The following is a 288,358-nucleotide window of genomic DNA, read 5'->3' on the forward strand; positions in this document are numbered from 1 at the left end:
GCCTGTGCAGAGCGCTGCCTCTGCGCGTTATTCTAAAAGTTCTTTGGTGTGGGCCTTTTTTGAGACGAGTGCATCAGATCGCACCGCTGCTATTTGCAACATATGTCTCAAGCGTATCTCACGTGGCCAAAACATCAGCCGCTTGGGCACCACATGCTTGACCAGACATATGTTGACCTGCCATGCAGCTCGTTGGCAAGCGTACCTCAAAGACCCACACCAAAGAACAAAGCGGACCTCTCCTTGCTCCTCATCAGCTGGGATCTCCAACCCCACTAGACCTTCAGTCCTCTCTGAAACCTGCTCTGAGAGGAATGAAGGTGTAGAATTAGGTGTGTCACAGCCAAGTGCTTCCGGGAACTCTGCTAGCGGTACACCCACGTCCGATTATAGCAGGCAAATGTCCCTGCCCCAGCTGCTGGACCGGCGGAAGAAGTTTACTCCCAGCCATCCACATGCCCAGCGGTTGAATGCTAGCTTGGCTAAATTGCTAGCACTTCAACTGCTGCCTTTTCAGTTGGTAGACTCGGCCCCCTTCCGTAAATTTGTACAATGTGCGGTTCCTCAGTGGCAGGTCCCCAAACGCCACTTTTTCTCACGGAAGGCGATTCCGGCTCTCTACCGGCATGTGGAAGGCCTCGCTGGACAGGGCGGTCAGCGGTAAGGTGCATATTACCGCTGACTCATGGTCCATCAGGCATGGACAGGGACGTTACCTGTCTTTCACGGCCCATTGGGTCACTCTTCTGGCTGCTGGGAAGGATGCAGGACAAGGTGCAGTAGTGTTGGAGGTTGTTCCGCCACCACGCCTCCAAAATGCTACTATTGGTTGTGACACACCTCTCTCCTCCACCCCCTCCTCTTCTTCTTCCTCCATGGCCTCTTCCAGTGCTCTGTCCTCAGAACCAGCGGTGCTCCGTAGGCGTTGCAGGGGCTACGCAAGTACGCAGGCAAAACGATGCCATGCCGTGCTTGCGCTGGTTTGTTTGGGGGACAGGAGCCACACTGGGGCGGATGTTTTGTCAGCTCTGCAGGGGCAGGCCGAGAGGTGGTTGACGCCACGCCAGCTTAAGCCAGGAATGGTGGTTTGCGACAATGGCACCAACCTCCTCTCCGCCCTCCGACAGGGACAACTGACCCATGTGCCCTGTGTAGCTCACGTCCTTAACCTGGTGGTGCAGCGGTTCTTGGGCAGGTACCCCGGCTTACAGGATGTCCTGAAGCAGGCCAGGAAAGTCTGTGTGCATTTCCGCCGATCATTTAATGCCTGTGCTCGGCTGGCTGAGCTCCAAAAGGAGTTGAACCTGCCCAAGAACCGCCTTATATGTGACATGCCCACCAGATGGAACTCAACATTAGCCATGCTGCAGCGGCTGCACACGCAGCAGAGGGCCATCAATGAGTACCTGTGCGACTACGGCACCAGGACAGGGTCAGGGGAGCTTGGTTTTTTCTCACCACGCCAGTGGGGCATGATCAGGGATGCATGCACTGTTCTGTCACCGTTTGAGGAGGCCACAAGGATGGTGAGCAGTGACAGTGCATGCATCAGTGACACTGTACCTCTTGTCCACCTCTTGGAGCATACGCTGCGTGGAATAATGGACAGGGCACTTGAGGCAGAACAGAGGCAGGAAGAGGAGGACTTCCTTGCCTCTCAAGGCCCCCTTTATCCAGACAGTGTTCCTGCTGTGCCACCCATCACACAGGAAGAGGATGAGGAGGAGGAAGAGGAGGAGGAGGATGATTGTGTCAGCATGGAGGTGGAGGCTGGCACTCAGCATCAGCAGCAGCAGCAGCAGTCTTATAGGGATGATTTACAGTCCCAAGAAACACGTGGACTTGTACGTGGCTGGGAGGAGGTAGCTGCGGATCATGTTGTTCTTAGTGACCCAGAGGACTCCGGACCGAATGCCTCAGCTAACCTACGCTGCATGGCCTCCCTGATCCTGCAAAGCCTGCGGAAGGATCCTCGTATTCTTCGGATCAAGGAGAGGGACCATTACTGGCTGGCCACTCTCCTTGATCCACGGTACAAGGGTAAGGTTGCCGACCTTATCTTGCCATCGCAGAGGGAGCAGAGGATGAGACATCTCCGGGAGGCCTTGCAGAAAGCTCTGTGCAACGCGTTCCCAGAGACTGGGAGGTTACAAACTCCTGGTCCTGGACAGCGTGTTGCTGAGGCATCGGTCAGAAGGAGCGGTGGAGAAGGTGGCCGTCTGACTGATGCTTTCAGACAATTTTTTAGTCCGCAGCCCCAAGGTATGATTGGTTCCAGCACCCATCGCCAGCGTCTGATTTACATGGTGCAGGAATACCTAGGGGCAAGGTCAGACTTGGACACCTTTCCCACCGAAAATCCTCTGGCTTACTGGGTCTTGAGGATGGATCACTGGCCAGAGCTTGCACAGTATGCAATTGAGCTACTGGCCTGTCCTGCATCCAGCGTTCTTTCGGAACGCACCTTCAGTGCTGCTGGTGGCTTTGTTACCGATCACAGGGTGCGCCTGTCCACCGAATCAGTTGATCGACTGACCTTCATCAAGATGAATCAGTCTTGGATCACCCACAGCTACCAAGCACCTGAAGCTGATGTAACCGAATAATTTTTTTTGAAATACCACATCCCTTCAAGACTGCCTATGCTGATGCTGAGTGACTGTCCTGTTATGTTGATTGTCTATCCTCTTCCTCCTCCGCTGATATGTTGGAAGAACATTTTTGGTTCTGGGTGATGCCAGCAGCCCAATTTTTCTGCCCCTGTTTAACAGGGGCGTTTAATTACAATTTTTGATGCAATGCTTTGCAGCAGGGCTAATTCCTGCAATAAAACTAGAGTATATGGCAGAGGTTGCAGTGTGGTGGCACCAGCACCAGTGCCTAAGGCCCAATTTTTCTGCCCCTGTTTAACAGGGGCGTTTAAGTACAATTTTTGATGCAATGCTTTGCAGCAGGGCTAATTCCTGCAATAAAACTAGAGTATATGGCAGAGGTTGCAGTGTGGTGGCACCAGCACCAGTGCCTAAGGCCCAATTTTTCTGCCCCTGTTTAACAGGGGCGTTTAAGTACAATTTTTGATGCAATGCTTTGCAGCAGGGCTAATTCCTGCAATAAAACTAGAGTATATGGCAGAGGTTGCAGTGTGGTGGCACCAGCACCAGTGCCTAAGGCCCAATTTTTCTGCCCCTGTTTAACAGGGACATGTAATTACAATTCTTGATATAATATTTCACAGGAGGGCCCCTTCCTGTGCCCACCCAGAGTAACGGTGAGGACTTATAGTGTTGTGGCACCAGCACCACAACCACCAAAGGTCAATTTTTCTACCACTGTTCAACAATGGCATGTAATTACAATTCTTGATATAATCGTTCACAGCAGGGCGCTCCAGCGCCCACCAAGAGTCACTTTGAGGGCTTACAATGTTGTGGCAAAACCAACACCTTGTTCCGCCATTTCTGCAGAGCATATAGGGCAGGCTCCTACTTTCAAACATCCAACTTACAAACATCTCCTACTTGCAAACGCAAGGAGACAGCAGCAAGTGAGATGAAAAAAGATGGACGACAAAACAAATTATACAAGGGTGATAACCCTTCCCTATGTTTTCCAAAAAGCTTAAAAATAGTAGACTGGAGCTACACTTTAAAAATGTACCAGTTGAAAATTACAAACAGATTCAACTTAACACAACAAACCTACACAGTCCCTGTCTTGTTTGCACCGCCTGTATACTGCTGTTCTGAGTATATAGGGCCTGGGGGCCACACGCATTTCCTTTTTTTAATATGGGTACAGGGTTCCCCTTAATATGCGTACAAGACCCAAATAGGCTGGTAATGGGCAGGGAGGGCTACCCATGCCATTTTTCTGAATGATTTTCAACCATATTGCAGGAACCAGATATAACATTAAAACCGCAAGCAGTTTTAAATGGTGTTATTTCCGTTTAATGTCATTTTGTGCAGGGACTGTTCTAAACACAGGAAACACGTGGCACTTCACAGGCATACTACAGACACCCCCCAAGCACCATATTTAAAGGAATATTTCACTTTTTTTTTCACTTTAATCGTCAGTAAAATCAGTGCTCCCGCCAAAACGGCCATTTTTAAAAACATTTTAGGCATTGACCCATGTCCCCTGGGGCAGGAGCCAGGTCCCCAAACCCTTTTTAGGATAGTATCTTGCATATTAGCCATTAAAATTAGCACTTTCCATTTCGAACGTTCGAGTCCCATAGACTTCAATGGGGTTCTAACGTTTGTAACGAACGCGGGGTCCGTACGAAAGTTCTGGTGCGAACCGAACCGGGGGGTGTTCGGCTCATCCCTAGTCCTGAAAGTCGTTTTGGAAAATTTCAAGTTAGACTTACCGGTAACTTGTCTTCCAATAGACTTTCAGGACCGCGATAACCCGCCCTGTTTATACTATTGCTGTAATACTATGATATAACTGTCACTTGTTTGTTGCAGCTGGGGTTGGAGATTCTCTACAAACAACTGAGGGGGCTGCGTGGAGGCTTTCCTTTTAAAGTTCTGATGGAGGAGGTGTTTCTTTTGGGGGGTGGAGCCATGATCTCTCGGGTGCTGTCCTGAAAGTCTATTGGAAAACAAGTTATCTGTAAGTCTAACTTGAAATTTTCCTCCACTTCACCCCCCCTCCCCCCATCACACCCGTTGCCAATTGAATGCTATTTTGACAGTATGACTTGACATCTTGTGACGTGTTTTTGGAATAACGATTTCAGGGTAATGTGGCGTCATGCATGATGTGATGTGTACCATTATTCTGCGCAACACATCAGGCATCATTCAGGATGAATGTAATTTATTTGTATGCTTGGAACTGTATTGTTATATAATGTATTTATGCGATGCGTTGCAGTACAGAGTGGAATGTACCCTGTTTGAAGTTTTTTATTTTTCGTATATTTTCTTGCAAAATAAAGTATACATTTTCAATAAAAAATAAATAAAAAATAAGGGCAGTCTAGGTAATTTATCTGTATTATTATTATGTCTCTTTTCTTTTATGTAACTTTTTCTACCATAGGATTTTGCATTAATATATTATTAATCTCTTGCTAGCATGTGTATGACTATTATAGCAATATTTTGTATCATTGGTAACATCTTTGTTTTAAAGCGGAGTTCCACCCAAAAATGGAACTTCTGCTTTAAGCACTCCTCCCCCCGTAACATGCCACATTTGGCATTTAATTTTTTTTGGTGGGGGGAGTGGAGGCTTCGTTAGGAGGGGGACTTCCTGTCCCACTTCCTCCTTCCACCCAGGGACCTGCTAGGCGACTCCTCCTTTCGCCTTAGGCGGCCCCTCCCTCTAGGCGATCTCCTGGGACATGTTACAGGTCCCAGGAGATCGCCTGTCCACTCCAACTCGCGTGCGTGCCCGGCTGTGAAGCCGAAAGCTGTCATGGCCGGGTGCCCAGAGTGGCAATGGAGGCGCCGGTGGAGAGGAGGGGGAGAGGAGTGACACCCCATTCGGCCGCATCACTGGACCGTGGAACAGGTAAGTGTCTGTTTATTAAAAGTCAGCAACTACATTTTTTGTAGCTGCTGACTTTTAATAAACATAAAAAGCCTGGAACTCCCCTTTTAAGGTTGTATCCTCCACGTTATATTGGGTAATCGCTAACGTTTGTTTTCTGTATAAATAAATGTAATTGTTTATCTTTTCACAATGTTATCGTTCGTTTTTAATTTTTATATAGAAAAAGGCTTAATCACGCCATATAAGTGAGGTAGGTATAAAAAATGGAAAATTGTATACTCACCTTTCCGTAATTTTCCTTTCCTGACGCATCTTCATGGCAGCACACACTGGGTTGTGACTCTGCCCCCACAACCTGACAGGATTGGATTAACTATAAATTTGAAGGGGAGACACCCTGCTGCATTCTCTGTAAATATCACAAAAGAAACAGGGAGGGCAACTGTGTGCTGCCATGAAGATGCGTCAGGAAAGGAAAATTACGGAAAGGTGAGTATACATTTTTCCATTTTCCTGACGCCTTCATGGCAGCACACACTGGGAAATAACTCGCCAGTCGGGTGGGTGCAAGTAAAATAATATTTATTCCTTATAATGCTGAAGAATTGGCTCTAATGACGGATCTGCTGAAGTCGGCCATTGATAAATGAGCAGAATCCACCTTGTAGTGGGAAATAAAGGTATTCCTGGAGGACCACGTTGCTGCCCTGCATATTGTCTCTGGTGAGACCCTGCAATAAGCTGCCTAAGAGGTAGCCACTGCCCTAGTTGAATGAGCCCTGATGTCTTCAAGAATCGCCATTTGCTGGGTGGGGTAAGCTTTTTTTAATGGTTCTGACTAACCAGGATGCAATAGTGCATGAGGAGGCGGCTTGCCCACGCCTGGTTCCATGGGAAATGATCAAAAGAGAGTTTGTTTTCCTAAAAGAGGTGGTAGCAGTTAAATAGTTCATGATGGTTGTTTTGACATCTAGTGGATGAGGATTACCCTGATCGTCCGTGAAGGATGATGGTTGTAATGGAAGGAAGTTGCCACTTTGGGTATGAAGTGTTCGGAAGGTCTGAGGACTACTTTGTCAGGAAAGAGAACTAACTTAATACTTTGATCTCCGACACTCTCCTAGCTGATGTAATCACGATGAGAAAAGACAGTTTTAAAGTCAAGTCCCATAAAGAGATAGTTTCAAATTTAACAAACGGAGGAGAAGCGAGAGCATGGAGAACTATTGAAAGATCCCATGATGGAAAGACTGGCCTCCTGCAGGGCCAGATTAAGAACATCATGGGCCTGGTGCTGAGGATTTTGGTGGGGCCTTTTATAAACAATAAATAAATAAAAATGCAAAATATTTTTTGTTATAACAAATTAAATTAAAGAGAGAGAGGGAGGATGAGAGAGAGATAAAGGGGGTGAAAGAGGTGTGAGGGGTAAGGGAGGGAGGATGAGAGAGAAAGGGGGGGGGGATGAGAGAGAGAGGATGCAGATGAGCATGTGTGGGAATGACATCAACGCAGCCTGGCCAAGGCAAGTGACCGAAGGCACAGAACCCAGAAGGAAAACCGGGAGAAGATGGAAGTGCCCGGGCCCTGCCGGATTGATCACAGCACAGCACTGGAGGGCTCAGTCTGACAATTTAAGTGTACCCTAATGTGCTAATATGCTGGGCATACTTGTACATTATGACATAACCTACCCCATGGCCTCTAAAAAGTAGTAATATTAGAAAAGTTTACTACCGCTTTAATATCACAGGAGCCTCTCATGGGGCCCCTACTGACTCTGTGTCCCTTGGGCAGTGCCTAAGTACATAGTTGTCAACATTTCAAAAATATTTTCAGGGACGCTTTTTTTTTACAAGTGCTATATTTAGAGTCGCTGACATCCCCCGTGTTCCTCTATACATCACAATAGTAATAACAAAATTATCTAAGTACTAATAATGGGGCAGAACAAATATGAGGACTGTGAGATTTCCTTTAGTTGAACTGACAAAAGTGCCCATTCTAGAGCTGGTAACATTGAGGATATTCAGTATAATTTTAAAGAACAGTTTTTGTGGGTAAGAGGCATAGGGAGGAGTATGGATGGTATAAAAGTGGGAAGTATGTGCAGGTGAGGGAGAGGAATGTGGAGGGTCTAACAGTAGGCACTATGTACATGAGAAGAGTGCAGAGGGTATGGCAGAAGGAACTATGTACAGGAGAGGAGTGTGAAGGGTATGACAGTGGGGGTTATGCACAGCAGAGGAGTGTAGAGGGTATGACATTGGGCACTATGTATAAGAGAAGAGTGTGGAGGGTATGACAGTGGGCAATATGTACAGGAGTGTGGAGGGTATGACAGTGGGGACTATGTACAGGAGAGAAGTGTGGAGAGTAGGACAGTAAGCAGTAATTACAGGAGAGGAGTGTGGAGGGAGGGTATGACGCTGGGCACTAGGTATAGGAGAGGAGTATGGGGGGAATGACAGTGAGTAGTATGTATAGGAGAGGAGTGTGGAGGGCATGACAGTGGGCACTATGTATAGGAGAGAAGTGTGGAGGGTATGACAGTGGGCACTATGTATAGGAGAGAAGTGTGGAGGGTATGGCAGTGAGTAGTATGTACAGAAGAGGAGTGTGGAGGGTATGACAGTGGGCACTATGTATAGGAGACAAGTGTTGGAGGTATAACAGTGGGCACAATGTATAGGAGAGAAGTGTGCAGGGTATGACAGTGAGCAGTATGTACAGGAGAGAAGTGTGGAGAGTATAACAGTGGTTAAGCGGGCCAGACTTGGATTGAAATTACACCAATTAAGCAGAGACCAGCCATAGTCGATCTATGTATGGGCTAGCTGGTTTTACACAAGTCAACCTATTAACCGACTTGAGTAAAACTAGCCTGTCAGGTTTTCCACCAAAACAATCAGTGCTGCCAGCTATAGTTAGCAACACTAATCATTGTATTCACTGGCAGAACACAATAACACTGCGGGAGTGATTGCCCATTCACAGGTCAGCAGGTGAGAGGGTGTGTGGGAACAGGCTGGGGAGAGATACTGGTCAGTCCCTGGGTAGGCACTGGTTAGTATCAGAGCCAGATACACACAGGTTACATACGCCACGATCGTTAGAGCGAGAGCAATAATTCTAGCACTAGAACTTCTCTGTAACTCTAAACATGTAACCTGTAAAAAAAATTAAAGCATCGCTTAGTACACAACAAAAAATTGTGCTAACTTTAGTGTTTTTTTTTTATGAATGAAACAGTTTCTATCCAAAAAAAGGTTTGAAAAATTGCTGCGCAAATATCGTGTAACATAAAAAGTTGCTATTCCATAGGGTGTCTGCTAAAACAATATATAATGCTTGAGGGTTCTGAGTAATTTTCTATCATAAAAAAATGATGATTTTTACATGTAGGAGAGAAGTCTCAGAATGGGCCTGGTTGCCAAGTGGTTAATTATCATAAGTCATATAATTATTATAAGCTCTGTGAGGTCATCCTCTCAGTCTGCTGCAGAGTGTTCCAGCTTGTATTTATACTGCCGCTCTGTATGTAGCTTCTGACAGGCTGCACAAGGAGCCCCGTATCTCCGGAACCATAGATGATAGCAGCCCCATATTTTAACCAGTGCTGGAGTGGGTCTTTAGCTACATACCCCCCAAACGTGGGGTCTCTGTGACTCCTGATCGCCGAGCTACAATCCTCTAAGTCGATCTTTTTTTTTTTTTTTTTTTTTTGTGCAAATGGGCCTATCTTGAGAAAGGGGCCTGGAGCTGCAGCTCCAATAGCCCCTATGTTAATCCGGCCCTGGCCTCTTGGGGGGTTTAATGTTTAGATAGGCTCTGTAAATTGGATTATCAATGGGTGGAATGCCCACTTAGTATCTGTTTTAGCTGACAGAACTGATACCTGAACCTTTAGGGTACTTAAGCTTAGACCCTTGTTGACCCCCGACTGGAGGAATTCCAGGACCTGAGAGGGTTCCGGAGAAAGGGAATTCCATCCTTTCTGTTGTGCCATGAAGCAGAATCTTCCCCGAACCTTTGAATAGATGGTATTGGTAGTGGCTTTCCTGGCTTGCATCAGGGTTGACTTCATGAGAACAGCCTTGCGCTCTTAGTCTAGCCCTCTCAATCTCCAGGCCATCAGGTGCAATTTCTCTGATGCAGGATGTAAAAATTGACCTTGAGACAGAAGATCCGGAGTTATTGGGAGAGGAACTGGAGGTTGAAGGCTGAGCTGTAAGAGTGTCGTGAACCACAGCCTCCTCGGCCACAGTGGAATAATCGTAAATACCGTCATCGAGGATCTCCGAAGCCTGGATAGGAACCTCACAATTAACGGAGTTGGAGGGAATATATACCCCAACTTGAAGTTCCATGGGTGAACTAGACAGTCCACTCCCTCCACCGATGGGAATGAACCTCTTGACAGGAATCTGTGGCACTTGGTATTCGTCGGAGTGGCTGCTAAATCTACTTCCGGCGTTCCCCAGATTTCCGTAAGGAGGGAGAAAGTCCAAGGGTTCAACCACCACTCGTTGTTGTATAGCGTTTCTCGACTCAGGCAGTCAGGTAATATGTTCTGTGCCGCTGGGACATACACTGCTTTTAAACTTGTTAGATGTATCTGAGCCCATTCCAAGATGGGCCGAACTTCTTCCATCAAGGTGGCACTCCTGGTACCCCCTTGCTTCTGAACATAAGACACTGCTACTTGGTTGTCCATTCAAATGAGCACATTCTTGTCCGTCAGAAATGGTGCGAATGCCCTTAAGGCATAAACGGCTTCCCTGAGCTCTAAAATGTTCGAGACCAAACCTTGAGCCTGAATATGCCACTGGCCCTGGGCTGCCTGGTCTTGATAGTGGGCCCCCCAACCGCTCTGGCAGGCATCCGAAGTGACTACTTCCGGGTCTGGAGGGACTATCGGTTTGCATTTCCTGAGATTGCTCGGGCGCGTCCACCACCATATCGATTGCTTCACCGATCTGGAGATGAAGATGGTCTGACGCATTGAGACTCCATCCCACTGCCTGAGGAATGAGTTCTGTAAGGTTCTCATGTGTCACTGTTAGTGATGGACGAACTTCCGACGGGACGTTTCGCGAACGCGAAATGCGAACGGACCCAAACGTTCGCGAAACCGAACGTTCGCCGCGGGCCCCATTGACTTCAATGGGAGGCGAACTTTGCAAACCTTCATGTCGAATTTGCGGCCACGTGGTAATTATTAGGGGGTAAAACGTAGTCCCACCATCTGGACAATGACATAATACATGTATGAGGTGAATTTGGGATCGATAACTACAAGCATTTTTATTTTATTTGGGAAATTGTTCTAACAATTCAGGACTATGGAGCTAATGAAGGCAATGGAGGAGAGGGAAGGTCAGGGACCAGGGTAGGCAAAGAAGAGGGTGCAGGAGATGATCACCAGCAGCGTGACATACCGGAATGACACATGCACCGTGATAGAGGCATCTGACAGCAGCACCGTAATACAGAGCACTGACAGCAGCACCGTGACATACAGCGCTGACAGCAGCACCGTGACATACAGCGCTGACAGCAGCACCGTGACATACAGCGCTGACAGCAGCACCGTGACATACAGCGCTGACAGCAGCACCGTGACATACAGCGCTGACAGCAGCACCGTGACATACAGCGCTGACAGCAGCACCGTGACATACAGCGCTGACAGCAGCACCGTGACATACAGCGCTGACAGCAGCACCGTGACATACAGCGCTGACAGCAGCACCGTGACATACAGCACTGACAGCAGCACCGTAAGCAGCCCCAGGAGGAAGTCAGCACAGCACAGGGATGGTGTGATCCCCTCATAATAAGAACCCCCAGGAGGAAGTCAGCACAGCACAGGGATAGTGTGATCCCTTCATAATAAGAACCCCCAGGAGGAAGTCAGCACAGCACAGGGATATCATAAGCAGCCCCAGTAGAAATATGACACCGCTCAACCTCTTCAAAGAGGAGGGTAGGGGCATATAGTACGGTGTGCTTTTTTGGGTCAAGGAAGTGAGCCAAATGAATTAAGAAGGTCTGTGTGCTTGATTAAAAAAATAGTTTATAGACATATACATGGTCTACTGGTCACATGTGTTGAATTCCTCCGAGATCCATGCCTCATTCATTTTTAGAAATGTGAGGTAGTTAACACTGTGGTGAGCTAGGCGAGTACGCTTATCGGTCACAATCCCCCCTGCTGCGCTGAACGTCCTTTCGGACAGGACACTGGATGAGGGGCAAGCCAACAGTTCGATTGCAAATTGGGCAAGCTCTGGCCAGAGGTCAAGCCTGCCCACCCAGTAGTCTAGGGGTTCATCACTCCTCAGAGCGTCCACATCGGCCGTTAACCCAATGTAGTTGGACACCTGACGGTCTAGGCGTTCCCTGATGCTGGATCCGGATGACACCTGTCGATGGGTCGGCTGAAAGAATGACCTCATATCCGAAGTCACCAACACATCTTCAAACCGGCCTCTTCTTGCAGGCGCTGTTGGATTGGTACCCGCAAATCCTTCTCTGGGAGTGGGAATTGCTCCTCTGCCAGCGCACGCAAAAGCAGAATGCAGCATTTCTCGAAGCAAGGCCTGGAAGTGCTGCATTCTGACAGCCCTCTGCGACGGCGGTAACATTTCCGCCATTTTGTGTTTGTACCGGGGGTCTAAGTACGTTGCCACCCAGTACTGGTCCTTGACCCTCATGCTTTTTATACGGGGGTCCCTATTAAAACACTGGAGCATGAAGGCCCCCATTTGCACTAAAGTGGAAGCGGTGTGGTGGCCTGGCTCCTGCTCATCATCCAGGATAATGTCGTCCTCTTCATTCTCCTCTCCCCATCCTCGCACAACAGGGATCCCAGAAAGGTTTAAAGCATGCTCTTCTTGCTCCTGCTCATCCGCCCCGGCACCATCCTCCTCTGACTCCTCATCAGACTCCTGTTGTTGACTTGTCTCAGATAGAGTAGCCCCCCCTGGGAATTCATCCAGCATTGCGACTTCCTCATCTTCCCGCTCCTGCTCCTCCACAGCCTGATCAATGACACGACGCAATGCACGCTCCAGAAAGAAGGCATAAGGTACCATGTCACTGATGGCGCCATGGCTGCGACTGACCAGTTTGGTGATCTCCTCAAATGGCCGCAGAAGTCTGCATGTGTCGCGCATGAGCAGCCACTGGCGCGGTGAAAAAAAACCCAGCTCCCCAGAACCGTTTCTTTCGCAGAGTTCATACAGGTAGACGTTAACTGCACGTTTCTGCTGGAGCAGCCTATCAAGCATATAGAAGGTTGAGTTCCATCGCGTCGGGCAATCGCAAATAAGACGTCTGACCGGCAGATGGTGTCGCCGCTGAATGTCAGCAAGGCGAGCCATGGCCGTGTAAGATCTTCTGAAATGGGCCGAGATTTTCCTTGCCTGCCGCAAGATGTCCTGGACCCCAGGGTATTTGACAAGGAATCGCTGCACGACCAAGTTTAAGACGTGTGCCATGCACGGCACGTGCGTGATTTTGCCCTGTTTCAATGCGCTAAGCAGATTGGCACCGTTGTCACACACCACTTTACCAACTGTCAAATTGAGCGGTGTTAGCCACTCATCTGCCTGTGAACGCAAAGCTGAAAGGAGTGCCGGGCCAGTGTGGCTCTTTGCTTCCAGGCACAACAGACGCAGCACGGCATGGCAACGTCTCACCTGGCATGTGGAATAGGTTCTGGGGAGCTTGGGCGGTGCAGTGGAAGAGACGCTAGCAGCGGAAAAGGAGGAGGCAGCTGAGGAGGAGAGGGAGGAGGATGGAGTAGGAGGAGGAGAAGAAGAGTCAGGCCTGCATGCAATCCGTGGCGGTAAAACCAAATCTACACGGGTGCCACGGGTTACATGCTTGACGGCCGTCAGAAGGTTCACCCAGTGGGCAGTAAAACTGATATACCTTCCCTGCCCGTGTTTGCTAGACCACGTGTCTGTGGTCAGATGTATCTTGGCACCGACACTGTGTGCCAGAGATACATTCACTTGCCGCTGAACATGGCCATATAGCTCTGGGATGCCCTTCTCTGAGAAATACTTCCTTCCTGGGACCTTCCATTGTGGTGTTCCAATGGCCACAAATTTGCGAAAGGCCTCCGAGTCCACCAGTTTATATGGCAGTAGTTGGCGGGCTATGAGTTCTGACAAGCCAGCCGCCAACCGTTGGGCAAGAGGGTTATCCGGCGTCATCATTTTTTTACGCTCAAACATTAGGCCCACGGAAGCCTGCCTTTTTGCAGAAAAATGTGAGCTTGGCGTGATGGAAGGTGGAGTGGAGGACAATTGTGAGGAGAGAGGAGAAGGAGAAGTAGAAGACGAGGCTGGACGGTGAGAGCCTGCAGTGTGGCTTTGTGTGTTCCGTTGCTCCCACTGGGCTCGGTGATGGCTGCTCATGTGCCTTCTTAAGGCGGTCGTCCCTAGGTGAGTATTGGGCTTACCGCGACTAACGCGTTGACTGCAAAGATTGCAGATGGCAACGCTATTGTCAGCAGCGGACACGTTAAAAAAAGCCCACACTGCGGAGCCATGTGCCGGTGTCCTGGGAGCGCCAGATGTGACCGTACATGGTCGATGACTCGCTCCTGATACATTTGCAGTCTGCTTTGTCCCTGCTGTGCAATGTAAGTCATTGCTGCTTCTCCTCCCTATCTGCTGGTCCATATCTCCCTCTGAACTCCCCTCCTCTTCCTCTCTTGTGGGCACCCACGTGACATCACTAGACACGTCATCATCAACGTCACCTTCCCCACCGCTATAAGTAGAGATCTCGGAGTAGGCAGCAACACCGGGGACCAACCTCCTCCTTGGGCTGATCTGGGTACTGGCGTCAGACTGCTGAGTAGCGCTTGTTGCTACCTCCTCTTCCTGATCCAATACCAAGAGTGGCTGCGCATCAGAAATGTCCTCTTGATATGGATCGGAAAATAATTCCAGTGACTCAAGCGGAAGGTATGTGGTGGTGGTGGTGGTGGTCGTGTTGTTGGTGGTAGTGTCTTTGGGGGTGCACATAGCAGAGAGTGAAGAAGAGGGTGCAGATCGAGAGGATGAGGAGGGTGCAGAAGAGTAAGGCTGAGCGAGCCACTCAACCAAGTCTGGTGCATCCTTTAAAGTAATTGAACGCACCTTCTGCAACTTCCCACTTTGGCTCAAGCCTGTTGCTCCTGCCCTACCCCTACCACCCCTGCGGAAGGGCCTGCCTCTTCCTCTGCCTGTCATTTTTTAAATGACCCTGTGACAAAACTCTTAGTCCCTATACCGATGAAGGACTGCTGCAGTATAGGGCAGCGGTCAGCAGTGGTGCACGTCAACCCTATCTATTGTGGACCGATAGCGGTCCTTACAGAACAGCAGACTGTACCGCACTCAAGCCTATGTACCGTAGCACCCTATACCAAGTTACCAGTCCTTATAAGAACTTTTGTGGAACAAGCAGGTTGTGTATTAGTGTTTAGCAGACTGTACGTCAGTCCCTATACCGCTGAAGGACTGCTGCAGTATAGGGCAGCGGTCAGCAGTGGTGCACGTCAACCCTATCTATTGTGGACCGATAGCGGTCCTTACAGAACAGCAGACTGTACCGCACTCAAGCCTATGTACCGTAGCACCCTATACCAAGTTACCAGTCCTTATAAGAACTTTTGTGGACCAAGCAGGTTGTGTATTAGTGTTTAGCAGACTGTACGTCAGTCCCTATACCGCTGAAGGACTGCTGCAGTATAGGGCAGCGGTCAGCAGTGGTGCACGTCAACCCTATCTATTGTGGACCGATAGCGGTCCTTACAGAACAGCAGACTGTACCGCACTCAAGCCTATGTACCGTAGCACCCTATACCAAGTTACCAGTCCTTATAAGAACTTTTGTGGAACAAGCAGGTTGTGTGTTAGTGATTAGCAGACTGTACGTCAGTCCCTATACCGCTGAAGGACTGCTGCAGTATAGGTGAGCGGTCAGCAGTGGTGCACGTCAACCCTATCTATTGTGGACCGATAGCGGTCCTTACAGAACAGCAGACTGTACCGCACTCAAGCCTATGTACCGTAGCACCCTATACCAAGTTACCAGTCCTTATAAGAACTTTTGTGGACCAAGCAGGTTGTGTATTAGTGTTTAGCAGACTGTACGTCAGTCCCTATACCGCTGAAGGACTGCTGCAGTATAGGGCAGCGGTCAGCAGTGGTGCACGTCAACCCTATCTATTGTGGACCGATAGCGGTCCTTACAGAACAGCAGACTGTACCGCACTCAAGCCTATGTACCGTAGCACCCTATACCAAGTTACCAGTCCTTATAAGAACTTTTGTGGAACAAGCAGGTTGTGTGTTAGTGATTAGCAGACTGTACGTCAGTCCCTATACCGCTGAAGGACTGCTGCAGTATAGGTGAGCGGTCAGCAGTGGTGCACGTCAACCCTATCTATTGTGGACCGATAGCGGTCCTTACAGAACAGCAGACTGTACCGCACTCAAGCCTATGTACCGTAGCACCCTATACCAAGTTACCAGTCCTTATAAGAACTTTTGTGGAACAAGCAGGTTGTGTGTTAGTGATTAGCAGACTGTACGTCAGTCCCTATACCGCTGAAGGACTGCTGCAGTATAGGGCAGCGGTCAGCAGTGGTGCACGTCAACCCTATCTATTGTGGACCGATAGCGGTCCTTACAGAACAGCAGACTGTACCGCACTCAAGCCTATGTACCGTAGCACCCTATACCAAGTTACCAGTCCTTATAAGAACTTTTGTGGACCAAGCAGGTTGTGTATTAGTGTTTAGCAGACTGTACGTCAGTCCCTATACCGCTGAAGGACTGCTGCAGTATAGGGCAGCGGTCAGCAGTGGTGCACGTCAACCCTATCTATTGTGGACCGATAGCGGTCCTTACAGAACAGCAGACTGTACCGCACTCAAGCCTATGTACCGTAGCACCCTATACCAAGTTACCAGTCCTTATAAGAACTTTTGTGGAACAAGCAGGTTGTGTGTTAGTGATTAGCAGACTGTACGTCAGTCCCTATACCGCTGAAGGACTGCTGCAGTATAGGGCAGCGGTCAGCAGTGGTGCACGTCAACCCTATCTATTGTGGACCGATAGCGGTCCTTACAGAACAGCAGACTGTACCGCACTCAAGCCTATGTACCGTAGCACCCTATACCAAGTTACCAGTCCTTATAAGAACTTTTGTGGACCAAGCAGGTTGTGTATTAGTGTTTAGCAGACTGTACGTCAGTCCCTATACCGCTGAAGGACTGCTGCAGTATAGGGCAGCGGTCAGCAGTGGTGCACGTCAACCCTATCTATTGTGGACCGATAGCGGTCCTTACAGAACAGCAGACTGTACCGCACTCAAGCCTATGTACCGTAGCACCCTATACCAAGTTACCAGTCCTTATAAGAACTTTTGTGGAACAAGCAGGTTGTGTGTTAGTGATTAGCAGACTGTACGTCAGTCCCTATACCGCTGAAGGACTGCTGCAGTATAGGGCAGCGGTCAGCAGTGGTGCACGTCAACCCTATCTATTGTGGACCGATAGCGGTCCTTACAGAACAGCAGACTGTACCGCACTCAAGCCTATGTACCGTAGCACCCTATACCAAGTTACCAGTCCTTATAAGAACTTTTGTGGAACAAGTGAGTTGTGAATGTTTAGCAGACTGCAGCAGAAGGGCAGCAGTCAAGTATAATATCCTTTCTATATTTGGAAGAAAGAATATTATACATGTACAAGCCTATTACTGTACCACTGATACCAGTCCTGAAAAGAACCTTTGTGGAACTAATAATAACAGCAAGTCTTTAAAATTACCCTCACTGCCTGACAACACTGCTTCCTTCCTGTCCCTATACAAATTGGCAAAAAAAGAGAACGATTAGTGGTTACTGGAACAGCTCTTTTGTGGACCTTGATAGTAACAGCTAATGATGATGATGATGATGATGATGATGAAAGACTAATCTGGCTGTCCCTGTAGCATACACCGTCCTTTCCCTTTCTCTAAACTAACAAAAAACACTCAGGCTGCTGCAAGAATCAGCAGCACAGCAAACCTATCAACACCTAACACCTATACCAGTCCTGAAAAGAACTTTTGTGTACCAAATAGCTAGTGGTTTATCTCTCCCTACTCCACACAGGAACCTGTCCCTATCGTAACAGAAGAAAGAATGTAAAATGGCCACCGGATCGGGTGTATTTATAGGTTAGGGGGAATGTACAAGTGTCCATGTGCTGTCATGTCTCAAGTGGCTGTCCTGTATCACATGATAAACGTGTCACCAAAGGTTAAAGTTCTTGTATACATTAAACACGTAAGTCCGCCGCGGCGAACGACGGAAAAAGGCGTTCGAACGTGCGGACCGCGAATGTCGGAAATTCGCCGCGAAACGACCGCCGGGCGAAACGTTCGTCCATCACTAGTCACTGTGCCCATCGCACCATGGGTATGGTTGCGGACATGGACCCTAGTACACTCAGACAGGCTCTGGCTGGTAAGTGATTCCTTGATAGCAGCTTCTGCATTTTCTGTATCAGAGGCCGGATCTTCTCTTGTGGGAGCTGTATCTTGTTTGTTTTGGTGTTCAGATCTGCCCCTAAAAATATCATATTTTGTGTGGGTCGCAGACAGCTCTTTTCCCAATTGATTATCCACCCACTTCTGGAGGGTTTGTAAGGAGGATCTCTCGGTGATGAATCAACGTCTCTTGATCCTTTGCTAAAAGTAGGATGTCGTCCAGATAATGGTGGAGGCGTAATCCCTTTTCTCTGAGGAAAGCCACCAACGGTAACAATACTTTGGTAAATGTCCTGGGTGCCGAAGAGATGCCGAATGGGAGGCACTGGAATTGGAAATGATGTTGGTTTGTGGCTAACCGGAGAAACTTTTGAAAGGCCAGATGAATTGGTATATGCAGATAAGCGTCCGATAAATCTAATGAAAGCATCCAATCGCCCAGATTTATTGCTAGAAGTATGGATTGAAGGTTTTCCATTTTGAAAGCCTCCACTTTGATATCCTTGTTGAGCATCTTGAGGTCTAATACAGGACGCAAATCCCCTGTCTTTTTTAGCAGAAACAAGGAAGAGTAGAACCCTCTTCCCTTTTGGCATGATGGGACCTCCAGGATCGCTCCCTTTTGTTTCAATTCTGCTACGTACTTTACTAGCAGAATCCTTTGGGGTACTGAGGATGGTACTCTGTAAACAGGTCCCTTCTGCGTCTTGGGTCTCCTGTCGGAGGGGATCAGGCCTGACTTCCCTCCTGCTACCTTGGATATGGCAGAGTCTAACTTGGCACCGAACAGATTTGCGCAATCATATGGAATTCTGCACCAATTTATTTTTTATGCTGTATCGGCCATCCACGGTTTGAGCCATAGCGCTCTTCTCGCTGTTACAGAGGCAGCATAGCCTTGGCTGAAGATCTTATAATATCTACTGATGCCTCTGCTAGCTTGACTTCTTACAGAGAGGAAATAATCTTTCCCATTTCAATGCCATCCTGTAGGTCTTTTTCTATTTTAGATGCCCATCCTGCGATGGCTGTGGCCACTGCTGCTGTGGTAATTGCTGGTCTACAGGCTAGGTCCATTTTTCGGTCGAGCACATCCCGAAAGGAAACAGCATCCTCGATTGGTAGTGTGACGTGGCGGGTGAGGCGCATTAATGAGGAATCGATGATGGGAGCATTAATTAAAGGCTTCACTTTTGACTCTTTTAAAGGGTACATCTTGGCTAATCTGTTTGTAAGACTAGATCTTTTGTCAGACCTCTCCCACTCGTCTTTAATGAGATCCTCCAGCTCCTCTATAAATGGGAAGGATAACGGATCTCTTTTTAGGTTTGGAAAATATTTCCGTATTTTCTGAGGTTCCGCCGCATCATCTTGCCAGCCGAATGCTTCTTTAACGCCCTTTGCAAAGGGTTCCACCAGGGAAAAATCAAAGCCCACTGACATCACCTGACCCTCATCTTCAGAGGAAGATTGTGATGCCTGAGTGAGATGGGGGTCTGCTGAAGACGTACTGGGAGCAGCTCTATCTAATGCTGGTGTTGTTGTTTCCAGTATGGACTCCCGCACTGATTCTCTTATGAGGTCTGTAGCAATTCTTGCGTCTGCGACAGGCAAGTTATCTGGCAGTGCCGCAGCGCCGCATACCCAGCAAGCGTTTGCTGCAGGTTGGGTGTGGCGGCTTTGACATTGTGAGGAAGGAGATCTCCTGCGACTTGATCGACTGTGGCGTGAGTAGCTATGTTGTGAGTGGCTGTGTCTTCAGTGCCATGAAGGAGATCTTGAGCGGCTCCTGCGGGACATCCTGCTAGACATATGGCTAGACCTTCTCCCATGGCTGGAACTTGCGGCTCTTGATCTAGACGGGCTGCCAAAAAAATGCAGCATTTAACGTCTGGCACTCTTTTTTTCTCCCCTTCAATACTTACCTTGCCCGGTAAAGCCTCTTACCTAACTTGCTGATGGTGGTCTGCGTGGGCAGTGGACTCCATAGAAAAAAAGGGGTGAAGGACAGTCTGAGATATAGAGAGAAATAATGTGAACATATATATATATATATATATATATATATATATATATATATATATATATATATATATATATACATACATACAATTCACTTATAAATATAAACACATATATACATACATACATACACATATATATATATATATATATATATATATATATATATATATATATATATACACACATGTATACATACATATACATACACACACACACACACACATACATACACACCATTTATCTATATATTGTTTATTAACAAAGTTTATCTGCAAGAAACAATATAATAACAATAATATAGATATAGGAGTCCCACAGAGACTTACCCGAAGACTGCAGAGTGATCTACATGCATCTACATGCAGAGGCAGCAACCTTCCTTAAGTTTTGCAGAGTGCACAGCAGAATCACAGAGAAATTTGAAAATAGCGCCATTGCGGCGGCTAATTGGCGCTCTGTGCATGCACAGAAGCGTCCCGAGTGTTCCGGCGCCATTTTGGATAAGGGAACACACATTCAAAACATAGGGGGGAAAAAAAAAAAAAACAACTGGCACTGCACGTGCTCAGAGTGGCCGAACGGCGCCATCTAGGCTGGAATTACAGCATAGAAAAAACACCACTGAAGGAGAAACAAACGGCGGCCATGACAGGGGACTACAAGAGACAGCAATCCCAAAGGTAGAGAAAAAAAGGGAATATAAACCACCACTTACTATAGGAATAAAAGATGGATATTATTTAAATAAGAGGAATTAATAGGCAAAAGAAGAAGGGGAGTCCACTGCAAAGGTAAAAAAGCTTCTTTAAAGCTTTGGTAATGCCAGAAATCCAGTAGCCCCTTGAGACCACCAGAGCGGGGGTTCCCTCCATAGAAGCTCCTTTAGAGACTGTACAGGAGGGACTTCCAAACAGGAGAGGCTTGAACCTGCTGGGGCGAATGCGGTAGAGGCTTATTCATCTGTAACAGGAAAACTCCGTCCGTCCAACCTGTCAGGTGAGGATAAAAAAGAGAATGCAGCAGGGTGTCTCCCCTTCAAATTTATAGTTAATCCAATCCTGTCAGGTTGTGGGGGTGGAGTCACAACCCAGTGTGTGCTGCCATGAAGGCGTCAGGAAATATCCTTATCAGATGGTACCTCCTTGTGTGAGTTTGTTTATACTGAATACCCAGACTAAAATATCTTCTCAGAATTCTCCTTCTTTACCTTTTGTCTTTACTAATACTTTGATGAGACTGATTTTGAATAATGTATATAAAAAATGGAATTGTAAGGGTGAATGACGAGGGCTCCATTTGGAATCTTGGAGGCAGTGGAAAAGGATATGTGACCCTTTGAATAAGATTAGGCCAATCATTGTGATTGAAACGCACCGGTGGGCATAGAGCTGCGTTTCCACTGATGCAACTCTAAGGTCGCATGATTGAGTGTGACTGAGGTGCGACTTTAATGCGACTGTGGTGTGGCTTTGAATGCGACTTTGATCCAAATTTACACGCTGGGTCGGCCCCCCCTGAACCATACCAGGCCACATGCCCTCAATGTGGGGGGAGGGTGCTTTGGGGCAGGGGGGGGGCTCTGTGCCCTCCACCCCAAAGCACCTTGCCCCCATGTTGATGGGGACAAGGGCCTCTTCCCGACAACCCTTGCCCGGTGGTTGTCTGGGTCTGCGGGTGGGGGGGCTTATCTGAATCTGGAAGCCCCCTTTAACAAGAGGGCCCCCAGATCCCGGCCCTCCCCCCTATGTGAATGAGTATGGGGTACATCGTACCTCTACCCATTCACCTAGAAAAAAGGTAGTGTAGTGTTAAAAAATACAGTAGACCGTTTTTGACAAGTCTTTTATTAAAAATCCTCTTCGCCGCTTCTTCCTCCATCTTCTCCCGCATCGTCATCCTCCGGTCTTCTCCTTCTTCCGCTCTTCTGTCTTCTTTGTCCGGTGTTCTTCTTCCTCTGCCGCTGCCGCTGCTCCCGCCGACGTCCCTCCTCCGATGATGAGTCCCTCTGATCTGTCAGCGCCGATGTCCTGCATTCCTTAAATAACAAGGGGGCTTGGCAATCGGATTATATCACCCGGAGGCCACGCCCCTGGTGACGGAATTGTCCCATTATGCGCCACGCCCCCTCGTTATTTACGGAATGCAGGACATCGGCGCCGACAGATCAGCGGGATGCATCATCGGAGGAGGGTCGTTGTTGGGAGCAGCAGCAGCTGCAACAGAGGCGGCAGAGGAAGAAGAACACTGGACAAAGAAGACATAAAAGCGGAAGAAGGAGAAGACCGGAGGATGAAGATGTGGGAGAAGATGGAGGAAGAAGCGGCGAAGAAGACTTTTTTTTAAAACTGACCTTTTATTTAGTTTCACATTTTCCAATACAAAAAAACAAAGAAGAAGAGAAAAATGGACAAATAACTGTACAAGGTTGTCACATGTAAAATCCCATAGCATGGCTTGCAGTCAATAGCCAACATTTCACCAATATACCATCTCATTTGTAAAGGAATGCCCCCTAGGCTACAGATGTCTATGGAGGGCAAGATGAAAACCTAGGAAAAACCTTATGTATCCCAGTGGGGTTTTTCAAGGCCAGAGTTGAGGTCTATATACAGCCATACTTCCAAGCTTTGTTTTGGTTATGTGACTGTGATGAACTGGATGGGTAAAGGGAAGCAAGTAGAAGCAAGAGAGCTGGTTGAAATAGAGGCAAGAAAAGGGAAAGAGATAGGTGAGAGAAGAAGGGAGAAAGGAGAGATGGACGCTCACCCGACCCTAAACCCCCACACCACCCAGGGGGGGAGAAAGGCCACCTTAGGTCAAATGGATTTGGGGGCCTCCACCCTATCCCAAGGTTCCCATATCCTGTTGTGTTTATCAAGGGTGTTATTCAGGGAGGCTGTCAAATACTCCATTTGTTTGATGTCCCTTATCCTAGTGTGACAGACCTAGCCGGGACACAGGCTTTTTGAAAGGACTGAATGCGAGCCTCTTGCAGACTGATTATGGGCCCTGGATTTTAAGGGGCACAGGGTGAATGAGAACCCCACTATAATCTGTGCTAGTCAGATTCAATGCTGTATATATAATGTGTGTTGCCTCATGCTGTTGGGACACACACTGTCAGATGCTAATGTCATGAACTCCAGCCACTGTCTGTTGGCTTGTATAATGTAAATGAGTCTAGTCTGGCTTGTAATAGAATTCCACACATGTTGTTTGGTAGTTTGATATCTATATTCAGAATTAGGAAGCGGTATACTGATGGAAGCACTCAATCGGAGTGTGGGATTGGATCCGTCACATTGGTGGCAAGCAGTGGGTTGCTTCCTGCAGTCTGGGACATCCAAACCTCCACTGGGATCCAAGATCAGGATAGAAGACTTAAGTCCCCCCAGCGGAGATATGGACCTGGCATCAGAGTTCCCGGGGCTGCTGCGGATTGCCCTTTCAGCATACACCAGGACTGTGTCTGAGGATGAATACCTGGAGCTCAGGCAGCGGATTCAGGTGGAGCTCTAGATTGGAGCCCTCCAGCTCGCTGGTATAAAACAGGGCAAGTGCTTTCCAACCCAAGAGCAACGGGCCAGTGACCAACGGGCATTGCGGATGGCATTCCTGGGAGAGCGGCCCCAGGAGCAATGGGTGACTGAGTTGGACAGGCTGGTCCAGCAGGAGATAGAGCTGGACAATCATTATCGGGCTCTGCAATGGCATGCAGAGCAGGGATATTTAGGGGAGACAACAGAATGCTCTCCGGAGGGATATGACTTTGGTGGCCCTGGATTGCTGTGGGAGAGCCTTACAGAGGCTATGCTCGGTCTTGCAGGGGTCTCAGAGTTTAAACCTGATCTGGACCATTTGTTAAGGAAGGAACAGCATCTGGAAAGGGCATACAGGAAACTGCCAGAACACGTTCAGCAGCATGCCAGAGAATCGGCAGTGGAAACTCCAGAGATTGTCATCCCCAAACCTGAAGTTCTGACAACAGGGCAGAGTTCTGCTAACTTCTGCCCAGCACCAACAGGGGCTTTGGCCTTCTTGAGAGAAGAGGTAGTCGGCCTTTCTCCCACAACACTGACAGGGACATGTGATTTTATGCCAGCAGCATCTATAGAGTTGCAACAAACTTCTCCAGCTGAAGATCTGGTAACTGAACAGAGGGCCCAAGACCTCTGTCCCACACTTTTAGCAATTCCAGAGACTGGGGATTTAATAGACATTTCTGTAGAGGAGGAACCACCTAGCAAACCCGCAGGTGAAGTGCTGGCAACCGGACAGAGGGGCCAAGACCTCTGCCACACACCTGCAGCAATTCTGGAGGCAGAGGGTGAGGAGGTGGCAATCTATCACGAGCTGAAGATCAGGATCCAAGGAGAGAATGCAGTCGTCACCTCACAACTGCAGCTTGATCTGGTATCAGTGGATGGGCCTGTGGTCTCCACTAACAGAACACCAGCAGAAGTGCTAGCAACCGGACAGAGTGCTACCAACCTCTGCCCAGCACCGGTAGCAACTGAGGAGTTCCAGTGAGCTGGGGCAGTCAGCCTCTCTCCCCAACAGTTAGCTGGAACAGATGATGTAGAGAAGCTCCTACACCCCGCTGAACTGCTGGCAACGGAACAGAGCGCTGCTGGCCTCTGCCCACAACAAACAGAGGACAGATTTCCTGTAAAGGTGGATGGGACTTCAGTCTCCACCTGTATACCCCAGGTATTTTGGGCAGTTGGCCCAGATGCCCAACAGCATGGCGGACTGAGCCCAACCATCCTGTCTTCTCTCCAGTGGCTGAAAGGACTCCAGGGAGAAGGGGCGGTCCACACCTCTCCCCAGCATCAGGCATGTTCTCTGAGAGAGGAGGTAGTGGTTGGCTGGGTGAGGAATACTCTGTTTGGGACAATTTGTTTTGGGTACTGTGTGGATACCAGCATTAGAGGACTGGAACCCCTGACTAACTTCGGAGTCAACCCGTCTGGGGCCTCCTCCTGTGTTAGTCTCCTGCCGAAAGGGGAGATGGGTGACAGACCTAGCCGGGACACAGGCTTTTTGAAAGGACTGAATGCGAGCCTCTTTCAGACTAATTATGGGCCCTGGATTTTAAGGGGCACAGGGTGAATGAGAACCCCACTATAATCTGTGCTAGTCAGATTCAATGCTGTACATATGTATATATATAATGTGTGTTGCCTCATGCTGTTGGGACACACACTGTCAGATGCTAATGTCATGAACTCCAGCCACTGTCTGTTGGCTTGTATAATGTAAATGAGTCTAGTATGGCTTGTAATAGTATTCCACACATGTTGTTTGGGCTAATTAACCCTGTGTTGATGTTTATGGTAATATTTATTGAATTGTTAGTTAGCTAGGAGCCAAAAAGTCTTATCCCTCAGTCAACTAGTCTGAGTGTTGATTTAGATAATTAGCTCATGCTAATTAGGTTAGGTTTTAGTCTTCTACTGTATTATAAATACTTGGCATTTTGGTTCTAATAAATCAGTCCATGTTGAGCAGCTAAGCAAGTCTCGTCTTGTTTTGTGCTTGTGAGCGGTTGGAATATCTGATATCTATATTCAGAATTAGGAAGCGGTATACTGACAGAAGCACTCAATCAGAGTGTAGGGATCGGTTCCGTCACACCTAGTATGTAGTTCAACCAGTGAGGGGGTTTCCTCTTTTTCTGGGCTAGGCGTTTTTTGGAGGATTTTGAGAATGAGGTAGGAGGGAGGCCCAGTAGAAACAATTTGGGGTCATCAAAAACAGCTTGTAGGAGGGACTAGACTGTTGCCCAGAAAGGGATGATTTGTGGACAAGTCCAGCAGATATGGTATAGCGTACCCACCTCTTTGCGACATCTCCAGCAGTGGAGAATGGATGAAGGATATATAGAGTGGAGTAGGTCAGGTGTTTGGCACCAATGAAGCAAAATCTTGTATTGATTCTCTTTATACAAGGTGCATATGGAGCTCTTAGGGGCTCGTGACCAAATGAGCTGCCATGTCTTCAAAGGTATGACCTCTCCTAAGTCCCGCTCCCACTTGTCCATATAAGTATGCCGCAGTCCTGTTGGTGAAGCATCTATTACCAAGATTTGGTAGGTGTGCGATATCATACCTTTAGGGGATGATCCTTCCAAACATATTTTCTCGAACTCAGTTAGTGGGGAGAATTGGAGGTTCGGCATAAAGGTTTGTGCCTGATCTGTAGGTAGCTAAAAAAAAGCTTGTTTGGGCAGATTGAAAGTGTCTTTCAGTTCTTCAAATGATCTCAATACTCTGGTCCTCGGGTCTACCAGCTGACCGTATCTAAACAGGGTCCTATCAATCCAGGGTTGGGTCATCAGTGAGGTCATACTATCTGGAGCGTTAGGTGTAAACAGGAAGGAAGTGACTAGGGACGCAGTGGAGGTGAGTGGATGTGCTGTTTTAGCGCGTTTCCATAGTGTGCGTGTAAGCGTCATTGGCCACAACAGCTGTGAGCCTCCGAGATTTATGTCAGTACTCCATAACAAAGAATTTGGGTGGGTGGTGGCTAGCCATAGCTTTTCAATTTGGGTCCACCGATTGTATGCGTGAAGTTTGCACCAAGAGGCGATTGGGCGTAATTGAGCTGCTAGGTAATATTTGGCTTTGTTAGGGAAAGCGAGTCCTCCCTGGTTCCGGGGGCGTGTAGAATAGATCTAGTGATCCGATGCCTCTTATAGTTCCAGAAGAACTTTATCAGGTCTCCTTGGAGTGTTCTAAAGTGCGCCGCTGGGATTGTGGATTGGGAAGTGTCTTGTAGAGATACAGGAGTTTGGCCAGGATCACCATCTTAATGGTCGCTAAGCGACCAAAGAGGGACAGTTGTAGGGTTTTCCATTTTGTGAGGGACGCCTTTTATAGCCGTGTACAGTTGTGGGAAGTTAGCTTTGTATAAAGTTTCAAAAGTAGGGGTAAGGTGGGCCCCAAGTATTTCAGAGAGGACATTTTCCATGTATATTTGAATGATAGGGAGAGGGCCGACTGTGTCTGCAGGGCCATATTGAGAGAGAGGGGTTCGGTCTTGGAGATATTGATTTTGTATCCTGAGAGGGCACTATATCTGTCAAATTCCACATGCAAGTTTGGGAGAGAGATTTGCGGCTGCGTCAGTGTTAACAGAACGTTGTCCGCGAATAGGGATATCTTAAAGTCCCTTGAACGGACTGGAATGCCATGTATATCTGGGTTCTGCCTTATGCGGGCCGCAAGGGGTTCTATGCATAGGGCCTATAAGAGTGGGGATAGAGGACAGCTCTGCCGAGTCCCGTTAGTTATAGGTAGCGTGGAAGAAAAGGCGTATTGGGTCCCAACTAAGGCCAGGGGGGATGAGTATAGGTGGGTGATTGCTTGGAGAAAGGGACCTCTCATACCTGCCCTTTGAAGGATAGCAAACAGAAAGGGCCAGCTTAGCCTATCGAAGGCTTTTTCTGCGTCCAGGCTTAGAAGCAATGCCTCTGTCCTGTTTCTGTTTGCCACCTCTACAAGGTTGATCACTCTCCTAGTGTTATCTCCCGCCTGTTAAGCCTGTTTGCTAGTATCTCAGTAAAGATTTTCAGGTCTGTGTTAGGCTGCATTCACATCTGAGCATAGTGTTTTCAAGCAGAAAATCGCACGTATTTCCAGCGATTTTGTGGCATTTTTTGCAGCGTTTTTTACCGCGATTCACTGCGGTTTTTTACCGCGATATGCCGCAATTTTGTGCAGGGCAAAAGGTCACCAATGTTAAAAGAAGAAAAATGCCCAAATCTGCTCAATTCGAACGACAAAAAAGGGTCCGGAACTTATTTGAGCTTCAGGCGTTTGGCTTCAGGCGACATGGAGTGGAGATGTGAACCATCTCCATTGAGAATAATAGATTTTTTTCCCCTCTAGCATTTTGTAGCTTCAGGCTTCAAGCTACAAAATGCTCAGGTGTGAATGGGGTCTTAAGGGGAGCAATCGTCATATAGTTAGAACATAGCATGTGGTCTTTGTCTGGTTTCGGAATCATTGTTAGGAAAGAAGTTTGCATGTCTCTCTGGATGTGTGTGTTGGACATAAAGGAGTTAAACAGTGGTGTGATCCAGTGAAGGAGGAGCGGCAGAAAGGTTTTGTAATATAGGTATGGCAAGCCATCTGGTCCTGGGGCTTTATTATTCGGGAGGGACTTAATTATGTCCTCTACCTCTTCTTTCAAAATAGGGGAGTTAGGGCTGGTTAGGGCAGAGGAGGAGAGGCCGGGGAGGTCGCAATCCGCCAGATAGGTGTCGATGACTTGGGCTAGTGCGGAGGAGGGAGGGTTATGTGGGACGCCCGGGTCATTGTATAGAGTGGTGTAGTAATCGTGAAAAAGTTGTGCAATTTTTGTTGGATGGGATTGCAGTGAGCCATCCGCATCTTTGATGTGAGTAGGTGAAGTTGCTGCTGCCCGTTCATGGAGTTGTCTCGCTAAGAGGGTGTGCGATATGTTCACTTTGTCGTAGAAGGTTTGGCGTAGGCGAAGGAGGGCCTTCTCTGTCTTTCCCACTTCTAAATCTCTCAAGCCTGCCCTAGTGCTCACCAGTGCCCTGAGCGTTTGGAGGGTAGGAGAGGAGAAGTGAGCTGTTTTTGGCAAAGTACAACCTCAGAGTTTGTTCCAATTCTGTCTGAGAAGGAACATGTTTAAGTAGAAATTCGTTGAGACGCCAGTGGCAGACTTGTGAGGAACCAGGGGCAAGTGCCAGAGAGATTTTAATCGGGGCATGGTCAGACCACGCAATTGCTTGTATATCCGAGTCCGTGCAGGCACGCAAAGTCGGGGCGTTAACAAAGAAGTGGTCTATACACGAATGTGATTTATGTGGGTGGGAGTAAAAAGTAAACTGCTTGGCTGATTGGTACATGGCACACCAGACAACAGGCATATTTCCTGGTTAGCTGGTGGAATAGAGTGGATTTCCTGTCTATCCATAGTCGGGGAGTAGATTAAAATCACCACCTATAACCAGATATTGGTGGGGGGGCAGCAAATAGTCGTTTGTATACTTTGGAAAGGAAGGGAACCTGATTGACATTGCGTGGGTGGGGGGCATCCAGGGAATTTAGTGACAGAGGAGAAATGGGGAGAGAAGAAAGCCTAGATAGTAGGGGGTAAGGGAAGACAAAAACATTAAACCAAACATATATGTCACGAGGATCCTGCCAGCAGTGGTCAGTCCTCACCTTCCGCCGCGTGTCCGCGGGTGCGCGCCCGCGCGTGGTCGTGCGCACGTGCGTGCGCTCGTTGGCGCCAGGCGGGCTATTTAACTCTGTTGATCACGTCCAGTTCTTGCTGTCTGATCTACAGCGTGCAAGTACCCTGATTCTGAGAACCTGCCTTCTGTGACCTGTTGACCCGGCTTGTTTACCTACTGCTCCTGCTATCCGCCTGCATCTGACCACGGCCTGCCTGACTTCCCCTCTGCTTGATGCTTCGGTGCTTTTTCTGTCTGCCCATTTACCGACCCGGCTCGTCCGACCATCCACCTGCTTGATCCTTGGTACCTCCGCTGACCTCCTGACCTCCGACCCGGCTTGCCTGACTGCTCTGCTTCCAGCCTCCTGTTCCGGTGCCGTCTGCTGCTCTACCTCCAGTAGTGGTTCCAGCACCTGCCTGAAGTCCGGTCTCTTCCAGAGTTCCTGCATTGTGTCCTGGTCCAGCCTCTCCGCCTGCCGCTCTGCTTCAGCTTCCTGCACCTGCCTGCTGATCCTGTTTCCCTCTGATTCCAGCCATCCCCTGATCCAGCTGTTGATCCTGCCAGACACTCGTGCCACTCTTGACTCTTGTGTTACCTGTATACACTACCAGGGCCCTTGAGTCGGAGCCGCAAGAGAGGTCTCCTCCTGCAAGTCGGGCTCTACCACCAGGTACGTGACAGTATCAGACAGCCATGACCGAGCCCGCGCAGGGAGCCTCTCCCATGGACGAACTTTGTTTGCATCTGGCCGGCCTCACCCAGGCTGTTAAGAGTCTCCAGGAGGGATATACTCGTTTGGAGGAAAAGGTCCAAGCTCTCACTTCACCCACAACCGCTCAGGGGCCTCTTCCGTCCGCTTCCGTCTCCAGCACCTCTTCTCTGACAGTGGTAATGTTGCCTCCCGAACCCAGGGTTCCCACGCCTGAAAAGTTTTCTGGAGAGCGAAGTAAATTCAGAGCATTCCGGAACTCTTGTGAACTGTACTTTGCCCTACAGCCTCGCACCTTCTGACTTGAGGCCACCAAGGTGGGATTCGTGGTGTCCTTGCTCCTGGGAGATCCTCAAGCTTGGGCTCATCATTTGCTGGAACAGAAAGCAGAGGTCCTAACCAACCTGACCACCTTCTTTGATACGATGGCCCAGCTCTACGAGGACCCTCAACTCTCCGCCACGGCCGAAGCCGCCCTGCATACCCTTCAACAGGGGCGTAGGGCCGTAGAGGACTATGTCGCTGAGTTCCGCTGTTGGAGTACAGATACGGACTGGAATGATGCGGCCCTTCGTTACCAGATTCGTATGGGGCTCTCAGACCCACTGAAAGATGAACTGGCTCATGTGGGAGTCCCACAAACTCTGGATGCCCTGATTAATCTGGCCATTCAAATTGATCGACGGCTGAGGGAGCGAAGAGCTGAAAGAGGTGCTGGGTCTACTCGTCCCTCCTGGATGCTGCCTCGGGTACCTAAATACTCTCATCCGGCTCCCACTCCTAGTCCTGTTCCAGCACCTGATACTTCCGAACCTATGCAGCTCGGAGTCCTTCGCCCTGCTCTCACGATGGAGGAACGCCAACGTCGTCGGGTCAACAACTTGTGCCTTTACTGCGGGGAACCTGGGGACTATGTCAGGAACTGTCCTGCCAAGCTCCGTAAGTGCATGTCTTTCTCGTCTGGCTCTACTACTGCTTGGCTTAAGACCTCTTCTCACCTTGCCCTTTCTGTCTTGTTGCAGCTCCCAGGAAGGACTTTGCAGGTCCCCGCTATCATTGACTCGGCGGCTTGTAGTTGTTTCATGGACTCTTCTTTTGCCAGTAAACACCAAATCTCTTTGCTGTACAAGGCTCAAGGACTCTCTATCCACCTGGCCGATGGCTCAACAATAAAATCTGGACCAGTTACGCAAGAGACTACCCCCCTTTCAGTTTCTGTCTCCAATCTGCATCAGGAACTGCTTCGCTTGGACATTATCCCATCTCCTTTGTTTCCAATCATCCTTGGCATGCCATGGTTGCAGGCCCATAACCCTGCTATAAACTGGGTGACCGGGGAGATCACATTTTTCTCTCCTTATTGCCAGTGGTACTGTCTCCTGAAGAATCCTGGCGAATCCTCTGCCCTACTATGTCTGGACTCTGATTCTGAGCTTCGCCAAGCAGTTCCTGAAGTATATCATGACTACCTAGACGTCTTCAGTAAGAAGGGGGCGGAAACTCTGCCGCCCCATCGGGCATATGACTGCCCCATTGAACTCCTTCCCGGGGCTGAAATTCCCTTTGGCAGGATCTTTCCACTGACCGAACTGGAACAGGAGACTCTGAAAATGTACATAGACGAAAACCTGAAGAAAGGCTTCATTCGACCCTCCACTTCCCCAGCGGGTGCAGGCATCTTCTTTGTGGAAAAGAAAGACCATACCCTCCGGCCCTGCGTTGACTACAGAGAGTTAAATAAGATAACAGTAAAGAATCGATACCCGCTTCCTCTGGTACCAGAATTATTTCAGAGACTGGGAACTGCCTCTACCTTCACTAAGCTGGATCTCAGAGGGGCCTACAATCTGGTTCGTATCAGAAGTGGGGATGAGTGGAAGACAGCTTTTCGTACCCGCTTTGGGCATTTCGAATACCTGGTGATGCCCTTCGGATTGTGCAATGCTCCCGCTACCTTCCAGTATTTCATTAATGATGTCTTCGGGGACTATTTAGACTTGTTTGTCATTGTCTACCTAGACGATATCCTCATTTTTTCCCCTTCTCTGGACTCTCATCGCAAACATGTTAAATGTGTCCTGGACCGGCTCCGGCAACACGGGCTGTATGCCAAGGCTGAAAAATGTGCTTTTGAACAAGAAAGTATCTCATTTCTGGGCCTAGTTATCTCTGTAGAAGGAATAAGGATGGATCCACAAAAGATTTCTGCAATTCTTGACTGGCCAGCTCCCATTGACAAGAAAGGGGTCCAACGTTTTGTTGGCTTCGCCAATTTTTACAGGAAATTTATCAAGGGGTTCTCCGCTATCATCTGCCCAATCGCACAACTAACCAAGCAAGGGGTGCATTTTCATTGGTCCCCGGAAGCTCAAGCCGCCTTCGAGTCCCTCAAGAGACTGTTTACCTCCGCGGATGTCTTAAAACATTCCGATTCTTCTCTACCATTTGTCCTGGAAGTAGACGCCTCAGAAATCGCTGTAGGAGCTGTCCTCTCCCAACGACAAGGTACCAAAGCTTCACTTTTTCCAGTTGCCTTCTTTTCCCGAAAGCTGTCCCCCGTGGAGAGAAATTATGACGTAGGTGATCGGGAATTACTGGCTATAAAATCTGCCCTGGAAGAATGGCGATACCTGTTAGAAGGAGCTGCTCATCCTATCCTGATCTACACAGATCACAAGAACCTGGAATACCTATACTATCCTGGCCCCAGGGAACTTTCTCCTGCTACAGGAAGATCTGCTCTCATGGTTAAAACAAGCTTCCATGGGGTCAACACCCACCGTGGGAACAGAGTTACATGTCAGGGATGGACTGTTTTGGTACGGCAGTAAAATCTTTGTACCCGAATGCTTACGGGTGGCCATTCTCGAACTTTGCCATGATCATGCACTAGCAGGGCACTTTGGTGCCTACAAGACTGCTGATCTTGTGCAGCGTACTTTCTGGTGGCCCCAAGTACTTAAGGACTGTAGGAGTTACGTGGAGTCCTGCACCACCTGTGCTCGGAGCAAAACCCGTAGGTCCAGAGCCTGGGGGTTACTGAAACCTCTACCCATTCCAGACAGGCCTTGGAAGATGTTGTCTATGGACTTCATTGTCGACCTACCCCCTGCAGCTGGGCATACTGCCATCTTTGTGGTGGTAGATCAGCTGTCTAAAATGGCCCATTTCATTCCGATGAAGGGTACCCCCTCTGCTTCCGAGACTGCCCAGATGTTTATCAGGGAAATAATTTGACTTCATGGAATCCCGACGAAAATAGTTTCTGACCGCGGAGTGCAATTTACCTCGCGGTTTTGGAAAGCGCTGTGTAAAGTCCTGGGAATTACGCTATCATTCTCCACCGCTTACCATCCTCAGACGAATGGTCAGACCGAGAGGACCAATCAGACCCTCGAGTAATACCTGCGTTGTTTTTCATCCTTTTCTCAAGATGACTGGGTCACACTGCTTCCGTTGGCCGAATTTGCTTATAACAATTCCATGCATTCTGCTACCAAACAAAGTCAGTTTTTTGCTAATTATGGTTTTCATCCAGCTTTCCTTCCTAATTCCATTCCTGAATGTGCTGTGCCAGCAGTCTTGGAAACTATACATTTTTTCTCCTCGAACAACCAATTATTACAGAAGACCATGGCAAGATCCCAGGAGCAGAATAAGGAAGTGTTCGACAGGAAGAAGCGGGGTGAATTGTTGCTCGAACCAGGTGACAGTGTATGGTTATCCTCTGCGAACCTTAGATTGTCTTGTCCTTCCAGGAAATTGGGTCCCAAATTCCTGGGCCCTTTCCCTGTAAAGAGGAGAATTAACGAGGTGGCTTATGAGCTGGAGCTCCCGGATTCACTCAAAATCCATCCTGTTTTTCACGTCTCCCTGTTGAAACCCTTTGTCCCCAATCCTTTTCCTGACCGGAATGTGAATCCTCCGGACCCTGTAATAGTGAATGGGGAGGAAGAATTTGAAGTTGAAGCTATCCTGGATTGTAGGAAAAGGAATAACCAAGCTCAATTTTTAATTAAATGGAAAGGCTATGGCCCGGAGGAGAATTCTTGGGAGCCTGTGGAGAATATCCATGCTAAGACTTTAATCCAAGCTTTCAGGAGATTGAATCCTGAAAGATGGGCCGGGTTGGGCATCCGGAGGCTGCCCCTTGAGGGGGGGCAATGTCACGAGGATCCTGCCAGCAGTGGTCAGTCCGGACCTTCCGCCGCGCGTGCGCGCGCTCGTTGGTGCCAGGCGGGCTATTTAACTCTGTTGATCACGTCCAGTTCTTGCTGTCTGATCTACAGCGTGCGAGTACCCTGATTCTGAGAACCTGCCTTCTGTGACCTGCATCTGACCCCGGCCTGCCTGACTTCCCCTCTGCTTGATCCTTCGGTGCTTTTGCTGTCTGCCCGTTTACCGACCCGGCTCGTCCGACCATCCACCTGCTTGATCCTTGGTACCTCCGCTGACCTCCTGACCTCCGACCCGGCTTGCCTGACTGCTCTGCTTCCAGCTTCCTGTTCCGGTGCCGTCTGCTGCTCTACCTCCAGTAGTGGTTCCAGCACCTGCCTGAAGTCCGGCCTCTGCCAGAGTTCCTGCATTGTGTCCTGGTCCAGCCTCTCCGCCTGCCGCTCTGCTTCAGCTTCCTACACCTGCCTGCTGATCCTGTTTCCCTCTGATTCCAGCCATCCCCTGATCCAGCTGTTGATCCTGCCAGACACTCGTGCCACTCTTGACTCTTGTGTTACCTGTATACACTACCAGGGCCCTTGAGTCGGAGCCGCAAGAGAGGTCTCCTCCTGCAAGTCGGGCTCTACCACCAGGTACGTGACAATATAGCTCATATTTGAGCACTAAAAATTCAAATGCCGATAACATCACGGATTTTGACCCACCTAAGATAGGTGGTGTAGTGGGAGTCTCCGAGGGGCCTCCCCCTGGTGGGGACATTGGGGACATGCCAGCCAAAAGTTACCGTGCTAAGCAGAATGATCAGAGAGGAGGCCACTCGGAGAGCCCCTGGGGGGCAGAATACATGACCAAGGGAGAGACATGGTGCTCCCTGGCCTCCCTGCATAAGTTGCAAGTAGCTGGTCAGCACCCAGTCAGCACAGAGGGCCACATCTACAACCCCACCTGTCACCTCATTTGTCCCTCTTTCTATTGTAATACGAGTAACCATGGTTTTAACTTATAACCGTTATAACAGTTTACCAGAACAGTTCTTCGCTGGGCGGGGCACATGGCCCGGGTCTAAATGCCCCAGAGTGGGTCACCCAGAGGCCCCCCAACCCGACGCCCCCCAAGAGGGGCACCGGGGGGGGGGCCCAGCACACCAGCCAGGGTAGGGTTACATTGAGAATCAAAAGTTAAGAACTATTAACCAAGCGAAACCTTGATCTATCAATAACACACTAGGGATAAGCTTGGTGTTCGAGTCGAAGGCATGTTCGACTCGAACACTGACTGTTCGCCCGTTCGACGAAGCCAGAACTCTGTGGGCCGTTCGCGGCAAATTCACGTGGCGCTCATGGCCCACAATGCACTGTGCCATTGCAGTGCAATGCTGGCTCATGATTGGCCAAGCATGCACTGTGACCCTGCATGCTTGGCCAATCACAGCGCCGGCAGCGAGGAGAGCCATAATTGGCCACAGGCAGGATGCCTTTGGCCAATTATAGCTCAGGCTGTTTAGTACATGCCCCACACTATATAAGGCCGCCAGTGCGGCGGCCTTTTGTAGTGTTCCGGCGTCTGCAGGAGCTAGTGGGTGTTGTGTGCCTTCAGTGCAGTATACACCTGTATCTATCCCTTTATTGCTGTTCTCTAATTGAGCCATCTGCAGGAGTTAGTGGGTGTTGTGTGCCTTCAGCGCAGTATACACCTGTATCTATCCCTTTATTGCTGTTCTCTAATTGAGCCATCTGCAGGAGTTAGTGGGTGTTGTGTGCCTCCAGTGCAGTGTACACCTGTATCTACATTTATTGCTGTTCTCTAATAGAGCCATCTGCAGGAGTTAGTGGGTGTTGTGTGCTTCCAGCACAGTATACACCTGTATCTACCTCTATTGCTGTTCTCTAATAGAGCCATCTGCAGGCGTTAGTGGGTGTTGTGTGCTTCCAGCGCAGTATACACCCATATCTACGTTTATTGCTGTTCTCGAATAGAGCCATCTGCAGGAGTTAGTGGGTGTTGTGTCCTTCCAGAGCAGTATACACCAGCACAGCACAGTATACACCTGTATCTACCCTTTAATTGCTGGTGTTCTCTAATAGAGTCATCTGCAGGAATTAGTGGGTGTTGTGTGCCTCCAGCAAAGCACGATATACACCTGTATCTACCCTTTATTGCTGGTGTTCTCTAATATAGCCATCTGCAGGAGTTAGTGGGTGTTGTGTGCCTCCAGCACAGTACAGTATACACCTGTATCTACCCTTTATTGCTAGTGTTCTATAATAAAGGCATCTGCAGGAGTTAGTGGGTGTTTTGTGCTTCCAGCACAGCACAGTATACACCTGTATCTACCCTTTAATTGCTGGTGTTCTATAATAGAGGCATCTGCAGGAATTAGTGGGTGTTGTGTGCCTCCAGCACAGCACAATATACATCTGTATCTACCCTTTATTGCTGGGGTTCTCTAATACAGCAATCTGCAGGAATTAGTGGGTGTTGTGTGCCTCCAGCACAGCACAATATACACCTGTATCTACCCTTTATTGCTGGTGTTCTCTAATATAGCCATCTGCAGGAGTTAGTTGGTGTTGTGTGCCTCCAGTGCAGTATACACCTGTATCTACCCTTTATTACTGTTCTCAAATAGAGCCATCTGCAGGAGTTAGTGGGTGTTGTGTTCCTCCAGCACAGCACAGTATACACCTGTATCTACCCTTTAGTGCTGGTGTTCTATCATACAGGCATCTGCTTGAGTTAGTGGGTGTTGTGTGCCTCCAGCACAAATTACACTACCCAATTTCTGTTTTTCCCATCTCCCTACAGGCCATTACCATGTCTGGAAGGCCAACAACGAGAGGCAGACAGGCACCAGCCAATATAAGAGGGCAAACAGGCTCTGTGTCTAGAGACAACAGTGCTGGTCGTGGAACCGGTGCATCGTCATCAGCACGTGGCCATAGGACACGCTTGTCCTTCTTTTCGGCAGCTAGACGTGTTGAGCCGCATCATGCCGAAGACCTGGTAGAGTGGATGACCAAGCCCTCCTCATCCATGTTCCACAAGCTGCAGCATACTGCCAGGTTTGCTCCAGTGATAAAGAGGGAGGGGATGATGAGGTCACTGACTCCATGTGGGTGCCTGTTAGGAGAGAGGAGGAGGAGGAGGAGGCACATCTCCAAGGCAGGATGCCCTCCGGGGGCCAGCTTAGGGGCAGCACACCGAATGAATCACACCGCAGAGCTCTGTCTGTGCAGGGTGTTGCCTCTGCGCGTTATTCTAAAAGCTCTTTAGTGTGGGCCTTTTTTGAGACAAGTGCATCAGATTGCACCGCTGCTATTTGCAACATTTGTCTCAAGCGTATCTCATGTGGCCAAAACATCAGCCGCTTGGGCACCACATGCTTGACCACACATATGTTGACCTGCCATGCAGCTCGTTGGCAAGCGTACCTCAAAGATCCACACCAAAGAACATAGCGGACCTCTCCTTGCTCCTCATCAGCTGGGATCTCCAACCCCACTAGATCTTCAGTCCTCTCTTAATTCTGTACCTTCATTCCTCTCAGTGCAGGTTTCAGTGTGTCACAGCCAAGTGCTTGTGGGCACTCTGCTAGCAGTACACCCACATCCAATTGTAGCAGGCAAATTTCCCTGCCCCAGCTGCTGGACCATAGAAAGAAGTTCATTTCCAGCCATCCACATGCCCAGCGGTTGAATGCTAGCTTGGCTAAATTGCTAGCACTTCAACTGCTGCCTTTTCAGTTTGCAGACTCGGGCCCCTTCCGTGCAATGTGCGGTTCCTCAGTGGCAGGTCCCCAAACGCCACTTTTCTCACGGAAGGTGGTTCTGGCTCTCTACAGGCATATGGAAGGCAATGCCCTTGCCTCGCTGGACAGGGCGGTCAGCGGTAAGGTGCATATTACCGTTGACTCATGGTCCAGCAGGCATGGACAGGGACGTTACCTGTCTTTCACGGCCCATTGGGTCACTCTTCTGGCAGCTGGGAAGGATGCAGGACAAGGTGCAGTAGTGTTGGAGGTTGTTCCGCCACCACGCCTCCAAAATGCTACTATTGGTTGTGACACACCTCTCTCCTCTACCTCCTCCTCTTTTTCTTCCTCCATGGCCTCTTCCAGTGTGTTCTGTTCTCAGAACCAGTGGTGCTCCATAGGCGTTCAAATGGCTACGCAAGTACGCAGGCAAAACAATGCCATGTCGTGCTTGCGCTGTTTGGGAGACAGGAGCCACACTGGGGCAGATATTTTGTCAGCTCTGCAGGGGCAGGCCGAGAGGTGGTTGACACCATGCCAGCTTAAGCCAGGAATGGTGGTTTGCGACAATGGCACCAACCTCCTCTCGGCCCTCCGACAGGGACAACTGACCCATGTGCCCTGTGTGGCTCACGTCCTTAACCTGGTGGTGCAGCGGTTTTTGGTCAGGTACCCGGGCTTACAGGATGTCCTGAAGCAGGGCAGGAAAGTCTGTGTGCATTTCCACCGATCATTTAATGCCAGTGCTCGGCTGGCTGAGCTCCAAAAGGAGTTGAGCCTGCCCAAGAACCGCCTTATATGTGACATGCCCACCAGGTGGAACTCAACGTTGGCCATGCTACAGCAGCTGCACACATGGCAGAGGGCCATCAATGAGTACCTGTGCGACTACGGCACCAGGACAGGGTCAGGGGAGCTTGGTTTTTTCTCACCACGCCAGTGGGGCATGATCAGGGATAGTAATCTATAAAAATGGGGTATTGGCGCTACCTAATATTAGAGAGGAAGACCACCGTTGTCTCCGACAAACCAGGTGTCACCTCAATTTAATAGGTTTATTAGTATACGTAAACCTCCTGTATCCGTTATGTGGGTTCCAATTATCACATCCCAAAAAATTATAAAATTAATAAATGAAAAAAGTGAAAAATATCCATGAAAAGTGCTTTAGTGCAAAAAAGTGTAAAATATAATGCTTAATGCGACTGACAATTAAAATCGCATAGATACTCTTATGTGTTGAATTTTTCCAAAACAGCCACCAATCAACTAATCAAAATAAAGTGCAAACATATGAAAAAGCAACAGTATGGCTTTAGAATCTATAACCATATACTCCAAACCTCCTGTATATAATTGTGCAAAAACAGCATCCCATTTGAATATATGTGCGTGGGATATATATCAGAAAAAAAGTTATTTATCATAAACAAAAAATATCAACACTTCTGTGCATAAAAATAATAAAAAATGAAAAAAAAAAGTAAATATAAATAAGAATAAAACAAAATTAGAGAAAGAGCAAAAAGTCTTTAGTGTCTTAGCCCTTGTACACGCGGTCGGAGAATCCGTCGGAATGTGTCCTATCGGACCGTGTTGTCGGATAATCCGACTGTGTGTGGTATGCATCGGACTGATTCCGTCGGAATATCCATCGGACCCAATTTTCCAACATGTTGGAAATATTTCCCGACCAACTGGTTCGATCGGACATACTCCGATCATGTGTAGAGAATTTTGATCGGACCAAGTGCCACGCATGCTCAGATCAAATTCCTACATCAAAGCTATTGGCTACTAGCCTGAACGTAGTCCCATCGTAACGAAATTACGTCATCACATTCTGAAAGATCGGATTTTTCGACAACTTAGTCCGACCATGTGTATGCAACAGTTTCGGACAAGATCCGACAGACAAAATCCGACGGGAAAAATCCGACGGATTTGGTTGTGGAAATCTCCGACTGTGTGTACAGGGGCTTAGTGTCCACAAAAAATAGAAAAAATGAAAAAAGCATTATATTTTACACTTTTTTGCACTAAAGAACTTTTCATGAATATTTTTCACAATTTATTAATTTTATAATTTTTTGGGATGTGATAATTGGAACCCACATAACGGATACAGGAGGTTTACGTATACTAATAAACCTATTAAATTGAGGTGACACCTGGTTTGTCGGAGACAACGGTGGTCTTCCTCTCTAATATTAGGTAGCGCCAATACCCCATTTTTATAGATTACTAATTACTTGTGAAAACCCCCTGTGGGGATTTCTGGACTGGGGGGCTGCAACCTATATACATATATTTACACATCTTTTTATTTTTTATTTTCTATTCCCTGTACTACATAAGCGCGGCTTTGTCCAATATTAATAACATGATCAGGGATGCATGCACTGTCCTGTCACCGTTTGAGGAGGCCACAAGGATGGTGAGCAGTGACAGTGCATGTATCAGTGATACTGTACCTCTTGTCCACCTGTTGGAGCATACGCTGCGTGGAATAATGGACAGGGCACTTGAGGAAGAACAGAGGCAGGAAGAGGAGGACTTCCATGCTTCTCAAGGCCCCCTTTATCCAGACAGTGTTCCTGCTGTCCCACCCATCACACAGGAAGAGGAGGAGGAGGAGGAGGAGGAGGAGGAGGAGGATGCTTGTGTCAGCATGGAGGTGGAGCCTGGCACTCAGCATCAGCAGTCTTGTAGGGATGATTTACAGTCCCAAGAAACCCGTGGACTTATATGTGGCTGGGAGGAGGTGGCTGCGGATCATGTTGTCCTTAGTGACCCAGAGGACTCCGGACCAAATGCCTCGGCTAACCTGCGCTGCATGGCCTCCCTGATCCTGCAAAGCCTGCGGAAAGATCCTCATATTCTTCGGATCAAGGAGAGGGACCATTACTGGCTTGCCACTCTCTTTGATCCACGGTAAAAGGGTAAGGTTGCCGACCTTATCTTGCCGTCGCAGAGGATGAGACATCTCCAGGAGGCCTTGCAGAAAGGTCTGTGCAACGCGTTCCCAGAGACTGGGAGGTTACAAACTCCTGGTCCTGGACAACGTGTTGCTGAGGCTTCGGTCAGAAGGAGCGGTGGAGAAGGTGGCCGTCTGACCGATGCGTTCAGACAATTTTTTAGTCTGCAGCCCCAAGGTATGATCGGTTCCAGCAACCATGGCCAGCGTCTGATTTACATGGTGCAGGAATACCTAGGGGCAAAGTCAGACTTGGACACATTTCCCACCGAAAATCCTCTGGCTTACTGGGTCTTGAAGATGGATCACTGGCCAGAGCTTGCGCAGTATGCAATTGAGCTACTGGCCTGTCCTGCATCCAGCGTTCTTTCAGAACGCACCTTCAGTGCTGCTGGTGTCTTTGTAACTGATCACAGGGTACGCCTGTCCACCAACTTGGTTGATCGACTGACCTTCATAAAGATGAATCAGTCCTGGATCACCACCAGCTACCAAGCACCTGAAGCTGATGTAACCAAATATTTTTTTTTTTTAAATATCACATCCCTTCAAGACTGCCTATGTGGATGCTGAGTGACTGTCCTGTTATGTTGACTGTCTATCCTCTTCCTCCTCCGCTGATATCTTGGAAGAACAATTTTGGTTCTGGGTGATGCCACCAGCCCAATTTTTCAGCCCCCGTTTAACAGGGGCGTGTAATTACAATTGTTGATGCAATGCTTTGCCGCAGGGCTCATTCCTGCAATCCAACTAGAGTATATGGTAGAGGTTGCAGTGCATAGGCCCAATTTTTCAGCCCCTGTTTAACAGGGGCATGTAATACAATTTTTGATGCAATGCTTTGCAGAAGGAATCATTCATGCACTCCAACTAGAGTATCTGGGAGAGGTTGCAGTGTTGTGGCACCAGCAAGCGCATAAGTCCCAATTTTTCAGCCCCTGTTTAACAGGGGCATGTAATTACAATTCTTGATATAATATTTCACAGCAGGGCCCATTCAGGTGCCCACCGAGAGTAACTGTGAGGACTTAGTGTCGTGGCACCAGCATCACAACCATCTACTCAACACAACAAACCTGCACAGTCCCTGTCTTGTTTGCACCGCCTATATACTCCTGTTCTGAGTATATAGGGCCTGGGGGCCTCAGACCTTTCATTTTTTTAATATGGGTATGGTGTTCCCCTTAATATCCATACAAGACCCAAAGGGGCTGGTAATGGGCAGGGGGGGGGGCTACCTATGCCATTTTTCGTAATGATTTTCATCCGTATTGCCGGAAACAGATATTACATTAAAACCGCAAGCAGTTTTAAATGACTTTTTTTCAGTTAAATGTCATTTTGTGCAGGAACTGTTCTAAACACGGGAAACACATGCCACTTCACAGGAAATGCGTGTGGCCCCCAGGCCCTATATACTCAGAACAGCAGTGTACAGGCGGTGCAAACAAGACAGGGACTGTGTAGGTTTGTTGTGTTAAGTTGAACTTTTTTTTATTTTTTTATTTATTTTTTATTATTTTTTATTTTTATTTTTATTTTTTTACTTTTTGGAAAACATAGGGAAGGGTTATCACCTCTGTATAATTTGTTTTGTCGTACATCTTTTTTCATCTCACTTGCTGTTGTCTCCTTTCGTTTGCAAGTAGGAGATGTTTGTAAGTTGGATGTTTGAAAGTAGGGGCCTGCTCTATATGCTCTGCAGAAATGGCGGAACAAGGTGTTGGTTTTGCCACAACATTGTAAGCCCTCAAAGTGACTCTTGGTGGGCGCTGGAGCGCCCTGCTGTGAACGATTATATCAAGAATTGTAATTACATGCCATTGTTGAACAGTGGTAGAAAAATTGAACTTTGGTGGTTGTGGTGCTGGTGCCACAACACTATAAGTCCTCACAGTTACTCTGGGTGGGCACAGGAACGGGCCCTCCTGTGAAATATTATATAAAGAATTGTAATTGCATGTCCCTGTTAAACAGGGGCAGAAAAATTGGGCCTTAGGCACTGGTGCCACGACACTGCAACCTCTCCCATATACTCTAGTTTTAGTGCAGGAATTAGCCCTGCTGCCCAGCATTGCATCAAAAATTGTAATTAAACGCCCCTGTTAAACAGGGGCAGAAAAATTGGGCCTTAGGCACTGGTGCCACCACACTGCAACCTCTCCCATATACTCTAGTTGTAGTGCAGGAATTAGCCCTGCTGCAAAGCATTGCATGAAAAATTGTAATTAAACGCCCCTGTTAAACAGGGGCAGAAAAATTGGGCTGATGGCATCACCCAGAACCAGAAATGTTCTTCCAACATATCAGCGGAGGAGGAAGAGGATAGACAATCAACATAACAGGACAGTCACTCAGCATCTTGAAGGGATGTGATATTTCAAAAAAAAATTATTCGGTTACATCAGCTTCAGGTGCTTGGTAGCTGGTGGTGATCCAAGACTGATTCATCTTGATGAAGGTCGGTCGATCAACTGATTCGGTGGACAGGCGCACCCTGTGATCGGTAACAAAGCCACCAGCAGCACTGAAGGTGCGTTCCGAAAGAACGCTGGATGCAGGACAGGCCAGTAGCTCAATTACATACTGTGCAAGCTCTGGCCAGTGATCCATCCTCAAGACCCAGTAAGCCAGAGGACTTTCGGTGGGAAAGGTGTCCAAGTCTGACCTTGCCCATAGGTATTCCTGCACCATGTAAATCAGACGCTGGCGATGGTTGCTGGAACCGATCATACCTTGGGGCTGCGGACTAAAAAATTGTCTGAAAGCATCGGTCAGACGGCCACCTTCTCCACCGCTCCTTCTGACCTATGCCTCACCAGCACGTTGTCCAGGACCAGGAGTTTGTAACCTCCCAGTCTCTGGGAACGCGTTGCACAGACCTTTCTGCAAGGCCTCCCGGAGATGTCTCATCCTCTGCTCCCTCTGCGACGGCAAGATAAGGTCGGCAACCTTACCCTTGTACCGTGGATCAAGGAGAGTGGCCAGCCAGTAATGGTCCCTCTCCTTGATCCGAAGAATACGAGGATACTTCCGCAGGCTTTGCAGCATTAGGGAGGCCATGCAGCGTAGGTTAGCTGAGGCATTCGGTCCGGAGTCCTCTGGGTCACTAAGGACAACATGATCCGCAGCTACCTCCTCCCAGCCACATACAAGTCCACGGGTTTCTTGGGACTGTAAATCATCCCTACAAGACTGCTGCTGCTGATGCCAGCCTCCACCTCCATGCTGACACAATCATCCTCCTCCTCCTCCTCTTTCTGTGTGATGGGTGGCACAGCAGGAACACTGTCTGGATAAAGGGGGCCTTGAGAGGCAAGGAAGTCCTCCTCTTCCTGCCTCTGTTCTGCCTCAAGTGCCCTGTCCATTATTCCACGCAGCGTATGCTCCAAGAGGTGGACAAGAGGTACAGTGTCACTGATGCATGCACTGTCACTGCTCACCATCCTTGTGGCCTCCTCAAATGGTGACAGGACAGTGCATGCATCCCTGATTATGCCCCACTGGCGTGGTGAGAAAAAACCGAGCTCCCCTGACCCTGTCCTGGTGCCGTAGTCGCACAGGCCCTCTGCTGCGTGTGCAGCCGCTGCAGCATGGCCAACGTTGAGTTCCACCTGGTGGGCATGTCACATATAAGGCGGTTCTTGGGCAGGTTCAACTCCTGTTGGAGCTCAGTCAGCCGAGCACAGGCATTAAATGATCGGCGGAAATGCACACAGACTTTCCTGGCCTGCTTCAGGACATCCTGTAAGCCCGGGTACCTGCCCAAGAACCGCTGCACCACCAGGTTAAGGACGTGAGCTACACAGGGCACATGGGTCAGTTGTCCCTGTCGGAGGGCGGAGAGGAGGTTGGTGCCATTGTCGCAAACCACCATTGCTGGCTTAAGTTGGCGTGGCGTCAACCACCTCTCGGCCTGCCCCTGCAGAGCTGACAAAACATCCGCCCCAGTGTGGCTCCTGTCCCCCAAACAAACCAGCGCAAACCGGCATGGCATCGTTTTGCCTGCGTACTTGCGTAGCCCCAGTAACGCCTACGGAGCACCCCTGGTTCTGAGGACAGAGCACTGGAAGAGGCCATGGAGGAAGAAGAAGAGGAGGGGGTGGAGGAGAGAGGTGTGTCACAACCAATAGTAGCATTTTGGAGGCGTGGTGGCGGAACAACCTCCAACACTACTGCACCTTGTCCTGCATCCTTCCCAGCTGCCAGAAGAGAGACCCAATGGGCCGTGAAAGACAGGTAACGTCCCTGTCCATGCCTCCTGGACCATGAGTCAGCGGTAATATGCACCTTACCGCTGACTGCCCTGTCCAGCGAGGCAAGGACATTGCCTTCCACATGTCGGTAGAGAGCCGGAATCGCCTTCTGTGAGAAAAAGTTGCGTTTGGGGACCTGCCACTGAGGAACCGCACATTGTACAAACTCACGGAAGGGGGCTGAGTCTACCAACTGAAAAGGCAGCAGTTGAAGTGCTAGCAATTTAGCCAAGCTAGCATTCAACCGCTGGGCATGTGGATGGCTGGGAGTGAACTTCTTTTGCCGGTCCAGCAGCTGGGGCAGGGACATTTGCCTGCTATAATGGGACGTGGGTGTACTGCTGGCAGAGTGCCCGGAAGCACTTGGCTGTGACACACCTAATTCTACACCTTCATTCCTCTCAGAGCAGGTTTCAGAGAGGACTGAAGGTCTAGTGGGGTTGGAGATCCCAGCTGATGAGGAGCAAGGAGAGGTCCACTTTGTTCTTTGGTATGGGTCTTTGAGGTACGCTTGCCAACGAGCTGCATGGCAGGTCAACATATGTCTGGTCAAGCATGTGGTGCCCAAGCGGCTGATGTTTTAGCCACGCGAGATATGCTTGAGACATATGTTGCAAATAGCAGCGGTGTGATCTGATGTACTCGTCTCAAAAAAGGCCCACACCAAAGAACTTTTAGAATAACGCGCAGAGGCAGCGCCCTGCACAGGCGGAGCTCTGCGGTGTGATTCAGTCGGTGTGCTGCCCCTAAGCTGGTCCCCGGAGGGCATCCTGCCTCGTTGGACATGTGCCTCCTCCTTCTCTCTCCTACCAGGCACCCACGTGGAGTCAGTGCCCTCATCATCCCCTCCCTCTTCATCGCTGGAGCAAACCTGGCAGTATGCTGCAGCTTGTGGAACATGACTGCCAGATTGCTGTCCTTCTTGAGCATCCCCTCTCTCTGCATTCACGCTACTGCCTTCCTCTAGCTGAGTATCATCATCAGAGCCTACAAAACACTGGGCATCCTCCTGGAGCATGTACCCAACACTGTGCTCAAAGAGTTCAGGAGACTCCTCAGGAGGACGTGGTGGGTCTAGGGAAGGAGTCACTGATGATGACATTGAGAGGAGGGAAGATGATGCGTTGGCAGCTGCTTTGCTAGTACCCTGAGACTGGGTGAGAGAGGATGAGGAGGATGAAGAGGGCTTGGTCATCCACTCTACCAAGTCGTTGGCATGTTGCGGCTCAACATGTCCAGCTGCCGAAAAGAAGGACAAGCGTGTCCCATGGCCGCGTGCTGATGATGACGATGCACCGCGTCCACGACCAGCACTGTTGTCTCTAGACACAGAGCCTGCTTGCCCTCTTTTATCGGCTCGCGCCTGTCTGCCTCTCCTTGCTGGCCTTCCAGACATGGTAATGGCCTGAAGGGAGTTGGGAAAAATAGCAATTGGGTAGTGTATATTGTGCTGGAGGCACACACAACTTCCAATAACTCCTGCAGTTGGCAGATGGCTCAAATAGAGAAGAGCTATGTAGGTGGATATAGCAGTGTATACTGGGTTCAGAGCACGCACAAGCTCCTACCGCTGACTGCAAGCTCTATTTAAAATGAGCAAGATAGTTTGCTATATAGGTGGATATAGCGGTGTATACTGGGTTCAGAGCACGCAGACAGCACACACAAGCTCCTACCGCTGACTGCAAGCTCTATTTAAAACGAGCAAGATAGTTTGCTATATAGGTGGAAATAGCAGTGAGTACTGGGTTCAGAGCACGCAGACAGCACGCACAAGCTCCTACCGCTGACTGCAAGCTCTATTTAAAACGAGCAAGATAGTTTGCTATATAGGTGGATATAGCGGTGTGTACTGGGTTCAGAGCACGCAGACAGCACGCACAAGCTCCTACCGCTGACTGCAATCTCTATTTAAAACGAGCAAGATAGTTTGCTATATAGGTGGATATAGCGGTGTGTACTGTGTTCAGAGCACGCAGACAGCACGCACAAGCTTCTACCGCTGACTGCAAGCTCTATTTAAATCGAGCAAGATAGTTTGCTATATAGGTGGATATAGCGGTGTGTACTGGGTTCAGAGCATGCAGACAGCACGCACAAGCTCCTACCGCTGACTGCAAGCTCTATTTAAAACGAGCAAGATAGTTTGCTATATAGGTGGATATAGCGGTGTGTACTGGGTTCAGAGCATGCAGACAGCACGCACAAGCTCCTACCGCTGACTGCAAGCTCTATTTAAAACGAGCAAGATAGTTTGCTATATAGGTGGATATAGCAGTGTGTACTGGGTTCAGAGCACGCAGACAGCAGGCACAAGCTCCTACCGCTGACTGCAAGCTCTATTTAAAACGAGCAAGATAGTTTGCTATATAGGTGGATATAGCGGTGTGTACTGGGTTCAGAGCACGCAGACAGCACGCACAAGCTCCTACTGCTGACTGCAAGCTCTATTTAAAACGAGCAAGATAGTTTGCTATATAGGTGGATATAGCGGTGTGTACTGGGTTCAGAGCACGCAGACAGCACGCACAAGCTCTTACCGCTGACTGCAAGCTCTATTTAAAACGAGCAAGATAGTTTGCTATATAGGTGGATATAGATGTGTGTACTGGGTTCAGAGCACGCAGACAGCACGCACAAGCTCCTAACACTGACTGCAAGCTCTATTATAAAAGATAGATATATCGCTAGCTATATAGGCGAATATAGCGGTGTATACTGCGGTCAGGGCACGCAGACAACAACCACTACAGAAGAGCAAGAACGAAAAATCGGCTGATAACGATCGGTTTATACTGTGTTGAAGGTACACAGAACACCCACTAACTGCTTCAGACGCCAACACACTACACAAGGCCACACGAATTTGGCGCAAACGGCCCATAACGTTCGGAATTCGCCGAACGGGCGAACAGCCAATGTTCGAGTTGAACATATGTTCGACTCGAACACAAAGCTCATCCCTAATTGTGAACCAGACAGTAGGAGCTGTAAACCAGGCTGGGCCACGAACTGTCAATAATGCTATGTTCCCACTAGATTTAGATTGGGGGGTGGGAAATCTCAGGTGGTGGCGTTAGCGAGCCCCCTGATCTGCCGCCCCCCGAGGGGGGCACTGTCGAGGGGGGGGCTCAGCGCCAGCAATCCCAATCATAGCTCATTTCGTGTCTAGAGGCTAGAGGTTTCCAGGTGGTCAACGACATATGTCTTCGGAAAAGCAGAGTGCGCTCAGTAAGGACCAGTGCCTGCGGGAGGGTGGGGAGGCGCCAGAGGAACATGCTTGGACACTTTCTGCCCATCACCTGGGTCCAGGGGGTCAGACGTGATGGTGGGACTGGAAGGGATTCCCAGCCTGGTGTAGGGGGGACATGAATGTCCAGGTCCTTGCAAAAGGATTGAAGTTCCTCTGGGAACTTGAGTGTGGTGGATCTCCCATCTTTCTTTGCCGTGAGGCTGAAGGGAAAGCCCCAGTGGTACCGTAAGTCGCGCTCTCTTAATAGATTTAAGAGAGGTTGTAGAGAGAGCCTTTGCTGGAGCGTGATCCACGATAAGTCTGGGAAGAGTTGAATCCGGGCACCATCAAAGTCAATAGATCACATATTGCGGGCTTTTCTCATAATCTCTTCTTTGAGCGTGTAGTTGTGAATTCTGCATATCACATCCCTCGGTCTAGCTCCGGTCCCTCGTGGACGAAGGGCTCGATGGGCTCGACCAAGCTTGACCTTGTGGTGCTCTGGACAGCCCAAAACATTGTTGAAAATAGCTTGGAGAGTAACCGGGACGTCCTCATCCTGGGTCGCCTCTGGAAGGCCTCGGACCCTGATATTGTTGCGCCTCCCCCTATTATCCAGGTCTTCAATGTGGCTGGAAAAATCACAAAGGTGGCTGCTTGCGAGGCGAGTTGGGAGTGTATGTGGGAGATCTCAAGCTGGATGTCCCCGTTCTCGTCCTCAAGTGATGAGAACCTGGTGGATAGATGTTGTAAATCCATTCGTAGCATGTTAATCTCTGATCTACATGTCTCAAGGGCCTCCTGGATGAGCATACGAAAGTCCTGCTTGGTGGGCATGCAGTGTGCATAGCCTTTCCATGAGGTGCATGGTTTAGGGTCATTGTCAAAGTCCAAGTCTGTCTGGGCATCCCAGACTGAGCCCACTCCTGCCCTCTGCTCTCCTTGGACCCCAGGGGTCGAGTGGATATGATGAGGGGGGTGCACTTGCACTCTCATGTGAAGACCCATCTTTTGGCTTGACAGGGGTTGATGCTCAAGCTGCCCCATAGGCTGTGGGGCCCTTGTGCATACTGCAACATGATGTGTTTCCCTGTAGTAATGGTCCGGAAGGGCCAGTCTCTTTTTATTCCCCTGAGGTCTCTGGGGCAGAGAACCATGGTCCCAGTCAGGTGTAGGAGAGTCCCATGGAGTGGATGGCTTGGATGGATGAGCTGACTGCATTGGTGTGGGTGACAGAGGTGCCAAAAGACAGGGGGGGAATGGCAGGGACAGGGTCCGGGGGGTGTGCCATTCTTTAGGCCTGTGCGCCTGCTTGTAGAGGGATGGAGGGGCCACAGTGTCTTCTGTCACCATCTGCTGCTCCCAGCTCCACGGGAGGTGAGTGTGAGAGGGGCGGCCGTGGAGAGCACTGCCTGCGATATGTGAGAGGGAGGCTGATTCTGAGGTAGGCCATCTGTGCGGCAGCCACCGTCGGGGGCGAGAGTGCTGGACTGAGTGTGGAGGGGGTGTCCCGGTAAACCTATACCCACTAGGGTTCCCTCAGAGCCATATCTTCTGTAGTTCCCAGCTCCCGAGGGAATGATGGTGGGCGAGAGGACTGGGGCGATGTCCGCGGTGAGTGCGGCCGGTGCCATCTTGGCTGCATGCTGTCCCACCCAGCTCTCTGGGCTGAAATTCTCGGTGATTAGCGTGGGGGGGGGGGGGCACGAAGGGGACCTGGTGCTGGGGCCCTGAGAACTCAGTTCCTTCTGTCGCTTGGATTTGCCCATTTTGTGCCAGCTGAGGGTGCTTATCTTTCAGTGAAAGGCAGGCCAGATGGGGAGTTTCACTTACGTGCGTCTGATCCCTCTGCCATCCAGGCCACGCCCCCCGGCGGAAAAGATTTTTAATAAAAGACTTGTCAAAAACTGTCTACTGTATTTTTTAACGCTACACTCACTACACTACTTTTTTTCCAGGTGAATGGGTAGGGGTACGATGTACCCCATACTCATTCATATAGGGGGGTCCAGGATCTGGGGGCCCTCTTGTTAAAGGGGGCTTCCAGGTTCCGATAAGCCCCCCACCCGCAGACCCTGACAACCACCTGGCAAGGGTTGTAGGGAAGAGGCCTTTGTCCTCATCAACATGGGGGCAAGGTGCTTTGGGGTGGGGGCGCAGAGCCCCCCTGCCCCAAAGCACCCATCTCCCCATGTTGAGGGCATGCAACCTGGTATGGTTCAGGGGGGGGGCGCTCGCTCGTCCCCTCCCTTTCCTGACCTGCCAGGCTGCATGCTCGGATAAGGGTCTGGTATGGATTTTGGGGGACGCCCACGCCATTTTTTTTTAAATTTTGGTGTGGGGGTCCCCTCCGAATCCACTTTAGACCCAAGGGCCTGGTATGGACCTGGGGGGGAACCCACACCATTATTTTTCAAAATTTTTTTTTTTTAGCCGGCAATTTTTTTTTTACATTTAGCGGGAAGTCAGCTGACAGCTAATGACTCATTGGTTGCTAAGGATGTGGTGGCCGGCTTCCCGGCCCTCTCCTTAGCAACCAGCTATATACAGTGTAAAAAAAGAAATAAAAAAAAACGCAAATTGCGGCAAAATCGTGGCACAGTATAAACGAGGTACTTGCATTTTGGATACGGGTCCATTGAATTCTATTACATGCAAAACGCTGCATTTTGCGGGAAAAAAGTCCCCGACCCTTTCCAAAAATGCAGAGGCACTAAAATACATTGATGTTAACATGTTCCATAGGAAGCCATGTTAAAAAATGTCCCTGCATTTCTGCAAAATGCATAAAAAAATGCATTAGTGTGAATCAAGCCTTATTCTGCCGTAATGTCCAGGTCCCGATATGAGATGATAATATGCTTTCTTCATTTCATCAACAACACTCAGTGCCCTCTCTGCGATCATCCAAATTACGATAAGTTATATAAAATTTGCCCACTAATAAAAAAAATTCCCAACGATTTGCAGAACTCTATGTCCCTGAACAGCATATATGTGAAAATTAGTCTCTGGTACCCTTTCCAGGCCAAGTAGAAATAAAGCAATACATTCCTAGCAAAAGGGCCAGATACAGAGTGAAATTTTGCAAACTCTGTGAGAGAGTCACGGGATATCTATGTGCGCTCCGCATATATGAAGGAAGAGATTCCCAGCTCCAGCCCCCTGAGTGCCCAGACTATATGGACACAACTGGAAAAATTGTATGGGACCTGGCATACCTACTTCTGAAAAAAGGATATCACATATACCTTGACAATTTCTACACCAGCCTGCCCCTTTTCAAACACTTATACCTCACAAAACCCCTGGCCTGTGGAACCTCCAGAAAGAATATGGAAGAGTTTCCCACAATCTGTAGTGAAACTGCGAAGGGGGGAAAGAGCAACCTTGAGATGTAAGGAAGTGCTGGCCTTGAGGTGGAAGGATAACAAGAACGTGCACATGATGTCCACCATCCATGATGACAATACATTTGAGGTTTAAAGAAGATTAGGTCCTATTGAAAAGCCAACATGTGCCCAAGATTACAATCTCTACATGGGGGGGGGGGGTGGATTTCAAGGATCAAATGATTCAGCACACAATACATACAGTACACCCATAGTTGTTGTTAGGCCGCGTACACACGGGCGGACTGTATGGCCTACTTAGTCCGTCTAAACACATTTCAGCGGACAGCCCGCTCGTGTGTGGGCTTCAGCGGACTTTTTCAGCGTGCAGTCTGGCGTACTAAGTATTTCGGATTTTTCGAAATTCTGTCCGTCATACTTTGGTTTCAGCGGACAATCCGCTCGTCAGTAGGCTAGTTCGACGGACTAAGAATGGCGCATGCTCAGAAAGGATTTACACTGCGAAAGGTTGCATTGCTGTGTATTGGACTTCCTATTTCTAGTCCCGTCATACGTGCTGTACACGTCATCGCGCAAGCTTTCGACGGACTGTATCCGTGTGTGGTCAAGTCCGTTCATTCGAAAGTAGGACGGACTGTCCGTCGGATTGTATGACGGACTAAGTAGGCCATACAGTCCGCCCGTGTGTACGCGGCTTCACACTTCTGTTGGTGTACACAGTACCGTGCACCCCTAGTGCAGTTGCTACTACTTTTCTGGTGGAGTGCACAGTACACAATATAGTGTAGTATGGTTTTGCTAAACAAAATTTACAGCATGTCCGGAAGGCCACCAAAGAGAGGCAGGTGCTGACAGGCCACTAAAAGAGGACAAGAAGGCTCTGTGACTACAGTCAGCAGTGCTGGTAATGGACATGGTGCATCCTCAGCATGTGGCCTTGGGGCACGCTTGTCCTTTTTTCTGCAGCTGGCTGTGTTATTGAGCCACAACATGCAGAAGAGTTGGTGGAATGGATAACAAAGCCCTCCTCATCCTCTGTCACCCAGGCTCAGAGTAGTTTGCCTGCCAATGCAGCTGCGGCCTATTCCATTGGCTCCATGTCAACAGTCACTCCTTCCCTAGCCCTACCATCATGCACGGAGGAGCCCCTCCAAACTAGACATGTGCGATTCGTTTCGTACGAATCTCAAATTCGTACGAATTTCTCAAAATTCATACGTTCGGGGGGATCCGAAATAAGAATTTCCGTGCGTCCGAATTCTGTACGGAATACGAACTTTTGTTTACGAATTCTGGATCTCAGTCATTATGCTTATTATGACTTGCAGAAGACTTCTGTGATAGAAGTCAATGTAAATTGCCTGAAGACATCAGTGAAAGACTTTCATCCTCTCTGGGCAGGCTGCCAAGAAAAGAACAAAATGATACAATGTTTCTTCTTCAATGGGCTGAACTCTGTGTGTAGAAGTTTTCAGTTTAACCATTTAAAGACTAAATCTTTTCTGACACTTGTTGCTTACAAGTAAAAATCCAGTATTTTCTGCTAGAAAATCACTCAGAAGCCCCAAAAATTATATATATTTTTTTAGCAGAGACCCTAGGGAATAAAATAGCGGTTGTTGCAATATTTTATGTGATGCGGTATTTGCGCAGAGGCCTTTCAAACGCAAGTTAGCCCTTTATCACGGTGCTGGTGTCATTGCTGTATGTCACGCTGCTGATGTCAGTGCTCTCTATCACGGTGCTGGTGTCAGATCACTCTATCACGGTGCTGGTGTCAGTGCTGTATATCACGGTGCAGGTGTCATTGCTGTATGTCACGCTGCTGATGTCAATGCTCTCTATCACGGTGCTGGTGTCAGATCACTCTATCACGGTGCAGGTGTCATTGCTGTATGTCACGCTGCTAATGTCACTGCTCCCTAGAGGTCGACCGAAAAAAAAAGGGCTAACTTGCGTTTGAAATACCGCGTCACATAAAATATTGCAACAACCGCTATTTTATTCCCTAGGGTCTCTGCTAAAAAATATATATATAATTTTTAGGGCTTCTGAGTGATTTTCTTGCAGAAAATACTGGATTTTTACTTGTAAGCAACAAGTGTCAGAAAAGATTTAGTCTTTAAATGGTTAAACTGAGAACTTCTACACACGAGTTCAGCCCATTGAAGAAGAAGCATTGTATCATTTTGTTCTTTTCTTGGCAGCCTGCCCAGAGAGGATGAAAGTCCTTCACTGATGTCTTCAGGCAACTTACATTGACTTCTATCACAGAAGTCTTCTGCAAGTCATAATAAGCATAATGAGCAATGTTTTTGCCTTTAAATTCATCGTAAAGAACGTTCGTACACGTTAACGACAATTCGTATTTCGTAAGAAACAGAACAGAATTTCGGACACGAAATACGAAGTACGAACTAATTTTATTACGAATCGAAATGGAACAGAACGAAACGAATTTATTGACGGCGCCCATGTCTACTCCAAACTATTCGACCACAGTGTACATGCTGCGGGAGGATGCACAGCGATTTGAAGGCTTCAATGATTGTACCCAGGTTGAGGAAGTGAGTAACGTGAGCCTAGAGAGAGGGGGTCCCAAGAAGGTCAAAAAACTGGCAGTCATGTTCCCCGAGATACAGCATACTGCCAAGTTTGCTACAGTGATGAGGGACTGAGGGGATGATGAGGTACGTCACTGACTCTACTTGGGTGCCTGATAGAAGAGAGGAGGAGGAGGCACATCTCCAACGAGGCAGGATACCCTCCAGGGGCAGCTTAAGGGCAGCCACCCTATTTCATCACACTGCAGAGCTAAGCAGGTGCAGGGCACTGCTGACTCCCCACATATTTTGAAAAAGTTCTTTGGTGTGGGCCTTTTTTGACACATGTGCAGCAGATCGCACCATTGCTGTTTGCAACATATTTCTGAAACCTATCAAGCGTGGCCAAAACAGCAGCCGCTTGGGCACCACATGCTTGACCAGACATATGACGACCTCCTATGCAATCCATTGGCAACAGAACTTAAAAAAAACAAATCAAAGAACAAGGCGGACATTTTCTTGAAAGTATATAAATAGGTTTTGGCTAATCTGCTAGTGATACAAAAACATTGGATTTTAGCTGGCACATTTCCCTACCCCAGTTGCTAAACCATTGAAAGAAATTTGGTCCCAGCCATTCACACGCTCGGGGTCTGAATGCTAGTTTGGCCAATGTGCTAGCACTGCAACTGCTGCCTTTTCAGCTGGTAGACTCTGCCCCTTTTTGTGAATTTGTGGAATGTGCGGTACCTCAGTGGGAGGTTCCCAAACTCCATTTCTTTTCATGGAAGGCCATTCCGGCTCTCTACCAGCATGTGGAAGGCAATGTCTTGGCCTCGTTGGACAGGGCGGTCAGCAGTAAGGTGCATATTACTGCTGACTCATGGTCCAGCAGGCATGGACAGGGACGTTACCTTTCTTTCACGGTGCACTGGGTAATTCTGCTGGCAGCCGGGAAGGATGCAGGACAGGGTTCAGTATTATTGGAGCTTGTTCCGCCGCCATGCCTCCAAAATGCTAGTGGCGATTCTGCCACTCTCTTCCTCTATGGCCTCTTTCTCTGCATATTTCTCCTCTGAACCAGCGGTGCTCCATAGGCGTTCAAGGGGCTATGTAAGCACTCAGGCAAAAAGATGCCATGCAGTGCTTGAGTTGGTCTGCTTAGGGGACAGGAGCCACACTAGGGCAGAGATTCTGTCAGCTCTGAAGGGGCAGGCTCAGAGGTGGTTGACGCAACACCAGATTTAGCCAAGAATGGTTGTATGCGACAATGGCACCAACCTCCTTTTCACCCTCCGACAGGGACACTTGACCCATGTTCCTTATTTGGCTCACGTCCTGAATTTGGTGGTTCTTGAGCAGGTACCCTGGCTTACAGGATCTCCTGAGGCAGGCCAGGAAAGTCTGTCGTCATTCCCGCCAGTCATATAATGCCAGTGCTGGCTGACATTCAAAGAGAATGCAACCTGCCCATGAACCGCCTCATTTGTGACATGCCCACCAGGTGGAACTCAATGTTGGCAATGCTACAGCGGCTGCACATGTAGCAGAGGGCCATCAATGAGTACCTATGAGAGTATGGCACCAGGACAGGGTCAGGGGTGCTTGTTTTTTTTTCGCTACGCCAGTGGCTACTGATCAAGGATGCATGCACTGTCCTGTCACCAGTTGAGGAGGCCACGAGGATGGTAAGCAGTGACTCAGTGATACTGTCCTTCTTGTCTTTCTGTTGGAGCACACGCTTTGTGGAATATTGGACAGGGCACTTGAGGGAGAACAGCGGGAGGAAGGCCCCCTTTATCCAGATACTAGTATTCCTACGGGTCCGCTGATCACACAGGAAGAAGAGGAGGAGGATAATACTCAGCATCAGCAGCAGTTTTCAAGGGATCGTTTGCAGTCCCCAGAAACTAATGGTGTTGTACGTGGCTGGGAGGATGTGGTTGAGGATCATGTGATCCTTAGTGACCCAGAGGATTCAGGATCGAATGCCTCTGCAAACTTATGCTGCATGGCCTCCCCGATCCTGAATGCCTGCGAAAGGACCCTAGGATTCGTGGTATCAAGGAGAGGGATCATTACTGGCTGGCAACCCTTCTTGATACATGTTACAAAGGTAAGGTTGCAGAACTTATCCAACCTCTGCAGAGGGAGCAGAGGATGAAACATCTTCGGGAGGCCTTGCAGAAAGGTTAGTGCAATGCGTTTCCAGAGCCTGGGAGGTTACAATTTCCAGGTGCTGGACAACGTGTGGAGAAGGTGGCTGGCTGACCGATGCCTTCAGACAATTCTTCAGTCCTCAATGCCCAGGTCTGATCAGTTCCAGTAACTATCACCAGCATCTGAATTACATGGTACAGGAATATCTAGGGGCAAGATAAGACTTGGAGACCTTTCCACCAGAACATCCACTGGGTTACTGGGTCTTGAGGATGGACCACTGGCCAGAGCTTGCTAAATATGCAATTGAGCTACTTGCCTGTCCTGCATCCAGCGTTCTTTCTGAATGCACATTTAGTGCTGCTGGAGGATTTGTAACCTGATCAGAGTGCGCCACTCCACAGACTCTGTTGATCGGCTCACATTCATAAAAATGAATCAGTCTTGAATCACCAGCTACCAAGCACCTGATGCTGATGTAACTGATTGATTTTTCTATGGATATGGGATCCCTTGAAGACTGCATATGCTGAGTGACTATCCTATTATGCTGAGTGACTATCCTACTCCTCCTTAATCTTCATGATGATAGTTTCTAGGAATATTTTCGGTTCAGGACACCACCACCACTGCCTAAGGCCCAATTTTTATGCCCCCGTTTAACAGGGGTGTGTAATTACAATTTTTGATCTAATATTTCACATCAGGGCCTGTTCCTGCACGCAAAAGTATCTGTGAGGCTTTACAGTGTTGTGCCACCTCCACCGCCTCCTAAGGCCCAATTTTGATGCCCCTGTTTGACAAGGGCGCATACTTACAATTTTTGATCTAATATTTAACAGCAGGGCCTGTTCCTGCACTCAATAAAAGTATCTGTGAGGCTTTACAGTGTTGTGCCACCACCACCACCTCGTAATTAAAATTCTTGATATAGTATATATTTAAAGAGTAATATAACTCCAAGTACAACCCCAACGGGAAGTACTTCAAATCACTTGTCACTCTCTTTAATTACACAAACTAGAAATATTGATTTAGTCTCTACAATTGTAGGACCAATTACTCATCAAGGGCCAATACAGAGCTCTTCGGTATCAGGTCCGGCTGTGGACCTACGAACAGCTCCCTTCTTTAATGACCCAAAACTAACCTCTAGTACAACATCAATCCCAACACGGAAAACTAGTCAGCCTTTAAAATAACATGTCCCGACTCTATGGTTGACAAGAGTCAGGAGAAATTTGACATTATTAATCTTTCATCTTATTCCCTTTCAGAGAATGAAATCAAGGTGTTACAATTAGGCCTGAGTTTCTGCCCGGATGAGGATGCTGACAAATTTGAATTAGTAAAGGATTTACATCTTTTTGCCACACGCTTAATGTATAAGGTACTATATGACAAAGAACCATCAGATATCCAAAATTTGGAGCAAAATAACTCTAATTTGGAAGGAGTAACTTTTGAGGATCTCTGAGCTCTGCATGACCTGATGGAGCTTTAGGATGAGAGTGATCCGGGGGAGGATGGTTGGAATTCTTTATCCCAAGGTCCTTCTTACACCTATCCACCCCCTGGATGCCGCCCCCCCTCCAACGGGCCATGCAGATCCGATTTTGGCACTCCAAAAACATATAAACCCAGGTCAAAATCTTTCTCGATTCTTCAGGGAAATTCAAATATATGGGCCTTTGTGATCCAGGTCACCAAGGAAATTGATTCTGCCAATTGGCGGGCTGGGTCTCAATTAAATCTGTCTAAAGATCTTAAAGATGTGTTTCGAAAACTTAGTTTGAATAAACAAATTATAATCAAACCATCGGACAAGGACAATTTGGTCATACTTGATGTAGACCAATACTAGAAAATGTGCTATGATCAAATTTTAAACAGAACATGGTATAGACCAGTTCCAGCATCCCATGTGAATTATTATTTGCGTAAATAAAAAGAAATCATAGTGAAAGCCCACCTAGGTGGGGTCATAGATGCAAAAACCTTTGAATTCTTGGGCATGACAGAGTTCACCACTCCAACCTTTTATGCACTTCCGAAGGTGCATAAGAGTTTGATTTGTCCTCCCGGCCATCCAATAATTTTGGGATGTGGATCTTTAACTGAAAAAGCAGCTGAGTTAATTGATGAATATCTGTATCCACATGTTAAAGGCATGGCTTCCTATGTAAAAGATACTATTGAGCTATTGAAAATGACTGATGGATTACAGATACCGAAAAATGCATTTCTAGTCTCGATCAACATAGAGGCACTGTATAACTCCATACAACATGAAAAGGGTGTGGAGGTGGTACGCAACTTTCTTAGTGAACGTGATTTGGACTCTTGGAAGTATAATGACTTTGTTTTGGAAATGCTCAGTTTTATTTTAACACATAATATCTTTGTGTTCTACCTCCAGGTGCAGGGTGTTGCTATGGGGGCCAGACGTGCCCCCCTCCTATGCAAACCTGTACCTGGGGTGGTGGGAATGGGCCCTTTTTTCTGATGAATTGAAAATGGAAAGTATTGGCCACATAATCGCATGGAATAGCTATATAGACGATGTCCTTATGATTTGGGCAGGATTAACCACTTTCAGACCGGACCATTTTGCTGGTAAATGACCAGAGGTCTTTTTACAATTTGGCACTGCGCTGCTTTAACTGGTAATTGCGCGGTCATGCAATGTTGTACCCAAACAAAATTTGCATCCTTTTCTTCCCACAAATAGAGCTTTCTTTTGATGGTATTTGATTGCCTCTGCGATTTTTATTTTTTGCGATATAAATGGAAAAAGACCGCAAATTTTGAAAAAAAATGATATTTTCTAATTTTTGTTATTAGAAAAATCCAATAAACTCAATTTTAGTCATACATTTAGGCCAAAATGTATTCAGCCACATGTCTTTGGTAAAAAAAAAGTCAATAACTGTATATTTATTGGTTTGCGCAAAAGTTGTCACATCTACAAACTAAGGTACGTTTTCTGGAATTTACGCAGCTTTTAGTTTACGACTGCCTATCTCATTTCTTGAGGTGCTAAAATGGCAGGGCAGTACAAAACCCCCCAAATGACCCCATTTTGGAAAGTAGACCCCCTAAGGAAATTGATAAGTGGCATGTTGAGCCCATTGAATATTTTATTTTTTTGCCTCAAGCGATTGAATAATGACAAAAAAAAATTATTATTTTTTTTTTACACAAAGTTGTCACTAAATGATATATTGCTCACACATGCTATGGGCATATGTGAAATGACACCCCAAAATAAATTCTGCTGCTTCTCCTGAGTACGGGGATACCACACGTGTGGGATTTTTTGGGAGCCTAGCCGCGTACGGGGCCCCGAAAGCCAAGAACCGCCTTCAGGTTTTCTAAGGGCGTAAATATTTGACTTCACTCCTCACTACCTATTACAGTTTTGAAGGCCATAAAATGCCAAAATGGTACAAAACCCCCACAAATGACCCCATTTTAGAAAGTAGACACCCCAAGCTATTTGAGAAAAAGAAGAACTGCGCTAACCTCAAATGCCCAAAGTGAATGGGGTATGTGTATGTGCCAAACCCACGATGTGAGTCTCAGTGTCTTATTGTCTCTAAGACCACCTCAAAAGTATAATGCATACTATTATATGTACAAATAAGTGAAATTAGATACAAAAATGGGACACAAATACGTGTCAATAATGTGAATTACCCAAACGCAATACAGATTGTGTAGATCTCTGTGCATAAACCCCTAAAGTAAAAAATTATTTTGTTTCCAGTTTTTTACATAAAATAAATTATCAAAAAATATATATTCTGAGACACTCTATATAATGTCCATATAATTATATACCAAAAAATTGTAAAATGTCCATATGGTAAATAACACCGGTGAAGAAAAACTTCATGTAAGAGCTGGATTAGAAGTGCACAAATTAGAAATCTTCTCCAGAAATATAATGTGCTTTTCCCATCACCGAATAAATGAATTGGCTCCTTACCAGATCCAAGCGACCCCCCGTTACAGAGGGTCACCACAGGCAAAAACAATCAAAGGATATCCGGGTAACGGTTCCCCCTCAGGCGATCCCGAATCCTTCACGCAATAGGGCTATGGCTGTTGCTCCAAATGTCACTCCCAACTCAACGTGGTATCATATAGGGAAAAACATAGGCTCCAGATAGTGTAAAACCAATGATTTTAATTTGCAAAAAACGAACGTATACACTTACATAAAAGACTTTAAAAACAGGTTCAAAACAGAGGCGTGCACCAGCCGGACACACGCCAACGCAGAGACCAACCCGTCCTTCCTGGTCTGAAAAGAACGAACACGACTGGGGTGACGTCGACACGTTCGCACCGCCCTACGCGTTTCGTAATAATTTACGTCGTCCAGGGGCACGGGCGGCGTGCGACGTCACCCCTTTTATAACCAACAACATAACCAAGCCTCGCTTTGGGTCAGCGGCCATCTTAGATGTCACATAAGTGTTAGGAATCAATGACCATGGGCCAAGCCTCACTCTCGATCCACGAACGTCATGTGTATATATATATCCCCAACGAACGTCCTATGGTTATGGACCAAGCCTCGTTCCCAAACGAACGTCATATGGTTATGAACCAAGCCTCACTTCCAAGTGATGGCCATATTGGAAGAGAGGCATAGCAAGTTACCCTTATTTTAAATGACCTTTCCTGTGTCCAAAGACAAGGCAGAGTATAGGTCCCGAATAGAGCATAAACCAAAATAAATAAATACAATAAAATAAGAATAAAATAAGAATAAAAATAAGAATAAAATGAGGTGAAGTATCCCAAATTGGTATAGAGATACACCAAAAGAAAATAATGTATTTCTTGGTGTATTCACATGTCCATCAAATTCAGTTGAAAAATAGGGCAACATAAACATGTATTTCAAATTCCTTACTACCTCACATGTGCCCCAGAGATTAGCCTTGGGCATCCCAAACAAATGTTGAGGAATACAACTAACAGTGAATCACCGCATCTAGAGGGCCGTCTAACCCAAAGCTAGGCCTACCAACCAACAGAGGCCAGAGGGAGTGGAGAAAAACAAAAATATATTCTACAATAACATGTACCAAAAAACAACAGAATAGAAACACAGTAGAATAATATTTTACAATAACTAGTACAGAAACTGCAGTAAACAAACATTGCATCAGAAAGGGTCACCTCAAGAATTATTAATAAAGGCATTTACATCGGTGTCCACATTAAGGCCAAACGGAGTATATGTCTTTAATTTGTGGATCCAGGCCATTTCGAGCTTGGATATTTCCCTAACCAAGGACCCACCCCTCCAATGGGGCCTATATTTGTCTAAACCGACAAATAGGGTACCTGATGGATCCCTCTTATGTGTTTGGTCATAATGCCTGGACACAGGGTGTTTGTCAAACCCACGTCTAATGTTGCCTATGTGTTCATTCAGCCTGACGCGAAGTGCCCTCTTGGTCCGCCCTATATATTGGAGGCCACAAGGGCACTGTAAAAGGTAAACCACAGCCTCCGAAGAGCAAGTAATAAAAGACTCTATTTCATATGTTCTAGTAGTGCTTGAAGATACAATACTAGAAATCTTAGAGCCCCTATATGAATTCAAGGTGCAAACCTGACAGTTTTTACACTTGTAATAGCCAATTAGGTTTTGAAAAAAACATCTATTAGCCCTGGGTGGGTCTTGTATACTAGGGGCAATCTTACTCCCCAATGAAGAGGCCCCTTTAAAAATTATTTGTGGTTTATCAGGTAAGATTGTATTCAGAACCTGGTCACTAGTGAGTAAGTGCCAATGTTTTTGAATCAAGTTTCTCACACCGCGATGTTGGACTGAGAAAGTCGTGACAAACGGTACACCACCCTGTATATTAGCCCTGATGTTTTGTCTATCTACCAATAATGAAGATCTATCTCTAGTGCGAGCAGTCTCCATTGTTACATCGAGGGAAACGGGATCATATCCCTTTTCCAGAAATCTACCTGCCAAAATCGCTGCCTGTTCATCATACTTTACAATGTCCGAACAGTTCCGTCTGAGGCGTAAAAATTGCCCCAGGGGAACAGCTTTTAGCCAAGGTTGAAAATGGCAGCTATCCGTAGGGATGTACGAGTTCCTATCGGTAGATTTAAAATATGTAGATGTAATAAACTCATCTCCAACCCTCCTAATGTTAAGATCAAGGAAATTGACCTCATCCTGACTGGCCTCAAAGCTTAATTTGATCCCTCTATTATTCTCATTTAGACTGGCCATAAACAACCGCAGATCTGGTTCTGTTCCATCCCAAAGGAGGAGGACATCATCGATATACCTTGCCCACAGGACTATCTCAGACCTCCTAGGGGCATCGATGACGTCCTCCTCCCACTTGGCCATGAACAGGTTGGCCAGGCTAGGGGCATATTTTGCCCCCATGGCCACGCCCCTGTCTTGGCGGTAAAATTGCTGGTCAAACCAGAAATAGTTGTGTCCGGCCGCATATTCCAAGAGTTCTATTAAGAAATCAATCTGGGGTGAGGGAAGGCCCGACCCCCTCTCCAAGAATAGTCTCATTGCCTCCACTCCTAAAGAGTGGGGGATGATGGTGTATAATGAATTAACGTCTGCCGTGACCAACCATAGACCTTCCCCAGGGGTGATGCCAGACAAAAGATTAATTATATGCTTAGTATCTTTAACATACGACGGGACCTTTTGGACCAAAGGTTGCAAATAATGGTCTATGTATTTGCCCACCCGGGACCCCAAGCTATTTGCTGAGAGGCATGTTGAGTCCATGGAATATTTTATATTTTGCCACAAGTTGCGGGAAAATTACAAACTTTAATTTTTTTTTATTTTTTTTTCACAAAGTTGTCACTAAATGATATATTGCTCACACATGCCATGGGCATATGTGAAATGACACCCCAAAATAAATTCTGCTGCTTCTCCTGAGTACGGGGATACCACATGTGTGGGATTTTTTGGGAGCCTAGCCGCGTACGGGACCCCGAAAGCCAAGAACCGCCTTCAGGTTTTCTAAGGGCGTAAATATTTGACTTCACTCCTCACTACCTATTACAGTTTTGAAGGCCAAAAAAAATGCCAAGATGGCACAAAACCCCCACAAATGACCCCATTTTAGAAAGTAGATACCCCAAGCTATTTGCTGAGAGGCATGTTGAGTCCATGGAATATTTTATATTTTGCCACAAGTTGCGGGAAAATTACAAACTTTTTTTTTTATTTATTTTTTTCACAAAGTTGTCACTAAATGATATATTGCTCACGCATGCCATGGGCATATCTGAAATGACACCCCAAAATAAATTCTGCTGCTTCTCCTGAGTACGGGGATACCACATATGTGGGACTTTTTGGGAGCCTAGCCGCATACGGGGCCCCGAAAACCAAGCACCGCCTTCAGGCTTTCTAAGGGCGTTACAGTTTTGAAGGCCATAAAATGCAAATATGGCACAAACCCCCCCAAATGACCCCATTTTGGAAAGTAGACACCCCTAAATTTAGGGGTACACTAGTGAGACTAGGTAATAAATGGCGGGTGCCCTGAAACTATAAAAAAATAACTAACCAACCAGCGTCACCTGTAACCGTTATATGGTGATCACTGGTGAAAGGGTTAACTAGGGGGCAATCAGGGGGCTTTATGCGGTAGTATATGGGGTTCCCTGGCGCTATAAAAAGCTGCGGCGAACCTAAATACCTACCTGCCTAACTAGCGTCACCTGTGACACTAATACAGCGATCAGAAAAATGATCGCTTATTAGGCTGGGTTCACACTGGATCGATGCAGGAACGCCACGAATCCACGGCGGGTTCCCGCATCGCATGCCTCCCGGCGGCAGTTCACACTGCCCTATGCGAACTGCTGGGAGTGTCAGTGAAATGTTAATGACACCCCCAGATCAGTTCGCATATCGCAGTGCGATCTGCAAACTCGGATCGCATGGTGTGAACACCCATGCGATCCGATTCTGCTGCGGACCAAAAAAAGGGTCCCGTGCGAGTTTGCGGCGGGTGCGGCGGGTGCAACACGAATTCAGCCATACTATCTGTATGGCTGAACTCGAATCGCACAGAGATCGGATGTGATTTGCACTGCAGTGCGGTGCGAATCACATCCGTTCTCAAACCGCTGCAATGTGAACCCAGCCTTAGTGACACTGGCGACGGGGGGTGATCACGGGGTTAAACCTTTATTGGGGGGGTTAGGGGGGTACCTTAGAACTAAAGGGGGCTAACCCTAACTGCCCTAACAGTTATTACAGTCACAAATGACACCCGCCGGGTGATCAGGGGGTTAAACCTTTATTAGGTAATAAATGGCGGGTGCCCTGAAACTATAAAAAAATAACTAACCAACCAGCGTCACCTGTAACAGTTATATAGTGATCACTGGTGAAAGGGTTAACTAGGGGGCAATCAGGGGTAGTAGTATATGGGGGTCCCTGGCGCTATAAAAAGTTGCGGCGAACCTAAATACCTACCTGCCTAACTAGCGTCACCTGTGACACTAATACAGCGATCAGAAAAATGACCGCTTATTAGGCTGGGTTCACACTGGAGCGATGCGGGAACGCCACAAATCCGCGGCGGGTTCCCGCATCGCATGCCTCCCGGCGGCAGTTCACACTGCCCTATGCGAACTGCTGGGAGTGTCAGTGAAATGTTAATGACACCCCCAGATCAGTTCGCATATCGCAGTGCAATCTGCAAACTCGGATCGCATGGTGTGAACACCCATGCGATCCGATTCTGCTGCGGACCAAAAAAAGGGTCCCGTGCGAATTTGCGGCGGGTGCGGCGGGTGTGATGCGAATTCAGCCATACTATCTGTATGGCTGAACTCGAATCGCACAGAGATCGGATGTGATTTGCACTGCAGTGCGGTGCGAATCACATCCGTTCTCATAAACCGCTGCAATGTGAACCCAGCCTTAGTGACACTGGCGATGGGGGGTGATCACGGGGTTAAACCTTTATTGGGGGGGTTAGGGGGGTACATTAGAACTAAAGGGGGCTAACCCTAACTGCCCTAACAGTTATTACAGTCACAAATGACACCAATGCAAAAAAAAAAAAAAAAAAAAAATGCAATTGGTGTCACTGTGACTGGGGGGGCCGGGGTAATTGGGGGGGTGATCGGGGGGTAAAGGGGGGGTGTGAGTGTGACTGGCATGTTCTACTGTATGTGTGGTGTGTTGGTGCAACTCACCGATGCTCTCTCCTCAGTGCCGGAACGAAAAATACCGACACGGAGGAGAGAATACATCACTTCCTCTCCTGTGTTTACATTACAGGAGAGGAAGTGATGTCACGAAGGATTTCCATTCGTCGGGAGCGATCGCGAGGGGGTGGCCATGAATGAATGGCCGTCCCCTCGTCTGGGATCGCTCCCGAACGAATGCCGACCGCCGCAGGCACCGGGGGGGGGCCCGATCGGGCCCCCCACCCGCGGGAAGGCAGGGACTTATATATACGCCCTTATGCCTGCCCGTGCCATTCTGCCGACGTATATCGTCGTACGGCGGTCGGCAAGTGGTTAAAAGAGGAATTGTTAAATTTTTTGATTGATCTGCAAAGTAATTCATATAAACTTAAATTTACGCATAATTTTGATCAAAAAAGAATTACTTTCCTGGATAAGGAATTATTTATAGATGATAAAGGAATTCTGTGTTCGACTCTTTATAGAAAGAAATCAGCAGGAAAAAATGTACTGCATGCTAGCAGGTCACATCCAGAGAAATTAATTCAAAGTATTCCGTACAGTCAATTTTTGCGAATTAAGAGGAACTGTACACACCAGAATGATTTTCAGAGGGAGTCCAATATGCTAAGAGATCGCCTCCTAGCTAGAGGATATAGCAAGATGTGTTTGAAAAAGACATACAATAAAGTTAAGGGCTTAAATAGACAGGCTTTGCTTTACAAGCCTAGACGCAATAAGTCGTCTTCTTCAACACGTATTGTAACCAAATTTAATCGGCAACATATGAAAGTCCGGCATATTTATCAAAAATTCTGTCACCTATTGGTGGCAGATGAGAGAATTTCAAAATGTATTAATCCTTATCCGGAAATTACATTTAAACGCTTGCGTTCTCTTCGAGATACATTTGTTTCTAGTCATCATGTTGACACAAGAACTTTCAAGAATAGAACACCGGATACATACCAATGTGGTAAATGCGACTTTTGATGCTTCATATTGGTAGGTAAAAGTATTTTACTTCCAGATGGCAATACATGGACCCCCAGACATAGAACAAGTTGCCAATCAGTAGGCTCAGTCTACATTATGAAATGCTCCTGTGGAGCCTTCTATGTTGGCAAAACGAAGCGTTCCCCTATTTTGCAGAATAAGGGATCATACATCTCTAATATCCCAAAAAAAGATGGAGACCCCGATAAGCCGCCATGTAGGGCTATATCATAATTTTGATTTGAGTGCTATAGGCTTTTTCAGCTTGGAACATTTACCACCACAGGGACGGGGAGGCGATCTAGATAAAAAACTGCTGGTTATAAACTAAATGGATTTATTCATTACGGGCGACTCGTTTTGTGGGCTTGAATGAGGTAATTAGCTACAAGCCTTTTCTATAAATGGGATAAATGTTCCTCCCCAGTGTGGACTCGGATACAATGCCATGTGAGTGATGAGTCTTTTAATGCTAATGCCCATGTTTGTCTGTTGTCAGTTCCCTCCAAACGGAGGGGACCTGTATGTATTTAGATATTTGGTATTCGAGTGTAATTTTTCCCGTTTAATAGGGAATTATTTCAAGTGGAACTTGTTATGGTAACTATCTTTGTAATGCAGCTGTGTGGCTTCAGATGTTTTTTTTACCTTGGATTAGATATAGGCTTCTCCCCCCCCCCCTTTTTTTTTCTTTTTCTGTTTGCCATTGCCATTGGGTCCATGTGCTATAGATGCCTGCACGGACGACCAGGGGGCAGTTTGTGGAAGCATTCGGCCATTACCCTGTTATTTGATGGGTTGGATCGTCTGTTCCTCATGCTGTCCTATTTTTGGAGGTCCCTGACTTCATCAAGCTTATTTGCTTCCAAGTAACTTTCCCTTTAACATCTTCAGCATCACAAAGGCTTTTTGTTCTTTGGTGTCAGCAATAGGGTATTTTCCAACATGCCTTGTAAGCTTGCAACGGAAGTGAATGGTCACTTCCGGTTCCGGTGGCTTGGTGGTGGGCTGTGGACTTCCAGTTGAGCGTCCGGATAGCGCCATAGCGGTCTGATGTCACATGGCGGAGTTTGGCGCCATGGAGAGGGGCTATTTAAACCCGGCCGTCATTTGTAGCCAGCTGTAGAGTACAGAGGAGCTTGGGATATTCTCATATCGCGACGTTAAGGTATAGACCATATTCCTGTATGGCTGTAGTCGGGAACTTTCTAATTGGGAACACTGTCATTTTGTACATTTGCCATGTTTTGATTTGTATCATTATTTCTCAAACCAGGTCACCTTTTGAGAGCAATCTGATTTTCTTTTGGGGAGGCGTCTCACTTTTGTTCAAGGCTGAGGGCATTCATTTGTATTTGCCCCTCCCTTTGGGGGGGATCCATTGAGATACCCCATATTGGTGGTGTGGGAGTCTTAAAAGGTGAGAGATCTCTTATTGTGGCCAAATACAGGCAATATTTATCTTTCCATGTGTAATTGTTTGCTATAGCACCAGACTGTGATAAACCCCCATATATATTGTTTGTACACAGATCTCGTTGATGTCATATTACTATCTACCAGACAATTGTCCAGTGTATGGTCAACCCAAGCCCCTGAACCTATTTTGACCTTTTTGTTTACCTATTAGTGGTAGGTAGGTTTTGGTCAGCATCAGAAGCCTGTCTTGATCTTTTTCCTCCTTCCCTCTATCTATGTTTGATTAAGTTTTTTCTTTGTCTGTTTTGACTTGGTGTTTTTACAGGCAATGTATTTCTATGATATTGAAGCAAGGTTGCAGTAAACTTTACCCCTCTCTGTGGGCTATCTGGCACTTTATGGACCATCTCTCTGGTGTATGTGCAAATCAGGACTTTTTTCTTTGGGAACCATTTCTGCATTGGATCTGATTGCTATGCCCCCCTATTTTGGAGGTAGGGGCTACATGTAATATCATGTAGTGCATTGGAACATATACTCTCAGAAATGTTGTTGGGGGTGTGGGGTTCTGAAGCCACACATCTTCAAATTTGTGTTTATGTTAATAGATGTTCTGATATTTGGATGTACTAATTGTTGTGTTCTTTTCTAGTTATATACATCTTGAGGACTTATTCTTTTATACTCAGATAAAGCATTTTGCGTCCTTTTGCTGAGGAAGCCCTACGGGCAAAACATGTTGAAAAATGGGACCAAAATGATTTATATATTTGAATATTGTAGTCTCTGTCATGTTTGTAATGGGCTATGTGTATAGGCCTATAACAACAGATATGATCTTAGGCATTACATATGTTCTTTTAAATTTGTCTCAATAAATATTTCATTGTTGTTTTATTCATTTCTTGTATCTTGTGCCCTTTATATTTTGGTATCCTTAAAGTCCCGTATCTCCAACTTTTTTTCACTGATTGATTTTTGATCCCTTGAAGACTGCATATGCTGAGTGACTATCCTATTATGTTGAGTGACTATCCTACTCCTCCTTAATCTTCATGATGATAGTTTCTAGGAATGTTTTCGGTTCAGGACACCACCACCACTGCCTAAGGCCCAATTTTTATGCCCCCGTATAACAGGGGTGTGTAATTACAATTTTTGATCTAATATTTCACATCAGTGCCTGTTCCTGCACTCAAAAGTATCTGTGAGGCTTTACAGTGTTGTGCCACCACCACTGCCTCCTAAGACCCAATTTTTATGCCCCTGTTTAACAAGGGCGCATACTTACAATTTTTGATCTAATATTTAACAGCAGGGCCTGTTCCTGCACTCAACAAAAGTATCTGTGAGGCTTTACAGTGTTGTGCCACCACCAACACCTTGTAATTAAAATTCTTGATATAATATTTCACAGCAGGGCCCATTCCAGCATCCACCGAGAGTAACTGTGTGTTCTGGTACCACCAACACCTAAGGCCCAATTTTCCGTAGAGTGTATAGAGCAGGCAGTATAGTATATACAGTCGGTCCCCTATTTTCAAGCATCTGACTCACAAATGACTCCTACTTGGAAACGGAGGGAGACAACAGGAAGTGAGAAGAAATCTACCCCTAGGAAGGGAAATTCTCTCCTGTAAGAGTTAATATGGTCAAAAAGATGTCTCCACTGATTTTCTAAATCCAATTGTCATTGGGACAGATAGTGAGGTGAAATCTTCTGAACAGGTGCACAGACAGCAAAACAAATGTTACAGGCTTGATGATAACCCTTCCTTATGTTATCCAAAAATCTTAAAAATAGATTTTTTGGCTGGAGCTACACTTAAAAAATGTACCTGTTCCAAACTATGAACAGATTCAACTTAAGAACAAACCTACAGTCCCTATCTTGTTTGTAACCCAGGGACTGCCTGTATACTGCTACTGTTCAGAGTATATAGGGCCTTGGGGCCCTACGCCTTTTTTTGGGTGCTGGGTTCCCCTTAATATACATACCAGACCCAAAGGGCCTGGTAATGGGCTGGTGGGGGGGCAACATTACATTACAGCCGCAAGCAGTTTTAAATGACTTTTATTCCTTTAGAAATGTCATTTTCTGCAGGGACTGTTCTAAACACAGAAAAATGCTTCAATAACTTGCATATTAGCCTTTAAAATTATCACTTTAGATTTTTCACGTTCACGTCCCATAGACTTTAAAGGTGTTTGCACAATTTTTTTGCCTTTTCACATGTTCTGCCGCAAACCAAACTGGGGGTGTTTGGCTCATCACTAGTCATCACGGTGGTTCAAAGCGCAGCCTGGGCAGTAGCCAAAACTGACAGAGGGTGGGTTGGGATAGCTAATGACTGCACCCGTTCTTCTAGCTGGACATAGCCACCCTGTAGAGCCTTGATGGTCTGTGTAAGGGTGGAGAGATGTTGACAAATCCCATCCATGAGAGAGGGCCCTCTTGAAGGCTCAGTCACGGCGCATGTGCCATATACAGCGGCACACAGGCACACTGAGCATGCCGCTGCTAATGGTGATATGACGTAAGTGGTGGCTCCCGTGTCCACAACTATCGATGTAAATAGAGGAATCTGTTATACCGCGTACACATGATCGCACATTCCGACAACAAAATCCATGGAATTTTTTCAGACGCATGTTGGCTCAAACTTGTCTTGCATACACATGGTCACACAAAGTTGTCTGAATTTCTGAACGTCAAGAACGCGGTGACATACAACACCTACGACGGGACTAGAAAAGGGAAGTTCAATACCAAGTGCGCCACCCTTTGGGCTTTTTCTGCTAATCTCGTGTTAATAGAAGTTTGGTAACAGACGATTCAAGCTTTTCAGACTTGTGCTTTTCAGTTTGTTACTGCTCTTCAGTTTGTATCTGGTTTTCAGTCCGTGTTGTCAGTTTGTATCTGATTTTCAGCTTGCTCTTCTCAGGCCTTGCTGTTTTTCAGTGTGTTCTATTCGTTCATTCTAACCAGCTGACTGTTTTGAAGCCATGTTGCTATTACATACTCGTTGTAGAGTTCGTGCTATGCAGGGGCTTGGTGTTGGGGTTCTTACTTTGAACCAAGCCCAGTCTATGAACAGGGAGGGGAGGAAGAGTTCATGGGCGACGAATTGGTTGCTACAGTTTCACCAATTCTCTCACATGCCTTTGTTGCTGGAGATCCGTGAAAATAATCCTGATGATTTCAGGAATTATCTCCGGGTGACGGATCCCGTTTTTCACCATTTGTTGACTTTGCTGTCCCCTTATATTACAAAGCAGGACACCTGCATGCGGCAAGCCATGACTTCTGAAAAGAGGCTAGTCGCCATCTTGTGGTACTTGGCGACGGGTGGATGTCTGCAGGACATCAAGTTCTCAACAGGCATCTCCCCCCCAGGCTCTGGGGATCATTATTCCAGAGACCTGTTCTGCCATCATTCAGGTCCTGCAGAATGACTATATTAGGGTAAGTAAGTTTTTTAACATCACATTATATGTATTTAATGTTTGCTAATATATTGTATTTCTTTCCTCATTCCCTAATTACCATGATTGTAATATGCTGCGAATGTCCCCTTTGTTCTCATGCATGCTTGAATTTTTTTAAACTTCCTTTTTTGTCCTTCAAGCATATTTGCCTTCACTAACCTTCCCAGCATGCTATCCTGGGCCCATACACACCTAGCCTAGTCACTTAACAATGTATTTTCTCAGCTCCATAGTAGTGCTTTACCCTAAACCCCCCTTAAAATGTGTCCAAATGTTATTTGTGTGCTTAAATTCATGCAGAGTGCCAGAGGTGCCAAAATCATTTGGAACCCTCCCTCCCCCCAACCACTAAGTCAACCAATACCATTCCTCTATTTGCTGACTTTGCCAAACCCATATGCACTATGCCTACCTCTTTTGTGGTCATATTTATGGATGAATTCACCAAAGCATGTAGTGAAAGGGCCTGCCTGAATACTTTCAAATGGTACAGTTTAAAGTTTTGTTCTCCTATTATCTTGATAGGTAATTGCAGAAATGTACTTCCACTTGTGAACAGTGTGTATTTTTATATTATGACACTTCTTACCTGTCCAGTGGGCTGCCAATAGTGTGAAGAGGGGCTGGCCAAAGTAACACACATTATGCATACACTCAGCTCTCAATGAAGTGGAGAGGATTACCTGTCCAAAACATCTCCCCCCCCTCAAATTTTTACAATGGGCCATCAGAGGGGGTGAGGAATATAAGTGGACCTTTTACTTTTGCTTTTAAATACTCCTTCAAATAAATGTTATACTGACGTTGACCAAGAATGTTTGTGTCCAATCTGCTTGGAATGTTTATATGCAAAATTACTATTTTTTTTCTTGTTTGACTCCACAGTTTCCTTCATTGCCACAGGAATGGCAGACTGTGGCATCCCACTTTGCCAATCGTTGGGACTTTCCCAACTGTGGAGGGGCAATTGATGGGGAAACACATGCACATAGTTCCACCCCCAACTAAGGTCATACTATTATACCTATAAGGGGTTTAATAGTATTGTGATATTGGCGGTGGTGTCGGCGATATATGAGTTCCTCTATATGGACGTGGGGAAGAATGGCCGGATGTCGGCTGGTGGAGTCATCGCCCAGACAGAGTTCTACAAGTGTGTCCAGAGTGGTGGCTTGGGATTGCCACCTCCGGAAGAGAACATGGAAGGACTCTCGTTTGTCTTAGTTGCTGATGAAGCATTTGGGCTGGGTGAACATATGATGAGGCCACTTCCCATAAGGACCCTCAGCCCCGGACCAGAGGGTTTTTAATTACCAGCTGGTCAGAGCCAGAAGAGTTGTGCTTGCCTGCTGCATTCTGCACAATTTTCTTAGAAAAAATCCAACAAACTATGTGGCCTCAGTTGGGACTGAGGCCGGCTTTCCTGATACCTTAACCCTGACGGCATTTGAAGCTGGCCGTCCTTGCTTGCCCCCCAAAGCGCCCGTGAAGCGAGACAAAACTATCTGGAATACTTTGCGTATGCGAGCAAATGTAAGAAATTTTTTCTATAAATATTTTTTAGAATCTGAACTAATATTTCATTTGATTTACTGCTTGTGTTTCTTTTAGCTGTCTCCTATGTTCTCCAATGGGCTTTTCTTTTTGGCCAATTTCTTCAATAGTGCAGATGTAATTTCTTTGATACATGAGGTGGCAATCTCTTCAGCTAACTATTATGTTGTGGTCTGCCACACACACACACACACCTTGTTTTTGTTGTTAATGTATGTAATGCATTAATGACAAAAATGTTCATAATTGTAAGCACCATGAAGTAATATTTGGCATTGTGGGTGTTATTTACTAAGGGGAAATCCACTTTGCACTACAAGTGCACTTGTAGTACAAAGTGGATGTGCCTTTAGTAAATAACACCCATTGTCACTGTAAACACCAACTTACTCCAAAAACTTTGGGAGATTTTTGTGGTCGGACCATACCCCAATATTTGTAGAACTTAAAATGATTGAATTAAAGAAAATTAATGGAGCATGGAGGTTAAATGATAATCTAATTAAAGATAAAAAGTGTGAAATAGAGATTCAACAAACAATAAAGGAGTTCTTAATAATTCATGAGAAAGATGAGACCTCACCCCCAATTCAATGGGAAGCATTAAAGTGTGTATTGAGGGGAATATTCGTCAAGCACGGATCAAGAATAAAAAAAGAAAAAGCACAAAGAAAATCTCAAATAGTTTTAAAGAGTGGAAAATTAGAAAGGATACATAAGAGAGTAGAATAAGATTAAAGGATAAACAAATGGAGCTACAATTGGGGGTTGACGAAGAGTCCCTTTGGTTAAGAGACAAAAATAGAGTGGTATAAATTTGGAAATAAATCTGGAAAAATATTGGCCAGATCACTAAAAATACAGCAGCCCCTGAGCCATATAGCAAACATTTTAAAACCAAATGGGGAAATGACATATGACCCAGTAGAAATATCTGAAACTTTTCACACTTATTATTCTAAATTATATAATATACTGTAAAAGAGCAGCAGGATTATAAGGAAAAAAGTGGAAAGGTAGAAGAAATACGAAAATATGTAAAGAAAAACGGCCATTACTAAATTCCCCCAAAAAAGCGTAGAGCAGGGATATGCAATTAGTGGACCTCCAGCTGTTGCAAAACTACAAATCCCATCATGCCTCTGCCTCTGGGTGTCATGCTTGTGGCTGTCAGAGTCTTGCTATGCCTCATGGGATTTGTAGTTCTGCAACAGTTGGAGGTCCGCTTATTGCATATCCCTGGCGTAGAGTATCTCAACGAAAGAGATTCGATAAGCAATTACAGAGTTAGCTTTGGGGAAAAGTCCAGGCCCAGATGGGTATACTGCTAGCTTTTATAAGGCATTCCAGAATCTAATTATACCTATTCTTAAAAAGACATATAACTCTATATCTGAAATACAACCATTTGCGGTACAAAGCACAGAGGCTCATATTGTATTAATACCAAAACCTGAAAAAGGCCATACATTATGTAAGAACTATAGACCTCTATCTCTGACAAATATAGATATAAGAATATACTCAAAGATTATATCTAAAAGAATAACAGCGATTATATCAGAGCATATAAATTTGGAACAGACAGGATTTATGAAAGGGAGATAAACAAGGGACAACATCATCAAAACCTGTACGCTGATGGTATACGCTCAGAGAACTGCCATCCCGGCATGCCTCCTAGCTATAGATGCTAAGAAGGCATTTGATAGGGTGGGATGGCAGTTCTTAGAGGAAGTATTAAAGCAAACAGGAATTAAGCCAAAGATGTTAGGAAGGATTGTTGCACTATATAAGAACTCAAGAGCTAAAGTTAGAACAAATGTAATGCTATCAGAGTATATACAAATTTCAAATGGAACCCAACAAGGATGCCCCTTATCCCCACTGTTATATGTAATGGTAATGGAGCATCTCATGGAAGCTATAAGAGAAAATAAGGATATTAAATGGATAAAGGTTAAAGGTAAGGAATATACCGGCATCCTGTGAACACGTCCGTCTAGTGACGAAACACGTAGGGAGTCACTAGGGAGCTGACGTCACCACGTTCTACGCCAGACCCGGAAGTGTGGGCGGTAATCGAGAGTCGGGCGGCTCATTTTCTGTGATACGCAATGTTATTTCTTCATTCATGTGAGTGCACTGATTTTATTTAAAATTGAATAAATAAGGGTTTTTATGCTATGCGAGTTCCTTTATATCTTTCCATATGAACTGTGATACCATCGCTTTATCATTGGGGAATAATACCGAGGAGAGTCCGGTGTGGTCCTGTGACGGTTCATCCAGATCATCCATATATATGCTCTTTTGATCTCACGTAACACTGAGATTTTAAGTTCTGGTAAGCGGCCCTTCTTTTTTTCTTCACTGGTGTAGGTGGCTTTTTGGACTCCTGTACACATGAAGTGACGTGGGTGTCATTTCTTATCTTCACTCTGGATGAATATCTTCACTTGCTGATTGATATTTTTCTTGGAACTTTAAGTGACTATATTTTTTTCTTGTTTCAATAATTTTTCACATTTATTGGAATTTATTTTTGTTTCACTTTTGAGTTTATTTGTCTGTATTATGAGGGATACATACATTTTGTGTGGTTCACTTTATTTTATTTGAGGAATTTTTTTTTTTTTTTGATTGGCCTAATCAGGTTGGGTCTCTTCATGTGATCTGACACACATTTTTTTCCCCTGTTTTGGGGGGTTTTTGCCCTTTTTTTAGTTATGCATTAATGATTTTATTTATTCACACATTTTGTAACAATTTTCATATTATTATTTTATCATACTACTTACCATTCAATGTTCACTGCCATTCTACTTGGGTTGTTGATCCCTCATTGTATGAATTAATGGAGATTTATTTATTTTTTATTTAGCTTAGGATATTGTATTTTGATCATTTCACTCTTATAGGAGTTATTTTTAGCACCATTTTTTTGTTTTTATAGCACAGCTCACCATTACACTTAATATAAAATGGCTGCCTATGCAGACGATCTTTTATTATATGTAACTAATCCTATAATAACAATACCAAATTTAATAAAAGAACTGGATAGATTTGGGGAATTGAGTAATTTTAAAGTAAACTATGATAAATCTGAGTTAATGAGCATTACCTTAGAGGAAAATATACAAACAGTACTACAAAATGAGTTTTTGCTTCACTTGTGAGTAGTTTTAAACTCTTTAACCACTTTCAGACCGGACCATTTTGCTGGTAAATGACCAGAGGTCTTTTTACACTTTGGCACTGCGCTGCTTTAACTGGTAATTGCGCGGTCATGCAATGTTGTACCCAAACAAAATTTGCGTCCTTTTCTTCCCACAAATAGAGCTTTCTTTTGATGGTATTTGATTGCCTCTGCGATTTTTATTTTTTGCGATATAAACGTAAAAAGACCGCAAATTTTGAAAAAAAATGATATTTTCTACTTTTTGTTATTAGAAAAATCCAATAAACTCAATTTTAGTCATACATTTAGGCCAAAATGTATTCAGCCACATGTCTTTGGTAAAAAAAAAGTCAATAATTGTATATTTATTGGTTTGCGCAAAAGTTGTCACATCTACAAACTAAGGTACGTTTTCTGGAATTTACGCAGCTTTTAGTTTACGACTGCCTATCTCATTTCTTGAGGTGCTAAAATGGCAGGGCAGTACAAAACCCCCCCAAATGACCCCATTTTGGAAAGTAGACCCCCTAAGGAAATTGATAAGAGGCATGTTGAGCCCATTGAATATTTTATTTTTTTGCCTCAAGCGATTGAATAATGACAAAAAAAAAAATTTTTTTTTTTTTTTACACAAAGTTGTCACTAAATGATATATTGCTCACACATGCTATGGGCGTATGTGAAATGACACCCCAAAATAAATTCTGCTGCTTCTCCTGAGTATGGGGATACCACATATGTGGGACTTTTTGGGAGCCTAGCCGCGTACGGGGCCCCGAAAACCAAGCACCGCCTTCAGGCTTTCTAAGGGCGTAAATTTTTGAGTTCACTTCTCACTACCTATTACAGTTTTGAAGGCCATAAAATGCCAAGATGGCACAAAACCCCCACAAATGACCCCATTTTAGAAAGTAGACACCCCAAGCTATTTGCTGAGAGGCATGTTGAGTTCATGGAATATTTTATATTTTGCCACAAGTTGCGGGAAAATTACAAACTTTTTTTTTTTTTTTTTTTTTTTAACAAAGTTGTCACTAAATGATATATTGCTCATGCATGCCATGGGCATATGTGAAATGACACCCCAAAATAAATTCTGCTGCTTCTCCTGAGTACGGGGATACCACATATGTGGGACTTTTTGGGAGCCTAGCCGCGTACGGGGCCCCGAAAACCAAGCACCGCCTTCAGGCTTTCTAAGGGCGTAATTTTTTGATTTCACTCCTCACTACCTATTACAGTTTTGAAGGCCATAAAATGCCAAGATGGCACAAAACCCCCACAAATGACCCCATTTTAGAAAGTAGACACCCCAAGCTATTTGCTGAGAGGCATGTTGAGTCCATGGAATATTTTATATTTTGCCACAAGTTGCGGGAAAATTACAAACTTTTTTTTTTTTTTTTTTTTTTTCACAAAGTTGTCACTAAATGATATATTGCTCACGCATGCCATGGGCATATGTGAAATGACACCCCAAAATAAATTCTGCTGCTTCTCCTGAGTATGGGGATACCACATATGTGGGACTTTTTGGGAGCCTAGCCGCGTACGGGGCCCCGAAAACCAAGCACCGCCTTCAGGCTTTCTAAGGGCGTTACAGTTTTGAAGGCCATAAAATGCCAAGATGGCACAAACCCCCCCCAAATGACCCCATTTTGGAAAGTAGACACCCCTAAATTTAGGGGTACACTAGTGAGACTAGGTAATAAATGGCGGGTGCCCTGAAACTATAAAAAAATAACTAACCAACCAGCGTCACCTGTAACAGTTATATGGTGATCACTGGTGAAAGGGTTAACTAGGGGGCAATTAGGGGGCTTTATGCGGTAGTATATGGGGGTCCCTGGCGCTATAAAAAGCTGCAGCGAACCTAAATACCTACCTGCCTAACTAGCGTCACCTGTGACACTAATACGGCGATCAGAAAAACGATCGCTTATTAGGCTGGGTTCACACTGGAGCGATGCGGGAACGCCACGAATGCGCGGCGGGTTCCCGCATCGCATGCCTCCCGGCGGCAGTTCACACTGCCCTATGCGAACTGCTGGGAGTGTCAGTGAAATGTTACTGACACCCCCAGATCAGTTCGCATATCGCAGTGCGATCTGCAAACTCGGATCGCATGGTGTGAACACCCATGCGATCCGATTCTGCTGCGGGCCAAAAAAAGGGTCCCGTGCGAATTTGCGGCGGGTGCGGCGGGTGCGGCGAATGGCTGAACTCGAATCGCACAGAGATCGGATGTGATTTGCACTGCAGTGCGGTGCGAATCACATCCGTTCTCATAAACCGCTGCAATGTGAACCCAGCCTTAGTGACACTGGCGACGGGGGGTGATCACGGGGTTAAACCTTTATTGGGGGGGTTAGGGGGGTACCTTAGAACTAAAGGGGGCTAACCCTAACTGCCCTAACAGTTATTAGTCACAAATGACACCCGCCGGGTGATCAGGGGGTTAAACCTTTATTAGGTAATAAATGGCGGGTGCCCTGAAACTATAAAAAAATAACTAACCAACCAGCGTCACCTGTAACAGTTATATGGTGATCACTGGTGAAAGGGTTAACTAGGGGGCAATCAGGGGGCTTTATGCGGTAGTATATGGGGGTCCCTGGCGCTATAAAAAGCTGCGGCGAACCTAAATACCTACCTGCCTAACTAGCGTCACCTGTGACACTAATACGGCGATCAGAAAAATGATCGCTTATTAGGCTGGGTTCACACTGGAGCGATGCGGAAACGCCGCGAATCCGCGGCGGGTTCCCGCATCGCATGCCTCCCGGCGGCAGTTCACACTGCCCTATGCGAACTGCTGGGAGTGTCAGTGAAATGTTACTGACACCCCCAGATCAGTTCGCATATCGCAGTGCGATCTGCAAACTCGGATCGCATGGTGTGAACACCCATGCGATCCGATTCTGCTGCGGGCCAAAAAAAGGGTCCCGTGCGAATTTGCGGCGGGTGCGGCGGGTGTGGCGGGTGCGGCGGGTGCGGCGAATGGCTGAACTCGAATCGCACAGAGATCGGATGTGATTTGCACTGCAGTGCGGTGCGAATCACATTCGTTCTCATAAACCGCTGCAATGTGAACCCAGCCTTAGTGACACTGGCGACGGGGGGTGATCACGGGGTTAAACCTTTATTGGGGGGGTTAGGGGGGTACATTAGAACTAAAGGGGGCTAACTCTAACTGCCCTAACAGTTATTACAGTCACAAATGACACCAATGCAAAAAAAAAAAAAAAAAAAAAAAAAAAAATGACATTGGTGTCACTGTGACTGGGGGGCAGGGGTAATTGGGGGGGTGATCGGGGGGTAAAGGGGGGGTGTGAGTGTGCCTGGCATGTTCTACTGTGTGTGTGAGTGTTGGTGCAACTTACTGATCCGCTCTCCTCCGTGTCGGAACGAAAAATACCGACACGGAGGAGAGAATACATCACTTCCTCTCCTGTGTTTACATTACAGGAGAGGAAGTGATGTCACCGGGGATTTCTATTCGTCGGGAGCGATCGCGAGGGGGTGGCCATGAATGAATGGCCGTCCCCTCGTCCGGGATCGCTCCCGTACGAATACCGACCGCCGCAGGCACCGGGCGGGGGCCCGATCGGGCCCCCGACCCGCGGGAGGCAAGGGACGTACATGTATGTCCTTATGCCTGCCCGTGCCATTGTACCGACGTACATCGGCGTGCGGCGGTCGGCAACTGGTTAAATAAATTGTTACATTTTAAAAACAACTACACTATGGCGGTTTTCTCTGATCTATTCCCCTGAGTCTACCCACCATCCATGAGGAAGCTAAAAGAAGTCTCCCAAAGAAATTTGTTTATACAGCCATCCCTGCAATCATCTTGGTGTCCGTTACTAATTTTGCTGTGTTACCCACAGCAGTGAGGTAATTGCATAGCATTAACACTACCTGGACGGATCACCACGGATGGATTTATTACCCAGCACGTTGCACGTTTAATTCAGTGTGTCTACCGAATTGCACGTTTTGATTAGTGTCCATTACTAATTTTGCTGTGTTACCCACAGCAGTGAGGTAATTGCATAGCATTAACACTACCTGCACGGACCACCACGGATGGATTTATTACCCAGCACATTGCACGTTTAATTTAGTGTGCCTACCGAATTGCACGTTTTGATTTGATTGTGTATGGGACATTTTATACAAATCACAATTGTCACTTGGATTCAAAATCTGTCTATTTTTCTTTGCTCATATATATTTTTGGCTTCATTTTTTACACGTTTAATACGTGCACACATCCTATATTTTGATATATACGTTAAATTTTTGTTTTTTGCAGATAGAGTCACTTTATGGTTTTTGCACTAGGTAATCACCGTATGGTTTATTGCAATTCCACTTTAGTTCATTGTTATATATGTACAGTGTTATTCTCTGATTTATTTATGCACGGTTGCACTTTATACAGCTCTATAATTGCACATTACTAGTTTTATTGTGGCTATTTGAATGTTTTGTAATTAGCGCATCACATCTTTATTCAAGTACTACAAAATGATTTTCCATTTAAATGGAAACAGGATGCGATTAAATATTTGGGAATATATATTCCAAAAGACTTAAATCATTTACATGTTCTGAATTACAATATGGCAGTATATAAGATAAAAATGTTTTTAAAAAAATATGATAAAATAACACACTCATGGTTAGGAAAAATAAGTATTGTAAAGATGGAGATACTGACAATCATGCTGTATATCTTTCAAACGGTACCTATTATACCGTCAAAAAAACTTATGAGGGACCTGAGAAAGGTGGTGGAAAGCTTTATATGGTCCCATAAGGTTCCTAGAGTAGGTAGAGAAATATTAATTAGAACAAAAAAAATGGAGGATTAGCATTACCCGATTTCTCTAAATATCTGCAAGCAGCTTCATCAGAATCATCAGAATAATAGACTGGCAGCATAATGCGAACAATAAACAATGGGTTAATTTAGAGGAAGATATGGTAGGGATAAAAATAAAATACTTACCATGGATAAAACCTAATTTAAGACCAAAAGTTACCCATCTTTGTAAAAACTACATTAAAAACTTGGGATGCTATACTAAAAAAAGGAAACCTATCTTCTATGATAGGACCTCATTCTTTTCTAATACCAAATTTGAGCCAGCATTAAAAGTTACAAAATATCTAAAATGGAATATGGTTGAGCATGAACGGGTAATACAAATTCTGGTCAATGGGAAAATGCCAATGTTCCAGGATTTGGGACAAGAATGTAAAAACAAATGGCTACAATATCGCCAGTTAAGAACATTTATCGATCCAATGGAGACGGCAATTAATAGACAAATAACTAAATTTGAACAAATAGCAATAAATAAAGGTAAATCGAGTAAAAAATTATCCAAGCTATATAACCTATTACTCCCTTTTGGAGACATTAAGAAAATAACAGGAGTGAAGGAATGGGAGGAAGAATGGGAAGAAATGTTTGGGAGAATACATAAATTATCGATAGCAACTACATATCAGGAAAAGAATTATAAGATTGTAATAAGATGGTATAGGAGTCCAGTGGTAATGAACATAATAAATAAAGGGAATTCTGAAAAATGTTGGAGATGTAAGCTAGAAAGGGGGACTCTTGAACATATACAGTGGTGTGAAAAAGTGTTTGCCCCCTTCCTCATTTCCTGTTCCTTTGCATGTTTCTCACACTTAAGTGTTTCGGAACATCAAACCAATTTAAACAATAGTCAAGGACAACACAAGTAAACACAAAATGCAATTTGTAAATGAAGGTGTTTATTATTAAAGGTGAAAAAAAATCCAAACCATCATGGCCCTGTGTGAAAAAGTGATTGCCCCCCTTGTTAAAACATACTATAACTGTGGTTGTCCACACCTGAGTTCAATTTCTCTAGCCACACCCAGGCCTGATTATTGCCACATCTGTTCACAATCAAGGCATCACTTAAATAGGAGCTGCTTGACACAGTAAGGTCCACCAGAAGATCCTTAAAAGCTACACATCATGCCGAGACCCAAAGAAATTCAGGAACAATTGAGAAAGAAAGTAATTGAGATCTATCAGTCTGGAAAGGGTTATAAAGCCATTTCCAAAGCTTTGGGAATCCAGTGAACCACAGTGAGAGCCATTATCCACAAATGGCGAAGACATGGAACAGTGGTGAACCTTCCCAGGAGTGGCCGGCCGCCCAAAATTACCCCAAGAGCGCAGCGACGACTCATCCAAGAGGTCACAAAAGACCCCACAACAACGTCCAAGGAACTGCAGGCCTCACTTGCCTCAGTTAAGGTCAGCGTTCATGCCTCCACCATCAGGAAAAGACTGGGCAAAAATGGCCTGCATGGCAGAGTTCCAAGGAGAAAACCACTGCTGAGCAAAAAGAACATCAAAGCTCGTCTCAATTTCTCCACAACACATCTTGATGATCCCCAAGACTTTTGGGACAACATTCTGTGGACCGATGAGACAAAAGTGGAACTCTTTGGAAGGTGTGTGTCCAAGTATATCTGGCGTAGAAGGAACACTGCATTTCATAAAAAGAACATTATACCAACCGTAAAATATGGTGGTGGTAGTGTGATGGTCTGGGGCTGTTTTTCTGCTTCAGGACCTGGAAGACTTGCCGTGATAAAAGGAACTATGAATTCTGCTGTCTACCAAGAGATTCTGAAGGAGAATGTCCAACCATCTGTTCGTGTACTCAAGCTGAAATGAACTTGGGTTCTGCAGCAGGACAATGATCCTAAACACACCAGCAAGTCCACCACCGAATGGCTGAAGAAAAACAAAATGAAGACTTTGGAGTGGCCTAGCCAAAGTCCTGACCTGAATCCTATTGAGATGTTGTGGTATGACCTTAAAAAGGCCGTTCATGCTCGAAAACCCTCTAATGTAACTGAATTAGGACAATTCTGCAAAGATGAGTGGGCCAAAATTCCTCCAGGACACTGTAAAAGCCTCATTGCACATTATCGCAAACGCTTGGTTGCAGTTGTTGCTGCTAAGGGTGGCCCAACCAGTTATTAGGTTTAGGGGGTAATCACTTTTTCACACAGGGCCATGATGGTTTGGATTTTTTTTCACCTTTAATAATAAACACCTTCATTTACAAATTGCATTTTGTGTTTACTTGTGTTGTCCTTGACTATTGTTTAAATTGGTTTGATGTTCCGAAACACTTACGTGTGACAAACATGCAAAGGAACAGGAAATGAGGAAGGGGGCAAACACTTTTTCACACCACTGTATGGTATAGCTGTTGTAAGATAAGAGCATTCTGAAATAAGATAATGGCAATATACCAGAAGGTGACAAGAATAGAGTTAAAACTAGATATAAAGATTGTGTTATTCTTTCTTGCACCAAAAATATAAAAAAAATAAGGGAGATAGAGCTACTGCATTATATGACTACAGCAGCAAAGGTAGTAATAGCACGTAAATGGAAAAAACAAATGGTCCAACAGTAATGGATTGGGTGTGTGAGATTAGCGAAATATATGATATGGAAAAACAAATAAGAGAAGGATATATAAAAAAATCAGATATCAAAGTTATGGAAAAAATGGGAGGAGTTCTGTACCTCAGGGAAACTGAAGGAATATATGCAAGAGAAGGGGAGGAGAAGGGGGAGGGAGGGGTCTGTTTAATTCTTTTTTTTTTTGGGGGGGGATTGAATGAGGAATGGTGGATAAATGTTAATATGATGCAAGACTTATGAATGGATAAATGTTAATGTAATGTATGTTTTAAAATATAAATAAAAATACATTTAAAACAAACTTCAAATTTGTTAAAGGGAAAGCAATATCAGACATTAGTATGTACAAACTGTTGATCTTGCTTTCATCAGATGGAGTGATGTCACCCCTGTAAGAGCCAAATTTTGAAGATGCAAACAAATTGAGAGTCAAAATGGGGATTTCCCTCCTGATCCCATGCCTAATGTCAACATGTGCTGGGTCCCATCAATGGATATGTTTTGGGGATGCAACCCCTTCCTCTCAGCTACTTTAGTTGGGAGGAAGGGGTTGCACCCACAAAACGCGTACATTGATCTCCAGTGATGACAGATAGCACATGTTGACACACTGTGTGCATTTTCAAAATTCGGCTTTTAAAATACTTTAAAACTTTTTTAAAAGCAAAAATACACAATAAAAAAGGGTAACATTTTGTGTGTTTTAGATTCTCCCTAAGACATCAATGATGTTCTTCATTTTTTTTGTTGAACATCATTGATTTGCTTAGGATTTTCTAGATCGCGGTTGCACCCCATAATCTCCCCGATGAGGATCTGGGCACTTTCAATTGTGAAAGGGCATTCTTCTTTTTTCACAACATCCACATCACCTAAAAAAAAAAAAACACACCATGTATTATAAATATGCAGGCATCCATCTATTACCTGAAGCTGTGGTCTCAGACATTCACCTGTTGTGGTGACAATTTCGCCCACTTCCAAAACATCTCCCTCCTCCTCCTCTGCTTGTGTTTTGGCGACTTCCCCTTCTTTCAGATGTGTGGGGTCCTGGTGTCCTCAGACATCCCGAGTCTTTTCTCCCCTATGTGAATAAAAATTAGGTATACTTAGCACACAGATTTTTGAGGGCAGAATAGGAATATGAAACATTGCTTGGAAGGCTGGGGACATATATGTCATCTGCTGCTGATCCTGATCTCTTGCAGTCTGGGACCGGATTGCACTCACTATTATAAGGACTTCTCGGGCCACCAATTTTGGCAAATAATTGGTGTGCCCTGGGGTACAAAGGCTTCGCCAATTTCAGCAGTTTCTCCAGCGTTGCCTTCCTCTTTATTTTGTTATGACCTTTAATAAATGGATATTTATTGTTCACAAATACTTGCCTATGTGCTTTAGTTCAAAAAAGACAGTTTGTGTGTGAGTAGGGAAGGAACATTTCAAAAATACAAAGTGAAATTAACAAGCAACACCAACCTCCTTGTGGTTAAAAAATATCAGAGAATAATGGTGTTGCGGTAGCTTGACACACACAACTACAAAAAAATTAGGGAGATCACCAAAAAGAAAAACAACCAAAAAAAAATCACTTTAAAAACCAAAAAAAAAAAAGTCTCCTGGAGATCTGACGAAAATAAAAAAATTATATTCATGAAATCATGAGAAATAATAAAGAAATCAGTTTGTGAGAACTCGGTGTGAATATGAGCAGCAAAACTACTTCATTCTTCTAGCATTATAAAGAAGAAGAGAATGTGCTGCATTAAAAGATTTTCAAAAATTTTCAGCGTGACGAATGTGCTACCTCCATTGCGGATTGGAAGTTTTACCAGACTAATCGCTTCCTTCTCGTAATTTATTCTGAGCATGCGTGGCACTTTGTATGTCGGAACTGTGTACACACGATCGGAATTTGCGCGTACGGATTTTGCTGTTGGAAAATTTGAGAACCAGATCTCAAATTTGATGCGACGGAAATTCCAATGGAAACTGTCTGATGGAGCCTACACATGGCCGGAATTTCCGAAAAAAGGCTCCCATCGAACATTTTCCATCGGGAACTCCAACCATGTGTACAAGGCACTAGGATCTCCTATTTCATTCAGCCCACAAGCTGAATGGAAAAAATGAACATTAAAATATACAGTATCTCACAAAAGTTTACAAATGTTTCTATGGCAATGACTCAAACACAGAGATGCTCCCCTAAGAAGTCTTTGTTACTCTAGGATCCTCCTATGATCTTTTAACTATAAAGAAACTACAGGAAAAACATACACTAATGAGACCTGGAGGGAAGTCTCTCTGATGCACACAGAGAGGGATTCGGTTAGAGAGTCTGTTAGAAAGAGCACCCAGGAGATGGTCAGAGACTGCAGACATGGTACAGGAGATGGTCAGAGACTGCAGAAATAATACAGGAGATGGTTAGGGACCACAGACATGATACAAGAGGTGGTCAGAGACTGCAGACATGATACAAGAGATAGCCAGAGACTAGAAAACATGATACAAGAGATGGTCAGACACTGTAGAAGTCTCTCTGATGCACACAGAGAGGGATTCTGTTAGAGAGTCTGTTAGAAAGAGCCCTCAGACATAGTACAGGAGATGGTCAGAGACTGCAGACATGATACAGGAGATGGTCAGAGACTGCAGACATGATACAGGAGATGGACAGAGACTGCAGACATGATACAGGAGATGGACAGAGACTGTAGACATACCACAGAAGATGGTCAGAAACACCAGATATAGTACAGGAGATGGTCAGAGAATGCAGACATATTACAGGAGATGGTCAGAAACGGCAGACATACTACAGGAGACGGTCAGAGACTGCAGACATAATACAGAATATGGTCAGAGACTGCAGACATAATACAGAATATAGTCAGAATATAGTCAGAGACTGCAGACATACTACAGGAGATGGTCAGAGACTGCAGACATAATACAGAAGATGGTCAGAGACTGCAGACATAATACAGAATATGGTCAGAGACTGCAGACATACTACATGAGATGGTCAGAGACTGCAGACATGTTACAAGAGACACTGCAGACATGTTACAAGAGATGGTCAGAGACTGCAGACATGTTACAAAAAATGGTCAGAGAATGCTGACATATTACAGGAGGTGTTCAGAGACTGCAGACATACTACAGGAGATGGTCAGACTGCAAACATGATACAAGAGATGGTCAGAGACGGCAGACATGTTAGAAGAGATGGTGAGAGTCATCATAATTGACCATAAAGTCTGTAAGAGAGGGCAAGCCAATATACCCCAGATTGAAATCATGTTTATACTCCATGTTGGCGGGGAAATAAGAAACAGAGGTAAAAACCAATAAAGAAAACATTAAAAATAAACACAGTCAACACTGCAATTCAATATGACAAATGTGTAGGTGATAGATAATATAATAGGGCTGCATGCTTCCATCCCTGAATTAATGTTGAAAAATATAGTATACATTTGGGACTTTATATGAGGTAAAGACCATTTAGGTCATATAGCTCCATCCCTGTCTATTGAGACTGTCATAAGGGGAAGGGGGCAAGGGAAAGGTTGGGACTTTGTATGAATCATGTAGTCTCTAGGGGCAACCAACTATCAATAATAGAATTTTTAAAGAAAATATGCATTGAGACCATGTTCCATAAAATCACATAAATAAGTGGTAGTGGTACTGTAACCTCTGGAAAGAGTCTAGGAATGCCAAGGCATATATATTATGGTACATCATCCCAGGGAGGACCTACTATCAATCATAGTGATGTAATTCAAATTATTGGAATACAGTACACATGATTGGTACAATAAAAAACAATTTTTAATAGTGGTAGCATAGCCCCTAAATTCATCCATGTACACGTACACATCAATCATTTACATGTCAAACTGTATTTACAATAATGGAAAATCCATGAACCCGCTGATCCGCCATATATTTCTAAGAAGAGGGCTCTAGGTATGGTATCTCCATCTTACATCAAGATTAAATATAAAAAAAATTGTATATATATATATATATATATATATATATATATATATATATATATATAGTATATAAATCCAGACACAGCTTCGAATAACTCATATAAATGCAAACACAGCTTCAATTAGCTCGACGCGTTTCGTGGTTTGATGGCACCACTCATCAGGAGCAAGCATGTGATGACATTTGGAATGAGATACATATTTTACAAATATTGACATGTAGTAAAAAAGATGATAAACAACTTTTAGGGGAGAGGCTAGTCCCATGATAATACTTACAAACTGGTCTGCTGTGTGTACAAGGCATGGCTTTAAACGCTGGACAATCTCAAACCCACCGGCATTGTCCGGCACGGGAACTGAGGGGGCGTGTATAGAAAAGGAGACCCGAACACAAAACCCTGCCAAGGAGGGACATACTCCCTGGGGTAACAATGCTGTGTAAAAAAATGGGAATAAGTGAAACCGGTGCCTAATTATCAAGTAAGAAAAATTATATAGCTCGTGGGAATAATGAGAATAATAATATAAAGATACCCCAATAAACTATGTCTCACGGTAGTGACAAAAAATAAAAATTAGATATTGGATATGCAAGTATGATATGGCTTAGTGGCCAAGCATATAGAGTGAAAACATAAGAGGGGATAATAATATAGCATAAAGGAATATACAAGGGAGTGAATTAAGTGATAGAGCCCTAATGATAATACCTTAAATAGGGAATGAACAGCTTCAATTCCATAGAACACAATGTGTGTACAGGGCTGTGACCAGAGCGAAAGGCAGACAAAGACAGGGCTATATATGCAGGTACAACCATACCATGCCCCCAACGTCACGCAGCGTGCAGAAAGAGGAGAGGTGTGCCATCACCCAGGCAACAAACAACGCTCTGTGTTTGGCGTTTAATCTCCTCACAGCACGCAGATGGATTCAGACAGCCCATGCACTAGTGCTCGAACTAGAACACATACACACGAGCGGGTCTGCGTGGCGTCGACGTACAGTGCACGGCACCCACCCGCCCCAGCCTAGACAAAGGGACAAACCCCCCCCCACCATTAGTAGAGCCCCCCAGGACAAACCACCCCCTACATTAGTACAGACCCCAGGACAAACCACCCCACTACATTAGTTTAGACCCCCCCAGGACAAACCACCCCCTCCATTAGTTTAGACCTCCCAGGACAAACCACCCCCTACTTTAGTATAGACCCCCAGGACAAACTACCCCCCTCCATTAGTTTAGACCCCAGGACAAACCACCCCCCCTAAATTAGTTTGGACCCCCCAGGACAAACCACCCCCACCTCTATTAGGCTAATTAAAAACACCCGGGTGGCAGCTGGTGATGAGCACAAAGACAAGTGTGTCTTGCCTACAGTCAAGCATGGTGGAGCTGCACGAGTGCTTCCACCACTGGGGAGCGACAGTTCATTGGGGGAACCATGAATGCCAACATGTACTGTGACTTACTGAAGCAGAGCATGATCCCCTTCCTTTGGAGACTGGGCCACAGGGTAGTATTTCAACATGATAACAACCCCAAACACACCCCCAAGATGACCACTGCCTTCAGAACTTTCGAACGGACCCCAAATTCGTACGAACGTTAGAACCCCATTGAAGTCTATGGGACTCGAACGTTCGATATTAAAAGTGCTAATTTTAACGGCTAATATGCAAGATACTGTCCTAAAAAGGGTTTGGGGACCTGGCTCCTGCCCCAGGGGACATGGGTCAATGCCTAAAATGTTTTTAAAAATGGCCGTTTTGGCGGGAGCACTGATTTTAATGACGATTAAAGTGAAAAAAAAGTGAAATATTCCTTTAAATATGGTGCCTGGGGGGTGTCTGTAGTATGCCTGTGAAGTGCCACGTGTTTCCCGTGTTTAGAACAGCCCCTGCAAAAAATTACATTAAACGGAAATAACACCATTTAAAACTGCTTGCGGTTTTAATGTTATATCTGGTTCCTGCAATATGGTTGAAAATCATTGAGAAAAATGGAATGGGTAGCCCTCCCTGCCCATTACCAGCCTATTTGGGCCTTGTACGCATATTAAGGGGAACCCTGTACCCATATTAAAAAAAGGAAATGTGTGTGGCCCCCAGGCCCTATATACTCAGAACAGCAGTATACAGGCGGTGCAAACAAGACAGGGACTGTGTAGGTTTGTTGTGTTAAGTTGAATCTGTTTGTAATTTTCAACTGGTATATTTTTAAAGTGTAGCTCCAGTCAAAAAAACTATTTTTAAGCTTTTTGGAAAACATAGGGAAGGGTTATCACCCCTGTATAATTTGTTTTGTCGTCCATCTTTTTTCATCTCACTTGCTGTTGTCTCCTTCCGTTTGCAAGTAGGAGATGTTTGTAAGTTGGATGTTTGAAAGTAGGGGCCTTCCCTATATGCTCTGCAGAAATGGCGGAACAAGGTGTTGGTTTTGCCACAACATTGTAGGCCCTCAAAGTGACTCTTGGTGGGCGCTGGAGCGCCCTGCTGTGAACGATTATATCAAGAATTGTAATTACATGCCATTGTTGAACAGTGGTAGAAAAATTGACCTTTGGTGGTTGTGCTTCTGGTGCCACAACACTAAGTCCTCACCGTTACTCTGGGTGGGCACAGGAACGGGCCCTCCTGTGAAATATTATATCAAGAATTGTAATTACTAGTCCCTGTTAAACAGGGGCAGAAAAATTGGGCCTTAGGCATTGGTGCTGGTGCCACCACACTGCAACCTCTCCCATATACTCTAGTTTTATTGCAGGAATTAGAGCTGCTGCAAAGCATTGCATCAAAAATTGTAATTAAACGCCCCTGTTAAACAGGGGCAGAAAAATTGGGCTGATAGCATCACCCAGAGCCAGAAATGTTCTTCCAACATATCAGCGGAGGAGGAAGAGGATAGACAATCAACATAACAGGACAGTCACTCAGCATAGGCAGTCTTGAAGGAATGTGATATTTCAAAAAAAATTATTCGGTTACATCAGCTTCAGGTGCTTGTTAGCTGTGGGTGATCCAAGACTGATTCATCTTGATGAAGGTCAGTCGATCAACTGATTCGGTGGACAGGCGCACCCTGTGATCGGTAACAAAGCCACCAGCAGCACTGAAGGTGCATTCCGAAAGAACGCTGGATGCAGGACAGGCCAGTAGCTCAATTGCATACTGTGCAAGCTCTGGCCAGTGATCCATCCTCAAGACCCAGTAAGCCAGAGGATTTTCGGTGGGAAAGGTGTCCAAGTCTGACCTTGCCCCTAGGTATTCCTGCACCATGTAAATCAGACGCTGGCGATGGTTGCTGGAACCGATCATACCTTGGGGCTGCGGACTAAAAAATTGTCTGAAAGCATCAGTCAGACGGCCACCTTCTCCACCGCTCCTTCTGACCGATGCCTCAGCAACACGTTGTCCAGGACCAGGAGTTTGTAACCTCCCAGTCTCTGGGAACGCGTTGCACAGACCTTTCTGCAAGGCCTCCCGGAGATGTCTCATCCTCTGCTCCCTCTGCGATGGCAAGATAAGGTCGGCGACCTTACCCTTGTACCGTGGATCAAGGAGAGTGGCCAGCCAGTAATGGTCCCTCTCCTTGATCCGAAGAATACGAGGATCCTTCCGCAGGCTTTGCAGGATCAGGGAGGCCATGCAGCGTAGGTTAGCTGAGGCATTCGGTCCGGAGTCCTCTGGGTCACTAAGGGCAACATGATCCGCAGCTACCTCCTCCCAGCCACGTACAAGTCCACGTGTTTCTTGGGACTGTAAATCATCCCTACAAGACTGCTGCTACTGATGCTGAGTGCCAGCCTCCACCTCCATGCTGACACAATCATCCTCCTCCTCTTCCTCCTCCTCATCCTCTTCCTGTGTGATGGGTGGCACAGCAGAAACACTGTCTGGATAAAGGGGGAATTGAGAGGCAAGGAAGTCCTCCTCTTCCTGCCTCTGTTCTGCCTCAAGTGCCCTGTCCATTATTCCACGCAGCGTATGCTCCAAGAGGTGGACAAGAGGTACAGTGTCACTGATGCATGCACTGTCACTGCTCACCATCCTTGTGGCCTCCTCAAACGGTGACAGGACAGTGCATGCATCCCTGATCATGCCCCACTGGCGTGGTGAGAAAAAAACGAGCTCCCCTGACCCTGTCCTGGTGCCGTAGTCGCACAGGTACTCATTGATGGCCCTCTGCTGCGTGTGCAGCCACTGCAGCATGGCCAACGTTGAGTTCCACCTGGTGGGCATGTCACATATAAGGCGGGTCTTGGGCAGGTTCAACTCCTTTTGGAGCTCAGCCAGCCGAGCACAGGCATTAAATGATCGGCGGAAATGCACACAGACTTTCTTGGCCTGCTTCAGGACATCCTGTAAGCCGGGGTACCTGCCCAAGAACTGCTGCACCACCAGGTTAAGGACGTGAGCTACACAGGGCACATGGGTCAGTTGTCCCTGTCAGAGGGCGGAGAGGAGGTTGGTGCCATTGTTACAAACCACCATTCCTGGCTTAAGCTGGTGTGGCGTCAACCACCTCTCGGCCTGCCCCTGCAGAGCTGACAAAACATCCGCCCCAGTGTGGCTCCTGTCCCCCAAACAAACCAGCGCAAGCACGGCATGGCATCATTTTGCCTGCGTACTTGCGTAGCCCCTGGAACGCCTACGGAGCACCGCTGTTTCTGAGGACAGAGCACTGGAAGAGGCCATGGAGGAAGAAGAAGAGGAGGGGGTGGAGGAGAGAGGTGTGTCACAACCAATAGTAGCATTTTGGAGGCGTGGTGGCGGACCAACCTCCAACACTACTGCACCTTGTCCTGCATCCTTCCCAGCTCCCAGAAGAGTGACCCAATGGGCCGTGAAAGACAGGTAACGTCCCTGTCCATGCCTGTTGGACCATGAGTCAGTGGTAATATGCACCTTACCACTGACCGCCCTGTCCAGCGAGGCAAGGACATTGCCTTCCACATGCCGGTAGAGAGCCGGAATCGGCTTCCATGAGAAAGTGGCATTTGGGGACCTGCCACTGAGGAACCGCACATTGTAAAAACTCACGGAAGGGGGCCGAGTCTACCAACTGAAAAGGCAGCAGTTGAAGTGCTAGCATTCAACCGCTGGGCATGTGGATGGCTGGGAGTGAACTTCTTTCGCCGCTCCAGCAGCTGGGGCAGGGATATTTGCCTGCTATAATCGGACGTGGGTGTATTGCTAGCAGAGTGCACGGAAGCACTTGGCTGTGACACACCTAATTCTACACCTTCATTCCTCTCAGAGCAGGTTTCAGAGAGGACTGAAGGTCTAGTGGGGTTGGAGATGCCAGCTGTTGAGGAGCAAGGAGAGGTCCGCTTTGTTCTTTGGTGTGGGTCTTTGAGGTACGCTTGCCAACGAGCTGCATGGCAGGTCAACATATATCTGGTCAAGCATGTGGTGCCCAAGCAGCTGATGTTTTGGCCACGCAGGATACGCTTGAGACATATGTTGCGATCTGATGCACTCGTCTCAAAAAAGGCCCACACCAAAGAACTTTTAGAATAACGTGCAGAGGCAGCGCCCTGCACAGGCGGAGCTCTGCGGTGTGATTCAGTCGGTGTGCCGCCCCTAAGCTGGCCCCCAGAGGGCATCCTGCCTCGTTGGACATGTGCCTCCTCCTCCTCCTACCAGGCACCCACGTGGAGTCAGTGCCCTCATCATCCCCTCCCTCTTCATCGCTGTAGCAAACCTGGCAGTATGCTGCAGCTTGTGGAACATGACTGCCAGATTGCTGTCCTTCTTGAGCATTCCCTCTCTCTGTGCTCACGCTACTGCCTTCCTCTAGCTGAATGTCATCATCAGAGCCTACAAAACACTGGGCATCCTCCTGGAGCATGTACCCAACACTGTGCTCAAAGAGTTCAGGAAACTCCTCAGGAGGACGTGGTGGGTCTAGGGAAGGAGTCACTGATGATGACATTGAGAGGAGGGAAGACAATGTGTTGGCAGCTGCTTTGCTAGTACCCTGAGACTGGGTGAGAGAGGATGAGGAGGATGAAGAGGGCTTGGTCATCCACTCTACCAAGTCGTTGGCATGTTGCGGTTCAACATGTCCAGCTGCCGAAAAGAAGGACAAGCGTGTCCCATGGCCACGTGCTAATGACAATGCACCGCGTCCACGACCAGCACTGTTGTCTCTAGACACAGAGCCTGCTTGCCCTCTTTTATCGGCTCGCGCCTGTCTGCCTCTCCTTGCTGGCCTTCCAGACATGGTAATGGCCTGAAGAGAGTTGGGTAAAACAGCAGTTGGGTAGTGTATATCGTGCTGGAGGCACACACAACACCCACTAACTCCTGCAGATGCCTTTATTATAGAACACCAGAGATAAAGGGGTATACTGTAATGGAGTCACACAACACCCACTAAGCCCTGCAGATGGCTCTATTAGAGAACAGCAATAAATGCTAGATACAGGTGTAAATTGTGCTGGAGTCACACAACACCCACTAACTCCTGCAGATGCCTTTATTATAGAACACCAGAGATAAAGGGGTATACTGTAATTGAGTCACACAACACCCACTAAGCCCTGCAGATGGCTCTATTAGAGAATAGCAATAAAGGGTAGATACAGGTGTATATTGTGCTGGAGGCACAAAAAACCCACTAACTCCTGCAGATGCCTTTATTATAGAACACCAGAGATAAAGGGGTATATACAGATGTATACTGTGCTGTGCTGGAGGCACACACAACTTCCAATAACTCCTGCAGATGGCAAGTGGGCTCAAATAGAGAAGAGCTATGTAGGTGGATATAGCGGTGTGTACTGGGTACAGAGCACGCAGAGAGCATGCACAAGCTCCTAACACTACTGACTGCAAGCTCTATTATAAAAGATAGATCACTAGCTATATAGGTGAGGTGAATATAGCGGTGTATACTGCGGTCAGGGCACACAGACAACAACCACTACAGAAGAACAAGATCGAAAATCGGCCGATAACGATCAGTGTGTACTGTGTTGAAGGTACATAGAACACCCACTAACTGCTTCAGACGCCAACACACTACACTAGGCCGCCACGCTGGCGGCCTTATATAGTGTTGGGCGTGTACTACACAGCCTGAGCTATGATTGGCCACAGGCATCCTGCCTGTGGCCAATAATGGCTCTCCTCGCTGCTGGCGCTGTGATTGGCCAAGCATGCGGGGTCACAGTGCATGCTTGGCCAATCATGAGCCAGCAATGCACTGCGATGACGCAGTGCATTGTGGGCCGTGAGCGCCACACGAATTTGGCGCGAACGGTCCATAACGTTCGGAATTCGCTGAACGTGCGAACAGCCGATGTTCGAGTCGAACGTATGTTCGACTCGAACACGAAGCTCATCCCTATGGCCAAGCATGTCTCCAGACCTAAACCCTATTGAGCATCTGTAGGGCATCCTCAAATGGAAGGTGGGGGAGTGCAAGGTCTCTAACATGCACAAGCTCTGTGATGTTGTCATGGAGGAGTGAAAGAGGACTCCAGTGGTAGCCTATGAAGCTCTGGTGAACTCCATGCCCAATAGAGTTAAGGCAGTGCTGGAAAATAATGGTGGCCACACAAAATATTGACACTCTGGACCCAATTTGGACATTTTCACTTAGGGGTGTACTCCCTTTTGTTGCTAGCAGTTTAGACATTAATGGCTGTGTGTTCATTTATTTTGAGTGGACAGCAAATTTACACTGTTATACAAGCTGTACATTCACTACTTTACATTGTAGCAAAGTGTAATTTCTTCAATGTTGTCACATGAAAAGATATAATAAAATATTTACAAAAATGCCCAAAAGTTCAATCAGCAAAAAAGAAAAAGATCTTAGGTTTGGGAATCTTTAATTTGAGCACGCAAGAGCTATCTGATCCGGAAAAGAGACTTCTGGATAAGGGTTAGATATATCGATGATGTCCTCCTCCTATGGGATGGTATGGAATCGGACTTACATATGTTTATGACAGCCTTGAATGTGAATGATAGGGGCATAAAATTCAATTATGAAGCCAGTTTAGAAGAAATTAACTTCCTCGATTTGAATATTAAGGTCGTTGATGACACTTCTGTCACTTCCACCTGCTTTAAGACGACGGATAGAAATTAATTTATCCCTGTAGGTAGTTGTCACTTTGAGCCATGGTTGAAGGCGGTCCCTTTGGGACAATATATGCGCCTTAGAAGGAATTGCACCCAAATCACCACATTCGATGAGCAGGCAGCAATGCTTTCTAAGAGGTTCATGGATAAGGGGTACAATGGGGAAACCCTCACTAAGGCAGTGAATATTTCACAAAATAAGGATAGACCACTCCTCTTGGGAGATGGAGGCTCCACCAGGGAGAGGAATCAAGTTACTCTACCCTTCATCACCACTTTTTCTGTGCAGCACCATAGTATCAAAAGGTTAATTCAGAAGCATTGGCATATATTAACCAATGATCAGGTTTTAGGCACGACACTGCCGACAAATCCCAGGGTTATCTTTAGGGGGGCCCCCTCATTGGGTAGTAGGATTGCTCCCAGTGTACAAGATCCACCAAAAAGGATAGATGCTTTTTTCAAAATTTAACAGGATATTATAGATGCAAAAATTGTCAGGTATGCACTCTAAATGTCAATAAGAGTTCTAAGATCTGTAGTTTTACCTCTACTAGTACCCAGAGGACATATGAGGTTGAACCTTTTATAACATGTTCCTAGGAAGCGGTGGTATATCTTATCCAATGCCCTTGTGGCCTACAGTATGTGGGGAGGACCAAAAGGGCACTTAAGGTCAGATTGAATGAACACATCGGTAATATTAGGTGTGGTTTCAATAAACATCCAGTGTCCAGGCATTATGATGAAGTTCACAATAGAGACCCGTCCAACACGCTCTATATGGGTATAGACAAATAAAAACCTCATTGGAGGGGTGGACTACTGGTGAGGGAGATATCCCTCCTAGAAATGTCTTGGATATATAGGTTAAAAAACGTATGTACCGCATGGAATGAACGTTGACATAGATGTCAACGCTTTCATTAATAACGTCTAATTGGTCCCACGGGGTTTCTCTATTCTCTTTGTGTATGAGTATACATAGGGGATAGAAGGATTTCATTTTCATACCTCATTATGTAGGTTTTCGTTTTTAAGGGTAAAGGCTCAGATATTGAGGGTTTTATTTTATAAATTTACCTGGATGAGAGTAGATGCACGCAATTCATTATTAACATGTAAATGTGTGTTATATGTTTTAGTGGATTATGTGGGTTTTTGATATACCATATAATTGCATTTGTTTATTTTATGTCATTTTTATTTATTCTGATGGCTAAGAAAATTTTATAAGATATAAAAGATATAATAAAATATTTACAAAAATGCCCAAAAGTGACCAACAACATATTGGCATGTTACTGGACTTTGAATGGTTATATGGGGATTTTTTCAGCTGGCAGTTGGCTTTCATGTAAAAGCAATCCTAGTGGCTAATTAGCCACTACATTTCTTTTGCAAGCAGTGGGAATGGACGTCCCACCTCCCGCCGCCTTTCATGGTTTTCTCGGGCTCTCCCATTCCAGAGAACCTCAGACTGCATCCAGCGGTTCCCGCCAGTAGATTGTAGAGTTGATTAGAGGCCATTATGGCTCCAATCCTCTCTATGACCTAAGAAACTGGAAGCTATGAGCATTTCATCACTTTGGTTTTGCCGGATATAAACAGTGCCATTTTTTAATTGGGAAAGCATCTGACCACACTGATCTTGGTGTAGTCAGATGGTCTTTTTTTTTTTTTTACTGTCTGTGTGTGTACTTTTTACTTTATCATGCTCTGTGTTTCGATGCTTAATTTTTTCGTCATACAGGGGGAGAAGAACACAGGCTACAGGAGTACAGGTTAGGGATTATACATGTGATTCTTCACCTTGTTACATATAGTAAGTTATGCTTAAACCAATTAATATAACCCCCTGTGGCGGTAAATAAAAAGATGATACAACTTGCAGCCAGTCTAAGTATGGGATACGAAGATGTTTACTTGTATCAAGGAATAGAGTGAAAGGGTATCCTCAGCCCCTTGGACTGTGCCCCTCTAATCCCCATCAGGCAGCGAAGGGGGGAGGCCGCTAGGCATGGGGGGGCCAAATGGGGTGAAAAGTCCTGTGAGCCCTATCAGAGGAGACAATGGATGGGTAAGATATTGAGTGGACACATAAATTACAAACTGTTGATTGGAAACTATAAGAGATCAATATGTTATATGGGAGAAAAGTGCATAGGCGGAAGGGGATACCGGGGAGGGAGAGGGGAGGAAAAAGAGTTGACTTTAATTAGGCCAAGGTCCAGGCAGTATAACTGGGGTATATCTGGGGTGCGCTCCAGACTGAAGCTTCATCTTCAGCAGGATATGTTGAGGGCCTCCCCCAACTTCCAGAAAAGAGGTTGTTCTTGGTTGGAGTTAGAGATAATCCAAAAGAAAGATATCATGGTGGCAGAGTGTTGTTGGAGGCGGATGGAGAAAGGTGGCCGAGGAGGTGGTTGCTTGTTTAAGTCACATTAACAAAGGGTAGCCATTTGTGTTGGAGACATGCTGGTGGAGGAGAGTTTTTCCTTGCATAGAAGGCTTATGAGATTCTGTTCGATTTGCCTGGATATTTGGAGGGATTGGACAAGACCAATTTTTGAGGATGTCGCATCTGGCCACCATAAAACAAGTTGATAGCCATGCCTTGTTTTGTTGAGTGATGTTATGCTGAGCTTTTGAGATACTTGAGGTGACAGGAGTCAGGTTGCCAAATACCAAAGGGAAGATATCTTTTGTCAGATAGCGACCTGTAACTGAGGCAGCAAAGTTTTCAACATGGGTCTGGAAGAAGGAGATTGTGTTTGTCCTCCCTGTAGAGAGGGCATAAACGTTTGTGGTGTTGTTGAGGATAAGACAGGAATTGTCAGGAACCATGATACAGACAGAGACAGAAGTACAATCAAATCACACTTGTTTATTAATAAAAATAAAAAAGGTAAAAAGGAAAAAGCGTAGTCAAGCATAGCCAGAGTCCAGTAGCCAGATCGGGTAGTCAGCCAGTCCAAAGTTCATAAACCAGATCGGGTAATCAGCCAGTCCAGACGTCAGGGATCCAAGGAGAACAACTGCAAACAGGATAGAAGCCAGGAGGGATGTCAGCAAGCCAGTCTTGAAAAAAAACAGCAGGAGATGGTTCCTAGTGATGTGACCAACACAAAGGCAAAGGAAAGAGTGAGCTGGGAGCCTTTAAATAGGCAGGTCAGACGAGCATCATTGGAACAGCTGGTAACTGTGGAAAAAGAGAGCTGGCAATTAGCCGACAGCTGAGCGGCAAGCCCAGAGGAGGAAGGGCTAAGCCAGCCCTGACAGGAATATAATATAATGTAGGCCTGGTGTAGAATTTTAAATTGTTACTCACGTCAAACTTCATTAATAACCAAGGCACAGCTGGTGTTGAAGCCATCTAAGATATAGTCCAAGGTGTGAGGTATTTGTTCTAGGATGCAGCAGATGTGGCATGGATTGGTTTGCTGAGATGCGTATTTAAAGGTTTGTAGATGTCAGATATTTTGTATTTTTGTTTCTCCAGTAAAGTGTCAATGAAAGTGTGATGAAATCCCTGTAACTTATTTGGACACAGGCTCGAGATGTGTTGGACTGCTTGATGAACATATAAGAAGTGGTTCTACAGTAGCTGGAAGTGCGACAAGAAATTATGGATCAGAAGCGCTGATCCTGTGGATGGGTCAAAAAGAAGCCCATACAGAATACCCCATGTGCCGTTTTACATTCTGGAAGGAAGGGTTCTCATGGATAGGGAGGTAATGAGATACCCATGGAGATAGTTTTAGCTTTCGTCTGGTTTCCAGCCAGATAACCAGCGTATCCCATATCAGCAGGTTTTGCTGGAGATGCATTGGAATAGAACGTAGTTTGCAGTGTAGCAAGGCAGGTAAACTGTATGGGCCTGCCATGTGGGATTCAAGTTCATAATTTGTGTACCTAGAGCCTAAAGATAGCCAGTGGGGGAAATTTGCTCCCCCCTCGCTTCTGGGCAGGAAAAAGTTTGTGTAGGGAGATGGGGGGGATTGGCGCCGACCATGCCAGAGGAATTTTGATAAAGATTTTTGTAGGTTCTGTACATCACTATGCCATAAAAATAGTGGAATGGTTTGGAGGGGGTATAGTAATCTGGCAAAACCAATCATTTTAAAAAAATGGCATCTCCCGAGAAGTGAGATGGGGAGATCCATCTATGTCTTCATTCCGCAATTTATCTTAGATAAAACAGGGGTAAAGTTTAGATGATATAAGGATTATGGCAATTTACTAATCTTTATTCCAAGGGAAGTAATTTGGTGTTTTGCATCAGAAGAAAAATCGAGGAGCTAAGCCAAGGCGGGTTCCTAGAGTGGAAAAGGGTTATTTCACTTTTAGAGAAATTGATGAGCAGACCAGAAAAGTCTCTAAAACTCATGGAAATGTCCTGAATAAGCACCATATCTGAGGTGGGATCAGAAGTGAAAAAAATAATGTCATCTTAAAATAGTGCTAGACAGAGTTCATGGTGGCCTATGCTTATTCCATGTAGTGAGGGGTGGGGATGTAGCGCGAGAGAGGTTCCAGAGCCAAATTGAAAAGGAGTGAGGCATCCCTGTCTGGTGCCCTTGTGAAGCTTGATCAGATTTGAATTACGGCCTGCTGCATAGTTGCCAACATTGTAAAAAAATGTATAGGGACACTTTTTTGGCTATGGGCGGAGTCTAATTATAATTAGGGGATGGGGCATGCGTTTGTAGGCATGACATAGCAAAAAATAAAAATGCGGCGCGCAGTGTGTGCCGCTGAGAAAAATGGGCGTGGTTTATGGGGAATCATTGGGACTCCTGAGCATGTCACCTGCCATCAGATGCCACCAGGTGCCCCCAGCAGAGTCTATCCTTGCATCAGGTGCCCTCAGCAGAGTCCATCCTTACATCAGGTGCAGAAGCAGAGGCCCTCCTTACAGATCTGTGTTCCTGGCAGCGGAGCCCCTCCTTTACATCTGGTGTCCCCAGCAGAGGAGCCCTCCTTTACATCTGGTGTTCCCGGCAGCGGAACCCTCCTTTATATCTGGTGTGCCTGGCAGCGGAACCATCCTTTAAATTTGGTGTCCCCGGCAGTGGAGCCCTCCTTTACATCTGGTGTCCCCAGCAGCGGAGCCCTCCTTACAGATCTGTGTCCCCCAGCAACAGAGCCCTCCTTACTTCATTGTCCCCAGCAGCTGGCAGCAGCAGAGCCCTTCTTACAGAGCGATCTGTGTCACCAAGCAACAGAGCCCTCCTTACTTCAGTGTCCCTGGCAGCAGCAACGGAGCCCTCCTTACAGAGCAATCTGTGTCCCCCAGCAACAGAGCTCTCCTTACTTCAGCGTCCCTGGCAGCAGCAGCAGAGCCCTCCTTACAGAACGATCAGTATCTCCCAGCGGCGCGGCAGCTACAGTTCCCAGCAGTTCCCGGGTTTCTCGTGTGTGTGTTCAGTGAAGAGGGGAGATGATTGGCTGCCCCTTTCCTCTCCACTGAACACAAGGTGAAATAATCCTTGTGACGGCGGCGACGGCCATGTTTTTGTAGCCCGCCGGCTGTTTTTTCCTAAAACACTCCCAATTTTCCCAGGACAAAGTCAAAATCCTGTGAAATTAATCGGGACGAGCTCCGATCGGGATGAGGGTCCTAAAATTGGGATTGTCCCAAGAAAATCGGGACTGTTGGCAAGTATGCTGTTGTTGGCGCTTCAATCATCCCAGCACCATGGTTGTTATGGTGACAGGATGATTGAAGCGCATTATTTCTATTATTAAATTGTAATATAAAAATAAATAGTTAAACTCACCATAATGTAGAATCAATGGAAGCCCCGAGTGTGTCACTTGCCATGTCACCTGTTATCAGGTGTTCCCAGCGGAGTCTCTATATACACACCAGGCATTCCCTGCAGAGTTCCTCCTTACATCAGGCATTCCCAGCAGAGTCCCTCCATACACCAGACAATCCCATCGGAGTCCCTCTTTCACCAGGTATCCCCAGCAGAGTCCCTCTTTACATCAGGCATTCCTAGCAGAGTCCCCCTTACATCAGATGTCCCCAGTGGAGTCCCTCCTTACACCAGGCAATCCCAGTAGAGTCCCTCCTTACACCAGGCAATCCCAGTAGAGTCCCTCCTTACACCAGGCAATCCCAGTAGAGTCCCTCCTTACATCAGGTGTCCCCAGCGGAGTCCTTCCTTACATCAGGATATTCCAGTGGAGTCCCTCCTTACACCAGGCAAGCCCAGTAGAGTCCCTCTTTACATCAGGCATTCCCAGTAGAGTCCCTCTTTACATCAGGCATTCCCAGGGAAGTCTTTCCTTACATCAGGCATTCCCAGCAGAGTCCCTCTTACACTAGGTATCGCCAGTAGAGTGCCTCTTTACATCAGGCATTCCCAGCCTTCCATCAGATGTCCCCAGCGGAGTCCCTCCTTACACCAGGCAATCCCAGTAGAGTCCCTCTTTACATCAGGCAATCCCAGCAGAGTCCCTTTGTTACATACCTGGGATGGGAGCCTGATGTGCAGAGGAAGGCCTCTTGTACATCTCTGGCTCGCGGACCACTGGTAGTGATACAGCAGCCACAGGAGCACAGTGGGGTATGAGTACCTGTAAACAGTCCCTGTAGTAGCGGTGATCAGCAGGCAGGTAGTGGATAAGCTCACACGATGCTTGACTGGTGGTAGGCTGGGATGAACCACAGAGCAGTACCAGATGCAGGCTTGCAGGGCTGGGAGCTGAAGCAGGCTAGATGAGCAAGATGCAGGGTCAGACAGGCCGGGTCCATAATAATCAGGCAGATCAGGCATAGACGGTAGGCAGAAGAGATGTCAGGTCACAAGCTGAGTAGTACCGGAAGACCAGCAGACAGAATCAGCAGGCAGGAACAGAGTCAAAGGGAAGCCGGGATCAGAACAGGCAGCAGGCAATCACAGGTAACGATAAGCTGGATCAGATTCAGAGGTCACACAGAAAACAGGATACAACACAGAAGCTGCAGACCAAAAAGCAATGAACCTCTGTAGGAGCCCTGTTTAAATAGCCCACCTGACTTCAGTATTAGTGACAGGTGTGCCTCTTAAAGTGCTAATACCCATGCATGCACGCCGGGATCTTACATGGAAAGCCTGTCTTCCCTGACACCCTTCTTACATCAGGTAATCGCAGCGAAGTCCCTCCTTACACTAGGTAATCCCAGCGGAGTCCCTCCTTACACAAGGAAATCCCAGTAGAGCCCCTCCTTACACCAGGCAATCCCAGTGGGGTCCCTCCTTACACCAGGCAATCCCAGTGGAGTCCCTCCTTATACCAGGCAATCCCAGCGGAGTCCCTCCTTACACTAGGCAATCCCAGCGGAGTCTCTCCTTACACCAGGCAATACCAGCAGAGTCCCTACTTACACCAGGCAATCTCAGCGGAGTCCTTCCTTACACCAGACAATCCCAGGCAATCCCTTATATCAGGTATCCCCCAGTGAAGCCATCCCTCTCATCAGGTATCCCCCATTGGAGCCCCTCTCTCATCAGGTATCCCCCAGTGGAGCCCCCCTCTCATCAGGTATCCCCCAGTGGAGCCCCCCTCTCATCAGGTATCCCCCAGTGAATCCCCCCTCTCATCAGGTATCCCCCAGTGAATCCCCCCTCTCATCAGGTATCCCCCAGTCAGAGCCCCCCCTCATCAGGTATCCCCCAGCAGTGAAGATTCTCTCTGTTGCCATTACAGAAAGCCAGATCGAACAGGCAGAATCAGAGGAACAAAATAGGTGAAGCTGGCCGGGTGGCTGCCAATAGAAATTGAGCCACGGCACCGCCCACCCCCCGCCCGCCCCACATCGGGCCACAGACAGACCAGCAGCAGGGCGGGAGGTGGGCGGTGCCACAGCTCAATTTCTACTGGCAGCCACCCGGCCTCTTGTTTGTTCTAGTCTTCCAAAAAATGCCGGCCGGTGGAGACATTGCCGGTGGAGACATTGTCTCTAGCGGTGGCAAAAAAAATCAGCAAAGCAATGATTTTGAGGGACATTTCCCGGGAATCGCGAAAACCAGGAAAAGGGTCTAAATCCCGAGAATGTCACAGAAAATTCGGGACAGTTGGTAAGTATGCTGCTGCTATTATATTTGCCATGGGCAAGTCATACATGGTGGAAATTAAGTGCAAAAAGGGGCCTGAAAAGAACCAGATGAAACCGAGGTTGTCAAAAGCCTTTTTGGAATCAACGAAGATTATGTCGCTATAGGATTTTTTTTGCATATTCAAGGACTATGAGGACTTTATGGATGTTAGAGGCTGTAGTGTGGCCTTGAGTTAAACCTACCTGAGCTGGGTGTATGAGGGTGGGCATAATTTTAGGGTGTTTTAGAATCCAAATTTAGTAGGGAGATTGGCCTATAGGAGCCGGGCTCAGTAGGTATTTGCTGTCACAGACTGCACAAGAACCATTGCCTGGAGATGTGTTCTTAAGTTATCCAGACAGGGCTGGTTACTACAGTGGGGATCAAAAGTTTGGGCACCCCAGGTAAAAATGTGTATTAATGTGCATAAAGAAGCCAAGGAAAGATGAAAAAATCTCCAAATGGCATCAAATTCCAGATTAGACATTCTTATAATATGTCAAAAAAAAGTTAGATTTTATTTCCATCATTTTCAAAATTACAGAAAACTAAAAATGGCGTCTGCAAAAGTTTGGGCACCCTGCAGAATTTATAGCATGCACTGCCCCCTTTGCAAAGCTGAGACCTGCCAGTGTCATGGATTGTTCTCAATCATCGTCTGGGAAGACCAGGTGATGTCAATCTCAAAGGTTTTAAATGGCCAGACTCATCTGACCTTGCCCCAACAATCAGCACCATGGGTTCTTCTAAGCAGTTGTCTAGAAAACTGAAACTGAAAATAGCTGACGCTCACAAAGCTTGAGAATGTTTTAAGATAGCAAAGCGTTTTCAGATGTTAATATCCTCTGTTCGGAATGTAATTAAGAAATGGCAGTCATCAGGAACAGTGGAGGTTAAAGCAAGATCTGGAAGACCAAGAAAAATATCAGACAGAACAGCTCGCAGGATTGTGAGAAAAACAATTCAAAACCCACGTTTGACTGCATGATCCCTCCAGAAAGATCTGGCAGACACTGGAGTTGTGGTACACTATTCCACTATAAAGAGATACTTGTACAAATATGGTCTTCATGGAAGAGTCATTAGAAGAAAACCTCTTCTACGTCCTCACCACAAAAAACAGCGTTTGATCTTTGCAAATGGACATATAGACAAGCCTGAGGCATTTTGGAAACAAGTTCTGTGGACCGATGAGGTTAAAATAGAACTTTTTGGCCGGAATGAGCAAAGGTACGTTTGGAGAAGAAAGGGCACAGAATTTAATGAAAAAAACCTCTGTCCAACTGTTACGCATGGGGGTGGATTAATCATGCTTTGGGGTTGTATTGCAGCCAGTGGCACAGTGAACATTTCACGAGAAGAAGGAAAAATGAATTCAATAAAATTTTTGAAAATTTTGGATAGTAACTTGATGCCATCTGTGAAAAAGCTGAAGTTAAAGAGAGGAGGGCTTCTACAAATGGATAATGATCCTAAACACACCTCAAAATCCATGGGGGATTACATCAAGAGGCGTAAACTGAAGGTTTTGCCATGGCCTTCACAATCTCCTGACCTCAACATTATTGGAAATCTATGGATAGACCTTAAAAGAGCAGTGCGTGACAGACAGCCCAGAAATCTCAAAGAACTGGAACACTTTTGTAAGGAAGAATGGGCAAAGATACCTCAAACAAGAATTGAAAGACTCTTGGCTGGCTACAAAAAGCGTTTACAAGCTGTGATACTTGCCAAAGGGGGCAGTACAAAATATTAACTCTGCAGGGTGCCCAAACTTTTGCATACACCATTTTTTGTTTTCTGTAATTTTGAAAAAGTGTAAATGATGGAAATAAAATCTAACTTTTTTTGACATATTATAAGAATGCCTAATCTGTAATTTGATGCCATTTGGAGATTTTTCCATTCCTTGGCTTCGTTATGCACATTAATACACATTTTTACCTGGGGTGCCCAAACTTTCGATCCCCACTGTAATTGCTTTTGGCTTCCTATGCATAAGGTAGTCCTATGGGGGAGCCAGACTGTCTAAGGTGGTCATTGTTATGATAATAGGATTAGCTCAACTGTCTAAGGTGACCTGTGTATGAGATAAAGGGAGTAGCCCTTTTCTGATGGTTTGCTGTATAAATCCAGTGTTTTTCTAAAAATAAAGTTCAGTTAATTTTCTGGTGTACTCTAAGAGTGGTGTTTCCTGGTTCTTGGGGTACTATAGCCAGGACTTGGGAAGCAGCTTTTTGTAGAAATACTCAACAGTATTCTGTTGGAATCAAGGGGACAGAACACCAGTAACAAGTCAAAAGCCACCCTAATTGCTGAGTTGATGGAGAGTGACCAGGTCAGTGACCGAAGCAGAGGGCCAGCTATAGAGGGGTCTGGGGATGGCTAACTGGGTCTCCATCCTCATCAGCAAGCTGTCTGGTCGAGCACTGGGTGCTTTTGAAACCTGAGAAAGACAAAAAATGTCTAGGAACGAGTCAAGGAGCGGCTTCTGGCAAGATATGCAATCACCCCCAAAGCTCATAGGTCCAAATTTCGCAGCCTACAACAGAAAGAGGGCCAGCCCTTTACGGAATGGGCTCATCTCTACTCTAGCTGCTGACTTTGCCAAACCCATAAATACTATACCTACCTCTTTTGTGGTCATATTTATGGATGAATTCCCCAAAGCATGTAGTGCAAGTGACTGCCCGAATACTTTCAAATGGTACTGAATAAAGTTTTATTCTCCTATTATCTTGATAGGTAATTGCAGAATGTAAAAATGTGCTTCAATTTGGACAGTGTGTATTCATATTTTTGGATTATGACACTTCTCATCTGTCCAGTGTGCTGCCAATAGTGTAAGTAAGGAGGGGCTGGCCAAAGCAACACACATTATTTATACAGTCAGCTCTCAATGAAGTGGAGAGGGTTACCTGTCCAAAACATCTACCCATGCCCACACCATAAAATGTTTCCAATGAGCCACCAAGGGGGTGAGGAATCTGATAAGTTGACCTTATACTTTTGTCTTTAAATACTCATTTCAATAAATGTTATACTTATGTTGGCCAAGAACCTTTGTGTCTAATCTGCTTGCAATATTATGTGCAAAAGTATGAATTATTTTTTTTTTTCTTGATTGACTCCACAGTTTCTTTCCAACCCACAGGAATGGCAGACTGTGGCTTCCCAGTTAACTCACCAGTAGGATTTTCCCAATTGTGGTGGTGCTATAGATGGGAAGCCCCATAAGGATCGTACCACCACCCAACTTGGGGTCTTACTACAATTATAAGGGGTTTAGTAGTATTGTGATGTTGGCGGTGGTGTCGGCCAATTATAAGTTTCTCTACCTGGATGTTGGGAAGAATGACAGAAACTCTGACGGAGGAGTGATCGCCCAAACTGAGTTCTACAGGAGTCTTCAAAATGGCACATTGCAGTCAGTTGCCACCTCTGGAGGAGAATGTCGAGGGCCTCAATTTCGTATTTGTCATGGATGAGGCCTTTGTGTTGGGGGGAACATCTCATGAGCCCATTCCCCATGAGGAACATGACCCTAGAGTAGAGGGTTTTTAATTACCGGCTGTCATGTGCCAGAAGATTGGTGGAGAATGCCTTTGGCATAATGGCAAGCAGATTCAGGATCTTCCTAACGTCCATCAACCATGCAGCACAGTGGTGTAGTGGTTAGCACTCTCACCTAGCAGTAAGAAGGGTCGCTGGTTCAAATCCCAACCACGACACTACCTGCCTGGAGTTTGCATGTTCTCCCTGTGCCTGCGTGGGTTTCCTCCGGGTGCTCCAGTTTCCTCCTACAGTCCAAAGACATGCAGGTAGGTTAATAGGCTTCTGTTCAAATTGGCCCTAGTATATGAATGGAGACCTTGGATTGTGAGCTCCTTGAGGGTAGGGACCGACGTGAGTGTGCAATGTACAGGGATGGGGACAATTGTAGACACTCACTCAGATTGAACTGGATGGACAGGTGTCTTTATTCAACCTAACCTAACTAACTATGAAACCTGGCGAATATAAACTGAACCATGTTGTGTTGAGCTGCTGCATTCTCCACAACTACCTAAAGAAGAATGTAGCCAGCTATCTGGCCTCAGTTTCAACTGAGGCCGACTTTGCATCGGATACAGCAGCGATGACGGCTATCGAAGGTGGCCGTCCTGGCTTACCCCCCCAGAGCGCCCTCAAAGTCAGGCAAAAATATGTAGACTACTTTGTGGGTAGTGGGGCAATTGCTTTACAAGAAAATGCTGTAGATGTGCAATAATTAAAAAAAAATAAAAACTAAACTCACATTTCATTTGAATTACTGTTTGTGTTTCTTATCTGTCTCCTAGGTTTTCAATTGGCCTTTTAATTTTGGCCATTTTCTTAATAGTGCAAATGTAAGTTATTTGATACATGAGTTGACAATCTCTTCTTCAGCTAACTATTATGCTGTGCTGTGGGTCTGCTACACACACAAAATGTTATTGTTGTTAATCTACGTAATGCATTAATGATAAAAATATTCATCCTTTTCAACTCCTTAAATTAATTGCTTGGCATCCCTAAAATGACCTGATTTTGGCACATTTTACAGCACATTGTCACTGTAATTACACCAACTTAACAAATACCCTGGTATTGAGCACTGAAATAAGAAACCAAACATTGTTGAGTATAAAACATTTTACTCCAAGCACATTCACATGTGCGTTATAAATGGTTTTTGAACAAACCAACATCTTGGTGTATAACATGTATGTTTGACATTAATTTGCCTTTTTTTGTGGCTAAACAGGCATGTTTAAAAACATAACATACACATCCCCAACTCAGGAACTTACAAAGTTCGACTTTGCTAAAGTGAAGGCTATATGAGACATTAGTATCTCAAAACTGTGTTGATCTTACCTTCATCAGGTGGGGTGAGCTCACCCCTCTAAAAGCCAAATTTTGAAAATGCACACAAATTGGGACTCAAAATTTGGATTTCCCTCATGATCACATGCCTAAAATGTGTGTGTGTCTTTTCCCTACATCTATTTTGCTAAAGCCACAAAACACACAGTGTTCTATCTCCCATCATGGGATATCAATGTAGGCGTATTGTGGGTGCAACCCCTTGCTCCTAACTAAAGTAGGTGGGAGAAAGGGGTTACACCACTGAAACAGGTCCATTGATCCCCCATGATGGGAGCTAGCACATGTTGACACACTGGGGATTATTTCAGAAAGGCCAATCCACGTTTCCCTACAAGTGTACTTGCATTGCACTTGTAGTGCCAAGTGGTTTTGTCTTCCTCTAACCTACCAACCCTTTCCTCTAATCTACTTTACTTTGGAGGAAGGGGTTGCACCCACAAAATGCGTACATTGATATCCCATGATGGGAGATAGCACATGTTGACACACTGTGTGCATCTTCAACATTTGATTCATTTAAAACAGTAAAAACACGTACAACATAACGACAACTATAACATTTTATTTTTGTTTAGATTTTTCCTAAAATATCTTTAATGTTTTTTTGCACATCATGGATGTTTTGTTTCATTTGTTCCAAATCATGATTGCACACCATGATCTCCCTGATCAGGATTTGTGCACTTGCACTGCTGAAGTGAGTTTCTTCTTCCACAACATCCACGTCTAAAAATTAAAAAAACATACCATGTATTATAAATATGCAGGTATCCATCTATTACCTGAAGCTGTGGTCTAAGACACTGACCTGCTGTCGACACTATTTCTACCACTTCACATAGCACTTCCTGAACATCTTCATAGTTTCATAGTTAGTAAGGTTGAATAAAGACACCAGTCCATCCAGTTCAACCTGAGTGTCTACAATTGTCCCTATCCCTGTACATTACACACTCACATTGGTCCCTACCCTCAAGGAGCCCACAATCCAAGGTACCCATTCATATACTAGGGCCAATTTTTGATAAAAGCCAATTAACCTACCTGCATGTCTTTGGTTTGTGGGAGGAAACCGGAGTACCCGGAGGAAACCCACGCAGGCACAGGGAGAACATGCAAACTCCAGGCAGGTAGAGTCGTGGTTGGGATTTGAACCAGCGACCCTTCTTACTGCTAGGCGAGAGTGCTAACCACTACACCACTGTGCCGCCCACTACACCACTGTGTAGATGCATCCACATCTTCAGGGTATGTGGTGAGTTGCCTTTCTTCATTCGATGTGGGGTTACTGGTGTCCTCAGATGTCCCTATTCTTTTCTCCCCTATGTTAATTTTCTCCGGGGAAAATCCGATTGCCTCTCCGGGGATCAGGAAGGAATTTTTTCCCCTGCTTTAGCAAATTGGATCATGCTCTGCTGTTTTTTTTTTGCCTTCCTCTGGATCAACTGTGGGTATAGAATTGGGTATATGGGCTGGCACGATAATATTTTATATATATATATATATATATATATATATATATACCGTATATACTCGAGTATAAGCCGAGATTTTCAGCCTCTTTTTTGAGGCTGAAAGTGCCCCCCTCGGCTTATACTCGAGTCATCGCTGTCTGCCTGCTCGATCAGCGTGTCGAGCAGACAGACAGCGGCCATTCTATAATTCAAAAGCCGCGCCTCCGGCTCCGCCTTCGCCTGTGATAGGCAGAACACTGAATTTCCCAGCAGCCTGTGTTCCGCCTATCACGGACATCGTCTCATCCTCGTACTACGGACGAGGATGAGACGATGTCCGTGATAGGCGGAACACAGGCTGCTGGGAAATTGTGTTCCGCCTATCACAGACAGGGAGGCGCGGCATTTGAACAGGGGAATGGGCGCCGACGAAGAGCGGTGATCCTGGGACGGGACCGGACGGAGGCTCGGCTCGGGACGGGACGGGACCGGACGGAGTCTCGGGACGGGACGGGACCGGACGGAGGCTCGGGACGGGACGGGACCGGACGGAGGCTCGGGACGGGACGGGACCGGACGGAGGCTCGGGACCGGACGGAGGCTCGGGACACAGGTAGGCTGGACACACAAGGCCACACACACACATGGATGGATGGATGGATGGACACACACACACACAGGGATGGATGGATGGATGGACACACACACAGGGATGGATGGATGGATGGACACACACACACACAGGGATGGATGGACACACACACACACAGGGATGGATGGATGGATGGACACACACACAGGGATGGACAGGCATATCTCACCCTCGGCTTATACACGAGTCAATAGGTTTCCCAGTTTTTTGGGGGTAAATTGGGGGCCTCGGCTTATACTCGGGTCGGCCTATACTCGAGTATATACGGTATATATATTTTTATTTTTTTTATTTTTTTGTGGTTGAACTGGATGGACTTGTGTCTTTTTTCAACCTAACTATGTAACTATCAAACACGGAAAGGTTTCTTCACAGTAAGAGCTGTGAAAATGTTCAATAGACTCCCTGCAGAGGTGGTTCTGGCCAGCTCAGTGGATTACTAAAAAAAGGTATACTTAGTAGACAGATATGTTAGGCTAGAAATAGTAACATGAAACATTGCTTGGAAGTGTCTTCCAATTGCCTGTTTTGGCAGAGCTCCTGGCTGAATACATGATTTTTTCCCTTTCAAAAGCTGGAATACTTACCTGTTTTGTGCAAGTTTCACACATGGCGAGACCCTTAGTATCCACTGAAGCACCTGCATGGGACACCATAACAAGGGTGTTATGGTGTCCCACACTAGTGCTGCTGCATCCAGATGTGTAAACAGCTGCTGAGTGTCCTCTCCTGACATTGAATAAAGTTGTCATTTCATTATAGTTTCAAACACATCTAGACAATAAAATAAACATATTTTAATCAAAATAGGCCGGAACAAATGTAGTTGACCTGCATCTGCCAAAAATGACATATTAGTGGTCAAGCAAATGATGTTTAATACGAACGATTCCTGTGTCCAGCAACCTCAAACTTGACATTTTTACTGTACAACGGTAAAGAAAAGCACATGGACAAGCACGAAACTAATAATGATAATAGCAACACATGACAAACACTTACTTTTTTGCAGCACTTACCTGATCTTTCTATACCAATCTTGCTCCCTCAGTTTCAGGACTGACCAGCGTTTACTCAATTGATCCTTGGATCGTCGTACCCCAAAAGTCCTGTGCAGACTTCTAACAATTTTTGCCATGATCTTGGCCTTTCTAACATTTGGATTTCTGTACGGCCTATGTGTCCCATCTCTTCAAAGGACATATTTGAGGCCTTATATCTCCTCCTGGATCGGGAACTGACATTCTCCAGGCTTTCCTAGTTGCTGCTTTCTGCAGGCACCTGCTGTCTCTCTGCCATTTGCTCTCCCACTGGCCGGAAAGAGAAGAGGCGGGGAATACACTAGAAAGAAGGACATGGGCGGAGTTTGATGCATGCGCAGTGTATATAAAGCATAACGAGCGGTCCCTATAATGGAAGTAGGTACGATCTGTGAATGGAGGACGGAAGATCATTTTTGCGCAAAGGGACAACGTTGAAACAAAGATACAATTGTAAATTGTGGAATCAGTGGTTAGTGGCCTATACTGCTTATAGATTGAGGCCTATATTGGGACAAGATTATGAGAGTTTAGCTTTACATTAGGGTTTGTCTTGTGTTGTGTCTTGCAGATAAAATGGTTGATAAATTTACGGCCCCATATTTCCTGCCAGAGTTTATAGAAAAATACAGGGAGCTGCCAGTAAAATGCAGGAACTATTCAAACAAGATAAAGAGGAAGGCAGCGATGGAGAAACTGCTGGAATTAGTGAAGCCTGTGTATCTCACGGCAGACATCAACTATTTGAAGGCCAAAATTGGTAGCCTGAGAAACACATATAATAAGGAGCCCAAGAAAGTCTAGAATTCCCAGAGATCCAGAGCAGCAAAGGACATATATGTCCCCAGGCTGTGGTACTACAACAGAGTTTTTTGTCCGACCAGGCAGAACCCAGGCCATTGCTCTCAACACTTCCTTCAACATCAGCTGAGGCTCCTGAGGTCCATTCTGGGCCTTCCACCCAGGAAGAAGATGTGGAGGAGCCCAGCTTGACTCATGTATAGCATTGTTGACGATATTTCTTGTCAAAAATTGTATGATGTTAACTAGATGTTATTGATCACAAATTTTTGATTTATCAAAGTGGTTTACATATCATATCGCCTTGAGGCGATCCAGTTCGCATTGTGCGCTATACAAGTATTTCATTCATTCATTCATCAATAGACAGTAGTGGCCAAAATGATTGGGACAAGAATGAAACATGCTGGGGTCAGAATGATAGTCATCTCTATTTGTTAACATTCAATTTGCAACAGTCATGAGCTCAAAATTGTGTATGATTGAAGACCAAAAACCTAAAACTATGTACTATTGTCATACACAGGAAAGTCTCAGCCTCAACCAAAAGTAGGCCTTTTCTTTGTCATGCTACAGCTGCAATTAGCACAGCCCCTGATGGCCAGGAGGCATTTGGATGCCTGAAAGGCAATAAATTAAAACAGATGGAGGAGGACCACCACAATATATGCAAGGAAATAATTCTTCAGGCACTAAACAAGGGGACGAGGGGGGAAATCTCCCGTAAAATTCACCTCTGCAAGTTCAACCATGCTCCTCCACCAACAACACAGCCACCCCACCCACCACAGCAGCATGGAAGAAATTGTGGAAGTAAGTGTTGAGAGCGATGGCCTGGGTTTGGTGTGGTCTGGCAAAAAATGCTGGCTGTTGGAAGACCACAACACCAGAACATATATGTTATCTGCTGCTGTTCCCGATCTCTCAGGGTCCTGGACCCTATTGTGCTCTCTATTAAATGGACTGCTCAGGTTACAAATTTGGACAGTCAAATAATTGATGTCTGCCCTAAGGTACAAAGGCTTCACCAATTCCAACTGTTTCTCCATCATGCCTTACGCTTTATTTTGATATGACCTTGTGCTCCCTATTGAATTAAACATTTTTGTTTTGACAAATAGTTGGCTATTTGCTTTACTTCAAAAAGGACAGTTTGTGAGTATGCAGGTACATTTCAAAAATACAACTTTTTCAACATTTCCTGTTAGAAAATCCGATCGTGTGTATGCAGCATAAGACTGGTGTTGACTGATTCTTGAGGTACTATAGCCATGTCCATTGGTCTCGTGTTCCAGGACTTGGGAAGCAGATTTTGATGGAAATACCCAACAGAGTGTCCGGATTCTATCACATTTGCCCCCTTCAAATATTGTCTGATATACCATAGACAGTGTGGGGGCTACTGTATGCTGCATGATTTTGTAGAATTTAGGAATGTAGCCATCAGGACCCGGGGCTTTCCCGTTTGCTAGTGTGGATATTATCTTGTGTACCTTCTGAAATGTGAGCAGTGAGCTATGTTTTTGGCACAGTTGGAAGAAACATATAATCTGCTTTGTCACTTTTCAGGTACTGAGCATTGAGAGGTGGAGCAGGCAGAGCAGATGACCATGCTGGATGGGAGGAGGCAGACCAGAAGAGAGCCTAAGGAAGATGCGGATGATTTCCTGATGGTGGCTGAATTGGAGTGGACTTTCATCTGAGTATTTCCTTATAACCAAGAGGACAAGAGACTTTCATCTGGGACTTTCTTTACAAACTGCCAAAAGACATTGTTAACCCTGCTCAAAAGTAATGTTGCAGCCTTACAGGGACAAACCAATCATCTGACCACCCACAAGATGGGGGTCGAAAGGGAATTTTTTTCTTCCCATTTACAATACGGGGGGTTTATTTTGCCCTTTCCTGGACAAAAGGTTTTAAAGCGGGGTTCCACCGCCGTTTTTTTTTACCCGCAATAATGTTTTAAATTAAGTTTACTAAATATTTCACATACCTCTATGTGCTGTTCCGATTCTCTTCCAAGTCTTTTTCATTCCTCCAAACTGCCTAGGAAAACGTCTCCAGGCATTTTCCATTTTGCCTGTGGGCATGTGAAGCCCACAGGCATTGTCTTCCGGGGCACAGTCCTCTAAACTCCCATCATGCACCGCCCTATGAGCTGCGATCTCGCGCATGCGCAGATCAATCCGCTCGAGCGAACACAACAACTCAGCCTGGGCGCCGCACAGACTCCTGGGGAAAAAAAAACGATCCCAGGAGCCCCTGCGGCAGACAGGAAGAAGTGACCTGCAGCTGAAGCCCCGCCCATTTCCGCAGTGGCTCCGCCCCTTTCCGCAATCTCCAGAGGCAGAAAATTTAAAATAAGAAGAAAACAGAAGAAGACAGAAGAAGACAGCAGAAAGGTAAGGGGGTTACCTAGCGATTAGGGAAGGGGGGATAACATAGACCTAGTACTGTTAATTAGGGTGGACCTCCGCTTTAAGAAGTTTCCTATATTATCCTATAAAGTCAAGAGGTGGTATGTGTTGCTATGGCCAATTTTGTATATTGTCTTGATAGCAATGATATAGTTACAGTAGGTTTGGTAAGAGCATTGATATGTAAATAAACCAGATGGATAGGTTTTGGAACTGGGCAGAGGAAGTTGGTGTATCCAGGAAATGGGTGGGAGGGGCATGGAGAAGGTTTGAAAGAAACTTGTGTTCGGACAACAGATGATGTGTTTGGAAGGACAAAGAGGAAGACATGGCTGTGAGGAGCTTGAGAACTTTGTGAGTTGGACTGAGCAAAAGGACCATGGAGGACATCTTGACCCCTAAAGGCCCATACACACGATCAGACCTTTTGACAACAAACATGCAAATTAGCTGTTTTGGAGCAACATCCGACCGTGTGTATGCGCCATCGGACAAACTTTTTTGGTTTTCTTCAGACTTTTGTTGGCTGTGCGAACGGACAAACTTTCTGGCAACAAAAGTCCGATGGAGCAAAGTCTGATCGTGTGTACAGAAAACCATAGGACTTTTGTACAAAGTACAAACAGGCATGCTCAGAACCAATGCAAAAGATCAGACAACAATACAGAAGTTGACCAAAGGTGGCAGTAAAGAGCAGAAAAACCACGTGATTTGGTGAAAGTTGGCTGAAAAAGTCCTGCTGTGTGTATGCAATACTAGTTCAGGGCCGACGCCCTTTGTACAAAAATCCAAGGGAAAGTTTGTACAAAGTCCTATCATGTGTATGAGGCTTAAGTTGAGTAATTGTTTAGTTTACTTAATGTGTACAAATTGTACATGATTATATGTGTAGGCATATATTTTGTAAGCTAAGTTGTGTTGTATTGTTCACCCTACAGTTTGTATGTGCAGATTTCTTTCTGTTTAGTACAGCATTGATACACTTCAGAAGTCTAAGCTTCCTTGGTTTTACCACAATAACATAATAGACGCAAAGCATTACAGAAGGCATGGGCTAAGGTCAAATTAGTGGGGTCTGTCCAGTGAGGCCAAGACATTGCCTTCCACATGCCGGTAGAGAGCCAGAATCGCCTTCTGTGAGAAAAAGTGGTGTTTGGGAATCTGCCACTTACTCACGTAAGAGGGCAGAGTCTACCAACTGAAAAGGCAGCAGTTGAAGTGCTAGCAAAAACACTGGGCGTGTGGATGGCTGGGAGTGAACTTCTTTCGACGGTGCAGCTGCTGGGGCAGGGAAATTTGCCTGGTACAATCGGACTTCGGTGTACCGATAGCAGATTGTCCGCAAGTACTTGGCTGTAATAAACCTAGTTCTACACCTTCATTCCTCTCAGTGCAGGTTTCAGAGAGGACTGAAGGTATAGTGGGGTTGGAGATCCCAGCTGGTGAGGCACAAGGAAAGGTCCACTTTGTTCTTTGGTGTGGGTCTTTTAGGTGTGCTTGCCAACGAACTGCATGGCAGGTCGACATATGTTTGGTTAAGCATTTGGTGCCCAAGCGGCTGATGTTTTGGCCACGCGAGATAGATTGAGAGATATGTTGCAAATAGCAGCGGTGCGATCTGATGCACTCGTCTCAAAAAAAGCCCACACCAAAGAACTTTTGGAATGACGTGGGAACTACGAGGCAGTGCCCTGCACATGTGGTGTGATGCAGTCGGTGTGCTTCCCTTAAGCTGGACCCTGGAGGGCATCCTGCCTCGTTGGAGATGTGTCTCCTCCTCCTCTCTCCTATCAGACACCCAGGTGGAGTCAGTGACCTCATCATCCCCTCCCTCCTCATCACTGGAGCAAACCTGGCAGTATGTTGCAGCTGGGGAAACATGACTGCCAGATTGCTGTCCTTCTTGGGCATCCCCTCTCACTGGGCTCACGTTACTGCCTTCCTCTAGCTGGGTATCATCATCAGAGCCTTCAAAACGCTGGGCATCCTCATGGAGCATGTACCCAACACTGTGCTCAAACAGTTCGGGGGACTCCTCAGGAGAACATGGTGGGGCTAGGGAAGGAGTGACTGATGCCATTGAGCCGAGGGAAGAGGCCGCGTTGGCATCTGCTTTGCCAGTACCCTGAGCCTGGGTGAGAGAGGATGAGGAGCATGAGGACATCTTGGTCATCCACTCTACCGAGTCTTCGGCATGTTGCGGCTTAACACGTCCAGCTGCCGAAAATAAGGACAAGCGTGTCCCATGGCTACATGCTGATGAGGATGCATCATGTCCACGATCAGCACTGTTGCCTCTAGCATCAGAGCCTGCTTGCCCTCTTTTATTGAAAAAATATATAAACTGCGCTCAGAAAAGAATTTAAAAATATATAAAATAAAAATAAAGAACGTAAACAATAGGCAGCAGCTCTAAGTGGGATACAAGCACTAAGATAAATGGAAGAAATATGGAGAGCTGCGCCAGTAGCACTATATATTTAAAATAACTGTATAAATAAAAACATATTAAAGGACATATGGCATTCAGGCAGGATAAATGTCTAATTGCCGAAAACAATCACTTTAACGTGCATGTAATGATCACAAAGAAATATAAAACATATATAATCTATGTGAAATTAAGACTATATATGAAAATGAGCATAAAAATTATAAAATTAAAGTCCAATAAGATGTTCCAATGTCGCAGCGATTAGCATGTCACCACCGTGAATCCACACATAACTGAAAATCTGTGCCCGTCACCAGATAAGTGATGCGCTTACCAGATATATAAACAGTAACAGCCTTAATGGTATTAATCCGAAGCAGAGTGGTTAGAACATCAATCAAGGTTCTTGCATCCAGATAACCCTTAACGCAGATATATGGCAATACCCCAGCCTTTAGAGCTTCAATGGTCAATGGTTACGTGTATCACCGGTAACACCTTGGTGTCCAACTGGCTGTATTAAAACAAAACTTCTCCATTACTGTAATGGAGAAGTTTTGTTTTAATACAGCCAGTGGCTTTAGGCGTACACTGTGCAGGTGGCTTTAGGCGTACACTGTGCAGGTGGCACAATACACCAACTGTGATTGCTGCAGCAGTGTCAGGTACTCACCAGGGGCCGAAGTGCTGAGAGCGGCTTCCCTTGCAACTGGGTGCACAGTACCCCTGAGGGTGGAACAACGGTTACAGGGCACGAAGGGGCACGGGTTGCCAGCAGGTGACTTGTATGCAGGAAGTCTTCTTAAGTACGAGATGCCAGTGCAGATGGCCTACTTGAAGAGAACACCCGGCAGGGGTTCTAACACCTGGAGTGAAGAACAGCAGGAGGCCGAGGGTCAAACACCAGGAAGGTAGATCAGAGTCCGAGAGCAAGCCAGGTCATAAACAAGGGTCAGTCCTTAAATCCAGGTGTCACAACACAGGGAATAGGCAGAGACAAGTCCAGGAGGCAGGCAGAGGATCAAACACAGGAACAGCAGAGAGGGAATTCCAAGAAGCAAGCAAGAGGTCAAAATCACAGGAGAGGCCAGAGAGAGTAGTCTGGTACGATCCAAGGTCACAACGGGAAGGCTCAGGAAACAAGGCACAGAGACACAGGAACACTGGAGCTGAGGAGACACAGAGCAAATAGTTGCCTTTTATAGGCCTGCCAGAGTGATCAGGTGGTGCGCATAGGCATGCACACACGTCGTACCATATCGTGCATATGCGTGCGCCAACCCGTACTACTGTGTGTGCGCGGACCCGCTAATTCGCGCACCCGTATGCGCAAATCCACCGTATCGTGCACCCGTGTGTGCCGTTGTGCTGGTCTACCCCTTAGGCGCATAGGGAAACTCAGACGCTGAAGTCTGTTGATCCTCTAACAAGCAGCTGCCTGCCTGTGATATAGGATCAGCAGAACACCAGCAATTGGGGTAGCTTTAGCTGTACACTGTGCAGGTGGCACAATACACCGACTTTAATTGCTGCAGCAGCTGCCTGCCTCTGGTATAGGATCAGCAGAACACCAGCAATTGGGGTAGCTTTACACCCCTTTCACAATGAGGCATTTTTCAGGCGCTTTGGCGTTAAAATAAGGGCCTGTAAAATGGCTTTCACATTGGCATTGCAGATGAGGCTTCTTTCAGGCGTTTTACAGGCGCTTATTTTAACGCTAAAGCATCTGAAAAACGCCATAGTGTGAAAGGGGTCTAAGTGTGAAAGCACTTGGGCTTTCACATTGGGATTGCAGATGAGGCTTCTTTCAAGCGCTTTACAGGTGCTTTTTTTAAGCGCCTGAAAAACACCCCAGTGTGAAAAGGGTCTTAGGTGTACACTGTGCAGGTGGCACAATACACCAACTGTAATTGCTGTAGCAGCTGCCTGCCTGTGGTATAGGATCAGCAGAACACCAGCAATTGGGGTAGCTTTAGGTGTACACTGTGCAGGTGGCACAATCCACCGACTGTAATTGCAACAGCTTCAAATGAGATTCAATCACACTGTCTCTCCGTCTATCTCTCTCTGCTGCCGCAACACACTACACAAGGCCACTGCGCAGGTGGCCTTATATAGTGTGGGGCATGTACTAAACACCCTGAGCCATAATTGGCCAAAGCCACCCTGACTTTGGCCAATTATGGCTCTCCGTTTTTTCCGCACTGTGATTGGCCAGAGCGGGTCATAGTGCATACTTGGCCAATCATCAGCCAGCAATGCACTGCGATGTCGCAGTGAATTATGGGCTGTGACGCGCCACTCGAATTTGTCACGAACGGCCCATAACGTTCGGAATTCGGCAAACAGATTGTGACGGATCCGATCCCACACTCAGATTGAGTGCTTCCGTCAGTATAGCCCACTTCCTCCAATTTATCAGAGAGATATATTCTCATAGCTGCATTTAATACAACTCTAGCCAAAGATAGCTTGTAGAATCTTGAACCCTTTATTGGACAGAATACAGCCTTATATACACATTTTACACAAGGGGGTAGATAACAAGGTAGGGCTGCTCATGGATACTCCCCCCTCCCCTATAGCAACAACTTAAAAGACAATTACATAATTAACATGTTGTTAATTAACCCAGCACTTAAGGCAGCCTAGGTGACCAGACAGTCCGTCAATGTGATTAGCTCTTTTAAGGATTGTGTATTGTTCAAAATTAACATTCAAGAAAACAGTATCTCAAAAATGTAACAAAAAAAGATTAATATATCAATACCAAAAAAACAGGATGAATGTGGACAGAAAAGGGTCCTTGCAGCCAGTGTCCCTGACAGTGCCCCCCCGTCCCATAGTCTGGCAGACCCAACAAGATCCACCACGGGTCAGCTTGGGGCTGTCCTGGAGAGTCTTTATAGTTCAGTTTGCCGGGAAAGTCCACCAGCGTTTCCATTCTGCTTTTCTGGCCGGTACTGGATGGTAAAATTGTAAGGCTGCAGGGCCAAGCACCACCGTAACAAACGTCCATTGTCCCCAGTAGGGATGAGCCGAACACCCCCGGTTCGGTTCGCACCAGAACTTTCGAACGGACCCCAAATTCGAACGAACTTTAGAACCCCATTGAAGTCTATGGGACTCGAACGTTCGAAATTAAAAGTGCTAATTTTAACGGCTAATATGCAAGATACTGTCCTAAAAAGGGTTTGGGGACCTGGCTCCTGCCCCAGGGGACATGGGTCAATGCCTAAAATGTTTTTAAAAATGGCCGTTTTGGCGGGAGCACTGATTTTAATGACGATTAAAGTGAAAAAAAAAAAGTGAAATATTCCTTTAAATATGGTGCCTGGGGGGTGTCTGTAGTATGCCTGTGAAGTGCCACGTGTTTCCCGTGTTTAGAACAGTCCCTGCACAAAATGACATTAAACGGAAATAACACCATTTAAAACTGCTTGCGGTTTTAATGTTATATCTGGTTCCTGCAATATGGTTGAAAATCATTGAGAAAAATGGCATGGGTAGCCCTCCCTGCCCATTACCAGCCTATTTGGGTCTTTTACGCATATTAAGGGGAACCCTGTACCCATATTAAAAAAAGGAAATGCGTGTGGCCCCCAGGCCCTATATACTCAGAACAGCAGTATACAGGCGGTGCAAACAAGACAGGGACTGTGTAGGTTTGTTGTGTTAAGTTGAATCTGTTTGTAATTTTCAACTGGTACATTTTTAAAGTGTAGCTCCAGTCAAAAAAACTATTTTTAAGCTTTTTGGAAAACATAGGGAAGGGTTATCACCCCTGTATAATTTGTTTTGTAGTCCATCTTTTTTCATCTCACTTGCTGTTGTCTCCTTCCGTTTGCAAGTAGGAGATGTTTGTAAATTGGATGTTTGAAAGTAGGGGCCTGCCCTATATGCTCTGCAGAAATGGCGGAACAAGGTGTTGGTTTTGCCACAACGTTGTAAGCCCTCAAAGTGACTCTTGGTGGGCGCTGGAGTGCCCTGCTGTGAACGATTATATCAAGAATTGTAATTACATGCCATTGTTGAACAGTGGTAGAAAAATTGACCTTTGGTGGTTGTGGTGCTGGTGCCACAACACTATAAGTCCTCACCGTTACTCTGGGTGGGCAAAGGAAGGGGCCCTCCTGTGAAATATTATATCAAGAATTGTAATTACATGTCCCTGTTAAACAGTGGCAGAAAAATTTGGCCTTAGGCACTGCTGCTGGTGCCACCACACTGCAACCTCTCCCATATACTCTAGTTTTATAGCAGGAATTAGCCCTGCTGCAAAGCATTGCATCAAAAATTGTAATTAAACACCCCTGTTAAACAGGGGCAGAAAAATTGGGCTGATGGCATCAACCAGAACCAGAAATGTTCTTCCAACATATCAGCGGAGGAGGAAGAGGATAGACAATCAACATAACAGGACAGTCACTCAGCATCAGCATAGGCAGTCTTGAAGGGATGTGATATGTCAAAACAAATTATTCTGTTACATCAGCTTCAGGTGCTTGGTAGCTGTGGGTGATCCAAGACTGATTCATCTTGATGAAGGTCAGTCAATCAACTGATTCGGTGGACAGGCGCACCCTGTGATCGGTAACAAAGCCACCAGCAGCACTGAAGGTGCGTTCCGAAAGAACGCTGGATGCAGGACAGGCCAGTAGCTCAATTGCATACTGTGCAAGTTCTGGCCAGTGATTCATCCTCAAGACCCAGTAAACCAGAGGATTTTCGGTGGGAAAGGTGTCCAAGTCTGACCTTGCCCCTAGGTATTCCTGCACCATGTAAATCAGACGCTGGCGATGGTTGCTGGAACCGATCATACCTTGGGGCTGCGGACTAAAAAATTGTCTGAAAGCATCGGCCACCTTCTCCACCGCTCCTTCTGACCGATGCCTCAGCAACACGTTGTCCAGGACCAGGAGTTTGTAACCTCCCAGTCTCTGGGAACGCGTTGCACAAACCTTTCTGCAAGGCCTCCCGGAGATGTATCATCCTCTGCTCCCTCTGCGATGGCAAGATAAGGTCGGCAACCTTACCCTTGTACCGTGGATCAAGGAGAGTGGCCAGCCAGTAATGGTCCCTCTCCTTGATCCGAAGAATACAAGGATCCTTCCGCAGGCTTTGCAGGATCAGGGAGGCCATGCAGCGTAGGTTAGCTGAGGCATTCGGTCCGGAGTCCTCTGGGTCACCAAGGACAACATGATCCGCAGCTACCTCCTCCCAGCCACGTACAAGTCCACGTGTTTCTTGGGACTGTAAATCATCCCTACAAGACTGCTGCTGCTGCTGATGCTGAGTGCCAGCCTCCACCTCCATGCTGACACAATCATCCTCCTCCTCCTCTTCCTCCTACTCATCCTCTTCCTGTGTGATGGGTGGCACAGCAGGAACACTGTCTGGATAAAGGGGGCCTTGAGAGGCAAGGAAGTCCTCCTCTTCCAGCCTCTGTTCTGCCTCAAGTGCCCTGTCCATTATTCCACGCAGCGTATGCTCCAAGAGGTGGACAAGAGGTACAGTGTCACTGATGCATGCACTGTCACTGCTCACCATCCTTGTGGCCTCCTCAAACGGTGAAAGGACAGTGCATGCATCCCTGATCATGCCCCACTGGCGTGGTGAGAAAAAACCAAGCTCCCCTGACCCTGTCCTGGTGCCGTAGTCGCACAGGTACTCATTGATGGCCCTCTGCTGCATGTGCAGCCGCTGCAGCATGGCCAACGTTGAGTTCCATCTGGTGGGCATGTCACATGTAAGGCGGTTCTTGGGCAGGTTCAACTCCTTTTGGAGCTCAGCCAGCCGAGCACAGGCATTAAATGATCGGCGGAAATGCACACAGACTTTCCTGGCCTGCTTCAGGACATCCTGTAAGCCGGGGTACCTGCCCAAGAACCGCTGCACCACCAGGTTAAGGACGTGAGCTACACAGGGCACATGGGTCAGTTGTCCCTGTCGGAGGGCGGAGAGGAGGTTGGTGCCATTGTCACAAACCACCATTCCTGGCTTAAGCTGGCGTGGCGTCAACCACCTCTCGGCCTGCCCCTGCAGAGCTGACAAAACATCCGCCCCAGTGTGGCTCCTGTCCCACAAACAAACCAGCGCAAGCACGGCATGGCATTGTTTTGCCTGCGTACTTGCGTAGCCCCTGGAACGCCTACGAAGCACCGCTGGTTCTGAGGACAGAGCACTGGAAGAGGCCATGGAGGAAGAAGAAGAGGAGGGGGTGGAGGAGAGAGGTGTGTCACAACCAATAGTAGCATTTTGGAGGCGTGGTGGCGGAACAACCTCCAACACTACTGCACCTTGTCCTGCATCCTTCCCAGCTGCCAGAAGAGTGACCCAATGGGCCGTGAAAGACAGGTAACGTCCCTGTCCATGCCTGCTGGACCATGAGTCAGTGGTAATATGCACCTTACCGCTGACCGCCCTGTCCAGCGAGGCAAGGACATTGCCTTCCACATGCCGGTAGAGAGCCGGGATCGCCTTCCGTGAGAAAAAGTGGCGTTTGGGGACCTGCCACTGAGGAACCGCACATTGTACAAACTCACGGAAGGGGGCCGAGTCTACCAACTGAAAAGGCAGCAGTTGAAGTGCTAGCAATTTAGCCAAGCTAGCATTCAACCGCTGGGCATGTGGATGGCTGGGAGTGAACTTCTTTCGCCGGTCCAGCAGCTGGGGCAGGGACATTTGACTGCTATAATCGGACGTGGGTGTACCGCTAGCAGAGTTCCCGGAAGCACTTGGCTGTGACACACCTAATTCTACACCTTCATTCCTCTCAGAGCAGGTTTCAGAGAGGACTGAAGGTCTAGTGGGGTTGGAGATGCCAGCTGATGAGGAGCAAGGAGAGGTCCGCTTTGTTCTTTGGTGTGGGTCTTTGAGGTACGCTTGCCAACGAGCTGCATGGCAGGTCAACATATGTCTGGTCAAGCATGTGGTGCCCAAGCGGCTGATGTTTTGGCCACGCGAGATACGCTTGAGACATATGTTGCAAATAGCAGTGGTGCGATCTGATGCACTCATCTCACAAAAGGCCCACACCAAAGAGCTTTTAGAATAACGCGCAGAGGCAGCGCCCTGCACAGGCGGAGCTCTGCAGTGTGATTCAGTCGGTGTGCTGCCCCTAAGCTGGCCCCCGGAGGGCATCCTGCCTCGTTGGACATGTGCCTCCTCCTCCTCTCTCCTTCCAGACACCCACGTGGAGTCAGTGCCCTCATCATCCCCTCCCTCTTCATCGCTGTAGCAAACCTGGCAGTATGCTGCAGCTTGTGGAACATGACTGCCAGATTGCTGTCCTTCTTGAGCATCCCCTCTCTCTGCGCTCACGCTACTGCCTTCCTCTAGCTGAGTGTCATCATCAGAGCCCACAAAACACTGGGCATCTTCCTGGAGCATGTACCCAACACTGTGCTCAAAGAGTTCAGGAGACTCCTCAGGAGGACGTGGTGGGTCTAGGGAAGGAGTCACTGATGATGACATTGAGAGGAGGGAAGAGGATGCATTGGCAGCTGCTTTGCTAGTACCCTGAAACTGGGTGAGAGAGGATGAGGAGGATGAAGAGGGCTTGGTCATCAACTCTACCAAGTCGTTGGCATGTTGCGGCTCAACATGTCCAGCTGCCGAAAAGAAGGACAAGCGTGTCCCATGGCCACGTGCTGATGACAATGCACCGCGTCCACGACCAGCACTGTTGTCTCTAGACACAGAGCCTGCTTGCCCTCTTTTATCGGCTTGCGCCTGTCTGCCTCTCCTTGTTGGCCTTCCAGACATGGTAATGGCCTGAAGGGAGTTGGGTAAAAAAGCAGTTGGGTAGTGTATATTGTGCTAGAGGCACACAACACCCACTAACTCCTGCAGATGCCTTTATTATAGAACACCAGAGATAAAGGGGTATATACAGATGTATACTGTGCTGTGCTGGAGGCACACACAACTTCCAATAACTCCTGCAGATGGCAAGTGGTCTCAAATAGAGAAGAGCTATGTAGGTGGATATAGCGGTATGTACTGGGTACAGAGCACACAGACAGCACGCACAAGCTCCTAACACTACTGACTGCAAGCTCTATTATAAAAGATAGATCACTAGCTATATAGGTGAGGTGAATATAGCGGTGTATACTGCGGTCAGGGCACGCAGACAACAACCACTACACAACAGCAAGATCGAAAATCGTCCGAAAACGATTGGTGTGTACTGTGTTGAAGGTACACAGAACACCCACTAACTCCTGCAGATGCCTTTATTATAGATCATCAGAGATAAAGGGGTATATACAGATGTATACTGTGCTGTGCTGGAGGCACACACAACTTCCAATAACTCCTGCAGATGGCAAGTGGGCTCAAATAGAGAACAGCTATGTAGGTGGATATAGCGGTATGTACTGGGTACAGAGCACGCAGACAGCACGCACAAGCTCCTAACACTACTGACTGCAAGCTCTATTATAAACGATAGATCACTAGCTATATAGGTGAGGTGAATATAGCGGTGTATACTGCGGTCAGGGCACGCAGACAACAACCACTACACAACAGCAAGATCGAAAATCGGCCGAAAACGATCGGTGTGTACTGTGTTGAAGGTACACAGAACACCCACTGCTTCAAACGCCAACACACTACACAAGGCCGCCGCGCTGGCGGCCTTATATAGTGTGGGGCGTGCACTACACAGCCTGAGCTATGATTGGCCACAGGCATCCTGCCTGTGGCCAATCATGGCTCTCCTCGCTGCTGGCGCTGCGATTGGCCAAGCATACGGGGTCACAGTGCATGCTTGGCCAATCATGAGCCAGCAATGCACTGCGCCATCGCAGTGCATTGTGGGCCGTGAGCGCCACACGAATTTGGCGCGAACGGACCAAAATGTTCGGACTTCGCCGAACGGACAAACAGCCGATGTTCGAGTCGAACGTATGTTCGAGTCGAACACGAAGCTCATCCCTAGTCCCCAGAGACCCGATTAAGCCAGATTAATGGGTTGTGGTCAGTGAGCACCGAAAAAGATCGTCCGTAGAGATAAGGTTGGAATTTCTTGAAAGCCCACACCAGTGCCAAACACTCCTTCTCCATGGCTGCATAATCGACTTCCCTGGGTAGCAGCTTCCGACTGATGTAGGCCACTGGGTGCTGATTGCCATCAGGTCCTACTTGGCTTAGTACTGCCCCCAGCCCGAATGTAGAGGCATCTGTGTGGACACAAAAACGTTTGGTTGGGTCAGGGGCAGCTAGAGCAGGAGCTGAATTTAGTGCATTCTTTAATTGTTGGAAGGCAGCTTCACACTTGGGGGACCACAGTACCTGTTGGGGAAGATGCCGGTGCATTCTTCATCCCAAATGGCATTACATTAGACTGGTATAGGCCAAATGGGGTAACGAATGCCGATTTCGGAATAGATTCCGCATCCAGAGGAATTTGCCAGTACCCTTTGCATAGGTCGAGGGTTGTCAGGAATTTTCCCAGAGCAATGCGATCTAACAGATCATCCACCCGGGGCATAGGGTAAGCATCAGTGGTGGTGCACTCATTTAATCTGCGGTAGTCTACGCAGAAGCAAGTCGTGCCATCCCGCTTTGGTACAAGACCACCAGGGAAGCCCAGGGGCTGCTGGATGGCTCAATGACTCCCAACTCAAGCATCTCCTTAATTTCATGATGCATCCCCTCTCTCACTGTGTCAGGTATCCGGTAAGCCGCCTTTCTTAGTGGCAGTTGTCCCGGGGTCTCCACTCGGTGCACTGCCATAGTAGTGTACCCAGGGACTGTGGAGAACATTTCCCTTCTTTGACTAAGGACCTGTCTAGCTTGTTCTCTCTGTGTTGGCCCTAGCTGGTCATCAAGCTTTATCATCTCTATCCCTGCAGTAATCCTATTTAGCTCCGGGAGCTCCAGCAGGGGACGATTCTCAGAATCTTCCACAGCTAGAGCACATATAGTGGCTACCTCTCCTGATCTTTCCCAGTATGCTTTCAACATGTTCACATGAAAGGTACATAGGATTCTTTCATCCAAACATTTAGGCACTAGGTAGGTTGTGTCACAGAGCTTTGCAACAACCCAGTAAGGTCCCTGCCAAGTGGCCTGTAACTTGTTATGCTTGGTTGGCCTGAGGGCAAGAACCTTCTACCCAACCTCCAGAGTGTGGTTCCGAGCAGTACGATCATGCCATCGTTTCTGCCACTTTTGGGCAGCCCGAAGGTTCTCTTGGACAGTGTCTGTGAGCGCCTTCAGTCTGTCCCTCAAGAACGTATGCTACGATAGATTACCCTTAGGGATCAATTCCCCCTTCCCAGTGGGCTCTGACTAGATCTAGGGGCCCCCCTCACCCGCCTCCCATACAGTAACTCAAACGGGGAGAAGCCGGTAGATTCCTGTGGCACCTCCCGATAAGCAAAGAGAAGGTGCGGCAGATATCTCTCCCAATCCCTGTGAGAGGTTGCAAATGTTCTAAGCAGCTGTTTCAGTGTTCCATTGAACCTCTCACACAGTCCGTTGGTCTGGGGGTGATAAGGAGAGCTCTGTACGGGCTTTATCCCACAGAGCCTCCATAACTGCTGAGTGAGCTCAGTAGTGAACTGGGTACCTTGGTCAGAGAGGATTTCCCGAGGAAAACCCACCCTGGTAAAGATCTGGAGCAAGGCATCAGCCACCGTTTCTGCGTGGACATTTGCCAGGGGAATGGCCTTCGGGTACCAGGTGGCATAATCCACCATAGTAAGGATATATTTCTTTCCAGAATGAGGTCGGGACAGTGGTCCAACCAGGTCTACGGCAATGTGGCTAAAGGGTTCATCAATGATCGGTAAAGGGTGTAGGGGAGCTTTCAGTGGGCCCCCATGCTTACCCACCCACTGGCATGTGTCACAGGTCCGGCAATACTGTCAGACATACCTGTAATCCCTGGCCAAAAAAACTACCGAGTCAGATGGTGGAGGGTCCGGGACATCCCTAGGTGTCCAGCTAAGGGTATGTCATGCCCAATGCACAGCAGGTCATGCCGATATTTCTGCGGCACAACCAGCTGCCGCTTGGGTGGATGGGAGGCTGCCTTTCCCTCAGTAACCCGATAGAGTAAACCCTGGACCCACTCTACCCGCTCCCCCTCCAATCCCCCTGGGTCCAATCCTGCTCTTTTCCTATAGCTAGCTAGGGAAGAGTCCCTGAGAGTTGCCTGAGCAAAGTCTTGGGGAGAAGCCAAAGTCGGGGTAGGAATAGTTGGGGTAGGACAGTCTAGGTCAGGGGTGACAGGTCTTACCTGGTCCCGTCCTTGAGGGAGCGCACCTCCATCCAGGCTTTCTGGCAGGTGGTAACAGGGCAGGCTTCCGGGGATACATCCAAGGAAAAGGCTGAATTTAAACGTCCCAAATTGTTGCCCAACAAAACCTCTGCAGGTAAGTTCTGCATTATTCCAACTTCCACTTCTTTGGCCCCCGAACACCAATCAAGGTGAACCCTGGCAGTGGGGACCCGTATAACATTTCCCCCGGCCAACCGCACAGCCACAGACCATCCCGTCTGCTATGCCGGGTTTATCATCCGGGACTGTATCAGGGTAATAATAGCTCCTGTGTCCCGCAGACCCTGGGCAGCCCGACCATTAATCCACACAGCTTGCCGATGGTGCAAATGATTATCCGTAGCAGCAGTTTGCACAGGGTCTGCCTCATGTAGAATTCCAATATTCTCCTCACTCGGGTAAGTCACGCAGATGATGTTCGAGTCGAACATGGGTTTGACTCAAACACGAAGCTGTCAGGTCACCTTGAGGCGAGGTGACAGATGCACACCGTAGGGATCAGGAGTGCACCGCAAGGTTGTGGACCCTAAGGCTGACTGCTGCGGACAGAGACAGATCCCACGAGGTTAGAGCATAAGATTCCCTGGGGCGCGGAGTCTAAGAGCCAGCAGGTGTTCACCAGAGCCTCTAGTGGTGAGGATGGACTTGGCTGCAACTGGCTCCAGGTTGCCACCCCCAGGGTCCCCCAGCTCGCACCCACAGTAGGCAACAGGAGGATAGGGATAAAGCCAAGGTCGGGGCCACAAGCAGACAGGAATAGTCAGGGACACGCCAATAGGTCAGGATCACAGGCAAACAGGGATAGTCAAGGACACGCCAAAGTCGGTAACGGAACAACAGAAGAGCACACGGCAGGTAACAGGAAGCTAAACACACAAAGGAATACACAATGGTTGATCAGCAGGGTTGGCCTGCAGTGCACAGGTTAATATAGAGTTCTCTGATAGGAGCTAAGGTGGAGTCATGCCAGAGGATGGATTACAAAAGCAGTCAGGTGAGGGGCGGCTGGTCTCTAGAGATGAACACATGGAAACAGGTAAGCAGACAAACTCTATTGCATAACCATGACAGAAGCTCATCCCTAGTCATGACAGAGATCACTGCTCTCTGTCATCAAAAGCAGTGATCACTGTCGTGTGTTGAAGCCCCCCCCCCCACAGTTTGAATCACTCCTTAGGACACACTTAACCCCTTCATCGCCCCCCTAGTGGTTAACCCCTTTACTGCCAGTGTCAATAGCACAGTAATCAGTGCAATTTTTTAGCACTGATTGCTGTATAAATGACAATGGTCCCAAAATAGTGTCAAAAGCGTCCGAAGTGTCTGCCATAATGTTGCAGTCACAATCGCAGAGCACTGCCATTACTAATAAAAAATAATAATAATAAAAAATTTTTTTTTTCTTTTACCAAAAATATGTAGAAGAATACAGATTGGCCTAAGCTGAGGAAAAAAATGTTTTATATATTTTTGGGGGATATTTATTATAGCAAAAACTAAAAAATATAGCTTTTTTTCAAAATTGTCAATCTTTTTTTGTTTATAGTGCAAAAAATTAAAACCGCAGAGTCGATCAAAAACCACCAAAAAAAAAAAAAGGGATGTCAATTTTGCTTGAGTCAGTTAAAGCTATGTAGTGCCGAATTGTAAAAAGTGCTCTGGTCAGGAAGGGGGCAAATCCTTCCGGAGCTGAAGTGGTTAAAGTAACTCCCTGTGCCCATATACTTCTGTAATTCACTTCTCTGATGTGTGAAATGTGCCTGGAAAACACAGTGCACTGACAAACACCCAGGTGGACAGAATATCAGCTTTACATTTTAAAGGTCAAAGCAAGCATTCTCCTTCAACCCTAAATGTTCAATTATTTTCTTTTAAAGGTCAAGATTTACTATAGGATCTAAACAAATTTACAATACTAACATCAGAAATAGTCAAGTATGATTAATGGACAAAGTAGTAATAATTTGGTGTATTATATTGGTATGCAGCACACACCCAAAGCTGAAATACATCCTGAGGGTTCTTAGCATCCCATACCTGCAAGCCACCCTAGGCACAGGATATCTGCAGCTGGACACAGACAGAATAATAAAGCAACAAAGTAAAGTAAACTCATATTTCCAGTATGTCCTCTTCTCATATCTTCCTCCCCGACACCTGCTTTTGATAGAAGTATTGGAAAGTCACAATGCTTGCCACTAGTTCCTGTATATTATATATGCATTTTTTGCTTCAAAGCATTGATAGCTTATTTTTGTTTGGAGAGATTGTGTTGCATAGTTAGTCTTTGTAACTGATAGATCTTTTGGCTTGTCAAACTTGAACAGCTTGAACCTTCACCAAATATTCTTTGTGACTTTACTTTGTCAAAGAAACAGAGGTCCAGCCTTAGGCATGTCATTAGAGAAGGTGCCAAGACATACCTGAAAAAGGGAAACCCAGTCCTATAAGCCTACCCCCTACCAGCTCCAATGACTAACAGATTTGCAGTAAAAACAGATACTCCCTGTGTATGAATGATGTTATTTTCCCATTTTTAAATGCTTGATCCTTCATATTTTGGTTACTGTAATAAATGTAAAGATTTGTAGATCAGCAACAAAAAGCAGGGGGAATTAGCCACTACGATGACTGCCAAACCATTTAAAAAGTGTATCTAAACGCAAGTAAAAAAATATAATATTTTGCAACTTACCAGTTCTTAGGCTGCATTCACACCTGATCAGAGCGCTGGAACACAAACACATGCGTTAGTCACAGCGTAGTATATCAAAACACAATAGGGCGGGATTTGCTGTTCTGAAAGACTTCTGGAAAACAAGTTACCAGTAAGTCTAACTTTAAAAAAAGAGTACTAGTGCGCACAACCCCAACTAAATACCTAATACGTCACTACTAAAATAAGGGAAGCCGCCAACATATAAAGTAATCTCTGCACCATCAAAATAAATGTGAAAAAAGTATGTGGCACTACCTAAATAATTAAATATACCTAATCAAGAATAAAAATGTAAATGTAACCAATTACAAAAAATAAACCTCATATACAGATCTGTGCAAAGTGCAAGCTGTGTAAAAATAGCTACTGTGCAAAAAACGCATAAAGTGCAAAAATCTTCACAATTAGGTAATATAAGTGCAAATGACTAATTATGCAATAAGCAAATAAAGTGCAAAATAAATCTTGGAATAAGTCCGTATATCCCAGCAATAAAGTGATCTTGAAGAGACTGATTGTGCAATATGCAAATAAAGTGCAAAAATAACTCTTGGAATAAGTCCGTATATCCCAGCAATAAAGTGATCTTAAAGAGAAATATACAGTGATGTGAAAAAGTGTTTGCCCCCTTCCTCATTTCCTGTTCCTTTGCATGTTTGTCACACTTAAGTGTTTCGGAACATCAAACCAATTTAAACAATAGTCAAGGACAACACAAGTAAACACAAAATGCAATTTGTAAATGAAGGTGTTTATTATTAAAGGTGAAAAAAAATCCAAACCATCATGGCCCTGTGTGAAAAAGTGATTGCCCCCCTTGTTAAAACATACTATAAAATGTGGTTGTCCACACCTGAGTTCAATTTCTCTAGCCACACCCAGGCCTGATTATTGCCACACCTGTTCACAATCAAGGCATCACTTAAATAGGAGCTGCTTGACACAGTAAGGTCCACCAGAAGATCCTTAAAAGCTACACATCATGCCGAGACCCAAAGAAATTCAGGAACAATTGAGAAAGAAAGTAATTGAGATCTATCAGTCTGGAAAGGGTTATAAAGCCATTTCCAAAGCTTTGGGAATCCAGCGAACCACAGTGAGAGCCATTATCCACAAATGGCGAAGACATGGAATAGTGGTGAACCTTCCCAGGAGTGGCCGGCCGCCCAAAATTACCCCAAGAGCGCAGCGACGACTCATCCAAGAGGTCACAAAAGACCCCACAACAACGTCCAAGGAACTGCAGGCCTCACTTGCCTCAGTTAAGGTCAGCGTTCATGCCTCCACCTTTCAGGAAAAGACTGGGCAAAAATGGCCTGCATGGCAGAGTTCCAAGGAGAAAGCCACTGCTGAGCAAAAAGAACATCAAAGCTCATCTCAATTTCTCCACAACACATCTTGATGATCCCCAAGACTTTTGGGACAACATTCTGTGGACCGATGAGACAAAAGTGGAACTCTTTGGAAGGTGTGTGTCCAAGTATATCTGGCGTAGAAGGAACACTGCATTTCATAAAAAGAACATTATACCAACAGTAAAATATGGTGGTGGTAGTGTGATGGTCTGGGGCTGTTTTGCTGCTTCAGGACCTGGAAGACTTGCCGTGATAAAAGGAACTATGAATTCTGCTGTCTACCAAGAGATCCTGAAGGAGAATGTCCGACCATCTGTTCGTGTACTCAAGCTGAAACGAACTTGGGTTCTGCAGCAGGACAATGATCCTAAACACACCAGCAAGTCCACCACCGAATGGCTGAAGAAAAACAAAATGAAGACTTTGGAGTGGCCTAGCCAAAGTCCTGACCTGAATCCTATTGAGATGTTGTGGTATGACCTTAAAAAGGCCGTTCATGCTCGAAAACCCTCTAATGTAACTGAATTAGGACAATTCTGCAAAGATGAGTGGGCCAAAATTCCTCCAGGACGCTGTAAAAGCCTCATTGCACGTTATCGCAAACGCTTGGTTGCAGTTGTTGCTGCTAAGGGTGGCCCAACCAGTTATTAGGTTTAGGGGGCAATCACTTTTTCACACAGGGCCATGATGGTTTGGATTTTTTTCACCTTTAATAATAAACACCTTCATTTACAAATTGCATTTTGTGTTTACTTGTGTTGTCCTTGACTATTGTTTAAATTGGTTTGATGTTCCGAAACACTTAAGTGTGACAAACATGCAAAGGAACAGGAAATGAGGAAGGGGGCAAACACTTTTTCACACCACTGTAGAGTTCTGAATATACAATTCCAAAAAGTCATAATAATATATCCCAAAGTTCAAAAGCATCCATGCAGTGAAAGCTGAATATAGAAAACTCCAAAATGTGACACTCCACCGATGATCCACACTTCAGTGCTCAACATGTGCACCCCTCGTTTTACCCCAGCCTCTCACCTCTAAAAAAGGCCACTAAAGGCCATATGGCACTGTATAAACAATGGCTGTAGTCACACTCCTCCTTCAATCCATGTATTTCTAGCCCTTCATAGATACATGTATTATCAAAAATAAAGGCACATTTAGAAGAGGAAGAGGGGGGCGCCAACGTGTAGTAATGTTAAAAATAAACTTTAATAAATAATATCCACACTTACATCAAAGTTACGACAATCGCGGGTAAACAAACGATACTTCTGGTTGCAACCTTAAGTGACGACAATAACACCTGGCTCCTCCCTGACGTGTTGCATCACGTTCACGTGACTTTTTCAAAGGGTCAAGGAGTCAGGTGTCAGCAAGTCCTTTTATATGGTATGCTCTGCCATCATAACAACATACAACAAGAGCGCATCCATAGCAAACTCCAATACTCATATAAATACATGAAGAACTCATCTTCCAAATTAATATATTAATGAACATTGTAATATAATATTAACGACATATTGCATCACTTAATAATGTAATAATATGTATTAAAACAAATTATATAAAAATAGAGACCTCTAGTGGTTAAACAAATTATTACACCCCTTACAGATATATTCTCACTAATGGATCCAAATGCTAATGATCACTCGTAGTCATCTAGTGGACAAAAAACAGACTGGCTAGCAAATCAGTAAGCCCAAATAGTATATAGAAAACAATAGACTCTGAATACTGATGACTACAGCCATCTAGTGGATGCCTAACATAATGGCTATAAAAGGAAATTCCTATGGATAATAAGGTGAACAATTTAATAGATAATATATAAATCTTCTTTAAATAAACCTAAAAATATCTACTCTCAACAATAAATGAATGAAACTAAAAAGAAATATTAAAAAATATATAAAGTAAAATTAATTAATAAAATTACTAACCATCTGAAAGACACCTATTATATTCGAAAAATATATTTTAAAATGACACAAAAAAAGAACTAATAATTATAAATAAAGCAATTAAGATCAAATTCTACATTGTGTCCTGAGGGTGTTAAAGTGTATAATTCATGAATCCAACGGGATTCGGCCTGACCTATCTTAATAATTTTATTGTCATCGATAACAAATGATGAGGGGTCCTTTTTATGAAAATTTGAATAGTGTCTTGACAAACTATGTTTGTCAAAACCTTTTTTAATATTTTGGACGTGTTCTCTTAGTCTCTTCCACAATTCTTTTTTCGTTCTCCCCACATATTGAATGTGGCAGGGACATTCTAAGATACACTACACCCTCACTCCAACACGTAATAACATAGTCTATTGCATATTCTTTTTTAGTTGTTGTTGAAGAGAAACTGGATTTTTTTTTCTTTTGTGTGTCGGCACGCATAACATTTTTTACAGGGATAAAATCCTTTTACCTCAAAAAAGGAAAAAGGCTTTTTTGGAGGGTCTAACACATTTTTGGCTAGATTATCTCTAAGAGTTGGAGATCTTCTATAAACAAATTTTGGTTTTTCAGGTAAGATATTTCCAAGATGATGATCTGTCTTGATAATCTCCCAATTTTTTTTATTCTTTTTTCAATTTGTTTATAATGAATATTATAATCCATAATAATGGATACCATATAATTTCTTTCTGTATTCTTTATATTATCCTGTATTCGTTTTTCCCTGTCTAATTGTGCTACACCATTTATTTTTTCTTTAATAAAATCAGCTTGGTATCCTTTTTGTATAAATCTATCTTCAACTAATTCTGTCTACTGAAGAAACATTAATTTATTGGAACAGTTTCATCTTAATGAGCTGTATATTTTCCAACCATCTATAATGGTGGCAGCTATCAAGGGGTAGGTAACTGTTCCTATCTGCTGTTTTAAAAGGAGTATAGGCATTTAATTTATTGTCTTCTCTCTCAATTACTAAATCCAAAAAACGAATTTTCTCTGTACTAATTTAAGTTATGTAAGTTTAATATTTTTTGCATTCATATTGAGATTAAAACAGAAATCATTCAGACTCTCTCTGTCACCAGACAAAATCAGAATCAGGTCATCAATATAGCGTTTATATAATTTAAATTGGTGGGGCACATTATTATAAAGTGACTCCTCTTCCCATTCTGCCATATATAAATTAGCCACACTAGGTTACCTTCTTCCTCCAGACTTTAAAGGGAGGCACCTCCCTACCATACCTCAGTTGTAGAAGAGAACCTCCAGCCCCGACTGGAACACAAACACATGTGTTAGTAACAACGTAGTATATCAAAACACAATAGGGCGGGATTTTGCTGTCCTGAAAGACTTCTGGAAAACAAGTTACCAGTAAGTCTAACTTGGTTTTTCCCAAAACATTTTTCAGGACAGTACCTGAGAGGATAACAGAGACTTACCCCTTCTTAGGGTGGGACAACAGCTTGCAGGACCTTCCTGCCAAATGCCTGATCGCTGGCAGATGTGAGGTCCAGCCTGTAATGTTTCACAAATATGTGAAAACTCGACCATGTTGCTGCCTTGCAAATTTGTTCAGTGGTGGCACCATCTCTCTCTGCCCAAATAGTCGCCAGAGTTCTGGTTGAATGTGCTAAAAATCTTGCTGGTAGAGACAAGCCTGCATGGGAATATGCCTCTGAGATGGAACATTTCAGCCATCTTGCTAAAGAAACTTTAGAAGCTTGGCAACCCTTTCTTTTTCCCGAAAAAAGTACAAATAGCGAATCTGAATGTCTGAAGAGCTTTGTCCCTTCTAAGTAACGCAATACATCCTCCTGACATCCAACATGTGGAAAAGGGTCTACTTCTCCCCCGCTGGGCTAGCGCAGAAGGTTGGAAGTAGAATGTCCTGAAAAGGATTCTGTACTGAAGCTACCTTTGGTAAGAACTTTGGGTCTGTCTTTAGTATAACTATCTGGAAAAATAGACAGAAAAGGTTCCTTAATTGATAGAGTGTTTAGCTCACTGATCCTATGTGCAGAGACAATGGCAATCAGAAAAATGGTCTTGAAAGTGAGATATCTAAGAGGCGCTTCTTCCAGAGGCTCAAAAGGGCCCTTTGTTAGAGACTGCAGGACTAAAGCCAGATCCCATTTTGAGAAAACCCTAAGAGGTGCTGGTCTAGACCTCATAAGAGCCTTAAAGAATCTGATTACCAGCGGATTTGAGGCCACAGATCTTTCTAAGAACCCTGCTAGTGCAGCAACCTGCACTTTCATGGTACTAACTGCTAGCCCCTTTTCTGCTCCATTTTGCAAAAACTCTAAAACGGAAACAAGGCTCCCTGGTTCCTGGGCAGATAAATTACACCATGTATTATACACCTTCCTGTTCAGGGTCCCTTTTAGGTGGACTGCTGATAGAGACAGCAAATGTCCCTCTGCCCACTGAAGAATTTCCAAGGCTAGTACTTGCAGTAACTTGCTCCTTGTACCCCCTGTCTGTTTATATAAGCCACAGCCGTGGCATTGTCCATTAGTATCTGAACATGCTGAGAATGAAAATCCCAAGCAAATTACTCTATAGCTAAGGCAATCGCCTTGAGCTCTCTCCAGTTTGAGGACCTTGTTGCCTCTTTTTTGGACCAGTTTCCCTGAGTGAAACTCTTTCCTAAAAGCAAGAGAAAGGGTAAGGTTGCGCTATGGAGCAGTTTGGTATAATTGTGGTATGAGCGGCCTCTATTGGATTTCCACCCAGTGTGGGTGAAACAACTAGTGAGGTAAGAAAGGGAAATAGACTTGGCGCTATACCTTTGGTTTGTAAAAAGTATAAATTATAATTTGTATAAATTTTCCAGCGTGCTGGTAAGTGATAAAATCTATTTATGCCCACCAATAGTCTCTAGTGATTTTTTATATACAAAAAGAAAAGGAAAGAAAACATATGCACCTATATAAATGCCATAAAGTGCTAACAAACCATAAATGAACATGCAATTACTATGATTGGTAATAAAGTGCAAGTGCCAACTATGCAAAAATCACACGTGAAGTTTGAGTATTAAAATTCAAAACCATTTGGAACAGATATTCCTATAATTCATTTTCAAGTTAAGTGTCATATATCAATTAGTGAGAAATCTTACTATTACTTAATCAATGCACTAAGTGACACAGCTGAATAGCATGTGACTGATAGCCAGTGCAAAAAAGGAAATAAGATATATAAAAGTGAAGAAATTGAAAAATAGTAATATGATGAACAGTGAAAAATATTCCGTGAGTGTCTTCAAAAAAGTGTGTCTGCAATTGCTGCTCCCAGTGCACAGTGACTGCTAATGTGATTGCTCTCACCAGAGGTATTTCCCCATCCGGGGTGGATCAGCCTCCACAGTATAAGCCACTGTGTTGCTCTCTGGCTTTTCTCTGCTGTGGTCCTGGGGGTCCCCCGTTCCTCCGTTGGTGTAGCGTGCCACGTTATATGCAACAAGGAAGAGGCATATCCATAGTGTAGTACAATGAAAAGGAGTTTTATTTGTAAAACAATTAAAATTACTCACAAACATTCGGTGATCAATCGCTTTGTTGTGGTAACAGAAAATCCCGCCCGGCCGTATTGCCGTCTGAGTAAGAGGCGTACGCTGTCTGGCCACGCCCTACGTGTTTCGTCATTCAGACGTCATCTGGAGCGGACATCTGCATACACCTTTTTCTTTATATAGGGTGCAGTGCTCCAATTCGCATGTGCGGACCTTCGCCGCCATTTTTGTTGAGGGAATGCCCTCTGTTAACATTTAATAAAGTTGTTCTTGCAAGGCTGGAGAGTTAGTTTATTAATGCGCCTGCGTGATCCCTCGTCACCATTTTGGATGAGGGTATTTTCAAAATGTATAACGAAAAAGGAATTGGGCACTGCTACTCTATATATGTATTTTTGTATCGGGGACTGCCGGAGTCCGTAAGCCTATATTTGCAAATCGGCGGCTTGTAAAACCCATATACTACATAAAATCACAGCAAATCCTGGCTATTAGAAAATAAAAATAAAAATAAGATAAGAAATAAAAAAGGTTAAATACTCGTTACTGAACATAGAATGGGGAACATGTGATCAAGGATAGGATACATAAAAAATCCATTGTAAATGGGGTTGAAAAAGGGTACAGGAGATTTAAGAATGTTAAGCTTATAATATAGATGGACCAAGCCTAGGCTGTAAAAGGATAAGATTTAGATTTATTTTTAATTTTCTTTATAATATTCTGGCTATTTTTTAAAAAGGAATTTCTTTTAGGACTATTTGCAAAAAATAATAATAATAAAAATAAAAGTAACAAAAATAACAAAAATAGCAAAATTTAAAAATGACAGTACAGACAGAGGTAAAATTTAGGAGTAAAATAATGAAGTTATATATTGGGTGGTCTCAATTGTAGTGTTTATTCTTTGAAGAGGTAATTAAGGTTATTATTTTTTGGGTAATTTGGTACTTGAATAACCCTTTCCTGTGTCTATCAGACAAATGCATATTATTTGTAAGAGAAAGTGTGTATTATTTTGCGAATTTCTATTCCTATGAATATATTACATTCGACCCTTGTATGTTCTAAAAGGGGAATTGGGTGGTGTTATCTGACCCCCATGTGAGCTGTTAGAGAAGGTAGTTGTACTCTGATGGTTCTACGCTGGTAGGTAAAGTTATAGGTGGAATTACATATTAATTGTAAGAGGAAGTATGTATTATTTTGCAAATATTTCTATTCTTATGAATATATTACATTCGACCCTTGTATGTCCTAAAAGGGGAATTGAGTGGTGTTATCTAACCCCCATGTCAACTATTAGAAAGGGTAGTTATGCTCTGATGATTCTACACAAATAGGTGTTGCTGTAGGGATCTGATTTTTTTATAATAATTTGAATATGTCCCAAGTCTTTTGAATTTTGTGTGTTTGTCTTTGAGAATTTTTGGGTGGTGATGACTTAAAATTAGGAATTTGGTTATCCAACTATAGGAGGTTTCATTTTTAAAAATTGGTTAAAAAGCAGTTGAGATCCAGGTCTATATTCATTCCCGCAGGTTGTAAGGTTTATAAGTTGAAAATCCATCTCGTCTCATTTTGTGGTCTTGTCCTCTCCTCTCTAATGACCTTTAATCTTGTCAATCGCATAAAATGTCATTTGCTTTGGGTCCTGGTTGTGGAAGTCTCTGAAGTGTCGTGAGACACTGTGTTTGTCATATCCGTTTTTGATGTTCTTGATATGCTCCCTGATCCTTTCGTGCAGTTCCCGTGTGGTTCTTCCCACATATTGTTTATGACAGGGGCATTCTATGACATATGTGACATGGGTACTTTTGCAGGAGATTAGTTCCTTAATTGTAAATTCCTTCCCATTGGTGGTTGAGGTAAAGGTGGTAGTTTTTCTACTAGTTTTTTTTGGCTTTGACGACAAGGGAGGCATTTGCCACATTTGAAGAACCCTTTTAGATGTTTGGCAATCTTAATTTCTCGTGGAGGATCAATTGTGTTCTTGACCAACTTGTTCCTTAGATTGGGGGCCTTCCTGTAGATGAAAGAGGGATTGTTTGGCAGTAGCTTCTTTAGTGTATCGTCTGTTTTTAAAATGGGCCAGTGTTTCTTTATGATTCTTTCTATTTCTTTATGCTGTCTATTGAAGCCCGTAAGAAAGGCAGTTTCTATGTTCTTTGTTTTCTTGATGGTTTCGGTACTTTCAAACAGTTTTTTCCTTTCCATTTTTATTACCCTTTCTTTAAGAAGTCGTAGGTGTGACTCTTTATACCCTTTTTCTACAAATCGTCCAATAATGACTTCTGCCTGGTTGTTAAAGTCCACCTTATTGGTACAGTTCCTGTACAGTCTCAAAAGTTTCCCTTTGGGTATATTGCCAATCCATCGTGGATGGTGGCAACTTGAAGTGGGTATATACCCGTTGCGGTCCGTGGCTTTGAAAAAGGTTCTTGTGCCCAAAGACCCTTCGGATTTAAATATCTGTAAGTCCAGGTAATCTATGCTCTGGTTGTCCCAACTTCCTGTGAATGTAATTCCATATATATGTCACGTCCGGGTAGAGAGGCCGAGATGCTGAGAGGGCTCCCCTTGCGGCCGAGTGCAGTGCAACCCTGAAGATGGCACAGGGATGCAGTGCCCACAGTAGCACAGGTTGCCAGGTAGCAGAAGCCGATGATCAGTCTTTAGGGCAACTGTGCGAGGAAGTCCAAATGGCAGGGTCAAGGCCAGGCCGAGGGTCATACACGGAAGATCAGTCCAGAGATCAGAACAACGGGTCTTCAGGTGAAGAGCTGGAGAGCGGAAGGTCAAGTCAAGCCAAGGTCGGATACCAGAAGCACAAGGAACGTCAGATGCAAGCCAGAGGTCGGAGCCAGGGGGATCAACAGGAACAGGTCAAACGAGCCGGGTCGGAGAACGGGAGATCAGGCAGCAGGAATCACAGGAACAGATACTCAGGAGAGCTGACGATAATCCAGCGATGAGGCTCTGTTAACTGGACGTTTAAATAGGCAGGGTGCCTGGGTCGCGTCGTGTGCGCGCCGTGGCGTTCGTACGCCTACGGCGTGCGACGTAATACGTTCGTCCATCACCGCGTACTCGCGCTCGATCGGGCGCAGCTTTGGACGCTCGTTTAGGAACCGTATAGCGCCCACGTATTTGCTGACGCGCGTTAACGCGATCGTACCGTGCGAGGTTACGCCTATTATCCTGACAGTGCCCCCCCCCAAGGGGCAGCCTCCGGATGCCCAGGCGAGCCCATTTTTCAGGATGAAGATTACGAAACCTGTGTATGAGCCTAGGGGCGTGTACAAAACTTGCAGGTTCCCAAGAATTTTCTTCAACAGAGTACCCCTTCCATTTAATCAAAAACTGAATTGTCCTACCTCTCCGACGACAGTCCAAGATAGATTCGACTTCGAATTCAGTATCATCACCAACCTGAACTGGAGGTGGGGGCGCTTCTTCTCTACCTGAAAAAGGACTAAAGGTTACATGTTTGAGCAGAGAGACATGAAACACAGGATGGATTCTGAAAGATCTGGGCAAGGTAAGTTCAAACGCTATGGGGTTAATTTCACGTTTGATCTCAAAAGGACCCAGGAACTTGGGTCCCAGCTTCCGAGATGGACATGACAACTTCAGATTTGCTGCTGAGAGCCAGACTTTATCCCCTATCCTAAAGGTGGGGTTACTCCTCTTCTTCTTGTCATAATGCCTCTTGTATTCCTCCTGGGCCTTCTTCATAGTATCCTGGAGCATCTGATAATTTGCTTGAATGAGATTTACCCTATCTTGGACAGCCGGGACGGTGGATTCAGGAATGGTGTTAGGTAAAAACGAAGGATGGAACCCGTAATTGGCCCAAAAGGGTGATTGGTTGGTAGAGGCATGTACTGAATTGTTATATGCGAATTCCGCACAAGGCAGCAAAGAGACCCAATCATCCTGGGAAAAAGAACAGAAGCATCGGAGGTACTGTTCCAGCGTCTGGTTGGTTCTTTCTGTCTGACCGTTGCTCTGTGGGTGGTAGGCCGAGGATAGACACACTCTAATTGACAGCAACCTACAGAGCTCCTTCCAAAACCTGGAGGTAAATTGTACCCCTCTATCCGACACAATACTGTCAGGCACGCCATGTAGTCGGACAATCTCCTTTATAAAGATCTTTGCAGTGTCCACGGCAGAAGGGGTCCCTTTCATTGGCAGGAAATGCGCCATCTTGGATAAACGGTCCACCACCACTAAGATGGTAGTGAATTCTTCTGAGGGAGGCAATTCCACAATGAAATCCATGGAGATTTCCTTCCAGGGTTTTTCTGGGACGGGTAGCGGCCTTAACAGGCCCCAGGGTCTGGTGTTCGACCCCTTGTTACGCTGGCAGACTGAACAGGAGTCAACGTACTTCTTACAGTCCGATCTTAGGGTAGGCCACCATAAGGACCGCTGTACCAGGTCAACAGTTTTCCGGACCCCAAAGTGGCCGGCTAACTGGTGATCGTGAAAGGTCCTTAATACGAGTGACCTGGCTTGCTGGGGAACAAAAATTTTATCCCGATGCCATAGAAGCCCTTCTTGGCGTCTCAGGGAGGAGATTTCTGCCTCCGTACATTGGCCGGTGGCCTGCACCAATGAAGCTCTTAGATCCGGTTGGATAAGCAGGAAGTTTTGAGGAGAAAGGATTGTACTGGGTGGAATCCTCTCCGGGGAATCTGGGAACATTCGGGACAGAGCATCGGCCTTGCCATTCTTTGATCCAGGACGATAGGTTACGTGAAAGTTGAACCTCGAGAAGAATAAGGCCCATCGGGCCTGTCGGGGTCTTAGGCGTTTGGCCGTGCGGAGGTATTCTAGGTTTTTGTGATCAGTAAAAACCAGAATGGGGTGAGCGGCACCTTCCAGAAGATATCTCCACTCTTCGAGGGCGGTTTTAATCGCCAGGAGTTCCCGGTCCCCCACATCATAGTTCTTCTCCGGGGCGCTCATCTTACGCGAGAAAAAAGCTACGGGATGTAGTAGTGCCTTGGGGCCTTGGCGTTGGGATAGGATCGCTCCTGTGGCGACCTCTGAGGCATCAACCTCCAGCACGTAGGGTAAGGCGGGGTCTGGGTGCTGCAGAATTGGTGCGGTGGTGAAGAGAGTCTTAAGCTGGTCAAAGGCGGCCTGTGCTGCTGCAGACCAAAGGAACTTGGTATGCTGATGGGTAGTCTGAGTAATGGGTGCTACAATGGTGGAAAATTTTTTTATAAATCTTCGGTAGAAGTTCGCAAAACCAATAAATCTCTGGACACCCTTCTTGTCCGAGGGAGCGGGCCAGTCTAGGATGGACCTCACTTTCTGGGGGTCCATGGCAATTCCGCTTGTGGAGATGATGAGCCCCAAGAACTGAATGGATTCTTTTTCGAAGTCACACTTCTCAGCTTTAACGAAGAGTCCATGAGTTCTGAGAATGCCTAATACTTTCCTGACGTGTGTTCTGTGGAGTTCCAGCGTGGTAGAAAAGATGAGAATGTCGTCGAGGTAGGCGACAACAAAGTGATCTAAATATTCCCGGAAAATATCGTTGATAAAATGCTGGAAGGTTGCTGGGGCATTGCACAACCCGAAGGGCATGACTAGATATTCGAAGTGACCAAACCTTGTCCTAAATGCCGTCTTCCACTCGTCCCCCTTCCGGATGCGGACAAGGTTATAGGCTCCACGCAGGTCGAGTTTGGTAAAAATGCGTGAGGTGTGGAACCTTTGAAGAAGTTCAGGGATAAGCGGAAGTGGGTAACGGTTTTTGAGTGTGATATTGTTTAGTTCCCTATAGTCTACACAAGGTCTTAAAGTCTTGTCTTTCTTCTCCACGAAGAAGATGCCTGCACCGGCAGGGGAAGAAGAGGGACGAATGAACCCCTTAGCCAGGTTCTCGTCTATGTACTGTCTCAGGGCCCCAAGCTCGGTTTCGGAAAGGGGGAATATCCGGCCAAAGGGAATGGGAGCCCCTGGTAATAGCTCGATGGGGCAGTCATAAGGGCGATGTGGCGGTAGGACATCCGCTTTCCTCTTGTCGAAGACATCTCCGAATTCCCGGTAGGCGGCTGGTATGTTAGGGACTGAGCTGGATATGGGTTGGACGGTCAGGCAACTGGGTAAGTTCTTAGATTCGGGACCTAGACAATGTTGCTGACAGTATGCGGAAGTAAAAGATATCTCCTTCTTGACCCAATCAACCCGAGGGTTGTGTGCCTGCAACCATGGGATTCCCAGAATGACGGGGAACATGGGGGAACACAGGATATCAAATTTAAGAAATTCCCGATGACCCGAGTCCGTGGTTGTTAGAATGGGCCTGGTTTCCCTGGTAACGTGGCCAGAACTGGGTAGAGAGCCATCGGCCAAACGGACAGTCAGTCTTTGTTTCTTGAGGAGTAGTGGGAGAGCGAGATTCCTGGCTAAGGTTAGGTCCAAGAAACAACTGCAGGCCCCAGAATCGAGTATTGCCTGTAAGTGAACTTCCCGACCTGCCACCATCAAAGAGACAGGAAGGGTGATGTGGGCCGAAGCGGGCTTCGTTACTTGAAGGTGAAATGGCGGATAGAGGGTAGTCTTGCTTGGTCTTGTAGGACAATTGGTTATAAAATGTCCTGACTCTCCACAGTAGAAGCAGAGATCTGCCTGTCGGCGGTAAAGTCTTTCCTCAGAGGTTAAGGCAGAACGGAGCAGACCTTTCGGGGTAGGAGTTGCTGTGGGGTAGACCGAGGGTGGTGCCTGGACAGGAGGAAGGGTCCGAGCACGTTCAGACTGGCGTTCCCGAAAACGCCTATCCAGTTGAATGGCGAGTCGGGTAAGACCTTCAAGTGTTGCGGGAACCTCTAATCTGGCTAGTTCGTCCTTTAGGGCTTCTGATAACCCAATCCGGTATTGGTATTTTAGAGCTGCCTCATTCCAGCCGGAATCGGCAGACCATGTCTGGAACTCCACGGTATAGTCTTCCGCCGACCGCTCACCTTGGCGTAGGGAGTACAAAGCTGCTTCGGCTGTTGCGGTCCGAAAGGGGTCGTCGTATAAGCGAGCCATAGCTTGAAAAAACTGGTCCAAAGTACTGATGAGGACGCTGCGTTGTTCAAGTAGGCCGTGGGCCCATGTCTGATCGTCCCTTAGCAAGGAAATGGTAAAACCTACTTTGGTTACTTCGGAGGCAAAAGTCTGAGGTTGTAAGGAGAAATATAAGTAGCAAGAGTGCCTAAAGGATCTAAACTTCCTTCGGTCCCCATGGAAATACTCTGGTGCAGGGACTCGTGGTTCCAGAGAGGTTGCAGCTAAGGTGGTAGCTTCTTGACGTGGGGAGTGCTGCAGATGCTCTTCCAGCCGGAAATACTTTTCTTGGAGTTTCTTAATCACTGGGGTAAGGGCCATAACTTCCTGTAGGATGGCCTCCATCGGGGAAGCACCTCTGTCGGCCTCAGACATGGCTGGATTATACTGTCACGTCCGGGTAGAGAGGCCGAGATGCTGAGAGGGCTCCCCTTGCGGCCGAGTGCAGTGCAACCCTGAAGATGGCACAGGGATGCAGTGCCCACAGTAGCACAGGTTGCCAGGTAGCAGAAGCCGATGATCAGTCTTTAGGGCAACTGTGCGAGGAAGTCCAAATGGCAGGGTCAAGGCCAGGCCGAGGGTCATACACGGAAGATCAGTCCAGAGATCAGAACAACGGGTCTTCAGGTGAAGAGCTGGAGAGCGGAAGGTCAAGTCAAGCCAAGGTCGGATACCAGAAGCACAAGGAACGTCAGATGCAAGCCAGAGGTCGGAGCCAGGGGGATCAACAGGAACAGGTCAAACGAGCCGGGTCGGAGAACGGGAGATCAGGCAGCAGGAATCACAGGAACAGATACTCAGGAGAGCTGACGATAATCCAGCGATGAGGCTCTGTTAACTGGACGTTTAAATAGGCAGGGTGCCTGGGTCGCGTCGTGTGCGCGCCGTGGCGTTCGTACGCCTACGGCGTGCGACGTAATACGTTCGTCCATCACCGCGTACTCGCGCTCGATCGGGCGCAGCTTTGGACGCTCGTTTAGGAACCGTATAGCGCCCACGTATTTGCTGACGCGAGTTAACGCGATCGTACCGTGCGAGGTTACGCCTATTATCCTGACAATATATTATGGTTAATCTCATCGAAAAAGGACTGTAGTTCTTCATGCGTGCCTCCCCAAATAATGATGGTGTCATCTATGTACCTTTTGTACATTTTAAGGTTCTTCCTAGGCACTCCATAAATCTGTTCTTCTTCCCAGTGATCCAAGAAAAGGTTTGCCACACTGGGTGCATATTTTGCCCCCATGGCTACCCCTTTTGTTTGAACATAGTATTTGCCTTTATACCAGAAGTAGTTATGGCTCATTGCCAAAATCCAGTCCCTCTAGTATGTAGTCAATTTGTTCTTGTTTAAGTTTAGACTTTTTATGGAGGGCCCACTCAACCCCATTCAATCCATCTTTCTGTTTAATGTTTGTATATAGGGAGTTTACGTCAATTGTTACTAGTATGTCCTTCTCTCCTATATTGATATCTTGAAGTTCTTTCAAAAGTTGTCTACTATCTTTCAAGTATGATTTACCCTCAGCCACCAGTGGTTGTAAATAGCCATCCAAGTAGGCCCCTAGTCTTGAGAATAAAGAGTCTATACCACTCACTATAGGTCTTCCCGGGGGGTGGGTTTGGCTTTTATGGCTCTTCGGAACATAGTATATTACGGGAGTCTTCGATAAGTTGGGTGTTAGATATCTCGCTTCCTTTTTGTTGAGTATACCTTTGGTTTGTCCCTTATTGACATCATTTTTCAACTTTTTATCATATTCCTCTTTTGGATTTTTCTTTAATTGTTTGTATGTGTCCGGTATGTTAAGGAGATTTGCCATCTCTTCTTCATAATCTGTTGTATTTAATATGACCAGTCCTCCTCCTTTGCCTGCCGGTCTGATGACAATATCTTTTTTCTTTTCGATTTGTTTGATAGTTTTCCATATTCCCTTTCTCTTCGAAGGTTTGATTGACAGTTCTCTTATGTCTTTTTCTACCAACTTCTTAAAAACTTTAATTCCCTCATTTTGTTGTTGGTTGGGGTTGAAAACGGAGTTGTTTTTCAATTGAGAGTGTTTAAAAAGTGTCTCTTCTTTATCCCTCTTTGTGTGATCCTTAGAGGCAAAACATTTTTTGATATTTAATTTCCTTATGAATTTCTGTAGATCAATAAAGGCTTCGAACTTATCCAGATCTTTATCTGGAGCAAATTTTAGGCCTAGGTCCAATATTTTTAGCTCTTCTTCACAGAAAGTGGCCTGGCTTAGGTTGTAAATACCTTACCCTAATATTCTCTCCTTTTTCTTGAGGCCTCCTCTCTTTCCTCTCCTTTGTTTTCTTCTGCCCATCTTGGAGGTCTGTATTCCCTCCTCTGATCTTCTCGATATTCCGGATGTTCCATGTGTTCTCTTCTCTTCTTAAGGGCGCATTAATAAACTAACTCTCCAGCCTTGCAAGAACAACTTTATTAAATGCTAACAGAGGGCATTCCCTCAACAAAAATGGCGGCGAAGGTCCGCGCATGCGAATTGGAGCACTGCACCCTATATAAAGAAAAAGGTGTATGCAGATGGCCGCTCCAGATGACGTCTGAATGACAAAACGCGTAGGGCGTGGCCAGACAACGTACGCCCCTTACTCAGACACCAATACGGCCGGGCGGGATTTTTAAATTCTGTTACCACAACAAAGCGATTGATCACCGAATGTTTGTGAGTAATTTTAATTGTTTTACAAATAAAACTCCTTTTCATACGTACTACACTATGGATATGCCTCTTCCTTGTTGCATATAACGTGGCACGCTACACCAACGGAGGAACGGGGGACCCCCAGGACCACAGCAGAGAAAAGCCAGAGAGCAACACAGTGGCTTATACTGTGGAGGCTGATCCACCCCGGATGGGGAAATACCTCTGGTGAGAGCAATCACATTAGCAGTCACTGTGCACTGGGAGCAGCAATTGCAGACACACTTTTTTGAAGACACTCACGGAATATTTTTCACTGTTCATCATATTACTATTTTTCAATTTCTTCACTTTTATATATCTTATTTCCTTTTTTGCACTGGCTATCAGTCACATGCTATTCAGCTGTGTCACTTAGTGCATTGATTAAGTAATAGTAAGATTTCTCACTAATTGATATATGACACTTAACTTGAAAATGAATTATAGGAATATCTGTTCCAAATGGTTTTGAATTTTAATACTCAAACTTCACGTGTGATTTTTGCATAGTTGGCACTTGCACTTTATTACCAATCATAGTAATTGCATGTTCATTTATGGTTTGTTAGCACTTTATGGCATTTATAGAGGTGCATATGTTTTCTTTCCTTTTCTTTTTGAATATAAAAAAATCACTAGAGACTATTGGTGGGCATAAATAGATAGTTTTTATCACTTACCAGCACGCTGGATACTCTTTCCTAGGTGGGCCCCCCAACCCCAGGAACTGGCATCGATTGTCAGTCTTTTCTCGACCGGAAAAGCCAAGACTAACCCCTCCGACATGATAGCCTGCCTCTTCTAGCACATAGTGATCTTTTCACCTGAGTTGGAATTTTTACCTCTGCTTCTAGGGATACCGCCTTGTGATCCCAAAATCTCAGAAGAAAAGCCTGCAGACACCTGAAGTGTAGCCTTGCCCACTGAACGGCTGGTATTGATGAAGTCAGAACACCCAAAGCTGACATAACTTGTCTTACCATCAGACGCTGGTTGGTCTGCAGTATCAACACCGCATTGTGAATCTTGTCTTTTTTGTCTAAAGGAAGAAAGATCTTTTGATCCACAGAATTGATTAGATACCCTAGAAACTGAATCTCCTGAGATGGGTCTAGGGAAGATTTTTGGAAGTTTCAAATCCATCCCAAAGTATCCAAATGGCTGCATGCTCGGCCTAAATTGCTCTGTAATTCCTCCCTTGATGGGGTGAAAAATAGCAGATCATCTAAATAAGGAATAACTGTGATTCCCTGAAGACAAAGCGGAGCTAAGGCTTCTGCTATTACATTGGTGAAAATTTGGGATGAAGATGACAGACCAAAGGGTAAGGCCCTGAACTGTAGATGATGAACCACGCCTTCCATCTTCACCACCAAACTGAGATATCTCTGAGACTGGGGTGAAATCAGAATATGCAGGTATGCATACTTTAAATCTATTGACGCCATGAAGCAATGGGTCCATCTTGAACCTTCTGTATTTGATGGATTCGTTTAGAGACTTGATTGAGAATCAATCTAAATTTTCCTGTCGGTTTCTTTTCTACCAGGAAGACATGAGAATAGAACCCCTCCTGCCGCTCTTTTAGTGGCACTTGGATTACTACACCCTGCTGCATCAGTTCCTCTAGAGAGAACTTCATGGCCAGGGCTTTTCACCTCTATGGAGCATCCGTTCAGGTCCGCCTGAAAAACTGACAGGGGAACGGATCATCCATGAGAAAGGGGCCTTATTCACCAAATGTTCATACAAAGTATTTTCATAGTACAATAAACAAGGTGAGAAATAGATCCAATATACCCAGATCAATAACATTTGCATATACAGTAAAGATTGTTCTTCACCATCATGTCATGTTCTTTTGTGCATTCAGCTTCTTTTTTTAACTCAAAACTGAACATGAACCAGAAGTACATTCAAAAAGAGAAAAAAAAAATTATTTCTACAGATAAGACATTTTTTGTGAATATAGTACTTCATAGTGCCAAGAGAGGGAAATGTCCCCCCTCAAACCTTTGTGCTGTGCACTGTCGTCTAGCTCCCCAGAAGATCGTTCCATCCCCAAATCGGTCGTGTAACACAATCTATGTAGTTATTCATCTATTTGTAGAGTGTTTTCACAGATAAGCCATTTCCCCCACACTTTATTCAATTTTTGGGTTGATCCTCTGCACTCATATGTCATTTTATACATGGTAATATTTGCGTTAACTAGCCCCTTTCAAGCATTTAATGTGAGATGCTCTCTTCTGATCCAATGAAGTGCAATTAGCTTCCTTACATAATAAAACAACAGTCTTAGTAGTATTCTCATATTATTGCTCATAACCTCATTTTCTATAACCCCTAAAAGTCCAAGAAGTGGACTACATATGTTTGGTATATCTAACATATCAGCAATGAATTGGGTTACCTGAGACCATAGTAGCCTTATCCTGTCACCCTCCCAAACCATGTGAATAAAAGAGCCCACCTCTGTCAAACATTTGTGGCAAGTGGGGTTATCGCTGCGCCCCATTTTATACAACTGTAGAGGGGTATAATACATTTCAATGTTGTACTTTAATACAATATCCTACATAAATCGGCCAACATTTTACAACACCCCCATGTCTTCAAAAGACAGGTCTGTGGATCTTGAGACCTGGGAGAAGGGAGAATACAACCAGGGCACCTTGTTCCACACCGCAGAAGGGTCCTCCGCAAAATGAAAGCTCCTCTTGTGGGCTTTGGAAAAAAATGGGTTTTCTCTCCAGATCCTGACATTCTTTTTTAATGGCGTCCGAGATTTCTGAATGAAACGGGAACGTCCACTCCTTTGGTTCATTTAACCCTGCATACATGCGGTCATGAAGAGATAATTCCTTCCTTTCTTCACTTAAGCCCAGCGTAGCATGAATAGCTTTAAGGAGCCCATCTACCTCTTCTAGGGACAGCTTCAGCCTCCTCAACCTCCTCTTCCGAATCTTTAATGGAAGGAGCAGGGGACTAGTCTTGCCTATTAGAAGGGTCTTCAGGAAGAGCTTGCAGAAACGGGATAGAAAGAGAACCCTGGGAAGACTCTGAAGTAGAAGGCTGACTAGCAGCTGGATTTACTAATGAATCACGAAAAGTTTGAATTGTGGCATATAGTTCTTTCTTTACAGAGGCAACCAGATCATCACAAACAGAAGATGATTCCTCCTTAACTAAAGAAATGATGCAAGCACTGCATAGGGCTTTTTTACAATTTTCTCCCATTTTGGCCCTGCAAGAAGGACATCTCTTCTTTAGGTCAGAGCTTTTGGCGTGTGAGAAAAGACAAAAAGGGAAAGAAATCAGGGGACCTTTAGTGAGACCCAGTCTCTGCTTTCACAAGGACCACCACACAGGTGCACTAAGAAAAAAACAGTAAGCCTCTAGTACCCAGACATGCCCTTTGCCACTAGGGGGGAAGAAAAAGAGAGAGAGACCAAAACAAAGATAAAGGAAAAAGGCAGACTTTAACCACTGCCTCCTACCTGAGCTTTGCTGGTGCTTGTGCCTGTCCCCACCGCTGCAGACGCCGACTCTTCCATGGCAGGTGTGCAGCTTTCCACTCGTGGCTTCACGCGCCGCCTCCGAACTCCCATTGTGCCTCTGCACTGAAATGGGCACCAGCTACTGTTCTTCCTCCTCCCTCCTGCGTCCACACCAGAAATGACGCTTCTGCGGAACCAGTGACATGCTCTGTCACTTAGCTGGGAGGACAGCGGGTCCCTAGAGGAGGAAAAATAGGGAAGGAAGCCCTGTCACTCAGTAGCACCAAAGAGATCTTGACTCCCTCCAAAAGATGTTACCTCCGGGCCTGAGGAAACACAAGAACTGAGGTATGGTAGGGAGGTGCCTCCCTTTAAAGTCTGGAGGAAGAAGGTGTTTCCTAAGGTTTGGTGGGAGGAGTCACCATCTCTCAGGTCCTGAAGGACGCTTTGGAAAACACGCTACAATATGCACATAAATGTGCTTGTCACATGTTTTCCTTTGATGTTTACGGAACCAAAAACATTCCAATCTGCCTGAAAATTAGCCAATGTACTTTTTTGAGTGACAGAAGTTATGCTACAAATGACAAAATGCTCAAATATGAACCGGGGCAATTGAAAACAATAGGATTTGGCTTGTTGAGTGGTTTTAAGCTTTTAGTTTAAAGCTTCAAGTGTCAAAATGATCAGGTGTGAAATAGGCCTTAGAAGTGTCTGTATTAGTTTTCTTTTTTTAAACGCTTTTTTTTTTTCATTTTAATTAATTAATGGGGTTGGCAACTACATGGCAAATGAGATTCAATGTGGAAAAATGTAAAATAATTCATTTGGGTGGCAAAAATATGAATGCAATCTATACACTGTGGGGGGGGGGGGGGGGGGCTCTGGGGGAATCTAGGATGGAAAAGGACCCAGGGGTCCTAGTAGATGATAGGCTCAGCAATGGCATGCAATGTCAAGCTGCTGCTAACAAAGCAAACAGAATATTGGCATGCATTAAAAAAAGGTTTAATTCCAGAGATAAAATGATAATTCTCCGGCTCTACAAGACTCTGGTCCAGCCGCACCTAGAGTATGCTGTCCAGTTCTAGGCACCAGTCCTCAGGAAGGATGTACTGGAAATGGAGCGAGTACAAAGAAGGGCAACAAAGCTAATAAAGAGTCTGGAGGATATTAGCTTTGAAGAAAGGTTGCGGGCACTTAACTTATTCTCTCTGGAGAAGAGACGCTTGAGAGGGAATATGATTTCAATATACAAATACCATACTGGTGACCCTACAAAAGGGATAAAACTTTTTAGCGGAAGGGAGTTTAACAAGACTTGTGGCCCCTCATTAAAATTAGAAGAAAAGAGGTTTAACCTTAAACTACGTAGAGGGTTCTTTATTTTAAGAGCAGCAAGGATGTGGAATTCCCTTCCACAGGCGATGGTCTCAGCGGAGAGCATCGATAGTTTCAAGAAACTATTCGATAAGCACCTGATTGACCACAACATGCAGGGATATACAAGGTAATACTGACATTTAATCACACACATAGGTTGGACTTGATGGACTTGTGTCTTTTTTTGACCTTACCTATTATGTAATTATGTATGATTTTTTAAGCACCATTGAAATGCAAAAAACACACAATGACAGCATTTGTTGCTTTAGTAGGGTAAAGAGCAAAATGTAAACTGACGTGATTCAATCAACATTTACATTGTTCACATTCCCCCTGAAATAAAATTAGATATGGTACACAGTCCCTTTTTCATTATTGTTTACCAGCTCATGAATGGTAACCAACCTGCAAATACTGTAATTACATGTTGTTCTTTTGGTTTGGGTGTGTCATTTTTGCATTTGCAGAGATAGATTATAAAGGAAATATGAGCTAATGTATGCATATGTCTTAACACTGTCTAATATAAGTGACATAATTAGTACACACTCTGGGACTGTTCTTATTCTTATTTTAATGCTTTAGTTTGATTATTTACTATACATTCATACATTAAAAGTCAGCATCTAAAAAAAAAAAAAAAAAATGAAAATTGAATGACAGATACCGTAATTAAAATTTTCCTTTCTTGATGAGCTGCATGACAGCACAGCTGGGTATAGGCCCCACCCTCCCATGCTTCCAGGACCTTAACTCAAATTTGAGCCCATCTGCAACCTCAGCATTCTGTAACTAGTGCTACCAAGCTGGGTGGGATCTGTGCTGCCATGGAGCTCATCAGAAAAGGAAAATTTACGGTAAGTATCTGTCATTCAATTCTCTGTTTTCCTGTCAGCACGGCTGGGAACTAACTAGCCACATAAGGGAGGGATAATGCTACAAACCCCCTAATTTTGGTTAAACTCAACTGTCATCAGGGCTGCTTCTTTCCAGTAATGAGTCATGAACATATTGATGCCCATGTAGCTGCCTTGCAGATTGTTTCTGGGAACACTTGGACTGCTGCCACTCTCTAGGTCGAGAGTCTGCTAGTGGAGAGTGCCATGATCTCCTTGGCACAGAAAACCCTTTCAACTTGTAGATCAAGGAGATCAGCTTCACCAACCAAGAGGCAATAATCTTGTTGAATGACGTGAAATCATTAAGTGTTCCACCTGGAATGACAAACAGATGCTCCAACTTCCTAATGCCAGAAGTTAACTTGATGTAACATTTTAAAGCTTGGCCCACATCGGATTGGCTAACTTCTTGGGCACTCCTAAAGGGGACGTAGGAAGGACAAGCTCTTCTGTGATATTCACTGTGAAGGCCACTTCAGGCACAAATTGAAGCATTGACATAATTACCACCCTGTCCAGGAAGAATATGAGCATGGGCTCTTTAAACCCAAAGGCCGCTAATATTGACACTCTTCTGGCTGATGAGATTGCCACCAGGAAAGCAGTTTTCAGTGAGAGGTACCACAGGGGGCCACTTTGATTGAAGGCATCTGATGCAAAAATTTCCAACAAAAAAGGGACATCTGTCAGGGCTGGCTTAGCCCTTCCTCCTCTGGGCTGGCTGCTCAGCTGTCGGCTAATTGCCAGCTCTCTTCTCTTTTCACAGTTACCAGCTGTTACCGATGATGCTCGTCTGACCTGCTTATTTAAAGCCTTTCAGCTCATTTCTCCATTGCCTTCATTTTGGTCACATCACTAGGAACCATCTCCTGCTGTTTGTTTCAAGACTGGCTTGCTGACATCCCTCCTGGCTTCTATCCTGCTTGCAGTTACTCTCCTTGGATCCCTGACGTCTGGACTGGCTGACTATCCGATCTGGCTAGAGGACTCTGGCTATGCTTGACTACGCTTTTTTCTATTTACCTTTTTAGTTTTATTAATAAACAAGTGTGATTTGATTATACTTCTGTCTCTGTCTGTTTTATGGTTCCTGACAAGATCCCACTTTGGGATTTATCAGCCTCTGCCTCTCAAGGCCCAATCCATCAGCTTGAGCCTGTTGGGTGCTGGATGAATGGAACTTTGGAGAAGATTTGATCTTACAAGCAGAGGGAGCCAAGGCCCATTCAACCAGTCTGGGATCACCACCAGAGCTGTCACCTTCCCCCGCCACAACCTCATCAGGAACCTGAGAATCGGAGGTAGTAGCAGAAAAGCATAAGCTGTCTTGGTGATCCCCTCTGCAATCAGCACCCCCACCCCGATTGCCTGCGGATACGGTACCCTGGAATAGAACTTCGGCAACTTGGTAATGATTGGGGATGTAAACAGCCTCTGGAAGAAAACTCTCAGCTCTGTGTGTTCTCAAAAGACTGGCAGCAGTCTGGACTAGACATGTGCAAGTAGTTTTGTAGAGAATCGAAATTATGCATTTTTTGCATCTTTTGGACATTTGGATGCATCTGGATGACATGCAGATGCATCTGAATTTACGAATATCAAGTAACGAATTTCAAATAATATGAAATAAATTAGAACGAAAAAAACTAATTTGAAATGGTTCAGTAATAGCTCAGCGAAGCTAGCCCTCCTACAATCAGCACAAATAAAAACTCAAGTGTGTTTCTTTAGTGCTACGTTTGTGCTGTTTTGTGCCGTAAAAATTTACATTTGTGCTGGTTTTATTTTTAAGATATTAGCAATTGTTTTTTCCAGACTATGACATCACCTAGCCCCGCTACAACAGCCAAATGGCACCAAACTGGTCTTGTTGATTAGTGCTACGTTTGTGCGGTTTAAATTTCCGTTCTATCTTTGCATTACTAATGATTTATTAAAGGTCACCAAAGGTCACTCAGCCCCCCTACAACACCCAAATGACACAAAACCGGTCTTGTTGGTTAGTGCTACATTTGTGCTGTTTTGTGCTGCTAACATTTCTGTTCTATCTTTTATTGTTTTTGCGTTATTAATGATTTATTAAAGGCCACCAAAGGTCACTCAGCCCCCCACAAAACCCAAAACCTGAATAAAAATATACTATTCGTTTGTGCTGATTTGTGCCGCAAAAATGAGCGTTTGTGTGGGTTCGGTTTCTGAGATATTAGATATTCAATTTAATGTAAGCCCCACCCACTTTGCACCCCATGTTGCTGAATTTTAGAAACAAACACGCCATTCGTTTGTGCCACATTTGTACTGGTTTGTGCCGCAAAAATAAACATTTGTGCCGCTTTGGTTTCGGAGATATTGGGGTTTATTTACTAAAGGAAAATCTACTACAAGTGAAAGTGCAGTCACTGTAGATCCGAGGGGGACATGCAAGGAAAATAAAAAACAGCATTTTAGCTTGCCCATGATTGGATGATAAAATCAGCAGAGCTTCCACTCATTTCAGATCTACCTCTTAGATTTAGAGAGAATGCACTTCCAAGTGCACTTGCAGTGCAAAAGTGGATTTTCCTTTCGTAAATAATCCCCATTGTGTGTTATAGTTGCTGAAACCCCACCCACTTTGCACCCCATGTTGCTGAATTTTAAAAACAAACACGACATTCGTTTGTGCTGCGTTTGTGCCAGTTTGGTTACGGAGATATTGTGCATTATATGTTGCCAAACCACACTGATTTTACACCTCGCTATTAAATCTTGCATACAGAACTTACATAACCTATACTAAGCTTGGGTTTCCTTAATGTAATGCTCCTCCCACTATAATGGGCGCTGCACTTCATACTGTACCCTGAAAAAGGCGTGACCATTGTATAACAGATGTTCCATCTTTAGCCAATAACTGCCAGACCAACCCTATACTCCATCCAACCCATACCATTAAATCTCATTAATGGGGACCACATCATAAATGGAGTAAAAAATTGGCTGTAGGAGCCTCTTTATTAACAAATAAACTTAAATGAACATAAACTGTAAAAAACATTTATTAAACCAAAAACCCATCAGTCACTAATCGTTGGTCTTTGCAGGAACTCCAAACTATCGTATGTTCAAGAATGCACTGCAGTACCGTTTACTATACTAGGCCTCCAGCTGACATACTGGCTCGGATATAACCCACTAACCGCAGTGCACCCATTAACCAATTCTAGCTAAACCATGTTACTTGGAATACACCAGAGGGATCTATACCACCGATGTGTCCCAAATTCTTCAGTATCCAAGGTTTCTTCATTCGTCAGTAAAGACCAACCTCTGCCACAGCATCCAAGTGGAAAACCTTACCCTTGAGTGCCCTCCACACCCTCAAAGCTCTCTGAATACCATCCTGCAACCCCAGGGCCCACAAATCGATTCCGACCACATTGAGGTCTACCTCATCACCCCAATAGTATCCCCAAGTATCCATTTCTAGTTCCAACTGCCAGATAACCAGGCCCCCATTCCTAACTACAAATCTGCGTACCTCCCTGTTGACCTTCCTGCGGGCCTTATTGAGCCGCTCCACCGACTAAGCCAAATGCCAAGTCGTATGAGTAATGATGTTGGACCACACGAAGGCCATGAGGCGCCGCAGGAAATCAAACTTGACATCACAAATGATGTCCAACATGGACCTCAGTCCTAAATCATTACCACCGACATGTAGCACCAGAACATTCGGCGGTCTATCCAGTCGTGCAAAGCGATGCACTTCCAGCACCACTCTGCTCCACAGCATGCGGACACAAGCTTGCTGCCTAGAAATGCCTGGTTATCTACCATTGGGCCTAGTGTCTGCTCGCCTGGCCCCCTAAAACACATAGGAGTGGCCCAGTATCCAGACAAGGCCCATCACACCACCTGAAAGAGAAGAAACAACACCACAAATAACACCAAACCAGCACGCAAACACAGGCTTGCCAACACCGAACACTCAAAAAATGAACTAGCCCCCCCAATCAGACAACAGATGAGGATGAACATATAGCTGGAACCTCTTTGATTCCCACCTACCAATACGCTTGGCCACTTAGTCATCCAACCCACACCTGACAGCTTCCGTTGGCTGCCCCAATTCAGAATCCGTGCGAGATGAATTCTTTCTCCTCCAAACCCAATGCCCTTAAACAGTTACGGAAAATGGATATTAATTGAAATCCGGACAAGGGAGGCCCGTCTGCATGTAACAAAAAGGACCCAGCCAAATCCGGGCGCACTGTGACAAACTCTCTGACAGCACCCACCGGACACAAGGGCAAAGCCGGCACAGCAAAAATCTGAACCCTTCTGCCCCTACCAGCCTGATCCATTTTGGACCATCGCAAAAGCAGGGATACCCTGTCCTCCCCACAGGTGACCTCTTGATCCAACATATCCCCATGGACCCTCTTGGAAGGGCTGACTATTTCGCTAATCCGAAAAGCTACAAAAAAAAGCCAGAAAGAAGGCCATTTTAAACAAAGAGACCTTGTAGGCTGAGGAACACAGGGAAACCAACTGGGCTAAAACATTTTGCAGAATATCAAATGAAACAGGCGCCCGGAATCCCTGTGCTTCTGACACCTACAATACCCCTTTAGAGCCTGTCGGACCCAAAAATCTTTTGTGAAATCATGACAGCCCTGCAATTTGAAGAAAAATGCTAATCCTGCTAATTTCCACTTCACGACTGACACCAACACCCCCTCCTCAAGATTCCATTTAACAAAGTAAAGGACCAGCAACCTCAACTTTGGGCCCTCTTGCTCCACCTCAGCCTGCTGCAGCAAAGACAACCTCTCTTGCCATAATTTATTATAGACTTCCCACGTCATGTCACGCACTGAACGTCTGAGCCATCCAGAGAGGACCCCAAGGCAATCCTCCACAATCATTTGGGACAAGGGACCCTGCGTTGCTCCACTGTTAGTGCCAACTCTTGGAAGCAGCCCAACTGAAAGTGAGACAATGCATCAGCTAAGCCGTTCTCAACTCCTGGGAGGCGAACAGCATAAAGAAAAACATTTAACTGTAGACAACACTAGGTGCTGAAGAAGTCAGACGAAGTGTAGTGACGAGGCTGTGGCACGGTTGATGACCTGTACCACCCCAAGATTGTCACCATGAAAACGTACTTTAAGGTCCTTCTTAGGCATGACCCCCAGGGGCGAGAGCACCAAATCCACTAAAGGCTGCGAGGGGAAAGGGCCACCCATGCGGCCCAACGCAAGTTCCTTCTGCAATTTTTCAGGAACCACTGCAGGATGTTGCAAGGCCGAACACAAGTTCTGGGACACTGGTGGAACAGAGACCAGGGAACAAGGGATGCAAAAGCCTTCAGAGAAACCCACCTCTAACAACCGAGCAGCCTCCCGATCTGGATATCCACATCCTTTCCACCCTCACTAACAAACTTGCAGGAGCCCTCATTATACTGCCAGCAGACACCTCTTTTCTTTGCGGCTGGTTGTCTGGGGAGTAGATGTGCCACCAGCCCGCCTTGGAAAAAACTGATTAGGGGCCTGCGCTGAGGTCATAAGTCACATCCACAAACTAATTTCCTTGTGGTCCCACCGCAAAGATGGACGGGTATATCTCTGCTGCCAGAACTGCTCGTCTTACCGCAACCATGCGGATACCCCATAGACCCTGTAGGCCTTCCTGATGGCGTCAAGATAACAGAAGAGCGCCAAACAGTGTTCCGGTTTCTTCTCCCCAACTACACTTGCCATAATGGCAAAAGCCTGCAGTCAATTAGGTAAAGTCTGTGGGATCAGCCTGTACAGCCGTTTTTCTTCATCCTCCTTTTTGCTCTCCCCTATCTAGATAAAAAAATTTCCAGGGGTAGCAGAGAGAATATCCCCACATACTCACCCTTCCAAATTTTTTCGCAGAATTTTGGCCTCAGATGCGCACCCAGAGGCCCCTCAAAACAAACGTAAACCTCACATTTCACAGAGATGGCCAATCTGACTGAATCTTGTTTGGTAATGGCCTCCCCCAACGACTCAGCCTTGTCCCTCAACACCAAGTTGTGCCCCACCGCAAACTGGCCTGGCACCGCAGGGGGATCAACCCTGAAGCCAGCCTCGTTGCCTCTGACTCACTGGTGGGATCCACGCCGATGACAGCATGGCTTTGGCACTTGTTTCTGGTTTAAATGGCTGGACCAGCTCCCTCAAATCCAAAAAGAACCCCTGCAACCCTTCATCTGACCTAGATGTGGCATGACCACGGGCCGCACTAGGAGGGTCAGAAAGCGTGGGCATATCAGACTGCAGAGACGCCAACTCTGTGCAGGACAGGGCCCTCCCCCGTAGACACACATTATCATCAACAGCAGAAAACACAGACATGTTAGAAAAGTAGTAGACTTACCAGGCTGCCTAGGAAGGATCCCACCAGCCGCAGGTCCCGACTCCATCAATGCAGGGCGTCCATGCAACTCCTCCTCCTCTGACGTGGACAACTTGTCCTCCGATCTCTCATCTATCTCCACGTCTCCTCTCTCTGGCAGCACCCCAGAAGTAGTGGCCCTGGATGCCGAGGATTTGTGCGGCTTCTGGTCCCGCCTGCTTGCACCGGCTTCACCCACCAATTTCTGGGTCACCTTACTACTGGTCTCCCACCAACTCCTCCGCACATCTGACATCACCTGGTGCTGGCTGATCCTGGGAGAGCCACCGGCCACGAAGGTAAAGCCGGTAGCATTCCCTGCCGAGGCTCTGCCCCCGCTGACTCATTGCCAGGGGAGGAGCCCGCCTGTTCCTGATCCTGATGCTGGGCAGGCCAGGGAGAGACACAGACACCCCCAGAAGCCCCGTCCACCAACGATGAAGGGGATTCCCTCCAGGAGTGCCACCCGTGGGTGCAGCCAATCGCTTTGCAGGTAGTCCTGAAGCGGCCCACATGAGATTACCAATGTGGCACCAAGCTCTGGGGGAGGAGACCGGAGAGAAGCCCTCCAGGGGCCGAGACCCCCGAGCTCGTACGTGCCCCCCTGTCCCTTACCCGGAGGCTCAATCTCACAGGACAAATGAGAGTTGCTCCTGCAGCCACTCCACTCCTCTGGATGCCGCCTCCACCCTGAGCTGTAAAAGCAGCCTGTCCACGTCTGCCATCTCGTCCAGCAACCGCAGGGGATCCAAGTTGCTACCCGCGCTGCGAGATCCTCTGGACGTGGGGTTTCAGAAACTATAATGCACAATATCTATATATTATAATATAACCAAAGTGGCACTAAAGTTTATTTTTGTGGCACAAACCAGCAGAAAAGCTGCACAAATGAATGGCGTTGTTTGTTTTTAAAATTCAACAACATGGGGTGCAAAGTGGGCGGGGTTTCAGCAAATATAACGCATAATATCTTCGAAACCAGAGCTTCACAAATGTTTATTTTTGCGGCACACAGCAGCACAAATAAAGCACAAAACGAATGGCGTGTTTGTTTTTAAAATTCAGCAACATGGGGTGCAAAGTGGCTTACATTAAATTGAATGTTTAATATCTCGGAAACCGAACCGGCACAAACGCTCATTTTTGTGGCACAAATCAGCACAAATGTAGCACTAAAGAAACACACTTGAGTTTTTATTTGTGCTGATTGTAGGGGGGAGGAACAAAGTGAGTGGGGTTTGAAAAAAATTGTTATAACTTAAAAACCATAACACACAACGCACAAATAAAAATTTTAGTAGCACAAACCAGCACAAATATAGCACTAACCAATGAGACCAGTTTCGTGTCATTTGGGCATTGTAGGGGGGCTGAGTGACCTTTGGCGACCTTTAATAAATCATTAATAGCGCAAAAACGAAAAAAAAAATAGAACGGAAATTTTAGCAGCACAAAACAGCACAAATGCAGCTCTAACCAACGAGACCAGTTTTGTACCATTTGGCTGTTGTAGGGGGGCTAGGAGATGTCATAGTCTGGAAAAAACAATTGCTAATATCGTAAAAATAAAAGCAGCACAAATGTAAATTTTTACAGCAAAAAAACAGCACAAATGTAGCACTAAAGAAACACACTTGAATTTTTATTTGTGCTGATTGTAGGGGGGGCAGCTTTGCTGAGCTTTCAGTAATTTGTTAAGGGTCTGAGGAAACAAAAGTTCAACTCGGAGTAAATCTAAGGCCGCGTACACATGGGCGGACTGTCCGTCCAACTAAGTCCGTCAGACAATCCGACAGACAGTCCGTCCTTCTTTTGAATGAACGGACTTGACCACACACGATGAACAGACAGTCCGCTGAAAGCTTGCGCAATGACGTGTACAGCACGTACGACGGGACTAGAAATACAACGTCCAATACACTGCAATGCAACCTTCGGCCGTGTAAATCCTTTCTGAGCATGCGCCATACTTAGTCCGTCCAACTTGCCTACTCACGAGCGGACTGTCCGCTGAAACCAAGTTTGGACGGACAATATTACGGAAATTCCGAAAGACTTAGTCCGCCAGACTGTCCGCTGAAAAAGTCCGCTGAAGCCCACACACGAGCGGACTGTCCGCTAAAACACGTTTCAGCGGACCAAGTCCGTCAGACAGTCCACCCGTGTGTACGCGGCCTTACACTCCAATCAGCTGATCAATTTTGTGCTGGAGGTTGGATTACTGGCAAAGTGCATTCCTGAGAACTGAGTGAGAAGGGTGTTGTATTATATTTGAACATAGGAGAAGAGGTATTGTCATTGTGTGTGTTAATGGATTCAATAAACAAATGGCTTTCTGAACTATTATCAATATATACATACTAAATAACAAATTATCTGAAAATGAATCAATTTGTTATAACGAATATCTATACATGACAGAAATTCTAAATGTGGTGAATGGGCTCATCCCCATTATACATTCATGCTCATCCATATCTTCTTTTGGAAGAGTATGAAGAAGATTGTCTGCCTGGAAGGCTAGGAGAAAGCTTACCGATAGAATATTTAAAATATTTTGTATGATTCACTATATGTTCATAATCATTCACATAATTTGGTGGTATACTGTGCAATATTAGTAGGTTAATATTAGCGCAATTATTCTTTTTAAACATTTTATTTTGGTGTATCAGTTCACATATATAATTGCAGCTATATTATTTAGTTTTCTTTTAATATTTATATCTCACATATTTTAATATTTATTCACATCAGTGCTTTAGTATATTTTTACACATACTCATTGATAGAATAGATAACCCTTTCACAGGGTGAGTGGAAATACTTCTTCAGAGTTTATTAGCTTCATGTGACAATCTGTTAGATGTCTTATCCTTGGCTGCTTGAACAAAGCATTATTCATGCAGTCATGTCCATCCGCATTGCCCTCTCTGGAAACTCTGAAGAGGGCTGTTTCGCCTGGTATGGCTAAGCGGCTTCTCATTGCCAGAGCAAAGAACCCTTTCAAAGTGTGAGTGAAAACCATTCCTTTAGAGTGTATTGATGACGCGCTTATTGAATGTGATATCCTATTAGGTGTCATCTCTATCCCTGGCTGCTTGAATGAGCAGGATACATACAGTTGTGGTCATCCACATCTTCCCCTTTATAGAGTCTGAAGAGGGCTGTTTTGCCTGGGAAGGCTTTGAGACTGCTTGTTTCCAGAGCATATAACGCCTTCAAAGGGTAAGTGGAAATAACTCCTTGTATGTATTGGCCACTTGTTTAACCACTTAAGGACCGCCGCATGGCAATGTACGTCGGCAGAATGGCACCGATAGGCACAAACGCGTACATGTACGTGCTTGCCTTCCAGCGGGTGGGGGGTCCGATCGGACCCCCTCCCGCTGGATGGAGAGGTCCGTTTCCTTTCAGGAGCGATCCTGGATGAGGGTAGGGCCGTTGGTTTCTGGCCATCCCCTCTCGATCGCTCCTGGCGAATGAGAAGCTTCCCTCGCTGTGTATTGTAAACACAGGCAGGGAGGAAGTGATGTCATTCTCCTCGGGGCGGTCTTTTTGACCGGACTGCGAGGAGAACACAGAAAGTAAGTGCACCAAACACTACACTGACATGTAGGTACACATAGGCACACAAATCCCCCCCACCCCCATCACCCCCTCGATCACTCCCTCCCAGTCACAGTGTCACTGATTGCAGTGATCATTTATTTACTGATCACTGCATTAGTGTCAGTTGTGACAGTAAAAACTGTCAGGGCAGTTAGTGTTAGGTCCAGGGTAGCCCCCTACCCCCCCAATAAAGGTTTAACCCCCTGATTGCCCCTAGAGTTAACCCTTTCACCCCCTTTTGCCAGTGTCACTAAGCAATCGTTTTTCTGATCGCTGCATTAGTGTCACTGGTGCCGCTAGGTAGCTAGTTATTTTTTTAGGTTCACCTCCAGGTTTTTATAGCGCTAGGTACCCCCAAATACTACCCAATAACGTTTTTAACCCCCCGATTGCCCATAGTTAACCCTTTCACCCCCTTTTGCCGGTATCACTAAGCAATCGTTTTTCTGATCGCTGCATTAGTGTCACTGGTGCCGCTAGGTAGCTAGTTATTTTTTTAGGTTCACTACCCAATAATGGTTTTAACCCCCTGATTGCCCCTAGTTAACCCTTTCACCAGTGATCACCGTATAAGTGTTACGAGTGACTCTGGTTAGTTTGCTTTTTATAGCATCAGGGCACCCACCATTTATTACCCAATAAAGGTTTAACCCCCTGATCACCAGGTGGGTGATATCAATTAGGTTTTAGGGTCAGGGTCTGCGTCACCCCAGGCAGCGCTAGGTTAGTGCCAGTACTGCTAACACCCACGCGCAAAGCATAAACCTCCTGTAGTGGTATAGAATCTGAACAGATCAATATCTGATCTGATCAGATCTATACTAGCGTCCCCAGCAGTTTAGGGTTCCAAAAAAACGCATTGTTAATGGGATCAGTCCAGATACCTGCTAGCACCTGCGTTTTGCCCCTAAACCCAGCCCACCCAAGTGCAGTATCGATCAATCACTGTCACTTACAAAACACTAAACACATAAGTGCAGCGATCGCAGAGTCAGGCCTGATCCCTGCGATCGCTAACAGTTTTTTTTGGTAGCGTTTTGTATTTAAATCCTGAAGGCAGTGCTTGGTTTTCGGGGTCCTGTACGTGGCTAGGCTCCCAAAAAGTCCCCCACATGTGGTATCCCAGTACTCGAGAGAAGCAGCAGAATTTATTTTGGGGTGTAATTTTACTTATGCCCATAGCATGTGTGAGCAATATATCATTTAGTGACAACTTTGTGCAAAAAAAAAAAAATTGTAATATTCCTGCAACTTGTGGCAAAATATAAAATATTTTATGGACTCAACATGCCTCTCAGTAACTAACTTGGGTGTCTACTTTCCAAAATGGGATCATTTGTGGGGGTTTTGTGCTATTTTGGCATTTTATGGTCTTCGAAACTGTGATAGGTAGTGAGGAGTGAAATAAAAAATTTGCACCCTTAGAAATCCTGAAGGCAGTGATTGGTTTTCGGGGTGCCGTACGCGGCTAGACTCCCAAAAAGTCCCACATATGTGGTATCCCCATACTCAGGAGAAGCAGCAGAATATATTTTGGGGTGCAATTCCACATATAACTATGGCATGTGTGAGCAATATATCATTTAGTGACAACTTTAAAAAAAAAATAATAATTTTGTGTCATTATTTAATCACTTGGGACAAAAAAAAAATATTCAATGGGCTCAACATGCCCCTCAGCAATTTCCTTGGGGTGTCTACTTTCCAAAATGGGGTCATTTGGGGGGGGGGGTTGTACTGCCCTGCCATTTTAGCACCTCAAGAAATGAGATAGGCAGTCATAAATTAAAAGCTGTGTAAATTCCAGAAAATGTACTCTAGTTTGTAGACGCTACAACTTTTGCGCAAACCAATAAATATACGCTTTTTGACATTTTTTTTTACTAAAGACACGTGGCTGAATACATTTTGGCCTAAATGTATGACTAAAATTTAGTTCATTCGATTTTTCTTATAACAAAAAGGAGAAAATATCTTTGTTTTTTAATTTTTCAGTCTTTTTCCTTTTATATCGTAAAAAATAAATAAATATCGCAGAGGCAATCAAATACCATCAAAAGAAAGCTCTATTTGTGGGAAGAAAAGGACGCAAATTTTGTTTGGGTACAACATTGCATGACTGCGCAATTACCATTTAAAGCAGTGCAGTGCGAAATTTTAAAAAGACCTCTGGTCCTTAGGCTGACAATTGGTCCGGGGCTGAAGTGGTTAATGCATGTGACAACCTGTTCACATCTCTGGTTACTTGAACAAAGTAAGATTTATACAGTCATGCTCATCTGCATCTTCCCCTTTGTAGAGTCTGAAGAGACAGTTTTGCCTGGGAAGGTTATGAGGCTGCTTGTTGCTAAAACATTTAACCCCTGCACATGATGAGTGTAAACACTCCTTTTGAGTGTATGACTCACTTGTTTAATGAACGCAACAACCTGTTCGGTATCATCCTCACCTTAGGTTGCTTGAACAAAGCAAGATTCATACAGTCACATAGCTCCCAACTGTCCCTGATTTTGAGAGACTGTCTCTGATTTGGGGCAATGTATCTCTGTCCCTCTTTCCTCCTCATTTGTCCCTCATTTTGGCCTGATCTATATAGTTGTATATAAAATGCACTTTCCTGGTGCCTCCATGGCAGCATACCAGTGATAGCTCCGCCCCGGAGTCCTCCCCCCAGGATAGTTACTAGCTTATAAAAAGGAAACCCATATCCCCCCCCAGCATTCTCCTTTTTTTCCTCATACCTGATGGATAGTTTTGTATGTGTTCTTACCTCTGCCTGGTGCAACTTCCATCTGGGTTCTGGCCTCTCCCAGGCACAGTCCCCTGTCTTGGGTTGCTAACAGCACTGAAAAGAGGGGAGCCCCTTCTGAGGGTCTTTTGGGGCAGCAGCAACAGCTTCCTAACAGGGGCTTCAGTCCTGCAGACAGGCTATGCTGGTCTTTGAAGGCAGGTAGGGGCTCTTTCTGAGTCTATTTTCCTTTGCTTACCTTTCCCCCCCCCCCCCCCCCTCTCCATTTAAGCTCAAACAAGCTAAAGGTGGCAGGCTCTGATAAAACTGTCCTGCCTGGGAGAGCTTCTGCAACTCTACCATTTCAACTTAGTAAATGGTCTATTTCTCAGAGATGTATGTAGATAGGTGGGTATGTGTATATATGTGTATATATGTGTTTAATTTATTTAATTGAGTGATTAAACCTTTGTATACTTTGGTATGCGGTAAGTATTAGTCAATATGTTTGTGAATGTACATATGTGTATACCTATATAATTCTAGGGAAATATGGGGTCTTTGGGAAGTATTTCCTTTTTTCGCTTGCAGTTAGTTAAAAATATGCATGTGTGTATATATGTGTATATATAAAAATCGTAGGATTAGATAATGACAGTTTTTTTTAGGAGCCTTTTTATTCTTCCCTGTCCATTCTTTTAGCTTCTATTTCAGTCGCTTTTTCCGCCCTTACTTGCCTTCACAATTATGAGCCAGCCGTCGTTTGACCAAGACCCTCGCTTTCTTAGGAAAGGGCACATACATACTTTATAAAAAAAAGAAGAAAGGAATTAGACTAAAAGAGTGCCTTGGGCTGTTACTCTCGTTTCAGCCCTATACACCAGAACACGTCTAACCAGACTTCTGGCCACCAAAATGGACGCTCCAGTCCAAGCTCAAGACACAGCCGTTCGTCTAGCTCTCATCAGTCTAAAGGTCATCCTCCAAGAGGCAGCAGTCAAGCAGCCCATCCAGACGAGAGATCAAAGAGTGTAGGGCATGTGGAGCTACGCCTTTACCAGATAAACCTATCTGCCAAAATTGCTTGCAGGGTTATGCAATTCAGGGGACGAAGTTGAGCAGGTCACAGACCTTTATTGTATAAAGTACCTCTGCGCCAACCAACTTGACAAGAGGAATGAAAAGATGCTGCAAACACTGGAGGGAGCTTAACCTACTCCCTAGGCAATATCAATTAGGTGGTTTTAGTGTTGCGCAAATGGGAAAATTCAAGAGAAGAGGGGAGAGAGTGGGGAGTGGGTAGAGAGGGAAAAACAGGGGGGGGGGGAGGGGGGGAAAAAAAAAGGGGAAGAGAAGGGAGGGGGAGGGAGGGGGAAGGAGAACAGATGAGTATACAGGTAAAGGATAGAAGGGTCAAGATCAGAGAGTGCTAATGCGAAGTTGGAAGTGTCTAAATGTGCAAAAAATCCTTAATCGGTTAATAAAGTGCGTGCTAGACTGAAATGTTATGGTGTGGTAATCAAATATAGATCCTAATAGAGTGCCATAAAAATAAAACTCACAATATTGGGTAAATGCCTAAGTTAATAGACATACAAATCATAAATGCTGTGCAAAACTGCAATAAGATATACCAAATGTGAACAGTAAATAAATATATAACTTAAGGTGATAATCCAAAATATATGACTAGAAGTGTGCAATAAAAATATTCACATAAGCACAATCCCATGTGACATGCCAAGTGAAAAAACACAAACATCAATCAATCCAATATAAAGCAAAATACATATTCCATGCAGTGCTTTAAAGTGCAAATAGTGCTGGCAGCAATAAAAAACGTAACAGCACAGGTGAAATGATAAACACATAAAATAAGGTGCTGGTAATCAGTCTGAGCTATTCAGTCCTGTGAGCGTGCTGTGTTCTAAGGGGAAGCACTTTGCTTTGAACTTCAGTGACCCATGCAGGCATACATGTGCAGTGACTTTTTCCTCCTATTGTCCAGTAAGTGGACGGATGTGCCCTTACCTCACGGCTGTGAGGTTACAGCCTTAATCAAAATATAGATGGATAGCTTGCTCCTGTTCCTGGGATAGGTATGCCTCACAAGATAAAGAGATAATGTCCCATAGTGTAGTAGTTTAAACAGGTTGAATTTTTTTAAATATAGCGACAGGGTACTCACATGGGACAGCAGGCCGGAATTTTTTTCCATAACTTTTGAAATAAGACAAGAAGACAAGTGTTTGGATAATAATGGCCGCGGTTGTTTATTATTGGTTTCAAAATGTTGTACATAACTCATCAAAACTCATCCAATAAACTTAAAGCTAGCCCAGTCACTACGGCTCAGGCAGCAACACAAAATCCCCAAAAGGGGCATGTAGTACATATCACAACCAAACTCATCCAATAAACTTAAAGCTAACCTAGTCACTACGGCTCAGGTAGCACATATTTGAACACTATAATTAAAAGTCTTAATAACTTGTCCCCCTTTGCTGTTATAATTCAGTATTATTATTAAATATTTTTTATTTTATTATTATTATTTTTATTTATTTATTTTTGTTTTTTTTGCAAAGGTGACTTACCACATAACAACAACCGCGACAGAATAAATTAACATAACCATACAGAATTAAAATACAATTAAATACAAATTTATTTTATAGGGAGGGAGGGAGGGGAAGAGAACACCACAGCTTTTCTTCTGAGGCGAATGATCCCCCTCAGCGGAACCCCCTTTTTATAACCCCAAGAAAACTGGTTTAAACCAGTTCTTCCCAGGCTTTTCACATGTCATGAAGAGAGGTCACCTGTACCCCTTCTCAAAACATGTGACTAACAGCTGTTTCCCCGCTGGCCACAGGCTCTGCGGGGGAACTTGAAACTGCTGATCCAGCCGCTCTCCCATGAGGAAAAGGGGGGGCAAGAAACTGCCCTCTCCCTTTTCCTGTCATGGGACAGCAGGCCGGAATTTTTTTTCCATAACTTTTGAAATAAGACAAGTGTTTGGATAATAATGGCCGCGGTTGTTTATTATTGGTTTCAAAATGTTGTACATAACTCATCAAAACTCATCCAATAAACTTAAAGCTAGCCCAGTCACTACGGCTCAGGCAGCAACACAAAATCCCCAAAAGGGCAGGAGGACCTAAGGCCAACTGCCCACAGAACCCCAACCCGCGGCCATCTCAACACAGTAACTTAAATTTACATTGAAAATATCCAAGCCAATATCAGACAGATGGATGCCATCCTGCCTGAAAAGGCCAGGGATACCCCCTTCCAGCTCAGTGTGCCTAAAGGATAGCATTCCCAATCTTGATAGCAACTTGGATACTGCCCTATTCACTCTCTTCCTGATTTTTTCAAAAGGACGCACAGAAGGATGAGAAAGCCAACTTATCCTCTGCACAATTTCTGAAAAAAACACTACTGAATTGGGAAATGACAACTGTTTCCTAAATGATAACTGTATCTTCTGTAGATCATCCCTAATCCGAAAATTAAGGTCCAAAGTTTTATGGTAACCAATATCATTACCACTTATATGAATAATTAAGATATCCAGAGAGGGAAAATGAAGAAGAAGCTGTGAAATAAAAGAAATTAGGTCTGACCATAACATTCCCCTCTTTCCACACCAAAAAAAATCTTAAATTTAGAAGCATCCAATCCTAAATTGCTAGTATAAACTCGTTGCTGAGCTCTCAAATTCGCCCAATAGATGAAGGAGTGTCCAATCATCCACACAATGCGAGCGTTACCTGAAATAAATCATAGTATTGCGTTAGGATGAATATAAAGCAAATACCTATCCGACTTCCATCTATCAAACTGTTTAATAGATCTAACATCAAAACCCAATCTAGCAGCCTCTGTTGCTGCTCCAATCCGAAAAGAATGCATCGATAAATGTTCCTGATCTAAATTTAAGGCCTTCAAACATCTCCTGAAAACACATAAGAACTGGTATTTAGTAAGGGGTAACCCTGATTCATGAATGAAAAACTTAGAAAACCCCAAAGGCCTAATTGATGAATATTGACGTATCAGAGCCACCGGGCAAATGCTAGTACTCATACACATATCTAATGTTAACCAATTACCTTTACCTACCTGATCCGTTTTGGATCTGCTAATTAAAATTTTGAATGAACTTTCAAAAATAACAACTTCAGACATGTGTATTTGAACCAGCTCAGATACCCTAAGCGCCGCAAAAAACATAACTGAAAAAACCGCCCAAAAAAGAACCGATTCAAAATGAAATTTTTTTTTTTTTTTTTTTTTTTTTATCCGTCACGGAGCAAAGCTCACCCAGTACTAGAGGAGTGATGGGCTTCCTTGAATCAGGCCTAAAATTAATCCTTTTGTAAACTTTTAAAGCTTGTTTTATAGAAAAATACTGCATGCAAGATGGCATGTTATTTAATTTCAAGAAAAAATAAATTCCCGACAGGGTTTTATGTATGTACGACCAAGAAATAATTCTGCTCAAACAAAGAACCAACAAACTTCAATAACAGCAATTCAGACACGGAACCCAACGGTTCACCTAATATGTTTAAAAATTCTTGATACATAAACCAAGCAGATTGATAACCTGCCCAAGTAGAAGGTGCCAAAGAATTGATAATATTCAAAATAAGGAAAAAAAAAAAAAATTGTAGCTGTCATGAAGCAAAGCAGAACCAAGAAACTTTAATAAACAGTAACAAACTTAAAGCTAGCCCAGCCACCACGGCTCAGGCAGCAACAACAAATAAACTTAAGGCTAGCCCAACCACCACAGTTCAGGCAACAACAACAACTCAGACAAGGAACCCAACGGTTCACCCATCATATTCAAAATTATTATTATTTTTTTTTTTTTATACAGAAACCAGGCAGAATTGATAATATAAATAGAAATAGGCCTTAAACCAGGTCCCATAAATTGATTGGACAGGAGTGTCCCACACGATCTGCCTCCAGAAGTAGCTTGAAAAAAAAAAAAAAAAAAACGCTCCACCTGTAAACGAGACAACTCATCTGCCAAATCATTGTCCTTACCTGGTACATGTAAAGCCTTTAACCAATATGTTCAAACGTAAGCATTTAAAAATCAGGTATCTTATAAGGACAATGACTGGCGGAGACTTGGATGTTAGACAATTAATAGCGTACATTACAGCTTTATTATCTGTACGTATCAAAATTATTTTATTTTGGAAGAAAGAACAAAGCTTAAATGCAACAATGATAGGAAATAATTCCCATAAGACTATGTTTTTAATGTAACACTTTACTAATCAAAAAACATGCCAACGTTCAGCGCACCAATGCTTCTGCCAAATTGCGGCAAAGCCATGTGACCCTGCTTCATCAGTGAAGAGAAGGAAATCCGAATCTAGAATGAAATCCCCCTGCCATAAGGCCCTACCATTGTTAAATGTGAAAGAAATTGCAACCAAACCAGCAAATACTCCTTCACATCACTGCTTTTTTTTTCTTTTTATTAACTTGAACAATAAAGAGGCTATTTTCTCAATTTTTTCTTCTGATAACCTAAACTCCATTAACCAGTATCAATAACGATACCTAGAAATTCCAGACAATTTGAAGGCCAAATAGTCCTCTACTGAGCCAATGGGATACCAAAATGGTCGCAAACCTCAAAAATTTTCTGTAATAAATTAATACAAAGGAAAGAATCGAGAGGGCCTAAAAACAAAATCTAGATAATGAATTAAAAATTGTAAACCGGAAATGGCAAAAACTACCCACTCTAAAATGAAGAGAAAGACTCAAAATAAAAGCAAGACAAGGAACAACCCATAGGTAAACATTTATCAAAATAAAAATCATCAGTAAAGAAAAAAACCCAAGGTAATTAAAAGATAAAGGATTAATGGGAAGTAAGCGAAAAGCTGACTTGACATCCGCCTTTGCTAAAATAGCTCCCTTCCCCAACATTCTTTACTTTACTAGAGCACCTCCAAAAGAAGCATATGAAACTGATGACATACTCTCATCAATTTGGTCATTAAGGGAATTGCCTTTGGGAAAAGATAAGTAATGAATTAATCTAAAATAATTATTTTCCTTTTTTTTTTTTTTTTTGGAACTACACCTAAAGGAGAAATCCTGAAATTTGAAAACTGAGGGAAAGAAAAGGGGAATTTGAAAACGGAGGGAAACAAAAGTTGCAACCCTTCCTTCTGAAATTTCAAAATTAACCTTATCTAAAATTACTTGAGGAAATTCAGATACTGATTTGAATTATTAAAAATAAAAGGGGTAGGTTGCGCTAAGGAACTTATGAGCGAATCCACATAAAATATAAAAAAAGGAAAATAGGTAAGAGCTGCCTCTATTACTATCCACCTGGTGGGGTGGAAAATATTAGATAAAGGAGTGCTATGAATAGATCTGGCGCTATACCTGTGTATCAGAAACTTAATTAATGTGCTAAATTAAATTTGAAATTGTTACATTAATCCGGTGTGTAAGAGTTGGTGTGCAATATATTAGTGTTGGGATAAAGTATAAAATATAAACTGTAGGTGGGAAGTAAAAACTCAAAAATATATGTGTATAAATTGTTAAAAATTTACCAGCATGCTGGCTGGAAAATAAAATATTGTCTCAGGTGCGATAAACCTAAATGGGTGATTACCTTATGCACTCTTAATCACATGAATACCTTAAACATGTGAACTACTTAATAAATCAGGTAAAAATATTACATGTAAATATGAACCATAAACATAATACAATTGTGCACAAATGTGACAAATAAAATCTATGCGTGCAATAATACAATTGTGCACAAATGTGACAAATAAAATCTATGCGTGCAATACTAAAATGTACAATAAATCCGTGATAAATATCAATACCCCACGTGAAACATACCAAATATTACGAGTGAAAAAAGAAAAATTGAAAATGGAAATAAATTTAAAAGGAGGTGAAAAATTCCAGGAAAAAAATAAAATAAAATAAAATAAAAATGAAAAATAAAAAATATTAAAAATAAAAATAAAGGATTTTTTTAGGTATTTGTCCCAAGTAATAAAAATATAAAAATGTGTACAAAGAGAAAAAAAGGGGAGTAAAAAAGAAGCAAAAAAGCACAGTCTCTGATGCAGTGCAGTTAATGGGGGATTTCCCGTAGATACAGGAGGGGATGTGATGGATCCAAACAACTAATCTTCATGCATTGTGGGCACTTATAGGATGTACTCTCACCAGAAAAATAACCCCATCCGGGGTGGATCAGCCTTCACAGTATAAGCTACCGTGTCGCTCTCTGGCTTGCTTCAGATAGGCTGTTGAGGATCCCTCGTTATTTCCAGGTGGAGTGTGCCTCAGTATATATATTGAAAGAGAGGACCATACATAGTGTGATACTGTATAAATCACTTTATTAAGAAGATACTAAAAATTACTCACACTTTTGAAAGAAGAAAATGGCTTGAATAAATGCAGTATAAAGGTGCAGTGTGAAAGGTATGGAAGCTGCTGAGAGCGTTCCGTTCGTCTTCCACGCCGTAGTGTAAAGGTACAGTGTTAAAGGTAGGAAAGCTGCTGAGAGCGTTCCGTTCGTCTTCCACGCCGACTGTATTGGAAGTGTGTATTCGATAGGCCACGCCCTACGCGTTTCGTCACTGGGACGTCATCCGGAGCGGCCATCTTTACACACCTCACGCTCTTTATAGGACACAATACACCTATCGCGCATGCGCGGACGACCGCCGCCATTTTTGCTGTGGGAATGCCCATATGTCAAATAGAGCGCGGTGGTGATTGTGTTCCTATAACTATCCTACATAGTGTTCTGCCGTTTTTAGCCCGCTGTTGGATTTTATATATACAGAGCTTATATGTGTATGTATTTGTTAATAAACAGTAATTACAGCACAGAGGGTCGAATGTCGAGGGTCGAATGTTATCTATTCAACCAATGAATATTCCAAACCATCATTTCAACCAGAAAAATAACAATCAAAGAAGGGCATACTCAACCATTAAAATATCCCTCTTTTCTGGATACATATATTTACGTAGCTATAAAACATCTTACACCAAGTTATTTTTTTACATATCCTTCAATTTTTATTACCAATTCCCATAGCTCATTCTGATTTTCATTCATGTTAATTTTATCACATCTTCAATTTATTTCCAATTTTATTTAAATTGATCTTAATTTTCCCAGCTATTTTTACATACATAGGTTTTTATCATATATCGTTCTTTCCCTCCACATTACATAACAAAAATCCAAATCTTATCCGCTTATTGCCACCACTGATCATTTAGAATAACATCTTATAGTATGGTCCATTTTTATAGTACGCTATTATTAATGTCGCCTATTTGTATGTTTTTACCATTATCTTCTACCATTGCTTTTATTATTGGTTTTCAATTGCAATTAATGTCACCTATTTGTATTTTTTATCATGGACTCTTTATTATGGGTTTTTAATTGCAATCTGTATTCACCATATTTATGTGTAATCTATATTTGGTTTTAAGTAAGCAGAGCAACTGTTTATTAACAAATACATACACATATAAGCTCTGTATATATAAAATCCAACAGCGGGCTAAAAACGGCAGAACACTATGTAGGATAGTTATAGGAACACAATCACCACCGCGCTCTATTTGACATATGGGCATTCCCACAGCAAAAATGGCGGCGGTCGTCCGCGCATGCGCGATAGGTGTATTGTGTCCTATAAAGAGCGTGAGGTGTGTAAAGATGGCCGCTCCGGATGACGTCCCAGTGACGAAACGCGTAGGGCGTGGCCTATCGAATACACACTTCCAATACAGTCGGCGTGGAAGACGAACGGAACGCTCTCAGCAGCTTTCCTACCTTTAACACTGTACCTTTACACTACGGCGTGGAAGACGAACGGAACGCTCTCAGCAGCTTCCATACCTTTCACACTGCACCTTTATACTGCATTTATTCAAGCCATTTTCTTCTTTCAAAAGTGTGAGTAATTTTTAGTATCTTCTTAATAAAGTGATTTATACAGTATCACACTATGTATGGTCCTCTCTTTCAATATATATACTGAGGCACACTCCACCTGGAAATAACGAGGGATCCTCAACAGCCTATCTGAAGCAAGCCAGAGAGCGACACGGTAGCTTATACTGTGAAGGCTGATCCACCCCGGATGGGGTTATTTTTCTGGTGAGAGTACATCCTATAAGTGCCCACAATGCATGAAGATTAGTTGTTTGGATCCATCACATCCCCTCCTGTATCTACGGGAAATCCCCCATTAACTGCACTGCATCAGAGACTGTGCTTTTTTGCTTCTTTTTTACTCCCCTTTTTTTCTCTTTGTACACATTTTTATATTTTTATTACTTGGGACAAATACCTAAAAAAATCCTTTATTTTTATTTTTAATATTTTTTATTTTTCATTTTTATTTTATTTTATTTTATTTTTTTCCTGGAATTTTTCACCTCCTTTTAAATTTATTTCCATTTTCAATTTTTCTTTTTTCACTCGTAATATTTGGTATGTTTCACGTGGGGTATTGATATTTATCACGGATTTATTGTACATTTTAGTATTGCACGCATAGATTTTATTTGTCACATTTGTGCACAATTGTATTATTGCACGCATAGATTTTATTTGTCACATTTGTGCACAATTGTATTATGTTTATGGTTCATATTTACATGTAATATTTTTACCTGATTTATTAAGTAGTTCACATGTTTAAGGTATTCATGTGATTAAGAGTGCATAAGGTAATCACCCATTTAGGTTTATCGCACCTGAGACAATATTTTATTTTCCAGCCAGCATGCTGGTAAATTTTTAACAATTTATACACATATATTTTTGAGTTTTTACTTCCCACCTACAGTTTATATTTTATACTTTATCCCAACACTAATATATTGCACACCAACTCTTACACACCGGATTAATGTAACAATTTCAAATTTAATTTAGCACATTAATTAAGTTTCTGATACACAGGTATAGCGCCTGATTTGAATTATTAACTATGGTACAACCCTGACCTTGAAATATAGGCAATAAAAACCATCCCTAAAACCTACAATGAGAAGATGGGCCTTCAACTTGTCTGGAAATGCCTGAAGCCATGGGAGTATGTTTGCTAATATCACTGGTGTGTGCGGTTTGAAAAATCTCCAGATTACAAATTTGTTGCTGTTTTTTTTTTTTTTTTTTTACTTCTGACGAAATGCCTCATCAAAATTAAACCATGCCACTTAATGTCTAAGTGTTGAAATAAACCCGTACTTTTTTCAGGTGATATTTCACATAAAACACCCGCAAAAATACAAAACGCCTGTAACCAGTTATTAAAAAAAAAAAATTTCCTGGTGCCTCCATGGCAGCATACCTGTGACAAGCTCCGCCTTGGCTCCTCCCTCAGGACTAGTGAATATTATAAAAGAAAAGGTTAGTACAGCCCCCGCATTCTCCTTTTTTTCCTCATACCTCATGGCAGTGAATTCTGGTCGGCGTCCTTACCTCCTGCAGTCGGCAGCTTCCGTCCGGGTTCAAGCCTCTCCCAGACGCAGTTCCTTCTCTTGGGCAGCTAAATGCGCTTATAAGGTTGGAAGTCCCTTCTGTAGGATCTTTTGGGACAAGCAGTTTGTCTCTTAAGTAAGAGCTTTATCTGCAAGTTGATCAGGCACCAGCTCATTCATGGTAACGGAGGCAGCAGCTATTTCTACATTTCTTTTTTTTTTTCCCCCCCCTTCTCTCTTTTCTTCCTTCCTTTCCTTTCCCTTTTAGGTTTTATATCTTTATCTTTTCCCTTTTCTCTTTCCTCTCTCTTTTGCTCTCTTCCCCTCCCCAACCTTCCATTTCTTTCTTTCTTTGTTTCTTTTCTTTTGACCTCCCATTTGTTTGTTTCTCTCAGAGAAAAAATCTCCCTCTTAGCCCCTGCCGCCATTCCCGGCTCCATAGGAGCCGCGCGCGCTCAGCGCCGGCGTTTTATTTAACTTTCGGCGTTCCCCGCCGTGCTCTGCGCATGCGCCGGCGGTGTGAGGCTTCTAGCTTACTGTTCCGCCGATCGGCGCATGCGCAGTGGATTCAGAGGCCGCGGCGGCCATCTTTGATAAGGGCACAGTGACGTCTGTGCCCTCAAAATGTCAAAGACAGGATAGAGGCGTGCCCTGCCTCTCCTGTTCTACTGTTTATCTCTCTGATGGCCTCAGTGGGACGCCTGTGGCTGCAAGGAGAACTGTTACTTTGAGCTTTAATATAATAAAAAAAAAAAAAAGAGAAGATGGATTAATTAATTAATTAAATAGTATAAAATTAAATAAACATATTAAATTATTAAATAAAATTAATAAAAAATTATTAAATAAATTATTTTATTTACAAAAAAAATAATAATAATTAAATAAGTTATTTTATTTACAAAAAAAAAAAAATTCAAATATATATATAATTTAACCCCCCCCCCCCCCCCCCCAAAAAAAAAAAAAAAAAAAGGGACAAGAAGACAAAATGTAGATTTAGACGTATTTTAGATGTATTTATTGAAGTCCCTTTTTTCCAGTCAAGGACACGGTTGGTTGATTTTTCTCCCCTAAAACTCTTTTCTTAGCTGCTGCTTCTGCTAATCCGTCTAGTATGAGCCATTGGCCACCCGCACAAGATCCTACTCTACACCTGAGGTAAGGACCTACGTCCAGGTAAGTTGATACACTTTAAAAAAAAAAAAAGAGTGCACTCAGGCTGGTACTTTATGTATTTCAGTCCTGTACGCCAGAAGATGTCTAAGAGGACCTCAAGGCGACATGAAGACGATGATGACTCTAGTCCCAGCAGAGACAGGTCATCCTGGCATGGGGATTATAGAAGTGGCAGAAAGCATCGGCCAAAAAGGCGCCATCACTCATGCTCCCCGAGACCTAGATCTCCAAGATGTCAGGCGTGTGGAGCTGCCCCACTTTCAGACAAACTGATCTGTTTGAGATTGCCTCAGGGACGATGCAGCTGAAGGTCTGCAAATGGCGGACCTACTTAAGAAAGCAGTAAAGGACTCCCTTGCGGAATTGGTAGCCACAATGACGACGCAACAACCAGCGTCTCCTCCTCAGGAGCAAACGGCTGAGGCTGAGGCTTCCATCCCGGGGCTGTCCACAAGTGGAATTTTTCGTCTGACGCCGGCATCCTCCTCTAAACATCAGGAAGAGAATGCCATCTCAGAGGAATCATCTGATGACCTAGATGCCTCTGGCTTTGCTTTCGCCATGGTCCAGCCTTATGTACAGGCAGCTAAACAAGCGATCGGCTGGGAGAGACCAACACAAAGGTTTAAGAAGTCTAAATCGTACTTCCCCTTTCTCAAACGCCAGATCTCCGTTTTTCCTCTCATGGACGAGATCAGGGATGTGATTGAGGAAGAGTGGGAAAAGACAGAGAAAATGTTCTCTATTAATCGGTTGGGAAAGTTATTCCCTCTCTCATAGCCTGATTCCGCAATGCTGGAGGGTTCTCCAGTGGTCGATGCAGCAGTGGTAAGGTTGGCAAAGAATGTCACATTGCCCCTGGAAGACTCAACTTCTTTTAAGGCTCCAGATGGCAGACAACGCCTGTAAACCTGTCATAGCCCTGACATCAGTGTCCAATGCACTACGCGTCTGGACAGATAATATAGAGTCAGCAATCCAACAGGACATCCCAGAGGAGGATATAATCAAGGCCTTGGATGAGCTGAAGTTCTCAGCAGACTTTATTGGTGAAGCCGCCATCGATTCAATTCGTTGCTCCGCAAGGGCAATGCTCCACACAGTTATGGCCAAATGGGCCTTGTGGCTGAAACCGTGGGCAGCAGATATCGCCTCCAAACAGAACTGGTGCAAGATACCATTTGATGGTGAAGCCTTGTTTGGGGGAAAAACTGGACAAGGACATCTCTCGAGTCATTGGTGGAAAATCAGGCCTGCTACCCCAAGACAGGTGATCTAGGCGCTCCAGGACAATCGCACCCATATTCCAATACTCCAAGAATAAGGATTACCGATAGTCCAGGCAGGGAAAAGGCTTCAGGCATAATTGGGAAAGCACACAGTCCACGTTCCTCAAAACCCGAAGACAGAGACCAATGCCTACCCCACAGGATTCTACTAAATCCTTTCGACGCCTGGCCAGCCCAAGCGAGTCCTGTGTGGGCCAAGCTAAAACACTTCTCAAAGATCTGGGAGCAAAAGTGCAGGGATTCTTGGGTAGTCTCCACAGTCAAATACGGCCATTTCTGGCCGTTCCTAGACAAACCTCCCAAGGTCTTCTTCTCCCTGACAAGGGTGTCAAGGTTCCCCCCTAAAAAACGGAAGTGCTACAGCAATTTCTTCTCTCCTTGCAGTAACAGCAAGCAGTAGTTCCAGTGCCTCCATCAGAGAGATTTTCGGGTTTTTACTCAACCCTGTTTCCAGTCCCCAAGAGAAATGGAGGGTGGAGACCCGTGATAGACCTAAAAAGTCTAAATCGTTATTTCTTCCTAGTAAGATTCAAAATGGAGTTACTACGAACGATTATTTGTGTAGACCAACCAGGGGGCTGGATGTTGTCAATAGACTTGCAGGACACTTACCTGCATATACCCATACTCCCTCCTTTCCAGAAGTATCTGAGATTGGCGGTGGGGCAGGTACATCTCTAATTCCAGAGTCTTCCATCAGGCCTCTGCACATCGCCAAGAGTCTTCACAAAGACCCCAATTGCCATCATAGCCCCTCTGAGAGAATTGGGGCTTCGGGTATGCCACTACTTGGACGACCTTCTACTGCTGGCAAAAGACTGTGGAACAGGTGGTATCTATCCCAACCCATACACTTGACGACCTTGATGCTCAGGAGTCTGCATTGGTGGATGAAGAAACAGACCCTTCTGAAATCACGCCCGTTAGGGCATGTCGACTGGATCACAATTAATACCAATGCCAGTGCAGCAGGTTGGGGAGCACACTGCAACCGGATCTCAGTGCAGCGTAGATGGTCCTTCCATACAACAGGCCTGGTGTCGAATGTCCTGCAGGTCAGAGCGGCCTACCTTGCGTTACTAGCCCTAAGGTTCGAGATTACAGAGAAACCTGTTCTCCTCCGAATGGACAACAGGACTGCGGTATCCTATGTACACCGGCAAGGGGGGACATGCAGCAGGTCCCTCCTGAAGGAGGTGGAACCCATAATACTCTGGGCAGAAAGGAATCTAAAGGACCTGAGGGCAGTTTATCTGCCCGGCCATCTCAACTTGAGGGCCGACCGCCTTTCCCGCAAGTTTGCGGATGCCAACGAATGGTCTCTACACCCGGAGATTTTTCGACTGGATAGTGAACCAGTGGGGTCCCCTCGAGCTAGACCTATTTGTAACAGCATTCAATACCAAGCTTCCAAGGTGCATCTCAAGGCTTCCTCAACCCCATGCGGAGGCATTAGATGCCCTCTCAGCCCCCTGGGCATGCAATCAGGCCTATGCCTTCCCTCCACGGCCTTTCATTCCAAGATTCCTGTCAAGGCTTATGATAGAAACCTCGACAGTGATAACGGTCCTACTGTACTGGCCAACACGTCCTTCGTTCCCCACAGCAATGTATCTAAGTACCCGACTTCCAGTCAAGGTTCCAATAATACCTCTTCGCCTCTCGCAAGGATGTCACACCCTTCCAGATCCCCGCAGGCTGGATCTTCACATCTGGCAGCTGAAAGGGAAAGGTTCCAATCTCTAGGGTGTTCCAACAAAGTGATCGCAACCCCGCTCAAGGCAAGAAAACCATCCACAAACAAAAGTTCAGGGCCTTCATGATTGGCAGAAGCTGTGATCCAGATTCCCCATCATCCTCTCAAATTCTTGAGTTTTTGTAGGCAGGCCTAGACCTAGGTCTTGCACTAGGTACACTAAAAGTACAGGTATCAGCAATTTCATTGGCAAACCAGTAGAAGATGGGCCGAGGACTCATTAATAATACAGTTCTTCAAAGCTGTCAAAAAGATCCGACCGCCAACTAAACAATCTTTTCCCTCTTGGGACCTTGCTATTATCCTAGAGTCCTTAGCCAGTCCACCTTTTTGCCCCTTCGGAGTCAGCATCGTTTTGGAATCTAGCCTAGAAGCTAGCCTTCCTGATAGCTATAACCTCTGGCAGACGGGTTTCAGGGCTCCAAGCTTTAGGAGCAGATCATAATCATATCATATTCCATCTGGACAGAGTAGAACTCAGAACAGTGCGAGGATTTATTCTCAAAGTCGCATCATCCTTAAACATGTCAGAACCTTGGGCACTCCCAACATTTTCAGAACAGGACTCTGGTTCTCTTCATGAGCTAGACATTGCCTCCACTTTGAAATGCTATCTGCAGGCCACAGCATCATTCAGGGATTCCATCAGGCTGTTTATAATTCCCTGGGGCAAACACCAAGGCAAGGAGGCGTCAGCAAGAACCATTGCCTCATGGATCGTTAGACTCATTCACAAGGTGTACAGGACAAAGGGGCTGGAACCCCCTTTGGCGGTCAGGGCGCTCTCCACCAGAGCAGTTTCTGCCTTTTGGGCGGCAAGAGCGAATGTGTTAATTGAAACTATTTGTGGGGCAGCGACTTGGTCGTCCCTACATATGTTTCTGAAACATTGCAGGGTGGACCCAGGAGCTCTTGCATCGGTGGAGTTTGGCAGACAGGCAGTCACATCAGCCCTCGCTTCTTCTAAATAATAATTTCTTTAAAATAGACTTCTAAGCATCCCACCCATCTCAGCTAGTTATTTTTCACAGGTATGCTGCCATGGAGGCACCAGGAAAACAGAAAATTGTACCATACTTACCGTAATTTTCTTTTCCTGGTGCCTATCCATGGCAGCATACAATCCCACCCTCGGTATTCTATATTACGGAGAATGCGGGGGCTGTACTAACCTTTTCTTTTATAATATTCACTAGTCCTGAGGGAGGAGCCAAGGCGGAGCTTGTCACAGGTATGCTGCCATGGATAGGCACCAGGAAAAGAAAATTACGGTAAGTATGGTACAATTTTCTGTTTTGATACAGGTCTACGTCTGTCGTCATCCTCTTATTTTTTTTTTTATAATAAAATCTTTAGCGGAAGGAAAAATGAAAGAATATCTAAAAATTCCCCCCCCCGCCAAATTTTTCCTTAACAACCTGACACAAATGAAATCCCAACGGAAAAATATCACAGGGCATGGACTCCTTTAACCACTTGCTTACTGGGCACTTAAACCCCCCTCAGTCCCAGACCAATTTTCAGCTTTCAGCGCTGATGCACTTTGAATGACAATTGCGCGGGCATACAACACTGTACCCAAATGAAATTTTTATCATTTTTTTCCCACAAATAGAGCTTTCTTTTGGTGGTATTTAGTTACAGCTCGGAGTTTTATTTTTTGCTAAACAAACAAAAAAAGATGCAAAAAAATAAAAATAAATAAATCATGTTTTAATAGTTTGTTATAAAATTTTGCAAACGGGTCATTTTTCTCCTTCATTGAAGTGCACTGATTAGGCGGCACTGATGGCTGCATTGGTGGGCACTGATGGGCTGCATTGGTGGGCACTGATGGGCTGCATTGGTGGGCACTGATTGGCTGCACTGGTGGGCACTGATAGGCATAGTTAAGGCGGCACTAATAGGCACAGATAAGGCGGCACCGATGGGCACAGATAAGGCGGCACTGATGGGCAAAGATGGGCACAGATAAGATGGCATGGATGGGTGGCACGGATAAGTGGCACGGATGGGTGGCACGGATGGGCACTGATAGGTACCACTGATAGATGGGACTGATGGGCACTGATAGGTGGCTCTGATAGGTGGCACTGCTGGGCACTGATGGGCGGCACTGCTGGGCACTGATGGGCGGCACTGCTGGGCACTGATGGGCGGCACTGGGTCGCAGCACCTTTGAGGCAGATTGTGGGCACTGTGGGTGGCACTGCTGGATGGCACTGTGGGTGGCATTGTGGGTGGCACTGTAGGTGGCACTGTGGGCACTGATGGGGGGCACTTACTTTTATTCAGGATGGCACGGCGGTGGGCAGGTGGGCACTGGCAGGGGGCAGGTGGTCAGCTGTATTGCTGGCCGTGATCGGGACTGATGTCCCGATCACGGCCGCCGGTGATCGGCTTTTTTTTTCTCTCCTCGCGCTGTCAGCGCGAGGAGGAATAATAGCCGATTACCGGCTCCGTTCTATCACATGATCAGCTGTCATTGGCTGACAGCTGATCACATGATAAGGGGTCGGGATCGACCCCTTGCACGGATCGGTGATCAGGCGAGTCTCACGGACTCGCCGATCACAGAGCGCGCCGCGCGCGCCCCTCAGGGGGCGCGCAGGCCGCTCGTATCCGGGACGACGTCAATAGACGTCGTCCCGGAAATGTAGGTCCGCGCTGTTGCCGTCATTTGGCAATAGCGCGGATCTGTAGTGGTTAAACAAATTTCCAGCAAGTTTTGTGATTTAGCATTACTATAATACACATTGATATTCTGTTCTAAATGAATTGGCAAAGCTGTAGTGCCATTAGCAGAGACGCCACAAGGTGGCGACCAAACTTCCATAGCTGAAACGTCAGAGGCTAAAACATTACTTACTCTCAAGAGAACGTCGCATCCGGCCCGGGCTGTTTCCTGTGGACAGAAGAGACGGAAGAGGAGGAGGGTTACGATTCCTTTTTCCAGCTTCATTAGCAACAAACTATTTACAGATTGCACTTGTCGGCTTGCTTTTACAGATTCGTAGATTACGGCGTCTGCTGTGAAGTCACGTGACGGTGACGAATGCGCAAGGAAGGAAGTGAGAGAGATACCAGGAAGGACACTGGAACGCACCGTTCGTTACTCTGCTTGTTGCTCTATTATTGCAGTTTTTATTCACTCAGAATGTGAGTACCCTGTCGCTATATTTAATAAAATTCAACCTGTTTAAACTACTACACTATGGGACATTATCTCTTTATCTTGTGAGGCATACCTATCCCAGGAACAGGAGCAAGCTATCCATCTATATTTTGATTAAGGCTGTAACCTCACAGCCGTGAGGTAAGGGCACATCCGTCCACTTACTGGACAATAGGAGGAAAAAGTCACTGCACATGTATGCCTGCATGGGTCACTGAAGTTCAAAGCAAAGTGCTTCCCCTTAGAACACAGCACGCTCACAGGACTGAATAGCTCAGACTGATTACCAGCACCTTATTTTATGTGTTTATCATTTCACCTGTGCTGTTACGTTTTTTATTGCTGCCAGCACTATTTGCACTTTAACCACTTGCTTACTGGGCACTTAAACCCCCCTCAGTCCCAGACCAATTTTCAGCTTTCAGCGCTGATGCACTTTGAGTGACAATTACGCGGTCATACAACACTGTACCCAAATGACATTTTTATCATTTTTTTCCCACAAATAGAGCTTTCTTTTGGTGGTATTTAGTTACAGCTCGGAGTTTTATTTTTTGCTAAACAAACAAAAAAAGATGCAAAAAAAAAAAATCATGTTTTAATAGTTTGTTATAAAATTTAGCAAACGGGTCATTTTTCTCCTTCATTGAAGTGCGCTGATTAGGCGGCACTGATAGGCTGCATTGGTGGGCACTGATGGGCTGCATTGGTGGGCACTGATGGGCTGCATTGGTGGGCACTGATAGGCTGCACTGGTGGGCACTGATAGGCATAGTTAAGGCGGCACTAATAGGCACAGATAAGGCGGCACCGATGGGCACAGATAAGGCGGCACTGATGGGCAAAGATGGGCACAGATAAGATGGCACGGATGGGTGGCACGGATAAGTGGCACGGATGGGTGGCACGGATGGGCACTGATAGGTACCACAGATAGATGGGACTGATGGGCACTGATAGGTGGCACTGATAGGTGGCTCTGATAGGAGGCACTGCTGGGCACTGATGGGCGGCACTGCTGGGCACTGATGGGCGGCACTGCTGGGCACTGATGGGCGGCACTGGGGTGCAGCACCTTTGAGGCAGATTTTGGGTGGCACTGTGGGTGGCACTGCTGGGTGGCACTGTGGGTGGCACTGTGGGCACTGCTGGGTGGCACTGTGGGCACTGCTGGGTGGCACTGTGGGCACTATGGGCACTGCTGGGTGGCACTGACAGGGGGGCACTTACTTTATTTCAGGATGGCACTGCGGGTGGCAGGTGGGCACTGGCAGGGGGCAGGTGTCCGCTTGAATTGCTGGCCGTGATCGGGACTGATGTCCCGAACACGGCCGCCGGCGATTGGCTTTTTTTTTTTCTCCTCGCGCTGTCAGCGCGAGGAGGAATACTAGCCGTTTTATCACATGATCAGCTGTCATTGGCTGACAGCTGATCACGTGATAAGGGGTCGGGATCGACCCCTTACACGGATCGGTGATCAGGCGAGTCTCACGGACTCGCCGATCACAGAGCGCGCCGCGCGCGCCCCTCAGGGGGCGCGCAGGCCGCTCGTAACAGGGACGACGTCAATAGACGTAGTCCCGGCAATCTAGGTCCGCGCTAATGCCGTCATTCGGCAATAGCGCGGTACCCAAGTGGTTAAAGCACTGCATGGAATATGTATTTTGCTTTATATTGGATTGATTGATATTTGTGTTTTTTCACTGGGCATGTCACATGGGATTGTGCTTATGTGAATATTTTTATTGCACACTTCTAGTCATATATTTTGGATTATCACCTTAAGTTATATATTTATTTACTGTTCACATTTGGTTTATCTTATTGCAGTTTTGCACAGCATTTATGATTTGTATGTCTATTAACTTAGGCATTTACCCAATATTGTGAGTTTTATTTTTATGGCACTCTATTAGGATCTATATTTGATTACCACACCATAACATTTCAGTCTAGCACGCACTTTATTAACCGATTAAGGATTTTTTGCACATTTAGACACTTCCAACTTCGCATTAGCACTCTCTGATCTTGACCCTTCTATCCTTTACCTGTATACTCATCTGTTCTCCTTCCCCCTCCCTTCTCTTCCCCTTTTCTTTTTCCCCCCTTCCCCCCCCCTTGTTTTTCCCTCTCTACCCACTCCCCACTCTCTCCCCTCTTCTCTTGAATTTTCCCATTTGCGCAACACTAAAACCACCTAATTGAGGTCACAGACCTTATTAAAAGAATAGTCAAAGACTCCTTAACTGAACTAATGCAGGTGAACCCCTCTCCGCAGGGTTCCTCTGGTGGGAGTTATCCGTTCCTGGCCCGTCTTTTGCAGCCTCTGCAGGCGCAACATCAAGCCCACCTACCCGAGCAGGAGATAAAAGTGACTCGGAGGACTCCATAGATGAATCGGATCCTTGTGGATTCCTTTTTTTTCGCTAGCGCAACCAGTTGTATTGGCGGTTAAACAAGCCATTGGTTGGGAAGAAGCAGTAGAACCTCCAAAAAACAAAATAAAAAACAAAATTGTTTCCCCTTCCTGGAGGAATTGAAAGATCTAGTGGAGGGTGAATGGGGAAAAAGCGGACAAATGTTTTTCCCTTGAATAGACTTCAGAAGTTATAGCCTCTGGCGGATTCGGTTGCGGCTTTCCTGGACACTCCTTCGGTAGTTGACGTGGCGGTAGTGTGGCTAGCAAAGAATATTACCCTTCCTATGGAAGATTCGGCTTCCTTTAGGGACCCATCGGATAGACGAATAGATGCGGACCTGAAGAAGGCCTACCAGTTGGCTGGCGGAGCCTGCAGAGCATCAGTGGCCCTGGCTTCAGTCTCCAATGTGGTCAAAGTGTGGACGGAGAATATCAAGGCAGCTATTTAAGAAGATGTCCCCAAAGATATTATTAAAGCTTTGGCTGAGCTTAAAATATCGGCAGATTTTATTGGAGAGGCTGCAATGGACACCATGAGATATTCAGCCAGGGCAATGTTCCATGCTGACATGGCCAAAAGAGCATTGTGGCTAAAGCTGTGGGCAGCGGATGCGGAATCCAAACAAAATTGGTGCAAAATCCCATTTGATGGGAATGCCCTCTTTGGAAAGAGGCTGGAAAAGGCAATCTCGAGAGTGACTGGGGGAAAATCAGGGTTGCTCCCCCAGGATAGAAGGGTTAGGCGTTCGAGTGGTGTCTTCTATCAGTGGTCTAGAAATAGAAATTCCAGCAACTTCCGGCAAAGTAGGGACTCCAAAAGGACTTGGAGAAGCACGCAGGCTACTTTCTTGAAAACAAATAAGCAAAGAAGTCTCACCAGCACCCAGGAGGGTGCGAAGTCCTTTTGACAAGAGGTCATCCCCACCAGTAGGTGCCAGTTTGAAGGAGTTCGCAGAAGCCTGGCTGCACAGATGCAGGGACCTATCTATGGTCAGGTTCGGACATTTATGGACGTTCCAAGAACAGCCCCCACAAGACTCATTCATTCAAACAAAGATCCCAAACTAACCTCAAAAGGCAGAAGCTCTGCAAAATTACCTTCAATTCCTGCTGGTGCAACAAGCAGTGATACCTGCCCCTCCCTCCGAAAGATTCACAGGGTTCTACTTTCCTCTCTTTCTTACCCCCCAAAAGGGGTGGAGAGTGGAGACCGGTAGTGGATCTGAAAAGGTTAAATCAATTTATTCAGTTGGAATCCTTCAAGATAGAATCATTGATTAATCAATCAGACGATCATACAGGCAGTTCAACCAGGAGACTGGATGATCTCGGTGGATTTGCAAGATGCGTATTTCCATGTGCCCATGCTGCCTGCCTTCCAAAGGTTTTTGAGGGTGGCAGTAAGATCAACTCACGTTCAATTTCAGTGCCTTCCTTTTGGTCTGTGCACATCGCTAAGAATATTCTCAAAGGTATTGATTGCAGTTCTAGCACTCCTCAGAGAGAAGGGACTTCGAGTTTTCCATTGTCTGGACGACATCCTATCGCTAGCATATAGTTCAGACCAATTGGTAGAGCATAGGCAAATTCTTCCGTCCGCTCTGAAAGAGTTCGGGTGGCTAATAAATACAGGAAAGAGGGTCCTGATCCCGACGCAAGCAATGGTTTATCTAGGTGCCCTCTTTGACACCAAGGCAGGCACAGTGCGCCTCCCCCCCAGAAAATGACAGCGATCGCTCAGAAAATGGGCCACGTAAGAACGCTATCTCACCTTTCGGTGTCAAATTGCCTAAGTCTGATAGGGACCATGTCAGCCTGTATACCGATGGTGCCCTGGTCCCATTGGCATCTGAGGACTTTTCAATGGGGCTTTTTGACACAATGGAAGAGGAACTCACTGTATCAAAGGATAGCGATATTGACATCCAGGAAGAGGGGTCTGCTATGGTGGACAAAAGAAGACAACATCTCGAGGCTTCGCCTCCTACAGGGCCCTCTTGGACCATTCTTACCACTGATGCGAGCGCAAAGGGGTGGCGGGCACACTGTGGTCACCTGGAGGTACAAGGGAGATGGGATATCCCCACGAAGGGTATAATATCCAATATCCTGGAGCTGCGAGTGGTATATTTGGCACTGATAAATTTGCAGGAACATGTACGTCAGAAACAGGTGCTGGTCCCTCTGGACAATAAAGCAGCGGTAGCATATATACAACGTCAAGGGGGAACTCACAGCCTCATGCTGTTGAGAGAGGTAGAGCCTATTATGTTGTGGGCAGAGAGAAATCTGGTGGATTTGAAAGCAATTTATCTCCCGGGGTCATTTGAATCAACAGGCGGATCTCCTATCTCGCTGTTTCCCAGATAGCAACGAATGGTCGCTCCATCTGGCGGTGTTCAGGTGGATTGCGAAGTTACAGAAACCTCCGGAAATAGACCTATTCGCCTCCCCGACAAATGCAAAGTTGCCAAGGTTCCTGTCCCGTCTACCTCACCCTGGAGCAGAGGCGATAGATGCCTTATCGTGTCCGTGGCACTGCAAGACAGCATATGCATTTCCTCCCAGACCATTGGTTGCAAAATTTCTGCTTAGATTATTGAGGGAGCCGGTCAGAGTTGTGACAGTTCTTCCCTATTGGCCGAAGAGGCCATGGTTCTCTTGGACAATGAGCCTCAGTGTACGTCCTCCGGTCAAGATCCCAGTATTCCCGCAACTGCTTTTACAGGGAAAGTTTTTTCATCCAGCCCCACACAAGCTGAACTTGCATGCCTGGATCTTGAACAGAAAAGATTCCAATCCCTAGGATGTTCGGCAGGCGTAATTTCAACCCTATTAAAGGCAAGGATGCCCTCTACTAATTAAATTTACTCAAAAATATGAGATAAGTTCAAACAGTTTGTGGAAGACAGACAGTTGAACCCAGCTGTGCTTTCCACCTCAGTAATCTTAGAATTCTTACAATCGGGCTCGGACTTGGGACTCAGCCTAAGCTCCCTAAAAGTCCAAGTGGCAGCTATTTCAGTGAGTACCCAGAAAAGATGGGCAGAAGATTCACTCATCGTACAGTTCCTTAAGGCAGTCAAGAAGATTTGCCCACCGCTAAAACGTTCCTTTCCAGCTGGGGAGCTACCTCTGGTTCTAGAAAGTCTAAAACCGTTCATCCCATTGGATTCTGCTTCACTTTGGAACCTAACCCTGAAACCGGTTTTCTTGGTGGCTATTACTTCACGAAGAAGAGCTTCAGAGTTGCAGCGTTGAGGGCAGAAAAAGAGCACATAATCTTTTTCCAGACAGGGTAGAACTACGGACAGTGCATGGTTTTGTCCCGAAGGTTTCTTTCCGTGCCACACTCTCTGAAGCCTGGGCACTACCAACCTTTACAGACCCACACTCTGGGGCGGTACAAGAACTGGACATTTCAAAAGTTTTAACACTCTACTTACAGGTCACGAGTCCCTTTAGGTCCTTCGAATAGGCTATTCATAATGCCATGGGGTAGGAATAAAGGGAAAGAAGCCACATCTAGGACTATCGCCTCTGGAATCCACAAATTAATTCAAAAGGTGTATAGAGCAAGAGGGTTGGATCTGCCGGCGGTCAGAGCCCATTCCACAAGAGCTGTTTCGTCCTCATGGGGTGGCAAGGACATGCATATCTTTAGAGACTATCTGCAAGGAAGCCACATGGACGTCTCCAAATACGTTCATGCGTCACTACATTATTGACCCAGGGGCACTAACTTTGGTGGAAATTGGTAGAAGGACTATTGAGTGAGCCCTGGCATTGCCTTAAATAAAGTTTTCCTTTGAAGCATTACCCACCCTGGTTTTAGCTATTCATTGTATCACTGGTATGCTGCCATGGAGGCACCAGGAAAACTGAAAATTGTTTCATACTTACCATAATTTTCCTTTCCTGGTGCCTATCCATGGCAGCATACATACCCTCCCTGGTATTCAATATAATTGGAGAATGCTGGGGGGGGGGGATATGGGTTCCCTCTTTATAAGCTAGTAACTATCCTGAGGGGAGGACTCCGGGGCGGAGCTATCACTGGTATGCTGCCATGGATAGGCACCAGGAAAGGAAAATTACGGTAAGTATGAAACAATTTTCCGTTTTTTATCTTTCAAATAGTGTTTCCCAGTGCTAAACCTTTCGTCCAATTTCTAAATTGCTGCATTTGTAAGTTTTAAAAGCCAATATAAAGAAATAGTAGTGGTAAAAAAAAGCACTTCTGGATTTAATTAACCTTTTCTTTGTTAATTCTCCTTTAAGGGGGTGTAGCAAGGGGCATGTCCTATGCCTACATACATTTGCTAGTAGGTGCCCCTTATTTCCATCTCAAAATGTTGGGAGGTATGCAGTCATTTTCATCCACTTTTTTTGAAGCACCTGAGAAGGGCTGTTTTGCTTGCTCTGAGACCGCACATTGCCAGAATAGATAACCTTTTCACAGGGTTCTGCCTGCTGCTTAACAAAGCAGCCCATAATAATAATTGAATGCAGTAGAAAATTGTTTGCTTAGTATCAAACCCTAAAGGGTTAGCTACTGCTAAAGGGAGGCAGCATCCACAGCCCTGATTCACCAGGTGGTTAATGAACTAAACCTTGCCCTGTCAAGAATCAGGACATAATGAAAAGATTTTGTTCAGAACAGCAACAAAAATGTAGGAATTTGCAGCAGAATTAGGGTTGCCAACACTTTAGCGGCATTTACATTTTTTTTTTTTTTAGTATACAAAACAAATGGTAATACAAATAGATGTAAAACCTGTATAACATTTTGTTAAAAATTGTGCTGCACCAAAACACATGGTATTTTGTTACCATACGTTTTGCCGCAGGTGAATGAGCGCAAAAGCAAGGGGTGTCATAGTTCCATTAAGACTTAAAGGCACCACTGCACACCTGCAATTGGCTTTGTGAAGGAATGCACACAATTTTGTGCACATTCCTGCAACCAAAAAGAGTCCACATAGAACAGGGGTAATGAATTGAAATTCAAGGAGGTCCAATTGCTAAAAATGTTCCTCCAGCTGAGGTCCGAATTGCTCTCTCATATAACGTAAATGTAGGCAAATCACATCCATATTTCAAGTAAAAGAAAATATAACCAGGTTACAAAAAGTGCTGCTGTCAGAGTTCCCCTTACATCTGGTATTCTCAGCAGAGTGAAAATCAAACAGATGGTGTTGCGCTACCTGAACTAGATATAAATATAAATATAAAGAGCCTAGTACTGGAAAAATTAAAATCTAGCTATAAATCAACTAGCCTATCTTAAATAGAAATTAAGGTGCCTTGTGCTAGTGTATTATAAAACTTAAATTCCAGAAATCATGTGTTTATATATCAACATAAGTAACTAAGTAAAAGGAAAAAATATTCCATAAAGTGCAAATGTTAAAACGTGCAATTCATAGTGCATGAACAAAATGATAAAATACAGTCTTTAGTGAAATTAAATAAAGTGCCAGTGATAGTTGGTTCCGTAATCTTCTTAAAAAATATAAAAAAGTTGTTAAATATGTATATAAGACAGTCTATATAAAAGCTGAAATAGGTGCTCAGTGACTTGTTCAGTGCTTCTCAAAAAGAAAAACAGGTGCCAGCAATCGTGTTGTAATTTCTGTGTCTCCAGTATACACGGCACACTAGGTGAAATGGCCCCTTACCTTACTGCTGTAAGGTAAACAGCAAATCAAGCAGCAAAAACAAGGGTCCAGGGATTCTATCCCAATTCCTAGCAGGTGGATATTGGTCCCCTCAGGTAGGTATTTTTCCTCTCAGATAGTTTCCATATAGATCTTTGGCTTCAGTATAACTCCCAGAGGTCTCATAGGAAAGATAGAGGTACACTCGGATGGTGAAGTACGTTCGTAAAATTTATTGTAACGATATATAAAAAGAGGTACTCACAAACATACGATAAAATACAGCTTTAAAAACGGACGAGCAATCCGCTCGTGTATGCGAACGTCACTTCCGGTATCCTCGTTCCGACGCGTATCGTCACTGGTCACGTGACTTCATCAGGGAATGGGATACTCTAGCACGGAAGTGTCTTTTATATGCACGTGTATGGCGGCCATTTTACTGAAGTCTCCCATAAGATAACATTGGCACCGCCATCTTTTTGGAGTCTTCCATAGGCTAACATGGTGCAGCCATCTTTTAGGAGTCAATCTCCACCCAGCATCATTTTCCACATATCTAAGCTACACCCGCGGCCATTTTTCGTTGGTCCCGGTTAGCAGCCATTTCTATACAAGGGTTATTTATCAAATGTCGTAGATCACGTTAATATTATAGCCCCATATTTTACACTAAAAATTATCTAAAACCGTTCTTTAAAATAGTATATATAGATTTATAAGACAAATGGTAAGGTAACATTTTATCTCATGCTTGGTATATATTAGCACTATATTCCCCCTAGATATAATGCCCCTTAACTAGTTCGACAATCCCCAACTTGATCCATTATTTGTATTTATCCTGTAATTTTAAATATTGGGGTATCCAAAATTGGATTAGGGTAGTGTGGACCTGTGGTCCAGAGCTAGTTCAATATAGCCATATATATATATGTTATTAATCCTGGCTTTTTGGGTATCTAAGGCCAAATTAGGATAATATGGGAAGTAGAAAGTCTTCCCATTATTGTCGTTTTATCAGGAACCGGAAATGGCGTTCAAGGTGGACCCAAAATGGTTCATTTATCCTGTCACAATACTTAAAATAGTTTTACAGACATGTGAATTGGATATAATATAAAATGAGTATTGCAAGATCATTACATTAAAACAAGTATCAAATCTAAAACCAAGTTAAAAAATATAAAAATAAGTAAGAATATATATTTTTTAAAAATCGCTGATAAAGCAGTTTAAGTCAAAATCAATGTTCAAACCTTGGGGGGTAAATGTGTCCAGAATAAAAATCCACTTAGATTCTGCTTGACTGAGTGTCCTAACTTTGTGGCCCCCCCTCCAGTGTTTCTTATATGGTTCTATGCCCCAAAAGGTCAAATGAGTGGGGTCTTTATTGTGGTGGGTACTAAAGTGTCTGGATACACTATGCTTATCAAAGCCGCTAGTAATGTTCTTTACATGTTCTTTTATTCTTACTCTCAGCGGTCTTTTGGTTCGCCCAACATATTGTAAGCCGCAACTACACTGTAAAGCATAAACAGCTCCCTTGGTGTTGCAGCATATGAAATCCTTAATATTATACGTGTTTCCCGTACTTGTAGAGGTGAAGTTGAATTTCTTTTCGACCGGCTTTTTTACTCTTGTGCACGCATAACAGCGTCTACAGGGAAAGAATCCCTTGCCTGTAAAGAACGTTAAGCCATTATAGGGGGGATCGGGGATGTTTTTTACTATCTTATCCCTTAGGGTTGGTGCTCTTTTATAAATAAATCGTGGATGTTGGGGTAGGATTTCCTGCAGGTGTATATCTGACCTTAGTATGTGCCAATGCTTTTTAATCATTTTCTCGATCTTCTTATGTTGCATATTATAATTCAATATTATTGGTACTCCATCACTTTTGTTCATAGTGGGTGGTTTATCCTTTATTAGTGTTACTCTATCCATATTTTCAATTTCTGTGATGTTTGTCTTGATGTCTTCACTCTTGTAGCCTTTATGGATAAATCTATTTCCAATTTTCTCTGCTTGTGTCACAAAATCTCTTGGGTGGGAGCAGTTCCTTCGTAGCCGGATCATTTGTCCTTTCGGGATATTGCTCAACCAATTCCAATGGTGGCAACTATCAGTGGGCAAATAGCTGTTCCTGTCCACATTTTTGAAATGAGTTTTAGTATACAATGATTTCTCTTCTTGTCTTATTTCTAAGTCCAGGAACGTAATGGTCTCGTCACTTATCTCCCACATTAAATTAATGTTCCTGTCATTTTTATTTAATCCTTCTAGGAAGGAGATTAGTTTGTTTTTTTCCCCTTTCCACAGTATTAATATGTCATCTATATACCTTTTGTAGGTCACTAGTTCTTCGGGGGGGTTCTTAAAAATCGTCTCCTCCTCCCATTGTGACATGAAGAGACATGCCACACTGGGCGCAAATTTTGCGCCCATCGCTACACCCACTTTTTGATGATAATAATTTCGGTCATACCAAAAATAGCTGCTTTTTAAACAGAAATCTAAACTTTTAATTAAAAATTTTCTTTGGAAGCATGACAAGGTCGAGAATTTTCTTAGGCCCCATTTTGTGGCTTCACATGCCTGATGGTGTTGGATAATTGTGTACAAGGAAGCCACATCGGCAGTTGCCAGTATCCACGGCGTTTCTCCTTTGGGGGTCTCCTCTATTAGTTGCAGTACTTGTTTAGTGTCTCTCAAGTAGGCTCTAGTTTGTTTGACCACTGGTTGTAAGTAATTATCCAGATATTGTCCTATTCTTGAGGTCAAGGAATCGATTCCATTGACTATAGGTCTCGGTGGAGGGTTTGTGCTATCTTTATGTATCTTAGGTACTGAATAAATCACAGGAGTCCTGCACGACTCAGGAATCAAGAACTTGGCTTCCTTTTTGTTGAGAATATTTCTCTTTAGGCCTAGATGTACAATCTGCTCTAATTCCTTTCTGCATCTAAATATCGGATTGCTCGGCAGTACTTTGTATGTGTCTTTATCTTCCAGTAGCTTCTTCATGGTCTCTTTGTATTGTGTTTTAGATTGGACTACAATTCCTCCCCCTTTATCTGCCGGGCGGATGACAATGTCCTTTCTCTTTATCAGTTTACTTATGCCATTTTTTATGAATTTCGGTCCTTCTAGTTTTTTGACTTTCATTTCCTTTAGATCTTGCAATACTACTTTTTTAAAAACATCTATATGTTTATTATTATTTAAAACTGGATTAAAAACAGATTTATTTCTTAATTCACTATGGACTATTTCTTGGTTTTCTACAGGCGGTCGTCTTTTAGAAGGGTTACTAGCTATGTATTTTTTGATGTTTAAGGTTCTGATGTATTTTTGGATCTGTATATAGGTCTCAAATTTGTCTAGGTTTTTTATCGGTGCATATTTCAGACCCTTATCCAGTACTCCAATTTCTTCGTGGGATAGGGATTTACCACTTATATTAAAAATACCTTCACCTTTTAATTTCTTCTTGGCCTGCGATCTCTTTCCGGCTCTCTTTCCTCTCTTCTTCCTGGGCTTCTCCGTGGGTCTCTTGGTTCCAACGCCCATTTTGGGGGATGATTCTCCATCCCTCTCTCTAAAAAAGCCCTCCTCTGGTGTGGGTCTTGGTAATAGTTTTGCATTCCTCCGTCTCTTTCGTCATCATAATAATCTCTTAGTGGGGCAAAATGGTTGTACAATGCTATCGGGTTCTGATCATTTGTGCCATTGTCTCTTTGTGGGGGGCGCCAATTGTCCCTATACCCATTTCCATCATTCATCCGATTATCCCTTTGTGGGGGTCTCCAATTATCTCTTTGTCCGTTTCCATGGTTGTGTGGGGGGCTTTTTTCTCGTGGTCCATATTGGCCCCTATTATCTCTCTGATCGTAGGTGGTTCTGTTATTGTTACCGTTACCATTATATTGTTTCTTATTGTTATATTTCCAATAAGGTTTTTTCCCTTTATTTTGTGGGGTATTGTACGGATAGTATGGTCTTTGATCATGGTTATGCGGGGTGGAGTAATTATGGTCATTTTGTGGTTCACTATTTCTATGATGTCCTGGGGAATGTCTTTGTTGCTCATTCGGGTATGGTCTTATTTGGGTTCCAGTCTGTTGTGGGATTTTTTCTGGTGTCGAGAAAGTAGAGATGGGGTCAGAGTAGCCTAATTTACTCTGCCATTTGAATACCTCCTCTTTTTTAAAATCATTAATGTCTCTGGTGTACTTCTTGCTCTTCCTAGTTTTAACCTCCTTATCTTTCCTATTTAAATCCTTATTTAGTTGCGTGGTTAAGGATATGAATTCCGGTTTCTCCTTATGGTTCTCAAGTTCTCCTTTGATTTCTTCTATTGTCCCCTCAATCTTACACATCTTCCTTTGCTTTCTTCTCAATAAGAATTCCAGGAGTTCCAATCCCTTCTCATTGAAGAACTTGAACCATTCATCCATGGAGTCCTGGTCTAGGAGTCCATCATTAGGTGGTACATCCCATCTGAGACGTCTGGGTACTATTTTATCTTTTATGTATTGTTCAAAGGTGGCTATATCCCACCATAGGCTCACCTTTTTCTCCATGTTATGACTTAGTTTCCGCATCAGACTTTCTAGGTCAACATTTTTTTGGGAATTAGAATCAGTGCTATTAAAAACTTCCTCTAAGTTAACTTTTCTTTTTTCCATAAAGGAAAATACTTCCATGACTGCAGCAGGGATATGTGGGATATTTAATAGAGTAATTTGGTTTAGGGTATCCCCGCGCTGTCGTCAAGGGCCTAAACTATTTAAAAGGATAGGTTGCAGCAAACTACCGACAGGGGTATGAACCCTAACCCCCAGATAATAAAAGTGAAAATCAAACAGATGGTGTTGCGCTACCTGAACTAGATATAAATATATATATAATATATATATTATATATATAATAAATATATAAGTCACTGAGCACCTATTTCAGCTTTTATATAGACTGTCTTATATACATATTTAACAACTTTTTTATATTTTTTAAGAAGATTACGGAACCAACTATCACTGGCACTTTATTTAATTTCACTAAAGACTGTATTTTATCATTTTGTTCATGCACTATGAATTGCACGTTTTAACATTTGCACTTTATGGAATATTTTTTCCTTTTACTTAGTTACTTATGTTGATATATAAACACATGATTTCTGGAATTTAAGTTTTATAATACACTAGCACAAGGCACCTTAATTTCTATTTAAGATAGGCTAGTTGATTTATAGCTAGATTTTAATTTTTCCAGTACTAGGCTCTTTATATTTATATTTATATCTAGTTCAGGTAGCGCAACACCATCTGTTTGATTTTCACTTTTATTATCTGGGGGTTAGGGTTCATACCCCTGTCGGTAGTTTGCTGCAACCTATCCTTTTAAATAGTTTAGGCCCTTGACGACAGCGCGGGGATACCCTAAACCAAATTCTCAGCAGAGTGTCTCCTTACATCTAGAGTTCCCATCAGAGTGCCCCCTTACATCAAGTGTGCCCATCAGAGGGCCTCCTTAGATCTAGAGCCCCCATCAGAGTGCCTCCTTACACCTAGAGCCCCCATCAGAGTGCCTCCTTACACCTAGAGTCCCCATCAGAGTGCCTCCTTACACCTAGAGTCCCCATCAGAGTGCCTCCTTACACCTAGAGTCCCCATCAGAGTGCCTCCTTATATTAAGAGCCCTCATCAGAGTGCCTCCTTACATTTAGAGCCCCCATCAGAGTGCCCCCTTACATCACATGTGTCAGGTTGAACTGGATGGACTGGTGTCTTTATTCAACCTTACTAACCATGTAACTATGTGTCCACCAGAACGCTCCATTAGATCACATGTGTCCACCAAAACACACCCTTACATCACATGTGCCCACCAGAGTTCTCAGGTGAATAAAAATCTGGGCACATGATTCAAAACCCGGGCTGTCTGGCTGAATCCCGTACAGGTGGCAACCCTAAACAGAATTACAATAATATTCTGCAATGTACACAAACCACCCAAGGGAATTGTAGACATGATAAAAGCATGCTTCTCACTTTTTTTGGGTGAAATATAAAAGAATGTCCTATACTTCAACAGCAATAGCTGACTACAGTAGTCATCCACAGGTGACTCCTCTACCTTCTCTGGGAAAGCTGGTCTTTTGAGGGGGTTGGCACAATGGCACAATAGTAAAGCAAACATGAGAAGCCACCAACGGGTTAATGCCATGTGTGAACAGACAGAGTATTATTTTGTGCACCTGTTATGCAGAGTACTCCCAGTGGGGATCTCAGGGTATGCATAGTGGCTTCTAGACATGTGCGGTTCGTTTCGTCCGAATTTCCGAAAAATCGTACATTACAATACAAATTTCTATGCTTCCGAATTGTATACAAAATTTTATTGACGAATTTCGGATCCAAATTCCGTTACAAAGGAAATGTGACTGGTGTTTTGTTGACCAGAGGTTTTCTTCTGCTGCTGACTGAGGGTTGGGAAAATTGCCTTTTTTAATATGGGAGTGGGAGACTGGTACTGGTAGTCGATGGGAGATTCAGAATCAAAATAAGAATGTTCTTTAATATCGGTTTATTGTTGTTATAATAATTACGATTATTCAGTATGATAAAGTTAAAAACCCAGGAAGCCAGCACAGCACAGGGATGGTGGGAACCCCTCATAATGGGCATAGTGGGTGTACAGACCCAGGACCTCAGCACAGGGATGGTAGGAACCCTTCATAATACACACAGTGGGTGTACAGACCCAGGAACTCAGCACAGGAATGGTGGGAGCCCCTCATAAGGAGTGCAGCAGGGGTACAGCCCCAGGAGGAAGTCAGCACAGCACAGGGATGGTGGGAGCCCCTCATAATGAGCATAATGAGTCGACAACTGCCATATTGAGAACGGTATTTTTTGCTTTTTAAATTCATCAGAACAAACGTTCATAATTGTTACAAAAAGTTAATGAACCTAACGATAATTCGTATTTGGTATGAATCCAAATTGAATTTCGAACACGAATTACGAAATATGAATTAACGGCTAATACAAAATAGAACAAAATTTTTTTTTTATTGACGGCGCACATGTCTAAACTGGCTGCAAGGCACAACAATACCCAGAAATGCAGCATTCATTTGCAAAGCCAATTCAGCTCACCCAACCTTCGCCATCCAACTGTAAACACCAGCACAGCGCAGGTGCACATGCCTACGAGAGACTCTGCTGACACTGCTGCCCACTTCACATGGAGCCAGCGGACCCCAGACAAGGCTGTTAGTCGTGATAAAAGCCCAGCAGTGGGGCTCCCTGGATTATAGGTCGACACCAAGAACCATGTCCAGTCTAAACCCACATGCATGGACAGGCGGCCAACCCTTTAGACCAGACAGGTAGAGGCGCACACCTAGGTTCTGCACATAGGAGGAAAAGAGAAGAATGCAGAGGCTGCAGGTGGGCTCAAATTTATGATTTAAGGTCCTGGAAGCATGGGGGGGGGGGGGTCTATACCCAGCTGTGCTTCAAAAGAGCCATCAGGAAATGGTGATTCTGTTATTCATAATGTGTTGGATTTAAACTGATAATAAAAGACAGTTATACCTAGCCTCCTCATCAAGTCACCCAAGTTTTCTTATGCCGCGTACACGTTCAAACAATCGGGTGGAAAAGTCCAGCAAACTCAAGTCTGCCGGACAATCCCCCCGTGTGTAGCCTCCGGCAGACTTTTTTGACCCGAAAGTACGGCCGACTTAGAAAGTAGTTTTGCACTCCAATCTTCCTGCCAGACTCGCATTTCGGCGCCCCCCCCCCCCCACTCCAAAGCACCTTGTCCCCATGTTGATGAGGACAAGGGCATCTTCCCGACAACCCTGGCCGTTGGTTGTCGGGGTCTGCGGGCGGGGGGCTTATCGGAATCCGGTAGCCCCCCGGATACCGGCCCCCCACCCTATGTGAATGAGTATGGGGTACAACGCACCCCTACCCATTCACCTGTGAAAAAAAGTGCAGAAAAAAAAACACAACACAGGGTAAAAATAGTTTAGTTTATTGCACAGCTCCGGGGGTCTTCCGTCTTCGGGGATCTTCTCGCCAGACTCCCCCGCTATCTTCTTCTAGCAGAGGAGCCCGACTTTCTTCCTCGCCGCCACCCTCTTCTTCCGACTTCGGGGGTTTTGTCCCCCTCTTCGGTTCTTCTGCCGGGCCACCGCGCCTTCTTATAGCTCTTTTACAGGCGGTGGCCCGGTCTTCTGTCGCCGCCGCCTTCTGTTCTTCTCTTCAGATGTTGACTCGTCGCATCCTCCGCTCACAATGGCTCCGGAGCGACGCGCAGCGACTTATATAGGGACATCACCGGATGATGTCCCCGCCCATTATGGTGTCACAGTCCCAGAGGATGCTGGAACTGTGACATCATAATAGGTGGGGACATCATCCGGTGATGTCCCTATATACGTCACCGCGCGCCCGGTCCCCGTCATTGTGAGCGGAGGGAGCGACGAGTTAACATTTGAAGAGAAGAACAGAAGGCGGCGACGACAGCGGCAACAGAAGATCGGGCCACCGCCTGTAAAAGAGCTATAAGAAGGCGCGGTGGCCCGGCAGAAGAACCGAAGAGGGGGACAAGACCCCCGAAGTCGGAAAAAGAGGGCGGCGGCGAGGAAGAAAGCCGGGCTCCTCCGCTAGAAGAAGATAGCGGAGGAGACTGGCGAGAAGACCCCCGAAGACGGAAGACCCCCGGAGCTGTGCAATAAACTATTTTTACCCTGTGTTGTGTTTTTTTTCTGTACTTTTTTTCACAGGTGAATGGGTAGGGGTACATTGTACCCCATACTCATTCACATAGGATGGGGGGGCCAGTATCCGGGGGCCCCTTATTAAAGGGGGCTCCCGGATTCCGATAAGCCCCCCGCCCGCAGACCCCGACAACCAATGGCCAGGGTTGTCGGGAAGAGGCCCTTGTCCTCATCAACATGGGGACAAGGTGCTTTGGGGTGGGGGGGCCGTGCGGTCCCCTTTCCCCAAGGCACCCCCCATGTTGAGGGCACGCGGCCTGGTACGGCTCAGGAGGGGGGGGTGCTCGCTCATGTCCCCCTTTCCTGGCCGGCCGGGTAGCATGCTCGGACAAGGGTCTGATGTGGCCCTGGGGGGAACCCCCACGCCGATTTTTGGCGTTGGGGTTCCCCTTTAAGTCCATACCTGGTGGTGGGGTAAGCGACGTCTCCTTCGCGGGCCCCGCCTACCTGGAGACACGCTCAAAATGAGCGGACTTTCCTCCGCGTGTGTGGGCAAGTCGGTTCATTTCAAAAGTAGGCTGGATAGTACGGCGGACTTAGTATGCCGTATTAGTCCGCTGAAAAAGTGCCGTGTGTGGGCAAGTAGCCCGTTAGGAAAGTCGGACGGACAGTCTGGCGGGAAGTCCGCCAGACTAAGTCCGTCGGATTGTCGGCTACGTGTGTACGCGGCATTAGTAGGCAGAGGAAAAACTTGGGTGGGAACAGCCTAATGCTGGCCATAGTTACATAGTTTCATAGTTAGTAAGGTTGAATAAAGACACCCGTCCATCCAGTTTAACCTGAGTGAGTGTGGGTACGTGTCTACATTGTGTCTCATTAAGATGCTCCTCTATCATATATTATTTATTTAAGGTACCCATATAGCGCTGTCAATTTACATAGCGCTCCACACATACATTGCACACTCACATCGGTCCCTTCCCTCCAGGTGCCCACAATCCAAGGCCCCCAACTCAATTCATATACTAAGGCCAATTTTGTACATAAGCCAATTAACCTACCAACATGTCTTTGCCATGCACGATTCTTTTTTTTTTTTATTTCAACCTGCTGGTTGAAGAGAAAAAAAAAAAAAGAACCAATTCACCCATCCACGCATATGTGGATGGGGGAATAACGCTCATCTATTGTATTCTGACAGCAGGGAGCCCTCTCTGCCATTAGAATACAGTGATTAGTGTTGGCAACTATAGATGGTGACACAGATTCTTTGGAATTCTCTAGAAAAAACTCAACAGCCTGGTTGTACATAAATCCCTGTTAAACCTGTCAAATTTTGATCGACGCATGGCCCACTTAACAGCTAAACCAACAAACTTAAAATTCTCTGCATCATCAGAACCTAAGAAGTTCCTTAGATCAAGTGCCACTCCCCAGTAAATCATCAGCACAAAGGGCAGGTTAAAATACTAGTTTGTCTGCAATACATCATCATTAATTAGGGAGATAGTATCAGCATTGTTTGCCAGATTATGTCACCATCTTCTAAGAGCCATTCATCTCAGAGAAGGATAATAAGTGTTTAGGTCCTTAAATCCTTGTAAAGGCTTGCCCTAATAGGAACTAATAGGAACTGCAGTAAATAGATGATGTAAATAATATATTACTTTTTATTTCAAATTTTTTGTTACTTTTTTTTCCTGTTTTACATGTTTTATTAACTTAAAGCGGAGGTCCACCCTAAAGTGGACCTTCCGCTCATTGGATTCCTCCCCCCCTCCGGTGCCACAATTGGCACCTTTCAGGGGGGAGGGGGGTGCAGATACCTGTACAGTACAGGTGTCTGCACCCACTTCCGGGATAGCTCTCTGCGGAAAGGGGCGTAGATTACGCCCCTTTCCGAAAGTCCCCCGCTGTCTGCTGGGAAACACACAGATCCCAGAGGCAGCGGGTCCATCCTTATTGCGCAGCGCGACTCGCGCATGCACAGTAGGGAACCGGGAAATGAAGCCGAAAGGCTCCACTTCCTGATTCCCATACCCAAGATGGCGGCGGCAGCACCCGAGAGACGATCGAGAGATCGGCTTCGGGTGCCGACATCGCAGGCGCGCTGGACAGGTAAGTGTCACTATTTTAAAAGTCAGCAGCTGCAGTATTTGTAGCTGCTGGCTTTTAAAAAAAACTCCCGCTTTAATGGCATACTCTGTGATATTATTATTATATAGTGTCAATGGATTTAGGATCCCTGCCAATGACAAAAACGGATTTCCAATTGCAGTCTTCATGAAGTGCTTCTAGCCCACTTGTGTGTGCCTTCTTAAGGGCTGTATTTACCATTAGGCATTACAGACCTCTACCTGTAAGCAGCAAAGGTAACAAGGCATCTTTTCCCTTAATAGTTATCAGCTACACATTTTTTTCTATCATGAGTGCAAATAAGATATCCTACATAAAGCTTACGTACACATTATCACAATATTCTAAGCTAGATTGGAACCTGCAAAACAAAACAATGGGTGTAATGTGTAAAAAATGTGTTCAGTTCAGACAATCAACTAAACATAGTGCCAGCCGTCAAGCTAAAACTCACTGTCTGGAATAGGCATAGTCATACACATTTCTATGAGCATGGATAACATTGCCCACATATATCAGCATGTGCACACGCAAACATTTGTACATGTCTACTACTGCCAAGTGGTTTATTTAAAGGGGAGGGCCACCCTGAAAAACAAAAAAAATGTTAAAAATTACAAAAAATCTAAAAAAAAAAAAATGATAAAATTTTTTTTTTTTTTTACTTACCAGAAATGCCTGTTGCTAGGCACTTTCTCCTAATCCTCCTCTTCCTCCTCCGTGGAGATCTTCTGTCTTCTGTCTTCGTCGTGGCGTCTTCTGGGTAATGAGTCGCGCTGTGTTCTGGGAACTGTGTGTTCCAGAACACAGCGCGTCCCATTCAGAAAGCGCTGCGGGACTCGCGCATGCGCAGTAGCTGCGGGACTCGCGCATGCGCAGTAGGAAACGGGCAGTGAAGCCATAAGGCTGACTTTTTTTTTTTTTTATAACCGGCCCTCCGCTTTAAACCTGTACTCTGCTGCACTAGTGCTGACCATGCTGTATGGTCTTCAACCTTGTCCTTGTGATCCAGTTGCTAATACACATCCTTGATCCTCTGACCTTGCTCTTGGACTTGGATCTTGCCTTTCCTTTCTGTGCCTAACCTTTGACCCTGAGTACAAGGTCCATGCAACCCTATTCTAAAGACCACTAGCCTCCCATTTTTTGGTCAAAACCTTTGTGCAGGGTGTCTCTTGTAGTAGCTCCTCCTGTACAGCCAGTTGTCTAAAGGATTTAAATATTTTTCTCTTATTTTTAAAGACCACCTTTTGAACCCATTCAAGATCATGCACACTGCAACTCAAAGAAGCTGCTCCTACAGGCATTTGGCCTGTTTTGAACTTTTACTTTTCTCTGCCTATTAACTCCCCTCAATGTTAGCCTATATGTCCATTAGGGATGGGCCGAACACCCCCCTGGTTCGGTTTGCATCCAGAACATGTAAACGGATCGAAAGTTTGCGCAAACATTCAAATACCGTTAAAGACTATGGGGCTCGAACATGAGAAATCAAAAGTGTGAATTTTAAAGGCTAATATGCAAGTTATTGTCCTAAAAATGGTTTGGGGACCCGGTGCTGCTCCAGGGGACATGTACAATGCTTAAAGTAAAAAAATAAAAGTGAAATATTCCTTTAAATATCGTACCTGGGGACAACAGTATGCCTGTAAATTAGTGCGTGTTTCTGGTGCTTAGAACAGTCCCTGCACAAAATGACATTTCTAAAGGAATAAAACTAATTTAAAACTGCTTGAGGCTTTAATGTAATGTCGGGTCCCGGCAATATGGATGAAAATCAATGAGACAAACGGAAAGGGAAACAAGGATTGAGTGGAGGAGACACCTTTTTCCCATATTAACCCTTACAGGAGAGAATTTCCCTTACTAGGGGTAGATTTCCTCTCACTTCCTGTTGTCTCCCTCCGTTTGTAAGTAGGAGTGGTTTGTAAGTTGGATTTTTCAAAATAGGGGACCGTCTGTATATACGATACGGCCTGCCCTATACACTCTGTGGAAAATTGGACCTTGGTTACATCAGCATCAGGTGCTTGGTAGCTGGTGATCCAAGACTAATTCATTTTATGAAGGTGAGCCGATCAACCGAATCGGTGGACAGGCGCACGCTGTGATCGGTTACATAGCCTCCAGCAGCAATGAAAGTGGGTTCCGAAAGAACGCTGGATGCAGGACAGGCCAGTAGCTCAATTGCACAGTGTGCAAGCTCCGGCCAGTGATCCATCCTCAAGACCCAGTAACCCAGTGGATTTTCGTAAAGGTCTCCAAGTCTGATCTTGCCCCTAGGTATTCCTGCACCATGTACAACAGACGCTGGCGATGGTTGCGGAAACCGATCAGACCTTGGGGCTGTGGACTAAAAAATTGTCTGAATGCATCGTTCAGACAGCCACCTGCTCAACAGCTCCTTCTTTGACTGACCGAAGCCTCAGCAACACGTTGTCCAGGAGGACCAGGAAATTAACCTCCCAGGCTCTGGAAACGCATTGCACAAACCTTTCTGGAAGGCCTCCCAAAGATGTTTCATCTTCTGCTCCATCTGCAATGGCTGGATAAGTTCCTCCACCTTACCCTTGTAACGTGGATCAACTAGGGTTGCCAGCCAGTAATGATCCCTCTCCTTGAAACCACAAATCCAAGGGTCCTTTCGCAGGCTTTGCAAGATCAAGGAGGTCATGCAGCGTAGGTTTGCTGAGGCCTTCAGTCTGGAGTCCTCTGGGTCACTAAGGACGAACTGATCCGCAGTCACCTCCTGCCAGCCACATACAAGTCCATGGGTTTCTGGCGACTGGAAACGATCCCTTGAAGACTGCTGTAGATGCTGAGTGCTAGGCTCCACCTCAATGTTGACACACTCCTCCTCCTCTTCCTGTGAGATCGGCGGGCCCGCAGGAATACTGTCTGGATAAAGGGGCCCTTGAGAGATAAGGAAGTCCTCCTCTTCCTCCCTCTGTTCCGCCTCAAGTGCCCTTTCCATTATTCCATGCAGCATGTGCTCCAACAGGTAGACAAGAGGGACAGTATCACATCATGCACTGTCACTGCTCACCATCCTCGTGGCCTCCTCAAATGGTGACAGGACAGTGCATGCATCCTAGATCATGAGCCACTGGCATGGCAAAAAAAATGCCAAGCTCCCCTGACCCTGTCCTGGTGCCATACTCACACAGATAGTCATTGATGACCCTCTGCTGCATGTGCAGCCACTGCAGCATTGCCAACGTTGAGTTCCACCTGGTGGGCATGTCACAGATGAGGTGGTTCTTGGGCAGGTTGCATTCCTTTTGGAGGTCAGCCCTGGCATTATATGACCGGAGGAAATGCCCACAGACTTTCCTGGTCTGCCTCAGGTGATCCTGTAAGCCCGGGTACCTGCACAAGAACTGCACAAATCACCAAATTAAGGACATGAGCCAAACAGGGAACATGAGTGAAGTGTCCCTGTCGGAGGGCAGAGATGAGGTTGGTGCCATTGTTGCAAACCACCATTCCTGCCTGAAGTTGACATGGCATCAACCACCTCTGAGCCTGCCCCTGCAGAGCTGCCAGAATCTCTGCCCCAGTGTGGCTCCTGTCCCCTAAGCAGACCAATGCAAGTGCCAAATGGCATCTGAGTGCTGTGCTTGCGTAGCCCCTAGAACGCCTACGGAGCACCGCTGGTTCCAAGGACAAATCTGCACAGGAAGAGGCCATAAAGGAAGAAGAAGAGGAGGGGTGGAGGAGAGAGGTGTGGCAGAATCACCGCTACCAGCATTTTGTAGGCGTGGTGGCGGAACAAGCGCCAACAATACTGCACCCTGCCCTGCATCCTTCCCAGCTGACAGCAGGGTTAACGTCCCTGTCCATGCCTGCTGGACCATGAGTCAGCGGTAATATGCACCTTACCACTGACCGCACTGCGCAACAAGGCCAAGACATTGCCGTCCACATGTTGGTAGAGAGCCAGAATGGCCTTCCGAGAAAAAAATTGGCGTTTGGGAACCTGCCACTGAGGTATCACACACAGTGGCATAGCGTGGAGTTGCAGGGGGTGCCATGGCTTCTGGCGGGACAGGCAGCTACGAATGAGGTAACATCAGCCCATAGAGTAGGCCACCAGAAATGTTGGGAAATGGCCCAAATTAATTGATTATTCCCAGGATGGCCAGCTGCCTTGGGAGAATGGTAAGTCTGGAGCACGACAGTACGGAGACTCTCTGGGACAAAGTAGCGGTCAGGAGGTTTCTCAGGAGGAGCATGGACCTGAGCAGCAAGAATTTTGTCACTCAAAAGGAGAAGACTGGTGCGAACTGTAGCCAAGATATGATCAGGAGGAATCACAGGATCTGGTACCGACTCTGACTTGGAAGTGGAGGAAAATTGTTGTGACAAGGCATCAGCCATTACATTCTTAGTACCGGGTAAGAATGAGACAATGTAATTAAAACTCGACAAGAAAAGAGACAGAAGGGCGCCAACTCCAGTCTCAGAAGCATCAACTTCTAGGATAAAAGGCAATGTAGAATCAGGATGTGCCAACACGGGAGCAGAAACAAAGGCAGCCTTGAGAGTCTCAAAGGCCTTAATGGTCTCCGGAGACCGACTCTGTGGTTTACCGTCCTTTCTGGTCATATCAGTCAGGGGCTTGACCAGAGATGAGAAGTTATGAATAAACTTCCGATAGTAGTTGGCAAAGCCCAGGAAATGCTGTAGAGGAAGTAAACCTACAGGTCCAGGCCACTGTAGGACTGCCGAAAGTTTCTCTGGGTCCATCGAAAAACCATCAGTGGAAATGACATAGCCCAGGAATGTAACCTGTTCATGATGGAACTCGCACTTCTCCAGTTTACAATAGAGATTGTTCTCTTTGTTTCTGAAGCACACAACAGACATCTGTGTGGAGGCTCTCCGGGGACTTGGAAAATATGAGGATATCATCGAGATAAACCACCACACAACTGCAACAAATCTTGGAGGACATCGTTAATAAATTCCAGGAAAACTGCCGGGGCGTTACAAAGGCCAAAAGGCATTACCTGGTACTCATAATGGCCTGTTCTGGTATTAAACGCAGTTTTCCACTCGTTGCCCTCCTTAATGTGCACGAGATTTTATGCCCCTCTCAAGTCAAGCTTCGTGAAAACAGTTGCTCCCTTGAGGCGGTCAAATAACTCTAATCAATGGAATCGGGTAGACATTCTTTTTTTTTAATCAACAAAAGTTTTATTGATGTTAACTTTAGGTACCACATAAAGTAATTACAGAGATAAACAGTCAATGACCAGTAATATTCGTTACATTTCCAGTAGTTTACAGAGATTTTAACAGTGTGTGACCATTGACCTCCACCCCATATATTGTGAATCCCTGCAAGGGACCCGTCATCTTCGCCGTTCCCTTATCCAGGGGGAAAGCGAGCATGACAATACACATATCCAGTTCATAAGGAAACTCGAACCTGTCACAAAATAGATGGAGAGTACAAAAAAAGGGAAAAAGGTACCATAAATGGAGTGGAAAGAGTAGACAACCCCCAAACATAGAACATGAAGTAAACTAATACAAAAAAAAAAAAGAAGCTCTCTCTAGTCATATAGCCACTCCCATCATTGAGAAAGGTGCTTATATCATAGTGTGTACCATCAGGTGTATCCCGCTCAGTGCTCCATCATCTTTCTACTGCACCACGCTCAAAGCCAATCATCCCATTAGCAATCTATCCAGTGCCAGTTGTGGGGGCGCCACATCTGGCGATCCCAACCAACACTGCCATATACTGTAGAATTTATTGGGCGATTTCTAGCGTTGATAAGTATTTTTTTCTCTCACAAGGGTGTTGTTAACCTGCTGGATCCATTGTGTAACCCCAGGTACATTGGCCGAGAGCCAGAGACGGCCAATCAATTTTATATCCAAATAAAGGAGCCTCGTGAGCGCGATGTACACCAGGGGGGTATACAGGCCCTCATCAAGACTACCCAAGAGGCATGTCAGTGGGTCTACTGCCAATTGCACCCGGAAAACATTATTAATTTTGGCCACAACAGCATTTAAGTACCTTACTAATTTAGGGCATCTCCATAGCATGTGGATTAGGTCCCCCGTGTGGGCCTGACATTTTGGGCAAATGGGAGCGTCTCTTCTTCCCCACTTATGTAGCTGCTCAGGTGTGCGGTATACACGGTGTAATATAAACAAATGAGACAGCCTCTGAGCTGCAGATACAGACACCACCGGTCCCACCTCCAGGATCTGTTCCCACTGTTCGTCATCAATAGGGCCAATATCTCTCTCCCACTTTTCTCTACATGGCAGAAGGTCAGGAGCTTGTATGTGCGAAAGTAGCTGGGTATAAAATCTGGAAATAGCCCCTTTTTTCTCTGATTCAACAAATATAGAATTCAAAAACGCAGAGTCGTCCAAGCAAAGGTCAGACTGCCTGCCCTGTGCTTCCACTGCATGCTTTAGTTGAAACTCCACCGACAGGAGAGGGTATGGCTTTAGCCTAGGTCCCTGTGAGATCTGACCCAGAAACCTTATTCCTGCTCTCCTCCATACCGGATGCTTGGGAACCCTAGCCAAGGCTGGGTAGTGTCTATTGCGCCAGATGGGGGTATAGCTCATGTAACCCGTCACTCCCAGAATACTCCTGACTTCTCTCCATACTTTCCTCAGTAGTTGAGCAGTAGGGGCGCCAGGTGGTACATTAGGGAATCCCATTTCCATATGGGATAGGGCTGTGTAGATTTCAGTCTGATCCAGTAATAGTCTCTTTGAGGGGTCCCTGTTTGTCTCCAAGTCCCAACCCGTGAAGTGTTGCAATTGGGCCGCAAGGTAATACAGCTGTGGGTGCGGAACAGCCATGCCACCCCGAACCTTAGGGTATTGTAAGGTAGTCAGTTTTATGCATGCCACCCCACCCTTCCAAATAAGGGCTCTAAAATTCGATTCAATGCGCCCTTACCACCTCTGCGGGACATGTCTGTGAATCGGAACGTGGCGAGGAGGGCACCGCTGGATTGAGGACTGTGCAGGGAGTATTTCGGTATGCAGCGGTGGCAGGTCTGGTGTATCAGGATGCAGTAGTCAGGATAAAAGTGCGGAGTCTCGGCGGAGCTCTTACACCACGCTGCCTACTCCATCCGCCACAAGCCACGCCCCCCCGGGTAGGCATTCTTAATCGTGACACGATTGAGACTCCTATAATCTATACAAGGTCTCACGACTCTTCTTCACAAAGAAGAAACCAGCACCACCAGGAGTCGAGGATTTGTGGATGAAACCTCGAGAAAGTGCGTCTGCAACATACTCCTCCATGGCCTTATCCTCCAAGACCGATAAAGGGTAAACCTGGCCATGAAAAGGTATGGCACTAGGCTGAACGTCAATTGTCAGACTGGTGTGGAGGCAAACTACCGGCTTGACCATTGTCAAAGACATTGCTGAAATCGCTGTACTCCTCCGGCAGTGAGGAGAGTGAAGAGGTGCACAGGACCTTGGATACCTTCAGGAAGCATGTCTCACTGCATTGTGGTGACCCAGAGAGAACCTCAGCACGGAGCCAATCAAAAGAGGGGTTGGCCTCTGTAACCAAGGATAACCAACAACCAGTGGAAACCTGGGTGAAGAAATAACTTGGAATTGCATTATCTCATGGTGCAGAGCCCCTAAGGGACAACGGAACCATCTCATGAGTCACATGGGCAGGCTGTAAAGGTCTCCCGTGAAGAGCCTCAATGGCAAGTGGCGTGTCACGCAGCTGCAGCGGAATCGAGTACTGCGAAACAAATGCAGCATCAATGAACAGGCATGCAGCCCCAGAGTCGATTAGAGCCTGTATCTCGAAGGACGACTCAGCCCAAGAAGGGATGACCGAAACCAGGGGCTTATCCTTCTGGATAACTGGGGACGAAACAACGCCACCTAAGGTCTGTCCATGACAGTACCTCAAGGTTCGGGCGTTCCCTGGACAGGTGGGACAAGACTTCAAAAAGTGACTTGCCTGGCCACAATAAAGGCACAATCCCTCCCTCCTCCTAAAGGCTCTCTCATCCGCAGAGAGACGCGTGAAGCCCAAGTGAATGGGTTCATCTTCACTGAACGACTCGGTACCAGGAGGCATGGGAGGTGAGGGAGGCACGGGTGGGACTGCCAAACTCGGAGGCAAACATACAGGAGGCCTCCGCAAGCACTCTTTCAAAGAAGAGTCTGGAGTCAATGAGGATGGAAAACAAGATCAAGCTCTGCAGCTCAGTGGGTATATCTCGGGCTGCTATCTCATCCTTGATGGACATGAGGCCCTTGGCAGCAGAAGCGGAGCCTGCAGGAACGTCAAATACCCTTTTAAAGGAGGCCACAAACTCAGGGTAACTCAAGACAACAGGTTTTTGCGTCACCCATAGAGGGTTTGCCCAGGCCAAGGCTCTCTCAGAAAGCAAAGATATCACAAAACCTACTTTGCGTCTGTCCGTGGCATTTCAAAGTAGATCTCAACCTGGTTGAGAAACCCTCTGCATTGAACTGGATCACCCCCAAACCGCTGGGGAAGTGGAGCGGAACCAGACATACCTCTTATAGAGGTAATACTCAAGGCGATTGCCTGCATAGAGATTGGCACAGCAGCAGGTATGGCCTGCAACTCCGGTTGTATTGGAGCAGCCACAGTAGGGGATTCCAGGTGAGCCGTGCGACTCAGGAGCATTTGTAATGCTATGGCAAACTGATCCCTGCGGTGATCTTGCTCATCCAATCTGGAAAAAATATTACCGAAAAGTGGATCGACTGTATCTCCTGTATCGCCTTCGCCTACTGTCAGAAACCATGAACCAGACAGAGACAGAAGTACAATTAAATCACACTTGTGCTCGGAGACTCTTAACAATGATGAAATGGAAATGTCAGATACTGAAAGAAAGTCACCTGAAGGTGTGCCGTGGTCACGTGGTCAGTATGCCTAAAAGGGGGCATGACCAAGTAGTATTAAAAAAGAAAAGGGGGAACGGGAGGGTGGGACAACCTTTGGAAATATCCGGCAGGGCAGGGAGGAACCAAGGCCGTCTTATAACGGCGAGGCTCCTACCATAAATCGAGGCGGGCCTGCGTCCCGCCTCCCCACTTGTGCTCGGAGACTCTTAACAATGATGAAATGGAAATGTCAGATACTGAAAGAAAGTGATCTGAAGGTGTGCCGTGGTCACGTGGTCAGTATGCCTAAAAGGGGGCAAAAAAGTACAACAGACAGGGAGATGAAAATACAAAGTTTATTCAACCTGAACCAATTAATCAGTCAAATGAAGAAACGCTTGGGACATCTCTGTTACGGGCTCCGGGGCGTACCTGGAATAGCATGAATACCCCCACCTACCCAATCTCTTAATGATATGCTCGGGAACCCCATGACGTGAAGCCGCTGAGGCTGCCCCGATCCTAAAGGAGTGACCTGAGTAGGACCTAGGGTGGAGCCCCAAATTCCCTAAAAGCGTGCAGCAGTATTTGATGAAAAGTGATGACGTGAGCGGGGCCCCGTTAAAGGGCAAAAGAGGACCATCCCTGGGTTGATAATTGATTAATGGACAACGTACGAGACCCAGCCCCGGTACGAGCAAATTTCCCTGGCCTAAGAAAATCGTAGACGGCCAAATAAATTGCCGCCTTCAGCACCAGACTAGGTAAAACCTCGAAAGGAGATCTAGATAGCATGACTGAAAGGTCCGGAAAATGTCCCCAGTGATAGGAAGCCTATTGCTGAGGCTCGGTGAGCTACCCTTCTGAATACCCCTCAGAACCGCCTTGACTGCATGAGCCGCAAACACTGAGGGTCTACCGGGATATTGCAAAGAGAAAAAATGCTGCAGGCCCGCCAAGTAACCCCTGATTGTGCCGTGAGATAACCCAAGCTGAGAATGACAGTAAGCCACAAACGCTAAAATGTACCGCACGTCCAAACAATCCGCCCTGGGGTACAGGGTACGAAACGTCTGGAAAGCTTTCCAAGCTGTGTGGTAAGCCCGCATGGTATTGATGGACAGAGACCTGCCGATCAACCCCAATGTGCCTGCCAAGTGCAACCCTAATCCATCCTCAGAAGTGAAAACTGCGGGGAGGGGGGTCGCCGATACATCTGCGTCCAGAACCTGCCGAAAAAAAGATGAAAAATCAAACCGGAACAGAGCATCCGCTGCAGAATTTTGCACGCCACTAATAAACCTGCAGTGTATGTGAAACCTGAAATTAAGTGACAACCAAGTGAGCCTGCGTAAAAAAGATATGATGAGCAAAGAACTAGACCTGCCTTAATTGATGACCTCCGAAATTGCCTGATTGTCCGTGAAACACGTGACCGTATTGCCCGTCCATAAATGCCCCCACACCTGGGCTGCCGCCACTATGGGGTAAATCTCAAATAATGCCGACGTCTGAAAGAACCTGGGAATCAAGCCACACTCCTCCAGGCATGCCCCTGCCAGCCAATGGGTACCAAAAATGGCTGCATAACCTTTAGAGGCGGCGGCATTAGTAACTACTTGCAAAGAAGACAATGACACTGCCGGGATAAACATGGAAATCCCGTTCCAGTGACGGAGGAACTTATGCCACATGTGCAAATCGGACAAAGCTGTGGAATCTAAAATGACCCTGGAATCCGAGTCCGGAACCATTGGTAGTAAAGCCAGCAACCGGGAAATGAAGGAGCTGCCCTGAGGAATGATCCTCATGGCAAAGTTCAACATGCCCAGTAACGACTGCAAATGCTTCCTAGTAGCGGCCTGGGAAATAAGAAACCCATTGATCCGCTCTCTGATCCTGACCAACTTATCCTCCGGCAGGCTGGCCTGCATGGCCTGGGAGTCCAGAACAATACCCAGAAAGGTCAGAGTGGTAGCTGGGCCCTCCATCTTTTTGTCTGCCAAGGGAACATTGAGGGCGGAAAAAACAGCCACCAACTTCTGAAGATCCGAAGGTACCCGACCCGAACTCTCAATCAGAAGGTAGTCATCCAGGTAATGAATAACCTCCTGACAACACTCCCTCTGCTTGAGAATCCAATTGAGCGCCTCCGCAAACACATTAAAAAGCCAAGGACTACTTCTAGACCCAAAAGTAAGCTTGGTGTCAAAATAATACAAATCCCTCCATTTAACCCCATGCCACCGCCAAAGCGCTTGCTGAATAGGAAGGAGCTTAAAAGCATCAGAAATATCTGCTTTAGACAGCCAAGCATTCCTTCCTGCACCAATGATGCAATGGATAGCTAAATCCACTGATGCGTACTTCAGTGAAAATTCCTCCGAGAGAACCAGGGAATTCAAGCTAGGCACTACTGTACAATGAGGCGCAGACAAGTCATAGATTAACCTTAATTAGCCCTGTGTGAAACCCATTCGTGAAACCCTCCACCAAGAAATGCTGTAAAGAGGGAGACGGATGAAACTCCAAAAAGGCCTGCAAAACCAAGACGTTGATCCGGCTTAGTCAGGAAGATTTCCCCTGCTTGAGTGAACACAATGATTTGGGATGTGCCCTAAAGCAGCTGGCACAGACATGCAGGAGACGACACTGGCTGTAATTACATGAACCCTGATTGAAATTGTTACAGACCTGCGATTTCCCCAAATACCGAATAGGGTGGCCCAGTTTGTCAAAAGAAGTGGAAAGCCCTGAGGAAGGTAAAACACCAGAGAGGCCCCTGTTGGAAGTGCCCGGCACCGACGGGGGACCCATGAGAGGGCACCAGTAAGTAGTATGTGCTGAGGACAGGCAAGTGGCGCAGACCGGGGACCTCAACCCAGCAAAATGCCGACAAAAAGTTTGGTGTCCACCTTGCTCCAGTCAGTTGTGACCTGATGCTGAGCGAACACCGCCGCCGCCTTAGCTGAAAAGGACCGATGATAATCGTAAAATTCCAACCCAGCATACTTCTGTCCCAACTCCACCACCGCGTACAAATAAAGGTCAAGCTCCTCCCTTCTCTAAGGACTGACCGAGCAAAGCACATCCCTGAAGATGCTTAACGCTAGCACGAAATCAGGGATGGAAAGTTTGCGACTGAGCCTATGGTCCCTGGTCTTGACTACCACTGACACGTCGCCACAAGCATATGACTTGTTGTCCGCCATGTCATGAGCCGCGATCAAGAGGGAGGCCAAGAAAATCCGGTCTGGATGGGGCGTGGTCGAATGTGGGAGTGAGTGAGAGAGTGTGAATGCTGGGCACGCTGACCCTGTCTCCCCTCACTCCCCCTTGATGGGAAGAAATCATCCTGGTAACAGAAGCGGCGTTTAGCCGTACGCTGAGCCCAACACAGCGGTCCCAGTCTCCCTCCTACTGAGCCCGTGGAATCTATCAGAGTGTGCAGCGCGTGTGACGTTGGAGCCAGCCGAGGGAGATCTCGCGGGTATACGAACTATCGCAAGCTCCAGACTCGGCTTGTCAGTGGTGCGGTAGCTGGAGGGATCCGAAGGAACCCAAGGAACCTACACAGCGGCCGCGGGATATCGCGAGTTCTGCCATAGCAACCCAGCAGGGCGGGCCGTTTGAAAATCGAAGGACGCAGCGAGCGGAGATCTGGCTGAGGAGCTTCGGAGTAGCCTAAGGCAACTGCCTAGGCGAACGGTAATGCGGGAGAGAGACGTGGGGGAGAGAGGAGCAAGGAGGAGGGTGTAAGAGCCAGGGAATGTGTACTTGAACGTCAAATGAACTGTTTCAGCGCTGTTTATTAAAACTAACTTGCCGGGAGGAAGTGGCTGTTAGGCTCGAGTGCAGCTGGGGCTCATAGTGCAGGATTGGCAGTTCTGTTCCCCATGATGGAGCTGGTGGAAATTCTCTCCCTCTCTCTCCCCCCTATATGACTAGCTTGCTTTGTTCTTGGAATGAGGAATTGAGCCAAAGCAATTGTATAAGCCCTATATTACAACTGTGGTGAAGATAAGTGCGAGTAGGGAGTGTGAGCTGGGAAATGTCTATGGTTAAGGCCGCTCTTAACAGCCAACATACCATCCTCTCCTTCCCCCTCTGCGGTAGTTCTGGCGAAAATTCTTTTTCTCTTTGTATGGCTAGCTGGTTGCGCTCCGGGATTGAGGACATTGTATTATATTAACTGTACTGTACTGCATGGATTTGCAATTAACTATACGGACTACATAAAAAAATCAATTGCAATGAAATTGTGCTGCCATTGGGCCCCCACCCACCTTCTGGAAGCAAGTTAGCCCCCTCCTTCCTCCATTGGCTATACCCCCCCTCCCCCTTTTTTTTTTTTTTTTTTTCTTGGAGGGGTGCTTCGCTATATCCTAGCAATACTATTAGCTAAGCATATAATATCCCTGGTCTTTACACCATGCTTAGCAAACGGGCCACCGAGGATGGATCGCTTAGCGAGGGGAACCAAAAAACCCGGGCCGCCAAAGAAAAAGCAAGCCAGGCATCTGCTGTAGCGGCTGCAAAACTTGAACGCTTTGCTCATGCAACCTCTCCTACCAGAAGGGGACTCCACCAGCCAGTAGGGCAAACAAGGCCACAGGGGGCCGCTACAGATAGGAGAAGCTTTAGCCAATTAACACCAAACCCTGGTCGCTCACCCAGTGGAAGTAAGGTGAACGACTCGGTTGTAGCAACAAGTAAGACAGCACATAACACAACAGCTTTAGCGGAACTCCCTAAGCTAGGGAACGGTGAACCTACACTACGCGACATACTGCAAGCAGTTAACGAATGCAAAGTTTCTATTTGTGGTCTCGATAATCAGCTGAGTAGTATTAAAACCGAACTACACTCTATGGGCCAATTACTGAGCAATACAATGGAAAGAACCACGGTACTAGAAGGAAGATTAAGCACGGTTGAGGATGAGCTCCCCCCATTACAGCAAAAAATGAATGGGCTACAGAAACAAATAGCGATGCAGGCATTAAAATTAGACGAAATGGAAAATAGAAATCGCAGGAATAACGTTCGCCTGATTGGTCTTCCAGAGGGGAGTGAGGGCCCCAACCCTATAAACTTCCTGGAAAACTGGTTTAGGGAACTTCTGGGTGATACCCCTTTTACTCCACTTTTTGCCATAGAAAGGGCTCATAGAGTCCCCTCAAGATCTCGGCCATCAGAGGAACGCACCAGGCCTTTGATATTGAAATTCGTGAATTATAATGATCGCACTATTTTGATGCGTAGGACCAGGGAACTGAGGGACATCTTCTATAAAGGGACCAGGGTTTCATTCTATCCAGATTTTTCACCAGATCTACAGAAGCAGAGAGCAGAGTTTATCCCTATCAAGCGAACTCTCCAAAAATACAAGATAAGCTATGCACTGCTGTACCCTGCCCGGTTACGCATAACTGCTCTGGGCTCAACCCTTTTTTTTGGTGCTCAATACGAGGTGGAAAAGTGGCTGGAGGAACATAAAAAAGACCTCTAGCTCTCCTTAGTACTACCATGATTGGAAAACTTGTTTTTTTTGTTTTTTTGTGAGGCCTTCCCCTCCCTTGTTTCCCCCCCCCTTAATTTTTTTTTTTTTTCAGAATGAGGTCTGCACAATATTTGCATGAGGAAAATTTTATTAATCAGCAACATGGAATGTATAAATGGCAGTTAGTCTTAAGGAGTGTTATGTCACTATAGAGTCACTTTTTAGTAAGGAGGGGGGTGGAAGGGTTACGGAACGAATAAAATAATATAGTATAAATATCACTATAAATGTTTAATAGGTATGTATTAGGGGGGTAGCATTGAGCATCCCCCCTCCCCTTTTTTTTTTTTTTTTCCAAAGAAAGAAGGAGGGAAGAAGGGGGAGGGGTGAAGGGGAGAAGTAAGGAGGAAATTAAAATAGATGAGAATATGGTTAAAGTAACTAGCATATTTAATGTGAGGGGAAGTATATAGTCTTCCTCTTTATGAGACCGGCACAAGACTTGAACATTTATCGGGGGAGGGAGGAGTTGAAATATGCGCACCTATTTCGCACAAATTATAATACGTAAGCTCATTGGTGAGGCACTATGTGGGGATAGGGGTTTTTCCCCCCCTTTTTTTTTGTTTGTTTTGTTTTGTTTTTATTGAGAAAGTGGTTAAGAAGAAGCTTGAATACTTACTGAGAGGGGAGGCGTATGGATTTCCTCTCTATGAGATTGGCACAAGATTTGCACATTTTTGGGGGGGGGGGTGGAGGTTATGAAACATGCGCATAGGGGAACTACACAAAACACAATATATAAGTTCTTTGATAAGGCATTATCCGGGGGTTCCCCTTTTTTTTTTTTTTTTTTTTTTTCCTGGTAAAGTTGGGCGCAATGGCAGGCCAGTTTAGGTCTATGCTATTTAAATATCACCCAAAGTGGAGGGGGAGAGCGAGGATGAGGGGAGGAAGCCCGGGGAGTTCTTGAGTCTCCAGGTAAATCGGGGGAGAAGGGGGAGCGGGGTTGGGCGCCCTGGGTTCTGAGTGTATGGTAAATTGGGCCACAATAGCGACCCCTAGGGGATGCCCTGATGGGCGTGGGCGGGTAGGGGGAAGGGTTGGGGGGTGGGAGGAAGGGCGGGGGGTGAGCGGGAGGGTGGCAGGGTTGGGGGCGCACTTCGAGCGCGCACTGCTGGTATGGCGGGTTCGGGTGGGGGGGTGGGGAGGCCGGGGTGTGGGGGCCCGTCGTGGGAGGACTGCCCGGTCTAGCAATTATCAACACTTATGGGTAGTGTACATATTATTTCATGGAATATGAGGGGGTTGTGGGATCCAAAAAAGAGAGCAGCAGTCATGTTGGAAACAGCGAGGGGGGGTCCCGGCTTGCTTTTTCTCCAAGAGACGCATTTAACCCCTAGCACAGCCCCACTGTTAAATAACCGGAAATTCTTGGCATACTACCATTCCTTTCATACATCATATTCTAGGGGAGTGAGTGTCTTGGTTAGGAGGGGCACGCATTTCCTGTGTAAGGAGTCCTCTATTGACGAGGAGGGGAGATTTGTTTTCTTATATGGTCTGTTGGGCGGGCAGCAATATATCTTAGCCAACATTTATATACCTCCTCCCTTCAAGTTGGAGGTAATGTATAAATTACTGGCGTTTTGCTTGGACAAACCAGGTGTTCCGTGGTTAGTATTAGGTGACTTAAACGAAACGCTGGACAGGTACTTGGACAGATTTCCTGAACCAGATGGGGCTAGAATAGGGCGCCTACAGGGTTTTCTATCCGAAATAGGATTAAATGATCTGTGGCGAATACGTCATCCTCAAGAAAGGCAGTATTCCTGCTTTTCCAGTACCTATTACACATTATCAAGAATCGATATGGTTTTCGGGGATATAAAGAAGCGGCGGAGGTGGTACAGGATATAGAATATGGGGCAAGGGGGGTCTCAGATCACTCCCCCCTGTCCATGACAGTGTCTCTGGGCGCTAGAACAGGCTTAAGGGAGTGGAGGATAAACCCTGGCTGGTTGGAATTAATGGGCAGCTCAAGCCCCTCTCAGGACAAGATAAGGGAATTTCTTCAAATAAATAAGGGCACAGCTCCACCTGGTATAGTCTGGGACTCCCTAAAAGCTTATATCAGAGGCACATTAATACAGCAAGTTGCAATAATTAAGAGGAAAGCCCGAGAACAGGAGCTAGCTATAAGAAATAAAGTTACTCTGGTGGAGAAATCATACATAGAAGCTCCATCGCTTGCAAGACAGAAGGTATGGTTGGCCAGTCAACAAGTTTATAAAATGGCTCTTTTAAAAAAGGCAGAGAACAGGCGCATATTTCAACGCCAGCATTACTTTGGCAAAGGAGAGAGGGTGGGTAGAGCCCTCTCCCTTTTGGTCCAAACTAATGGCGCCCCAACAGTTGCTCAGGTAATTAAGTCGCCAAAAGGCGATCTTGTTTCTAGTCCCCCTGCGATCATGAGGGTACTCCAGGATTATTATAAAAATTTATATAAATCAGTTACACAGGGTCGAGGCAGTCCTGTTACTGACTTTTTACTTCAAACAGCAATTCCAACACTATCAGAACAGGACAAATTGTCCCTCGAATTACCACTCACGCTGGAGGAGCTAAAAAATGCAGTAGCTGCAATGCCCAACGATAAATCCCCAGGTCCAGATGGTTTACCATCAGAAATTTACAAACGCTATGGGGAAGCGCTACTGCCGGAACTCTTGGCGACATTGAATTATGCATTAGAGGTGGGGGAACTCCCCGCCTCGATGCTAGAGGCCAATATTATTTTAACTCTTAAGGAGGGGAAGGATCAACAGGAAGTCTCATCATACCGGCCGATATCCCTGCTATGTTCGGATATCCAAATTCTAGCCAAGGCCCTAGCAATCCGTTTAAACAAATATATTCATAAACTAATACATCCAGACCAGTCGGGCTTTATCCCGGGTAGGGCAACTAGCACTAACATCAGAAGAGTGTTTCTTAATACTCAAATACCCAGGGATAATGTTGGGCTGGGAGCTATTCTAGCACTGGATGCTACTAAGGCCTTTGATAGCCTGGAATGGGGCTACCTGTGGAGAGTGTTAGAGAGGTTTGGCTTTGGCCCCTTATTTATCCAATGGACAAAATTGCTGTATAATAAACCTAGGGCCAAAATCAAGATGGGAACTGAATTTTCTGAAACATTCCAGCTGGAGAGGGGAACAAGACAGGGGTGCCCGTTGTCCCCCCTCTTATTTGTATTAGCTATGGAGCCCCTGGCGGTCCTGGCAAGATCCTGCCCGGACATTCAGGGATTCCGGCGTGGAATTGTAGAAGATAAAATCGCTCTATTCGCGGACGATGTCCTGTTTTTTATTGGAGACATGGACTCTACCTTGAATAGAGTTGTGCAGTTGATGGGGGAGTTTGGTCAACAATCTGGTCTAGAGATCAACTGGAGTAAATCAGCCCTCCTGCCACTGCCCAGACCTGGGGATCAAAGGGTGTTGCCAATGATCGCAGGCCTGGAGACGGTGACTAGGCTGAGGTGCTTGGGTATCTGGATCTCTGGAGAAGTAAACCAATATGTTAACGAGAATCTAGCACCATTATTGGTGAAAATGAAGTTGAAACTTAACAGATGGTGCGGCCTCCCTCTCTCTGTGGCGGGACGCTGCAACCTAATAAAAATGCTTTGGCAGCCACAAATACTATATATTCTACACAATTCCGTAATTTGGATTAACCAGAAATGGTTCCAAAGAATGGACTCACTTTTCCGGGATTTAATTTGGAAAAAGGGGCACGCCCGGATAGGGTTACATACGTTGCAGCTCCCCGTCATGGAGGGAGGTTTGGCCATACCCCATCTGGGTGCATATTTCTTGGCTGCCCAACTCCAGCATCTAGCAGGGGCGGGGCTCCAAACGGGAGGGTCCACAAACCATAAATTGATGTTGGTAGGGGTACCCCATAAGTTATTACCTGAAGTCTTAGAGGCCAATTCATTCGCCTACAGATGCCCCACCAATGTTTTAATGAGGAAGGTATGGCAGAAAGCAAAGCAAAAGATGGGTTATGTGGGAGTAACTGCCTACACCCCCCTATGGCATAATCGTCACTTGAGCGAATTAAACAAGATAGATAGATCTCTGGAATGGGACAGACAGGGGATTAATAGACTGGTGCACCTATATGAAGGGAATGTAATGAAATCCTTCGAAGTTATTAGACAGGAATTCAATATTTCTAACAGGACGTTTTATAAATATCTACAGCTGAGACATGGAATTCAAGCCCAATATGGATCACTCGCTATTGAGCGAACTGAAATCCCCCTGCTTCAGGGTCTTATGGACCGAAGGCAAGCAAAAGGCCAGATTTCTCGGTTATATATAAAGCTCAGAGGAAGGATTCTGAAAGGTGAGGGCCCAGCTAAGAGCAGGCAGGGCTAGATAGGGGATGTAGGCCCGATAACCCAAGAACAATGGGATAAGACGCTTGAGCAGGGTACTTGGCCTCTATATCCCCATCTCAGCGTGTGTCCCATTTGCTCCTTATATATAGGGCATACTATACCCCCTATAAGATGTGGAAAATGGGCAGGAAACCTAGAGACGAATGCCCCAGATGTGGGGCACCGGGAGACCTCTTCCATATGGTATGAAAATGTCCAAAATTGTATAGTTACTGGCTAGAAATAGTTCTTAAAATAAATAGGGTTTTTAAGACCACTCTGAAACCCGAGGCAAGGGTTTGCTTATTGGGGATATTTGAGGAGGCTAGAATTTCTCCTCCAATTAAGCCGTCTGTCCTGAGGTGTTTGTACCAGGCCAGGCGGCTGATAGCAATAAATTGGGTTAACGTAATCAACTCTACAGTATGGTGCGAGAGAGCAATATTTATAAAACTAAACAACTTAAGAAAATTTGGGACATTATGGAACCCCTGGCTGATTAGCATGGGTTACCCCCCTGAGTGAGTTTACCGTGAGGGTGGACTAGCACCTCCTTGGTAGGCGGGAGGCGCTTTCTCCCCCCCCCCCAGGTGGACTTTCTTATGGAGAGCCCGTAGGGAGGGGTGGGGGCCCTCTTTGTCCGTTTCTCGCCCTTACTTTTTTCCCCCTCCATATTGAGTGGGGCCCATTGCTATCCAGCTAGGATCGGCGTGACCAGTGCCAGCGGTGTGTGCTCGAAGTGGGGAGGGAGGGTGGGTAGGAGGGTTGGGAGGGGAGGGGAGGGGGGGTGGAAAAGGCTCATGGCGTGTTTGCGGCAACGTGTGTTGGACGCAGCCTCACTATTGCATTACTTTGTATGAAATGAAGCCCTTTTTGTATTTCGTATAACATTGTTATTCTAGATTTGAAAAAGCTTTAATAAAAAAGTATTTAGTAAAAAAAAAAAAAAAAAAAAAAAAAGAGGGAGGCCAAGTTAACGTCCTTACCCTCCAAAATATCTTTCTTAATATTGGCCGGGATAAAATGGGCTGGAGTGATCGAAGATGAAATAGTACTATTACCTGCTGCCGATGGCAAGACCAGCGGTAACCCCGGGACTGCTGCTATGTCAAGACCCACAGGTGCCACTGGTGCCGGGCACGGAGGACACTCCAAAACCTCCACCCTGGCTCGTAATTCCTGAAACGATGTCGCCAACACACTAAGGGAGGAGTGAATCAATGTGAGTGACGCACCCACAGAATGCAAGGTAACTTGTTCAGGGGTAGCGCCTGAAGCGCTGGGAAATAAAAGTCTGAACAGTTCCGCTTTACGAGCTGAAGCCAGATAAGCGACACCTTTACGACGAAGTTCAGCCATCAACCTGGGGACCGTCCAAGACCTCATGGAGGGTGTGCTGCCATGTTCAGACTTCCTGGGAAGGAGGGATGATCTCAGAATCCTCGATATCTGCCGCCTGAAACATGATCTAATTTGACACAAGTAACAGTGAATTAGGAAACCACTCCACCAAACCTAACCCAAGACTAGAGAAGTGCCGATACCCTGAAATGCCGAACCCCACCCTCCCCTTTCCCAACCGACCATCCCTCCCGTCACCAACATACCAACCTTCCCGTGCGTAAATTGTGAATGAGAGGAAAACTGTAAAAGTGTCAGTAATGAAATGGATAGAGCCGAGCCACCTGTGATTCCGCAGGCAATTAAAAACGTACACTCAGGCCCCAGGGACCTGAAAACGTGTCAGGTAGGACAATAAGAAAGGTGAAATGAAACAGTATGAAATGAGTGAAATGAATAAATGACTTGTCACTAAGCAATCCTGGATAACCTAGACCGACCTTCTCCCACCTGTAAGCATACAAATGAAAATAAGTACCTCAGTAGTGAAACCGTGTTGCGAGACCCAACCTGGTGACCTCACACCTAGCTCCCACCATGAGTGATGAACCCCTAAGTAAAGCCGAACATACCTGAATAAAAGCGGGACTGCAACTCTAAAGAAGAAACACCCCTGAAGGTCCTGCCACCGTGCCAAACTTGACAGTATGTTGAACCGACTAAGGACAAATGAAATGAAACAAGCCAAAATAAACATGTGACTCGCCGCTGAATCTACAGAAATCAAGATCTGACAAGAGCAAACATGCAACTGATCCCACACACGTGTGTACGCACTGAAAAAATACCCCGACAGAAATGAGGCCCTGATGAAAAATGAGCCTAAACATGACCAATCATGATCGCAGCAACGTGAGAGGCACCCTCTCCCCACCCCCCCCCCCCCACAACCTGAAAACATCCCCTAATCATCTGGACCGAACACACCCCCCCCCCTTCCTCAAACCTCCCCTAAACCCTGCATGAACGCCCTATCTAGACTCCCCACCGACCGAGGTTCCTCAGTGACATGACCAACCCAGAACCAACCGTACAGGCACTTACTACGGGTTTGACAAAATAAGTACAACTTGTATTGCTGCTCACACCCACACACAGCTCCAAATAGTTCCTGAAGGAAAAAGGAGGAAAACATAAGCATAAATGACATTGCAGTATAACTGTGCCCTGCAGTAAAAGTGTTAGAGCCTGGGAACATGAAACAAAAAATGATAATGAAATGACAACCGGAAAGAAATGACTGCAAAATATCCCAGCTACTAACCCCTGCATGATCATGACACCATCCTACCTCTAACAAAATCCCAGCAAGAAACGTCCTATCCCATTCAGCGATGTCCCTACGGAACCACCGCTGTAGCAAACCAGTGACATACTCCCCCCCAGGCAGTGTCAAAACCACCCCTCCTCCCCCCCTCATGAATCCAAACCCCTGCTGGGCAACCACAACCCCACTCCCCTCCGAAATGCCCATACCCTTTAAACCCCCAATAACCCCCCCAACCTGTGACGGCCCCCCCGCCATAACCCCCCCCACGAAACGAATTGAAGCAAGAGCCTCCCCACGACTACCTGCCCCCGTCCGACAGCAGGGGAAAAGATAAGCGCCCACCACCGCTGAAATATCCACGCCTGGAATTCGAAAATGCCGCCGGCCGTCGCACTGGAAATGACGTGGCGAACTAAGCCTCTTGACCCTGAGAACCGCCCACCACCTCCGACAACCTTCAGAAATATCCGGCAGGGCAGGGAGGAACCGAGGCCGTCTTATAACAGTGAGGCTCCTCCCACAAATGTCCCACCTCCCCACTTGTTTATTAATAAAAAATAAAAAGGTAAATAGAGTAAGCATAGTCAAAGCATTGCCAGAGTCCAGTAACCGGATCGAGTCGTCAGCCAGTCCAGAGTTCAATAACCAGATCGGGTAATCAGCCAGACCAGAAGTCAGGGATCCAAGAGGAGCAACAGCAAGCAGGGTAAGGATTATTATTATTATTATTTAGGATTTATATAGCGCCAGCAATTTACGCAGCGCTTTACAATATAAAAGGGAGACAATACAATTAAATACAAGAGGATTAAGAGGGCCCTGCTCAGAAGAGCTTACAATCTAAAAGGGTGGGGCAGGTAGCACAGAAGGTTATAACTGTTGGGAATGAAAATGGTGGGAGGGGCAAGAATTGTCCCCACCCACCATGTATGGGATGCTGGCAGACCAATTGTCGTTGAACAGTTGAAATGCTTGCCTATGATTGGTGGTATCAGGCAGCAACGGTCCTGGCACGAGTTGCTGCCTATAAGGGTAGAGAAAAGTGCGTTACAAGTGGCAGTTACCAGGACAAGAAGAGAAGAAGACGTTCTGCTGAAAACAGACAAAAACAATAGCAAAAAGGGCAATTAAGAAAATTAAAAGTAAGTAAGTAAAGTAAAAAAAAAAGAAAAAAAAAAAAAACTGAAAAATGAGAGATCAAGGCAGATAGGGTCCAGTGTCATAGCCAACGGTTACAAGACGGATATACATTACTGGAACCTTCGGACTCAGGGGAGACACACCGAGCTTCTCGAACGGATGAGGAAGGTGGGAGAAAAGAAAGACAAGTGTTCACAAAACCAGATCAACGTGGGATCCGAGACTTCGGACTGAGAAACGGGTCGTCATGCCGACGTGATGGAGTCCCTTTGCGGACCGACACCGGGTCCAGTGATGCGCGTTTAGGCGTAGCCGTATATGGATGAGCCGTGGACCGGGCGGGGGTCCGGGGCAAGGCTGTCTCCGAAGGTTGAGCCGATGGGGTCAAACGAAGTGATTCCAGAAGGTGTTGAAGGGCTTCAGGGGAAGAGCAGGCGTGCTGCTGGCCCAGGTGGGTGAATTGCAGAGCAAAGGGAAACCTCCAGGTATATTTGATTTGGTGTTGTAGTAAAACTTGCAACTGGGGTTTCATAGCACGGCGTTTTGAGATAGTCAAAGGAGCCAGATCGGAGAAAAGCTGGAATTTGTGGGTTTGGAAAGTCAGTTCCTCTTTCTGGCGAGCGGTGTTAAGCAGTTGTTCTTTCGTACGAAAGAAGTGCAACTTAATAATGATGTCTCGAGGAGAACCGTCGGGTTGACGGCGAGTGAGGGCTCGGTGAATTCTGTCAAATTCGAGGCGTTCGATGGGAATGGAGGGTGAAAGCTCCTGAAACAGAGCGGTCGTAAAGGATTGTATATCGTCAATTGATTCAGGAATGCCACGTAGGCGCAAGTTGGACCTACGGGATCGGTTTTCGGCATCCTCTAAGCGGGATAACAATGTGGCATTCTCCTCCCTGAGCACAGAGAAGTCCTGGGAATGTTCTTGGAGGGTAAGCTCCATATCGTCCACCCTCGTCTCTAAGTCAGCGGTGTGTTGGCCTATCTCACGAATTTCCCGTGAGAGCCTGTCTGTTATTTGCTCTGAGTGTTCTTGTACCTGTGGAGGGTAGGGGTGGGGAACCGCCAAGATTAGAGTCTGTGTCCTCCTCTTCTCCACTATCCGAGGCCGCCGGAGATTCCGCGTGTTGTTTAGCTAGAGCTTTCACCGCCATTTTAGAGGAGGCCCGGGCCAGAGCTTCTTTAATAGGTTTTGGCTTGTTCTTGCCCTTAGGTCCCGTGAGAACCATACCGCTAGATGCAGCGGAGTATCAGGAGGCGATCCCAGTCTGTTTGCAGCAAGATTACGTTTTATATCCGCAGATATGATCCGGTAATGCGGTGGGGAGTGCGGAGCTCTATGGAAGCACGTCTGCCATGCCGAGCCTCGCGCATGCGCCCCCTTCTGGTCCATTTTCAACTCCTCCGTTTATTAATTTTAGAATTTCTCCGTTGGGAATTATTCCTAAAAAAGAGAAAGGTACTTTTTGACTTATTCATCATTTATCTTACCCTGAGGGTATGTCATTAAATGATGATATTGACCCTGAATTGTGTGCGGTGTCTTATTCTTTTGATGATGCTTTGATCTTGATCAGGGGTGTTGGTCAATCAGCTTTGTTGGCGAAAGCTGATATAAAGTCAGCTTTTAGGCTTCTGCCCATTCGTCCTGCTGCCTTTAATTCTCTTAGTTTTGTGTTTGATGATTTGTTCTTTTTTGATAAATGTTTACCTATGGGCTGTTCAATTTCTTGTTTTTATTTTGAACTTTTTTCTTCTTTTTTAGACTGGGTACTTCGTTTCAGCTCTCATTCTAGTAATTGCTTGCATTACCTTGATGAATTTTTGTTTGTAGGGCGTGCGAATAGTTCTGATTGCCTGAATCTTTTTAATCAATTCCGATTTATTTGTGACCTTTTTGGAGTACCGTTGGCTGATGAAAAATCGGTGCTGCCTTGTACGTGTTTGGAATTTTTGGGTGTTCAAATAGATACGGTACGTATGGAGTTCCGACTTCCTCTGGACAAAATTCTTAAAACTAGATTTTTGTTAGATTTTATTTTGTCTAAGCGGAAAGTACAGTTAAAGACTATTCAATCTTTATTAGGTTTGTTGGCCTTTTCTGCTAGGGTTATTCCTGTAAGGAGGGTTTTCTCTAGACGACTTTATCGGGCTATTTCTGGTGTTTCCTCGCCAAAACACTATATTCGAATAACTCATGATATTTGGGAGGATTTGTTAGTTTGGCAAGAGTTCCTGGTTTCTTTTACTGGATATTCCCTTTGGCAATCGTCATTTTGTGAGGCTTCTGCACTCAATCTTTATACTGATGCATCGGGTGGTGTTGGATATGGTGCCTTTTGGTGTGGTAAGTGGTCGGCTGAAAAGTGGCACCCTTCTTGGTCTGAGCAAGGTTTTCTTTAGAATATCGTTCTTCTTGAGCTTTTTCCTGTTGTCGTTGCTTTGGAATTGTGGGGCTCTCATTTTCGGGACAAACGCATACTTTTGCATTCTGATAATAAAGGGGTTGTTTTTAATTGTTTAGTATCTAAATCTTTACCTGTTATTTCTCTTTTACGTTGTTTAGTTTTGCAATGTCTACGATTTAATATTTGGTTGAAAGCAAAATATGTGCGTGGTGTTCACAATGTTGTGGCTGATGCTTTATCTCGCCTACAGATCGGCAAATTTTGAGAGTTGGTTCCGGATGCAGAGGCGATTGGGGAACCTTGTCCTCCTCCTTTGTGGACGTTGGTCTGATGCAAGTACAATCTGCTATTAAACAATCTTTGGCCCCTTCCACGTGGGCATGTTACGAAGCCGCGTGGGGGTTTTGGTGTTCTTTTTTGTCCCTTTATGGTCTTGATTGTGCTTATATTTCAGAGGGTTTAGTTTTAGCTTTTGTTAATTCTTTAATGTTAAAAAATTACTCATATTCTTATATTGTTAAGACTCTAGCTGGTGTCTCCTTTTTTCGTAAATTAAATGGTGGTTCTTCATGCACTTCATATTTTTCTGTTCAATTGGCTCTTAAAGGGTATCGTAAACGATTTAAGGTTCCTGATAGAAGATTGCCTATATCTGTTGATGTTTTGGGTAAGCTTTGCGCTGCCACTGACATAGTGTGTTCTTCTTCTTTCAAAGCTTTATTGTTTAAAGTGTCTTTTTGTTTGTGTTTTTATGGAGCTTTGAGAATATCTGAGCTTCTTCCTCCGAATAAGTCTTCTAGTTTAGGCATGGCAATGTCTTCGGTTCACCTTGATGCTGGGGTTCTCCGTTTATTTTTGACCAAGAGTAAATCTGATCAATTGGGTCGTGGTCATTGGATCACTATTCGCTGTCATGTGAATGTAGAGATTTGTGCAGTTTCTCTAACATTTTCTTATTTGACCTTGAGGCCCTCTTTTAACAAGCAGTTTTTGATCCATTCCGATGGTTCCCCATTGACTAATTTTCAACTTAATGCTGTTTTCAAACGATGTTTGGTTTATCTGAAATTGGATCATCTGGCCTTTTCTTCCCATTCCTTTCGTATTGGCGCAGCTACTGCTGCGGCTAAATTAGGTCTTTCTGCCGGTGATATTAAATGTATTGGTAGATGGCGATCTCAATGTTTTCGTAATTATGTTCGTCTTAATAATTCTGTTTAAATTTCAGATTCTCAATGCATCGTGGGGATCATCGGCCATTCCTTTGTCTATTGGGCCCATGAAAGAGCGGCTTCCAGATGCTATGGTGTTAATTTGGATTTCTCTTCGTCAAAATTTTTGTTACATTGGTATGGACAAAAGGGTATGAGATGGCATCATTTGAAAGGGGTATTTTCTTTCTTGCATTCCAGGTGGCCTATTCCGCATATTGTGGTGTTCCATTTGGCTGGGAATGACCTCGGTTGTATTAGAACTTTGGATTTACTAGCTAATATGAAGGCTGATTTACTTTGCTTTCATAATATTATGCCTGGTTGCGTTTTTGTTTTTTTCCGAGGTCATTCTTTGCTTACAATGTTTTTCGCCTCCTTGTAGGCATTTTGAGAAAATGAGAAAAAAAATTAATTGATCTCTTGCTAATTTAAAGACTGTTATTGATGGTTTTGCTTACCGACACGTGGAGCTGAAGGGTGGTGTGCTGGGCTTTTACCGCTATGACGGCATTCACCTGTCGGATATTGCTTTGGATATTCTTAATATGAATGTCCAATCTAGTGTGGAGTTGGCCGTGGGCCGGGTGGGGTGCCTTGCTTATGTTTCATAAGCTCGGCTTATGGGACTGTTTATTCTGTGTGCTTAAATGGCTTGAGCTTTAATAGCTAAGCTACCGTATATACTCGAGTATAAGCTGAGATTTTCAGCCTCTTTTTTGAGGCTGAAAGTGCCCCCCTCGGCTTATACTCGAGTCATCGCTGTCTGCCTGCTCGATCAGCGTGTCGAGCAGACAGACAGCGGCCATTCTATAATTCAAAAGCCGCGCCTCCGGCTCCGCCTTCGCCTGTGATAGGCGGAACACTGAATTTCCCAGCAGCCTGTGTTCCGCCTATCACGGACATCGTCTCATCTTCGTACTACGGACGAGGATGAGACGATGTCCGTGATAGGCGGAACACAGGCTGCTGGGAAATTGTGTTCCGCCTATCACAGACAGGGAGGCGCGGCATTTGAACAGGGGAATGGGCGCCGACGAAGAGCGGTGATCCTGGGACGGGACCGGACGGAGGCTCGGCTCGGGACGGGACGGGACCGGACGGAGTCTCGGGACGGGACGGGACCGGACGGAGGCTCGGGACGGGACGGGACCGGACGGAGGCTCGGGACGGGACGGGACCGGACGGAGGCTCGGGACGGGACGGGACCGGACGGAGGCTCGGGACCGGACGGACGCTCGGGACACAGGTAGGCTGGACACACAAGGCCACACACACACACACACACACACACACACAGGGATGGATGGATGGACACACACACACACAGGGATGGATGGATGGATGGACACACACACAGGGATGGATGGATGGATGGATGGACACACACACACACAGGGATGGATGGACACACACACACACAGGGATGGATGGATGGATGGACACACACACAGGGATGGACAGGCATATCTCACCCTCGGCTTATACACGAGTCAATAGGTTTCCCAGTTTTTTGGGGGTAAATTGGGGGCCTCGGCTTATACTCGGGTCGGCCTATACTCGAGTATATACGGTATGTTAATGTTGTTAAAATATTAATTTGTGTTTTTTGACAATTTTATGCTGAATAAAATAGATATATATTGATTTATATTTAAACCTATAATAAAAAGGCCGCGGCCGTTTAACTCCACACATATTGGTTTATTGTTTATTTATTACTAATGTTTGATATATTAAAATTGGCTAAATATAAGTTCTGCCTAGCATACCATGAAAATGGTGGGAGGGGCAAGAATTGTCCCCACCCACCATGTATGGGATGCTGGCAGACCAATTGTCGTTGAACAGTTGAAATGCTTGCCTATGATTGGTGGTATCAGGCAGCAACGGTCCTGGCACGAGTTGCTGCCTATAAGGGTAGAGAAAAGTGCGTTACAAGTGGCAGTTACCAGGACAAGAAGAGAAGAAGACGTTCCCGCCCCCCCTTCCCATGTCGCGGCCTGTATTATGAGGTTATTTGTCCTTTTCTTTGAAAAGGGACTGTTTATTCTGTGTGCTTAAATGGCTTGAGCTTTAATAGCTAAGCTATGTTAATGTTGTTAAAATATTAATTTGTGTTTTTTGACAATTTTATGCTGAATAAAATAGATATATATTGATTTATATTTAAACCTATAATAAAAAAGGCCGCGGCCGTTTAACTCCACACATATTGGTTTATTGTTTATTTATTACTAATGTTTGATATATTAAAATTGGCTAAATATAAGTTCTGCCTAGCATACCATGAGTTGATGGAAGTGGTAGATTAGTTATATATATTTTATGAACTGCAGCTCAATGAGTCAGCTACCTGCCTGCCATTGTCTTTGAATATACACTGCAGGAATGGCCTACAGTCAGGTAAAGGGTTGGCTGGAATACAATGCAGTGGATCTATATTTTATGAACTGCAGCTTAACCACTTTCAGACCGGACCATTTTGCTGGTAAATGACCAGAGGTCTTTTTACACTTTGGCACTGCGCTGCTTTAACTGGTAATTGCGCGGTCATGCAATGTTGTACCCAAACAAAATTTGCGTCCTTTTCTTCCCACAAATAGAGCTTTCTTTTGATGGTATTTGATTGCCTCTGCGATTTTTATTTTTTGCGATATAAACGTAAAAAGACCGCAAATTTTGAAAAAAAATGATATTTTCTACTTTTTGTTATTAGAAAAATCCAATAAACTCAATTTTAGTCATACATTTAGGCCAAAATGTATTCAGCCACATGTCTTTGGTAAAAAAAAAGTCAATAATTGTATATTTATTGGTTTGCGCAAAAGTTGTCACATCTACAAACTAAGGTACGTTTTCTGGAATTTACGCAGCTTTTAGTTTACGACTGCCTATCTCATTTCTTGAGGTGCTAAAATGGCAGGGCAGTACAAAACCCCCCCAAATGACCCCATTTTGGAAAGTAGACCCCCTAAGGAAATTGATAAGAGGCATGTTGAGCCCATTGAATATTTTATTTTTTTGCCTCAAGCGATTGAATAATGACAAAAAAAAATTTTTTTTTTTTTTTTACACAAAGTTGTCACTAAATGATATATTGCTCACACATGCTATGGGCGTATGTGAAATGACACCCCAAAATAAATTCTGCTGCTTCTCCTGAGTATGGGGATACCACATATGTGGGACTTTTTGGGAGCCTAGCCGCGTACGGGGCCCCGAAAACCAAGCACCGCCTTCAGGCTTTCTAAGGGCGTAAATTTTTGAGTTCACTTGTCACTACCTATTACAGTTTTGAAGGCCATAAAATGCCAAGATGGCACAAAACCCCCACAAATGACCCCATTTTAGAAAGTAGACACCCCAAGCTATTTGCTGAGAGGCATGTTGAGTTCATGGAATATTTTATATTTTGCCACAAGTTGCGGGAAAATTACAAACTTTTTTTTTTTTTTTTTTTTTTTAACAAAGTTGTCACTAAATGATATATTGCTCATGCATGCCATGGGCATATGTGAAATGACACCCCAAAATAAATTCTGCTGCTTCTCCTGAGTACGGGGATACCACATATGTGGGACTTTTTGGGAGCCTAGCCGCGTACGGGGCCCCGAAAACCAAGCACCGCCTTCAGGCTTTCTAAGGGCGTAAATTTTTGAGTTCACTTCTCACTACCTATTACAGTTTTGAAGGCCATAAAATGCCAAGATGGCACAAAACCCCCACAAATGACCCCATTTTAGAAAGTAGACACCCCAAGCTATTTGCTGAGAGGCATGTTGAGTCCATGGAATATTTAATATTTTGCCACAAGTTGCGGGAAAATTACAAACTTTTTTTTTTTTTTTCACAAAGTTGTCACTAAATGATATATTGCTCACGCATGCCATGGGCATATGTGAAATGACACCCCAAAATAAATTCTGCTGCTTCTCCTGAGTATGGGGATACCACATATGTGGGACTTTTTGGGAGCCTAGCCGCGTACGGGGCCCCGAAAACCAAGCACCGCCTTCAGGCTTTCTAAGGGCGTTACAGTTTTGAAGGCCATAAAATGCCAAGATGGCACAAACCCCCCCCAAATGACCCCATTTTGGAAAGTAGACACCCCTAAATTTAGGGGTACACTAGTGAGACTAGGTAATAAATGGCGGGTGCCCTGAAACTATAAAAAAATAACTAACCAACCAGCGTCACCTGTAACAGTTATATGGTGATCACTGGTGAAAGGGTTAACTAGGGGGCAATTAGGGGGCTTTATGCGGTAGTATATGGGGGTCCCTGGCGCTATAAAAAGCTGCAGCGAACCTAAATACCTACCTGCCTAACTAGCGTCACCTGTGACACTAATACAGCGATCAGAAAAACGATCGCTTATTAGGCTGGGTTCACACTGGAGCGATGCGGGAACGCCACGAATGCGCGGCGGGTTCCCGCATCGCATGCCTCCCGGCGGCAGTTCACACTGCCCTATGCGAACTGCTGGGAGTGTCAGTGAAATGTTACTGACACCCCCAGATCAGTTCGCATATCGCAGTGCGATCTGCAAACTCGGATCGCATGGTGTGAACACCCATGCGATCCGATTCTGCTGCGGGCCAAAAAAAGGGTCCCGTGCGAATTTGCGGCGGGTGCGGCGGGTGTGGCGGGTGCGGCGAATGGCTGAACTCGAATCGCACAGAGATCGGATGTGATTTGCACTGCAGTGCGGTGCGAATCACATTCGTTCTCATAAACCGCTGCAATGTGAACCCAGCCTTAGTGACACTGGCGACGGGGGGTGATCACGGGGTTAAACCTTTATTGGGGGGGTTAGGGGGGTACATTAGAACTAAAAGGGGGCTAACTCTAACTGCCCTAACAGTTATTACAGTCACAAATGACACCAATGCAAAAAAAATAAAAATAAATGACATTGATGTCACTGTGACTGGGGGGCAGGGGTAATTGGGGGGGTGATCGGGGGGTAAAGGGGGGGTGTGAGTGTGCCTGGCATGTTCTACTGTGTGTGTAGAGTGTTGGTGCAACTTACTGATCCGCTCTCCTCCGTGTCGGAACGAAAAATACCGACACGGAGGAGAGAATACATCACTTCCTCTCCTGTGTTTACATTACAGGAGAGGAAGTGATGTCACCGGGGATTTCTATTCGTCGGGAGCGATCGCGAGGGGGTGGCCATGAATGAATGGCCGTCCCCTCGTCCGGGATCGCTCCCGAACGAATACCGACCGCCGCAGGCACCGGGCGGGGGCCCGATCGGGCCCCCGACCCGCGGGAGGCAAGGGACGTACATGTATGTCCTTATGCCTGCCCGTGCCATTGTACCGACGTACATCGGCGTGCGGCGGTCGGCAACTGGTTAATGAGTCAGCTGACTGCCCGCCTGCCTGAAAGTGTATTTGAATACGCACTCCAGGAATGGCCTACAGTCAGGTATAAGCTTGGCTGGACTACAATGCGGTGGATATATATTTTATGAACTGCAGCTCAATGAGTCAGCTTCCTGCCTGCCTGAAAATGTCTTTGAAAATGCACTCCAGGAATGGCCTACAGTCAGGTATAGGCTTGGTAGGACAACAATGTAGTTGTCCTGGCCTCGCCCCCCGTACTCCCGGAGTCTATGGGTAGCTATCCAGGCAGATAACCTTTTTCTGTGCACACAATAATTGACTGCTGTTTCTTGTCTGTGTCTTTTATTGGCACGTTGCAGATTTTAATATACACGTGAATGATACATGTGATATGCAGTAAAACTGAAAACAACAAGAATAATATAACATTACCATACAATAGTAAATATCATATAAAATAACTAAAATGGCTAACTCCTTTCCCCGATAGCCTGTGGAGGAGGGAAATAAATATTGCTTACCTCCGGTGCCATGGATGGGGAGAAATAGCATCTAGGCTGCTGCCATGAGCTTGAACATGTTCATCTCTGTTTCACTTCCTGACTAAAGAGGAAATGATGATTTTACATCACTTCCTAAGTGGCTGGATAATTTCTCTCATAAACTATATTAATGTTTGGCCAGTAGGTGGCGCAAGCGTAACAGCTAACCTAGAACAAACATAATTTATAGCTTAACCACTTCAGCCCCGGACCAATTGTCAGCCTAAGGACCAGAGGTCTTTTTACAATTTCGCACTGCACTGCTTTAACTGGTAATTGCGCGGTCATGCAATGTTGTAGCCAAATGAAATTTACGTCCTTTTCCTCCCACAAATAGAGCTTTCTTTTGATGGTATTTGATTGCCTCTGCGATATTTATTTTTTACGATATAAAAGGAAAAAGACTGAAAATTTTCTTTAAAAATGATATTTTCTACTTTTTGTTATAAGAAAAATCGAATGAACTAAATTTTAGTCATACATTTAGGCCAAAATTTATTCAGCCACATGTCTTTAGTAAATATGTCAATAAGCGTATATTTATTGGTTTCCGCAAAAGTTATAGCGTCTACAAACTAGAGTACATTTTCTGGAATTTACACAGCATTTAATTTATGACTGCCTATCTCATTTCTTGAGGTGCTAAAATGGCAGGGCAGTACCAACCCCCCCAAATGACCCAATTTTGGAAAGTATACACCCCAAAGAAATTGCTGAGGGGCATGTTGAGCCCATTGAATTTTTTTTTGTCCCAAGTGATTGAATAATGACACAAAAAAAAAAAAGTTTACAAAAAGTTGTCACTAAATGATATATTGCTCACAAATGCCATAGTTATATGTGTAATTGCACCCCAAAATATATTCTGCTGCTTCTCCTGAGTACGGGGATACCACATATGTGGGACTTTTTGGGAGTCTAGCCGCGTACAGGACCCCAAAACCCAATCACTGCCTTCAGGATTTCTAAGGGTGCAAATTTTTGATTTCACTCCTCACTACCTATTACAGTTTCGAAGGCCATAAAATGCCAAAATAGCACAAAACCCCCCCAAATGACCCAATTTTGGAAAGTAGACACCCCAAGCTATTTACTGAGAGGCATGTTGAGTCCATGAAATATTTTATATTTTGCCACAAGTTGCAGGAATATACATTTTTTTTTTTTTTTGCACAAAATTGTCACTAAATTATATATTGCTTACACATGCTATGGGCATATGTGAAATTACACCCCACAATAAATTCTGCTGCTTCTCCCGAGTACGGGGATACCACACGTGGGGGACTTTTTGGGAGCCTAGCCATGTACGGGACCCCAAGCCAAGCACTGCCTTCAGGATTTAAATATAAAACGCTACCAAAAAAACTGTTAGCGATCGCAGGGATCAGGCCTGACTCTGCGAACGCTGCAGTTATGTGTTTAGAGTTTTGTAAGTGACAGTGATCGATCGATACTGCACTTGGGTGGGCTGGGCGGAGGGGCAAAACGCAGGTGCTAGCAGGTATCTGGGCTGATCCCGCTAACAATGTGTTTTTTTGGAACCCTAAACTGCTGGGGACGCTAGTATAGATCTGATCAGATCAGATATTGATCTGTTCAGATACTATACCACTATGGAAGGTGTATGCTTTGCGCGTGGGTGTTAGCGGTACTGGCACTAACCTAGCTCTGCCTGGGGCGACGCAGACCCCGACCCTAAAACCTAATTGATATCACCCGCCGGGTGATCAGGGGGTTAAACCTTTATTGGGTAATAAATGGTGGGTGCCCTGATGCTATAAAAAGCAAACTAACTAATCAGAGTCACCCAGAACACTTATACAGTGATCACTGGTGAAAGGGTTAACTAGGGGCAATCAGGGGGTTAAAATCTTTATTAGGTAGTATATGGGGGTCCCTGACGCTATATAAAAACCTGACGGGGAACCTAAATAACTAACTGGCTAACCAGCGTCACCAGTGGCCCTTTTACAGTGATCGCTGGTGAAAGGGTTAACTAGGGGCAATCAGGGGGTTAAAACCATTATTGGGTAGTATATGGGGGTACCTAGCGCTATAAAAACCTGGCGGTGAACCTAAAAAAATAACTAGCTACCTAGCGGCACCAGTGACACTAATACAGCGATCAGAAAAACGATCGCTTAGTGACACTGGCAAAAGGGGGTGAAAGGGTTAACTAGGGGCAATCAGGGGATTAAAACCGTTATTGGGTAGTATATAGGGGTACCTAGCGCTATAAAAACCTGGCGGTGAACCTAAAAAAATAACTAGCTACCTAGTGGCACCAGTGACACTAATACAGCGATCAGAAAAACGATCGCTTAGTGACACTGGCAAAAGGGGGTGAAAGGGTTAACTAGGGGCAATCAGGGGATTAAAACCGTTATTGGGTAGTATATGGGGGTACCTAGTGCTATAAAAACCTGGCGGTGAACCTAAAAAAATAACTAGCTACCTAGCGGCACCAGTGACACTAATACAGCGATCAGAAAAAACGATCGCTTAGTGACACTGGCAAAAGGGGGTGAAAGGGTTAACTAGGGGCAATCAGGGGGTTAAAACCATTATTGGGTAGTATATGGGGGTACCTAGCGCTATAAAAACCTGATGGTGAACCTAAAAAAATAACTAGCTACCTAGCGGCACCAGTGACACTAATACAGCGATCAGAAAAACGATCGCTTAGTGACACTGGCAAAAGGGGGTGAAAGGGTTAACTAGGGGCAATCAGGGGGTTAAAACCATTATTGGGTAGTATATGGGGGTACCTAGCGCTATAAATACCTGACGGTGAACCTAAAAAAATAACTAGCTACCTAGCGGCACCAGTGACACTAATGCAGCGATCAGAAAAACAATCGTTTAGTGACACTGGCAAAAGGGGCTGGAAGGGTTAACTAGGGGCAATCAGGGGGTTAAAACCATTATTGGGTAGTATATGGGGGTACCTAGCGCTATAAAAACTGGCGGTGAACCTAAAAAAATAACTAGCTACCTAGCGGCACCAGTGACACTAATGCAGCGATCAGAAAAATGATCGCTAAGTGACACTGGCAAAAGGAGGTGAAAGGGTTAACTCTAGGGGCAATCAGGGGTTAAACCTTTATTGGGGGGGTAGGGGGCTACCCTGGACCTAACACTAACTGCCCTGACAGTTTTTACTGTCACAACTGACTAAATGCGGTGATCAGTAAATAAATGATCACTGCAATCAGTGACACTGTGACTGGGGGGGGGGGGGGGTGATGGGGGGGGATTTGTGTGCCTATGTGTACCTACATGTCAGTACGTAATAGAGGAAGTTTGGGACTTTAAAATGAAGCACTTGGATAATGATAAATGGACCTCACGCCGGGAAGATAGGGGAACACTATCAATCCCGTATATCCAGGTACTTCCATCCCGATATATATGCAAAAAAGGAGGGGAATTTTGGGACTTTAAATGAAGCACAAGTATGTGCCTCCATCCCGGTAATCGGTACGTAATAGAGGAAGTTTGGGACTTTAAAATGAAGCACTTGGATAATGATAAATGGACCTCACGCCGGGAAGATAGGGGAACACTATCAATCCCGTATATCCAGGTACTTCCATCCCGATATATATGCAAAAAAGGAGGGGAATTTTGGGACTTTAAATGAAGCACAAATATGTGCCTCCATCCCGGTAATCGGTACGTAATAGAGGAAGTTTGGGACTTTAAAATGAAGCACTTGGATAATGATAAATGGACCTCACGCCGGGAAGATAGGGGAACACTATCAATCCCGTATATCCAGGTACTTCCATCCCGATATATATGCAAAAAAGGAGGGGAATTTTGGGACTTTAAATGAAGCACAAGTATGTGCCTCCATCCCGGTAATCGGTACGTAATAGAGGAAGTTTGGGACTTTAAAATGAAGCACTTGGATAATGATAAATGGACCTCACGCCGGGAAGATAGGGGCACACTATCAATCCCGTATATCCAGGTACTTCCATCCCGATATATATGCAAAAAAGGAGGGGAATTTTGGGACTTTAAATGAAGCACAAGTATGTGCCTCCATCCCGGTAATCGGTACGTAATAGAGGAAGTTTGGGACTTTAAAATGAAGCACTTGGATAATGATAAATGGACCTCACGCCGGGAAGATAGGGGAACACTATCAATCCCGTATATCCAGGTACTTCCATCCCGATATATATGCAAAAAAGGAGGGGAATTTTGGGACTTTAAATGAAGCACAAGTATGTGCCTCCATCCCGGTAATCGGTACGTAATAGAGGAAGTTTGGGACTTTAAAATGAAGCACTTGGATAGTGATAAATGGACCTCACGCCGGGAAGATAGGGGAACACTATCAATCCCGTATATCCAGGTACTTCCATCCCGATATATATGCAAAAAAGGAGGGGAATTTTGGGACTTTAAATGAAGCACAAGTATGTGCCTCCATCCCGGTAATCGGTACGTAATAGAGGAAGTTTGGGACTTTAAAATGAAGCACTTGGATAATGATAAATGGACCTCACGCCGGGAAGATAGGGGAACACTATCAATCCCGTATATCCAGGTACTTCCATCCCAATATATATGCAAAAAAGGAGGGGAATTTTGGGACTTTAAATGAAGCACAAGTATGTGCCTCCATCCCGGTAATCGGTACGTAATAGAGGAAGTTTGGGACTTTAAAATGAAGCACTTGGATAATGATAAATGGACCTCACGCTGGGAAGATAGGGGAACACTATTAATCCCGTATATCCAGGTACTTCCATCCCAATATATATGCAAAAAAGGAGGGGAATTTTGGGACTTTAAATAAAGCACAAGTATGTGCCTCCATCCCGGTAATCGGTACGTAATAGAGGAAGTTTGGGACTTTAAAATGAAGCACTTGGATAATGATAAATGGACCTCACGCCGGGAAGATAGGGGAACACTATCAATCCCGTATATCCAGGTACTTCCATCCCGATATATATGCAAAAAAGGAGGGGAATTTTGGGACTTTAAATGAAGCACAAGTATGTGCCTCCATCCCGGTAATCGGTACGTAATAGAGGAAGTTTGGGACTTTAAAATGAAGCACTTGGATAATGATAAATGGACCTCACGCCGGGAAGATAGGGGAACACTATCAATCCCGTATATCCAGGTACTTCCATCCTGATATATATGTAAAAAAGGAGGGGAATTTTGGGACTTTAAATGAAGCACAAGTATGTGCCTCCATCCCGGTAATCGGTACGTAATAGAGGAAGTTTGGGACTTTAAAATGAAGCACTTGGATAATGATAAATGGACCTCACGCCGGGAAGATAGGGGAACACTATCAATCCCGTATATCCAGGTACTTCCATCCCGATATATATGCAAAAAAGGAGGGAAATTTTGGGACTTTAAATGAAGCACAAGTATGTGCCTCCATCCCGGTAATCGGTACGTAATAGAGGAAGTTTGGGACTTTAAAATGAAGCACTTGGATAATGATAAATGGACCTCACGCCGGGAAGATAGGGGAACACTATCAATCCCGTATATCCAGGTACTTCCATCCCGATATATATGCAAAAAAGGAGGGGAATTTTGGGACTTTAAATGAAGCACAAGTATGTGCCTCCATCCCGGTAATCGGTACGTAATAGAGGAAGTTTGGGACTTTAAAATTAGGCACTTGGATAATGATAAATGGACCTCACGCCGGGAAGATAGGGGAACACTATCAATCCCGTATATCCAGGTACTTCCATCCCGATATATATGCAAAAAAGGAGGGGAATTTTGGGACTTTAAATGAAGCACATGTCAGTGTACCTACATGTCAGTGTAGTGTTGGTGCACACTTACTATGTGTTCTCCTCGCAGTCCGGTCAAAAAGACCGCCCCGAGGAGAATGACATCACTTCCTCCCTGCCTGTGTTTACACTACACAGGCGGGGGAAGCTTCTCATTCGCCAGGAGCGATCGAGAGGGGATGGCCAGAAACCAACGGCCATCCCCTCATCCAGGATCGCTCCTGAAGCGAAACGGACCACCGCAGCCAGCAGGAGGGGGTCCGATTGGACCCCCCACCCGCTGGAAGGCAAGCACGTACATGTACATGCTTGTGCCTGTCGGTGCCATTCTGCCAACGTACATTGCCATGCGGCGGTCCTTAATTGGTTAATAATGCAACAACACAACACAACCCTTTTCTGAACCTTAGGAGAGAGAAAGGTTTCCTGGAGACATAACACTCCCCGTCTGGCGTTAACCAATGCCACTAACAGCGTCATTGGACACAAGTAAAATCAAGTCCGATATGGGTCTGAGAAATGACTTTACTTCACCCTGTTTAGAAGTCTTAACTTCAACCTTCCTGACATGACCATCTTTGCTTGGGAATGTCTGTGTGATAAGTCCCAACGGCCAGTCATTCCTGTGTGCTTGGCAGTCTAACAAGCACCACATCTCCTGACTTCAGGTCTGGTTTGTTAACTTGCCACTTATTTCTGAGTTGTAGGGTTTGGATGCAATATCTCCTCCATCTGTCCCAGAAAGTGTTGGCTAGGCATTGCACCTGTCTCCATTGATGTCTGAAAAGGTCTTTATCAGTAAACTCTCCATTTGGGGCACTGACCATGTTGGGTTGAGTGAGTAGAGTTGCAGGTGTCAGCAACATGGGATCCTCTGGATCGTTAGTAACTGGGATCAGAGGTCTAGCATTTATGATGGCTGAGACCTCGGCCATGAAGGTGGACAGACATTCATGTATGAGTCTGACATTTCCCATTTGAAAGAAAATAGAATCCAAGATCTTGCGGGCTACGCCTATCATTCTTTCCCACACATCACCCATATGGGAAGAATGAGGAGGGTTAAATGTCCAGGTACATCCCTGTTGGTTGAGATACCTTTCCACGCTGTTGTTGTCTAGATTGGAAAAGATCTGAAGTTCCTTGGCTGCTCCAACAAAGTTGGTGCCCCTATCAGAGCGGATGTGCTTAACGGGACCTCTAAAGGCAACGAAGCGCCTGAGAGCGTTGATAAAGCTGGAAGTGCCCATTGATTCAATCAACTATGTGAACAGCTCGAACAGTCATACAAGTAAAAATAACTGCCCAGCGTTTGCTGCTGGCATGGCCTCCCCTGGTTTGGCAAGTGGTAACGGACCAAGGACCGAATACGTCAAGGCCCACACTTGTAAAGGGAGGATCTGAGTTAAGTCTGTCAGGTGGAACGTCAGCCATCTTTTGGGATTGTAAGAGTCCACAGAGTTTGTGGCAGGTAACGCAATTAAAGATACACTTGCTCACACATCTTTTTGCTCCTATTATCCACAGTCCAGCAACCCTCAAGCTTCTTCACTCTTCACCTTCAGTGAATAGCAGGCCTTGGTGTTTAACTTGACAGTGATAGTGTTGTACAAGCAGGGCAGTGACATGGTGCTGAGCTGGGAGAATGAGAGGATGTTTCTCGTCGTACTCCAAGGTAGTCATTTGTGTCCGGGTCTACAAAGGAACAAGGTATGTGAGTACTACCTGGAAGTTCTTTTATGATGAAGCTGTTGTGACATGGTTGCAAGGAGGAAGGACGTCCTTTGTCAAGTACAGTGGTGTGAAAAAGTGTTTGCCCCCTTCCTCATTTCCTGTTCCTTTGCATGTTTGTCACACTTAAGTGTTTCGGAACATCAAACCAATTTAAACAATAGTCAAGGACAACACAAGTAAACACAAAATGCAATTTGTAAATGAAGGTGTTTATTATTAAAGGTGAAAAAAAATCCAAACGATCATGGCCCTGTGTGAAAAAGTGATTGCCCCCCTTGTTAAAACATACTATAACTGTGGTTGTCCACACCTGAGTTCAATTTCTCTAGCCACACCCAGGCCTGATTATTGCCACACCTGTTCACAATCAAGGCATCACTTAAATAGGAGCTACTTGACACAGTAAGGTCCACCAGAAGATCCTTAAAAGCTACACATCATGCGAGACCCAAAGAAATTCAGGAACAATTGAGAAAGAAAGTAATTGAGATCTATCAGTCTGGAAAGGGTTATAAAGCCATTTCCAAAGCTTTGGGAATCCAGCGAACCACAGTGAGAGCCATTATCCACAAATGGCGAAGACATGGAACAGTGGTGAACCTTCCCAGGAGTGGCCGGCCGCCCAAAATTACCCCAAGAGCGCAGCGACGACTCATCCAAGAGGTCACAAAAGACCCCACAACAACGTCCAAGGAACTGCAGGCCTCACTTGCCTCAGTTAAGGTCAGCGTTCATGCCTCCACCATCAGGAAAAGACTGGGCAAAAATGGCCTGCATGGCAGAGTTCCAAGGAGAAAACCACTGCTGAGCAAAAAGAACATCAAAGCTCGTCTCAATTTCTCCACAACACATCTTGATGATCCCCAAGACTTTTGGGACAACATTCTGTGGACCAATGAGACAAAAGTGGAACTCTTTGGAAGGTGTGTGTCCAAGTATATCTGGCGTAGAAGGAACACTGCATTTCATAAAAAGAACATTATACCAACAGTAAAATATGGTGGTGGTAGTGTGATGGTCTGGGGCTGTTTTGCTGCTTCAGGACCTGGAAGACTTGCCGTGATAAAAGGAACTATGAATTCTGCTGTCTACCAAGAGATCCTGAAGGAGAATGTCCGACCATCTGTTCGTGTACTCAAGCTGAAACGAACTTGGGTTCTGCAGCAGGACAATGATCCTAAACACACCAGCAAGTCCACCACCGAATGGCTGAAGAAAAACAAAATGAAGACTTTGGAGTGGCCTAGCCAAAGTCCTGACCTGAATCCTATTGAGATGTTGTGGTATGACCTTAAAAAGGCCGTTCATGCTCGAAAACCCTCTAATGTAACTGAATTAGGACAATTCTGCAAAGATGAGTGGGCCAAAATTCCTCCAGGACGCTGTAAAAGCCTCATTGCACATTATCGCAAACGCTTGGTTGCAGTTGTTGCTGCTAAGGGTGGCCCAACCAGTTATTAGGTTTAGGGGGCAATCACTTTTTCACACAGGGCCATGATGGTTTGGATTTTTTTTCACCTTTAATAATAAACACCTTCATTTACAAATTGCATTTTGTGTTTACTTGTGTTGTCCTTGACTATTGTTTAAATTGGTTTGATGTTCCGAAACACTTAAGTGTGACAAACATGCAAAGGAAAAGGAAATGAGGAAGGGGGCAAACACTTTTTCACACCGCTGTACATTAGTGAACATGCTACTGACCGTGGTGGGTCTGTGCACAGTTTTTAGGCAGACGTCCCCTACGATGACCCAACCCAGGTCGAGTCTTTGGGCAAAGGGAGCATTGCGGGAGCCATTAACCTGTTCCTTTACTTTATGAACCTCCAAAATGTCTCTTCCCAGGAGCAGCATTAACTGAGCTTGCTCGTCATATTCTGGTAGGAGGTGGGCTATGCGTTTTAGATGAGGTTGGTGAATTGTTGTATCTGGTGTAGGGATTTTTGACCGGTTGTCTGGAATCTGGTTGCACTCGAGTATGGTGGGTAAAGGTAGGTGAGTCTGACCGTCTATGGACTCTACACAGAAGGTGGTGGCTCTTCTCCCCACCGTCTCAACAGTACCCGCACAAGTCCTTAGGGAGTAAGGGGAGCTTGGACCCCTGACACCAAAGGTGTCAAAGAATGTGGATTTAGCCATAGCGTGGTTGCTTTGGTCATCTAAGAGAGCATACATCTTGACAGCTTTGTTTCTGTGACCCATTGGATAAGCTCTAATAAGACAGATCTTTGAACAAGACCTACCACCTGCAGGATCTTTGCACACCTCAGTACACTGTGAGGTAACCACTGAGATGTTTGAACCAGTGTTCTCTTGCTCCCCGCCATGCTCGTTGGTATCGCTAGCTCGCTGGGCGGTCCAAGGAGCAGGGCCTGGATGTAGTGCTGAGTTCTGGTCTGTGTTGTCACACTCTGTGCATGATACACTAACCTTGCAGTCCTTGGCAAAGTGTGATGTGGATGAACAACACCTGAAGCATATGCGGTTCTCTCTTAGGAAGGCTTTGCCATCTTCTAGAGACTTTTCCCTGAAGGTCCTGCATTTCTGTAGAGGGTGCGGCTTCTTGTGTAGAGGGCACTGCTTGCTAGAATCTTCAACTTTGTCCTCTGGGTGAACGATGTTAGAAGACCTATAGGAAAAATCTGTAGGAGAAACATGAGACTTGTTCACTGTCACTGGCATCCTGTGCTGTTTGAAGCTAGGGGACGTGGCTGATGGCAGTATAAAGTCAAAGCTGGGATCATTCAGGAACTTAGCTTGCTCTGAAACAAAGTCTACAAAAACGTTGAATGGTGGAAATGGTACTTGGAACCTTTTCTTATGCTTAGAACCATATGTGACCCACCTTTGTTGTAGCTTCAGAATTAAAGGTTTAATCCCTCTGGCCGCATCCAGGGAGGCGAGACCTGGCAGGTCTCCCTCCTTTTTAGCAAGAAGTAGTTCCTCTAGCAAGTCGGCTAATTCTCGTAGTTTGTGATAACCCTTGCTAGGTATTCTGGGAAAGTCCTCAATCCTTTTAAAAAGTACATGTTCTATAGTCTCTATCAAGCCATAGCACTCTTCTAATCTGCTCCAAAACCTCTTGTGTGGCCAAACCTCTTCCCCTTCTGCACTATCCGTAGTGTTCCTGGTCGGAGTTTTACTGTCCTGGCCTTGCCCCCCATACTCCTGGAGTCTATGGGTAGCTGTCCAGGCAGATAACCTTTTTCTGGGCACACAATAATTGACTGCTGTTTCTTGTCTGTGTCTTTTATTGGCACGTTGCAGATTTTAATATACACGTGAATGACACATGTGATATGCGGTAAAACTGAAAACAACAAGAATAATATAACATAACCATACAATAGTAAACATCATATAAAATAATAACTAAAATGGTTAACTCCTTTCCCTGATAGCCCGTGGAGGAGGGAAATAAATATTGCTTACCTCCGGTGCCATGGATGGGGAGAGATAGCATCTAGGCTGCTGCCATGAGCTTGAACATGTTCATCCCTGTTTCACTTCCTGACTAAAGAGGAAATGATGATTTTACATCACTTCCTAAGTGGCTGGATAATTTCTCTCATAAACTATATTAATGTTTGGCCAGTAGGTGGCGCAAGCGTAACAGCTAACCTAAAACAAACATAATTTATTGCTTAATAATGCAACAACACAATATACAAATTAAATGACAAGGTGAATTCCCTTTTCTGAACCTTAGGAGACAGAAAGGTATCCTGGAGACATAACAGCAGTGGATATATATTTTATGAACTGCAGCTCAATGAGTCAGCTGCCTGCCTGGCTGCCTGAAAGTATCTTTGAACACGCACTCCAGAAATGACCTACAGTCAGGTATAGGCTTTGCTGGACTATAATGCAGTGGCAATAAATTTTATGAACTGCAGCTCAATGAGTCAACTGCCTGCCTACCTGAAAGTGTCTTTGAAAACTCTGGGAATGGCCTACAGTCAGCTATAGGCTTGGCTAGACTAATATATATATATATATATATATATATATGAAATACACTGCAGCTAACTGAATCAACTGACTGCCTGAAGTATATTAGAGACAGTACCGCAGGAACAATCTGCAGTGAGATCTAGCTAAACTGGATACAGCGTGTGTGTGTATATGTATATATATATATATATATATATATATATATATATATATATATATATATATATAATGTATGTAGCACTGACCCCCCCCCGAAGGAGCTGCTGATTTTATTGGGCTTACTGTTACCTTCTTGACTTTGTGTATGTGGGGGTTTCCCAAGGTTGATGGCCCAAAGGATTGTAGAAACTGACACTGGATGCAATTTCAAAGTAGGTAGTCTCTCACTATAGCAATCCAGAGAATAACCATTCACAACTGGATCCTCACTACTACCGGATAGACCTCCTCTCACCAGGCCTACCAGCCGATAGAGTGTTCAGATAAAGCAAAGCATCTGCCACAGACTTGCATATGGAACGTTTGAATAAAGTCTCTGCCACAGACTTGTAGAACACTTGGATCCACACCCCAGGCCATGAGAGCCATGGGGGCTGGTCAGGGGGACCAGGATCAAACAGACAGAAAAATCCTCTGGACCGGAACCCAGAAGCACGTGATGTCAGTACCTTAAGTACCCTCCCCCAGAATGCACAGCAGGATGATACGCCCACTGGGTTGGTTCAGAGAAGGAATGGCACTCAATGCACACACCTGCCAGATATGACATGCGCCACCTATGGCCAAGCAAAACACAGTGCAATCCAGCCAGACTGGCACAGAAACCATAATTTGGTATAATTAAACCCAAAACTAAACTGCGGTTCTAGGAACGTTAAATAGAGAAAAACACATAGCACGTGCTCTTCAGGAGCCGGCGTAATTTTTTTTCCACAGTAGCGTGACAATCCCTACACCTCTGATCTAACTAATCACTCTCACCTTATGTCATGGACCCCTGTGCAAACAGGTGGTCAGCAAGCGGGTATCAAAAGGTTTAACATGGAACATAAACTTCTTTCACGTCTCCTTAGATTACATTTTTGTGTTTAAACACAAGCTACTCACACAAAAATGATAAAAACACAGCATGTAAAGCTGCCATTTGCGTTAGTTAGTAGGGCAGCAGCGGGTGACGTCATGCAAAGCTCCTCCCTGTATACGTTACATTCAATCAGAACTTCAATGTCACCAGACTCCTCCCCCTTCCCTTCATTAGTAGACAGAGGCACTTGGGGAAAGGGGGGAGCAGTCCAGTGACGTCGATGTCTGTGATGTCACAGGATCTCCGACAGAACTCTCTGAAGACCTGGAAGCCAGCGGAGAGGTGAGTACCGATTAAAATTTTTTTGAATTTTGATCGATCAAAAAAATTAATGATTAATCATGGAATTAATCTTTAATTTCCACAGCCCTAATATATATATATATATATATATATATATATATATATATATATATATATGTATGTATATATGTATAGATATATACAAAATACACTGCAGCTAACTGAATCAACTGTCTGCCTGAAGTACATTAGAAACAGTAGAGCAGGAATGGTCTGCAGTGAGATCTAGCTAACTGGATACAGTGGATATATATATCAGTCTCACTGTGTATATATATATATATATATATATATATATATATATATACAGTATTTATGGTCAAAACCCTTCGTCCTCAAAGATATGGAAGGAAAACATAAACACGCCACATGACGAACAACATAAAATAGACCTGAAGTGTGCCCTGGTCTGCGGTAAGGTAAACCCAGGTGAGCTGGGCAGTGAGCCCTGTGCTACTGGGCGGTATACTAAGAGAAGGGCGCATACCTGGAGAAAGTAATGGATGTTTCTGTAGAGAAACTTGTTTTTTGAGTGCTGTGAGAAAGGGAAATGGGTGGGAGGGTACCGCGCACTGGAATCGACACTGAGCGGTGTGCGAGGTCTGGTTATATACCTTCCGGGCTCCTCCCATAATTACGGGCCACCATACTGGCCCTCTTATTTATGGTCAAAACCCTTCGTCCTCAAAGATATGGAAGGAAAACATAAACACGCCACATGACGAACAACATAAAACGGACCTGAAGTGTGCCCTGGTCTGCGTTAAGGTAAACCCAGGTGAGCTGGGCAGTGAGCCCTGTGCTACTGGGCGGTATGCTAAGAGAAGGGTGCAAAAGACTTGATTTAGGGACAAAGTAGTTTATTATAGTAAGACAATATGATTAGAGAGCAAGGCCGCAGAAGGCTTGAGACATTTCTGACTGTGGGTCGGGAATGTACTGAGCGAAGCAAGTGGATTTCCATCTTCCCAACTTCCTGATCACGTGTGCTGGAACTCCGTTGCGTGAGGCTGCTGATGCTGCTCCGATGCGGAAAGAATGTCCTGAATAACGAGCTGGGTCAAGGCCTATATTGCGTAGGAGGATCTTGACGTGACTGATAAACTGATTACAGCTAAGAGGTTTAACCGGAAATGGTAATAACGGGCTGTTGGGTAATGGATCGGATAAGTGCGCTAGTAGTTGGTCCAAGACGGCCACGGGGCACCAGGTATTGAAAGTTTTGAAAAACTTGATGTCTGTCCCTGGGCCCACCTGTTGTGTTTTAGATGCCTCTAGATGTAGAGTGAAGAAGGTTTGGTGGCGAGTGAGGTGCCGTCTGCATAGCGTCTTACAGCGGGAGCTGGTGACTGTAAATTCGCTGGGGCGCAGAAAACCATAGAAGGCTAGGTAAATGGCTGCTTTAATGACCAAGCTAGGAAAGGGGCCAAAAGGGGAAAGAGAGAGGATGAGCGATATCTCACGAAAGATGGCGCCGGTCACGGGAAGACGTTTGCTGCTGACTGGCGGCTGCTGTTTGAGAATACCACGCAGAATTGTCTTGACTGCGTGAGCGGCGAATAAGGACAGCTGTTGTAAAGAAATAAAGTGTTGGATGCCTGCCAGATAGAGTCTGATAGTATTGTGAGCCAAAGTAATCTGCGTGTGGCAGTATGAAATGAAAGCGAGGATATGATGGAGATCGCCTGGGCTCGCCCTGTGAAAGGCCGCTAGGAATCTGTTGTACATTTTCCAGGCAGCACGATAGGCCTTGATCGTGTTGTGAGATAACAAAAGATTAATGAGCTTGGTAGCATTGCGTAGGTATGGATTCAATGCAGAGTTAGCTGAGACCAGTGTGGGATAGTAGTCATGGTTGGGTCGGCTCCAGGTTCCTGTGAAAAGAACGATTCGAAATTAAGGCGGGACAGGGCATCAGCTAAGGTATTACACTTGCCTGGGATGTGGATGCAGAGAAGATTAAATTGGTGCTGAAGGGACAATTGTACCAGCCTGCGTAGAAATGACATTATGGCCAGTGACTTAGAACGGCCTTTGTTTATGATGTTGGCTGTGGCTTGATTGTCTGTAACGACAGTAACTGTCTGTCCTGCCCAGCTACTGCCCCAGGCTTGCGCTGCAGCCACTATAGGATATAGCTCAAATAACGAGGATGATAGACTGAACCCGGGGATTGCGAGAATTTCTGGCGGCCATGGGCCTGCGAACCAGTGACGGTCAAAAAACGCTGCAAAGCCTGTGGAGGCTGCAGCATCGGTGACTATCTGGGGTGAAGAGGGGGATACTGATGGGATAAACATTGAGATGCCGTTCCAATTTGCTAAGAAATCGTCCCACATGTTGAGATCGGCTGTCGCTGCTTGATCTAGCCTGAAGACATGGTCGGGGTCTTGGACTTGGGAAAGAAATACCAAGAGGCGGGAGACAAAAGATCGACCCTGGGGGATGCTCCTTACCGCGAAGTTGAGCATCTGAAGTTGTCTCTTGGTGCACCCTTGGGTAACCGTAAAGGTATGGATGACCTCCCTGATGCGGGTTAGTTTGTCGAGAGGTAAGCTAGCCTGCATGGTTTGAGTGTCGCGGATGATACCCAAGAAGGTGATGCGTTGTGCAGGGCCTTCCACCTTCTTCTCTGCTATGGGTATATTGAGTTTGGCAAAAACTTCCCTAAGGCTATTTAGATCTACTGGAGGTTCCCCAGGTTCCTCAATAAGCAGAAAGTCGTCCAAGTAGTGGATCACTTTCTGACAGGACGCGTGGTGTGAAAGAATCCAGGACAGGCACTGGGCGAACGTGTCAAAGAGCCACGGACTGCTTTTGGAGCCGAAGGTTAATTTTGTGGCGAAATAGTACTGGTCCTTCCATTTGACACCGTGCCATTGCCATAGGCATGGATGAATCGGTAATAACTTAAAAGCGTCCGCGATGTCGGCTTTGGACAGCCAGGCGCCAGCTCCTAAGCTGAGGATGGTTTGGATGGCAAGGTCTACGGAGGAATATTTGAGGCCGAATTCTTCTGAGGGTATAAGGGAATTTAAACTAGGTACGTGAGAAAAATGAGGCGCGGACAAATCATAGACTAAACGAAGTTTATTTGAGAATTTCCCTTTCACAAGCCCGATAGGGCTGACTCTCCAAACAGAAAAAGGTGGGTGTGAGAAGGGGCCGATCATGTATCCCCGATCAAGTTCATTTTGCAGCAAGGTGCTGATCGCTTCTTCGTCTGTGGCTGCTGACAGAAGATTTCTGCATTCGTGGGTGGTGTCTGGAAGAGTGATAAACCCCGTGTGGAAACCTACGGTGAAACCCTGTAGTAGGAAGGCTGCTAGTGAGGGTGATGGGTGTGAAAGAAGGTAGAAGTGCAGCCATCCGATGTGTATGCGGCTCAGTCATGTGTGGTTAGGTTTTTTGATCCCACAGGCGATTCTGGGGTGAGCTTGGTGGCAAGCGAGGCAGACGTGGAGGAGTCTACATTGAGGGAAATGGCAACCCCTGATTACAAATTTGAGCCCCTCCTAGCGTTTTAATGGGTCGACCTAACTTGTCTTCTTGTGGGCGCGGTGTGGATGTTCCTGAGCTCTGAGCTGTGTTTGAGAAGGGGGGAAAGTACGAAGGGCGTCTGCCCTCGTTTTCCGAACACCAGCTAGCTGTGTGGGTGGCCGACTGGCAGTTGGTGCACAGTGGGGAGCGTAGTCCCGCGAAATGGCGACAGAATAGTTCTGTATCGACTGCGCTCCAGTCGGTAGCCAACTGAAACTGGCTGAGCCTGGCAGCTGCTTTGGCTGAAAAGGAGCAGTGGTAGTCATAAAACGCGCTACCTCCATACCTATAACCTAGATCCGTCACTGTGTGTAAATACAGATCTAGTTCTTCCCTCTTGTTGGGGTTGAGGGAGCAAATTATGTCTCTGACCATGCCGAAGGCGAGCACGAACTCAGTGACTGTGAGCTTACGCGTGAGCCTACGGTCTTTTACTTTTAGGACGACGGAGACATCCCCCCATGTATAGGCTTTGTTCTCCGCTGCGTCGTGTACTGAAATAAGGAGGGATGCGAGATTGATTTTTTAAACTCATCAGAATGCGTGACAACCGAGGTGAGCCAGGAGGTGACTAGCAAGGTAACTGATAGCTCGGGTGTCCGACTGTGCTCGGTACAGACTAGTGCTCCAGAGTCCCCGGGGCGGACCGGGGAGGGTAACGGAAGTCTGGTGTGCTAAGTAGGAATGTTGCGGTCTGTAGAAACTTGACGTGTGTTCGGTCGGCTAAATGCTTGCACTGCCAGCAAGAATGGGGGTTTAGGCGACCTTGTCTGCGTAGTGGAGGCTTGTGCTCTGAAAACAGAGTGGGATGCGTAGAAGTATGTGACAGTTGCTAACGCCTCGGAACCAAAATAAAATTATGCGTGTGAAGTTAAATATGTCGTGAAAGTGTGTAAGAGAAAGGAAATTTTTAAATCTTATCATTCCATACCTTCTAACGATGCACCTGCCTTGAAGCCCTGGTGCTGGTGTCTCTGTTGGGGTCAAGGACTGAGTTTGCGTGAAAAACCTACAGCGGGGTGACATGGGAGTAGTAATAAGGTGGGTTTACAAGCTGTTTCGGGGCCATAGCCGACCCCCTGGTGAAGAAATGCAAACCCTAACCAGGTTACCCTGTGTTCTACCCCCCCCCTTTTTTTTTTTTTACCTGGAATGGGTGGTCCGAGCCTGTTGCAGGATGGACCAAATGGCAAACTTACTGACTTAAAAGAGGAACAGGGATAGAGAAAACGTATGAGTAGCCGTGTTGCTACTGGAGACGTTGGCTGTTTTTTGAGCCAAATGCAGAAAGACTTGCCGTGGTTGCAAGGTGGTTTAGTTAGAAAGATAAAAGGTAAGAAAAATGATTATGTGGGGTTGACCGTGCGTACTTTGAGCGATTTGGTGCAGAAGTTGTGAATGAACATGCAATTAGATTCAAGAAAGGTGAAAGAAAGTATCGTAGAGCTTGTGCTGTGACTAGTAGAACCGGGCTGGATGCGAGCCCTGAAAGAACGGTTGGTGAAAGATTTGGCCCGTTTGGGTCGATGATGTGATAAGACTCGGTGCGGTATTTTAACAGTTGGTTCCGCGTGGATTCGAATCATAGCGCTGATGCTGCGACTAGGTGCGAATCCTACATAACCAGTTGTGAGTCCGTCGATGACAAGGGTTCGGACTGACTAAGTGTAGATGAATGCCCCCCCCTTTTTTTTTTATATATTTCTTTTTTTTAATTTTTTTTATTTAAGGGTATTTGACAAATGCCGAAAATATTCGAATCGTACAGTTTGACGACCAGATTCGAATCGGCAGTCTGGGGTGCGTATGTGATCTGAACGAGTAGAAGGCCAATTTGAGGCGGGGTGCATGTTTGAAACCGTGTAAGGGTAGCGACTGGTTTCGGTTTACTTTGCTGCAGGCAGAAAAATTAACATATATGAAAGATGCTGTTTAGAAAAAAGGGGGGGGTACTAGCTGAGCAATAATTTAGAAAAGTAAACATGGTAACGAATCGATACGAATTCAGAGTAAAGGAAGCAAGATGACCCTGCCTGTGATGGAAATGCGTGACGATTTTAACGAAAGCTGTGAACGAGTACAGGATTAGAACGTACGGGTGAATACGGCAGGTAGAAGACAATATACGTGAAGGATAGCGCTAAAGAGATACTAGCCGAAAGTGTGACAATTTAGCAAAGAAAAACATGCTAACGAACTGATACCAACTTGAGTAAAGATAACGAGAATAGTCCTACCTGCGGCGACGAGGCATAACGGTCGACGAAAGTTTACGAATGGAGACGGGATAGCGATGGTGTTGTACGCACTTACGAAAACGAAGTTAGAAGCAAAGGTCGGCCTGGTGACGTTGTACCGCGCACTGGAATCGACACTGAGCGGTGTGCGAGGTCTGGTTATATACCCTCCGGGCTCCTCCCATAATTACGGGCCACCATACTGGCCCTCTTATATATATATATATATATATATATATATGAAATACACTGCAGCTAACTGAATCACCTGCCTGCCTGAAGTAGATTAGAAACAGTACAGCAGGAATGGTCTGCAGTGAGATCTAGCTAAACTGGATCAATTGAAAAAGAGAGAAATGAGACCATAGCGTGCTCACGACTGCTCACAACGGGAAAAGAAAACAACAAAGTAGTATATTTTGATCATCAAAAGGTAAACTTTATTGAAAAAAATGCACAAGCATCTAAAAAAAGAAATTCTACAGGTGTATCACATACCCACACCTGTGAGATCCTTTCCTTCACAGTACCACATAGTCAAGTAAAACATGAAGCTATAGAGAAAAATTAAACAAACAAAACAAAACAATGTTGTGTACTAAAAACAATACAATATGCTGCTGTCAACTATATAGTATATACTATTTGAGGGTCAATGATTTTAATTTGCCAGTGTTTTTCATATCATACCAAAAATTCACAAATAAATGAAAAACCCCCCTGGCAGACCGATTGTGTCTGCCATTAAGGGTGCTTTAGAAAGGACTGGCAAATACATTCACTCTCTAATCAAAGAACTGGTTGAAGTCCTCCCTTCATATGTCCATGATACAGGGGATGTATTGAACAAGAATCTGGATCTAGATGTTCCTATGGGAGCCCTACTGGTTGGGGTGGATGTGGAGTCACTCTACACATCTATCCCCCATCAGTGGGGCCTCCTGTCTGTAAACCATTTTATTGAGCAACAATTCCCCATGATGGGGGCACAGAGTGAATTCATTCTGGAATGTCTGGAGGTGGCCCTCAAGCATAACTATTTTGTGTTTGTGGACCACTATTACCAGCAATTAAGGGGGCGGCTATGGGGGCCTCGTATGCCTGTCTCCACCTGAGGTGGTGGGAAGAGGACACAGTATATGCCTCGTCACTGTACTGCAGCCATGTTCATATTTGGCTGCAGTACATCGATGATGTTTTTATGGTGTAGACTGGTACCCATCAGGAGCTATTGGAATTCATGGAACAACTGGGTACCAATACGTGTAACATTAGGTTGTCCTTTGTTGCAGATCCTGTTGAAATTCATTTTTGGATCTATCCATTAGAATAAATGAAGGTAAATTGGTTACTCAAACCTTCCATAAACAGACTGCTGCCAATACCATGCTATCAGCCAATAGCCACCACCCACGGTCTTTGATACGAGGGATCCCAGTAGGTCAGTTTCTCAGAATTCAGATAAATTGTTCTTCCCAGGAGGATTACCGCCGTGAATCGGAATCACTATATCAGTGATTCCGAGAATGGGGGTACTCCCACCGGACATTGAAAAGGGCAAAGATGATTGCTGGTAAGAGATCGAGGGCTGATCTTCTTAGGACTCGGAAGACTAACGAACCAGTGCGGTTCATTACCCCTTTTGGGGTCCAATGGTCCCAATTAAGTATATACTTGCGGACCATTGGCCCATTCTCACAAGGTCTGATACTTTGAAGACCATAGTGGGAGACAGGCCCCACTTGGTGACCAAACGAGCCAGAAATTTGAGGGATGAGCTAGTTGAATCTGAGTTTAAACATCCCATCAGTAGAACCTGGCTCACGAATATGCCTAGGGTCAAAGGTATGTTCCCGTGTGGACATTGTGGCACTTGCAAATCTGTGGATAGGACCACTACCTTCCATGACTCTGCTAATGAGTATGCAATTAAAACCTTTATTAACTGTAGTACAACACGGGTGCTTTACATATTGGAATGCCTTTGTCATAAACTCTATCTGGGAAAAGCTAAGCACCAATTAAGGATAAGATTTGCTGAACATCTTAAAAGCATTCAGTTGAAAGAGGAAACCCCAATAGCACAGCACTTTATTCAATTTCCATCAGGAAAGTATACAGGGATTACGTGTAAAGGGCTTCTAAGCCCTCAATGTATCTCAACGTGGGGGGGATTTCAACACGATTCTGTTGAGACATGAAAAACTGTGGATTTTCAAGCTCCAGATTTTGCAGCCTAAGGGCCTCAATGTGGAGTTGAGCTTGAATGTCTTTCTGGAAGCCTAAACGTGTAGGCTCTCCCCATTTATTCTTATCATTATTAGGACCTAGGCTGATACTATTGTGCTTTGCACTCTGTATGTTCGAACTTGAACTAAATAGGAATCTATCCATGTGGTACTCCTTCCCCTTTCTTCTCTTCTACTTTGAATTTAATAGTTGGATCCATTACTCTATGAGAGAGCTCTATCTTAGGTAGCCTATTTGATTGGATTGTATTTTAGAATTATAATTATCACCAGTTTTCACCTATTTCAAGCTTAAGTTTAAATTTAGCTTTAGCTGTAGGGTGTGAATCCATCCACGAGATGGTGCAGCAACAAAAATCATTGATGTGCGGGTATCTTTTTGATTGGCTAGGTTGCCCTATATTAACTAAGCATTTATCCCTGCACATTGTCCAAATGCCTATATATAAACGCATCGACCTAGCATTGTCATAACGCTGCTGTCGCCCCCCCAACACACCCCCTAAGTGACTCTACACTTTGATGGCCATTTTGGGTTATTGCATAGACTTTCTTCTCTTGATACAACTATACTGGTGAATGTTTCACTTAGAGCTCCCTCTGCTGGATGCCTGTGCGAACTTATCCCTTTGGAGACTATTGATGACCTGGATGTGTTAAGAGCGTTTGCTCTCTCACACTGACCAATGCTGTCTAGTGATTATCTACCTGGTAACCGATCCGCCTGTAGTCTGTCCGCTTGCACTATGGTGGCCATCCTTTACACTGTGGATTAATTCCCCTTGGACACTTCCTGATGGCATGATTGTGGTGATTAGACGCGTGCAAAAGGAAAAAATTTGTTTAGTTTTGTTTTGTTTTAATTCGTTAATTAATACATTTTGTATAGTTATATTCGTTAAATTCGTTTTTGGATTTCGTTTAGTTTTCTATCGAATTCTAAAAATCGGTCGCATTCGAAAATATTTCAACCAAATTCTAAAATATTTCTACTGGATTCAAAATGATTTCAACATGATTTCGAAATTATTTCAACCGCATTCGAAACTATTTCAACCGGATTTGAAAATATTTTGCGACCCGAATTTAGGGCCATATATCTCGGGGTCACTTGGTGCTAGAACCCCCAAATTGAGATGTTGTAGTGCTAGGTCTACTGTGTTTGCATACCTAATTTGGGGTTTCTAGCTATAATTGGCTTCGAGACACATGGCCCCAAAGTCGGGTCGCAAAATGTTATTCTCTGCTGCAGAAAAGTACTTGGCATATTGCCCATATCTGAGGTCACTTGGTGGCAGGTGACGTGCCAAGTGGACAATCCACAACTTGGTCACGTGGCACTCATGGCCAGTCACATGGCACTCGTGCCAAGTCACGTGGCACTCGTGGCTGACCACGTGGCACTCGTGGCAGGTCACGTGGCCCTTGTGGCAGGTGTCGTGGCAAGTGGACAATACACAACTTGTGGCAGGTGACGTGGCAAGTGGACAATACACAACTTGTGGCAGGTGACGTGGTAAGTGGACAAATACAAAACACAACTTGTGGCAAGTGGACAATGACATACAGCATATGCACTTGCCTTGCGATCGACATCCGTGACTTCTTCAATCAGGCATGCTGACAACTTCATTGATACCATAAATATAAATGAAATAAGATGTGTGTTTTTTTTGTACTGGTACAAGTATGAAAAGTTGATGTGACAGATATATATAATTAAGTATAAGTAACTAACCATCTTCCAAAATTTCTAATTCAAATTCAAATAGAAAAGATTAGAACAGAATAGAAAAAAAATATAATTTAATAGAATAAAATAGAAAGAATATACAACCATATATTTTTTTTTCTAATCTTTTCTATTTGAATTTGAAATTTTGGAAGATGGTTAGTTACTTACTTATATACATCTGTCACATCAACTTCTCATACTTGCAGTGTACCAGTGCAAAAAAACACACACATCTTATTTCATTTATATTTATCACATCAATGAAGTTGTCAGCATGCCTGATTGAAGAAGTCACGGATGTAGATCGCAAGGCAAGTACATATGCTGTATATCATTGTTCACTTGCCACGTCACCTGCCACAAGTTGTGTATTGTCCACTTGCCATGACACCTGCCACGAGTGCCACATGACCGGCCACGAGTACCACGTGACCTGCCATGAGTGCCACATGACCAAGCTGTGGATTGTCCACTTGCCACGTCACCTGCTACAAGTTGTGGGGTTCCTAGCACCAAGTGACCCCGAGATATGGACAATATGTCAAGTACTTTTCTGCAGAAGAGAATGACATTTTGCGACCCGACTTTGTGGCTACTTGTAGCTGGGAACCCCACATATATTATACAAACACAGTAGAACCAGCACTACAAAATCACTAAATTTGGGGTTTCTAGCACCAAGTTACCCCAAGATACGTGACCCCAAAATCGGGTTGCAAAATGTCATTCTCTGCTGCAGAAAAGTGCTTGACATTTTGCGACCCGAATTTGGGGCCCCGTAACTGGGGGTCACTAGAAACCCCAGATTTGGAGCTGTTATAGTGCTAGTTCTACTGTGTTTGCATACCAAATTCTAGCTACAAGTGACCCCGAGATAGGTGGCCCCAAATTCGGGTCGCAAAATGTAATTTTTCGAATTTGATTCGAATTTCATCTGAATTCGGTTGAATTCGTTAGCATTGTAATTCGGTAATTCAGATGCATCCGAATGTCTGAATAATGAAAATTTGTCAGAATTTCGATTCGGAACGAAACGAAATGCACATGTCTAGCGGTGATCTGACGGACAGCTGAGCGTCATGAGTGGTATGTTACCGGTATATTCAGAGCCTCTATTCATCTATATGACCATATAGCCAGTTGGCAGCTGACGTGTATGTATTCGGATAGGACAAGACCTATGGTCTTATACCATGCAACATAGATCCCCCACTCTCCATATTGTTTGAGGGGTATTACACTGTTACCCTCTGTGGAAGTGTTTGGGAACTACCTTTTAATTTATGCATCAGCAGACTATATACTCTCCAATTACTGGACTGCCTTTTTGTTCCATACTTGTTATACCAGCTATAGACTTGCAAAATAAGATTTTTGACTTTTTTAGATGTTTGTGCATTTTTTTCAAAAAAGTTTACCTTTTGATGATCAAAATATACTACTTTGTTGCTTTCTTTTCCCGTTGTGAGCAGTCGTGAGCCCGCTATGGTCTCACTTCTCTCTTTTTCTGTTCATGCATATTTATACTGCTCCATGGGAGGAAGCCTGTCATATTGACAGATTAACCCTTTGATCTTTTTGTTAGACTAGCGAGTGGATTCATGTGCATTTTTTATCTAAACTGGATCAACTGCCTGCCTGAAGTAGATTAGAAACAACACAGCAGGAACAGTTTGCAGTGAGATCTAGCTAACTGAATAAACTGCCTGCTCAAAGTAAAATAAATGACAGACTATCTCTCTCTCTCTATAACGTCAGCAACCCACTACACAGAGCCGACGTGCAGGCGCCCTTATATAGTATGGAGCGTTTACTTAACCCCCTGATCCACAATTGGCCAAAGGCACCCTGCTTTTGGTCAATTATGGCTCTGTTTGTTTACGGCGCTGTGATTGTCCAAAGCATGCGGGGAATAGTGCATGCTTGGCCAATCATCGATCATGCGATGACGCAGTGCATTATGGGCCGTGACGCGCCGCTCGAATTTAGCGCGAATGGCCCATAATGTCTGATCTTCGCGAACAATCGAACAGCTGATGTTCGACTCGAACAGGCAGCCCATCCCTAGTGTCCATGCACACTATAGGCGTTTTCAGGAGCTTATTCTTCCTTTTTTTTCTTTGAGTACTGAGGGTACTGTGAGTACTGTGAGTATTGAAGGCACCGTGAGTACTGAGAAGCACTGGGAAGTACTAAAGGGGAACTGTGAGTACTGAATGGGAACTCTGAGTTCTCATGGGGCATTCTGAGTATAGAGGAGCACTGTGAGTACTGAGGGGGCACTTTGCTCTGTTCTGTGGCTAATTAAATGCAGACATGGCACTAAGTGAGTTTAATTACAACTTTATTCAGCCACCAAACCTGTGTAATATTTGTACTCAAAGTCAATCTGTGGATAGAATGGAAAGAAACAAAGAGCAAATGAGAACATTGACCTGAGATGTGCCGGGGTCACGTGGTCAGTATGCCTAAAAGGGGGCATACCCAAGTATGAAATTAAATGAAAAGAGGAATGGGTGGGTGGGACACGAGAGCCTACGACCACCAGGAAAGGAGGGCAGGCTTTATGCATTGTATGCTTTAGGGTGCAGAACCTGATTGGCTAAAAGGGGATGGCAATGAAGTATGCATTGAGCTGCAGAGAGGGGAGCACTAGGGAAAGGCAACAGAGGACCATCCCTCGGTTTATCAGATGTAGCACTGATGAGCTGATTTAAAACCAACACCGGGTATCACGCCTTGCCAGGCTCTAAGAACCTCGATGACAGTACCACCTCCCGATTGCTGCATCTTACCATCATGCAGATGTAACCAGAAAAGGCCAAGGTGCCAAACCAGTTGATTGGCCAAAAGTATGCAAAACCCTGGGCCAGAAGCGCAAAGGCCAGAGAAAATGCTGCCTTGAGCACCAAGCTGGTTCACAACGCAAAAGGAGACCTTGAGAGCCTGTCGGACATGTCACGAAAAGTATGACCCCCGATGGGAAGTCTGCTTAGCACAGCAGGAGGGCTACTCTTCTGGATCCTTGAGGATGGCTTAAATAGAGTGCGCAGAAAATAAAGAAAGGCCTATCGGGGTCTTCCAAAAACATGAAATGCTGAGTCTCCGCCAGATGCGCCCCAATAGTGTTCTAGTCCGATATGAGTTGGAAGTAGCAAAAAACAGAAAAGCAAAATAGGAACTGGATGTTAACCGTCAGGACTAGGAAACCTTGACCGGAAAGCCTGGAAAACATCCCAAGCAGTGTCATGAGCCTTCCTGGTATACAAAATAAAGATTTATCGATCAAGGCTGCTGCGTCAGCCCAACGGAAACCTAATCTATCACAAATGCTGGAAACCGAAGAGAAGGCGTGACGCCGGCATCTGCTTCAGAGACCTGGGCCTACTGATACCGGCCTAGGCACTGAGAGGGTTCCAGAATCCACTAAAGCCCCTGAGCCAGTAGAAGCTGCTTGAGCTGCAATAGGCTGATTAAAAATAGTTCCATACTATTGCGCAACTCCTGGCCGGATATAGCTAGGAAATTAAAGGTAGTATGGAAATGACACACAACTGTGTCAGGAACATAAACTGCAAGAGAAATGCGAGCAGACTGAGAAACCTGTGATAGGAATGTAAGCTGCGTGAAGGAATGTGACTGAACGAGAAACATGAGTAGCGCAAGCTGACAAAAATGTGAGCAGCATAAGAACCGAGACTGCAAGAAAAAACGCAAGCTGCATAAGAAACGACTGTGGTGGGTAGTAGTAAAGGTGTAATGGTGAAAGTGCATGTATGATGAAAGGACTACAGGCGAGAAGATTGTGGACCGACAATCAATTAAAAATGAAACCTCAGCCCATATGGATCTGTAGACATGACAGATCCTGGATGTGAGCATTAGCTAACGAAAATGCAGCGAACGAAAGGCAATGACATGAAAACGCATATGACATGAAACGTGAGAAACATGGGAAAAAACATGAGAAACATGGGAAAAAACATGAGAAACATGGGAAAAAAACTTGAGAAACATGGAAAAAACGTGAGAAACATGGGAAACGGGAGAAACATGGAAAACGGGAGAATACGTAAGGAAACATGGGAAACAAAAGAAACATGGGAAACGTAAGAAACATGGGAAACGTAAGAAACATGGGAAACGTAAGAAACATGGGAAAAACATGAATTGGCATGAGAAGCGAAAAATTGCATCAGAAATCATAAATTGCACGAGAAACATAAATTGCATGAGAAAGATGAATTGCGTTAGAAACTGTAAATTGCATGAGCACGTAAAATAACCCAGAAAAATAGCCAAAGAGGCTGCACCCACTTCAGAGTCCCCAAGCTGTACATCAAAGATGCCATGGTTTCAATACATTGCACTGATGATGGCTAAAATGCCCACAACCGCTGCATGCAGTTTTGGAACAAATCTCTCTCTAAAAAGAAGCCATGCTGCACTATACATAAGAGGATCTAGATGTACCTCTATCTGGCTGATGATGTGTAAAGAAATGGCTTGCATAGCCCACTGCCTTACTGCCTTGAAATTAAAGGAGGAACTTTTTTTTTTCCCTGTGATGGAACGAGATAGGTAAATACCTACTGTTTTTAGCAGTGTTACTGTGCTGCATAGATTTAAATTAGAAGACTTGAATGTCCTTTAGCCCCATCTCACCACCCTGTAAGGCTATGCTGTCTTGTATATACAAAACAGTGTCCTCATTTGTACACTAAGCCCTTGTACACAAGGTCGGAGAATCCATCGGAATGTGTCCCATCGGACCGTTTTGTCGGATAATCCGACTGTATGTGGTATGCATCGTACTGTTTCCGTCGGAATATCCATCGAACCAAAGTTTCCAACTTGCTGGAAATATTTTCCGACAAACTGGTCCGATCGGATATACTCCGATCATGTGTAGCCTACTCCGACGGACAAGGTGCCACGCATGCTCACATTTAAATTCCGACACGGAAGCGCTCGTTCAGGTAAAACTACTGCTCGTAAGCGATATAGCACATTCGTCACACTGCAATGTTAAAAATTCTTTCATGAAGCGCATTCTCTTGTTCTTTAAAATGCTGCAAGAAGGAACTTCATTTGATGCTCATAGTCACACACACTTCTCCCGAACGTATTTCATGACTCTTTTTTAACCATTTCAGCAATACAATTTTAGTTTGCGTCACATCTACACAATTTTAGATTTTGTTTATTCTTTTTTGGATGTTTTTTTTTGGGGATTTCCTAAAAATCTCCTTTAAAGACAGTTTGCTCATTTCTCCTTTTTTTGGGGAGTTTTTTGTGTGTAAACTTACCACAACAACATTATTGTATTTTTTATCATTGGTTTTTCGTTTTTAATCTACAGGAGGTTGTTTAGTGTTGGTACCCCTTGTTATTCATTTCACTTTGTATTTTTGAAATGTACCTGCCTGCTCACAAATAAACTGGCCTTTTGGAAGGAAAACACATACACAAGTATTTCATCAAACAAAAAAAACCTTTATTTTGGTCGCAATAAAATAAAAAGAAGAACGCAGCGCTGGAGAAACTTGTTACTTTGGTGCAGCCTTTGGCCCCCAGAGCAAACATGAACAAATTAGAATAAGAAAAATTGGTGGCCTGAGGAGTACATATCTCAGGGAGAGAAGTCTGGTCCAGAAGTCCTAGTAAATTCAGATGCCATTTATGTCCCCAGGATGTGGTTCTTCAAGAGGCTACATCTTATGGCAGACCAGACTGAACCCAGGCCATAACTCACTCGTCTTCCTTAGGCACTTCCCTCCAGGCATCCTTCGAGGCTGTGGCTCGGCTCCTGTAGTTGGGGCAGGAGGAGGAGAAGGAGGGCGTTGGTCGACCTCCTGGCTGCCACTTGCCACAGCCTCCCCCTGACTGAGGTCTTCCTGTGTATGAAAAGGGGACATAGATTTAGTTTTTTGATCATCAATCACACCATTTTGTGCTCCTGGCTTTTGCAAATTGAATGTTGCCATATAGAACAGACTATCATTCTGAGCCCAGCATTTTTCTTTCCCGTCCCAATCATTTTTGGTCACTACTGTCTCTTGATATGTAAACCACTTTATTAAATCACAACTTACTGATCAATAAGAACATCTAGTTAACATCATTAAATGTAACACAAGAAATATGTTCAACAATGCAATACCTGTCTCAAGCTGGGCCCCACCACATGTTGCTGCCTGGAAGGGCCAGGTTGGACATCAGAAGCCTCAGCTGGGGGTGAAGGATGCCTTGAAGGAAGACTGGAGAGTGGTTGCCTGAGTGGTGGCCTGGGTACCCCCTGGTCTACCAGAAAATGCAGCCTCTCAAAGTAAACCATCCTGGGGTAATAAATGGCATCTGGATCTCCTGCTCTCACGGACTCCAGGTGCTTCTTTCTCTCCCTGAGATATGTATTCTTCATGGCCCCAATTTTCCTTTTCAGATAGGCCATGTCTGCCGTGGGGACCATGATCCGCACCAAAGAAAGAAGTTTCTCCAGCGCCACGTTCCTCTTTGTTATGTCGTTGTAAAACTCGTTGTGAAACTGCCACAGGCATGGCATCTCCTTGTATAGTTTGAGGAATAGCCCCATACAATTTTGGTTTTTGAATGGATCCATATTGTCTGCAAGACACAACACAAGACAAGTTCAACTGCAAAATAAACCTTTAAAGGGACTTCATCTGTGTCAGTGTACAAGTCGTTGGGTATCAACCCTGGGAGCCTCTAGACGCGGAGGAGCAGGCCATGAGAAAGTAAATGGTAAGCCCATTCAAGGCCGCCCTGCAATGGGTTATGGCCGCTACATATAAAAAAATGACCCCGCCCATTGTGCCTATATAAGTCGCTGCACAACACGTCCCTGTCATTGCGGCCAGAGACAGCGTTGAGTCAACATCTCAAGGAAGAAGGATAGAAGGCGGCGACAGAAGACCGGGCCACCGCTAGTAAAAGAGCTGGAAGAAGAAAGCAGAGGCCCGGCAAGAAGAACCGAAGAGGGGGACAAGACCCCCGAAGTCAGAAGAAGAAGCGGCGGTGACAGAAGATCGGGCCACCGCTAGTAAAAGAGCTATAGGAAGAAAGCGGAGGCCCGGCAAGAAGAACCGAAGAGGGGGACAATACCCCGAAGAGGGGGACAAGACCCCCTAAGTCGGAAGAAGACCCCCGGACGGCGACAAAGAAGAAAGCCGGGCTTCTCCGCTAGTAAAAGAGATAGCAAAAGAGCAGAAGATAGCAGAGGAGTGCGGCGAGAAGACCCCCGAAGACGGAAGAAGACTCCCGGAGCTGTGCAATAAATTATTTTAAAACCTTGTGCTGTGTTTTATTTACATTTTTTTCACCAGGTGAATGGGTAGGGGTACATTGTACCCCATACTCATTCACATAGGGTGGGGGGTCCCCTTATTAAAGGGGCTCCTGGATTCCGATAAGCCCCCCCGTCCACAGACCCTGACAACCAACGGCCAGGGTTGTCGGGAAGAGGCCCTTGTCCTCATCAACATGGGGACAAGGTGCTTTGGGGTGGGGGGCGCATGGCATTCCCCTTCCCCAAATCACCCCCCCATGTTGAGGGCACGTGGCCTGGTACGGCTCAGGAGGGGGGCCGCCCGCTCGTCCCCCCCCTTTTCTGACTGGCCAGGTTGCGTGCTCGGATAAGGGTCTTATACAGACCTTGGGGGGGACCCCACACCTTTTTTTTGGCGTAGGGCTTCCCCTTTAAGTCCATACCAGGTGACGGGGGCCAGCAACATGTCAATCTCGCCACCGAAGGCGGCGACATTGACCTCCTGTGCTAGTCCCGGCTACCTGGAGCCGTGTTCAAAATGAACAGACTTTTCTCCATGTGTGGGCAAATCAGTTAATTTTTAAAAGTCCAGTGGACTCCCGCCGGTGGTCTGCCGGAAAAGTCAGCTTGTGTGTGGGCAGGTCCGCTAGTTCGGAAAGTCCGGCTCCAGACCAGTCCGCCGGATAGTCTGATCGTGTGTACACGGCATGAGTCTACATCACAGAGATGCTCTACTGCATTCCTGTTATAAGACTTTGCTGACATCCTTTCGGGCTCCTGATCCTGCATGCTGTTTTGCTATTACTATTTTCATCTCCGGCTCCCTGACGTTTAGCTTGTCTGACTATCCCTTCCAGTTTCTGAACTCTGGCTATGTTTTGACTACTTTTTGTTCTATTTACTTTTATTATTAAACAACTGTGATTTAACTGTACTTCTGTCTCAGTCTGATTTCATGGATTCTGACAGTAGGCGAAGGCCATGAATCCAGAAGATGGAGCCAATCCACTTGTTGGTAATATTTTTCCAGATTGGATGAACTGGATCACCACATGGATCAGTTCGCCATGGCATTACAAACGCACCTGAGTCACACGGCTCACCTGAAATCTCCCACTGTGGCCGCCCCAATACAACCTATGTTGCAGGCTGACCCTACTGCTGCTCCAGACTCTGTGCAGGCACCCGCCTCAAGCATTACCTCTATTGGAGGTATGTCTGGTTCCACTCCACTTCCCCAGCGATTTGGAGGAGACCCAGTCCAATGCAGAGGGTTTCTCAACCAGGTTGAGATATATTTTGAGATGCTACCCCAGGCATTTCCCACAGACAGAAGCAAAGTAGGTTTTGTGATATCTTTGCTTTCTGAGAGAGCCTTGGCCTGCGCAAACCCTCTATGGGAGATGCAAAAACCTGTTGTCTTGAGTTACTGTCATGGTTATGCAATAGTTTGTCTGCTTACCTGTTTCCATGTGTTCATCTAGAGACCAGCCGACCCTCACCTGTCTGCTTTTGTAATCCATCCTCTGGCATGGCTCCACCCTAGCTCCTATCAGGGAGCTCTATATTAACCTGTGCACTGCAGGCCAACGCTGCTGATCAACCTTTGTGTGTTAGCTTCCTGTTACCTGCCGTGTGCTCTTCTGTTGTTCCGTTACCAACTTTGGCGTGTCCTTGACTATCCCTGTTTGCCTGTGATCCTGACCTTTTGGCGTGTCCCTGACTATTCCTGTCTGCTTGTGGCCCCGACCTTGGCTTTGTCCTTCACTATCCCTATCCTCCTGTTGCCTACTGTGGGTGTGAGCTGGGGGACCCTGGGGGTCACGACCTGGAGCCAGTTGCAGCCAAGTCCATCCTCACCACTAGAGGCGCTGGTGAACACCTGCTGGCTCTTAGACTCCGCGCCCCAGGGAATCTTACGCTCTAACCCCAGTGGGATCTGTCTCCCGTCCGCAGCAGTCAGCCGTAGGGGCCACAACCTTGTGGTGCACTCCTGATCCCTACGGTGTGCATCTGTCACCTCGCCTCAAGGTGACCTGACAGTTCGATCAGCCATGGACCCGGCTGACATGCCGCTTCCTGCAGTCGATCCGTTGCAGGGCTTAGTTCGCAGACTTGAGACCCAAGAATCGCCTCAGACCCAGATGATGCGATTCCTTCAGGATTTGCCATCCCATTTTGAACAGGTTCAGGCCTCATTAGGACCCCCAGTTCAACAACCTTAACCGCTATCTGCTGCTGCACCTATCGCTTCAGTCGCAGTCAAACATTCATTCCAACTACCAGCTCCGGTCCGTTTCTCTGGGGACTCCAAGGCTTGCAGGGGGTTCCTTAGCCAGTGCACAATTCATTTTGAACTTCAGCCCCAAAACTTCCTGTCTGATCGGGCAAAAGTTGCATATATTATATTGCTCCTGTCCGGCGAGGCGCTAGCTTGGGCTGCCCCTCTGTGGGAACTGAATGATCCAGTGGTTTCTAGCCTGTCTGATTTCTTGAAACTTTTTCGTAATATCTTCGAGGAACCGGGTCGTGTCTCCTCTGCAGCTAGCGCTCTTTTACGTCTCTTTCAAGAGTCCGCGTCTGTGGGACAGTGTGCTCTTCAGTTCCGTATCCTCACAGCTGAATTGAGCTGGAATAATGAGGCCCTAGTTGCAACCTTTTTACATGGCCTCTCTGATAGAGTGAAGGATGAATTAGCTGCTGATCTGGACAGTGTCATCTCCTTGTGTAACCAGATCGATATTCGCTTTCAGTAGAGGGCCCTGGAAAAAAGACGGCAGCACTCCCCGTTCTTTAGGCAGCCTGAGCCCCCGGTCCCTTCTCTTCGATCCGAGGAGCACCCCTTGCCTACTGAGGAACCTATGCAGTTGGGCTGAACTAAATTATCTCCCGAAGAACGTGCTAGGCGCAGAACTCTGGGCCTATGCCTCTATTGTTACATAGTTACATAGTTAGCAAGGTTGAATAAAGACACCAGTCCATCCAGTTCAACCTGAGTGTGTGTCTACAATAGTCCCTATCCCTGTACACTGCACACTCACATCAGTCCCTACCCTCAAGGAGCACACAATCCAAGGTCCCCATTCATATACTAGGGCCAATTTTGTACAAAAGCCAATTAACCTACCCGCATGTCTTTGGAGTGTGTGAGGAAACCAGAGTACCCGGAGGAAACCCACGCAGGCACAGGGAGAACATGCAAACTCCAGGCAGGTGGTGTCGTGGTTGGGATTTGAACCAGCAACTCTTTTTACTGCTAGGTAAGAGTGCTCATCATATTGGAATGGAAGCTGTACATACGTTTTTAAAACGTGATCCCACTCTTGCCGAGTTTCAAGTGGACTATATTCTGGAACTTTTATGCCGCGTACACACGAGCGGACTTTTCAACATCCAAAGTCCGAAGGACTGAGTCCGTCAGACTATCCGATCGTGTGTGGGCTGCAACAGACTTTTGACTCGCCAAAGTCCGAAGGACTTTAGAATATGGAACATGCTTCAAATTTTCCCGAAGGAACTCCGCCGGACCCGGTCCCCTTCGAAAACTCCGCTCGTGTGTATGCTACTCCGACGGACAAAAACCGACGCTAGGGCAGCTATTGGCTACTGGCTATGAACTTCCTTATTCGAGCCGAGTCGTACGTCATCACGTTCGAATCCGTCGGAGTTTAGTGTGATCGTGTGTGGCCAAGTCCGCTCGGCCGAAAAGTCTGTCAGAACTCCGTCGGAATTCCAGCAGAACTCCGACGGAACTCCTTCGGAAGTCTGTCGGACATAAGTCCTCTCGTGTGTACGAGGCTTTAGAGTTTGCAACTCAACACAATTATTTTTGGTTCGAAGGGAAGTTTTACTTACAAACCAAGGGTGTAGCAATGGGGGCAAAATTTGCCCCCAGTTTAGCGAATCTATTTATGGCCAAATGGGAGGAGGACGTCGTCTTTGCTCTGGATTACCCTCAGTTGAAACTGTGGGCCAGATACATTGATGACGTCCTCCTCCTATGGGCAGGTACATCTGAAGCATTAAAAGAATTTTTTTCTGTCCTTAATGGGAATGATAGAGGGATAGTCCTATCCTATGAATCTAGTATGTCTAGGATTAATTTTTTAGACTTGGGAATAGAAATTTCAGGACATCAGTTCGTGATGAGCACACATTTTAAACCCACAGATAGAAACGGGTTTATACCTGTGGATAGTTGCCACCACAGAACATGGCTGAACTTTGCTCCTAAGAGTCAATTCCTGCGACTTCGCAGGAATTGTACTGATATCAACACGTTTAAAATACAGGCTGATGTCTTGAAGTCTAGATTCTTGGATAGGGACTATAGTGGGGTTGATATCGATAGAGAATTGCAGAAGGTTTTGGATATTGATCGAACTTCTTTGCTGGGGGAGAGGCCTCGTAGGGAGGATGATGGCCACTATAAATGGTCCTTCCTAACACGGTTCTCTACACAGCACAAACAAATTAAGAATATTTTTGAAAGACATTGGAGCATCCTAAGGAACGATAAAGTCCTTGGACCTCTTATACCGGAAAGACCCAAGGTGGTCTACCGGGGTTTACCTGCATTGAAAAGTAAGATTGCCCCCTCTATCATCAACCCCCCTGTAAAACCCATGTTCTTTCACAATTGGACAGGTTACTATCCATGCAAAAGGTGTACGGTTTGTCATCATAATAGCAGTGGACACGGCAGCACTAAGGAATTTAAATCTACCGTAACGGGCCGCACTTATAAGATCAAACAGTTCTGGACCTGTGCCACAATAAACGTAGTGTATCTACTGACTTGTCCTTGTGGCAAACAGTATGTAGGTAGAACTATAAGATCATTCACCACTCGTGTGTCTGAACACATTAACTTAATAAAACTTGGGAGCCTGAAACATACTGTTCCGCGTCACTATCGACAACACCATGCTCGAAATCCTATGGGAACTCAGTATCTGGTCATAGACAGATATATTGCACCATGGAGGGGCGGAGCTAACACCAGGGGTGTTTCAAGACTTGAAACATTCTGGATCTATGAGCTACAGACTTATCATCCTTTTGGAATGAACGTGGAGCTAGACATAAATGCATTTATTAATCAAGCATAAGGACAAAATAACAACTTTTTAATTTTTTTATAATATCGTTTTAGTTATTCATTGGCCCTCCCCTGATTGATCCACATTTGCATTAAAATCGATTGTTATTCAGTCGAACTATTTAATTTGTAGTGATTGCATGATGTACTCACTACAAATGGTAATTGGTGGGAATACTATTTGATTGGTGGCCAATTGTTTTAATTTGTTTTAGTAGCGTGTTTTTTTGGAGAAATTAATGACCCCTATTGAGGTGGAGTAAATGTTTTATCTCCCCTTTTCTCCTCCTTTTTTTTTTTTTTTTCCCCTTATGGTGAATATGTTCATGTGAATATCTGTATATATATATATATATATATATATATACTTTGTATATCTACTAAATATGTGTAAAGTTTATATTGATGCCCCCCTTAAGACCATGACTCCGGCAGACGCTGTATGTGATATGTATGGCATCGCCCTGTTGCTATGGAGTTGCTTGACGCCCCCTATGGGGAGGTTATGTGGGGCGGGTTCATATACACACAAGCGGTCAGTATGCGGCTCGATAATGATTGTTGCAGCCAGTCCGTGGGCTGGGCCTCGTTCTGAGAGCGAGGCTTGGTCCTGGGAAGTGTTTGCTGGCTAAACGTTCTGAGAGCAGGGCTTGGTTTTCAGAATGAGGCTTGAATATGCTGCATGCTGTTGTTCGGATGGCCAGGCCTCGTGATCAGAACGAGGCTTGGTTACGACACAGGATGGATGCTGATATGAGGCCTGGCCTCATAATCAGAGCGAGGCTTGACTATGCTGCATGCTGCTGTTTGGATGGCCAGGCCTCGTGATCAGAACGAGGCTTGGTTATGACACAGGACGGATGCTAATTTATGCCCAAGATGTGGAAAATCTTTCATATCCAAATATTCACAGTCTCGCTTATATTTTGGATATTTGGCGGGCATCTCTGATGGGGATGATGCTATATGTAAGGATAATAAATATACATGGAGGAGTTTTTAACATATACACTTCCGGGAACATGTGACCGGAAGTGCCAAGTGCTTCCGGGGTCATTGGTTATTTTGGGGTCATTTTGTATTTATAAGCGATGCTGTTTGGGGGGGTCCACACCCCAGAGGACGGCTGTTTAGTTGAAACGCGTCGGGTGGACCCCCTTACAGACATCGCTACTTTCTGACTATGTTATTACGATTGAACCAAATGTGAGTGTAATTTTATTATTATTTTTTAATAAATTGGATGTTAAAACGGTATCACGCTATGCTAGTTTTCTACTTCCACGGTCTTTGATACCTGAGCCCCCTATTTTCGTGGGATGAGCACTATAGGAGGATCGCTACGGATGATTTCATGACCTGAAGACTTGCGGGAGATTACATACTAGATGTATGATTATCTGGTTTGCTAAACCTACAGGCCCATATGACTCGAGAGGCGTAAGCCTTCCTCTGAGTCCACGTCATTTGGTAAGCCTCCTCTCCCCTTCTTTATCACAGTGGTGGTGGTATTATTCTACACATCAGAAGTTGAATTTCACCTTTTTTCATGTCACCTCAAGTTTGGAATTGTGATTGATATTACACATTTCAAGGACTGTTAGACGTTCACTTGATGGACTATATATGTTAAATTAATTTTATTTACCTTAATCTTTTGTGTGCATGAGGTTCATGCACTCTTTCACCTGGGAGTAAGATCTCTTAATATACAACGGAATTTACACATAATTTCTTTTTTTTGAAGTGTATGTAATTTTCTTTGCTTGAATTAGTGCCTTACTGGTTCATGTGGTTTGTTGTCACCTAAGCGCCACACTTTTTTGTTTTAAGAGTGCTAACCACTACACCACTGTGCCGCCAAAGGTAATTTCCGTGACACTTGTTCTCTTCGTCTGGAAAAACACTCAGGGCTAATACATCTGGAAGGTGGAGCATTAGACCCTGAAATATCACCTTCACCTTCTCGTCTTCTCCTTTCTGTGTTGCTTCATGTCGGTGCTTCCTCTCGTTCGGTCTCAGCACATCTGGATTCCGGAGCCGCTGCCAATTTCATGGATTGGGAAACTGCATCCTCCATGAGACTTACCCTTTTGCCCCTGATAACGCCATTGGTGGTCTTGGCGATTGATGGCACTGTTCTCCCAGAGGGTCCTATCCACTTCCAGACTCTTCCTGTTAAGATGTCAGTAGGGACACTCCACCAGGAGTGGATATCCTTCCTTGTCTTACCTAAGGCTTCATCTCCTATCATATTAGGTCTTCCTTGGTTACGGCTCCATTCTCCACACGTTGACTGGTCTGCTGGACAGATCCTGGCTTGGGGTTCCTCCTGTTCCTCTTCCTGCCTACTCAAGGGTACCCCAAAAGAGAAACTTCCTGTTACCACCATCCCAGTATCTTTTGCTCTTCCTGCTGTATATAGCGATCTCTGGGATGCGTCCTGCAATAGTCGGACTGATACACTCTCTAGGTCATGTGGTACTCTGGATGAGGGGCCCACCTATGAGCCTGAGTCGATCATTCACTCCAGTTTGCATAACCATTTACCTTTGCCTGTCCCTAATCTCCCTTGGACACACAGCCAGGCTAACTTGTCTGCAAGTTCCACAGTCGCTATGCCCTGTGATGCGATTGAGATGGTCGCTACACCTGACAATACTATTCAATCGGCCTCTGCACCAGTTATGCCAGTGCAGCCCATGCCCAATGAGCTTCCTGCTTTTTGTTCAGGACCTTCTGTGACCTGGCCTCACCCTACTGCTACTATGTCACTTCAAACCCATTTAAGAGGCTCAATCCATCCTTTGGATAGAATACCTAATTCGGCCAGGTGGGGTTTTCAATCTTTTTCTCAGGGCTCTCTGCATTCTGTTTGTGTTTCAGCTATCCAGCTTGACTCTTGTGACATGTCACCTTCTAACCAACCTGACCTCAGGGATCCACGGACCTCTGCCCAGTCTGGTGGTCCTGTTCTGGATGCCCAGCTCATCTTTAAGGGTCTGGGGGACCCTGCTCAGGCTCCTGATCTTCTCATGCCCTTACCCATTCCCAAAAGCCTTTAGTCCTCAAGTCCTCTCGTCCTCTCCCTACCTCGGTTCCAGTCTCTGAGGATAATCTAAAATACAACGTTAGTCAAGTTTTGGATTCCTGGCTCCGTAAAGGCATTCTTCAGTACCTCGTACATTGGAAAGGGTTTGGCCCTGAGGAGAGGTCTTGGATCACTGCATCTGAGGTCTTTGCTCCTCGTCTGTTGAGGAGGTTCCATCTGGAGTTTCCCTTTAAGCCTTGACCCAGGCGGGGGAGGGGGGGGCCTCGTAAGAGGGAGGGTACTATCATGGTTATGCAATAGTTTGTCTGCTTACCTGTTTCCATGTGTTCATCTAGAGACCAGCCGACCCTCACCTGTCTGCTTTTGTAATCCATCCTCTGGCATGGCTCCACCCTAGCTCCTATCAGGGAGCTCTATATTAACCTGTGCACTGCAGGTCAACGCTGCTGATCAACCTTTGTGTGTTAGCTTCCTGTTACCTGCCGTGTGCTCTTCTGTTGTTCCGTTACCAACTTTGGCGTGTCCTTGACTATCCCTGTTTGCCTGTGATCCTGACCTTTTGGCGTGTCCCTGACTATTCCTGTCTGCTTGTGGCCCGGAACTTGGCTTTGTCCTTCACTATCCCTATCCTCCTGTTGCCTACTGTGGGTGTGAGCTGGGGGATCATGGGGGTCGTGACCAGGAGCCAGTTGCAGCCAAGTCCATCCTCACCACTAGAGGCACTGGTGAACACCTGCTGGCTCTTAGACTCCGCGCCCCAGGGAATCTTACGCTCTAACCCCAGTGGGATCTGTCTCCCATCCGCAGCAGTCAGCCATAGGGTCCACAACCTTGCGGTGCACTCCTGATCCCTATGGTGTGCATCTGTCATCTCGCCTCAAGGTGACCTGACAGTTACCCTGAGTTTGTGGCTTAATTTAAAAGGGTATTTGACATTCCCGCATGCTCTGCTTCTGCTGCCAAGTGCCTCATGTCCATCGAACAGAGTACAAGAACTGTTTCAGACTACACCATTGAATTCCATACTACGTTGATTACAGAGTTATTTGAACGCCTCAAAGGAGCAGCGGTTTTCACAAAGCTTGATTTGAGAGGGGCATACAATCTCGTGAGGATTAAGGAGGGTGACTGCGTTTAATACCAGAACAGGTCTTTATGTGTACCTCGTAATGCCTTTCAGCCTGTGTAACGCCCAGGCAGTTTTCTATGAATTTATTAAAGCGGTGTTAATAATAACATTTTCCCATTCTGTTGCCTCTAGACCGTACATTTGATAATGCCACAGTTTTATTTATTTTTGATTAATCTACCTTGTGTAATTTGTAGTATTTGATTTTCATCCCCTGCGGCGATGGGCGGTCTCTTGCGGGGATCAGCATCACTTCCTGCTGAACCCCGCACTGTCTCCTGGGATCTCGTCCAAGTAATCCCAGGAGACATTGCGGCTAATACAGCCGAAATCTCGCGTGATTTTGGCTAATACAGCCGAAATCTCGCGAGATTTCGAGGACGTGACGTCATCACGGCGGCCACGTTTGGAGGGCGATTTGAATTTCGCCATTGTTCTCCAGGGCAAACAGGTAAACATTACCAGTTTTACCTGAGAACAAGAGGCGAACGGACTCCACGCAGTACAGCTGCCCCAAACACAAGCTCAGAGGTAAGTAATCTTATTGTCTTTAATAATTTTTAGATTGCACTGTAATTAGAATATTAGATCACAATGCTTTGTATGTGTGTATATATATATATATATATATATAGTAATTATTTTTATTTTATTTTTTTATTTTTTACTGTTAAATGTTATATCGATGTTAGTTTTAATTTAGAATATAAACAACCGCAAATTTTTTTATTTTTTTTTTAGATCGAATAATTTTTCTTTTTTAATCGTATTTATTTTTTTTGGTTGTTGTTATATTAGATTTTTTTTTAAAAATCGAAATGTATAATCAAGAATTGGCTCTATCAATGTCTATGTCTAAAATATATATTTTTTTATCATGTTTATAATTTTAATTTTTTATATTTGTATTTTAATTTATTATTAATTTTTAGAACACACGTATACATTTTATATAATTCTTTTTATTTATTTTAGAATATATACGTCAACAAATTTTTTTTATTTTGTTTAACACATTTATTTGTTTTTATCTAACTATGTTTGTTAATTCGATCTCAATGTTATATTTTAATTCTTGATTTTACTTTAATAATGTGTAATTTTAAAAATATATATATTTTATTTAATAATTTTTTTTTTAGTCTTATTTTTTTTACATCAATTTATATGTTAGGTAATTTTTTTTTTAATTTTTTTAATTGTCTTACTCTGATTGTGCCTTTTAAATTGAAGATCTTTCTCATTGTCAATCAAAACCTTAAATAAATTATAAGGTAAGTTCCAACTTTTTTTTTTTTTTGGCTGCGTTTATACTTTATTTTTATTTTTTATTTATTTATTTTTTTGTCTGCATTAATACTTTAAAAAATGTTATTTTTAAAATATTTTGGTAACGACAAAAATTATTAAAAAGCCATTTTTATAATTTTTTTTTTTTAACATAATTATTAAACTTTACTAATGTATTTTTATTTTATATTTTTTCCTTTCAGTTAACGAACTACTGCATAGAAAATTCTGTGACCGAGTTCTTAGCTGTTTAATCTACATCGGATTCAAGTAAGTTATTTAATGCATTAAAAATGTGTGTATGTGTCTGTAAACCATTTTGCGCCCGCTTTATAGCCAAAAGATGGCTGCAGAGCGGACGCTAAGACCACTTTCACACTGTGGCGGTTTTCATGCGTTACAGCGGTAAAAATAGCACCTGTGTAGCGCCTGAAAAAACCGGCCTCTTTCACTGCAGTGTGAGGCTGGGTTCACATTGCAGCAATGCGAGAACGCCGCAAATCCGCAGCGGGTTCCCGCATCGCATACCTGCCAGCGGCAGTTCACACTGCCCTATGCGAACTGCTGGGAGTGTCAGTGAAACGTTAATGACACCCCCAGATCAGTTTGCATATCGCAGTGCGATGTGCAAACTCGGACAGGAATCGGATCGCATGGTGTGAACCCCCATGCGATCCGATTCTGCTGCGGACCAAAAAAAGGGTCCTGTGCGAGTTTGGGGCGGGTGCGATGCGAATTCAGCCATACTATCTGTATGGCTGAACTCGCATTGCACAGAGATCGCATGTGATTTGCACTGCAGTGCGGTGCGAATCACATCCAGTTCTTGTAGCCGCAGCAGTGTGAACCCAGCCTGAAAGCCGGAGGGCTTTCACACTGGAGCGGTGCGCTAGCAGGATGCTGAAAAAAGTCCTGCTAGCCGCATCTTCTGAGCGATGAAGGAGCGGTGTATTAACCGCTCCTACCCATCGAAATCAATGGGACAGCGCGACTTTGTACTTCGCTCTCTCTCTATCTGCTGTCCCTCGCTTCCGCTGTCCTTCGCTCTCTCTCTATCCGCTGTCCCTCGCTTCCGCTGTCCTCCGCTCTCTCTATCCTCTGGCCTTCGCTCTCTCTATCCTCTGGCCTTCGCTCTCTCTATCCTCTGGCCTTCGCTCTCTCTATCCTCTGGCTTTCGCTCTCTCTATCCTCTGTCCTTCACTCTCTCTATCCTCTGTCCTTCGCTCTCTCTCTATCCGCTGTCCTTCGCTCTCTCTCTATCCGCTGTCCCTCGCTTCCGCTGTCCTCCGCTCTCTCGTATCCTCTGGCCTTCGCTCTCTCGTATCCTCTGGCCTTCGCTCTCTCGTATCCTCTGGCCTTCGCTCTCTCGTATCCTCTGGCCTTCGCTCTCTCGTATCCTCTGGCCTTCGCTCTCTCGTATCCTCTGGCCTTCGCTCTCTCGTATCCTCTGTCGCTCGCTCTCTCGTGTCCTCTGTCGCTCGCTCTCTCGCGTCCTCTGTCGCTCGCTCTCTCGCGTCCTCTGTCGCTCGCTCTCTCGCGTCCTCTGTCGCTCGCTCTCTCGCGTCCTCTGTCGCTCGCTCTCTCGCGTCCTCTGTCGCTCGCTCTCTCGCATCCTCTGTCGCTCGCTCTCTGTTTTCCATCTCCGACAATTGGATTTGATTAAAATCCATAATTTTAAACTTTTTTTGTTTTTTAAATCAATGTATAATTGTGTGTATTGTCTCAATCACGGCTTCTTTTACCTTTAGCTATTTCTCCTTTGTCTATGTCTCCATCTTCTTTATATCTATCTATCTATATATCTACATCAATTTTATATCACCATTATCCCGCATTTTGAGTCTAGTGCTATCTAACCACCAATCTCTCTCTTTACCCTCAATCTCTCTCTTTACCCTCAGACAATTGGATTTGATTCTTTCTAATCCATAATAAAAAAGTTTTTTTTTTTTTTTAATGTGGTGATTTTTTAATTTTTTATTATTGTGTCTTTTTTCTTCTAGTTTCTGCTCGCTCTCTATCCATCCTCTGTCGCTCGCTCTCTCCATCCTCTGTCGCTCGCTCTCTCCATCCTCTGTCGCTCGCTCTCTATCCATCCTCTGTCGCTCGCTCTCTATCCATCCTCTGTCGCTCGCTCTCTATCCATCCTCTGTCGCTCGCTCTCTCTATCCTCTGTCGCTCGCTCTCTCTATCCTCTGTCGCTCGCTGTCCCTCGCTTCCGCTGTCCCTCGCTTCCACTGTCCCTCGCTTCCGCTGTCCCTCGCTTCTGCTGTCCCTCTCTATCCTCTGTCCCTCGCTCCCTCTATCCTCTGTCTCTCGCTCTCTATCCTCTGTCCCTCGCTCTCTCTTCCCTCTGTCCCTCGCTCTCTATCCTCTGTCCCTCGCTCTCTCTTCCCTCTGTCCCTCGCTCTCTCTTCCCTGTGTCCCTCGCTCTCTCTTCCCTGTGTCCCTCGCTCTCTCTTCCCTCTGTCCCTCGCTCTCTCTTCCCTCTGTCCCTCGCTCTCTCTTCCCTCTGTCCCTCGCTCTCTCTATCCTCTGTCCCTCGCTCTCTCTATCCTCTGTCCCTCGCTCTCTCTATCCTCTGTCCCTCGCATCCTCGCTCTCTCGCATCCTCTGTCCCTCGCATCCTCGCTCTCTCGCATCCTCTGTCCCTCGCATCCTCGCTCTCTCGCATCCTCTGTCGCTCGCTCTCTCGCATCCTCTGTCGCTCGCTCTCTCGCATCCTCTGTCGCTCGCTCTCTGTTTTCCATCTCCGACAATTGGATTTGATTAAAATCCATAATTTTAAACTTTTTTTTTTTTTTTTTAAATCAATGTATAATTGTGTGTATTGTCTTAATCACGGCTTCTTTTACCTTTTTAGCTCTTTCTCCTTTGTCTATGTCTCCATCTTCTTTATATCTATATCTCTACATCTATTTTATATCACCATTATCCTGCATTTTGACTCTACTGCTATCTAACCACCTATCTCTCTCTTTCCCCTCAGACAATTGGATTTGATACTTTCAAATTCATAATAAAAATGTATTGTTTTCTTTTTAATGTGATGTTTTTTTTTTATTGTGTTTCATCTTCTTTCTTCTAGTTTCTGCTCGCTCTCTATCCATCCTCTGTCCCTCTCTCTCTATCCATCCTCTGTCCCTCTCTCTCTATCCATTCCTCTGTCCCTCTCTCTCTATCCATCCTCGCTCCCGCTCTCTCTCTATCCATCCTCGCTCCCGCTCTCTCTCTCTATCCATCCTCGCTCCCGCTCTCTCTCTCTATCCATCCTCGCTCTCTCTTATCCATCCTCGCTCTCTCCTATCCATCCTCGCTCTCTTCTATCCATCCTCGCTCTCTCTCTATCCATCCTCGCTCTCTCTCTATCCATCCTCGCGCTCCCTCGCTCTCTCTATCCATCCTCGCGCTCTCTCTATCCATCCTCGCGCTCCCTCGCTCTCTCTCTCTCTCTCTCCATCCATCCTCGCTCTCTCCCTCCCTCGCGCTCTCTATCCATGCTCGCTCCCGCTCTCTCTTCTCTTGCTCTTTCTCTTGTGTAATCCGCAATGTAAAATTATATTAAATTTTCTATTTTAAACTGAGTTGCTAATTTTTTTTTTTTCAATGTAATTATAATTTTTATTTGTGATTAAAAAAAATAATATTGAATATACTCTTAAATAAATTATTTAATTAAATAAAAAAGTGTCTTTTTTTATTTTATTTGTATTTTTAATACCTAATGTCAAAATATATATATATATATATATATATATATATATATATATATATATATATATACACACATATATACATACATATTGTTTGACTAATTTTACTCTTATTTATTGAATAGAAATGGCGAGCTGCTTTGCACTTTGTTGCAGCCATGACAGTGATGCTCAGTCAAATCCTCCAATAAGAAAATATTATGTTTTCCCGAAGGATGCGACACTTCTTAAAATCTGGCTTCAAAACGCCGGCATGGAGCCTGAGATGATAGAACAATACGTTCCACTAATCCAAAGTGATGTGCGTGGGAACGTGTACAGGATGTGTTCTGCGCACTTCCAAGCTGATTCTTTCATTGGCCAAGGGCAAAGAAGAAAATTGAGATGCAATACCAACTATTTTTCCAAAAATCTCAATGATCACCAGCTCTGATACTAAATGGAGCACAAGACTTAATAAAATTCGTAGATCGCAATACTTGATGCCAGGAACCTCAACATCTGAAATTGTAAATACTACATGTTCTTGTAAATGTGTCAAAGTGCAAATGAAAGATGCAGAAACCCAAACAACAAATTTGGAGGATACTGTCCCGGAATCACAGGAAAGCTATTGTAAAATAGCTAGTGCAAGATCAATCTCCTTGAATCACCCGTATTGCAGTTCTGGGGGTGGTTTAATGACACCTCCTCCGGTTCCACATACTGCAACTGGACGTTGGACACCAAACGTCCAACCCACACCAGTAATGAGTTCACCCTTAGAATCTGAGGTCGATAGTCCTGAAATCCGCCCCAAAAGAAAATTGGCATACTACGACGACCCAATTTTCCGATTGTCTGATTGTGAAACTCCTTTGAAAGATGATCTAAGTCTTTGTGAAAGTGTTGAAGACACACAAATAGATGACACTCTACAATACCCCCTTAACCTCGTAAACGAAAAAAAATGTATTGTTTTTGAAAGCAGTCTGGATCAATTGCTGTTTCAAATGCGATGTCCAGATCCAGACTGTATTTCAAAAAAAAAAAAAAAATTGAAAAACAACTAATTGGCACGTTGGTTTGTGTCTTTTCCACATGCTCTGCTGACCACCGCAAAAAGCTGTGGGAAAGCCAGCCAAAAATTATGAATTATCCCGCAGGAAATATTTTACTTTCAGGCGCCATTTGTGTGAGTGGAGGAAGCTATACCAAAGTGAGAGAAATGTTCGAACTTTGCGGCATTGAGATATTTGGAGAAACTTCTTACAGTCGAGCGCAAAATCAATACATTTTTCACGCTATTGACTATAGTTGGCAAAAAACCAAGGGCTATGTTTCTGAAGAATTAAAAAAAAAAACATTGTATCTTGTAGGAGACGGGTAATGCGATAGCCCTGGGTTTTCTGCCAAATTTTCCACTTATACATTCATGGACCTTTTCTCCAAAAAAATTGTAGATTTTGAGTTGGTGCAGGTGTCACAAACAACCTCATCAGTCGCCATGGAAAAATTTGGATTTACAAAAGTTTTAGACAGACTAATTGAAAGCAAATTAGATGTTCAATTTGTGGGAACAGATAGACACACCGGCATACGCAAATTGTTAACCACTGCAAAATATGAAAATATTAATCATCAATTTGACATTTGGCACTATGTTAAAAATGTAAAAAGAAAATTGGTACAAATATCCCAAAAAAAAAATCATCGTGCCATTATGCCGGGGATCAGACCCATAACAAACCATTTCTATTGGTGTAGTAGAGCTTCCAAAGGAAACGAGGAACGTTTTAAAGAACTTTGGCAATCTTTACTACATCATGTAGTAAATGAACATGTATGGATGGTTGGCGATATCGAGCACAAATGTTTGCACGATGAGATTGATGTTGATGCACCAAAGGTTCCCTGGTTAGTCCATCAGACACCTGCATTTCATGCATTATCTGCAATTGTTTTGGATCCCAAGTTAGAAAAGGACATGAAGCATCTAACTTTTTTTTGTCAAACCGGTGTTATTGAAACGTACCACAGTATGATTCTAAAATATCGACCTAAACTAATACATTATCGTTATGATTCTATGGATGCTCGAACTAAATTGGCGGCATTAAGCCACAATCGTAATGTGGTACGTAAACCTGCTTTGACAAAAAAAAAGATGACAGTGCTGCAGAGATTCTAATCGAGAGGAAAAATTTGGAGTATCCCCGAGGCCGTAAGAAATGGATTGTCCGAAATGTGTATGAGAAAATGGATACCGATCATGCAAAAGAAATGATCGGTAACATGATATGCATAGTGGAGGGCACAATAATCAGCACATGGAAGCCAAAGAACCCTGAAATGCCTAAAAACATTGCCCCAATAGAACGCCCCGAAAAATCTGCTGTCGTGCTTGAACACATGACAAGATTTCCAAAAGGCAACTGACAAACTAGAACTCTTCATATGTACATTTTTATTTTTAATTAATAAATACATTTATAACCATTAAATTATTCATGTTTTGTTTTCAATTTTTTTTGTTTATAAGTAAAGTATAATATATAATTTTAGAATGTAATATATATTTAAGTTGAGTCAATAAATAAAGGAATATTGTTGCTTGTTTTATTATAATTTTTATTTTTAGCAAACCAAAAAAAAACATTAACTATTAATTAAAAAAATTTTTTTTTAAATCACTTACTGATAATTGCTATTTATTATTTTACTTTTATTAGAAAAAAATATTACTTTAATTCAAAAATTTTACAAAATGTAACAAAAAATATTTGAATTTTTAAAACAAGATAACGAATGAAATGCCATTTCTGATGCATCATAATCATCCGAATACAGAAAACCAACGTAAGATCCATTAGGATCAGGAAAAACGTCACGGACTATTTTGACAGCACATGACGGAATCACCCTTCTGTTCCCCTTCCCTAAATATCCGTAGATCCAAGCAATAAATGTACGATATGCTGTTTTTCTGAGTCTCCTGTTTTTTAAAAAAAGAACAAAAAATAATAACAGACATCTAGACATGATTACAACCGCAACTATCTATTTAATTTGAATTACTAACTACATCTTTAAATTTTGAGAATAGCTATATTACCGATTATTGTCTGCATCGACAACAGGTAGGCTCTCGAGATGCATCGTAAGAAACGTGAGTCTAACATGTTCTTCGGTCGCTATTTGAGATTGGAACATCTCTGCTTCTGTGATGCATTTTTTCCCTTCAGGGATACAGGCTTGAACCTCGTCGACCTCTTGACAGCACCTCGATTCGACTTGTGTGGGCATTTTGATACAGCACTGACAGGTACACCAATTAATTTTACCAATCCAATTGTTAATTGAATCTTGCGATTCTGAGTCCGTAAAATGTGTACTCGAAGAGTCTATGGTTGGACTTGTGGAAAGGCTCGATCGTTCTCAGGATCAGGATACCTCGCCAAAATTTGCTGGACTATTATATTACGCTAAATATAGAAATAAAATATATATATATAAATACAAATATAGGTTTAAAAAAAATAATCTTAGTTAAATTTAAATAAAAATAATCTTTATTGATTTAAATGTAAGTACAAATCTATATTTATTAAAAAAATTACAATGAAATAGAAATTAAATAAATATATATATATATATATATATATATATATATATATATATATACACACATATATATTTATAGAGCTTGCTCTCTCTCTCTCTCTCTCTATATATATCTGTGTGTATATGTCTATATATATATATATATATATATATATATATATATATATATATATATATAGCCAAAATGACATAATCAATAAAAGTAATTTAAAAGTCTATCAATTTTTTTATCAAGGAACAAAATTCTTACTCTCTCAGATTGAGACAAAGAATAGTAATCTTCTACCCCCGATACTGTTGTTTCTGGAGTCTTGTTCTATAAATTAAAAACAAAATGTGAAAAATAAAATTAAAATTTAATATATGTTTCAAATTATTGAATTTTAAAATTTTTAATTTACCTACCATTTTTTTGGGATAAATCTTCAACTAATAATTTTCAAACTATTTTCTGTAATTATAAAAAGAAAAAAAAAAACTAAAAGCAGATTCTAAATAAATTGTTCGATTATAACACAGATACAGTGTTCTAAAAAGTTGTAGTGACATATATTATTATTAAGATTTACAAAAACATACTTTAAAAAAAAAAATTTATTGGACACTTAATGTACATACATACATATATATATATATATATATATATATATATATATATATATTTTTTTTATGTGTGTGTGTGTGTGTGTATAAAAAAAAGGTTTGCAGTCTCACCGACTTGCAAAGTCCAGAACAGCTGTCCTTATCAAAACAGAGCTTGATCTTGATGGCAGGTAGCTTCCCCTGCCAGGAGCCTTCCAAACAGGACACTGCTGTCCACTTCAGTTGCTGCATTCCAAAATAAACACCATCCACCATGTCTTCTCCACTCCTCCACACTCATCTACCACTTCCTGTCTTGTTTTTTAAAGACACTTCCTTAACAGGTGGGTTACGGTAATCAATTTTTATTCCCTTAAAGAGACCACAACCCAAACAGAGGGGAAATATAGCGTCCTTCCAGGACCCAGCCACGGCGTCCTGTACATATCCCCCCCCCTGTGCCCCAACGCCAAGGAGGTGGAGGCAACAGTGGAGCTCAAACAATGGACTCGGGAGAGAGCATCTGCATTTTGATGCAGTCTCCCGGGCCTATGCTCCACTACAAATTTAAATTCCTGGAGTGCCAGGAACCACCGGGTAACCCTGGCATTAGTCCCTTTTCCCTGCCTCAGCCATGTTAAAGGGGCATGGTCAGAAATCAGCCTAAACTTCCTCCCCAAAAGGTAATATCTGAGGGATTCCAGAGCCCACTTAATGGCCAGACACTCTCGTTCAATTATGGCATAGTTTTTCTCCGCTGGTGTTAACTTCCTGCTGAGGAAGACTATTGGGTGTTCCTCGCCATGAATAACCTGTGACAACACCGCTCCCAATCCTACATCGGAAGCATCAGTCTGGACAACAAACTCTTTTGAAAAATTGGGTGCTACCAGGACAGGGTGTTGGCACAGCGCCGACTTGAGCTCCAAAAAAGCCTTCTCAGCGTCTGCATTCCACTCCACCATGACCGATTTCCGACCCTTAGTCCGATCGGTCAACGGAGCCGCCAACGTGGCAAAGTTGGGTACAAACCTCCTGTAGTATCCCACCATGCCCAGGAATGCACGTACCTGCTTTTTTGTGAGGGGGCGGGGCCAATTCTGTATAGCCTCTATCTTGTTGACCTGAGGTTTCACTACCCCTCTACCCACGATATAACCCAGGTATTTCACCTCCTCCATTCCCAAAGCACATTTTTCAGGGTTTATTGTAAACCCCTCCTTCCAAAGAGAGTCCAGCACTGCCTGCACTTTGGGCAAATGTGATTCCCAGTCTTTGCTAAAAATGACTATATCGTCCAAGTACACTGAGGCATACTTCCGGTGAGGTCGTAAAATCCTATCCATTGCTCTCTGGAACGTGGCTGGAGCAGTTTGCAATCCAAAAGGCATCCTTTTGTACTGAAAACTCCCCTCTGGGGTAGAAAAAGCCGTTTTCTCTCTAGCGGCCTTAGTCAACGGTATTTGCCAATACCCCTTGGTAAGGTCTAACGTAGTGATATACCTGGCTGGACCTAGTCTCTCGATAAGCTCATCTACCCGGGGCATGGGGTAGGCATCAACCCGGGAAACTTCATTAAGTTTCCGGAAATCATTGCAAAATCGCAGAGTCCCGTTGGGCTTCGGTACCAACACAATCGGGCTCGACCACTCACTCTGCGATTCCTCAATAATCCCTAGGTCTAACATCTTTTTAACTTCCTCTGAAACGGCCTTCCTTTGAGCCTCTGGGATGCGGTAGGGCCGGACAAAAACTTTGACTCCTGGTTCTGTGACAATATCATGCTCTATGACACTAGTGAGCCCTGGCAAGTCTGAAAATTTTTCTTTATTTCTCTGCAAGAACTCCTTTGCCTGCTGACTTTGGGTTTTAGACAGGGTATTTGCTACTTGGACACTCTCCACCCCAACCCGAGGCTCAAGTTTTGTACTAGCCAGGGAGGTCACTGGTTCCCTGTCTGTCCAGGGCTTTAACAAGTTTACATGATATATCTGGAAGGGTTTCCTCTTGCCTGGCTGGTGGACTCTATAATTTACCTCTCCCACTTTTTCTACAACCTCGAAAGGGCCTTGCCATCTGGCCAAGAACTTACTTTCCACAGTGGGAATCAACACTGCTACTCGATCCCCCACTTGGAAGTTCCTAATTTTGGCTGCCCTATTATAGACCCGTCGTTGAGCCTCCTGGGCTTTTTGTAAATGTTCCTTAACTAGCGGCATCACAGTTCGGATCCTCTCCTGCATTTGAGAGACATATTCAAGAACACTTTTATGCTGAATTGGTTCACTTTCCCATTCTTCTTTAACAAAGTCCAGTAATCCACGAGGTCTCCTCCCATATACCAATTCAAAGGGCAAAAACCCAGTGGAGGCCTGGGGCACTTCTCGGATAGCAAATAGGAGAGCTGGTAACAGGCAGTCCCAGTCTTTCCCATCCCTTTGTACCACTCTCTTGAGCATAGACTTAAGGGTCTTATTAAAACGTTCTACCAATCCATCTGTTTGGGGATGGTAGACCGATGTGCGCAGCTGTTTTATCCGGAACAGTTTGCATACATCAGCCATAACCTTCAACATAAACGGGGTGCCCTGGTCTGTGAGAATTTCCTTGGGAAAACCTGTCCGTGTAAACAACTGGAATAACTCCCGTGCAATAGCCTTAGAGGAGGTATTCCGCAGGGGTAGCGCCTCAGGATATCGAGTGGCATAGTCGAGGATCACCAGTATGTAAGAATGACCTCGAGCCGACTTTACCAAGGGACCCACTATATCCATGGCTATCCTCTCGAATGGGACCTCAATTATGGGCAGAGGGACCAACGGGCTCCGGAAATGGGTCGCCGGAGCGGTCAACTGACAGGTGGGACAAGAGGTACAGTATCTCCTTACCTCTGCTTTCAAGCCTGGCCAGTAAAACCGGTCGGCGATCCGTGCCTCCGTCTTTTCAACTCCCAGGTGTCCCCCTAAAACATCATCATGGGCCAGGTCCAGGACCTTGCGTCTATACTGTTGGGGTACCAATAATTGTTCTACCACATTTTCTCTCACTTTAGTAACCCGATAAAGCAATTCATTACATATTGAAAAATGTGGCCACCGCTCATTAGCACCTGGCTCTTGGGGCTCCCCATTTATTACTACAACCTGTTCCCGTGCCCTGGCCAAAGTGGGGTCCTGCATCTGGGCAGTACCAAATGCCCCCTGGGGAACACCCAAATCTGGCAAGTCAGGGGTAGAGGCAATTTCCTCATCCTCTTCCCCCAGTGTTACCTGAAGCGGGGAAGGTTCCCCCCCCCTCAGTGTTCAGGTAGGTCTGAGAACCCCACAATTTGACATCCTTAACAGTATCAGCACTATTTTCATCATTATTAACCAAAGTCTTGGCGTTTTTATCAACTGGGTCCATATTACAAATATGTGGCATCTCAGGGTTATTACCCTCAACAACAGGAACAGAGGTACTAGTTTCTTCCCAGTCTCTGGACCTTTCAGATAGTTCTCCTTGTCTCCAAAGTTTTGCAAATAACGGACAGTCACGTCCTATGATAACGTCATGTACCAAGTTCTTTACCACCCCCACCTCTTGAGTACCAGTGCCACATGCTGTGGAGATGGACACCGAGATGAGAGGGTACTCTCTAGTGTCACCATGAATGCACACAACCCGCAAAATTTTGCTTACAGGACCGATCTTCCCAATTACTCTAGGGTGAACCAGGGTTACCATGCTTCCAGAGTCCAGCAAAGCCTGTGCAGGGTGGTGGTTCACTTGGACTTCACACTCAAACTTCCCCTCTCCAAGGTCAAGATGTGTTGTACACGCTTTATGGGCATAAAAAGACCCCCTCCGAAGAACCCCGCATTCCATGGGTTCTTCCTGCAATGGGCAGTGGGCCCGGGTATGGCCCCAGGCATGACATCGCCAACATTGTACATCCCCTCCTCTCCGATCAGGAACAGGTCGCT

General features: G+C 45.2%; 1 long non-coding RNA gene across 1 annotated transcript; it reads right to left on the reverse strand.

Moving 5' to 3' along the window:
* Positions 1–83,633: 83,633 nt before the first annotated feature.
* LOC143924512 (uncharacterized) lies at positions 83,634–236,323 on the reverse strand. Its single transcript, XR_013261875.1, has 4 exons — positions 235,993–236,323; positions 131,751–131,785; positions 84,792–84,922; positions 83,634–84,710 (listed from the first exon to the last, which is right to left on the reverse strand). It is a non-coding gene; the product is annotated as an uncharacterized LOC143924512 (long non-coding RNA).
* Between the last annotated feature and the right edge of the window lie 52,035 nt (positions 236,324–288,358).

This window comes from Lithobates pipiens, unplaced genomic scaffold (assembly GCF_037356315.1).
Source record: "Lithobates pipiens isolate NorthernLeopardFrog02 unplaced genomic scaffold, aLitPip1_a1.2 Scaffold_22, whole genome shotgun sequence".
NCBI classification, from domain to species: Eukaryota; Metazoa; Chordata; class Amphibia; order Anura; family Ranidae; genus Lithobates; species Lithobates pipiens.